The sequence below is a fragment of the Geotrypetes seraphini genome, chromosome 9 (assembly GCF_902459505.1).
Source record: "Geotrypetes seraphini chromosome 9, aGeoSer1.1, whole genome shotgun sequence".
NCBI lineage: Eukaryota > Metazoa > Chordata > Amphibia > Gymnophiona > Dermophiidae > Geotrypetes > Geotrypetes seraphini.
Window position 1 is genome coordinate 87,767,904 of NC_047092.1, and position 288,358 is coordinate 88,056,261.

The following is a 288,358-nucleotide window of genomic DNA, read 5'->3' on the forward strand; positions in this document are numbered from 1 at the left end:
TCTCCCTTAATTAAGCATGGCTGCCTCCGCCCTGCCTGCAGTCATGCACTGGCTTAAGTTAAAAAGGGAAACAGAAAACTTTCTTTATGAAACCAACTGGGACTCTCACACACTATACTCTCCCAGGTCCATATCTTCCCCACACATACTCTCCCCAGGGTCACTATACATTTCCCATTCACCCTCTTGGGAACCCTGGCTTTCCATTTCTATATCCATTCCCCGCTTTACATCCCATCCCCCTCCCTGCAGGTCTGCCAAATCTCCTGCAGCATTTCCATGGGGTAAACTTCCAGCCCTTCCTTCTGGGGTTTAATCTGCAGGTCACTGTACCTCTCGGGTGTTGTACTGCCTCTTCTTGGGGACTGGCTTCCTGCAAAACGCTCCTGCTGGGGCTTAGGCAAGGTGTGAAAGCTGGAATCTCTGTGAGTGGTTTGGCTTCCGTAATCAGAGCCAGCTGTGTCCTCCTCTTTCCACTCTAACTGACTTTACCTTTGAGGCTTCTGTGCTTGCAAACTCCGGGGTCTGACTCCACCCCTTTGCAAATTGGTGTCAGGTTTCTCTCTGACTTGGGGAAAGGAGTGATAGGGGAAATTAGTGGTTTTCAGAGCCCTCCCCATCTGGCTCTTGAGCTGTGCTGGGTCCTGCCTTTTCTTGCATTCTTTTGGCTGAGCCAGCTGTCCTGGCTCCATGCCAGGTTTTACAGGACCCTGTGCTGCATGTTGGGGAGTTTTAGCAGTAGTTTTCACTGTGACAGGAGCTTCCCTGTCACAATATATTAAATAGCAGTGGCCCGAGCACCGAGCCCTGCGGGACACCACTCGTGACCCTCCTCCAGTCTGAGTAGTGGCCCTTTACTCCTATGCTCTGTTTCCTGCCCGCCAACCAGTTTCTGATCCATCTATGTACGTCTCCTTCCACCCCATGGTTCTTCAGTTTCCGAAGTAGGCGTTCATGGGGTACCTTGTCAAAAGCTTTTTGGAAATCTAGATATATGATGTCTATGGGGTCTCCTCTGTCCATCCGTTTGTTAATTCCTTCGAAGAAGTGCAATAAGTTTGTTAGGCACGATCTCCCCTTGCAAAAACCATGTTGGCTGGTTATCAGAAGTTTGTTTCTTTCAAGATGTTCATCGATGTTTTCTTTTATCAGTGCTTTCGCCATTTTCCCTGGAACAGAGGTCAGACTCACCAATCTGTAGTTTCCCGGGTCACCTCTTGATCCCTTTTTAAAGATGGGCGTAACGTTGGCTATCTTCCACTCCTCTGGGATCACGCCTGTTTTCAGGGGTAGATTGTAAATTTGCTGCAGTAGTTCCACTATTTTCTCCTTTAGTTCCTTCAGAACCCTTGGATGGATTCCATCCGGACCCGGGAATTTGTCAGTTTTTAATTTTTCTATCTGCCTGCGTACGTCTTCAAAGCTCACTTCCATGGATGTTAATTTTTCTGCTTGATCTCCATTGAAGATTTGCTCAGGTTCCGGTATGTTGGTTGTGTCTTCATTTGTAAATACAGATGAAAAGAACATGTTAAGTCTTTCTGCCACTTCTTTCTCCTCCTTCACCACTCCCTTCCTGTCTCCGTCGTCCAGCGGTCCCACCCCCCTCCCTAGCCGACTGCTTCCCTTTAACATATCTAAAGAACGGTTTGAAATTTCGTGCTTCCCTGGCTAGCCTCTCTTCATACACTCTTTTGGCTTTTCGAACCACAAGGTGACATTCTTTTTGATACTTCCTGTGCTCTTTCCAGTTCCCCTCATTTTGTCCTTTTTCCATTTCCTGAATGAATTTTTCTTATTGCCTATCGCTTCTTTCACTATTTTAGTTATCCATGCCAGGTCTTTTGTTCGACTCTTTTTGCACCCCTTTCTGAATCTGGGGATATACAGATTTTGTGCCTCGCTCACCATGTCCCTGAAAAAAGACCAGGCATGTTCTACCATTTGCCATTTTCTGGAAGTGTTCCTAAGTTTCTTCCTTACCATTTTCCTCATTGCTTCGTAGTTTCCTTTCTTGAAGTTAAAAGTTGTTGCTATGGTTCTCTTTCCTTTCGGTATTCCAACCTCAGCCTTGAACTTGATCTTATTATGACGGCTATTTTCCAACAGTCCCACTACTTCCACTTCCTTTGCAGATCCTCTTAACCCATTTAGGATTAGATCCAGAGTAGCATTTCCTCTTGTTGGTTCTCTAACAAGCTGCTCCATGAAGCAATCTTGTGTAGTCTCCAGAAATTCTGTCTCCCTAGCGCATCTTGAGCTTCCAAGACTCCAGTCTATCCCGGGGTACTTGAAATCTCCCATAATAACCGTGTTACTGCTTTTGCATTCTCGCTTCATCTCGGCTTCCATTTCTTCATCAATATCTCCGGTTTGCCCGGGTGGACGATAGTATAGGCCCATCTTTATTTCAGGCCCTTTCCTTCCCGGTATTTTAACCCATAGCGATTCCAGCTTGTTGGTCGTCTCTACTGTGTCCATTCGTGTCGATTGTATGCTTTCTTTTATGTATAGGGCTATTCCACCTCCTTTCTGTCCTGACCTGTCCTGGCGATAGAGCTTGTACCCCGGCAGTGCTGTATCCCATTTGTTTTCCTCATTCCACCATGTTTCAGTGACTCCAATTATGTCTATGTCCTTTGCATTGGCCATGGCTTCTAATTCCCCCATTTTGTTTCTTAGGCTCCTTGCATTAGTATATACACAATTTAGATCCTGGTATTTTCTTATCTTCATTTCCTTTCCCTGTGCTTCGGTCCTTGGTTTCTTCTCTTTTGCTACAATCTTTCTAACCTCCTTTTCTGGGTTAGTCGACTCTTGTAATTTGTCCCTTGTTTCTTCCCAGCCTTTTTTCCCCTTAGTATTTTCACGGGATACCTTCTTCCGAATCGTCAACACTTGGTTGACTGTCAGCTTTCCCCTTCTTCTTAGTTTAAAGCCTGTTCTATTCCTCTCCTGACGTTGTTTGCTAGAAGTCTAGTTCCCACCGCGCTCAGGTGCAGCCCATCTCTCCTGTAGAGCTTGTTCTTGCCCCAGAACGTTGTCCAGTTCCTCACGAAGTGGAACACTTCTTCCTCACACCATTTCCTCATCCACACATTTATTGATTGTAGTTCCTCCTGGGTGGGATTTCTGTCCCCGTGCAACTCTCTAGTCTGCGCTGGGCCGGAGAGATCTTGGGGAGCCTCCGACAGTGGCTTTCTCCCCTCTCTGCAGCTCTCCTTTACTTCCCAGTGCAGCGATTCACGAAGGCAGCCTCGGGGCTTTTGCTGAGTCGCGGCTGCCTCTGATGATGTAACTTCCTCTTTCCTCAGAGGCGGTGCGACCCAACAAAGGACCTGAGGCTGCCTTCCTGAATCGCTGCGCTGGAAAGTAAGAAGAGCTGCTGGGAGGGGAGAAAGCCACTATCAGAAGCTGCAGGACAAGGGTAAAAAAGGGCTGCTACTGGAGAGGGAGAAGGAGAAGAAGAGATGCTTCTGGGAGGGGAGGAGGGAAAGGAATCTGGGAAGCTGCTGGGCAAGGAAAAAAAAAGGGACAGCTGCTACTGGAGAAGGAGAAGGAGAAGGAGAGATGCTTCTGGGAGGGGAGGAGGGAAAGGAATCTGGGAAGCTGCTGGGCAAGGAAAAAAAGGGACAGCTGCTACTGGAGAGGGAGAAGGAGAGATGCTGCTGGGAGGGGAGAAGGGAAAGAAATCTGGGAAGCTGCAGGGCAAGGAAAAAAAGGGACAGCTGCTACTGGAGAGGGAGAAGGAGAGATGCTGCTGGGAGGGGAGGAAGGGAAGAGAGTTACTGCTGGACAGGAGGAGGAGGGAAGGGAGAATGAAAAAAGGAAGGAAACAGCTGGCAGAGAGATTAGAGGAGGGGAAGGGGAGACACAGGCATGAGAAAGTAGAGAGATTGATGATAGGAAGGGGTCAGCAGAAAAATAAGCAGAGAGGGACAACGATGATAGATCTGGTGTAGGAGAGATAAAAATGAAGAGAGCAATGAAGCTGGAATGAATTATGTAAAAAGGAGAGAGGGGTACAAGCTGGATGGAAAGGGGAGAGGGGCATAGAAAGAAGACAGATACCATATGGAAGGGGGAGAGGACAGACAGTGGATGGAAGGGGCAGATGCTGGATTGAAGAAACAGAGAGGGCAGATGCTGGAAGGAAGAGAGTGAAAAGAAGATTGAAAGCAGAAACCAGAGACGACAAAAGGTAGAAAAAAATAATTTTATTTCTATTTTGTGATTAGAATATATCAATTTGAAATATATATCCTGCTAGAGCTGGTGTTAGACATAACTGGGGACTGCAAAACGCAGGAAGTGCTTCTTTAGCTTCCAGCTGGCTTAGGGCGCTCTCTGACCAGGGGGCAGTTGCCCTAGTTGCACTCCCCTAAAACTATTCCTGTCATGTGTGACTGCAGTATTCTGTTAGCATGATATTTCTGTGTAGCATTCTGTAATAATTTGGCTTGTTCAGTTTTCTTGATAGTAGAGGGAATATATGTGAAGGGGAGGGGAGACAGGGGTTTTGTTGATCCTTGCTCTGAATTATTTGTATTTATAAAATGACAATTGTATAGAATATTCTTTTTATACTTTAATAAAATACATTCAATATAAAATCATAACTGAGGCTTGTGTGGATGGGATCAGATGATTTGTGGGGACCGAGCTCGCGGAGATGGGGCGGAAACGGGGTTTTAAAATTTTAGTCCTAGTAGTTTGCCGGTCCACAAAATAATTCTTTTTTTTCTGCCGGTCCACAGGTGTAAAAAGGTTGAAGAACACTGGGCTACAACATAAAACTGATCAGATAGCTGGGATTTTAATGGAACACTTTCAAGATATGTATGGTAATAGAGACTCGGGCTTGGATCCGCTTATCCAAGACTACCTCACGGATTCCGGTCTGCCGACCCTGACGGATCGAGAGGTCGAGTCTCTAAATATGCCCATTACCCTTAGAGAATTACAAAAGGCTATTCAACACCAGCACAACTATTCTGCATATGGTGGAGGGGAGGGAGACATGCATCAATAAGAGAGAGAAATGTTGGACATAGGATGGAGGGCAGGGAGAGATGGTGCATGGGGAGAGAGAAAGGAATGTTGCACATGACAGTGGAGGGGAGAAATGCTGCATGGAGAATAGAGAGGTTTGACCCAGGGCATAAGGCAGGGAGACAGAAAGATGGTAGACCAGTGGGAAAGAAACAAATGTTGGATATGGCAGTGGAAGAGTGGGAACAGAGACTAAAGATGTATGATGAGTATGGGGAAAGAAGAAAATGTCAAATGGGCAGGAGACCCTGGTGAGCGAGTTAACAGAAGACAAACAGAAAGCAGAGCCTGGGACCAACATGATTTGAATAATAAGATGACCAGACAACAAAAGGTAGAAAAAATTTTATTTTCTATTTTGTGATTACAATATGGCAGATTTGAAATGTGTATCCTGAGCTGGTGTTAGCTAGGATCTAACAAACCTGCCCCCCCCCTTTACAAAGCCACTAGCATTTTTAGTGCCAGCTGCAGTGGTAACAGCTCTGACACTCATAGGAATTCTGTGAGCACTGAAGCTGCTACTGCAGCAGCCCATGCTAAAAACACTAATGCAGCTTTATAAATGGGGGCGGGGGAGAGGAAACTTTTTTATTTTGTTTAAAGAATGACACAGGGACTCAATTTCCCCGACCCATTCCTGTAAGCTCTGCCTTAACTACACAAGCCTGAATACTTATGATTTTAGTGTTTGAGGCTTGTGAAGATGACAGAGCTTGTAGAAATGAGACAGGGATATGAAAAGAACTTGCAGGGATGGGAAAAATTGGTCCTGTGTCATTCGCTAGTTTGCACCACTGCCGTAGGGTTGGAGAGGGCAAAGGGGAAAGAGGCTACAAAAATAAACCCGCCAGGCCGTTTAAACAAAAAACGGGGAAGGGGTAGAACGCGGACCTCACGGACCTAAAACCGCACATCCTTAAAAAGCTGAGGACCGTGCCCCTTTCTGGCTCTGACAGACCTCGATGGCAATTGAGCTCTGACGGATCCATCAGATCCACTAATGAGGCTCACGCGGAGGAGGATGCACGCAAATGCGAGGCACACGTGAGGCTCCCACCCCGACACAGCAACTTTCACCGCAGAACCCTTGCCGCGTCACCAGCGGGGGAGAATCCCAGCCGGGGGGGGGGAATCGACTGCCGCCGCTTAAGGTGGATTGGAAAAGTTTCTTCTGCCTCACCTTTCTAGGGCTCCCCCACCCCACCCCCCAGTCCATGAAATCTGCCCAAGCCGAAGGAACCGCTTCTGTTACTTGCTCTGAGCCACCCGATCTCTGCCCCGACTGGGGGCGCCGATGCGCGTACTTATTATCGTTACCCGCCACCCTTGATTCTCTTTCCCCCTGCCACCTGCAGCCCCTGCTCTCCCAGGTCCGCAGCCTCAGAAGGGCTCGCGCTGAATTCGATCTAAGGAGTGGAAAGAAATGGCGCAGCTAATGACCCGTCATGACAGCTAGCAGGATGTTAGCAAGCGAGAACCAGAGTGCGGGTACTCATTTGTTTAAGTCTGGGTATCTTTATGGAATTTAAATGCAAAAACAAAACAAAAGGGTAAAAACATACCCAATACAGAACATAAACAAGGACCCATGAAAACCCTAGGATAATGTGGATACATTACAGCCATGAGGAATATACGATGGGCATGTGAGACGGATCTGTCAGAGCTCAATTGTCATCGAGGTCTGTCAGAGCCAGAAAGGGGCACGGACCTCAGCTTTTTCAGGATGTGCGGTTTTAGATCCGCGAGGTCCGCGTTTTACCCCTTCCCCCAAAAACGCCCTATTAGGCAGGAAAATTGAATCAAATCGAAAACTTTTTTCCCCTGAATCAGGGAATACTACTAGCCACATTGTTGAATTGTATTTGCTATACACCGCCTTGGGTAAATCTCATCATATAGGCGATTAATAAATCTAAATAACTATTACTCCCTCTTTTAGAAAGCTGCGCTATTGGGTGAGGTTATAAATAAATATAAACAAGAGAGAAAGACAAGCCCTGCGCAGTGCGCACCAGAGACCACACTTGCATGAGCCCAACTATCGCTTGCTTTGTACCAACACTACGCATGGGCGACTTTAGTCGCGTGGAAATAAGAAGGTGCTTACGCCAATTTCTAAACAAAAACTTAAAAAAACAAGAACGAGGAAATTGCAAAGAGATCGGCTGCCTTGAATTCGTCTTATGAAAGTGCAAATGGGATCTTGAGAATCCGTTTTTTAAAAAACCTATTTCCGGTTGAAATTTGAGTAAAGATGGGCATGGGCATGTGCAAGAATGAAAATAGGAAGCGGAAGTTTGAGGTACTGAAGTATTGGGCGTTAAACGGATTTTCGCCTCTGGTAAGCGAGAGGGATAACGGTAGGTACGTCACTGTTTATCGTTGGTGGGGTTTTTTTTTTTTTTGTTTGCAGGTAGTGCAGAAACAATTAATTATTATTGTCTCTCGTTTTTGGCTGATCCTGCAGCTGTCATGGGTGATACTGAGCTGATGTGGGCCTTGAAAAACGGCGATTTGGATGTGGTGAAGGAGTTTTTTGTTGGGGTAAGAAGTGGTGCTTCCTTACTATTTTTTGTTTGTTTTGGTGAGGTATAGCATACCATACTGGAGTGAAACTGGTGCTTTTGAAAAACTTAAGGTGAAAAAAAGGTTGCCTTCAAATAAAGCTATAACCTTTTATTTAGTACGTAAAATATAACTTGTCTATAGTCTCTCTTTTTATCTCTGTGGAAGCTTTGCAAAATTGTTTTGTGTGTTAAGTTGGTGAATGTTAGAGCCTTTATTTGAAATTTGCTTTTTTTAGATTAGATGAGTCGTTCTTAAATTCAGGACCAGGCCTTTGTGGGTATTTTTCTGCCCAATCAGTAGGCCCATTTTAACTGTCATGGGATTCTGTATGCAGACTTGAGGATGAGCCTCTTGCTTGTTTCTGTGACTTCTTGATCTGCACACTATGAAGGCACAAGTCAGAAGTGGAGCCATGTTACATGTACAAAATTTGGGTGTAGCTTACACTTGTAGACCCAGAGGAGTTGCATTCCAGGCATAATTTGGGTCTGGGTAAAAACCAGAATTTGCAGGATTTCCAGGATCCTCATAGACTTGTATTGAGATCCTGGTAAAATTGCAGGATTTGCAGGATTTCACGGATTTTCCAGGATCCTGGTCCACCTTAACAGCAGACCTCCTCTTTTTTTGATTGCCACAGCTGCTGCTATGCATTTACTGGAGTCCCCTACAACGCCGTCTTCTCCTTCTCTGCCGGTCCCGCCCCTTATAACACGTTCTTCTCTTCCCGTGTGGGCGGACCGGCAGAGAAGAAGACGTCAAGGCGGGGACTCCCTTTAGTTTTTTAGAATGACAACCAGACGGGAATAAAAATAGGCTTACGGGTCCCGCCCCTTATGATATTTTCTTCTCTTCCTGTGTGGGCGGACCAGCAGAGAAGAAGACGTCAGCGCGGGAACTCCCTGCAGAATGACAGCCAGAGGGGCAGTAAAATAGGCTACCTGCAGAGTGACAACCAGAGGGGCAGTAAAAAATAGGCTATAACTTATCACACAGAGGAAAAAAAAAAAGAACAGCAATACTTTGGATTTAGAATTTCAGTAACCTGGTCAACCTTATTGAAACTAATTATTCAGATTTATTCAATTTTTTGTACTGTTCACCCAGGGGAGCTCTGAATGGTTTACATCAGGGGTGCCCAAATGGTTGATTGTAATCGACCAGTAGATTGCAAAGGCAACGCGAGTCGATTGCATTGCCTTTGCGATCTTTTTCTCCCTGCTGCTTCTCCAAGCCAGGCCTGGTGTGTAAGCGCCAGACTCACAAGACTTCACCTCTAACGTCAATTCTGACGTTGGAGAAGAAGTTCTGGGCCAGCCAATCGCTGCCTGGCTGGCCTAGAACATCCTCCCCAACGTTAGAATTGACATCAGAGGTGAAATCTTGTGGGCCCGGCGCTTGTACACGCCAGGCCTGGCTTTTGAGAAGCAGCAGGGAGAAAAAGATCGCAAAGGCAACGCCAGGCCTGGCTCGGGGAAGCAGCATGGAGAAATCGCGTTGGTGGTTTGGGGGTGGGGATAGGAAAAGAATCGGGGAAGTGGAAAAATTGGCACGATGGCAGGGGGACAGAGAAAGAAAGGCAGAAATAAAGAGAAGGGCAGGGGAAGAGAGAAAGAAAGGTATTCAGGCAGGGGGAGATAGAAATAAAGGCAGAAAGAAAGAAATATTGGCTTTACAGAAGATGGAAGTGCAACCAGAAATCACCAGACAAAAAAGATAGGAAAAATGATTTTATTTTCAATTTAGTGATCAAAATGTGTCCGTTTTGAGAATTTATATCTGCTGCCTATATTTTACACTGTGGCCCCTTTTTACTAAACCGTAATAGCAGTTTTTAGCGCAGGGAGCCTATGAGCATCGAGAGCAGCGTAAGGCATTCAGTGCAGCTCCCGGTGCTAAAAAACGCTATTGCGGTTTAGTAAAAGGGGAGGGGGTATATTTGTCTATTTTAGTATAGTTGTTACTGAGGTAACATTGCATATTTTAAAGTCATCTGCCTTGACCTCTGAAAAAAAATCCGAATTGAAATGATAATTAACATTTTCTCTGTGTACAGTGTGTTTTTAAAAAAATTTTATTGTTGGTAGATCATTTTGACTTGGTCATTTTAAAAATAGCTTACAAGCCAAAAAAGTGTGGGCACCCCTGGTTTACATGAATTTATTTAGGTACTCAAGCATTTTTTCCTGCATGTCCTGGTAGGGCTCACAATCAATCTAATTACCTGGGGCACAATCTATCCCAGGGTCACAAGGAGCAGCCTGGGTTTGTACTCACAACCTCAGCGTGCTGAGGCTGTAGATTTAACCACAGTGCCATACGCTCCCCTAGGCAAGTTAATGTTATCCCAGGACAAGCAGGCATGATATTCTCACATGTGGGTGACGTCATCTAAGGAGCCCCGATGCGGAAGCATTTTCAAGCAAACTTGATTGAAGATTTAAGTTTGCTCTGCTGCTCCACGCATGCGTGCCTTCCTGCTCCACTAGGGGGTGCATCCCCTCGTGGTCTCCAGTTCAAAATTTTCCGCGAGCCTAGAAGACGTGTTTTTCAGGCTCTGCCCCAACTGCCTTCTAGCACCGCGATTTTTTCTTGTTTTTTCACGATTAAGTCGCTGTGCGCGAATTCTTTACTTTTTTTATTTGATTCCTGCTTCGTTTTCGACGACCCGGAAGCTTCCGGGTCCCCGTAGCTGCGTGGCTAATCGAGCCGCGGCTACTTTCGATTTAATGTCCCGGCCTTTGACCGGCTTTAAAAAGTGCACCCGGTGCGAGCGGCTTCTTTCTCTCACAGATCCGCATCGCCGGTGCATTCTCTGTCTGGGGGCGGCTCATCCAACCGACTCCTGCCCCCAGTGCGCTAATTTCCAGAACCGGGCCCTCCGCCGAAGAAAAGCCCGCATGGCGGACCTCTTCAACCCGGACCAACCCTCCACCTCGGCCTCGAGGTCGGCCCCGGCCTCGGCCCCGGCCTTGACCTCGGCCCCGGATACCTCGGCATCGCCCAGAGACTCGACCCCGAAGTCCTCGGGACAACAGAAAGCCTCGGCCCCGGGTAAGTCCCCTCTTCCCTCTTCAGGTTCTGTAACAGCGAAGAAGCCAGCCTCGGGGACAACGTCGATGCATGGCGGAAGCCCCATGCTTACAGCCCCGTCTAAGCCCTCCAAGCCTTCGGGCCGTGCCTCCATCACACGGGAATACTCTAATACGAGGTCGCCCCCGGTGGAGTGCACCGAGGCAGTGGACATGCCTTCGATGCTGTCCGTGCCCGTCTTCCAGGACCTACTCCGAGCGATGATCACGTTGGAGCTGTCCGCTGCAATGGCCCAGTTTCAATCGGCCTCGACCTCGAATGTGCCAGACCAGCCTGAGCCTCACACCGAACAACCTCGAGGAAAGGTGCGCAATCCTCGCCGCATCCCATCCTCCTCGGACTCCTCGCCGAGGCGCCCGAGACGTTCCCCCTCCGCAGACCGCCGAGGGGCAAAACGTCGGGCTAAAACGACAGAAACCTCGAACCGCCGTACCTCCAAGAAGGCCCGAGGTTCACCAACCCTACGAGGCCGTTCTCCCACACCTCGTACGGGACCACTAAGGGTGGCTGAGTTATCACTCTCCAACCCGCGCATCCTCCGAACTCCCCCTCGGACGTATTCTCCGAGGGAGTCCGGATCGAGGTCACCAATCCGACATCGATCGGTACCCCTAACTCCGGCATCGTCTCCGAGGGGCTCCTCGAGACGCCGAAGATCGACAACCCCGGAACACTCTCACAGCGCTTCCCCAGTCTCGGAGCATGGATCAGAGCATGAACCTCGATACTCGAGGGAAGCCTCCCTATCCTTCTCCACCCGACGAAGGTCTCGTTCCCCGACCCCGCACGGGGCCCCGGGGACATCTCGCCCATCCTTCACTCGCTTTGTCCAAGACATGGGCCACGCATTGGACTTAGACCTCCAGTCCGACTCCAGATACTCTAAGGAGTACCTGGCGGAGCTAGATATGCCATCACTGCCCAGAGAGTCCCTCCGCTTACCACCTAACCCGGTACTCCAACAGGCCTTCTTCAGGAACCTGGAGACCCCCTACATGGTCACGGCCGTACCCTCCAAAATGGAGGCCAAGTACCGCACAGTACCTTATCCGGGATTCGAGCAACCACAGCTCTCCCACCAATCGCTGCTAGTAGAATCCTCCTTGAAAAAGGCTCACCCGTCCCGGGTCTCAGCAGCGGTCCCCCCAGGCCGAGAAGGCCGAACCCTGGACAAGTTCGGCAGGAGACTATACCAAAACGCAATGATGGCCTCTAGGGTGCAAAGCTACACTTTCACCTTCACATCCTACCTCAAACACCTCATTGGACTATTGAGAGCCTTTGAGACTGACCTACCGGCCTCCCGGCAAGGAACGTTCGGCCAGCTTTTAGAGTCCCTCTCCAACCTGCGCCTCCATCTATTCCACACGGCCTACGATGGCTTTGAACTCTCCTCCAGAGAAGCAGCCTTCGCTATCGCCATGCGCCGACTAGCTTGGCTGCGCTTGGTCGACATGGATCCCAACTTACAGGACCGTTTGGCTAACCTCCCCTGCGTGGGAAAGGAATTGTTCGATGACACTATCGAGGCGGCTACAAAACGCCTCTCCGAACATGAACGCTCGTTTGCCTCCCTTGTCCGGCAAAAGCCCAAACCGCCAGCGTCCAGGCCGTATAGGGCCCCTCCGCGCCGCTACCCACAAAAGTCCACCCCTGCCTTCTCGCGGCCCCCACCCAGGCGTCCGCAAGCCCACCACAGGGCCATGCCCAAGTCCCAACCACCTGCGACCACCAAACCATCCCCGTCCTTTTGACGGGACACGCGGAAGGGGCCGGGCCCCCTCCGCCATAGTCCCAGGCCTCCTTCCCATCGGGGGTCGACTCAAAGCCTTTTACCCTCGCTGGAAACAAGTCACGTCGGACGCATGGGTCCTTGGCGTGATCTCATCAGGGTACTCTCTCAACTTTCGGGCCATTCCCCCGGACAACCCCCCAAGGAATTGCCCCCCCAACCGGACTCAGCTATCCCTACTCCTCTCCGAAGCTCGAGACCTGCTTCGCCTGAGAGCAGTGGAGAAGGTCCCCCCCCCGACCAACGGGGGAAGGGCTTCTACTCCTGTTACTTCCTGGTACCGAAAAAAACCTACGCCCTATACTAGACTTGAGACGCCTCAACAAATTCCTGGTACGGGAAAAATTTCGGATGCTCTCACTACCGACACTTTACCCCCTGATCGACGAGGGCGACTGGCTCTGCTCCCTCGATCTCAAGGAGGCGTACACACATGTCCCAGTGCACCCCGCTCACCGCAAGTTCTTGTGTTTCCAGGTAGGGGACTGGCACCTACAATACCGAGTCCTCCCCTTCGGACTAGCATCATCACCTCGGGTCTTCACCAAGTGCCTCGTGGTGGTAGCAGCAACCTTACGTTCCCAGGGCCTCCAGGTATTCCCCTACCTGGACGACTGGCTAATCAAAGCCCCGTCCAGGGAAGGGGTTATCTCAGCGACCCAACAGACTATTACCTACCTACAAAGTCTGGGGTTCGAAATAAACTTCCCAAAATCTCAACTACGCCCCTCGCAGTCCCTACAGTTCATCGGGGCCACGCTGGACACGGTTCGCCTCCGTTCCTTCCTCCCCCCTCCACGCCTGGAGGCGTTAGTAAGTCTGAGCCGAAGGATCTCCCTGCTGACCTCGGTATCAGCTCGACAGATGATGACCCTCCTGGGCCACATGGCCTCCACCGTCCATGTCACACCCTTCGCCCGCCTCCATCTGAGAATCCCTCAATGGACCCTAGCGTCTCAATGGCGTCAAGACCGGGACCCGATCGAACGCCACGTGACAGTGACTCCTTCATTGCAACGATCGCTCCGCTGGTGGGCCGACTCTTCAAATCTTTCCAAAGGTTTACTCTTCCTCACCCCACCCCACAGCAAGGTACTCACCACGGACTCGTCGGAGTAAGCTTGGGGAGCCCATCTGGACGGCCTACGCACCCAAGGAATGTGGTCAGCACAAGACCGTCGCTGCCACATCAACGTGCTAGAACTTCGGGCCATCTATCTCGCAGCTGTAACCTTCCAACATCTGCTCCACGACCGAGTGGTTCTCATCCGAACCGACAACCAGGTAGCGATGTACTACGTAAACAAACAAGGGGGGACAGGGTCTTGGCCCCTTTGTCGGGAAGCCCTGCGCCTCTGGAAATGGGCAATCTCCAACAACACCTTCCTCCGAGCGGTGTACATACAAGGAGAACAAAACTGCATGGCGGACAGACTCAGCCGCCTCCTCCAGCCACGCGAGTGGTCACTACACTCTCAGACCCTACGAGGGGTGTTCGAACGGTGGGGGACACCTCAAATAGACCTGTTCGCGTCCCCTCACAACCACAAGCTGCCTCTCTTCTGCTCCCGGATATACTCTCCGGACCGGCTCGAGGCTGACGCCTTCCTCCTCGACTGGGAGGGAAGGTTCCTGTACGCGTTCCCGCCGTTTCCTCTGATACTGCGGACGCTTGTCCACCTGAAAACAGTACAAGCCACCCTGATCCTGATCGCCCCTCGCTGGCCTCGCCAGCCGTGGTTTTCCCTTCTACTTCAACTCAGTGTCAGAGATCCACTGCCTCTGCCTCTGTTTCCCTCTCTACTGTCACAGGGTCAGGGTTCACTGTTACATCCCAATCTTCAATCTCTTCATCTGAATGCTTGGTTTCTCTTCGCCCGATTGCTCTCCCCGTGTCTCAACCAGTCAAGGAGATATTGGAGGCCTCTAGAAAAACCTCGACGAGAACCTGCTACTCCCAAAAGTGGACCAGATTCTCAACCTGGTGCTCCTCCCACAGCCAGGACCCGGTGTCGGTCCCCGTCCCCCTGGTCCTTGACTATCTACTTCAACTATCTCATTCCGGCCTAAAGACCAACTCCATTCGAGTACACCTCAGTGCGATTGCGGCCTTTCATCAGCCCCTGGAAGGGAAAGCCCTCTCGCTCCATCCCTTAGTCACTCGCTTCATGAAGGGTCTGCTGAACGTCCACCCACCTCTCAAACCTCCCCCGGTGGTTTGGGACCTTAACGTGGTTCTGGCTCAACTAATGAAACCCCCATTTGAGCCACTAGACAAATGCCATCCAAAATTCCTCACTTGGAAGGTAATTTTCTTACTCGCGCTCACGTCCGCACGGCGGGTTAGTGAGCTACAAGCTCTGGTAGCGGACCCACCCTTCACAGTATTCCATCACGACAAGGTGGTACTCCGCACCCATCCAAAGTTCCTACCTAAAGTAGTGTCTGATTTCCATCTCAATCAGTCCATCGTCTTACCCGTGTTTTTTCCCAAGCCCCACTCTCACCCCGGAGAAGTGGCGCTCCACACTCTTGACTGCAAAAGAGCGTTGGCCTTTTACCTCCAACGCACTCAGCCACACCGGAAAGTCCCACAACTGTTTCTGTCCTTCGACCCAAACCGGTTAGGCCACCCAGTTTCCAAACGCACCTTGTCCAACTGGTTGGCCGACTGCATCTCCTTTTGCTACGCTCAGGCTGGTCTCGCGCTGCATAGTCGAGTAACGGGACACAAAGTCCGAGCGATGGCAGCCTCCGTAGCGTTCCTCAGGTCCACACCTATTGAGGAAATCTGCAAGGCTGCCACGTGGTCTTCGATTCATACCTTCACCTCCCACTACTGTCTGGACTAGAGAGTTGCGCGGGGACAGAAATCCCACCCGTCCCCACCCGTCCCCGCCAAAGTCCCACCCGTCCCCGTGAGGACTCCCACCCGTCCCCGCGAGGAATCCCTCCGTCCCCGCCTGTCCCCGCGAGGAATCCCCTACGTCCCCACCTGTCCCTATAAACTACAGAAATAGTTATTTCATTTAATTATGCTACTGAATTAAAGGCTCTGGTAGAAACCCATTTAAAAATAAGCAAAAAGACTTTATTAATTTGGAAATATTAATTGGGAAGAATACATACTTTGTAAACGGGTTTCTACCAGAGCCTCTAATGTTTATAAATTTTTATCAACACAACTAATATACTACTTTATCCTTAAGCAAAAAAAAAAAATAATAATTTTTTTCCTACCTTTATTGCCTGGTTTCTGCTTTCTTCATGTTCTCATTCAATTCCTTCCATCCACTGCCTCTCTTCTCTCTGTGTCTTCCATTTGCTCTGTTACTGTGCCTCTCCCTTTCTCCCCCCTCCCAAATTGGTCTGGCACCCATCTTTTTCCCTCCGCTCCCCCCATAGTCTGGCACCTCTGTCTTCTTCCCTGCCAGCGTCTTCTTCCCATTCCCTCTTCCCCATTTCCTTTCAGTGTCCTTCTCCCCCACCATCTTCCCCATGTCCTGTCAGGCAGCATCCTTCTCCCCTCTCTGCCTTCCCCATGTCCTTTCAGCGGCCTTCTCCCCCCTCTGTCTTCCCCATGTCCTTTCAGTGGCATTCTCCACCCCTTTGTCTTCCCCAATGCTTTCAGGGTCCTTCCCCCCCTCATCTCCCGTTTACCCCATGTCCTTTCAGCGTTCTTTTCCACCCCTTTGTCTTCCCCAGTGCTTTCAGCGGCCTTCTCCCCCCCTTAAGCGTCTTTTCTTCTCCACTCCACCTTTCCTCCCTCCCTGCCTCCACCTTTGTGGCGCTTTTGCACCCGACCGACAACAGAACAGGCCCGGTCGGACAAATCTCCCTGTCCTGTAGCCGCGAATCTAAATTACCTTCTTACAGCAGCTGGAGTAGTGAAGCTGCTGTAAGAGGTAATTTAGATTCGCGGCTACAGGGCAGGGCCTGTTGTCGGTCGATTGGGGGACCTGACCGGCTGTGCACATTCTTCGGGGCGGACCGCCCCCTCCCCCCTCTTTCGTTCGCCATTGCCTTCTCCCTACCTGCCCTGCCGCACACAGCCGACCGGAAGTCTTCCTGATGTCAGCGCTGACGTCGGAGGAAGGGAGGGCTTTGCTTAAGCCCTCCCTCCGACGTCAGCGCTGACATCGGGAAGATTTCCGTTCGGCTGTGTGCTGCGACAGGGCAGGTAAGGAGAAGGAGACTACCCTCGCGGCTCGACCAACCCCGCTGCGATCCAACCCCGCAGGAACCCCGCGACCCTCGGAGGCGTCCCCATGGGATCCCCGCGACCCTAGGGGGCGTCCCCACAGGATCCCCGTGACCCAAAGGGGGAACCCGCGGGATCCCCGCGGGTCCCGCGGGAATCCCGTCATCCCCGTTCCCGTGCAGCTCTCTAGTCTGGACTCCCTGTCCAGAAGCGATGGCCGGTTCGGCCAATCGGTATTGCGAAATCTATTTGCTTAAATTGCCAACTTCCCTCCATCCCTCTTCAGTAAGCTTGGAGGTCACCCACATGTGAGAATATCATGCCTGCTTGTCCTGGGATAAAGCACAGTTACTTACCGTAACAGGTGTTATCCAGGGACAGCAGGCATATATTCTCACAACCCGCCCACCTCCCCGAGGTTGGCTTCTTGGCTAGTTAAGTGAACTGGAGACCACGAGGGGATGCACCCCCCTAGTGGAGCAGGAAGGCATGCATGCGTGGAGCAGCAGAGCAAACTTAAATCTTCAATCAAGTTTGCTTGAAAATGCTTCCGCATCGGGGCTCCGTAGATGACGTCACCCACATGTGAGAATATATGCCTGCTGTCCCTGGATAACACCTGTTACGGTAAGTAACTGTGCTTTACTGTCTTTTAAACAGTGCAGCAGGATGTAGCTCCTCCTCCTTCCATTAATATTTCTAAACCTGCAGCAGGAGAAGATCAACACCTTTTCAATGGACTAAAGTGTGACACTGTTGAAAAGGTGGAATCTGTCTTCTACTAGAAAATGCTTGGGTTCAAAATTAACATGAATCCATGGTGCACTATAGATTATTGTCCTCTTCCCATGTTTCTCGGACATGAGTTTTTCAACTTTAACCCAGACTGTAAATAAACTTCAGACATCCTGTAAAAGAAGTGCAAAACGCTTCTGCCTGCAGTTACACCAGCTGCAACACGGTTTTGCTTTTTGTGTGGCTTTGAGGGATACCTGACTGTAGGGTTATGAGACATCCAGGTTTCCCCAGAAATGCCCTCCTTTTGAGGACGTCTGGAGATCAGGATGGCTTTTGAAAACCTGGCAAGCAGTGTGGGCAGGGTTAGGGTGGGATTGGCGGCGGGATTGGGATATGATGGGACAGGAATGGGTGGAACTGGGTGGGTCTAGGAGGTCCGGATTTCCAAATGGGTAATCTGGTAACCCTACCTGAGTACATCCCAGCCCTCACATTATCCCAGGACAAGCAGGCATGATATTCTCACATGTGGGTGACGTCATCTACGGAGCCCCAGCGCGGACAGCTTTTCAAGCAAACTTGCTAGAAGTTTCAAGTTTGCACACTGCACCACGCATGTGCCTGCTTCCTCGCCCACTAGAGGGCGCGTTCCACCTCGTGGTCCTCAGTTCATTTTTTTCCGCGGAGCCAGTAAGCCCTGTGGATTGTGAGCTCCAAAAACTTTTTTGTCACCTGCTTCCTGACACCGCGTCTGATTTCTTAGGCGCTGTGCTTTTCGATTTTCTGTGTCGTTTATTTATTCTTTTCTTTTCAAAAAAAAAAAAAAAAAAATATTTTTTTCTTCTCGTTGGGCTCCGGGGGCTCCCGGAAGCCGTGGCCGCGGGACGTCGATCGTTCCCGGCCAGTTTCGTCGTTGATGTCCCGTCCTGTGACGGGTTTCAAAAAGTGCAGCCGGTGCGAGAGGCTGCTCTCCATTACAGACCCCCACCGGTGGTGCATCATTTGTCTGGGCCCGGAACACCCTACCACCTCGTGCGATCGCTGTTCCACCTTTCAGCCCAGGGCTCTCCGTCGCAGGAGGGCCAGAATGGCAGAGTTATTTGTGGCGGACCCCGTGGTGAAGGCCTCGACGTCGGCCTCGGCTTCGGCCCCGGCCTCGACCTCGGCCTCGACGACCTCGGGGCCCTCGGCCTCTCCTTGCCCTTCGACTTCCAAGTCGACCTCGGGAACGAAGACTACCTCGGGTAAGTCCTCCTTTCCATCCCCTACAGGGTCTGCAAAGAAGCCGTCCTCTGCTTCGACCAAGGCGGGTGGGTCGTCCTCGGCCCCGCCTCGGGCTCCGCCCGCGCACGCCCCGAGGGAACACTCGAGACCGAGGTCGCCCTCCAGGGAGCATGCCCCGGATTCGGACCTCCCGACTTTCGTCGGGATCCCGGCTTTCCAGGACCTCCTCAGAGCGCTCATTTCATCGGAGCTGTCGGGGGCCCTGGAACAGCTGCAACGGGCTTCGACCCCGGCGGCTGTTGCCTCAGTGGCCTCGGCCTCGGCGACCTCGGCCTCGGGTGCCGGGGCTCCCTCGACCTCGGGGACCGGGGCTCCTCCGACCTCGGTCTCGGCTGTCGAGGCTCCGCCCGCCTCGGCCTCGGTCTTACCATCGACCTCGGGGGATCCGCCGGAGCGTAGCGTGCGGCCCCGGGACAGGATGCGTCGGGTACGCCGCATTTCCTCGTCGTCTTCCTCGAGGTCCTCCCGGGGGTCTTCGCCCTCGACTCGGACTCGGTCGAGGCGCCGGCCGAGGAAGCCGAAGCGCTCACGGGGTTCTCCTCGAGGGCGCGGTCGGTCTTCCCCGATCGGGGGCGAGGCGTTGCGGGTGTCGGAGTTGCGCATAGACAATCCGAAGCTTCTCCGCTCCCCGGCGCGAGGGGTGTCCCGTTCTTCCTCGCCGAGGAAACGGGAGGGGGCTCTCGTCCCCCAGACCCCGGGGTCCTCGCCCCGGGCCTCGTCGAGGCGGACACATTCTCCTACCCCCTCGAGGCCTGTGGAGAAGACATCGTGGGGCTCGGGGTCAGGGAGAGATCCCTTGTATTATTCGCACGAGGCCTCTCCTGTTTCCTCGGCGAAAAAGTCGAGATCTCCTTCCCCGCCTGCTAGACCGTCCTCATTTTCGGTTTTTGTGCAGGACATGGCCAAGGCTCTCGGGTTGGACCTCTCGGTGGGATCCCAATATTCCAAGGAGTTCCTTGAGGAGCAGGACCTTCCAACTCCGCCTAGGGAGGCTCCTCGGCTCCCATACAATAGGGTCCTCCTGCAGACTTGGTTAAAAAATTTGTCAAACCCTCTTACAGTCACGTCCGTCCCGTCCAAGATGGAAGGCAAATACAGGACGGTGCCGGCTAAGGGGTTCGACAAGGCGCAGCTCTCTCACCAGTCTTTGCTGGTGGAATCTGCCCTTAAGAAGTCACAACCTTCCCGGGTTTCTGCGGCGGTTCCACCTGGTAGGGAGGGCCGGACCCTGGACAAGTTTGGCCGTCGCCTTTATTCCAATTCCCTGATGGCCACCAGGGTGTTAAATTATGCCTTCACTTTTTCCTCCTATCTCCGGGGTATGGTGAAGGACCTCCCTCAGTTTCGTGACTCCCTACCGGACTCCCAGAAGGCAGGTTTTGATACATTCATGTCCAACCTGTCTCAACTGCGGTTGTACCTGTTTCACGCCTTGTACGACGCATTTGAGCTGGTTTCGAGGGTGTCGGCCTTCGCGGTGGCCATGCGCCGTCTGGCCTGGCTTCGCACCCTCGACATGGACCCAAACCTGCAGGACCGCCTTGCAGATTTGCCTTGTGTGGGGTCCGAATTGTTTGACGAGTCATTAGAGGCGGCGACCAAGAGGTTGTCTGAGCAGGAGCGCTCGTTGGCCTCCTTGGTCCGGCCCAAGCCTAGACCCCCGCCGCAGAAACCCTTCCGCCCTCCCCCGAGGCGGTACCCCCAAAAGTCTACTCCGGCTTTTTCCAGACCGCCACCTAGACGCCAGGCTCAGAGGGGCAGAGGGGGACAAACGCAAGCCCCGGCGCAGGGCCCTTCCAAGCCCGCGCCTTCTTTTTGACGGGCTGGGCGGATGGGGCAGGTCCCCCTCCGCGACCGCTCAGGAATCCCTGCCTATAGGGGGGCGTCTTCGGTCCTTTTACCCAGCCTGGACCGAAATAACATCAGACGCCTGGGTGCTCCGGACCGTCTCCGAGGGCTACTCTCTCAATTTGTTGTCTGTGCCACCGGATATGCCTCCGGGACCTTCCACTTGCAATCGGGGCCAGCTTCCCATCCTGCTGGCCGAGGCCCGGGCCCTGTTGAAGCTTCGGGCGGTCGAACCGGTTCCCGCAGATCAGCGGGGGACCGGGTTTTACTCCCGCTACTTTCTGGTCCCGAAAAAGACCGGGGACCTACGCCCTATACTGGACCTCAGGAAGCTCAACAAATTCCTGGTCCGGGAGAAGTTTCGAATGCTGTCTCTCCCGGTTCTATACCCTCTCTTGGAGGAAGGGGACTGGATGTGCTCCCTCGACCTGAAGGAGGCATATACTCATGTTCCGGTGCATCCTGCCTTCCGGAAGTTTTTGAGGTTCCAGGTGGGGGACTTGCACCTTCAGTACAGGGTCCTGCCTTTCGGCCTAGCCTCGTCCCCTCGAGTCTTCACGAAGTGCATGGTCGTGGTCGCGGCGGCCCTGAGAAATCGTGGGCTTCAAGTTTTCCCCTACCTGGACGATTGGCTAATCAAAAGCACGACCAGGGAGGGGGTTATCTCAGCGACCCGACAGTCTATCGCCTTCCTTCAACGACTGGGATTCGAGGTGAATTTCCCCAAGTCGCAGTTACAGCCGGCCCAGTCCCTTCAATTTATAGGCGCAGTGCTGGACACTGTGCGCCGGCGTGCGTACCTCCCGCAGCCTCGCTTGGCGGCCTTGGTTCGGCTGGGGCGGTGGGTCTCGCAGCTTCAGGTGGTATCGGCCCAGCGCATGATGATGCTTCTGGGCCACATGGCATCGACGGTCCACGTCACCCCGTTTGCCAGACTGCACCTGAGAATCTCTCAGTGGACCCTGGCCTCCCAGTGGCGTCAGGATTGCGATCCGGTGTCCCGTCTCATTACGGTCACTCCTTCTTTGAAACGATCGCTCCGTTGGTGGACCGACTGTTCCAATCTTTCCGGGGGGTTGCTGTTTCTGGCCCCTCCCTTTCGCAAGGTCCTGACCACGGACTCTTCGGAGTATGCGTGGGGGGCCCATCTAGACGGGCTACGGACCCAAGGTCTGTGGTCGTCGGAGGACCGTCGATGTCACATCAATGTGCTGGAACTTCGAGCCATTTACATGGCGGTTCGTGCGTTCGACCACCTCCTTCGCGATCAGGTAGTCCTAGTTCGCACGGACAACCAAGTAGCGATGTACTATGTCAACAAGCAAGGTGGGACGGACTCTTGGCCCCTCTGCAGGGAGGCACTTCGCCTTTGGGAGTGGGCAATCTCCCGAAACATCTTCCTACAGGCGGTCTATATCCAGGGAGACCAAAACTGCTTGGCAGACAAGCTCAGTCGGCTTCTTCAGCCGCACGAGTGGTCTCTCCACTCCAGAGTCCTGCGCGAGGTCTTCGACCGCTGGGGGACTCCGCAAGTGGACCTGTTTGCCTCCTCGGAGACTCGCAAACTACCCCTATATTGTTCACGGATGTACTCCCCGGACCGTCTGGAGGCGGATGCCTTCCTTCTGGACTGGGGGGGGAGGTTCCTGTATGCGTTTCCTCCTTTTCCCTTGATCATGAGAACGTTGGTGCGTCTCAAGTCATCCACGGCCACGATGATTCTCATTGCGCCTCGGTGGCCTCGTCAGCATTGGTTCTCCCTGCTTCTTCAACTCAGTGTCAGGGAACCTCTGCTTTTGCCTGTGTTTCCCTCTCTGCTATCTCAGAGTCGGGGTTCGCTGTTGCATCCCAATCTTCAGTCCTTGCACCTGACTGCTTGGTTCCTTTCCCCTTAACTTCGATCCAGGTTTCTCAGCCGGTGAGGGAAGTTTTGGAAGCCTCGCGCAAGGTTTCGACCAGGCTTTGTTATTCCCAGAAGTGGACCAGATTTTCATCTTGGTGTTCCTCGCGTCATCTGAATCCTGATTCGGTCCCGCTGTCTTCGGTTTTAGACTACTTGTTACATTTGTCTAATTCAGGCCTGAAGACGACATCTGTCCGGGTACATCTCAGTGCCATTTCAGCTTTTCACCGGCACTTGGATGGTCGTGCTCTTTCGCTTCACCCTATGGTGCAACGGTTCATGAAGGGGCTAATCAATGTTTGTCCCCCTCTGAAGCCTCCTCCTGTTGTTTGGGATTTGAATGTTGTCTTGGCTCAACTGATGAAACCTCCCTTTGAGCCTATGGACATGTCTCTTCTCAAATTCCTTACTTGGAAGGTGGTTTTTCTGATTGCTCTCACATCGGCTCGGAGAGTTAGTGAGTTGCAAGCTTTGGTTGCGGATCCACCTTTCACGGTCTTTCATCATGACAAGGTGGTTTTGCGCACGAATCCGAAATTTTTGCCAAAGATTGTATCGGATTTCCACTTGAACCAGTCCATTGTCCTTCCTGTGTTTTTTCCTAAGCCCCACTCCCATCCTGGCGAGACGGCGCTCCATTCTCTTGACTGTAAGAGGGCGTTGGCTTTTTATCTCCAACGTACCAAGTCTCATCGGAAGGTTCCTCAATTATTTTTGTCCTTTGATCCTAATCGTCTGGGACATCCGGTTTCCAAGCGCACCTTGTCCAACTGGGTGGCTGCTTGCATTTCTTTTTGCTACGCTCAGGCTGGTCTCCCGCTCTCGGGGCGTGTTACGGGGCATAGGGTCAGAGCGATGGCAGCTTCGGTTGCTTTCCTCCGATCTACTCCTATGGAGGACATTTGTAAAGCTGCCACTTGGTCTTCGGTTCATACGTTCACCTCCCACTATTGCCTGAACACTTTGTCCAGAAGCGATGGCCGGTTTGGCCAGTCGGTGTTACGTAATCTGTTTTCATAAATTGCCATTCTCCCACCTGCCCTTTTTTGGTTGGCTTGGAGGTCACCCACATGTGAGAATATCATGCCTGCTTGTCCTGGGATAAAGCACAGTTACTTACCGTAACAGGTGTTATCCAGGGACAGCAGGCATATATTCTCACAACCCACCCGCCTCCCCGGGGATGGCTTCTTTGCTAGTGATGGAACTGAGGACCACGAGGTGGAACGCGCCCTCTAGTGGGCGAGGAAGCAGGCACATGCGTGGTGCAGTGTGCAAACTTGAAACTTCTAGCAAGTTTGCTTGAAAAGCTGTCCGCGCTGGGGCTCCGTAGATGACATCACCCACATGTGAGAATATATGCCTGCTGTCCCTGGATAACACCTGTTACGGTAAGTAACTGTGCTTTCTGGCTCTAGCAGTGCCACCTGGCCTCCTTTAAATAGTATCAAAAATTGGTTGACAGAACACACTGGGAGTAAGAGCAGACTGCCCTCTTAAACATAGAGGGCTAGGGCAAGGTGCACAATATTCCGTATCAGGATATTGCAATTCTGACCCCAGGAAGGGCAGCATCTATCTGGTTTCAGAACCCTAAACCACCTATAAGGCAGAAAACATCCATTCCATGCACTTTTTCCCCATCAGAAGCACAGGATATGCCAGGATGTGTCAGGATGTACCAGGATCCTGCAATCCTGACCCCAGGAAGGGCTGCATCTATCTGATTTCAGCACCATCAACCACTTATAAGGCAGAAAACATCCATTCCATACACTCTCTCCCCATCAGAAGCACAGGATATGCCAGGATGTGTCAGGATGTACCAGGATCCTGCAATCCTGACCCCAGGAAGGGCTGCATCTATCTGATTTCAGCACCATCAACCACTTATAAGGCAGAAAACATCCATTCCATACACTCTCTCCCCATCAGAAGCACAGGATATGCCAGGATGTGTCTGGATGTACCAGGATCCGGCAATTCTGACCCCAGGAAGGGCTGAATCTATCTGATTTCAGCACCCTCAACTACCTATAAGGCAGAAAACATCCATTCCATGCACTCTTTCCCCATCAGAAGCATAGGATATGCCAGGATGTGTCAGGATATGCAGGATTTACAGGATATCCAGGATCTAGCAGGATCTGTCAGGATCCTACAATTCTGACCCCAAGATGGGCTGCATCTATCTGATTTCAGTATCCTCAACCACCTATAAGGCAAGATACATCCATTCCATGCACTCTTTCCCCATCAGAATCACAGGGTATGCCAGGATGTGCAGGATTGGCAGGATTTTCAGGATCTAGCAGGATCTGTCAGGATCCTGAAATTCTGACCCCAGGAAGGGCTGCATCTATCTGATTTCAGCACCCTCAACCACCTATAAGGCAGAAAACATCCATTCCATGCACTCTTTCCCCATCAGAAGCACAAGATATGCCAGGATGTGCAGGATTTGCAGGATATCCAGGATCTAGCAGGATCTGTCAAGATCCTGCAATTCTGACTCCAGGAAAGGCTGCATCTATCTGGATTCAGCACCCTTCACCACCTATAAGACAGGAAACATCCATTATCCCAGTCAAGCAGGCAGCATATTCTCACATGTTGGTGACGTAATCCTTGGAGCCCTGGTAACACAGTTTAAAAAGTATATTGCCACATTAAGATTTTAAAAAAGTTCACGACTGACCACACAACACTTGTGAGAGTGCCTTCCTGCCCGACCTAGGCTTGCGACTCCTCAGTTTTTAGTTTTCCACGGAGCTAAGTTGCATTATTTGAATGTCATTCAATTTTGCCTTGTTGCCCTCCTACTCTCGTGTATTTTCTTTTCTCCCTTTTTTCTTTCTTTAAAAAAAATAATAAAACGGGGTTTATTTTTTCCTCTTACAGGCAGAGAGCTAAAGGAGGTGAAAGTGGTATGGGTGAGGGTAGGAGAAGTGAGGGGGCACCTGCTGCTGTGACGTGGGTGAAGTTCAAGCAGGAAGAGACTGTATGATCGAATGAGAGGGAGAAAGTGTTGGATCTTTAGAGTGGAGAAGAGGATAAGTGGAAGGGAGAGGCAATGGGTTTAAAGAGTGAGTGATGAGGTGTTAAGGGATTCACTGACTTGGGGAGAGATTGGGGATCGTTAATACCAGTAGGAGGGGGAGTAAGGGAGTCATAACAGTGGAAGGAGGAAGAGGAACAAGGAAGAAACTGTGGGCTAATCTAGAGAGCAGAGTGTCACATGTCCATCTCAGTCATTGAGTTTGATTTGCCTGAGGTGCTCTTCCCATCGATGTCCCATCCATTGATGGGTTATAAGAAGTGTAGCAGGTGTCAATAGCCCATATCTCTCACCGACCCACATTGTTGGTGTCTGTAGTAGAGAATGACACAGGGAAAAAATCTGTCCCCATCACCGCCCCGTCCCTGGCTCACCGCCCTGTCACCGCCATCCCCTTCACCGTCCTGTCACCGCCATCCTATTCACCGCTCCGTCTCCGTCACCGTCCCCGCAGCATCCATATAAGCCTCAGTACTGCAAAACACCATGAAGATAGAAGAATCCTGCCACTACTACTACTGCACTGAGAATCTGTTTCAGTGCCTCTGCCCTGTAGTAAAAACAGAACATAAAATAAATCAATTGACTTGTCCTCTCTTGTAATGACGTGTCCTCCATGTTCACCTATAGCTCGAATCAGGTCAATTGTGCACACTAAAAATGCCCAACTAAGCACATAATCATGCAGATGCTGCAGTACAATGAGCAACAGGACGATCTGGAACGTGAGCGCAGGCAGGCAGTGATACAAAAACAGCAGACACCTGACCGATTGCAGCGTTCCGCCATCTCCCTCCCTCCACCTCACCTTTTTTTTCGCCCAGCCCTGCGCGGCTGCTCATTTGTTCAATATTCTCCTCTGACACAACCGGAAACAGGAAATTGCAGGAGAGAAGATTGATGAACTCGAGCAACCACGCGTGCGCGGCTTTTTGAACGCGTGCGGCTGGGCGAAAAAGAAAGCCATCATACTCTACATCAGTGTTTTTCAACCTTTTTACACCCATGGACTGGCAGAAATAAAAGAATTATTTTGTGGACCGGCAAACTACTAGGACTAAAATTTAAAAACCCCGTTTCCGCCCCATCTCCGCAAGCTCGGTCACCTCAGTAACTATAGAAAAATAGACAAATATAGTGCAAAATATAGACAGCAGACATAAATTCTCAAAACTGACACGTTTTGATCACTAAATTGAAAATAAAATCATTTTTCCTACCTTTGCTGTTTGGTGATTGATTTCATGAGTCTCTGGTTGCGTTTCCTTTCTTTCATTTCTTTCTTTCTGCACTCAGGCCCAAGAATTGTCCCTTTCTATTCCCTCCCTCTTTTCTTCCTATGTCCTTAGTGCCTCTGGTGCCTCCTTCCCATGTCTTTAGTGCCCCCAGTGCCTCCTTCCCATGTCTTTAGTGCCCCCAGTGCCTCCTTCCAATGTCCTTAGTGCCCCTTCCTGTCTTTAGTGCCCCCAGTGCCTCCTTCACATATCCTTAGTGCCCCTTCCTGTCTTTAGTGCCCCCAGTGCTTCCTTCCCATGTCTTTAGTGCCCCTAGTGCCTCCTTCCTATGTCCCTCTCACTGCCTTCCACACTTTGTACCACTCCCACCCCCAAAGTCTGCCTGCCTGTCTACCTCTCTCCCTAGCCATAGCCAGCCTGCTGCCTCCCTGCCGCTCAAAAAAAAAAAAAAAAAAGCCTCCCTCCTTCCTTTCCCCTGCTCTTACCGCCATGCTGCAGCTGCTAAAGCCAACAGGAAGTCTTTCTGGGCCAGCGATTGGCTGGCCCAGAACGTCCTCTCCGACGTCAGAAATTTCCTGCGGATCGGCGGTTGAAGAACAGTGCTCTACATCTAAGGTGAGGTGGAGGGAGGGAGATGGCGGAACGCTGCGATCGGGCGGGTGGGGACCGCGCGATCCTTGATTGCCTCACTGCGGAGACAAGTCCATTCACCGCTTCACGGGGTGGTGAATGGCCTTGTCCCCGTCCCCTCAGAGGCCACTATTTTTTCTTCCCCGTTTCAGCGGGTTACCCGCGGCTACTTGCGGCTAGCCGCGGGTAACAACCACTGTGTCATTCTCTAGTCTGTAGTGCCTGGGCCTGGAACATCATGTTGAGTCCTGTGCATGTTGTTCATTGCTTCAGAATCATACCATCAAAAGCCACAAATTAAAGCAGGAAAAGTTATTTGGCACCAGCATGAACGTCGATAAAACTTCCCAGCCATCAAAATCAACACTGGTGTCGGAGGACATCGCTCCCTCTGGTAAGCCTGTTAAGAAGCCACCAGCTTCCCGGTCCGTGTCGCAGGTCACTAAGGCTTCGAGTCTAATCATGCTGACCAAGTGATAACCTCTCTTAAGACTTGCTTCTTTTCCATCGTAGTTACCTTCTCCGAGGCGAGGTACCTGCAGAAAAGCTGACAGTACCGGTGCTGTCTTTTTGGGAAAAGCTGGATGCGTGTTTTCAACTTAGAATTTGGCGACATGTTTCACCTTATGACCTCTACACTGACTGCTCTGGTACTGGCTCAGCCTGAGCATGACTCTGTGAGGTCTGGCTCTTCGGTACCTCATCGAAGCACCTCTTAACACCGATCATCTCATCAATACTGCACAGCATCTTCTTGTCATTCAAGTTCATCAAGGCATCGTCGATCATTGCCTTCTCATTCCAGCAAATGTTCTTCCAAGAGGAAACACCATTCTCTTGCAGATGCTTCCCAATGTCACAGGTCTCTAACACTAATCCCATGTAAGAAACATCACTCTTCTCACCATGCTTCTAAACATACCAAGTCTTCCACACTGACTTCGTCCAAAAAGAAGCATCCTCCTGACCATGCTTCTAAACGTCCACAGTCCCCAACTTCAGCTTCGACTTCATCATCTGATGGGTATCGGTGCAAACAATTCATCTTCACAACCTTATGGAGAACTCCGCATCTTCAGTTTGATTCAGATGCTGACTTCTCCATTTCCTCTACTGATGTTTGTGACACGTCTGAGGAAAAATGTCCATGCCGGTCTCCTCCTAGAGTGAAATCTCCCACTGAGAGACTTTCTGCCATCAAATTTATTACACAATTGGGTAAATATCTCTCTGTCAAACTTGAGGCTGATTCTGCATATAGTGCTGAATTTTTAGAGATGCTATATTATGATCAGCCTCCTAAAGAGCTCTTAAAACTCCCATTGCATGGATTCCTTAAAGAGACTCTTCATAAGAACTGGGAGATCCTTCTCACTATACCTGTGGCTCCCAGAAAGTTGGACTCTCTTTACAAAATTGTCTGTATTCCAGGTTTTGACAATCAACATTAGTGGTGGAATCTACTTTAAAGAAGTCTAATCCATCCAGAGTTTAAACCAGAATTCCCTGTTGGCAAACATGGTCATTAATTACAATTTCTATTTTTCCTGTTACATGAAACATCTTCTAAAGAAATTTCCTTCTTTTAAGAAATATCTTCTTACTAAACATCTGAAGGAGTTTCAGTCCATTATTCACACTCTCACTCAGCTATTGAAGTATATGGTCCTATCCTATCTGCTTAAGATACTTTTGAATTTCCAGGGCCTCTGCCATGTCTGTAGCCATGAGATGCTTAGCCTGGTTTCAAGTGGCAGATATGGCTACTAATTAGAGAATGACATGATAGCAATTACCCGCGGCAACCCGCCGAAACGGTGTGTGTGTGGGGGGGGGGTAGTGCTCACTGTGGGCACGGGGACAAGGCCATCCACCGCCCCATGGAGCGGTGAATGGCCTTGCCCCGCAGTTAAGGGAGGGAAGGCATGCGGTCAACGAACGCATGCAACTTCCTACCTACCTATGGCCAAATCTATCTCCCTCCCCCCTCCCCCTTACCTTCACGGCGCTTTAGAAAAGAAACTTACTGAAGCCGGCAAAGCCTGCCTGTGCCTGCAGTCACGTGTGTGTGGGCGGAAGCTTCTCCTCTAATGCAACTTCCGGTGAAGGAGATGGCGGGGATGGGATGATAAAGGGGACGGTGGTCCAGTGACGGGGACAGATTTTTTCCTCGTGTCTTTCTCTAATACTAATCTCCAGGACAGATTGGCTAATATCCCATATTTAGGGGAAGAACATTTTAGGGACTTTATTGAAAATGCCACCTAAAATCTCACTGACCATGAGAAACATTGGAATGCTTTGGTCAAATCCAAAACAAGACCAGCTACTATAAAGTCTTTTAAACCTTCCTGTTCTTATCAGAGGCATGTTTCAACTAAACCTTCTGCTCCTGTTAGACTGCAGCAGAAGAAACAGCACAATGTACCCCATAATCTCAATCAGCAGCTCCTAAGAAGTTCACTTAGTCTTTTTGATGGGCTTCTAAAGAGCATAGCCACTGTTCCTTTGTTTCATTCCCTCCCACAGCCAATCAGAAGTCATTTTCAACTCTATTTTCAGCGATGGGAGTTGATGAAAAAGACTTCTGGGTTCTAAGGGTCATTCAGGAGAGGTACTCTCTTCATTTCCTCACTGTTCCTCCAGATGATCCTCCAAGAGAGTCTTTTTCAAACCCTTTCAGACATCTCTTCTTCTTCAGGAAATAGATTATTTTCTCCTCAATGCCATCGAGAATATACCCTCAGCACAGAAGAATCGAGGATTTTACTCCCGCTATTTTCTTGTCCCAAAGAAGACGGGAGGTCAATGACTGATCTTGGACCTCAGAGGCTTCAACAAATTTCTAATCAAGGAAAAGTTTCGGATGTCCCTAACGACTTTGTATCCTCTTTTGGATCGCAACAATTGGTTATCCCAGGACAAGCAGGCATGATATTCTCACATGTGGGGTGACGTCATCTACGGAGCCCCGATGCGGAAGCATTTTCAAGCAAACTTGATTGAAGATTTAAGTTTGCTCTGCTGCTCCACGCATGCGTGCCTTCCTGCTCCACTAGGGGGTGCATCCCCTCGTGGTCTCCAGTTCAAAATTTTCCGCGAGCCTAGAAGCCGTGTTTTTCAGGCTCTGCCCCAACTGCCTTCTAGCACCGCGATTTTTTCTTGTTTTTCACGATTAAGTCGCTGTGCGCGAATTCCTTACCTTTTTACTTGATTCCTGCTTCGTTTTCAACGACCCGGAGGCTTCCGGGTCCCCGTGGCCGCGTGGCTAATCGAGCCGCGGCTACTTTCGATTTAATGTCCCGGCCTTTGACCGGCTTTAAAAAGTGCACCCGGTGCGAGCGGCTCCTTTCTCTCACAGATCCGCATCGCCGGTGCATCCTCTGTCTGGGGGCGACTCATCCAACCGACTCCTGCCCCCAGTGCGCTATTTTCCAAAACCGGGCCCTCCGTCGAAGAAAAGCCCGCATGGCGGATCTCTTCACCCCGGACCAACCCTCCACCTCGGCCTCGAGGTCGGCCCCGGCCTCGGCCCCGGCCTTGACCTCGGCCCCGGATACCTCACGAGACTCGACCCCGAAGTCCTCGGGACAACAGAAAACCTCGGCTCCGGGTAAGTCCCCTCTTCAGGTTCTGTAACAGCGAAGAAGCCAGCCTTGGGGACAACGGCGACGCATGGCGGAAGCCCCATGCTTACAGCCCCGTCTAAGCCCTCCAAGCCTTCGGGCCGTGCCTCCACCACACGGGAATACTCTGATACGAGGTCGCCCCCGGTGGAGCGCACCGAGGCAGTGGACATGCCTTCGATGCTGTCCGTGCCCGTCTTCCAGGACCTACTCCGAGCGATGATCACGTCGGAGCTGTCCACCGCAATGGCCCAGTTTCAATCGGCCTCGACCTCGAATGTGCCAGACCAGCCTGGGCCTCACACCGAACAACCTCGAGGAAAGGTGCGCAATCCTCGCCGCATCCCATCCTCCTCGGACTCCTCGCCGAGACGCCCGATACGTTCCCCCTCCGCGGACCGCCGAGGGGCAAAACGTCGGGCTAGAACGACAGAAACCTCGAACCGCCGTACCTCCAAGAAGGCCCGAGGTTCACCAACCCTACGAGGCCGTTCCCCTACACCTCGTACAGGACCACTAAGGGTGGCTGAGTTATCACTCTCCAACCCGCGCATCCTCCGAACTCCCCCTCGGACGTATTCTCCGAGGGAGTCCGGATCGAGGTCACCAATCCGACATCGATCGGTACCCCTAACCCCGGCATCGTCTCCGAGGGGCTCCTCGAGACGCTGAAGATCGACAACCCCGGAACACTCTCACAGTGCTTCCCCAACCTCGGAGCATGGATCAGAGCATGAACCTCGATACTCGAGGGAAGCCTCCTTATCCTTCTCCACCCGACGAAGATACTCTAAGGAGTACCTGGCGGAGCTGGATATGCCATCACTGCCCAGAGAGTCCCTTCGCTTACCACCTAACCCGGTACTCCAACAGGCCTTCTTCAGGAACCTGGAGACCCCCTACATGGTCACGGCCGTACCCTCCAAAATGGAGGCCAAGTACCGCACAGTACCTTACCCGGGATTCGAGCAACCACAGCTCTCCCACCAATCGCTGCTAGTAGAATCCTCCTTGAAAAAGGCTCACCCGTCCCGGGTCTCAGCAGCGGTCCCCCCGGGCCGAGAAGGCCGAACCCTAGATAAGTTCGGCAGGAGACTATACCAAAACGCAATGATGGCCTCTAGGGTGCAAAGCTACACTTTCACCTTCACATCATACCTCAAACACCTCATTGGACTATTGAGAGCCTTTGAGACTGACCTACCGGCCTCCCGGCAAGGAATGTTCGGCCTGCTTTTAGAGTCCCTCTCCAACCTGCGCCTTCATCTATTCCACGCAGCCTACGATGGCTTCGAACTCTCCTCAAGAGAAGCAGCCTTCGCTATCGCCATGCGCCGACTAGCCTGGCTGCGCCTGGTCGACATGGACCCCAACTTACAGGACCGGTTGGCTAACCTCCCCTGCGTGGGAAAGGAATTGTTCGATGACACTATCGAGGCGGCGACAAAACGCCTCTCCGAACATGAACGCTCGTTTGCCTCCCTTGTCCGGCAAAAGCCCAAACCGCCAGCGCCCAGGCCATACAGGGCCCCTCCGCGCCGCTACCCACAAAAGTCCACCCCTGCCTTCTCGCGGCCCCCACCCAGACATCTGCAAGCCCACCACAGGGCCATGCCCAAGTCCCAACCGCCCGCGACCACCAAACCATCCCCGTCCTTTTGACGGGACACGCGGAAGGGGGCGGGCCCCCTCCGCCATAGTCCCAAGCCACCTTCCCATCGGGGGTCGACTCAAAGCTTTTTACCCTCGCTGGGAACAAATCACGTCGGACGCATGGGTCCTTGGCGTGATCTCATCAGGGTACTCTCTCAACTTTCGGGCCATTCCTCCGGACAACCCCCCAAGGAATTGCCCTCCCAACCGGACTCAGCTACCCCTACTCCTCTCCGAAGCTCGAGACCTGCTTCGCCTGAGAGCAGTGGAGAAGGTTCCCCCCGACCAACGGGGGAAGGGCTTCTACTCCCGCTACTTCCTGGTACCGAAAAAAACGGGAGACCTACGCCCAATACTAGACTTGAGACGCCTCAACAAATTCCTGGTACGGGAAAAGTTCCGGATGCTCTCACTACCAACACTTTACCCCCTGATCGACGAGGGCGACTGGCTCTGCTCCCTCGATCTCAAGGAGGCGTACACACATGTCCCAGTGCACCCCGCTCACCGCAAGTTCTTGCGCTTCCAAGTAGGGGACTGGCACCTACAATACCGAGTCCTCCCCTTCGGACTAGCATCATCACCTCGGGTCTTCACCAAGTGCCTCGTTGTGGTAGCAGCAACCTTACGTTCCCAGGGCCTCCAGGTATTCCCCTACCTGGACGACTGGCTAATCAAAGCCCCGTCCAGGGAAGGGGTTATCTCAGCGACCCAACAGACTATTACCTACCTACAAAGTCTGGGGTTCGAAATAAACTTCCCAAAATCTCAACTACGCCCCTCGCAGACCCTACAGTTCATCGGGGCCACGCTGGACACGGTTCGCCTCCATTCCTTCCTCCCCACTCCGCGCCTGGAGGCGTTAGTAAGTCTGAGCCGAGGGATCTCCCTGCTGACCTCAGTATCAGCTCGACAGATGATGACTCTTCTGGGCCACATGGCCTCCACCGTCCATGTCACACCCTTCGCCCGCCTCCATCTGAGAATCCCTCAATGGACCCTGGCGTCTCAATGGCGTCAAGACCGGGACCCGATCGACCACTCAGTGACAGTGACTCCTTCATTGCAACGATCGCTCCGCTGGTGGACCGACTCTTCAAATCTTTCCAAAGGTTTGCTCTTCCTCACCCCATCCCACAGCAAGGTACTCACCACGGACTCGTCGGAGTACGCTTGGGGAGCCCATCTGGACGGCCTACGCACCCAAGGAATGTGGTCAGCACAAGACTGTCGCTGCCACATCAACGTGCTAGAACTTCGGGCCATCTATCTCGCAGCTGTAGCCTTCCAACATCTGCTGCACGACCGAGTGGTTCTCATCCGAACCGACAACCAGGTAGCGATGTACTACGTAAACAAACAAGGGGGGACAGGGTCTTGGCCCCTTTGTCGGGAAGCCCTACGCCTCTGGAAATGGGCAATCTCCAACAACACCTTCCTTCGAGCGGTGTACATACAAGGAGAACAAAACTGCCTGGCGGACAGACTCAGCCGTCTCCTCCAGCCACACGAGTGGTCACTACACTCTCAGACCCTGCGAGGGGTGTTCGAACGGTGGGGGACGCCTCAAATAGACCTGTTCGCGTCCCCTCACAATCACAAGCTGCCTCTCTTCTGCTCCCGGATATACTCCCCGGACCGACACGAGGCCGACGCCTTCCTCCTCGACTGGGAGGGAAGGTTCCTATACGCGTTCCCGCCGTTTCCTCTGATACTGCGGACGCTTGTCCACCTGAAAACAGTACAAGCCACCCTGATCCTGATTGCCCCTCGCTGGCCACGCCAGCCGTGGTTTTCCCTCCTACTTCAACTCAGTGTCAGAGATCCACTGCCTCTGCCTCTGTTTCCCTCTCTACTGTCACAGGGTCAGGGTTCACTGTTACATCCCAATCTTCAATCTCTTCATCTGAATGCTTGGTTTCTCTCCCCCTGACTGCTCTCCTCGTGTCTCAATCAGTCAAGGAGATATTGGAGGCCTCTAGAAAAACCTCGACGAGAATCTGCTACTCCCAAAAGTGGACCAGATTCTCAACCTGGTGCTCCTCCCACAGCCAGGACCCGGTGTCGGTCCCCGTCCCCCTGGTCCTTGACTATCTACTTCAACTATCTCATTCCGGCCTAAAGACCAACTCCATTCGAGTACACCTCAGTGCGATTGCGGCCTTTCATCAGCCCCTGGAAGGGAAAGCCCTCTCGCTCCATCCCTTAGTCACTCGCTTCATGAAGGGTCTGCTGAACGTCCACCCCCCTCTCAAACCTCCCCCGGTGGTTTGGGACCTTAACGTGGTTCTGGCTCAATTAATGAAACCTCCATTCGAGCCACTAGACAAATGCCATCCAAAATTCCTCACTTGGAAGGTAATTTTCCTACTCGCGCTCACGTCCGCACGGCGGGTTAGTGAGCTACAAGCTCTGGTAGCGGACCCACCCTTCACGGTATTCCATCACGACAAGGTGGTACTCCGCACCCATCCAAAGTTCCTACCTAAAGTAGTGTCTGATTTCCATCTCAATCAGTCCATTGTCTTACCTGTGTTTTTTCCCAAGCCCCACTCTCACCCCGGAGAAGTGGCGCTCCACACTCTTGACTGCAAAAGAGCATTGGCCTTTTACCTCCAACGCACTCAGCCACACCGGAAAGTCCCACAACTGTTTTTGTCCTTCGACCCAAACCGGTTAGGTCACCCAGTTTCCAAACGCACCTTGTCCAACTGGTTGGCCGATTGCATCTCCTTTTGCTACGCTCAGGCTGGTCTCGCGCTGCATGGTCGAGTAACGGGACACAAAGTCCGAGCGATGGCAGCCTCCGTAGCCTTCCTCAGGTCCACACCTATTGAGGAAATCTGCAAGGCTGCCACGTGGTCTTCGGTTCATACCTTCACCTCCCACTACTGTCTGGACTCCCTGTCCAGAAGCGATGGCCGGTTCGGCCAATCGGTGTTGCGAAATCTATTTGCTTAAATTGCCAACTTCCCTCCATCCCTCTTCAGTAAGCTTGGAGGTCACCCACATGTGAGAATATCATGCCTGCTTGTCCTGGGATAAAGCACAGTTACTTACCGTAACAGGTGTTATCCAGGGACAGCAGGCATATATTCTCACAACCCACCCACCTCCCCGAGGTTGGCTTCTTGGCTAGTTAAGTGAACTGGAGACCACGAGGGGATGCACCCCCTAGTGGAGCAGGAAGGCACGCATGCGTGGAGCAGCAGAGCAAACTTAAATCTTCAATCAAGTTTGCTTGAAAATGCTTCCACATCGGGGCTCCGTAGATGACGTCACCCCACATGTGAGAATATATGCCTGCTGTCCCTGGATAACACCTGTTACGGTAAGTAACTGTGCTCTATGCTCTCTGGACCTCATAAAGACCTACACTCACATTCTATCTATCCAGCTTACAGGAAGTTTCTCAGGTTTCAGGTGGCAAACTATCATTATCAATATAAGGTTTTACCTTTTGACCTGGCATCCTCTCCCAGGGTGTTTACGAAGTGCCTGGTAGTAGTTGCAGCAGCCTTGTACTCTCAGGATCTTCAAGTTTTTCCCTATTTGGACGATTGATTCATCAAGGACATTTCTTCTCAGGGCATCCTTTTAGTGACCCATCAGACGATACTCGTCCATCAACATTTGGGCTTCGAGATCAATTTTCCCAAGTCACAACTTTGCCCTCTCAAACGCTCCAGTTCATAGGGGCACAATTGGACACTATTCATCTCAGGGCGTTTCTTCCCCAGCAGCAGCAAAATGTTTTGATTCAGCTCTGCCAGCAAATTTCTTAACTCCCGCCCATCTCAACCAGGCAAATAAGAACATAAGAAGTTGACTCCACTGGGTCAGACCAGAGGTCCATCGTGCCTAGCGGTCCGCTCCCGCGGCGGCCCATCAGGTCCATGACCTGTGAAGTGGTTTCTGTCTAATCCTATAACCTACCTCTACTTCTATCTGTACCCCTCAATCCCCTTTTCTTTTAGGAACCTATCTAGACCCTCCTTGAACCCCTGTAGCGTGCTCTGGCTTATCACAGCCTCCAGGAGCGCGTTCCATGTGTCTACCACCCTCTGAGTGAAAAAGAACCTCCTAGCATTTGTTCTAAACCTGTCCTTTTTCAATTTCTCCGAGTGCCCCCTTGTGCTTGTGGCTCCCCACAGCCTGAAGAATTTGTCCCTGTCTACCTTCTCTATGCCCTTCATGATTTTGAAGGTTTCTATCATGTCTCCCCTAAGTCTCCGCTTTTCCAGGGAGAATAGCCCCTGCATTTCCAATCTGTCAGCATATGAGAAGTTTTCCATACCCTTTATCAAATTTGTCGCTCTTCTCTGGACTCCCTCAAGTACCGCCATGTCCTTTTTGAGGTACGGCGACCAGTACTGGACACAGTACTCCAGATGTGGGCGCACCATCGCCCGATATAGCGGCAAAATGACTTCCTTCGTCCTGGTCGTGATACCCTTTTTGATGATACCCAACATTCTGTTCGCTTTCTTTGAGGCTGTTGCGCACTGTGCTGATGCTTTCAATGTTGTGTCCACCATCACCCCCAGGTCTCTTTCAAGTTTGCTCACCCCCAGCAACGATCCCCCCATTTTATAGTTGAACATCGGGTTCTTTTTCCCTACATGCATGACTTTGCATTTCTCAGTGTTAAAACTCATTTGCCATTTTCTTGCCCAGTCTTCCAATCTCGTTAAGTCCCTTTGCAGGTTTTCACAGTCTTCCTTGGTTCTAACCCTGCTGTAGAGTTTGGTGTCGTCCGCAAATTTAATGACCTCACAGTTCGTCCCTGTCTCCAAGTCGTTAATAAATATATTGAACAGGAGCGGTCCCAGCACCGACCCCTGTGGGACTCCACTCGTAACCCATTGCCATTCTGAGTAATGGCCCTTTACTCCAACCCTTTGTTTCCTGCCTGCCAGCCAGTGTTTGATCCATCGGTGGATATCCCCTTGCACCCCGTGGTTCCACAGCTTCTTAAGCAGCCGTTCGTGGGGTACCTTTTCGAAGGCTTTTTGGAAGTCAAAGGTCAATGGATTCCCCTTTATCCATCTGTCTGTTTATTCCCTCAAAGAAGTACAGCAAGTGCATGAGGCATGACCTTCCCTTGCAGAAGCCGTGCTGGCTTGCCTTCAGCTGCCCATTGTTTTCTATGTGGCCGCAGATGGTGTTCTTAATCAGTGCTTCCATCATCTTTCCCGGAACCGAGGTCAAACTCACCGGCATGTAGTTTCCCGGGTCACCCCTTGATCCTTTCTTGAAGATGGGTGTGACATTTGCTATTTTCCAGTCCTCTGGGATCCCCCAAGGAAAGGTTACATATTTTGCGAAAAGTTTCTGCTATTTTGTTTCTCAGCTCTTTTAGTACCCTTGGGTGGATGCCGTCCGGACCTGGTGATTTGTCGCTCTTTAGTCTTGTCTATCTGACGGAGGACTTCCTCCCGGCTTACTTCTAGTTTGACCAGTTTCCCATCCTGGTCTCCATGTAAGATCTCCTCGGGTTCTGGAATATTGGATGTGTCCTCTCTCGTGAAGACTGACGAGAAGAACTTGTTTAACCTTTTAGCTATCTCTGTTTCTTCCTTTACCACTCCCTTCCTGTCTCCATCATCCAATGGTCCCACTTCCTCCCTGGCCGGTTGTCTCCCCTTCACATACTTGAAGAATGGTTTGAAGTTTCCTGCTTTCTCTGCTAGTCTCTCCTCATATTCTCTTTTTGCTTTCCTTACCACTCGGTGACATTCCTTTTGGTGTCTTTTGTGTTCATCTTGTTTGTCTTTGGTTTGGTCCTTTTTCCATTTTCTGAACGATGCTTTCTTGTCACTTATCGCCTTTCTTACTGCATTTGTTATCCACACCGGGTTTTTTGTTTGATTCTTCTTACACTCTTTCCTAAACCTGGGGACGTACATGGTCATCCTGGGACACATGGCCTCCACAGTCTCTGTAACTCCATTTGCAAGGCTTCACCTCCGGACGCCTCAATGGTCTCTGGCATCTCTGTGGTCTCAAGCCCTCGATCCTCTTTTGCAGCACATTACAGTCACGTTGTCTCTTTGACGATCGCTACAGTGGTGGATGAGCTCTTCCAATCTTTCTAGAGGACTGCTATTCCACTCACCTCCACATCTGAAGGTTCTCACCATGAACTTATCCACTTATGCTTGGGGGGCTCATATGGAAGGGTTTCACATTTAAGGTCACTAGTCTTCCCAGGACCAGCACCATCATATCAATCTACTGGAACTCAGAGTGATTTTCAATGCTCTCAAGACTTTTCAGCATTTAGTCTCAGGTCATGTCCTTCTAGTCCGCATGAACAATCAAATGGCCATGTAATATTTAAACAGACAAGAAGGAACAGGCTCGCTTCTTCTTTGTCAGGAGGCCCAGAAGATTTGGTACTGGGCGATTGCTTGGAACATTTTTCTCAAAGCAATCTATATTCAAGGAAAGCAGAATTCATTAGCAGACAAACTCAGCAGAGTTCTTCAACCTCATGAATGGACAATCAACTCTCTTGTTCTTCATCAGATTTTTTCTTAATGGGAAATGCCTCACATCGACCTGTTTGCATCTCCCCAAAATCACAAGTTGCCCCACTTCTTCTCCAGACAGTATTCGACTCATCACCTGGACGTGGACACTTTCCTACTGGATTGGACACATCAGTTTTTCTATGCATTTCCTCCCATTCCTCTGGTCCTCAACAAACTTGTCAAACTCAAACAGGAATCGGCCACCATGATTCTTATAGCTCCTCGATGGCCCAGACAGCCTTGGTTCTCCTTTCTCCTTCAACTCAGTTCCATGGAGCCAATAACTCTTCCAATTTTTCCTTCTCTTCTAACATAGTGTCAAGGATCTCTTATGCATCACAATCTTCAGTCTTTACACCTGACAGCTTGGTACCTATCGGGCTGAGCTCAGCTGATCTCCATTTTTCTCAGCCTGTTCACCTCTTCTCGGAAGCTTCCAGAAAACTGTCAAGTTTTTCTTCTTGGTGTACCCTGCATCAGCAGAATCCGAAATCCATCTTTGTCTCCTCAATACTGGATTATCTGCTTCACTTCTCTGACTTTGACCTCAAATCTACTTCCATTCAAGTCCATCTCAGTGCTATCGATGCTTTTCATCAACCAGTGGATGGAAAATCTCTCTCTGCTCATCCATTAATTTCCAGATTTATAAAAGGTCTTTTCAATGTCAAACCACCTCTTAAGCCACCTTCAGTGGTTTGGGACCTTAATGTGGTTCTTGCTAAATTGATGAAGCCTCCTTTTGAACCAATGTCTATGCTTCATTTAAAATACCTTGTGTGGAAAGTAGTTTTTCCTCTTGTCCCTAACTTCTGCTCGAAGATTAAGTGAACTTCAATCGTTAGTAACGGATCCACCTTTCATAGTGTTCCATCATGATACGGTTGTGCTTCACACTCATCTGAAGTTCCTACCAAAGTTCATCACTGATTTCCATCTCAATCGATTGTTCTTCCAGTATTTTTTTCTTAACCCTCATTCTCATCCTGGTGAAATAGCTCTTCATTCTCTGGACTGCAAATAAGCACTGGCTTGCTATTTGCAAACTGCATAGATCTCCTTAACTACATGGGGTAGGGGAAGAGTTAAGAAAGATAGGAAATAAGCTGGATAGTGGAATTATAAACTAGTAAGAGGGAAAAACAGACATGCTGGACAATCGGGGGGGGGGGGGGCAAGAGGGAAAAAAGAGATGCTATGGATAATGGGGGGAAGGTAGAGCAGATATTTATGAGATCAAGAAGCAGGACAGGAAGAAAAGACACACTGATCTACAAGAAATCAAGAGAGAAAGATTCAGGAAACTGAGGTGGGGAATGAAGGAGAGCATAGTGAAGATCATGAAGGAGAGAGATGCTGAAACTGATTGGTAAGGAGAAGGAAGGAGAGAGAAGAAGGAGTTCAGAGGAGGAGAGTAAGAGAGGAATGCTAGGCATTATGAGAGGGATGAGGGAAGGATAGAAATGCTGGACATCACAGAGGAAGTTTGAGTGATAGGGAACAAGAGAGCAGAGGCATAGCTAGCCCTCAAATTTTGGATGGGGCACTGGGCAAACTTGGTGGGCACATTTAGTCTCCACATCCCCACCCCCCATGTCAACTGAAATAATTAAAAATACATGAGCTTGTGGGGAATCCCCAAGCCCCACTAGCTGTAACAATCCTCTGGTTGCAAGAAACAGAGAAACATGATGGCAGATAAAGACCAAGGCCCGGATTCTGTATAGGATGCCAGTCCTGGGCATCCTATACAGAATCGGGCCTACACCCGCCCAAAGTTAACCCGATTCTGTAACCGACGTCCATGTTGCAGATGCCGGAATCAGAATCGGGTTTAGTGGGAGGGGCCTTAGGTGCCTGGACCAATCAGGCCCTAGGATCCTGTGGGTTGGGCAGGGGAGGGGTGGGCCCGCCTCATTTGGACGGAGACGGGCCTGCTGGCCGGACGTGCAAGGAGCCTTTCGGTCCAACTTGCAGGTAAGCCCAAGGAGGGTTCCGGGGTGGGGGGGTTCATTGGGAGGGCTGGTAGGAGGGGTTCGGTACCCTCCTGCCGTGATCGTCGGGAGGGCCGTTGGGGGGTCCGGCAGGAGGGGTTGGATACCCTCCTGCCACTATCTTCAGGGGGGTCAGGTTCTGTCGGCAGAAGGGGTTGCGCACCCTCCTGCTGTGATCACTGGGGGGAGGGGAGACTTGCGGCCATAGCCGCGGCTGCTATACTAATCACGGCAGGGATTAGTATAGCAGCCGCGACTGGGGCTTCGTGCCTCGACGTCGACTGGGCTTCGTGCCTCGACGTCGACTGGGCTTCGTGCCTCGACGTCGACTGGGCTTCGTGCCTCGACGTCGACTGGGCTTCGTGCCTCGACGTCGACTGGGCTTCGTGCCTCGACGTCGACTGGGCTTCGTGCCTCGACGTTGACGGAGGCTTCGTGCCTCGACGTTGACGGAGGCTTCGTGCCTCGACGTTGACGGAGGCTTCGTGCCTCGACGTCGACGGAGGCTTCGTGTCTCGACGTCGACGGAGGCTTCGTGTCTCGACGTCGACGGAAGATTCGTGTCTCGACGTCGACGGAGGCTTCGTGTCTCGACGTCGACGGAAGCTTCGTGTCTCGACGTCGACGGAAGCTTCGTGTCTCGACGTCGACGGAGGCTTCGTGCCTCGACGTCGACGGAGGTTTCGTGCCTCGACGTCGTATGGGGCTTCGTGCCTCGACGTCGTATGGGGCTTCGTGCCTCGACGTCGACTGAGGCTTCGTGCCTCGACGTCGACTGGGGCTTCGTGCCTCGACGTCGACTGGGGCTTCGTGTCTCGACGTCGACGGAAGCTTCGTGTCTCGACGTCGACGGAAGCTTCGTGTCTCGACGTCGACGGAAGCTTCGTGTCTCGACGTCGACGGAGGCTTCGTGCCTCGACGTCGACGGAGGTTTCGTGCCTCGACGTCGTATGGGGCTTCGTGCCTCGACGTCGTGTGGGGCTTCGTGCCTCGACGTCGACTGTGGCTTGGTGCCTCGACGTCGACTGCGGCTTGGTGCCTCGACGTCGACTGCGGCTTGGTGCCTCGACGTCGACTGCGGCTTGGTACCTCGACGTCGACTGCGGCTTGGTGCCTCGACGTCGACTGCGGCCTGGTGCCTCGATGTAGAATGCGGCTGGGTGCCTCGACGTCGTCTAAGGATTTGTGCTTCGATTTTCTGCTTCAATGTCGACTGGGGCTTGGGGTCTCGATGTCGACTGAGGCTGGGTGTCTCGGCGGATGCTTTGTACCTTCGACGTCGGCTGCGGCCGTGTGCTCCGCGTCACTTGACGCTTGTGCTTCGACGTTGCCTGAGGCTTGTGCCTCGACGTCGACTGAGGCTGGGGGCCTCATCGTCGGCTGGAGCTCTGTGCCTCGTCGTTGCCGAGGCTTCGTGCCGTCGACGGGAGCTTTGTGACTTGATGTCGCTTGGGGCTTTGTGCCCTTTGGTTGGCTGTGGCCTTGTGTTTCGAAGTCGACTGTGGCTTGGTGCCGCAACGTCGCTGGGGGCTTTTTACCTCGGCAGCGGCTGAGGTTTTGGGCCTCGGTGTCGACTGCGGGTTTGCGCCTCGGCGTCTCCAGCTCCTGTTCGAGAGGGTTCCCCGCTTTCTCTTCGGTTCATTCTGGGCAGCCGTGACGGAATCTTGTAGTGCGGAGTTTGGTTTCCTGGAGGAGACTCTCTCCCTGCTCCGGCTCTATTGCTCCCGCCATGCGTCATCTCGCTTGGCGCAGAGTGTGGCTGAGGATCCGAACCTCCAGGATCGTCTCGCCGCTTTTACTTGCATGAGTTCTGCGCTTCTTGAGGCCTCTCTTGCGGTGGCCACTAACCGCCTCTCAGAACGCGACCGGTCCTTCGCCTATCGGGACGCCTTCAGCTAAATCCCGTCTGCCTTGGTGGTTTGGACTCCTTCTCCGGAGGGGCCCTCCGGATACCTTTCTTGTGTTATCTCGGCCTCCTTCGCAGCAGCCGCAATAGCTGCAGCAGCGCTGGGTTAGGGTTCAGCCGCCGGCTTCGGCGACTCCTGGCCGTCTTTTTGTCTATTCTCGCATAGCCTCCGGGCTGCTCTCCTTCTGGGGATTCCTCCCCTCCCTTCGGGAGGGGTGTCTCCGTGTCTACGCACCGGGAGTATAGCCTCACTTCTGTCGGTTGGGCATTCCCATCCTCCCATCTGCGTCTGGTCCTGGCCCTTCGTGACCTGCACTAGTTTCTAGTACGGGAGTGGGTCAGACTCTGCCCGCCCCAGTCTCGGGAGTCCGTCGGGGCAGACCTGGACCCAGTTTGTCTGCGCTCCTTCTTGTCTCGGCCTCAGGGGGAGGCCCTTGTTTGTTTATGCCGGAAGGTGGCCCCTCTGTCCTCGGTCCGCCTCCGGTCTTTTCTGCCTCTGCCTCGGCAGGCTGCCTGTCGGCGCTTGAGTCGGCTGGTGTCTCAGCGGTCTTCGGCCTCGGCCGAGCTGATGCTGATCCTTTTGGGATCAGGGGTCTCCACGGTGGATGTCCCGATGTTCGCCTGGTTTCATCTTCGTGTTCCCCGCTGGACCCGAGCATCTCAGTGATGGCAGGATCGGGATCCCGCTTCCCAGCACAGTGTGGTGCCTCCCTCCTTGACACGCTTGTTTCGTTGGTGGGCCACCTCTTCGTATCCCCGCATCAGAAGGTTCTGCCGATGGACTCCTCGGCATTGGCTTAGGGGTGCACGTCGACGGCCTTCGGACTCAGGGTCCTTGGTCGGGTGCGGACTGTCGCAGCCGCATCAATCTGCTGGAGCTCCGGGCCATTTACAATGCCGTGGTGGATTTTCGTTATTGGAGATTGCGGGGTCCTGGTGCATCCCGACATCTCGGTGGCGATGTATTCTGTGACCAAGCCAGGGTGTACAGGTTCCCTGTTACTTTGCAGGGAAGCCCTTCGTCATTGGCAGGGGGCGTTACACCACTGCTTCTTTCTTCGGGCGGTGTATTTCCGGGGCGTGCAGCATTGTCTGGTGGACACGTTGAGTCGCCCTTTTTCGGCCGCATGAATGGTTGCTCCATTCTCAGACTCTGCGGCATGTGGTTGTTCGGTGGGGAACCCAACAGGTAGTTCTGTTCGCTTCGCCCCTCACTCACTGGTTGCCTCGATATTGCTCGAGGATGTTCTCCCGGGTTCGCATCGAGGTGGATGCTTTCCTTCTCGATGGAATGGGCAGATTCCTCTATGCGTTCCCTCCATTTACTCTGATTCTCGGGTCTTTGATACACCTCCTGTCGGTCTGCGCCACCAGGATCTTGATGGCTCCTCTGTGGCCCTGGCGGCCATGGTTCTCCCTGCTCCTCCAGCGTGTCAGGGAGACTCAGCTTCTACCTATGTTCCCGTCTCTGCTGTCTCAGTGTTGCGGTTTCTGTTGCATTCCAATCTGCAGTCTCTACACTTATCAGCTTGGTTCCTCGCAACGTGCCTCCCTCCTTCTGTTTCTCTCAGTCGGTGGGGGTGTTCTCGAGGCCTCTCGAGAGATCTCCACTCGGCAATGCTTTTCCCAGATATGGTCCTGATTTGCTGCGTGGTGTGCTGAGCACCGCATGGATTCGCTCTCTGCCTCCTTGCCTTCAGTGCTGGATTATCTGTTGCACTTGTCTCGGTCTGGTCTCAAATCTACATCTATTCGAGTCCACCTCTGTGCATTTGCTGCCTTTCATCGGCCGCTGAATGGGACGCTGCTCTCCGTCCATCCGACGGTTTCCCGCTTTATGAGGGATCTCTTCATTGTACATCCTCCGCTCAAAGCCCCTCCTGTGGTTTGGGATCTTTGTGTGTTCCTGGCTCAATTGGTGATACCTCCATTTGATTCCATTGATGAAGCTCTTTTGAATTACTTCACCTGGCAGGTGGTATTTCTGGTTGCTCTCACGTCTGCTCGCAGAGTCAGTGAGCTGCAAGCTCTGGTTGCGGACCCGTCTTTTCCTGTATTTCATCATGACACGGTGGTCCTGCGTGCTCAACCCCAGTTCTTGTCCAGGGTGGTTTCGGACTTTCCTTTCGATCTTTCCATTGTTCTTCTGGTCTTTTTTCCGAAGCCCCACTCGCCTCCTGGCGGGGTGGCGCTTCACACACTTGACTGTAAGAGGGCGTTAGCTTTTTGTCTTCAACGCACTCAGTCTCCTTGGACGGTTCCTCAATTCTTTTTGTCCTTCGCCCTAATTGGTTGGGACGCCCAGTTTCCAAGCGCACCTTGTCCAACTGGTTGGCTGCTTGTATTTCCTTTTCCTACGCTCAGGCTGGTCTCGCGCTGCATGGTCGAGTCACGGGACATAAAGTCCGAGCGATGGCGGCTTCTGTAGCTTTCCTCAGGTCGACGCCTATCGAGGAGATTTGCAAGGCTGCCACTTGGTCTTCGGTTCATACTTTCACCTCCCACTACTGCCTGGATACTCTGTCCAGGAGCGACGGCCGGTTTGGCCAGTCGGTTTTGCGTAATCTGTTTTCTTGAATTGCCAACTTCCCTCCGTCCCTTTTTGGTTAGCTTGGAGGTCACCCACATGTGAGAATATGCTGCCTGCTTGTCCTGGGATAAAGCACAGTTACTTACCGTAACAGGTGTTATCCAGGGACAGCAGGCAGATATTCTCACAACCCGCCCGCCTCCCCGAGGTTGGCTTCTTGGCTAGCTATCTGAACTGAGGACCATGAGGAGGGTATGCACCCTCTAGTGGATCAGGAAGGCACACACATGCGTGGTGCAGCACTAGCAAACTTGATCACTAAATTGAAAATAAAATAATTTTTCCTACCTTTTTGTCTGGTGATTTCATGAGTCTCTGGTTGCACTTCCTTCTGTAAATCTAATATTTTTTTCTTTCTGCCTTTTTCTTTCTGCTCCCTCCCCTTTTCTTTATGTCTCTTTCTTTCTCTCTCTCCCCCTGCCCCCCTTTATTTCTGTCTTTCTTTCTCTCTCCCCTGCTCTACCACACCGATTTCTCCCTGCTTCCCTGAACCAGGCCTGGCACGTACAAGCGCCAGACCAACAAGCTTTCCCCCTCACCCCACCTCGACGTCAATTCTGATGTTGGAGAGGAAGTTCTAAGCCAGCCAGGCAGCGATTGGTTGGCCCAGAACTTCCTCTCTGATATCAGAAGACATCGGAGATGAAGGCTTGTGAGTCCGGCGCTTGTACGTGCCTGGCCTGGCTTAGGGAGGCAGGAAGAACAACGTTGCAAAGGCAATGCGATTGACTCGTGTTTCCTTTGCGATCTACTGGTCGATCGCGATCGACAATTTGGGCACCCCTGTTGTAAACCATTCAACTTCCCTACCCAAATGATCCACCACCCTCCCTCATTTTTCCATTCTTTATCAGTATGAGCCTTTAAGTTTCTAGCAAAAACAATCCCCACACCTGATTTCTTTCGTTCCTGCTTATTCGATGCCCAACACTTCACCCATTATTCATTGGCAGAGAAAAGTTTTTCTCTCCTGTTTTCAAGAAATGTGTTTCTTGCACCTTACCCACATCAACATGCAAAAGTTTAAATTCTTTTAACAACTGCTTCTTACACGGTGTACTGCCAGGCTTCTCTCTAACAAAGGGTATGTAAAAGTAATACACAAGGAAGGCAGTAGAGTAATATGATCCTTTATTGCATAAACATCAGATCGTCACCAAATAATGCAGATAGACATCAAATAATATGCAACACTGTTCTTCAACCGCCGGTCCGCAGGAAATTTCTGCCGGTCCGCGCAGTGCTGGCAAGATTGACTAACTTCAATTTCCTGCCAGTCTGCGCAGGGCTGGCAAGATCAACTTATTTTCAGCTGGTCTATGCTGGGCCGTAGAGATCATGGGGAGCCTCCGACAGTGGCTTTCTCCCCTCTCTGCAGCTCTCCTTTACTTACCAGCGCAGTGATTCACGAAGGCAACCTTGGGGCTTTTGCTGAGTCGCGGCTGCCTCTGATGATGCAACTTCCTCTTTCCTCAGTGGCGGCGCGACCTAACAAAGGACCCGAGGCTGCCTTCCTGAATCGCTGTGCTGGGAAGTAAGGAGAGCTTCTGGGAGGGGAGAAAGCCACTATTGGAGTCTGGGAAGCTGCTGGGCAAGGGAAAAAAAGGGACAGCTGCTACTGGAGAGGGAAAAGGAGAGATGCTGCTGGGAGGGGAGGAGGGAAAGGAGTCTGGGAAGCTGCTGGGCAAGGGAAAAAATGGGACAGCTGCTACTGGACCTGGAGGGAAGGAGAAGGAGAGATGCTGCTGGGAGGGGAGGAAGGGAAGAGTTACTGCTAGACAGGAAGAGGAGGGAAGGGAGAAGGAAAAAAGGAAGGAAACAGCTGGCAGGGAGATTAGAGGAGGGGAAGGGGAGAGACAGGCATGATAAAGTAGAGAGATTGATGGGAAGGGGTCAGCAGAAAAATAAGCAGAGAGGGACAACGATGGTAGATCTGGTGTAGGAGAGAGAAAAATGAAGAGAGCAGTGAAGCTGGAATGAATCATGTAAAAAGGAGAGAGGGGGGTGCAGGCTGGATGGAAAGGGGAGAGGGGCATAGAAAGAAGACAAATACCGTATGGAAGGGGGAGAGGACAGACAGTGGATGGAAGGGGCAGATGCTGGATTGAAGAGACAGAGAGGGCAGAGCTGGAAGGAAGAGAGTGAAAAGAAGATGAAAGCAGAAACCAGAGATGACAAAAGGTAGAAAAAATAATTTTATTTCTATTTTGTGATTAGAATATATCAGATTTGAAATATATATCCTGCTAGAGCTAGTGTTAGACATAACTGGGGACTGCAAAGCCCAGGCAGTGCTTCTTTAGCTTCCAGCTGGCTTAGGGCGCTCTCTGACCAGGGGGCATTTGCCCTAGTTGCACTCCCCTAAAATTATTCCTGTCATGTGTGACTGCAGTATTCTGTTAGCATGATATTTTGGTGTAGCATTCTGTAATAATTTGGCTTGTTCAGTTTTCTTGATAGTAGAGGGGATATATGTGAAGGGGAGGGGAGACAAGGGTTTATTGATCCTTGCTCTGTATTATTTGTATTTATAAAATGACAATTGTACAGAATATTGTTTCTTTTTACACTTTAATAAAATACATTCAATATAACATCATAACTGAGGCTTGTGTTGATGGGATCAGCTGATTTGCGGGGACCGAGCTCGCAGAGATGGGGCGGAAACGTGATTTTTAAATTTTAGTATTAGTAGTTTGCCGGTCCACAAAATAATTCATTTATTTTTGCCTGTCCATGGGTGTCTACACGGTATTCGCTATGCAGATAAACTGGGAAAATCCTTTTTCTTCAGAATCACAGGTCTTTGGAACGACCTTACTACCCCGCTGCTGAACCTGGGCTCCCTCCAATTATTCCGCAAGCAACTGAAAACCTGGCTTTTCACTAAAATGTAATTCTATCTCCCCTTACTCTTCTCTTCTATATATAAGTTCATGTAAACCTTTTTTTTTCCTTCTCTTCCTATATTTTAAGTTCTTGTAAACCGTGCCAAGCTCCACATCTGTGGAGATGATGCGGTATATAAACTTAAGGTTTAGTTTAGTTTAGTAAAAAGGTTGAAAAACACTGATATACAAGATAGGAGCAGAGAATATCTATATACACCAACTAGAAATCTTCACTATGTCTGCCATGGCCTTTCCTGATGCTGACCGGGGACTTGAGCAATCAATAGGTAGGTGCAGACATGGATCTCCCGAGGCTGCAGCAAGATCCAAAGTCCAGGCTGTGACTCTCAGTCTTATTTAGCATGAGAAATGCTGAATTCACTATTACAAATTGTTAGTTGCAAGTCTGTCTCACATGCAGGTAAGTGGTTTTCAGATTCCGTGTCCTTAGTTTCAACTATAGCAGGATATACTCCTGATAACAAGAGTTGAGACAAAGTTGAGCACAGACATGAAACGATACAGGATGCATCCACGTATGTTCTCAGTAACAGGGTTGAACCAAAGTTAAAATCAGAGTTAAGGCAGACATAAATATTCACATCCAGTAGCCAAAGTGGCCACACATGCCATGCCCTGACCAGCCATGGGCATAACACAAGGGATATTTAAACCATGAACATTGAAACTGCAAACCCATACTGTTACCAGCCCGACCTCCCCCCATGTCTTAGGCAATCCCCAAACACGCAGACATTCCCCCCAGCACTCCCCTTCCCTACCACGTCTATCTCCCGCCAAGACTTCAGAAAACGTTCTCCCCCCCCTTGTCACATCATACCCTACCCCAAACCCCCTTCCCTCACATACAATCTCAGCCATACCCACCAACTCCCCCCCACCCAATCAAGCACTCAGATACTCATATACCCTACTTATCCCAGGACAAGCAGGCAGCCTGTTCTCACATATGGGTGACATCATCCACAGAGCCCGGATGCGGACAGCCTCACAAGCAGACTTGCTTGTAGACACGTAGAAGTTTTGAGTTAGCTGTACCGCGCATGCTTGAGTGCCTTCCCGCCCAGCGCAGGGCAAGTCTCCTCACTTCTCAATTTTTCACGGAGCCGAGAAGTCCATCTTTGACACTCTGCGCTAAAGTTTCTTCTTCGTGCCTTCTCTCACCGCGGTTTGTGGTACTTTTCGTCATGAATCGCTGTGTTTTCTTTTCTTTCAGTTTAAAAAAAAAAAAAGACTTTATTTTTTCTTCGTTCGACTGGCAGGGCAGGCCACTTGGCCGCAGCCTGTGGGCTTCAACTTTGCTGCGGCCATTTTCCCTCCTATGTTCCGGCCAGCAACAGGCTTCAAGAAGTGTAGCCAGTGCCAGCATGCGACTTCACTCACGGACCCACACCGTTGGTGCCTCAAGTGCCTTGGGCCTGACCATGATCCTAAGTCGTGCGAGCGCTGTGCTACTCTTCAACCTCAAGCCCTCAAACGTCGTCGGATTTTAGTGGAGAAACTGTTCGGGATGGACTCTGCAGTCACACCTTCGACCTCGAGCGCTGCCTCAGTCCCATCTTCCACTGAGGGTCCTCCTGCTTCCACGACTCCGACCTCGAGCCTCATCAGCCTTCCTCGTTTGGGACATCTTTTTCCTCAAGTAAATCTGCTGTCTCGTCCCCTGAACTTCCCTCAGGTCAGATACCTAAGCAGAAGATTCCGGCAGTGGTCCTCAAGCTTTCCAAGACTTCTAAGTCGAAGCATATCTCCAATACCACCTTGGAGCCACTAGCCGCAGCAAGTGGTCCGGTTTCAGACATGGATCCATCTTTGCCGGCTTCTCTCCAGACCATGTTAGAGCAGCAGTTTGTTCAATTATTGACCAAATTTGGGCCGACGCTGTCTTCTCTAATCTAGCCTGGGCAATCGGCAGTCTCCTGCGAGGTCGAGTCTCTGCCTATGCCTCAAGCTGAACCTTTGCACTCTATGCAAGGAGCAGAGTCTTTGCGAGTGTCTGGTCTGGCATCTACGCACCCTATGCAAGGAGTAGATTCTTTGCGAGTACCTTGACAGGAATCCTCAAACTCCATGCAAGGAGCAGAGTCTTTGCGAGTGTCTGGTCTGGCATCTACTCACCCTATGCAAGGAGTAGATTCTTTGCGAGTGCCTCGACAGGAATCCTCATACTCCATAGAAGGAGCAGAGTCTTTGGGAGTGCTTCGAGATTCCTCCATTAAACCTCCTGAGTTTTGATCTACTGCTTCTAGCCCTATCCATTCACCGATATTATTGCCTACTTCCATCTCTAGGGCGAAGTCTCCTCGAGACCTGCTTCCACACACCACTCTTGTCATCGATTGAGGCCTTCACCGAGGCATCCATCCAGCCATAGGTCTCCTTCCAAAGAGCAACCTTCTTCGTCTAGACCTCATTTCAGACTTTCCAGCTCTTCCAGACCACCAACTCCTCGATCAAGGTCTCTGCTTCCAGACCTCGAGGACTCAGCTGCTTCCATTGCCTCGTCCAAGTCTCCATATTCTTTTGATGGTCATTTCTCTAGAGAGGCTTCACCTCCGACTCAGGCTGCCTCGAGGTCATCGAGTCCCTATTGGGGCAAGGCCTTGGCGGATCAGCTGTCTTTCTCTGCTTTTCTTTCGCAGATGGCTGATGACCTAGAACTTCAATCAGATGCTGGTCCTAAGTACTCTAAGGAGTATCTCAAGATCATGCATCTCCCTCAACCTCCTGCAGAGTCACTTAAGCTTCCTCTTCACAAGCTTTTGTCTCAGACTTTCACATGCTGCCTGGAGACCCCTTATACCAGTCCTGCTGTTCCAGGCAAATTTGACTCCAGGTATAGAACTCTGCATTGTAAAGGGTTTGAGAATTTGCAATTGTCTCGCTAATCCCTTCTTGCGGAGTCCTCCTTAAAGAGATCCCATCTTTCCAGAGTCTATGCTACTGTTCCTCCTGGAAGGGAGGAGAAAACTATGGACAAGTTTGGATGTCGTCTTTATCAAAATGCTATGATGTCCTTCAAAGTCCTTAATTATAATTTTATCTTTGTTACTTATCTCAAGTTCCTCATTGATCTTATTCCCAAATTTCTCAATTACCTCGATACATAGAAGCACTTTGAATTCCAAGAAGTTATTGCTACTGTCACAACTCAGATTGCATCTTCTTCAGTCCTCTTATGATGCCTTTGAATTGTCAGCCAGGGCAACTGCTTTCTCTGTAGCAATGCGCCACTTGGCCTGGCTTTGCACCATTGGACCCTAATCTTCAGGACCACTTGGCTAACATCCCTTGTGCGGACAGTGACCTCTTTGATGAATCCATAGAGGCAGCCACCAAGAAATTGTCTGAACACGAAAAATCTTTTGCTTCCATTGTCAGACCAAAGCCTAAGCCAGCTCCTGTGAAACCTTCATGCCCTCCTCCAATTTTCCAGAGGCGTTATACTCCGAGGGCGGCTCCTTACAATCGAGCGCCTCCCAAGAAACAACAGTAACAGAAGCAACAGAAACCTCAGCCTTCTGCTGCACCTAAGGCTGTGCAGCCTTTTTGACTATTTAAAACAGAGCATAACCTCCATCGTTCTGTCTCTGTCCTCTCTTTCCCCCCCCCCCCCATAGGAGGTCGTCTCCATCATTTTTATCACCGATGGGAGACCATAACATCCGACCTCTGGATGCTGCCAATCATCAGGGAAGGATACGCTCTTCATTTCACTCAGGTTCCACCAGAGCTTCCTCCAAGAGAGTATCCTTCCAGTTCATCCCAGACCGCCCTTCTTCAGGAAGCTCAAACTCTGCTTCGTCTCCGTGCCATCTGCTGTTCCAAAGGAACTGGTTCGAAAAAGATGGGCAATCTGCGACCCATTCTGGATCTCAGGGCTCAACAAATTTTTAGTCAAAAATTTTGCATGTTGTCCCTGGATGCCCTTTACCCCTATCAAAATGACTGGTTATACTCTCTGGATCTCAAGGAGGCTTATACTCGTACTCCCATTCATCCGGCCTCCCGTCAATATCTCGGATTTCGGGTGGGGAATCTGCATTACCAATACAGAGTGCTACCCTTTGGCCTGGCTTCATCTCCCAGAGAGTTCTCCAAGTGCCTGGTGGTGGTAGCAGCAGCTCTAAGGAACCATGGTCTTCAGGTGTTCCTCTACCTAGACGACTGGCTCAACAAGGATTCAACATCTCAGGGTGTTATTGTAGCGACCCAACGGACTACGTGGTTCTTACAAAGCTTGGGATTCAAAATCAACTTTCCCAGATCCCAACTTCAGCCCTCTCAGAATCTGCAGTTCATCGGAGCTGTTCTGGACACTATCCAACTAAGAGCATTCCTTCTGCAACAACGTCTGGAGGCTCTTCTTCAACTCTGTCATGCAGTGTCTTCCCATTGTTCAATCTCAGTGAGACACATGATGATACTCCTAGGTCACATGGCATTCACAGTACACGTGACTCCTTTTGCCAGACTTCACCTCAGAATTCCTCAGTGGATCCTGGCATCTCAGTGGACGCAAGCTTGCGACCCACTCTCTCGACACATTACAGTTACTCCCTCATTGAGACACTCTCTCTGCTGGTGGATGCTCTCTTCCAATCTTTCCAGAGGCTTGCTGTTTCAAATGCCCCCTCATCAAAAGGTCCTCACAACAGATTCCTTGACCTACGCTTGGTGGGCTCATCTCGATGGTCTCCGTACTCAAGGCCACTGGACCAGTACGGATTGTCAGTGTCACATCAATCTATTGGAACTCGGAGCGATCTTCAATGCTCTCAAAGCTTTTCAACATCTTCATGACCAGGTAGTCCTCATTCAGACGGACAACCAAGTAGCCATGTACTATGTCAACAAACGGGGGGATGGGATCTCCCTCCCTTTGTTAAGAAGCTCTGAAGGTTTGGGATTGGGCAATCCTCCAAAACACTATCTTCAAAGCTGTCTATATGCAAGGGGCGAAAAACTGTTTGGCGGACAAATTGTCATGTTCTGCAACCTCTCGAATGGACACTCAGTTCCTTGCGTCTTCATCACATTTTTTCGCAGTGGGGAACACCTCAGATAGATCTCTTTGCAGCTCCCCACAATCACAAACTGCCCCAGTTCTGCTCTAGTATATATTCTCCTCATTGCCTCGAGGCAGATGCTTTTCTACTGGAAAGGATGAATCTTTTTCTATATGCATTCCCTTTCATTCTCAAGACTCTTTTCAAGTTGAAGAATGATCATGCTACCATGATTCTGATAGCTCCTTTGTGGCCGAGACAACCTTGGTAATCCTTCTACTTCAACTCAGCAGCAGGAAGCCATACCTTCTACTAGTTTTTCCGTCTCTACTTACACAGAGTCAAGGATCTCTACTTCATCCCATCCTGCAGTCTCTACACCTGACAGCTTGGTACCTCTCAACATAATTCCTCTTCAGTTTTCTCAACCTGTAAGAGGCTTCTAGAAAGCCTGCCACTAGACAGTGCTACCACCAAATATGGACTAGATTTGCTACGGGGTGCATCTCTCATAATAAGGAGCCTCAAGATTCCTCCTTATCTTCTGTTCTAGATTCTCTTTTGCACTTATCCACCTCTGGCTTCAGTCTACATCGATCTGAGTCCATCTCAGTGCAATTGCTGCTTTCCATCAGCCTATTGAAGGGAAACCCCTCTCTGCTCATCAGGTGGTTTCCAGATTCATGAAAGGACTTTTCAATGTCAACTCTCCTCTCAAATTGCCTCCAGTGGTTTGGGATCTCAATGTTGTTCTTGCTCAATTGATGAAGCCTCCGTTTGAACCAATGTATACGGCTCATCTGAAGTATTTCACTTGGAAAGTGGTGTTTCTCAATGCCCTCACATCTGCTCGAAGAGTCAGTGAGCTGCAAGCATTAGTTGCTGATCCACCTTTCACAGTTTTCCATCATGACAAGGTGGTCCTCCGTACTCATCCTAAATTCTTACCTAAAGTGGTTTTAGAATTTCATCTCAATCAATCTTTTGTACTTCCAGTGTGTTTTTTTCCAAGGCCTCATTCTCATCATGGAGAATCAGCCCTTCATACTGTGGGCTGTAAGCATGCTTTGGCCTTCTACTTGGAACGTACCAAACCACATAGAACTGCTCCTCAACTTTTTGTCTCCTTTGATCCAAGCAAGTTGGGACATCCAGTCTCTAAGCGTACCATCTCCAACTGGATGGCTGCTTGTATCTCTTTCTGCTATGCCCAGGCTGGATTACAACTACAGAGTCGAGTCACAGCCCACAGTCAGAGCAAAGGCAGATTCAGTGGCCTTGCTCAGATCTACACCTATTGAGGAAATTTGCAAAGCTGCTACCTGGTCCTCAGTTCATACTTTCACTTCTCACTATTGTCTGGATGTTTTCTGCAGATGGGATAGCCATTTTGGTCAGAGTATTACAAAATTTATTCTCCTAAGTTGCTAACACTCCCACCATCCCATTCTGGTTAGCTTGGAGGTCACCTATATGTGAGAATAGGCTGCCTGCTTGTCCTGGTATAAAGCACAGTTACTAACCGTAACAGTTGTTATCTAGGCACAGCAGGCAGCTATTCTCACAATCCACCCACTTTCCCTGGTTGGCTTCTCTGCTAGCTATCTGAACTGAGACGACTCGCCCTGTGCTGGGCGGGAAGGCACTCGCTCTTGTGCGGTGCGGCTGACTCAAAACTTCTACGTTTCTACAAGCAAGTCTGCTTGCGAGGCTGTCCGCATCCGTGCTCTGATGGTGACGTCACCCATATGTGAGAATAGCTGCCTGCTGTCCTTGGATAACAACTTTTACAGTAAGTAACTGTGCTTTATGCCTCATCCATCCCATCCAAGCAGACTGTGACAGGGAAGCCCCTGTCCCAGCCAAAAGAACTACAAGACCCAGCATGCACCAAGTCCTGGTCCCGGGAAAACCTGGCACGGAGCTGGGACAGCCAGCACAGCCAGGAAGGGAAGAGAAAAGACAGGTGATAGCACAGCCCAAGAGTCAGAGGGGGAGGGCATTAGAACCTAATTATTCCCCCTATTACTCCTTTCCTTCGGCTGTGAAACCAAAGCCCAACCCAGGAGGGGGTGAAGCTAGCCCTAAGGGAGTGCAGGTCAAAAAGCCTCCAATACAGACTAGCAGGAAGCAACTAGGAGACACAGCTGTGGCTAATCCCAATCAGCCATCAGCCAGGAAAGATTGCAGCTACCACGGAGTACCTGTGCCTCAGCCTAGGACCCTATCCTGGAGACAGTCCAGCAGGAGGGGGATTGAGAGCCCTGGAAGGTATCTCGCTTGGACGGAGAAATCCTGGGTGGGTGATCCCAGAGATAGGCAAGAAGGAGACCCGGTTAGTAAAGAGCTAACCCACAGGCAAGGAGGTAGTTGGGATAGAGAACCTGAGGTTACCGGGTGGAGAAATAGTCTGGGCCAAGAGGCTAATGATTGGGAAATGAACAGTCTTGCTGAAGAGAGTGAACCTGGAGAGGCCATGGAGATAGGGGAGAGTAAGATATAGTGTTCATGCTAACTCCCCCAGAAATCCAGTCCAGGACTTGAAACCCTGAACACAAGCAGGGCAGAAGCAGTCCTCTCCAAGGGAGAGAAATCCTTATAAGAAACTTTAAGTTGCCTTTCCTTCAGAGGACCAGTAAAAGGAAGGTAATTAATTTGGGTTTTTTTTTTCTGGGAACGGTTTCCCAGGCCTGAAGCATTTGGCAGGGATCTTGGAAGCCAAATCTTTGTGTTTTTCCTTTTATCTTCAGTTTTGTGTGAACTGGCTCTGTGTATTGGACCTGGAAGCTCCAGGCAGAACATAAGGACTTGTGCCATATTTGGGCTTTTGAGAATGTGCAAAACTAATTACCTGTTCCCAGATATTTTTTCTTTTTGCAAACTTTAATAAACTTGAATCCAGTTCTTAGAAGATCCGTCTTCCGAGTTTTCATTTCACCAGCCATATAAAAGGCACTACAATAAATCTACCTGTGGCCCGGGCCCGGCTTCCCACCTACTCGGGGACTGGCCCGGCCACAAGACGTACACATTCAAACCATACCAGCAAGCAGGCAGAAACTGCCCCTCACCCCTAGACTCAACTCAAATTAAGGCCATGCCCCAAGGCAGTATCAGGATAAGTCTCTTCAAGTGTCATCCCATGAAACTCCAGGATCCCTGGCCAGTGTCAGAGCTAGAGACTAGTGCTGGAGCGGCAGAGCAGAAGCCAAGAGAGCGGGGACATAGGTTTCGGATGTGCGTTATGGAAAAGAAGTCTCCAAACATTGCTGGGTGCTGCCGGGGTTCAGTCTGAGGACTGTAGGCATGAGGCAGAGCCTCGGCTGCTTTCCTTCCTCTGAATTGCTCGATGTACCCCTCTGCTCTGCCTTTCTTGGAGAAGGGGTAAAACGCGGGCCTCAAGACCTTGATGAGATTTTAGCGCTGACGGATCCTAATACTTTTCCCTCCCTATGCTGAGACGGATCCGTCAGCGCTAAAATCTCATCGAGGTCTGACAGAGACAGAATCTACAAGTGGCATGGACATGGACCTCAGATTTTTAAGGCCGTGCGGGTTCAGATCCATGAGGTCTGTCAGGTCCATGAGGTCCGCATTTTACCCCTTCCCGAAGCAGAATGGTGAGCATGGGATGCCTCCTGCACAGAATCGGGTTCGAACTCTCTCCCATCTCTCTGTCCTCCATTTCTGAGACCGCTCCCATGCGGTGCAGCAGGCTTTTTCACAAATCGCCCTGCAGCGATTTAAAACCGGTGCTTTTCTTTTTGAGCAGCATATGTCCACGCAGCAAGTTCCCTACACGCAGGAGGTTGAAAGGCGTAGCTGGGGAGTCGAGAAAAGCTCAAAATTAGGGGGTTTTCAGCTTACAAAGGTTGGAGCTCGTGCTCTAATCAGCCATGTAGTTTGGTGACATCACCAGAAGTCCCAAATTTTGGAATTTTAAACCATTTTGTTTGTGTTGGGGTTTTTTTTTTTTTTTTTAAATCAGTCTAAGAAATAGCAACTTTTATATATTGCAAGTCAAAAAGCACATAATAAATGTATACAGATTTGCGTGATGACATACTGCATATTTAAAGAATCTGAAGGTATAGTAGAAGCAATTAAAAAAATATTTGGGCCTTGAAGGGCGACATCGAGCATCTTAGTAACTGGAATTTTTTTTAAAGAAAATAAGTAGATCAGAGAATCTTGAGCCTTTGTGATAGACCAGTAGTGAACAGCAATCTACCTTCCTTTAAATATTCACATGTTTTTGACCTCTGAAAGGTTCAGAATACGATGATTAAGACTAATTGTATAAATATAGAGGTGCAAGCGGTATTTTTTTTTTTTTTTTAATGGAATGCTGTAGTCTGCCCTTTAGGGTTAGAGGAAATTAAGAGCAGGCCATTGCTGGAGGCAAGGGGGGAGGGTAAATTTTCTTTTGAGGTCTTCCACCCTATCCTCAAGGAGCTCCTTAGAGTAAGAAGTTTCCAAAGGATCATATCAGTTTTATCACTATTTTTGGGATCTACTTCAGGAGAGCTGAGGTTTATGAATTCTTTTTTTTTTTTTTTTTTTTTTTTGGGGGGGGGGCTAATAATGTTTTGGCTTAAGAGATGCCATTGAGACCTCTGGATGGGAATAGTTGAGAAGTTTCAGGTTAGTTGTTTTGATGCTGCTAATATGAGGTTGACTAGAGAAGTGTATGAGTTTGATAGCTTTTATTTTTTTTTGGGGGGGTTGAGGGTTTGTTTTTTTATATGCAAAATGGCCTGTTTCAGTTTGTTAATCAGGGGAAGATTATCAAAATTTTAACATGGTCGCTAAACCGGTTCCAACTGGTTCCATGTAGTTGGGTGACATCACCAGAAGTCCCAAATTTTGGAATTTTAAACCATTTTGTTTGTGTTGGGGTTTTTGTTTTTTTTTTAAATCAGTCTAAGAAATAGCAACTTTTATATATTGCAAGTCAAAAAGCACATAATAAATGTATACAGATTTGTGTGATGACATACTGCATATTTAAAGAATCTGAAGGTATAGTAGAAGCAATTAAAAAAATATTTGGGCCTTGAAGGGCGACATCGAGCATCTTAGTAACTGGAATTTTTTTTTAAAGAAAATAAGTAGATCAGAGAATCTTGAGCCTTTGTGATAGACCAGTAGTGAACAGCAATCTACCTTCCTTTAAATATTCACATGTTTTTGACCTCTGAAAGGTTCAGAATACGATGATTAAGACTAATTGTATAAATATAGAGGTGCAAGCGGTATTTTTTTTTTTTTTTAATGGAATGCTGTAGTCTGCCCTTTAGGGTTAGAGGAAATTAAGAGCAGGCCATTGCTGGAGGCAAGGGGGGAGGGTAAATTTTCTTTTGAGGTCTTCCACCCTATCCTCAAGGAGCTCCTTAGAGTAAGAAGTTTCCAAAGGATCATATCAGTTTTATCACTATTTTTGGGATCTACTTCAGGAGAGCTGAGGTTTATGAATTCTTTTTTTTTTTTTTTTTTTTTTTTGGGGGGGGGCTAATAATGTTTTGGCTTAAGAGATGCCATTGAGACCTCTGGATGGGGATAGTTGAGAAGTTTCAGGTTAGTTGTTTTGATGCTGCTAATATGAGGTTGACTAGAGAAGTGTATGAGTTTGATAGCTTTTATTTTTTTTGGGGGGGGGTTGAGGGTTTGTTTTTTTATATGCAAAATGGCCTGTTTCAGTTTGTTAATCAGGGGAAGATTATCAAAATTTTAACATGGTCGCTAAACCGGTTCCAACTGGTTTTGCGTTCATGTATTTTAGCGGCAGATTATCAAAATGGCTTACCGTGATCTTTTCCAAGCTTCCTAGCAGTTTCCGACTCTGCCATGCAAATGTATTACGAGGTCATTAATATCAATGCCTGAGTGCTGATTGGCTCAGGCATTGACAGGAAAGTAAAGCTTGACAGCTCAGACCTTCTATGGGAGGGGCCTTAAGCAACCTGGGCCAGTCAGAGCCTTAGTCCCCTCCCTGGCACAACCCAGTTTGCTCCAGGAAAGGGGAGGCCTACCATTTTGAAGAGGTGGGTCTGCTGGGTCTCTATTTGTGTGTTTATTCTGCGCATGTGCCAATCACTATCACCAGTGATTATCACTTTCAAATTTAGTGACCCTCCACAAACCTCATTTGCATGTGTGGTTTTAAGAATGGCTCGCCTTTTTGAAATTAACGGTAGCAGCCTGTCAAATTTTACCATCAACATTTGAGAATCTTCCCTTCAGTCTGTACTAGAGATCATAACCTTTTAATTAGATGCAGTAAACTTCTTTGAACTCACCTTTAGGAGAAAGAGGAAGATTCTGAATAAAAATACAATGAAATATATTACAAATTCCTTGAAATTGCATGGGCTATGAGCTCTGCTTAGATAAAAGAAAATTGCCTTGATGCTTCAAGAGCATATTACCTTAATATAGAAATGGTTTGCTCATGAGTAAATTACGTAACTTGGATAATACACTGGTACTTTTATATCTTTTATTTGGAAGGGGACAGATGTAAACAAGACATTGGACAGCGGAAGAAAGCCTCTTCACTATGCTGCAGACTGTGGACAGGATGAGATCTTGGAATTCTTGTTGTCAAAAGGAGCCAATATCAATGTATGTAATAATAGAATATATATATATCTCTAAGCAAATTGTAGTTGGTTTCTTTAGTTTTAAGATAATAGCTTTGGATATTTAAGAGTCTGTTAGCTCAAAGATTACCTAAGATAATCTTTATTTGTAAACTGCTGAAAATTGCATTTTATAAGTAATACTAATATATTAAATTCAAGAAGCTGAGCAGGTATAAAATGTGAGAATCCAGGGGTATATGTACATTCTTTTACAATCCCACTTTATTCTGGGACTGGTGGGTATTGTCTATCCTGGCCTGCCAGGAGCTGTAGGAAACTTCAATTGATAGAAGTCTTGACTCCCGAGAGTCACGTGATGGCAGCGCTCTGACCAGATGTCCCCTGCTTGAGCTCTGCTCTCTTTCCTGCCTTAACCCCCTAAATCTGCACTTGTCAGGGCCAGTCACCTCCTAAATCCGGTATATAACTTACCCGGACTGCCTTGGCTATTGCTAGAGGGGTCCCTCACAGCTTGCGGCGGCAATTCTTGGCAGTTATGCCCATTAAGTCCACGTGGCCTAGAAAAGACAAGTCTGCAAAGCCTACCAGCATGGCGGCTCCCAGCCTGACACTGAGCACCACGCCCTCGCACGAGGAGAACATGCAGGTCTCCGTCCGCCATATCTCTCAGCTACTTGATGAGAAACTATCTAAACTCCACTCCATCCTCCAGGAAGTGAAGGACAGTATCGCTGGGCTTGCAGCATGCCTACAACATGCAGAGGAACGCATTTCAGCGCAGGAGGACAAAGCAGAGATGGCGGACTGCCGCATCACCTCTCTGGAGGCCCAGATGAAAGTGCTTGAAGAGCAGGCAGAAGACGCTGAGAATTGCGGCCACCAAAATTCTCCACCGTATAGGCTTGCCGGAGATGGTCCGGGATGCAGAGCTGGGCAACTGGTGGTAAACTAGCTGCCACAAACCTTGGGGCCAACTCCATCCATCAACAGCTCTGTCCTCCTGGATACCCCTGTGGACCTCTGAGCGTTTTTGGAGAAGTTACCTGCTCCGTGAGGGGGCTCTGGCTTTTTGCATACGGATGCTGATGTGCTCTCGGACCTTATAGGAGGCCTGGCTTCCATGGGGGCTGCAGGGTGGCAGGGAGCAAAGGCTTTGTTGATCTGACCTTTTCTTGCTTAGCAACTTGAGACCTTTGCTGGTGGGCATCTACTCTTGCAGTCCTTTCCCACGGCACTGATTGGAGCCTGTTGGAGTAGGGATGTAGATGGAGAACTCCCCCCCCGTGGGTGCCGTAACTGGGATGGTAACTGGCGTCCGCGCCTTTATCTTCGCATCGTGCCTGTGGCTTCCAGGGATGAAAACTTCTGGTGCTGACAAGACTTGACACCTTGCTCATTTTCTTGTTCTTTGTGGGGGGGGGAGGGCTCAGGGATCTTTTGTTACTATTTGGTTTCAGGGGAGGAGTTGGAGCTGAGTAGATGGGGGTTTTGGGGGTGTCGAGGTTGGGAGCGGGTGGGGGGGAGTGCGTGGCGGCTTGAGGGTATTAGGTTCTGATCTAAACACAGTAGTGGTCTGCCAGGAGCAACTGCCTGGCTGTCTTTTGGGAGTACAGAAACGCACATTTCCTTGTTCATCGGGAGGGAGGGGACCTGGCTGGGGGTTCCTTTTTTTCACTACATGTGGAGCTACGGTGTCCTTTACCCTACCTTGAGGGACCAGTAGAGTATGGTTAAATTGAACATCTCCACACTTAATGTGGACAGGATCCATTCCCTATTAAAAGAAAGAAGGTATTGATATGGTTTCGCAAAGAGCATGTTGATATTGCATTCCTACAGGAAACACACCTCACGACAGTAGAACATGAGAAATTGAGGCGGGGTTGTATTGGAGAAATCTTTTCTTCCTATAGCAACTGTCAACGAGGGGTGGTTCTTTTTGATCCACAAGCAACTTCCCTTTCACATACATAAAGTTATTCTGGACAAAGAGGGTAGATTTGTGATGGGCAGAGTACGATAATGGGGTTTAAGAAAAGATTGGATAATTACCTACTGGAAAAGGGGATAGAGGGGTATAGATAGAGGATTACTGCACAGGTCCTGGACCTGTTGGGCCGCCGCGAGAGCAGACTGCTGGGCACGATGGACCTCAGGTCTGACCCAGCAGAGGCATTGCTTATGTTCTTATGATGGTCCTCGGGGAGCTCTGGGGCCATAGACTGATGCTTTGTAATGTTTATGCCCCCAACATTTATAGTCATCGTTTCTTTTCAGGGTTGATGGCGAGACTGGCACAGCACCCGGGATATCAAATAGTCCTGGGTGGAGACCTCAATATTACAGTAGATCCTACCCTAGACTGTGCCCCTCCCCCCAAAAAAAAACGCTTCACACGGATCACAGTGGTAAAGGAGCTAATTTTCTGACACACCACCTGGGGCTTCTGGATATCTGAAGATTATTATACCTGACGGAATGTACTTATACCTTTTTCTCTAACCCACATAACCTCTATTCGCGCCTAGATTATTTCCTGCTGTCTCCCTCCTTATTGCCTGTGGTGGACGCTGTGGATATTTTGGAAGTTCTGCTGTCGGATTATTTTCCAGTGTTGCTATCTCTCCAGATAACAGCAGATCCTTCTGAATGGATCTGGCGTTTTCCTTGCTATTTGTACAAGGATCTGGATTTCCATTAGTATTTGCGAGATAAATGGCTGGATTATTATGACACTAACTTTGCACCTGACCTTGACCTCGGCCTCTTGGTAAGCCTCGAAAGCTTATATTGCGAGAAGGAAGAAGAAACAGGAGGCAGAGTTGCAGATGCTGTCTGGGGAGCTGCAACAATTACATAGATGTCACCAGGGTAGTTTGACGGCTGCAGATCGATCTCACTTGCGGGAGATTTGGTAACAGGTTGACGCGATTCTTACAGCCCGGACTGCACGGGACATTTATTTTCACCGCTATAGACTTCATAGATGGGGGGGGGGGAAGCGGGTAGCTTATTGGCTCGATTCGTCCGTCCATATCGTAAGCGCCAGGTGATTACATCCATCACTGATTTGCATGGTCATACCCATAAGACCGAAGCCCATATTCACCAGCAATTCGTGACTTATTATAAAGACTTGTAAGTCCATAAGCCCTATGAAGAGATGAATAGGGAAATGTTTTTCCAGGAAATCCTACTCCCTAGGCTTACGCAAGCCCAGATTCAGAGTTTGAATGCCCCCATTACTCGCTAGAAGGTGAAGACAGGTATTAAAGGGCTTAAGCTTACCAAATCCTCGGGACCCAATGGCTATGGGCCTGAATATTACAAGATTCTTTCAGACATCATCTCGCCTTCCCTGAGTTCAGCTTACAACACACTATACTCTGAGGGGCCTGGACAGCTACAATATAACCCATGTCGTGCTACTTCCTATACCGGGCAAGGATGCCTCGCAGGTGGGGTCCTACAGGCCCATATTGCTCCTTAATCAAGATGCGAAGCTATTGACGGCACTACTCGCAAAGCGCTTGAATGCCTTTCTGCACCTCCTTATCCATGAGGACCAGGTGTGCTTCGTCCCTGGCATATATGCCTCTATGAATCTCACTAAAGCTTTGATGGCTATATATTCGAGAGGGGGGGGGGGGGGTGTTGGTAAGGCAGTTATCGTGAGCCTGGACATGGAAAAGGCTTTTGATATCATATCATGGTCATACCTTTTCTGGGTCTTGGAGCAATACGGGCTGAAGGGTACTTCTTTGGAGTGGGTGCATAGTCACATAAGAATGGCCACTGCTGGGTTAGACCAGTGGTCCATCAAGCCCAGCAGTTCGCTCATGCGGCGGTCCCCAAGTCAAAGACCAATGCTCTAAATGAGTCCAGTGTCACTTGTGTACATTCCAGTTTAGCAGGAATGTACACAAGTTTAGTCCAACTCTCTTGAATCCCTGGAGGGTGTTTTCCACTATAAGAGCGTTCCAGTTTTCTACCACTCTCTGGGTGAAGAAGAACTTCCTTACGTTTGTACGGAATCTATCCCCTTTCAACTTTAGAGAATGTCCTCTCGTTCTCCCTACCTTGGAGAGAGTGAACAATCTGTCTTTATCTGCTAAGTCTATTCCCTTCAGTCTCTATTTTTCCCCCAGGCTAGGCTTCTTGTTAATGGTCACCTTACCTCTCCCTTCTCTCTGGAAAGGGGCACATGTCAGAGTTGCTCGTTATCATCGCTTCTCTTTCTCCTTGCTATCGAACCACTGGTGGTCAAGATAAGATTGGATCCAATTATTCTGGGCATCAAGATAGGCACTTGGGAGAGCCGCTTCAATCTATTCGCTGACGACATCCTCTTATATTATCCCAGGACAAGCAGGCAGGTATTCTCACATATGGGTGACGTCATCGACGGAGCCCGGAAGCGGACACCTCACAAGCTGACTTGCTTGAAGAAACTCGAAGTTTTGAGTTGCCCGCACCGCGCATGCGCGAGTGCCTTCCCGCCCAGCACAGGGCATGTCTTCTCAGTTTTCCGCGGAGCCGAGAAGTCCGTCTTTGACTCTCTGCATATAACTTTGTTCCTTTGTGCATTCTCTGAACCGCGGTTTGCATTTTTTTCTTCACGAATCGCTGTTCTTTTATTTTTTTTATTTTTAGTAAAAAAATAAATAAATAAATTTTCTTCTTCCGTTTGTTTTTCGGGACAGGCCGCTTGGCCGCAGCCTGAGGACTTCGATCTTGCGGCGGCTATTTTCCCTTCTATGTCCCGGCCTGCCACGGGCTTCAAGAGGTGTAGCAAGTGTCAGCGCGCGATCTCTCTTACGGACCCTCACGGACGCTGCCTCAAGTGCCTTGGGCTGAAACATCATCCAAGGTCGTGCCTGCCTTGCCAAACACTTCAGCCTTGTGCTTTCAAGCGTCGTCGTATTTTGGTGGACAAGCTCTTTGAGATGGAGTCTTCTATTGATCCCTCGACTTCGAAGGCATCTTTGGCCTCGACTCCTGCCGAGGCCCCTTCTGCGCCTACTGCTTCCACCTCGAGCCTCATCAGACCTTCGTCGCTTGCAGTGGCTCTTGCTTTGACGTCCTCTGCTGTATCTTCCCCTGTTTCCTCAGGTCAGATAGCTCAGCAGTCGGTTCCACCGGTAGTGATTAAAGTGTCTAAGACTCCCAGGTCAAAGCACACTCACACTACCTCGAAGGAACCTCCAGCCAAAGCAGGTGGTCCGGTTTCAGATGCGAATACATCCTTGCCGGCTTCTTTCCAGACCATGTTAGAGAAGCAGTTTATTCAGTTCCTTACTAACATGGGACCCAAACTGCATCCTCTTATCCAGCCTGGGCATTCAGCAGACTCCTGCGAGGTCAAGCCGTTTCCTTTGCCCCAGTCTGAACTTACACACTCTTTGCAGGGAGCAGTCTCTGCGAGTGTCTGGTCTGGCATCCAAGCACGTGAAGCAAGAAGCAGATTCTTTGCAAGTGCCTCGACGTGAATCCTCACACTCTATACAAGGAGCAGAGTCTTTGGGAGTGCATCGAGGTTCCTCCACCAAACCTCTGGAATTTTGATCTACAGCCTCTAGTCCTATTCATCCGATGGCATCGGCTGCTCTCGTCTCTGAGGCGAAGTCTCCTCGATCCTCGAGATCTGGTTCTAGACACAGCTCTCACCGACGTTCGAGGCCTTCCTCGAGGCATCCTTCCAGGCATAGTAATTCTTCTCAAGACAGACCATCTTCCTCTAAGCCTCGATCTACTCCAACCTCGACTAGACCACTGACTCCTCGTTCGAGGTCTCCGATGCCAGACCTCGAGGATATTCCAATTTCGATTGCCTCGTCCATGTCACCAGGTTCCTTTGATGCCGAAGCTTCATCTTCAACTCAGGCTGCCTCGATGTTCTCGAGTCCTTCTCGAGGCAAAGCATTGGCAGATCAGCTATCTTTCTCGTCTTTCCTTCGTTAGATGGCTGTGGACTTGGATCTTCAATTAGATACTGGCTCAAAATACTCTGGAGTATCTAGAAGTCATGCATCTTCCTCAACCTCCGGCAGAGTCTCTTCAGCTTCCACTTCATAAGCTTTTGAATCAGACTTTTGGTCGATGCATGGAAACATACCAGCTGTTCCAGGCAAATTGGACTCTAGGTATAAAACTGTGCATCACAAATGATTTGACAACTCACAGTTATCTCATCAATCCCTCCTTGTCGAGTCCTCCCTTAAAGAGGTCCCATCCTTCCAAGGTTTATGCCACCGTTCCTCCTGGAAGGGAAGGGAAAACTATGGACATATTCGGACGTTGCATCTATCAAAATGCTATGATGTCCTCTAAAGTCCTCAATTATAATGTCAATTCATCACTTATTTGGAATTTCTTATTTCTTTATTGCCGAAGTTCTTGCATTATCTGGATACTCAAATGCACTTTGAATTTCAAGAGGTTATTGCTTCTTTGTCTCAACTCCGGTTGCATCTCCTCCACTCATCTTATGATGCCTTCGAGTTGTCTGCTCGAGCAGCTGCTTGCTCTGTGGCTATGCTTCGTCTTGCCTGGCTTCGTACCATTGATATGGACCCTAACCTTCAAGACCGCTTAGCTAACATTCCTTGTGAGGGCAATGACATCTTTGATGAATCTATCGAGGCAGCCACCAAGAAATTGACCATGAAAAATATTTTGCTTCGATTGTGAGACCTAAGCCAAAGCCAGCTCTTGCCAAGCCTGCACGCCCTACTCTTATTTATCAACGGCGTTATGCTCCAAAGCCGGCTCCTTACACTCGCCCTCCTCTTAAGAAACAGCAACCTCAGAAGCAGCAAAACCCCAACCTTCTGCTGCACCTAAGGCTTCTCAGCTTTTTTCACTGTTTAAAACGGAGCATAACCTCCACCATTCTGACTCTGTCTCCATCATTTTTACGACCGATGGACGTCAGTCACCTCTGATCTCTGGGTGCTTACCGTCCTCAGAGAAGGATACTCTCTTCATTTCACTCAGGTTCCACCAGAGCTTCCTCCAAGAAAGTATCCTTCCAATCCATCCCAGACCGCCCTTCTTCTTCAGGAAGCTCAAGTTCTGCTTCATCTCCATGCCATCGAAGCAGTTCCCTTGGAGCAGCAAAACAGGGGGTTTTACTCCCGTTACTTCTTGTTCCGAAGAAGACGGACGATCTTCAACCCATTTTGGATCTCAGGGCTCTCAACAAATTTCTAGTCATAGAAAAGTTTTGAATGTTGTCCCTGGCATCACTTTATCCCCTTCTCGAGCAGAATGACTGGTTATGCTCTCTGGATCTCAAGGAGGCCTACACTCATATCCCCATTCACCTGGCTTCCCGTTAGTACCTCAGATTTCGGGGAATCTGCATTATCAATACAGAGTACTACCACTCAGCCTGGCCTCGTCTCCCAGAGTGTTCACCAAGTGCCTGGTAGTGGTAGCAGCAGCTCTAAGGAATCATGATCTTCAGTTGTTTCCCTACCTCGACAACTGGCTCCAGGATTCCACGTCTCAAGGGGTTATTGTAGCGACTACAAATGTCCAAGGTAGAAGACGGAGAGTGAGGAAGTTGGACAACTCCAAACAAAACAGAAGCCTTCACTCATAGGGTTCAATCTTCAGTCTGTATGATGCTGATCAGTTTGTCCAAAGAATAAGAAACAGACTGACATTGGTGTACTTTCATCACTTGTCCTTTATTATAATCAAAATTGCTTGCCCCAATGTTATTGTGCCCGACGGGACCCTTTTCGCCACACTAGGCTTTTTCAAGGGGTCCTTCAGGGAGCCGTAGAGCACAATAACATTGGGGCAACAATTTTGATTATAATAAAGGACAAGTGATGAAAGTACACCAATGTCAGTCTGTTTCTTATTCTTTGGACAAACTGATCAGCATCATACAGACTGAAGATTGAACCCTATGAGTGAAGGCTTCTGTTATTGTAGCGACCCAACAGACTACCTGGTTCCTACAAAGTTTGGGATTCGAGATCAATTTTCCCAAATCTCAGCTTCAACCCTCACAGACTCTACAATTCATTAAAGCTGTTCTGGACACTGTCCAACTCAGAGCATTCCTTCCACAGCAACGTCTGAAAGCTCTACTTCAACTTTGTCTTACAGTGTCTTCCTGATCTTCCATCTCAGCGAGACACATGATGGTACTCCTAGGTCACATGGCCTCCACAGTACATGTGACTCCTTTTGCCAGACTTCACCTCAGAATTCCTCAGTGGACCCTGGCATCCCAATGAACGCAGGTTTGCGATCCTCTTTCTCGACACATCGCAGTCAGTCCTTCTTTGAAGCAGTCTCTCCGTTGATGGATGCTCTCTTCCAATCATTCCAGAGGTTTGCTTTTTCAAACGCCCCATCATCAGAAGGTCCTCATGACAGACTCTTTGACCTACGCTTGGGGCACTCATCTCGATGGTCTCCCTACTCAAGGCCTATGGACCAGTATGGATATCAATGGACCGGTGTCATATCAATCAGTTGGAACTCGGAGTGATCCTCAAAGCTCTCCATGCTTTTCAACATCTACTTCACGACAAAGTAGTCCTAATTTGGCAAACAACCAAGTCGCCATGTATTATGTAAACAAACAGGGAGGGACAGGGTCTGCCTCCCTTTGTCAAGAAGCTCTGGAGGTTTGGTACTGGGCAATCCGCCACAACACCTTTCTCAAAGCTGTCTACATTCAAAGGGCAAAGAATTGCTTGGCGGACAACTTGAGTCGTCTACTGCAACCTCAAAAATGGACACTCCATTCTTTGCCTCTTCATCACATTTTTTCACAGTGGGGAACGCCTCAGATAGACCTCTTTGCGGCTCCCCACAACTACAAACTGCCTCAGTTCTGCTTCCGGATATACTCTCCTTATCGCCTCAAGGCAGATGCTTTTCTTCTGGAATGGATGAATCTATCTCTACGCATTCCCTCCATTCCCTTTCATTCTCAAGACTCTGGTCAAGTTGAAGAACGATCATGCCACCATGATTCTGATTGCTCCTCGGTGGCCGAGACAACATTCCTTCCTTCTACTTCAACTCAGCAGCAGGAACCATACCTTCTAACAGTTTTTCCTTCTCTGCTTACACAGAGTCAAGGATCTCTGCTTCATCCCAACCTGCAGTCTCTACACCTGACAGCTTGGTACCTCTCAACATAACTCCTCTTCGGTTTTCTCAATCTGTAAGAGACGTTTTACAGGCTTCTAGAAAGCTCACCACTAGACATTGCTATCACCAAAACTGGACTAGATTTTCTACATGGTGTTTTTCTCATCATAAGGAGCTTCAGCGTTCCTCCTTATCTTCTGTTTTGGACTATCTTTTGCACTTATCCAATTCTGGTCTCAAGTCTACATCTATACGAGTCCATCTCAGTGCAATTGCGGCTTTCCATCAGCCTATTGAAGGGAAACCCCTCTCTGCTCATCCGGTGGTTTCCAGATTCATGAAAGGACTTTTCAATGTCAAACCTCCTCTCAAACCGCCGCCTCCTGTGATTTGGGACCTCAGTGTTGTCCTTACTCAACTCATGAAGCCTTCATTTGAACCAATTGATAAGGCTCATCTGAAGTATCTCACTTGGAAAGTGGTGTTTCTCATTGCCCTCACTTCTGCTCGACGAGTCAGTGAGCTTCAAGCTTTAGTTGCTGACCCACCATTCACGGTGTTCATCATGACAAAGTGGTTCTTCGTACTCATCCTAAATTCCTACCTAAAGTGGTCTCGTAATTTCATCTCAACCAATCCATTGTACTTCCAGTGTTTTTTCCAAAGCCTCATTCTCACCTGGGAGAATCAGCTCTTCATACTCTTGGACTGTAAACGTGCTTTGGCCTTCTACTTGGAATGCACCAAACCACACAGAACTGCTCCTCAACTTTTTGTTTCCTTCGACCCAAATAAGTTGGGACATCCTATCTCTAAGTGTACCATCTCCCATTGGATGGCGGCTTGTATCTCTTTCTGCTATGCCCAGGCTGGATTACCCCTTCACAGTAAAGTCACAGCCCATAAAGTCAGAGCTATGGCAGCTTCAGTAGCTTTCCTCTGATCTACACCTATTGAGAAAATTTGCGAGGCTGCTACTTGGTCCTCGGTTCATACCTTCACTTCTCACTATTGTCTGGATACTTTCTCCAGACGGGATGGACAGTTTGGCCAAACAGTATTACAAAATTTATTCTCCTAAATTGCCAACACTCCCACCATCCCATTCTGGTTAGCTTGGAGGTCACCCATATGTGAGAATACCTGCCTGCTTGTCCTGGGATAAAGCACAGTTACTTACCGTAACAGGTGTTATCCAGGGACAGCAGGCAGCTATTCTCACAACCCACCCACCTCCCCTGGTTGGCTTCTCTGCTAGCTATCTGAACTGAGACGTGCCCTGTGCTGGGTGGGAAGGCACTCGCGCATGTGCGGTGCGGGCAACTCGAAACTTCAAGTATCTTCAAGCAAGTCTGCTTGTGAGGCGTCCGCATCCGGGCTCCATCGATGACGTCACCCATATGTAAGAATAGCTGCCAGCTGTCCCTGGATAACACCTGTTACGGTAAGTAACTGTACTTTTAGAACAAGCCCATTTACATCTACCACGGGCTCGATATTGTGAAGGCCTTTGGGATAATATCAGATAATTGGTAATTAACACCTTGTAATTGATGTAAATTGGAACTAATTAAAAGTTACATCAACGGCTCCGAAAGATCAGTTCTGCAAATGATATGCACCACTTGCACTGCGCAAATTTGAAAAGGGGGCATGGTCATAGCCATGGGCAGATCGGGCAGAGATACCCACACTCTCTCACTGCACAAATCTGTGCTGTGACCTGACCCGAGCCGACCCCCCTCTGCAGCAGGGAGATGCCATCTCTCTCCCGCTGGCAAGTAAACCACCCCACCCTCCCTTCCCCTCACCTCAAAATCCAAGAGCTGGAGGAACACAGATCCACACCTCCCAGCTACCTGTGTTGACTAAGGGAATTCCTAAGGGCGTTAACTGTTCCAAATCTGAACTGCTCCTTTTGGCTTCTGAGTGGCATGAGCGCTGGCATGATGACTTACCCATTCCCCCTGTGCGAAAACTGATGCGCTACCTGGGGGGGTCTATTTGAGCATTCAACCTAAATTTATGTATCAGTATAATGTCCTTCACCATATCAAGGCTATTCGGCATCTATGCGTCAAATGGAAGGACCTTCCACTTTCTCTCTGTGGCCGGGTGGCTTTGTTTAAGATGGTCATCTTGCCTAAACTTTTATACCCTCTGCAGACTATCCCCCTTTGGAATACCCTTAAAGATGAGCGGGCATTTAAATCTATTCTTCTTTCCTTTATATGGCGTAACAGAGCAGCCCGCATCAGTTATTCCACTTTACAGTTGGACCGGCGGATGGGTGTATTGAATCTCCCGGACATTCACTAGTACAATGTCGTTTTGCTGATGCAGTTTGTACATGAGGGGATTACAGATAGTTATAAATTTTCGCCCAGTGGGTGGATGCCGGTGGTGCGCTCTTTTTTAAAAAAATCATTATTGCATGTGCCACCGCAGGCTGTGTCCGGGGCCAGCCCTCAGTTCCAATTTTTGAAACCTTTCCGTCTAGCCTGGTGGTGGTGGTAGAAACGGCAACAGCATTCATCTCGGGCATCCCCTTTCCTCCCTTTGGTGAGGATTGTGGCCTTTCCTCCGGGGATGGATCTCTCGAGGTTCCAGTTGTGAGAGTCCTGGGGCTGTCTACGGCACCTTGCTGAGGGAGGCATGGAGGTTTTCCCCACTTTCTCTCAATTACAGGCCAGATGGGAGCTCCCTGCTATGAAATTCTGGGCATATTTACAATAAGACATTATTACCATATTTTTCACTCCATAAGATGCACCCACCTCCAGAGGAGGAAAAACCAAGGAAAAAAAAATTCTGAGCCACTAAATGTGCCCTGTACCCTGTCCCCCCTCTGTGGTCTAGTAGTAGGCTGGGAGAGGGTACAGGGCACATCTAATGGTGGGCACGTCTAGTGGCAGCCTGTCAGCTCCCAAACCACCAGCCAGTGCCAAGCCAACCAGCCAGCCCCCAGCCAACCCCAAGCCAGCCAGCCAGCTCAAAGGCAGCCAGCCAACCACTCCCAAGCCAGCCAGCCCAAAGGCAAGCAAGCAGGCAGGCACCCCCACCACTTTGTTTTGTCATCCCGGCGGTCCAGCACGCTTTCCACACTCCTGCTTGGGTTCCAGGCTCTCTTCCAGCAGCTACAGCAGTGCAGGAGGCAGGCGCATGCTTTTTGTGTGCCTGCTTGGTCCCTCCTGCACTCCGAATGGCTTCCTGTCAGTTCTCGCGGGATGAGAACTGACAGGCAGCCATTCAGAGTGCAGAGAGGGACCAAGCAGGCACGCAAAAAGCGCGCGCCTACCTCCTGCACTGCTGACACTGCTGGAAAAGAGCCCGGAACCCTAGCAGGAGCGCGGAAAACGCGCTGGACCGCCAGGATGACAAAAGGAGGTATGGGTTTTGTTTGCGGGTTTTTTACATTCGCTCCTTAAGACGCACCCTTATTTCCACCCCCTTGTTTGGGATGGAAAAAGTGCATCTTATGGAGCAAAAAATATGGTACTTATCCCTGGTACACCAGTGGGGGGCACAGTGGTCTCTTGGCAGCTTAGATGCACAATTGGTGTTAGTGCCCTCCCAGATGAACAAGTTGGCCATGTGGTACAGAATTCTTAAGCTTGCCCCCAAGGCCTTATATCTAGAACAAGGAGTTGGTCATTGGTCCCGGGACCTGGCAGTCGACTTCACCAGAGTTCAATTTCTGGAGCTCTTTGCTAATCTCTCTCTCTTAGTGGATTCCACAGACCTCAGAGAAATGCAATTTAAAATCCTGCACGTGCTTACATCTCCAAAGATCGGGGTAAGGCTATGAGTCTCTGAGATGATGTCACTTGCTCACATTGTCAGAAGGCTGAGGGTATCCTGGTCCACATGTTTTTGGAATGCCTTCATGTGGCTATTTGGCTTCGGGTCCTCCCCTTTCTAGATGACTTGGTTGGGAGACGAGTACTACGTGACTACAGCTTGTTGCTGTTGGGGGATTGGAGGGAATTGCTAACTTCGGGTTTACTCTCCTACTCAGGAAGTTTTTGTACAAGGCAGAAAAAGCTCTTGTTCAGGTATTGGGTGGAGCTGGTTGCATTTGATGACGGAGGTTGCCACTTTTGAAATACATACCTACCAGTCCACATTCTCTCTTTATGTTTCTTTGTGGAAGGCGTTCCAGAAGATGGCTGAAAGGGCTGTCCCCATGGACCGGCTGCGATCTTGATTGGCTGGATCTCGGGGGCATCAGACTGTATACCTACTCTCAAGCCGGTGTGTTTGGTGTGTGTATGGCTGGTGTCCGTGCAGGGATATGTGGGGATTCTATGGTGTGGCTAATATGGTACACCTGGCTGGTTGGCTGCTGCCTGTTGGAATGGATGTGAGTGTGTGTGTGTGGGGTGTTTACTTTCTGTGATAAAATTGTTATTGCAGCCTTGGTTAGTTCTCCAGGGGGGTATCTGCCCTATTGTTGGCTGTTCATAGAGTCTGCTAATAGATTTGCTATTCTACCCTTGCTTCAAGTGGGTATTCTGCTGACGGGCTTGGCCTTGCTGATTCATCCAGATTGTTTACTGTTACCGTTCCTGGACTGTTTACACTGTTTTTGTATAACCTTGTTTTCTGACTTGTTTCTTGCTGTGATTTTGGCTGCATTAACAATAAAAATAATGTAAAAAAGAACAAAAACCAAAGTCTTGTTAAAACAGCGGCATAATCCCTTCCCCAGGTTATTAAGGGAGCAGGGCCATGCCAGACAGGATTAGGAGACAGTTTATATTTAACCAGAGGTTGTGGTAATGGAACTGCTTTTTGATGTGCAGAATACTCTGAAAAATAGTTCAAATGGTTTATAGTGAAAACAATGGATAAATACATTTGAACCTGTCTCAGATTAGGAACGGCATATTTCACTGGTTTCTGTTTTAATAAATATGATTTTAATGTACGATTTGCATGTTCTACAATGGCTTGTCCTGTAGAATTATAAGGCAAACCGTGAATCAATTGGATATCCCATTGTAAGCAAAATTCAAGAAAAGTATTGGAAGAATATGCAGCACCATTATCTGTTTTTAAAGTTTTTGGCTTTCTCATAACAGCAATAAATTGTAACATATGATTAATTACTTGATTCACTGTTTTTCCAGTTACATTACATTACATTAGGGATTTCTATTCCGCCATTACCTTACAGTTCAAGGCGGATTTCAGAAGAATTATCTAGGATGTATTACAACAAGAGCTTACAAAAAAAAAAATAAATAAATAAATAAAGTTACCAAAATACTATTAATAAACAAATTTTTATTTGTGCCAAATCCATGAGTAGTCTATTAATTCTTGTAATAACATGATTCAGAAATAGCTTACCTTAATTGTAATTATCTTGGAAGGCATTCCATATCTGGGGACAGTTCATTCAGTGACATAGTAATCACTTACCCACTTTTAAATTGCAAATTCATTAATATCTAAAGGTGAAAGGTAAACTTTCCATTTACATGAATAAACTATCACTAGAAGGTTTCTATCCTAAAGAGCTTACCTGTCAAAAAAAAAGTTTTAACATGTTCTGTTGGCTTAACCCAAGTGAGCAAAAGCTATGGAAGGTTACATCCCTCTAATCTTGGACAAACCTAGATTACATTAAAGTTATCAGTATTTAAGAGTAGCAGAGGGGTCACGTGATGCCGCGTAACTGACTGGACGTGCCTCTGCACAGCTCCGGGTCATGCAGCCTTGAATTCACTTTATAAGCACTATTCATTTATCTACCGGAGATCTCCCGGGGTTGTTGGGTACGCGCGGAGTGTCTTTTCGGAAGATTTTTGTGCCCGGTATGACAGCGAGATCGCAGCGTGATACCCGAGGGAAGGTGAAGCCGACTGATCTCAAGATGGCGGAGAGCCACGAGGTACCAATGTTTACCATCCAAGAGGCGGCCATTCAAGAGCTCACCAAATCCCTCACCCAAGTCATGGAGGACAAATTAGCCAAGATACAAACCTTCATGGAAGACTTCCGGGAGACGCTGAAGACCCATGCGGGCAGACTGCAGAGGGTAGAGGATCGCACCGCTAACTTTGAGGAGCGCCTGAGGATCTTGGAGTCTGCTAAGACAGCCTGCTTAGACCGCCTGGATGACCATGAGAACAGGAACCGCCGGAATAATTTGCGGTTTATTGGGCTGCCCGGTTCTATCCGGGATGTTGATCTGCGGGCCTGCCTGGAGTTGTGGCTCCCGGGCATTCTGGAGCTCGGCGACTCGGGGGAGCGGGTGCTGATTGAGCGCACGCACTGCGTGGGAAGCAGAAGAGAGGGTGATCAGCGGCCCCGACCAGTCCTTGCCCGCTTTTTAAATTTTGCTGTGAAGGAGCGTGTCCTTGCTCGTTTTAGGCGGGGGTCTGGCTTAGACTATGAAGGGCACAAGATCTTAGTCTTCCAAGACTTTTCCCCCCAAGTGTCTTCCAGACACCGGGCAATGGCGCCCCACTGTAACACTCTTTACCGGAGAAACATCAGGGTGTCCTTGCTGTATCCTGCCAGAGCTCGTGTTTCATTTAATAACAAGATTCATTATTTTGAGACACCACGTGATCTGGAGCGCTTCATTCAGGATTTGCCGGTGCCCATGCGCGCGGAACCGGGGACTGCCTGACTGCCTGTCTCTTGATGCCTTAGGTACCCCTTGGACTCGGTGTGGGGTGCCCCCAGCGGTGCTTGAGTATGCGGGCCTGCGGGGACGGTGAAGTTGTTTCTTTGTGGACCTTGTCCTCCGCAGTTTATGATAGCTTCATGTGTCTCACCCTTGGGTGAGGGTCTTCACTGTTTCTGCTGCCTGCGGCTCGGTTGGAGCACAGCTGCCTGTGGGGGCATTTTGGCTTGCAGTTGCCTATTGACGTGGTGCTTGTGGTCTCGATGGGTTTCCCTTGGGGGTCCAAGCAGTGGCATGGCAGGGACTCGAAGGCCCCTTTCTCTCCTATTCCCAGGAGGGGCCGGGCATTGAGTCCTGTGGTGATGCTGGTTGCATTGCAGTGGGTGTCGGTGAATTGCACGCTATATGGATCTGTATGCTGTTGGGATGCCGGCAAAGCAAGTACCCTTGGCACTTTGTACCCTCTCGACCATCGTTCCTGCACGTTGGAGGTGGGGTGCTCTGTCATGCTGCTCGGACCGGTGAGATGCCGTCGGGGTGCTGCTTTCTTCTCTAAAGGCCCTGCACAACACCACAGTATGGGATTGTTCTTAGTGCACTTTCTACTGTTTTGTATTTACAGGGGTATGGCCCGGAGTTGTTCGTTTGTTCTTTACATATCTTTAGGGTTTAACATGGTTTTCTGTGCTGGGTTTAGGGATCGGGAGGGTGGGACAGGGGAGAGTGTCTAGGGGTATGCATGATGGTACATCTGCGGTTTGCGTGGGGTGTGTACATGTAGTGTGTGTGGATGTATGTATGGGTTTCCAAATGTTGGGTTCTCTTCTGTGTCAGGGTGCTGCACCACTGTATACTGTGAACTGGTGATGGCATACCACTCTTGATATGGTTTTCTTTACTGCTTTTTCTGTTTATAACTGTTTTGTTAAATGGTGCAACTGAATGTTAAATCCTTAAACGTGGATGGGATACACTCTCCCATCAAACGCACGAAAATCTTAGCATATCTTAAACGTGAACATACGGACATAGCATTCCTGCAGGAGACGCATTTGACTTCTTTAGAACATAGTAAGCTGCGCAGGGAGTGGGTGGGACAGGTGAGCTCTGCTTCGTTTACAGCTCGGAAATGCGGGGTGGCTATCCTTATTCACAAGAATATACTCTTTCACATTCACAGCCAAATTGCTGATCCCAATGGGAGGTATATTATCCTGGTGGGTTAACTTTGGAGTAAACCTTTAGTATTGTGTAATGTCTATGCACCCAACAATTATACCCATGCCATTTTTACGTCCTTGGTGGGTCACCTAGCGCCCCTACTGCCTCAACCGATTATATTGGGAGGTGATTTCAATTTTGTAGCTCACCCTCAGTGGGATCATAAGCCAGCCAAACTGGTACCAAAGAGCTACTTCAGCAAAGGGGTACACTTTCTTCTAAAAGAATTGGGTTTATTGGACTCATGGCGCACCATGCACCCTGATGATCTTGACTTTTCTTTCTATTCTCACCCTCACTCGACTTATTCCCGCATTGACTATCTTCTCATTTCTGCTTCTTTCTTCCCGTACCTGACGGACGCTCGCATTTCTGCACCTATAGTCTCTGACCATGCTCTTTTGGGCCTTGCCCTACAGTTCGGTTCCCAAGCAGCGGGTCGTGTATGGCGCATGTCACCTTACCTTTTCAAGGACGCGGCGTTTCGTGAGTTTTTCCAGAAACAATGGGATGAGTTTGCTCACACTAACTCTGTGGAGGACGTGGGCCCAGTTGTTTATTGGGAGGCTGCTAAAGCGGTCAAGCGGGGGCATATTCTGGCTTATTCAGCGTCCTTGAACAAGCGTCGGGACGGGGAACTCCTGGCTTTGTCGAGGGATCTTGCTGCTTATAGGTCCCTTCATATTTCTCGCCTAGATGCAGCTTCCAGGCAGGCCATGAGTACTATTAAAGCAAAAATTAATCTCCTTTTAGAACAACGAGCTAGGCGTAACATATACTGTTATAAATACAAACTCCATCGCTGGGGTGACAAAACGGGGAGGTTGCTGGCCAATTTGGTGCACCCTCACAAAGCACGGCACACTATTACATCCATTAAGGACAAACAGGGCGTAACGCATATCACCCATCAGGCTATTACGCAGCAATTCGAGCAATTCTACTCCGACCTTTATGCAGCTCAACCTTATGATGAGGACGCTAGTGACAAGTTTTTTCGGGGACTGTGTCTCCCTACCTTGAATGATGGTCAACGCATTGCTCTCAATGGCCCTATCAGAGGCGAGGAACTGCAGGTGGCCATCAAAAAACTTAAACTTGCTAAGACGCCGGGCCCTGATGGCCTCGGCCCCGAGTTTTACAAGCTACTGGATCCGTTGGCTTTACGTTCATTACAACACTACTTTATGGGACTCCGTAACTCTACTCCCCCAGGGGATTCCCATAACAGGGCACACGTCATCATTCTCCCCAAACCCGGGCGCCCGCTTGATGCTCTGCGGTCTTACAGGCCTATATCCCTTCTCAACCAAGATGTAAAAATTTTGGCTAGTATTCTAGAGGTGCGTCTTAACAAATTTCTACCATCTCTCATTCACGAAGATCAGGTGGGCTTTGTACCAGGCAGGCATGCGTCCATGAACCTTTTGAAGGTTCTAGCAGTGTTGCAGTCTCCCCATGCCATTCCCGACCGAGCGCTCATCACTAGTTTAGACGTCGAGAAGGCGTTTGATATGGTCTCCTGGCTCCACATATTTAGGACGCTTGATCACTTCGGTATCCATGGTGACTTCATTGCCTGGTTGCTTGCACTGTATCATCACCCTCGATCTCAGCTATTAGTGAATGGTGGAGTTTCGGACCTCTTCCCTCTGGGGCGGGGAACGCGACAGGGTTGCCCCCTTTCGCCCCTCCTCTTTCTTCTCTCTCTAGAACCTTTGGCTGTAAGAATCTGTCAGGACAAACAGTTGGAGGGCCTTCGGGTGGGCAGCAGCAAATTTTGCATAAGTATGTTCGCTGACGATATGCTTTTATATATTAATCATGCCGATCAGTCTATGCCCGTCTTGATGTCCATCATTCGAGCTTACGGTGTTTTCTCCGGTCTAAAAATTAATTTCGATAAGACGGAGGCTCTTTTGTTGGGGGGCTCGGCGGTGGAGCCCTGGTGTAAGGAATTGGGCGTGGGTGTCGCCCCTGAGAAGTTGAAATATTTAGGTATCATACTTTATAGAGATTCCCGTAAGTTGTATGACGCCAACATTACCGCTACCATTGGATGGATTAAAACCCTCTGTCTTAAATGGCACTCGCTTCCTCTCACTCCTGGGGTGAGTGGCCTTGGTAAAAATGGTGTTATTTCCGAAATTGCTCTATCCACTGCAAACCATACCTGTGTGGATCTCCCGATCGGATGAGCGCTCATACCAGTCTATCATTTGCTCCTTCATCTGGAGGGGGAAGAGGGCCCATAGCAATACGCTCAAACTGTCCCAGAGTCGTGATTGGGGGGACTTGGGTTTACCCGCTCTTCGGGTCTATAATTCATGAACAATTGGTATCCTCACGTCGTTATTCCCCTGCAGCATTGCTTGAGGACTACTGCACTCCTTGGTCTTTTTCTTCTTTTCTTCATGGGACGGGAGGAGGGGGTGAGGGGCTTTGTACTTCCATTCTACCATTCCTCCTTCATTTTCGCAGGGCTTGGCGTTGGTGGCGTGTGCAACAGGGCTGGTTGCTTAATGTCTCCCCTTTTCTTTCCCTCCTTCGTAACCCTGATTTTGCTTCTGGAGTGGGGGGCCTGGCGGGGTTAGGAGATCGTACCAAGCGTGACACGACCTTGGGTGATGTGTTGGCTTTGGGGGGAGGGGAGTTCCCTTCCTTCGCTCAGATGCGGACATCGTGACACCTGCCCCCCGCTCACATTTACACTTTCCTGCAAATTCATCACTACTATCACTCCTTGGTGCGCGCTCATGGGGACCGCTGGGGCTCTGGCCCTTTGGATCTGGTTTTCCTCTCCACGCCTACTACGTCCAATAAAATATCCACTTGGTACAGAGCGGGGAGGGATGTCTCGGGGAGGGATGCCTCCGCATTCTGGGGGGGTGAATGGTCTGCTGAGCTTGGGTTGACTGTTTCCATCCATGATCTCAGGCTTCTCTTCCAGACGCTATACCTCAATGTGAAAGCGGCGTCTCTGCAGGAGACACAATACAAAATTTTGCATCGTTCCTATCTCACCCGAGCCCAGGGCTTTGCTATGGGATTGTGGCCTGATGATACCTGTCTTAAATGTAAATCCCATAGGGGTAATTATATTAACTCCTTCTTTGATTGCACCAAACTGCATTTCTGGGACTCCGTGAGGACATGTTTGGCTGCCCTCTTGCAGTGTCCAGTACCTTGGAACGCCACTGCACTGTTATTGGGAGATGTCACTGACTTCAGCCAACAGGGCCTGGATTTTCCTTCTCAGAAGTTTATCCTCCATGCGATACTTGTGGGTAAACAGCTTATTCTGAAATATTGGACTGCTGAGGAGGTACCGTCTTATCACCTGTGGATATCCCTGATGCGACAGCACGCACGTTTTGAGTTGGACACTTACACTTCTCGACCACAGCCTCACTGGAAACTCTATTGTTCCTTCTGGCAACGGACTTTAGAACTGGTTGATTAATTGCTTAAGAAGGCATCTCTCCATTATTCCTCTCACTTCTCTTCACTTCTTACTGCGCCCCTTCTGCCCAGAGTTTGCGGGCCTGTACGCCTTAGAGTGTGTGTGTGTGATTGTATGTCTGAGTTGTGTGCAGTTTGGATGAGTTTCGTATGGTTTGACTGTGTTGCGAATGACTGTGGCTTGTCTTGAATCGTTTGGGGATTCTGGTTGTTTTCTCTAATAAAAATGTAGACGGGGATGCTGGGCTGCGTGCTACTCCCATCTATTGATAGATTTGCCCTTACCAGGGTGGTGAGATGTCATCACTATTATTGTGCACCTTACTGCTTACTGTGCTGATCTGGTATTGTATAATGTATGATGTTGCATGAAGCCTGGTATGTATACCTGTCTTGTTGTACTGTGGGCGGCTGTTGCTGTTGTCTCAATAAACATGATATTTCAAAAAAAGAGTAGCAAACAAAATACCCGAGCAGAAGCCTGTCGACAGACTTAGATAAGATGTGCTAAGGTCAGGTAGTTAGGGAAGAAAATGACCCCAGCTACAGCGTCAGAGTGAATCTAGAAATCTAACAGTGACTCCAATTTATGAGGGACAATTCACACCCCACATCTTAGTTACCAGTATTTCAACCAAGTTACAAAAATATAATTTATTGTTATTTGCTGAACCAAGCCTCAAAGTTATAAAGATAAGAGGTTAAAATCCTTATCCTCTCTCTAGATCTTTTGACCAACTCCTCCTTTGCTAAATTCTCTTCAGACCCATCTATCAGTCACACAAGAAAAACACACATTCATGCAGGCAGACAGTCCTATCTTTCTCACACACAGAAGCGGTCTCTAAATCAACTCTGTATTTTATTATTTCTCTGTTCTATTAAGCTAATTCCTGCACCTATAAACCTTAACCTCATCTCCTGCCTCCACATACATGTTTGTAGAATTAAGGAGCTGCATATGATTGTAGTAATTTTGCTTCTGAATCTTTTCAGGTGCAATGCGCAATCCGTAATGTTTAAAATGTGTGGTCAACTCAGAAATCCATTCTGTTTTTATTTTTGGTGCTGCTATTAATATGTCATCCATATAATGATATTAAGACTTCGGGAATATTTGCTCTGAAAATTTACAATGCTTGAGAAACATATATCTGACACAGAGTGGGACTGTTTAACATCCCTTGTGGCAATACTGGCAACTGATACTTCTGAGTTGGTTGACTATGATTAAGAACCGGCACAGTGAACGCAAATTTTTCTTTATCATCAGGATGTAGAGGAATGGTAAAAAAACAATCTTTAAGGTCTATTACCAAAACCTCCCAATTTATCGGGATTATTTTAGGATTTGGAGTTCCACACTGTAAAGGGCCCCATTGGTTGAATGCATTGATTTATTTTCCTAAAATCATGCAGTAATCGCCATTTACCTGATTTTTTTATTTATTTATTTTTTTCCTTTATTACAAACACCGGAGAATTTCAGGGGCCTGTCATAGGTTCTATATATTTAGCATTCAATTGTTCTTGAACTAATTGATGTAAAGCTTCTAACTTTGGCTGTGTTAATGGCCATTTCTCTATCCATTGTGGAGTTTCAGCAAGCCACTTTAAGGGCAAGGCTGTATGATTCATTATTGTATCTGCAATACAGTGTTGAATTGTGATAACAAATCCCTTCCCCAGAGATTTAGATGGACTGGTAAGATATATGGTCTGACAGTGGCTGTCTGCTTTGTTCCTTCTACCGTGACTGTCAGCCAATATTTACTTTGCTTCGCTTCCTGCTTTCCCCCAATTCCCCACACTTGCTTTACCTGATCAATGGGCCACTCTGAGGGCCACTGATTCAAAGCTATCACAATGACATCAGCTCCAGTATCTAATAACCCTTGAAACAAAATGTTACTGAGGTATACATTCACAGTGTTTTCCCCAGAAATTTTTTTCCAGCCGGGTGGCATGAAAAAGTAGCCGGGTGGGATGGGATGGGGAAATTTGGTGGTGGGGAAAATTAACCCCCTCTTTTACTAAGGCGCGCTAGCGTTTTAGAGCATGCAAACCCCAGCACTATGCGGGAAAACTAATGCCAGCTCAATGCTGGCATTAGCATCTAGCGCGCGTGCTAAGCGCACGCTAAATCCACTATCGCAACTTAGTAAAAGGAGCCCTAAATGTGTACTATTTTTATTAGTTTATTTTTATTATTATTTTCCAATGCTCAATATGACTTCCTTTTAAAATGACCAAGTCAAAATGATCTACCAACAATAAAATTTTTAAAAAATACAAAGCATACTGTACGCAGAGAAAATGTTAATTATTATTTATATTCTGCGGGTTTTCAAAGAGGTCAAGGCAGATGACTTTATGCAATGTCACCTCAGGAACAACTATACAAAAACAGACAAATATACCCCCTCCCTTTTTGCTAAATCGCAATAGCAGTTTTTAGCACAGGGAAATGCGTTGAATGCCCTGCGCTGCTCTCGATGCTCATAGGCTCCCTGCGCTAAAAACCGCTATTGTGGTTTAGTAAAAGGGGGTCATAGTGCAAAATATAGACAGCAGATATAAATTTTCAAAACGGACACATTTTGACCACTAAATTGAAAATAAAATCATTTTTCCTACCTTTTTGTCTGATTTTATGAGTCTCTGGTTGCATTTCCTTCTTCTGACTGTAAATCCAATATTTATTTCTTTCTGTCCCTCCCCTTTTCTTTCTGTCTCTCTTTCTTTCTCTCTCCCCCTGCCTGCCTGTCTTCCTCTCTCCCCCTGCCCCCCTCTTTATTTCTGCCTTTCTTTCTCTCTCTCTCCCCCTGCCTGTCTTTCTTTCTCTCTCCCCCTGCCCCCCAAACCATCGCACCAATTTCTCCACTTCCCCGATTTTTTCCCTACCCCCTAAGCCACCATGCCGATTTCTCTCTGCTGGCTCCCCGAGCCAGGCCAGACACATTCAAGTGCTGGACTCACAAGACTTCACCTCCGACGTCAATTTTAACGTCGGAGAGGAAGTTTCAGGCCAGCCAGGCAGTGATTGGCTGGCCCAGAACTTCCTCTCCGACATCAAAATTGACGTCGGAGGTGAAGTCTTGTGAGTCCGGTGCTTGTATGCGCCTGGCCTGGTCAGGGAGGCAGGAAGAAAAAGAATGGAAAGGCAACGCGATCGACTCACATTGCCTTTGCGATCTACTGGTCGATCACAATCGATCATTTAGGCACCCTTGCTGTTATGGTATCCTGTCCTGACCTGAGGAAAGGGGTTTAGTCCCTAAAAAACTGCCTTATTTCCATTTCCTATTTATAAACTTTAATCAATACAGTTACAATACTACTTGATTCTACGTAAAGCAACAAAACAATTTTTTTTCTACCTTTTGTCATTTCTGCTTTAATCATCTGCTCTTCACTCTCTTCTTTCTATTCAGCGTTTGTCCTCGCTCCCTTCCATGCAACATCTGTCCTCTCTTTGTCCCTTCCACCCAGCCTCTGCCCTCTCTCTCTCTCTATGCCCCTTCCATCTACTGTCCACCCTCTCTCTGCCCCTTGCATCCAATGTTCACCCTCTCTCTGTTCCATATGGCATCTTCCCTCTTTCTATGTCCCTTCAATAAACTGTATACCATATGCCCTTTCTCTCCTTTGTACATGATTCATTTCAGCTTCACCCCCTCCCCTATGCTCTGGCATCTCTCTCTTCTCCTTTCCTTCCTTTCTTCCCACTCCACCCCATGGTCTGGCATCTCTATCTCTTTCACTTCTCTCCCCCCATATGTGCTGACATCTCTCCCCCCACCATGGTCTGGTAGCTCCTTTCCCTCCATCCCTCCCATGGTCTTGGCATCTCATACATCTCCTCTCCCTTCCCTGGTCTTACTTCTCCCCTCTCTCTCCCCAATTGGGTGCTGCTGCTGCAGCACCACTTCTCTTCCTCTCCCCAATTGGGTGCAGCAGCAGCTTTTCTCTTCCCCCCTTCCCCTCCAAAAATTGGGTACAGCAGCAGCAACATTTCTCTTCCCTTTCCCCTCCCCCTAAAAAAATGGGTGCAGCAACAGAACATTTCTCTTCCCCCTCCCCTCCCCCATTCGGTGCAGCAGCAGCATTTCTCTTCCCATCCCTCCCAGCTCACACACCCGTCGGCAGAGTCACTAGGCAAGTTGTGAGCTTCCCTCCATCGCTGATCTATTTTCCATAGGTCAGTGACAGAGGGAAGCTTACAACTTGCTGCTTTTACCTGCTTCGGGCCTTCCTCATTGCCGGGTCCTGCCTACTTTCTGTTTCCGCGAAGGCAGGACCCAGCAGCGAGGAAGGCCCAAAGCAAGTAAAACAGTTAACCTCAGTTTGGTGGGATAAAACTTTAGAAACTTGGTAAGCCCTACAAGTGGTTTGCTGCTAGGCACGCTGGGACAAGGCAGGGAGGACGGGGGTTTTCGTTACAGAAGTTGCACAGGCTGACATGCGCAGACAGGCCACACAGGTAGCGGCTTCCCAGTATCTCGAACATGAGTCCCAGCAGGATGACCATGGCCATGCACGACACCATATCGGCGTGATTTTCAATCACGCACTCGTGGCTGAAGATTGGGAGGGCTCTTATTTTTCTTCCGCAGTACCATGCTGGCTGGCCAAGGGACTCACCGCAGCGCAACAACGAGCGCTAAGAGGAGCCAAGCACGCAGACGCTAACCACCCCCCCCTCTTTCCAGAGGCAAACTGAAAACCAACCGTCCTACCAGCCCACCCCGCCTCCTCCTCCCTCCTTAGGCACAACTCACCACGCACATAAGCTTGCTTCTCTCCCTCCCTTCCTTCAACTCGCTGCCCTATCTCCTGCCTTAGCCTGCAGCGAATTGAACCCCTGCTCCAGGGTTTTAAAAAATTTTGACAGCCAACAGGATGACCATGTCCACGCACAACACCATATCGGCATGATTTTGAATCATGAACATGTGGCTGAAGACCGGGAGGGCTCTTATTTTTCTTCCGCAGTACCATGCTAGCTGGCCAAGGGACTCACCGCCCGCTCTGTACCGCAGCGCAACAACGAGTGCTAAGAGGAGCCAAGCACGCAGACACTAACCCCTCCCCCCTCTTTCCAGAGGCAAACTGAAAACCAACCGTCCTACCAGCCCACCCCGCCTCCTCCTCCCTCATTAGGCACAACTCCCCATGCACATAAGCTTACTTCCTTCCCTCCCTCCCTTCAACTCGCTGCCCTATCTCCCACCTTAGCCTGCAGCGAATTGAACCCACGCTCCAGGGTTTAAAAAAATTTTGACAGCCGGGCGCTCACCTAAATTAGCTGGGCGGAGCGCCCGGTTATAACCCGCTAGGGAGAACACTGCATTCATCAAAGGACGACTATTACCTATTATCTGTGTAAGATAATATACCTGCTTTGTAGTAGAACCAAATCCTTGATTCCCATGAACTATCTCTTTTTCCTCCTGCAGGTGAGATGAATGGCAACAAGATTAATTGTGCAAATGATTCTCCTGAACACACAGTTTGGGGAATGTTAGTCCAAGTTTGTATCTTTATATTTCCTGTGTAATCAGCATCTGTCACTCCAGGAATTATAAATATACCCATTAGGGCAGCAGAAGATCTCGGTAATACCAATCCTACAGAGTTAGGAGGTAAAGGTCCTGAAAGCTGAGATTCCAATCGATATATTTCTCCTGCTATTTTCAATTCCTGTTCTGCTTGAATATATGTCTATGCCCGCACTTTGAGTTGTTTCAGATTTTGAATTTAACACAGTTGACTTTGTGCTTGAATTTTCAAGGGGCATGTTATTGTAGTCTCTGTTTGTTCCGGGGCCAGAGACCTGCCTGATGGGAAGTTTCCCGAAGGGTCGTGTCTCGCTGTTGCTGAGCGACGTTGGTTAGTCCCTCCTTACATTTTGGACAAATACTAGGGGGTTGCCCTCTGTTCAATATGGGCAGTTTATTAATATTTGCTTTGCAGTTTCATTTGAACTGTCCTGGTTTCCTACAACCATAACAATTGCCTTTTGGAGTGGAATTTTTTTGTACTGCGGCTGCTAGAAGGCCCATTTGATATGTTTGAGTGCCAATATCAGCACAGGCTGGCAGCATATCGGCTAAGGTAATATCTGCCCTGGTGCCTAAGCCTTATAATGCTTTACAACAATCTAAATTAGCATTGTCTTTGGCTAATTTCATCATTAAATCACTTTGAGCCTCAGTATTATCTACTTATCTTTGTATTGCTTCCTGTAACCTGTTTATGAAATCTACCGTATTTTCACGTAGATAACGCGCACCCGTGTAAAACGCGCACACGGGTATAGCGCGCGGAAAACACAAATCTATGTACAGAAATTTTTATATACCGTGCACACCCGTATACCGCGCATGCTGCCCGACTCTCCCATCGCCGCCTGACTCTCCTTTTGCCCGCCCCGACTCTCCTCTGGCCTCCCTGACTCTCCTTTCGCCCACCCCGACTCTCCTCTCCCCCTTGAAGTCCTATCCCCACCCTGAAAACCTGATCCCCCCCCACCGACGTCCGATTCACCCCAACGCAGGACCGCTCGCACCCCCACCCCGAAGGACCGCTCGCAAGCACTCCTGTCCTCTTGCCCCAGCCAACCGCGGCACCCCCGGCACGATCGGGGCAAGAGGGAGCTCAAGCCCTCTTGCCCCCCCCCGACACGATCGCGGCAAAAGGGAACCCAAGCCCTCTTGCCCCGCCGACTCCCCAACTCCCCGACAATATCGGGCCAGGAGGGAGCCCAAACCCTCCTGGCCACGGCGACCCCCTACCCCCACCCCGCACTACATTACGGGCAGGAGGGATCCCAGGCCCTCCTGCCCTCGACGCAAACCCCCCCTCCCCCCAACGCCCGCCCCCCCCAAGAACCTCCGACCGCCCCCCCCAACCGACCCGCGACCCCCCTGGCCGACCCCCAAGACACCCCCACCCGCCTTCTCCGTCCCAAAGCTCCGCCTACTGGTGGGGCCTAAGGCGCCTGGGACAATCAGAATAGGCCCGGGAGCCTTAGGTCCATCCTGGGGGCGGGGCCTGAGACACATGGGCCCAACCCGACCATGTGCCCCAGGCCCCGCCCCCAGGAGGGACCTAAGGCTCCCGGGCCTATTCTGATTGGCTCAGGTGCCTTAGGCCCCACCAGTAGGCGGAGCTTTGGGACGGATGGGCCAATCCAGCCTCATTCCGTTGTTGGCTGCCTGCCGGACAGGCGGGTTTGGCTCCCGTCTGTCCGGCCAACTACATAAAGGTACGGGGAAGGCGGGTGGGGGTGTCGTGGGGGTCGGCCAGGGGGGTCGAGGGTCGGCTGGGGGGGCGGTCGGAGGTTCTTGGGGGAGGGCGGGCGTTGGGGGGGAGGGGGGTATGCGTCGAAGCCAGGAGGGCCTGGGATCCCTCCTGCCCGTAATGTAGTGCGGGGTGGGGGTAGGGGGTCGCCGTGGCCAGAAGGGTTTGGGCTCCCTCCTGGCCCGATATTGTCGGGGAGTTGGGGAGTCGGCGGGGCAAGAGGGCTTGGGCTCCCTTTTGCCCCGATCGTGTCGGGGGAGGCAAGAGGGCTTGAGCTCCCTCTTGCCCCGATCGTGTCGGGGGTGCCGCGGTTGGCTGGGGCAAGAGGGCTTGAGCTCCCTCTTGCCCCGATCGTGTCAGGGGTGCCGCGGTTGGCTGGGGCAAGAGGACGGGAGTGCGTGCGAGCGGTCCTTCAGGGTGGGGGTGCGGGTGCGGGTGGGAGTGCATGCGAGCGGTCCTTCAGGGTGGGGATGCGGGTGCGGGTGGGAGCGCGTGCGAGCGGTCCTTCGGGGTGGGGGTGCGAGCGGTCCTGCGGGGGGGGGGGGGGTGAATCGGACGTCGGGGGGGGAACTATGTAAAAAAAATTTTGTTCAACGTGCTCACGTGTATACCGCGCAAGGTTATGCACGGTTTGTAAAAACACGTATAACGCACGTGTTATATGCGTGAAAATACGGTACCCACACAATTCTTGTAAGTTTTAACCCATAACAAAAGTTATTTTGTATGTATGTATTTTGTATGTATGTATTTTGTATGTTAAGTTTTAACCCATAACAAAAGTTATTTTGTATGTTAACACCAATATTTTATCTGTATATTTTATTATGTTGTACATCGCTTAGCAATTTAAATAGGCGATTCATTAAGAACAAATAAACTTGAAACTTGAAACTTGCTGTGCTCAGGCTGGTCTTCCTCTGCAAGGTCGAGTGACAGGCCACAAAGTTCACGCTATGGCGGCATCTGTAGCATTCCTCAGATCAACTCCTATTGAGGAAATCTGCAAGGCACCACTTGGTCCTCGGTTCATACGTTCACCTCTCATTACTGTCTGGTTACTTTGTCCAGGAGGGATGGCCATTTTGGCCAATCTGTTTTGCAAAATCTTTTTTCTTAATTGCCAACTCTCCCTCCATCCCTTTATACTTAGCTTGGAGGTCACCCATGTGTGAGAATTTGCTGCCTGCTTGTCCTGGGATAAAGCACAGTTACTTACCGTAACAGTTGTTATCCAGGGACAGCAGGCAGATATTCTCACAACCCTCCCACCTCCCCTGGTTGGCTTCTTGGTTTGGTATCTTAACTGAGGATCTTCAAAGGAGATGCGCCCCTTAGTTCGGGCGGGAAGGCACGCGCGCATGCGCAGTGCAGCACTCGAAAGCTCGAGATCTTCAAGCAAGTTTGCTTTCGAGGCTGTCCGCTGCGGGGCTCCGTCGGTGACGTCACCCATGTGTGAGAATATCTGCCTGCTGTCCCTGGATAACAACTGTTATGGTAAGTAACTGTGCTTTAACGCCTTTCCCTTTTTTTAACCTCTATACCATTTGAAAGAGGGCAAATACTTCTTAAATTTAGTAAAAATATTCTGGCACAAGTGGAAGAATATTGAGCATTGGAAAATAATAATAATTAACTAATAAAAATAGTACACATTTAGGGCTCCTTTTACTAAGTTACGATAGTGGTTTTAGCGTGCGCTTAGCGCGTGGAGGAATTGCCACGGCGCTAGATGCTAACGCCAGCATTGAGCTGGGGTTAGTTTTCCCACATAGCGCAGGGGTTTGCGCGCGCTAAAAATGCTAGCGCACCTTAGTAAAAAAGAGGGGGTTAATTTTCCCCACCACCAAATTTCCCCATCCCGGCTACTTTTTCATGCCACCTGGATGGAAAAAATTTCTGGGGAGAACTCTGGGTGTACAATATAAAAAGATTGTAAGGGACAATTAAAATAGGTAAATAAAAGCAATATTTTATCAAATATTAAAAATACTAGACTAATTCAGATTACTGTACATGAGATGGAAAGAAAGTATGTTTAAAATACATCGAAGTCAAATTAATAAAAAAGGACGGTAAATGGAGGGATGGTAAAACATTAGGAGGGGAGTCATTTCAAAAGAAGTATCAAATGTTTCAAAGCTTCACATGAATCAAGGAGTTAAGAGGCTGAATCTAGTACTAAAGAATAAAGGCATCTTTAAAGAGGAAAGTTTTAAGTTTGGTTTTAAATTTTTCCAGGGAGTTCTCTAATCGAACATCTAATGGGAGGGCATTCCACAAAGTGGGGGCAATAACTGAAAAGATGGATTTGCGAGTAGTATCGTAAAATAGTTCCCGTATTTATGGTATGGAGAGTAAATTTTGATTATTTGATCGGAGGGTACTGGATGATGAATAAGGGATCAAGAGTTTATCTATGAACGCCGGTTGGTTAGAGTTTTTTGTTTTAAAAGTGAGGAGGAGTATTTTATAGGAGAGACGATGAGTAATAGGTAGCCAATGTGCTTTGCGGAGGAGAGGAGTGACATGGTCAAAATTTTTTGCATGATAGATTAATTTAACAGCTGTGTTTTGCAATAGTTGTATACAATGGATTTCTTTCTGGGTTATACCTTGATAAAGGGCATTACAGTAATCTATATTTGAAATTACTAGGGAATGAATTAAGCAGCCGCGAGGAGAGGAGCAGAAGCAGCGGAGGCAGGGGAGAAACAGCCGGAGAGAGAAGCCGGAAGAGTTTTTTTTCTTTTCTTTTTGAAGGAGGCAGCAGAGAGGAGCGGGTAGCGGCGAGAGGAAGCTCCGCCCACCCCCTCCACGTCAGCAGCGTCATCGCCCCGACTCCCCCTTAACAGGAAGGGAGCCAGGGCGCGAAGACCACTTTAGCAGCCGCGAGGAGAGGAGCAGAAGCAGCGGAGGCAGGGGAGAAACAGCCGGAGAGAGAAGCCGGAAGAGTTTTTTTTTTTGTTTGTTTGTTTTTTTCTTTTCTTTTTGAAGGAGGCAGCAGAGAGGAGCGGGTAGCGGCGAGAGGAAGCTCCGCCCACCCCCTCCACGTCAGCAGCGTCATCGCCCCGACTCCCCCTCAACAGGAAGGGAGCCAACGGCGCGCGGCCGTTTGGCGCGCGGCGCGCTCGCCTTAGCGAGAGCGCCTTTGCGAAGGGCCTTGAGAAGGTTCGAGAAAAGACAGCCAAGAACTCCAGAACACCAGGTAAGGAAGAAGCGAGCACGCATGTAGGGAGAGCACACGCACAAGAAGAAAACACACAATAAGACACACACAAAACAGGAAAGGATAAAGAAGCAGCAGGCTTCGGGGGCAAGAAAGAGGCCCAAGGGAGACTAACAGACCCACCAATACAAAAAGCGGCAGAAGAAGTAGACAGGAAAAAGCCAAACACAGGAGAGTGCACAGAGCCCGCACACATAAGAACATAAGACAAGGGAGAGGACATCTAGTGGACTCCGAAGAAAGAGAAATGGAAGTAGCAGGAACCCGGAGGAGCTTCCCAGTGTACTGCACAGAGTGTCATATGTATGACTACCTTCCCTCGGGAAGGCAGGCATACATATGCAGTCGGTGTCAGGAACTGGAAAGCCTGAAGAAGGAAGTTGGTAGACTGCAGTGCAGGGTTCAAGAGCTGGAGGGACTCCACATCTCAGAAGCACCTTTCAAGACAACTGAGGACCCCGCAGGAGAAAGCCACATCGAGGAGCAAGTAAGGGAGCTCGAAAGATTCATCGAGGAAGCCTACAGGCAGGCAAAAGAGCAGGATCATCAGCAGCACTGGAGCGAGGAAGCTACAGCTACACAAGATGGAGGACATGGGCCAACAGATGGAAGACAGGGGCCAACAGACGCCGAAGGATGAAGGATCGCATGGAAGAGTCGTGCAAGCAGAGACGACGAAGACTGGCGGGTGCCCCGGAAGAGAAGGACTAAACCACACCGAGGATACAGACTTGAGACCTGTGAGGAAGCTGAAGAAGGGGAAATCTGCAGTCGTCGTGGGGGACTCAATCATGAGAGAAGTGGACAGTCACGTAGCAGGAGGGAGAGAGGATCGGCTAGTGACCTGTCTTCCAGGAGCAAGAACAAAGGACATCACCGACAGAATCGAGAGGATCCTGGACGGAGCAGAAACAGAAGAGACAGCAGTGATAATCCACGTGGGAACAAATGATGTCAACAGGAGAAATTACAGCAGGACTACACTAATTGAACAGTTCAAGACCCTGGGAAGGAAACTGAAGCTGAGGACACAGAAGATAGCATTCTCAGAGATTCTGCCAGTACCGAGGGCAGACGTGAAGAGGCAGACCGAGCTACAAGCAATAAACGCATGGTTGAGGAGATGGTGCGAAGAAGAAGGATTCCTTTTTGTAAGGAACTGGACAACTTTTTGGGGGAAGAACAAGCTCTTCAGGAGGGACGGACTACACCTGAGCAAGGCAGGAACGAGACTGCTAGCAAACAACGTCAAGAGAGAAATTGAGCAGGCTTTAAACTGAGAAGAAGGGGAAAGCCGATAGTTGACCCGACGTCGACGGTTCGGACAAGAGTATCCAAAGAAGATACTGAGAGGGAAAAATGCTGGGAACAGGCAAGAGACGAACAACAGAAGCTGTTGACCAACAAAAAGGACAAACAGATAAAATTAGAGGAACAGGAGAGATCAGGAAATCAGGATGCAGACGAAAAAGATACACCAAAAAATAAGGAACAAAGGAACAGAAAAGATACACCAAAAAATGAGGAAGAAGGGAACAGAAATGAGGGACCGGCAGCCCAAATAGGGGATGGTATGGGGAGCAAAACACATGTAAAACCAGCAGAGAAAAGAAAAGACCAGGACTTAAATTGCTTGTACGCTAATGCAAGGAGCCTAAAGTCCAAAATGGGAGAATTAGAAGCCATAGCCATAAAAGAAAACCTAGACATCATTGGAATCACGGAAACATGGTGGAACGAGGATAACCAATGGGACGTAGTGCTGCCAGGGTACAAACTCTATAGAAGAGACAGGACCAACAAGAAGGGTGGAGGAATAGCACTATACATAAAAGACACCATTCCCTCGTCCGGAGTGGATATAGAACCAAAGGCGGAAGGACTGGAGTCATTATGGGTCAAATTACCAGGAAAAGGTGGCCTTGACATAAGATTGGGTCTATACTATCGTCCACCTGGACAAACGGAAGCAAACGACAAACATCTGGCAGCAGAATTGAGGCGGGAAGGCAACAACAGGAATGTGACAGTAATGGGAGATTTCAACTACCCCGGGATAAACTGGAGTATTGGAAACTCAAACTGTGCGAGGGAAACAGAATTCTTAGAGGCTGTGAGGGACTGCTTTATGGATCAGCTTGTCATGGAACCAACAAGAGGAGATGCCACAACGGAATAGGGGGACCTGCAAAAGAAGTGGAAGTAGTAGGGCCACTAGGAAACAGTGATCACAACATGATCCAGTACAAATTAGGAGTAAGTACAACAAAAGGGAAAAGAACCACAGTGACAACGTTCAACTTCAAGAAAGGGAACTATGATGCTATGAGAGCAATGGTAAGAAAAAAACTTAGAAACAGCTCAAGGAAAACAGAAACTGTAGAGCAAGCCTGGTCTCTATTCAAGGGCACAGTGCAAGAAGCACAACATATGTACATCCCCATATTTAGAAAAGGGTGCAAAAAAAACCGAACAAAAGACCCCGCATGGATAAACTATGAGGTGAAGAAAGCGATAGGAGACAAAAAAAAATCATTCCGGAAATGGAAAAAGGACCAAACTGGGGAAAACTGGAATGAACACAGGAAATGCCAAAGAGAATGTCACCAAGTGGTTAGGAGAGCGAAAAGAGAATACGAAGTGAGATTGGCCAGGGAGGCAAAAAACTTCAAATCATTTTTTAGATATGTTAAGGGGAAGAAACCGGCGAGGGAGGAAGTAGGACCGTTGGATGACGGAGATAAAAAGGGAGTGATAAAGGAGCAAAAAGAGGTAGCTGACAGGTTAAACAAATTCTTCTCGTCAGTCTTCACAAGCGAGGACACATCCAATGTACCGGAACCCGACGTGATCTTCCATGGTGATCAAGAAGAAAAACTGTCGGCAATAGAGGTGAGCCATGAGGATGTCCTCCAACAGATAGATAGATTGAAAAGCGACAAATCACCAGGCCCAGACGGAATCCACCCTAGGGTACTAAAAGAACTAAGAAATGAGATAGCGGGAATACTCCAACGAGTTTGCAACCTATCCTTGAAAACTGGAGAGATTCCGGAGGACTGGAAGATAGCAAATGTTACACCTATCTTTAAAAAGGGGTCAAGAGGAGACCCGGGAAACTATAGGCCGGTAAGTTTGACATCGGTTCCAGGCAAGATGGTAGAAGCACTGATAAAGGACAGCATCTGTGAGCACATCGAAAAAAATGGGCTGATGAAAGCGAGCCAACATGGCTTCTGCAAGGGAAGATCGTGCCAAACAAACTTACTGCACTTCTTTGAGGGGGTAAACAGCCAGTTGGACAAAGGGGAACCTGTAGACATCATTTACCTTGACATCCAAAAGGCCTTTGACAAGGTACCCCATGAGCAGTTACTTAGGAAGCTGTGGAACCACGGGGTGGAAGGGGACGTACACAGATGGGTCAAACACTGGTTGGCAGGCAGGAGACAGAGGGTTGGAGTGAAGGGTCACTACTCGGGCTAGAGGAAAGTCACGAGCGGAGTTCCGCAGGGGTCTGTACTTGGACCGCTGCTGTTCAATGTATTTATTAATGACCTGGAAACGGGGACGAAATGTGGAGTTATAAAATTTGCGGATGACACTAAACTCTGTAGAAGAGTCAGAACTACGGAAGAGTGTGAGGACCTACAAAGGGACCTAAGCAAACTGGAGGAGTGGGCGAATAAATGGCAGATGAAATTCAATGTAGGGAAATGCAAGGTCATGATTATAGGGAGAAAGAACCCGATGTTCAGCTACCAAATGGGGGGATTAGTATTAGAGGGAAGTAACCTTGAAAGAGATTTGGGTGTACTGGTGGATACAACAATGAAGTCAACGGCGCAATGCGCAGCAGCCGCGAAGAAGGCAAACAGAATGTTGGGTATTATTAAAAATGGTATTACAACCAGAACAAAAGAAGTCATCCTGCCGTTGTATCGGGCAATGGTGCGCCCGCACCTGGAGTACTGTGTTCAGTATTGGTCACCGCACCTTAAGAAGGATATGGCAATACTTGAGAGGGTCCAGAGGAGAGCGACACGAATGATTAAGGGCATGGAAAACCTTTCATACACAGAAAGACTGGAGAAGCTGGAGCTCTTCTCCCTGGAAAAGCGGAGACTCAGAGGAGACATGATAGAGACCTACAAGATCATGAAGGGCATAGAGAGAGTGGAGAGAGACAGATTCTTCAAACTTTCAAAACATAAAAGAACAAGAGGGCATTCGGAAAAATTGGAAGGGGATAGATTCAAAACAAATGCTAGGAAGTTTTTCTTTACTCAGCGGGTGGTGGAGACTTGGAATGCGCTTCCAGAGGATGTAATAGGGCAGAGTACGGTACTGGGGTTTAAGAAAGGATTGGACAATTTCCTGTTGGAAAAGGGGATAGAGGGGTATAGATAGAGGATTATTATGCAGGTCCTGGACCTGTTGGGCCGCCGCGTGAGCGGACTGCTGGGCACGATGGACCTCAGGTCTGACCCGGCAGAGGCATTGCTTATGTAAGATATTAATTGAGGAGGGATCAAGAAAAGAAGAAATAGAACGGATGAGCCTAAACTTTCTGGGTTATACCTTGATAAAGGGCATTACAATAATCTATATTTGAAATTACTAGGGAATGAATTAGGATATTAATTGAGGAGGGATCAAGAAAAGAAGAAATAGAACGGATGAGCCTAAGCTTTTGAAAACATTTCTGTATAACTGCACTAACTTGTTGATGAAAGGTGAGGTCCTTGTCTAGAATGACTCCGAGAAGTTTAACTTTACTATCTGTTTGAATTGGAGATGAATCAGATGGATAGACATAGATGTTCATCTGGAGAAGGCAAAAAAAGGACACTAGTAGTTTTTAAAATGTTCAATGAAAATTTGTTATGCTGAAGTCAAAGGCTGATTTTATTGAGTTTTTGATTAATTTCAGTTATTTCATCAGGGGATGTAGGATTTAAGGGGTGAAGTAGTTGGATATCATAGGCATATGTAAATACGGTGAAACCTATAGATTGAGTCAGAGTGAGTAGTGGTGCCAGAAATATATTAAAAAGAAGAGGAGAAAGAATAGAGCCTTGAGGGACTCCGTAGTTTTGGTAAATAGTGGAGGAGATAGTCATTGAAACTGACTTTATAGTTTTGATCCTGAAACTAAGAAGAGAAACATTGCAAAACTGTATCAGAAATATTGATAGATTCTAGTCGTGTGCGAAGTAGGGAATGATCAATTGTGTCAAAAGCGGAAGTGAGATCTAAAGAAATTAGAACAGAGGATTTACGGTGATCTTTAAAATAATGAATTGATGCAGTTAGTCCGATGAGTGAGAGTTTAGTAGAGTAATTTTTCCAAAAGCCTGTTTGGTAGGGATGTAGAGCTTTAGTTTTTCAGCGAAGTTGGACAGTTGATTGAAGACCAGTTTTTCGATTATTTTTGCTAGGAAAGGTAAGCTAGCGATAGGACGATAGTTATTGATTTGGTTTTCGAATATGTTTGTTTGTTTAAGCTTTGGGAATACAAGAGCAGATTTCCAAGATGGTGGTATATAACCGGTAGAGAGGCTTTTGATGATCATGTCAAGTAGGAATGGACCGAAGATGCTAAAGTATCAAGATCCGGAGTTCTGTACTTTTGTGAGAGCGCGATGGGTGGACTACCACCTTACGAATGACACGCCTGATGTGGGTCCAGTCACCTTCTGGTATGCTTCTAAAGCAGTACTTTGCGGGCACATCATTGCTTATATTGTGTGTCAACAGAAGCAAAGAGAGGGGGAGCTTTTGCGGTTGTCTAGATGGCTTCACGACCTTCGGCAGTCCCACATTTCTACTCTGTCGGATGCAGCTCGTGCGGAGCTGTGGGAGGTTCGGGGTCAACTTTACTACCAGCGGTATCAGCTTTATCGCTGGGGGAGCAAAACGGGGAAGCTGCTGTCTAACTTGATTGGCAAGCAGAAAAAAACGACAGGTTATTACATTTATCAAGGACTCCAGGGGCGTCTGTCATGTGGGGGAACGTAACATAGCTTCCCAATTTGTCCATTTCTACTAGGCTCTGTATGGACACCGACCTCTGGATACTGGAGCCATGACCAGCTTCTTTGCTGATTTGAGGTTACTCCAGCTGACTGCGCCTCAAGCATCGGCTCTCAATGCACCCATAACAGCGGACGAGATATCCACCTCAATAGGCTCCCTTACTTTGGCCAGGGCTCCGGGACCGGACGGTTTGGGTCCAGAATTCTACCGGATATTGCGGGACTTAGTGTCTCACCCGCTTAGTCGGATGTGTAATGCGGTAGCGGGAGGCGATGGCCCCTTTCCCGATAATTTGGCCCATATTGTGCTGCTGCCCAAACTAGGGAAGGACCCTGATTTGGTGGGATTTTTCTGACCTATCTTGTCTCCTAGATCAGGATGTCAAGGTGTTGGCTATGACGCTGGCGCGGCGTCTTAATTGGTTTTTGCCTACCTTGATCCATCCGGATCAGGTGGGCTTTGTACTGGGTCACTACGCGTCCATGAACTTGTTGAAGGTGTTGGAGGCTATCCACGAGCATAGGGGCAGGGGGGGGACACTCGGCGGTGGCAGGATTAGACATGGAGAAAGCGTTTGATAGTGTTTCTTGGGAATACCTGTTTAAGGTTCTGGAGGGCTTTGGTTTTACGAGGGGGTTTTCTGGACTGGATCAGGGCCTTGTATCCCCAGGCTCGGCTGCTCATCAATGGGAGTTTGACGGATGTATTCGAGCTGCAACGGGGAACTCGGCAGGGTTGCCCGTTATCCCCCTTACTGTTTCTTTTGGCTATTGAGCCTCTGGCCCTTAAGATACTCTTTGCATGAGAGAAGAAGGCTCTTTGTATTAATTTGTTGAAATATCAACGTTATTTGCACAAATTTATGTGTTGAATCACTAACAGTGTTCTTAATAATGCTATTTACACAAGCTTTTCTCTAAAAAGCTATTTTTGCATAAGTTGTTTCTCTTTAAAAAACTAATGTCAGTTAAAAGATAATTTATTAAAAAATTTTAAAAAAATATAAACACAAGATAATCTATAATAAGTAACTTAAAAGAGACAGAGTGACTCAAAAAGGAGGAGGCATTGCCATATACAGTGGTGCCTCGCATAACGAACGCCTCACACAACGAACGCTGCACACAACGAACTTCATGTCTTGATTCACACAACGAACTTCACACAACGAACTTTGTTTCACACAATGAACTTTGTTTCACACAACGAACTTTGTTTCACACAACGAAGTCGCCCGAGCTGCCGATGTATTGCATCCTTCCGCGCAGGCACTGCAGGCAGTCGTTAGTCACTGCGCTTAACTGCCCTCTCTCACTGTATACAGTCATCCTTTTAAGATAAACTCAATATTTTTTATATATCATGGCTTCTAAAAAAAGCAGGAAGGTGATTTCTGTTGAAATGAAACGGGAATTATTATTAGAAGGAGTGAATGTGGGGTAAAACAGTGTGACCTCGTCAAAGAGTTTGGCCTCAGCAAGACCACCATTTTCACCATTTTGACAAATTTATCTTTTTTTATGTCATCTTAGCATATTTTATGCTGCAGAACGAATTATTTTTTTTAACATGTATTGTTATGGGAAAACGCGTTTCACATAACGAACTTTTCGCATAACAAACTTGCTCCTGGAACGAATTAAGTTCGTTGTGTGAGGCACCACTGTACATCAAAGAGGGAATCGAATCTAGAACATGCCACAACAGATGGATAAGTTAGTCTCTATGGGTCAAAATTCCAGGAACAAATGGACCGGAAACGAGGATTGGCATCTATTACCGACCCCCAGGGCAGTCCGAAGAAATTGATGGAGAAATGATGGATGAGATTAAATGCAACTGCAAGGGAGGCAACGCATTTATCATGGACTACTTCAAATATCCAGGAATAGACTGGAACCTAGGCATCTCCGGCTGCACTAAATAAGACCAAGTTCCTGGATGCTATAGGCGATTGCTTCCTGGGACAACTTGTCAAGGAAAACACGAGAGGAAATATAATTCTGGACTTAATTCTAACTAGACTATGAGGACTGGCACAAAGTGTAGAAGGGATGCTGGGAAACAGCGATCACAATATGATCCTCTTCGAGCTGGACGCAGGGGCGAAACATTGGTCCAGAACAACAGCCACGGCACTGAATTTCCGAAAAGGGATTTCTGAAGGGATGAGACACATGGTGGGGAAGAAAATTAAGAGGATGAACACTGTAAAAACACTAGAGCAAGCTTGGTCCCTTTTTAAGGATACGGTCACCGAGGTGCAAAATCTATATATACTGCGTATCAACAAGGGATCAAAGAGGAAAAAACAAAGAACCAGCGTGGCTCACTGTAGAGGTAAAGGAAGCGATAAGAGACAAAAAAGGTCAAAAACAGACGAAAACTGAAATAAGCACAAATAACATCAACGCAGGTGCCATAAGGCGGTAAAAGAGGCCAAAAGAGACTACGAGGAAAAAATAGCCAAGGAGGTGAAAAACTTCAAGCCGTTCTTTCAATATACAGTGGTACCTTGGATTACGAGCATAATCCGTTCCAGGAGCATGCTCGTAATCCAAAATGCTCGTTTATCAAAGTGAGTTTCCCCATAGAAAATAATGGAAACTCGCTTTGATACGTTCCCACCCCTCGAGGCCAGCGGTGCTGCTCTATTCCCCCCCCATGAGAACCAGCATTGCTCCCCCCGAAGGCCCCCCCCTGTGATCCGGCACCCTCCCCCGCAATCTGGCACCCTCCCCGCCGCTGCTTACTGTCATCTGGGCCCAGCACCGGCATGTCCTGTGCATTGGTGCCGGTGCCCGAAGATCGGCCTCCTCTTCTTGCTGGGCCTTGAGCATCTGTGCATGCTCAAGGCCTGCGAGTTCATGTTCTCTCCGTGAACTCGCAGGCCTTGAGCATGCACAGATGCTCAAGGCCCAGCAAGAAGAGGAGGCCGATCTTCGGGCACTGGCACCAACGCACAGGACATGCCGGTGCCCAGATGACAGTAAGCAGGGGGGGGGGGGTGGGAGGGTGCCGGATCACGGGGGGGAGAGTGCCAGATCGCGGGGTGGGGGGAGGGGGGTGCTCATAAATCGAGCCATGCTCAGTTTCCGAGGTGCCGATTTTGCGAATGTTTTGCTCATCTTGCAAAACACTCGCAAACCGGTGCACTCGTAAATCAAGGTACCACTGTATTAAGGGGAAACGACCCGCGAAGGAAGCGGTGGGACCGTTGGATGACCAAGGGATAAAGGGAGTGTTAAAGGAGGATAAAGCAATCGCCGACAGACTGAACACATTTTTTGTATCTGTATTTACCAAAAAGAATATACACAGCATACCGGAACCCATCAGGCTATATGCAGGAAGTGAAAACGGGAAACTGACAGGGTTGACGGTCAGTCTAGAAGAGGTATGCAGGCAGATTGATAGGCTTAAGAGCGATAAATCCCCGGGATCAGATGGTATCTATCTGAGGGTCATCAAGAAACTGAAAGGGACTATAGCTGAACTGCTTCAACTAATAGCCAATCTGTCGATTAAATTGGGAAAGATTCCGGAGGACTGGAAGATGGCGAATATTGCACCGATCTTCAAAAAGGTTTGAGGGGGGACCTGGGAAACTGCAGACTGGTGAGTCTGACCTCAATACCGGGAAAGATGGTAGAGGTGCTGATAAAGGACCGCATCGTTGATTACCTTGACAGACACGGTCTAATGAGGACCAGCCAGCACGGCTTCAGCAAAGGCAGATCTTGTTTGACAAACTTGCTGCACTTCTTCGAGGGAGTAAACAGGCAGATAGACAAGGGCGACCCGGTCAACATTGTATATATGGATTTTCAGAAGGCGTTTGACAAAGTTCCGCATGAACGACTACTTCAGAAAATTACGAGCCATGGAATCGAGGGTGAAATACTCACGTGGATTAAAAACTGGCTGGAACATAGGAAACAGGTAAATGGACAATACTCGGACTGGAAGAGCGTCACCAGTGGGGTGCCGCAGGGCTCGGTACTTGGATCTGTGCTCTTCACCATATTTATAAAAGATCTGGACATAGGTATGATGAGTGAGGTGATTAAATTTGCAGACGATACAAAGTTATTAAGAGTAGTGAAGACACGGGGATTTCGAAGATCTGCAACATAGCATAATCGGGTTCGAGGAATGGGCATCGACATGGCAGATGAGATTCAACGTGGATAAGTGTAAAGTGATGCATGTCGGTAACAAAAATCTCATGCACAAATACAAGATGTCTGGGGCGGTACTTGGAGAGACCTCTCAGGAAAGAGACCTGGGAGTTCTGATCGACAAGTTGATGAAACCGTCCACATAATGTGCAGCGGCGGTGAAAAGGGCGAACAGAATGCTTGGAATGATAAAGAAGGGGATCACAAACAGATCAGAGAATGTTATTATGCCGGTGTACCGGGCCATGGTGCGCCCTCACCTGGAGTACTGCGTCCAGCACTGGTCGCTGTAAATGAAGAAGGACACGGTACTACTCGAAAGGGTCCAGAGAAGAGCAACTAAGATGGTTAAGGGGCTGGAGGAGTTTCTGTACAGTGAAAGATTAGAGAAACTGAGCCTCTTCTTCCTCAAACAGAGGAGATTGAGAGGGGTCATGATCGAAACAGTCAAGGTACTGAAGGGAATAGACTTGGTAGATAAGGGCAGGTTGTTCACCCTCTTCAAGGTAGGGAGAACGAGAAGGCACACTCTAAAATTGAAAGGGGATAGATTCCGTACGAACATAAGGAAGTTCTTCTTCACCCAGAGAGTGGTAGAAAACTGGAACGCTCTTCCGGAGTCTGTCATAGGGGAAAAATCCCTCCAGGGATTCAAGACAAAGTTAGACAAGTTCCTGCTGAACCAGAACGTACGCAGGTAGGACTAGTCTAAGTTAGGGCGCTGATCAGAGGACCACCATGTGAGCGGATTGCTGGGCACTATGGACCACTGGTCTAACCCAGCAGTGCCAATTCTTATGTTCTTGTGTTTGCCTTGTCACCCTCGTCTTCTGACACAGGGGCCAATCGCTCTACACGATCTGGACTGCTTTGGTCTTACGACATGGCTCTTGAGCGTGCGGCCCTGACAGCCTGGGGCTATTTGACTGCAGTAATTGCCATGTCGCTACATAGCAAGCGGAAGTCCATGGTGGCGACCTATGCAAAAACTTGGAAGTGTTTCCAGGCTTGGTATTCCAGTCGTCAGGAGGATCCCTCTTCCTTTGGTTGCCCGGGTACTGGACTTTCTGCATGATGGCCTGAAAAGGGCCTTGCAATGGCTTCACTTGAGGTTCAGATCGCAGGTCTTTCCTGTTTGGGACCTGTTTCACTCAGAGGTTCCTTAGTGATTCATCCGGACGTTGTCTGTTCCCAGAGGGGAGCATTTCAGCTGAGGCCTCACTTGTCAGATGTGGAATCTGAATCTGGTTCTCTGCTCCTGGCTCGTCTGCCCTATGAACTCTGGAACAGGCTTCCTTGATCTTCCCATTAAGGTGGTATTCCTGGTAGTGGTCACATCTGCCTTAAGGTTCTCGGAGCTGCAAGATCTTTCTTGCTGGGATCCTTTCTTACGTATCATAGATTCTGTGGTTCTTCTGCAGACGGACCCTTCTTTTCTTCCAAAGATGTTTTCTGTCTTCCATGAAATCAGGAAGTTCGACTTCCGGCATTCGTTACTTCCGGTTCCAAGGCCCAGGACCAGGTTCTGCGGTCCCTGAATGTATGCCAGCTTTTGCTGTAGTATTTGGAGGTAACCACCGAGTTTTGTCTCTCGGACTATTTGTCCTTGTGGGTCCAGTCCGTAAAGGCAGGCCTGCCTCTAAGGCTACCATTTCTAAATGGATCTGTGCAGCCATCTCTGTGGCCTATGTTGCAGTATGGAAAAAGCCCCTTCTTGGGGTACGGGCTCATTCTACCAGAGGGGTGGCCTCTTCTTGTACAGAGTGTTCGATGGTTTCACCAGAGGAGATCTGCAGAGCTGCTACATGGTCTTCCTTGCGCACCTTTACCAAGTTTAATCAGATTATTGTGGCAGCCAAGCAAGATATGGCTTTTGGTGCATCGGTGTTGGCAGCAGGCTCATCAGTCCCACCCTGAATTTTAGGGACTGCTCTTACATCCTACCAGTCCTGGAATAAAGTGAGATTGTACAAGAACAAAAGATTAGGTTCTTTACCTCTGCTAATCTTCTTTCTTGTAAATCCTCACTTTATTCTGGGAACTAGCCCTTTGTCTGCCTGATTCGCTGATTGACTCCCTGACTACTGGTAAGTTGGATTTCAGTCTCGGACCAGCCTAGAAGTCGCAAGATTGTGGCGGTATAGAAAAAATAAAGTTGTTGTTGTTATTATTATTATAAGAGTAATAGCTGTGTTAATGTAGCATTGTATATAGGGGGGGTTCCTAGGTTAGCGCCTCCTTCTGACAGTGCAGGCAGTGTCTCCCTTTAGCACTGTTTTTGTCGTTTAAGTTCTAAATTTCCAAGTTTATTTACAATTTGATATACCGACCAAACAAATAACTGGACGGTTTACAATTCCTAATGTTTCTTAACTTGTTTTATAGTTTCATTGTGCTGTTTTGCATATGTTAATATGAGCAGAATTAATTGTTTGGCGGGGAGTTCCCCGTCTCCTCTCTCTCTCTTGTCACTTGTGTTTCTGTAGTTGTTCCTGGCTGCTTGAAGACTGAGGTCCAGGGAGTATACTCCAGGGTATGATGGCAGAGGGTGGAGTCAAGACTTCTATCAATTAAAGTTTCCTATAGCTCCTGGTGGGCCAGGATAGACAATACCCACCAGTCCGGGAATAAAGTGAAGATTTACAAGAAAGAAGATTAGCAGAGGTAAGAACCTAATCTTTTGGTGTGATTAGACATAGTAACAAAGTGACAAAGTGTGTGTGTGATGGTAGTGACCTGAGTGGATGCTCGAAACCTCTTTTCTCCGGATCGGCTAGCAAAACAGCTAATATACCTTATTTGGTGGCTCCTGGACCTTTGATCTGCATACACAACTTTGCGATCTCAGGCTGATGGGCGTGGAGGCATTTGGTGTTATGCCCGCCAAAACTCTGCAGCCTCCTAAGCCTCGTGGGTGTGCCACTCATTCCAGCATGGCAACTCCCCGAGATGTATCTGCAGCGGCAGTGCCGGTGTAAGTGCTTGTGATCCAGTTACAAGACATGGCTATCAGAGAGCTCATGCGCACTGTCGGATATTCTAGATCGGTGTTTTTCAACCTTTTGACAGCTATGGACCAGCAGAAATAAAATAATTATTTTGTGAACCGGCTCCAGACCGGCAGTTGAAGAACAATGGGCTAAGTTGTGGGCCAGATCTCGTCCATCTCCACCCAATCTCTGCCCCAGATCCCACCCCCATAATAGTACTAATTGTAACACCATTTTTTCCATTTATTTTTCATATATGCACACACACACAAAATAATCATATTAACACATAATTATTAACCACAAATTTAAACTACACAAAGCACACTGAATGCTTCTCAATATTCATTCCTACCAGAACACAGATAACCCCATGCAAATATGGGACAAAAACTAAAAGTACTAATATATAAAAACAAACCCTAAGATGGAAGATTCTACATGCAGTACAACCCCAGAGAATAAAAAACAAATGCATTTCTTCCTGAACAGACAGCAGATGTAAATCAATCACTTAATGCAAAAATAAAATCATTCCCCTTACCATTGTTGCCTTGTCCCTCCATGCTGGGCCTTGCCTTCTGGCCTGCTTCTGCCTAGCCATTTTATGCCATCCCCTGGTGTTATCTTCGGGCTGGCTCCCTCTTCCTCAGTGCTGCAGTGCACAAAGCTGTGGGCAGTGGCACCTCGCGCGTCCTGAGCCTCATCTGGAAGCCTTCCCTCTGATGTTACAACGTCAGAGAGAAGGCTTCCGGTTTAGGCGCAGGATGCGCGTTGGAGCCATGGCTTTGTGCACTGCAGCACTGAGGAAGAGGGAGCCGGCCCGAAGAGGGAGCCGGCCCAAAGACAACGCTGCATTGATCACACCGTGGACTGGCGGCTGAAGAGTACTGTCTGGGGCTCAATATACGTGCCGGCCTTGTGGACCGGCAGGAAATTTCTGTGGACTGGCACCGGACCAGTAGTTGAAGAACACTGTTCTACATAACAAGTTCTCTAAGGTTCATGCCGTGCTAGATTATCTGAAGGAAAGCCTAGCAGGGCACGTGGTCCACCTTCAGCAAGCCGAAGAGAGAGATGGGCACAGGGGAAATATTAGAAAGGGACGTATAGGAGACATAGAGAAGAACATGGGAAATAATACATATACAGAGATAAAAGATGGATGGTGAGCATGGAGAAAGGAGAAATGTCAAATGGTTAGGAGACCCTTGCAAGTAAGTTTAAGAGAAGACAAAAGAAAACAGACCAGCACCTGAGACTAACATGATTTGAAGAATAAAATGACGAGACAACAAAAGGTTAAAAAAAATATTATGACGCCATACTTCAAACAGCTACACTGGTTGCCGATGGAAGCTCATGTAAAGTTTAAGTTCGCCTGCCTCTGTTTTAAAGTTTTCTACGGTCTAACCCCTAAATACATCACTGACCTATTCTCCTTCTCAGCCAACAAACACAAGAGAAGTTCCCACTCGCACTTCGTTTCTCCCCCGGTTAGAGGATGCAAACTAAAAAAAACACCATGAGCATCTTCTCTCACATCAGGTTGCTCTATGGCAGTGTTTTTCAACCTTTTTTGGGCAAAGGCACACTTGTTTCATGAAAAAAATCACGAGGCACACCACCATAAGAAAATGTTAAAAAATTTAACTCTCTGCCTATATTGACTATATATAAAGTAATTCTCTTGAATAGGAATCAAATAAACACAAAGAAAGTATTTTATAATTACTTTATTATGAAATAAAAATTATAAAATTCTTTATTCAGTGCGAAACCTGGGCCTGTTTGGCTGAACACAAAGCTGATATTCTGGCTGGAATCGAAGAAAGACACACACGTAGCTCTTCGTCAACAGCTCTCAGTCTCTCTCTGTATTTGGTTTTTATAGCATACAAAAATAGACAAATATACCCTCCATCCTTTTTATTAAACCACAATAGCAGTTTTTAGCGCAGGGAGCTGCGCTGAATGTCCAGCGCTGCTCTTGACGCTCATAGGCTCCCTGCGCTAAAAACCACTATTGCGGTTTAGTAAAAGGTGACCATATTGTAAAATATAGACAGCAGATATAAATTCAGAACTGTGCATAGTAAGTGAAGGGAAGTTTTCATCTCTGGGAATTTACCCAGTTAACTATTAAGTTATTTGGGCAAATTCCTTTGAAAACTGTGGTAATACTGCCTCCACTTTGCTAAATTTAAAATAAAATCATTTTTCCTACCTTGTCTGGTGATTTCTGGTTGCACTTTCTTCTTCTGACTGTGCATCCAATCTTTCTTCCCTTCTATCAGCCTGTATGCTTTCTCTCCTCCACACCTCATTCCCTCCCCCAACTTTTTCTTCCTCTCTCCCTGACCTTTCTTTCTTTTTTTCTGTTTCTCTTCTTTCCTTCTGTTTCCCTGCCTGCCCCCTTTCTTTCTTTCTCCCTGCCGTTCCCCAAGCCACTGCCGCTGCCATCGGGGAACAGGACCCACCAATGGATAACAGGCCCCAAAGCCGATGCCGACGCATGCTCTCCCTGACGTCAATTCTACAATCGGAGAGGAAGTTCCGCCCAGCCAGGCAGCGATTGGCTGGCCCGAACCAGGCAGCGATTGGCTGGCCCGAACTTCCTCTCCGACTGTAGAATTGACGTCGGGGAGAAGAAGACTTATCGGCTCCATAGATTAGATCGCCAAGACAAAGTGAGTCCTGGGTGATCGACTCACTTTGCCTTGGCGAGCTACTGGCGCCCCTGCCTCGGGCCCCCTGTCAGCTCCGGGCCCGGCGGCCCTGCGGCACACCAGGCAACATCTCGCGGCACACTAGTGTGCCGCGGAACAGCGGTTGAAAAACACTGCTCTATGGAGTAAAGACCTAGAACAACTCCTATTGCCCACTACTTATGAGGTATTCAGGAAACGCCTCAAAACCCACCTATTCCTGAAATACCTAGACAGTTGACCCACTTCCCTCTTTCCCCTCCCTTGCCCTTTCTCCCCATTGTTCCCCACATCCCTTAAGTTAATTCAACTTGTACGTCAACTCAACTTGTACTCCACCTAATCTTTTGTAAACCACATAGAACTTAACAGTATTGCAGTATATAAACTGTTATTATTATTATTATTTTCTATTTTGATTGGAATATAGTGGATTTGAAATATGTATCCTGCTAAAGCTGATGTTAAGATATAACTGGGGACCGCAAAGCCAGACTGTACTATAGCTTCCAGCTGGCTTTGGGCTCTCTAACCAGGGGGCAGTTGCTGTAGTTGAACTCCCCAAACACTATTCCTGTCATGTGTGACTGCGGTATTATGTTAGTATGATTTTTCTGTGTAGCATTCTGTAGTAATATGGCTTATTGAGTTCTCACTGGAGGAGGAGATGTTGGGGAGGGGTAACGGGGGTATTGTTGATCCTTGCTTTGTATTTGCATTTATAAAATGACAGTTGTACAGAATACTGGGGGTTTTTTTTATACTTTAATAAAATAAGTTCAATATAAAATCATAACTTCGAGGGTTGTGCGAATGGGATCAGACAGGGGACGGGGAAGAGACGGGGACAAATTTCCCTGTGTCTTTTTCACTAATCCAATTGAAAAAAAATTCAAATATTGCCTTTTAGCCCCAAGAAGTTGGTCAATGAAAGCTACAGCATTAAAGTTTGGAGTTTCAGAATGTATGCTAAAGATGGCCTGAAAAATCAAGGAAGAGCAGGGTATTTATTCCTTGACTGATCCAAAACGTGGCAAGCAATAGCAAAAAGTAGTCATTGACAAGAGTGTGACAATTTTATGAAGATGACAACAAATTCAGCAGAATGTGTCCTGGCAAGAAATATTGTATTTCTGTTTGTTGATGGTGTCAAGATACAAAAACAAAAGCAGTTGCTGTTGAGGAATCTAGAAGAGATGTATGTGGCATATCATGAAAAATATGGAGATGAAATCAGATTCTCTATTGTATGAGCTTAGACTAAAGTGGTGTATAACTCTTGGTGCTTCAGGCATTCATTCTATCTGCTTTTGCAAAGTACATCAGAACATCAAGCTCATGTTGCAAGGTGCAAATTTCAAAGACAAATATAAAGTTCTTATGGAAAAAAACTGTTTGCAATTTGAACCCAAAGATTGCATGTTAAGATGATGCCAAAACTGTCCCAGCATGTAAGCACCAAAAGTTTTATTTGGAAGAAACATTCAAGGACTGGGATCAGGATGAATTGATTTGAATTCAAGCTAACATTGGATGATTTTATCGACAAACTTGCAAACAGAATTTGGAAGCTGACAAGTCACCACTTCATTTCAAAGCATCAAAGTGAATACTTGAAATTCTTGAAAGCCAGTTTAGAAGGAAGTGGATTGATATTCCTGATGGATTTTGCAGAAAATTTTTTTTCTTGTCTACAAGATGTGACACAGAGCTTTCATTGGGAAACTTCACAAGCTATGTTACATCACTTTGTTGCTTACTACATCAACAAAGCTCATACTATACAAGTTAAATGTTTTCATCATCCAGATCACATGCAACATGACTCAATATCTGTTTATAATAACATAGTAAATGACGGCAGATAAAGACCTGAATGGTCCTTTCAGTCTGCCCAAACATACACTCTCTATAATTTAATGCTTTAATTTAAACTGTTCTTTTTCTTAGCCAGAAACCCAGAGCTCTGCCCGGTATTGTACATCTACTAGAATCTCCATCAAAGCTCACTCCAGGTTATCTAAACCAGGGGTGTCAAAGTCCCTCCTCGAGGGCCACATTCCAGTTAGGTTTTCAGGATTTCCCCAATGAATATGCATGAGATCTATTTGCATGCACTGCTTTCATTGTATGCTAATAGATATCATGCATATTGTGACCAGGCAGATCAGGGCTCGGCCAAGGTCCCAGTCAAACCAAGCAAAAAAGTAAAAGTAAAATCCAGGAAAGCAAATTTCAGGATTTTCAAGGAGGTTAGTTTGAGAAATAATGCCACTGACCACCAGGAGGAGCCAGATATATCTGAAGAAGTAGATAGTGAGTTTTGTCCAAACCATCACCAGGGGAGCTCTAGAGGCCCCTGGAGATCTGCTGACACACCTAGAACAGGGCACGCCCCTAGACTAGATAAGCCAGCACTGGCATTCAGACCAGGAAGCCGGTTAGGGAGGAAGTTTAAGCCTTGCCTCCCTAGGGATCCTCCTGAGCCAAACAGGGACAACAGGCCACAACCCATGGAGCTGATCGAGGCTGAACAAGCTGAAGACTTGTCCCTCCTGAGGGATGAACCCATGGATTTTCAAGAAGCTTGTTCTGGCAGTGAATCTAATTACCCTGAGCTGATGCAGGTGGACTTGGCTACCAGCCACAAACAGTGAGTGTGTTTGCTTTTGGTCTGTTTGTGTGCTGTTTTTTTTTTTCTTTTCCTTTTATGGAAAGTGAACTTTGAGAAAGCTAGGAGTGTAAGGTGGGGAGAGGTTTTGCTTCCACCTTGGGAGGGAATATTTGAAAGCCTATTTTAGGGCCTTTATTTTTGCAAAACCTATTACACTCTCCTGTTCCTGGCAGACCTAGATTGTTGCCAGAGGCTTTCTTTTATTTTGTTTTGGATGGTGAATTGAGGAATTCTGAATGCTGATTTACTGAAATACCTGCTTTGGAGCAGGCAGAGCAAGCTCTGTATTGAACTATGGTCTAAAGGACAATTGGGAATTAATAGCAGAAGAAGAAAGTTTGATTTTTGTTTGTGAACTGTTTTGTTTTCATGCCTTCTTGTTTTTGGCAGTTTTTTTTTCTTTCTTCTTGAATGAGGTATGGAATCCTGACTACTGTGACAAAGATTGAGGAATTACTTAACTGCTTTATTGAATGAGTAAAATTGACTTATTTTTCCAATCTACTTCCTTGTGTGGAGACTTTATTTTTGTGTGAAAATAATTGTGAATGCTTTTGAAGGTTCAGTCCTGCAGGGTGACTCTCTGTCGGGTCACACGCTAGTGCATTGGTTGTGGCTACTTTCAGGATTGTTCCAGAGCCCTGATTTAGGCTATAATGGTGGCCACAATATTCATTGGGGAAATCTTGAAAACCCGACTGGATTGTGGCCGTTGAGGAGGGACTTTGACACCCCTGATCTAAACTATCCCAGCCCATCTTCAGTGAAATGGTCATATTCGGGACACAGATTGTGCAAGTCTGCCCAGTATTGGCCTTAGTTCTTCATTATATACCATAAGTTAACTATTTGTGATAGCTCAGCTGTATAATATAAGAACTACAAAAAAGTCAACCTGTGCAATTATGAAAACTATTTCAGTATTGAAGGACAATGGAGGTTTTTTGTTTTTTAGAACAATCACCTTGTGGTGTAATTGGTGGAACAATGAAAAGATTAGAAGCTAGAGCTAGCCTTCAAAGACCATCAAACGACCAAATATTGAGACCAAAAGACCTAGTCAATTTCTGTGACAATTAAATATGTATTTGTTCGCAATTAAGAAAATCGATGAAAACCAAGAAAACTTCAAGAAAAATGGCAAGAAAGCAGCACAATAGCTAGAACTAGAGAACATCAATTTGTACCACTCGACTCAAACACAGTTCATGTGAGCAAAGTATCAAATGATATTACATATTTCATGGGCAGAACTTCCAGAAATGACACTACAATACTGGACTTGAGAATATCACAGCTGTTTCCTGGTTATTATATTGCTTGCATTTACAATGATAAATGGTGGAGTGGCAACATCGTTGAAGTATCCACAGTTTCATTGAATAGATCATAAAAAGTTGTATAAAATCACCAAGTTTTTATTATGTTTATAAAGTCAAGGAAATATTTTGACTCAAGTTGTGAAAATTTTGCGGGGATACTATACATGGTCGTGGTATGGTATCAAACAAAGAACTTTATTTCCACTAATATTCCACTGGTGAATCTTAGATTTACCAGAGTTTGGTTGGGTCATGCAAGGTTCAGCACAAAAAGTTTCATCAAAATCCATGATGGTGAGGTTGGGAGCCCTAGACCACTTGATATGGAATGACCCATCTTAAAGCTTAATCAGTAAGCAAATTATTTGCTGATGTGGCATTCTTGAACTCTGCCAAATTTCCAAGACCTTGAACATAGCCAGAGGAGCTGCCTCTTTCAAAGCAGCCTTTTTGTCAGTGTGTAAGCTCATACGTTATCAATCGAAGAGCATCCCCATTGGTTGGAAGACCTGAACTGGACAGTTCATCAGTGCCTTCCCTAATAGCCATACTTCAGCACTGCTTCTAGTCTGACATTCTTTTTACTTAATCCTAGAATGTGACATCCACTCAGGTTTCAAATGCCTATTTATCACTAAACTAACTTTCTGCTTTGTAGCAGTACTAGTATTAAGTTGTTCAATTAACAATAAAATTGAGATCAAAAGAAGCTTGAAAGAATAGCTATTTAGTATCCAACCAATATTAAATAATTAACTGTTTATTGAGCAATCATCCACATTGTAGGACCATGAACGAACTCAAAATTTGTCCCCAACTTCAGATTTTAACTGTTATCTTATCTGAATGAGGTAGAACATATTCATTCTTATAGAGGCATGTTCTGATAAGGTTGAATTTTTACCATAGTCTTATTCTAGGCAGAAGGCATGGTTAATAAGCGATTGTGAAGGAGACCTCCTGGAGCTAAAAGAAAATCTTTCAGAAAGTGGAAGAAGAATCTGATTTAAAATAGGAAACAGCATACGTAATGGCAAGTAAAATACTAGACGCTGATGAGGAAGGCAAAGAGACCTTGAAAGATGACTTTATTGGAGACAAAACATATATAGTAAAATGACATTTCTAGGTATATTTAGAAGCAAGAAGCTGGGGGGGGGGGGAAATCACTTGGGCCGCTAATGACCAAAGGGTAAAAGGGGCATGCAGGAAAGCCAATGTTAGAGAGATTAGATTAATTCTTTTCAGTCTTCACCAAGAAAATGTGGGGGAAACACTGGTACCAGAAATGGTATTCGATGCAGATGAAACAGCCAATCGCCTGCACTGGATGGTATACATCCCAGAGTAGTGTTAGTATTGAAAAATAAACTTGCAGAGCTATTGTTAGTAATTTATCTTTAAAATCTAGCATAGTACCCCAAGAATGGAGGTGACCAATGTTAATGCCAATTTTTAAAAAGAGTTCCAGAGATGATCTGGAAAATTATAGACTTGAGTCTGACATCAGTGCAGGGTGAGAGATTATAATAATCTCCACCATTGACATCAGTGCAATGGTGGAGATTATTATAAATAACAAAATTACAGCGCATATACATAATCAAGGATTAATGAGAGAAAGCCAAAATGGATTTAGTCAAGAAAAATCTTGCCTCATCAGTCTATTGCATTTCGTTGGAGTGAATTAACATGTGGATAAAGGTGAGCCAGTTGATGTGCTATATCTGGATTTTCAAATGGCATTTGACATAGTACTTCGAACTTGTAATGTTCATGACCGCCAATTAGAAACCTTATTGTAAATGGCATTGAATCCTTGTAGAAAATTGGTATGGTATGGTACTAAGGAAGTTAGAAAGTCATGGGATAGGAGGTAATGTCCTATTGCAGATTAAGAGCTGGTTAAAAGACAGGCAGAAAACAGAGTAGGGTTAAATGGCCAATATTCTATGTGGAGAAGGGTAAATAGTAGAGTTAAGCCAATCAACACACTCACAGTCCAGCAGCTATTGCAATTTAAAAATATAAAGTCTTAAAGAGCTGTAACATAAACAGAAATACAGGTAGTGTAGTGTTTCAGGAGGAAAAGCCTCAGAACCCGGTAGGGCAGGGGTAGGCAATTCCGGTCCTCGTGAGCAGGAGCCAGCTCAGGTTTTCAGGATATCCACAATAAATATTCATGAGATAGATTTGCATCTCAAGGAGGCAGTGCATACAAATCCATCTCATACATATTCATTGTGGATATCCTGAAAACCTGACCTGGCTCTGGCTCTTGAGGACCGGAATTGCCTACCCCTGCTGTAGGGGATAACTTTCTTCAGATTAGTGAGGTAATAACCTCATTGGCTCAAAAACCTCCAATTGAAATAATTTGTCTTTGTTCTAAATGTGTTTTTAATGCACACAGTTTCAAAATACTTAACGTGCTGCAATTTAATCAATCTTGAAAAATACCCTCAAGTGTTCTGACCCATACTTAACGTGCTGCAATTTAATCAATCAACATATCTTAGTTATCTCAAGCTGAGCTTGCTGCTCCCACCGACGATGGCCAGCGTTTTGCCTCCTGGTTGCCTCTGAGAATGTGGACTACACCTGAAAAAGTAAGAGGGGACATTGGCCAAAGTTTTACCCCACACACACACCCCTCCATTCCACAACAAATTCACATCAAATGGCATTTGTTAGTACTGCTCAACAAAGATGGCTATATGCCTCAGACTTCTGTTTAAATAGCTATGAGATCACTTCCAATGTTAAGACTTCAGTAATCAAAGGGCTCACTTCAGAGACATTGGTATTTAAAAAGGTTTTAAAAAGAATGTCTCCAACCAGTTACCGGTATATTCAGAAAAAATCTCTCTATCCAGTCTTGCTAATTAGAAAAAGACACCATTCTATTTCTGTATTAAGGGGCTTTTCAGTGCCAGGGTGAAAGATCCATTCCTGTTCCCTACATAATACCTTTCTGTCCCCTCCCCCTTCTAAAGGTGGAATGTGATCAAATACTGTTTACAATATTATAGAAAGCAAACTGTAGATCAGAAAATTACATCGTCTAATTATTTAAATTGGTTTCTAGATTCACAACTCCTTCGGGTGGGTCTTTGTGCCCTTCAATTTCATGTGAGAGCTTTGCTGAAGCTTTTGTTTTAAAAGTTAAGACTATTACAGGTTCTTACAGATATTGCCCTACCTACTGAGTTATCAAGTTCATGTAAGCCAAAGGTCTCAAACACGCGGCCCATGGGCCGCATGCGGCTCTCCAGGTGCTATTTTGCGGCCCGCGGTCTGGACGCGATAAAAACAGCATTTCTCTTCCCCCTTCCCTTCCTTTTGGAGCAGCAGCATATCTGGCCGGCTCAGTCGATTGTTCCGTTCAAAGCCGCGGGTTGGCGGCTCCTCGCGCTATCCACTCCTGTATTAGAAGCCTCTCTGACGTCACAACATCAGAGAGGCTTCAGACGCAGGCACGGAACTTGCGAGGAGCCTCCACCCGCGGCTTTGAACGGAACAATCAACTGAGCCGGCCAGACACGCTGCTGCTCCACAAGGAAGAGAAGGGAAGGGGAAAGAGAAATGCTTTTGCTGCATAGGAAAGTGGGACCCTAGTGAAATGCTGCTGCTGCTGCTGCTGTACAGGGAAAGGGAGGGAAAGGGGAAGAGAAATGCTTCTGCTGCACAGGAAAGGGAGAAGGGAAATGCTGCTTCTGTTGCTGCAGCACCCAATTGGGGAAAGAGAGGGAAGGAAGACAAGGGAGAGGAGAGGAACAAGAGAAGCCAAGTTCATGGGAGGGAGGGAAGGAAAGGAGATATCAGACCATGGAGGGGGAGGGAGAGATGCCAGGGCATGGGGGAAGGGAAGGAGACAGATACCAGACCAGGGGAAAGGAAGGAAGGAGGGAGGGAGAGAAAGGAAGGAAAGAGATGCCAGACTATGGAAATAGGACGGAAGAAGAGAGATAGAAAGGGAAGATAAGACATGGAAACGTAGATTTTGAAAAGAAAGCAGAAAAATTGAACATTAAGTTAATGCCAAAGATGGATGCAAGGCAGAAAGTGAAGACAGAGACAAAAACAGTCAAAGGACAGGAAGGCCCTGGAACCATAGTTGAAAGCACAGAAAAATAAAGTCACCAGACAACAAAGGTAGGGAAAATGATTTTATTTTCAATATAGTGATTGAAATGTGTCAGTTTTGAGAAAGAAAAGATATTAAACTTTAAATATGAGGGCTGCAGAAAAAATAAGAGTGCTTAGAGGGCCGCAGAAAAAATAGTTAATGTCTTATTAAAGAAATGACAATTTTGCATAAGGTAAAACTCTTTATAGTTTATATATCTTTCCTTTTAACTGTTAAAGGAAAGTTTTATAAATTATTAAGAGTTTTATCTCATGCAAAATTGTCATTTCTTTAATAAGGCATTAAATATTTTTTCTGTGGCCCTCCAAGTACCTACAAATCCAAAATGTGGCCCCACAAAGGGTTTGAGTTTGAGACCACTGATGTAAGCCATGGAGAGATTTTACTTCATATCCAAGTAAATTGAAATGATTATAAATGGACTTAATTTGGTTTTATGTCCAATGGACCCTTGTTCTCCAGTTAGAAACATAGAAGTAGACGGCAGATAAGGGCCACGGCCCATCAAGTCTGCCCACTCTAATGACCCTCCCTATCTATCTTTGCGGATAGATCCCACATGTCTATCCCATCTGGCCTTAAAATCTGGCACGCTGCTGGCCTCAATAACCTGAAGTGGAAGACTATTCCAGCGATCAACCACCCTTTCAGTGAAGAAGAACTTCCTAGTGTCACCGTGCAGTTTCCCACCCCTGATTTTCCACGGATGCCCCCTTGTTGCCGCGGGACCATTGAAAAATAAGTATCTTCCTCCACCTCGATGCGGCCCGTGAGATACTTGAATGTCTCGATCATATCTCCCCTCTCTCTACGTTCCTCGAGTGAGTAGAGCTGCAACTTCCCTAACCGCTCCTCGTATGGGAGCTCCTTGAGTCCCGAGACCATCCTGGTGGCCATTCTCTGGACCGATTCCAGTCTCAGCACATTCTTGAGGTAATGCGGCCTCCAGAATTGCACACAGTACTCCAGGTGCGGTCTCACTATGGATCTATACAGTGGCATAATGACTTCAGGTTTACGGCTGACGAAACTCCTGCGTATGCAACCTATGATTTGCCTTGCTTTGGATGAAGCTTGCTCCACTTGGTTTGCAGACTTCATGTCTTCCCTGACAATCACCCCTAAGTCTCTTTCTGCTTCAGTTCTTGTCAGTATCTCGCCATTTAGGGTGTAAACCTTGCATGGATTTCGGCTTCCCAGGTGCATGACTTTACATTTTTTGGCATTGAAACTGAGTTGCCAGGACCTAGACCAGCGCTCCAGTAGAAGTAGGTCATGCATCATATCGTCTGCCATTGAATTTTTGTCTGTTGTGCTTTTGCTCACTACATTGCTTAGTTTGGCATCATCGGCGAATAATGTTATTCTACCTCGGAGCCCTTCTGTCAAGTCTCTTATATAGATGTTGAACAAGATCGGGCCCAGGATGGAGCCCTGTGGCACTCCACTTATCACCTCTGACATTTCGGAGGGGGTGCCATTCACCACTACCCTCTGAAGCCTACCTCCAAGCCAGTTCCCAACCCATTTGGTCAATGTGTCGCCCAAGCCTAAAGAACTCATCTTGCTCAGCAACCTGCGGTGTGGTACGCTATCAAATGCTTTGCTGAAATCCAGGTAGACTATGTCAAGGGACTCACCAGCATCCAGCTTCCTCGTCACCTAGTCAAAAAAGCTGATCAGGTTGGATTGGCAGGATCTCCCTTTAGTAAATCCATGTTGGCGGGGATCCTGTAGATTCTCCTCGTCCATGATCTTATCCAATTGGTGTTTGATTAGGGTTTCCATTAGTTTGCTCACTATTGATGTGAGACTCACTGGTCTGTAATTTGCCATCTCCATCCTGGAGCCTTTCTTGTGGAGTGGAATGACGTTAAGCCGTCTTCCAGTCCATCGGGACGTTGCCTGTACTAAGGGAGAGATTGAAGAGCGCGGATAGCGGTTCCGCCAAGACATCACCCAACTCTCTGAGCACCCTAGGGTGTAGGTTGTCAGGCCCCATTGCCTTGTTGACCTTGATTTTTAACAGCTTGAAGTAGACGCTGCTGGGTGTAAACTTGAAATTACTAAACGGGTCAACTGATTTAACCCTTGTCTGTGGTTGAGGGCTGATTCCCGATGCCTCGCGGGTGAAGACTGAGCAGAAGTATTTATTTAACAGTTGGGCTTTTTCCGAGTCCGTCTCCACATAGTCTCCGTCTGGTTTTCTGAGACGTACTATCCTGCCCGAGTTCTTATTTCTGTCACTGATATACCTGAAGAAAGATTTATCTCCTTTCTGGATGTTCTTTGCTAGAGACTCCTCCATGCAGAATTTGGCCTCCCTAACTGCTGCTTTGACGGATAGTTTGCTTCCATGTTTTGACTTTGTTGATTAATAAATATTTGTCAAAAGGCATTGTGCCTTTATAGTTTGAAGTGTGCAGCGGTTTGTCTGTATTTAAAAATAAAGTCTTAGGTTCTGAAGTTTTGGCAAATTATCCTCTCATTTCATCTTTGAAGTTTTTAGCAAAAATCAGTATTGCTGCAATTGCAAGATTTTTTGGATGAGCATAATGTCTTAAATGCTTTTCAATTTGTCTTTCAACTGAAACATTCCATAGAAACATTACTTATATTGGACCCTGTCAGCAGGTTTCGATAAGAGACAAATGTTGTTGTTTTAATATCAGATGCATTTGATATAGTAAGTCATGAAATTTTGTTGAGATGTTTGGACTCTATTGGTACCATGTTTCTTCGAAAATAAGACAGTGTCTTGTATTAATTTTGGGCCCAAAAAACACATTAGGTCTTATTTTTGGGGTAGGGCATATTTTTTTCATGTACATGATCATCTCTCCCTTCCTCTCCTTCACCCCAATTCTTCCTCTTTCCTTTCTCTCGCTTATATGTGCAGCATCTTTCCTCCCCTCTCACCCATCCCACCCAACCCCTTGTGCCTTCCCTCTGCAGTATCTTTCTATCCCTCCCTCCCATCCCCCTATGCAGCAGAACCTTTGCCCAGCTTTCATCCTTCCCTCCTCCCTCCCATCCCTCGTGCTGCAGAACTTCCCATTGATATAAATAACCTCTGTCTTAATGTCCTAAATTGTTTTTCATGCAAACAGTTTGATTGAAAATACTTAATATGAGCACGCCCGCTGACCCTCCATCCTTCCCTCCCATCCGAACCCTGCTGACCGCGATCCCTACATACCTCCCTCCAGAGCAGCATCAGGCCAGCAGCACTCTAAACAGGCTGCTTCGCTGCCTTCTCCCACCGGGGCCTTCCGTGTACCTCATCACTGATGATGTCATCAGTAACACAGAACATGGAAGGCCCCAGCGGGTGTAGGCTGCGAAGCAGCCTGTTTAAAGTGCTGCCGGCCCAACGCTGCTCTGGAGGGTTGTATGTAGGGCTCGCGGTCAGTGGGGTTCGGATGGGAAGGAAGGATGCAGGATCAGCGGGGGTTTGGCTGCGTGGCGGGGGGGGGGGGCAGCAGGAGGGGAAGCTCTGCCAGCAAATCCAGGGACTAGAGCTTATTTTTGTGGTAGGGCTTATATTAAGATCTACCCCAACAATCATGCTAGGGCTTATTTTTGGGGTAGATCTTATTTTTGGAGAAACACGGTATATGTGGGACCGTGCTGGAGTGGTTTGTAGTTTTTTGTTGGCTGGCTGTTATCCCAGGACAAGCAGGCAGGTATTCTCACTAATGGGTGACGTGATCCAACAGAGCCCCGATGCGGACGCCTCACAAGTAGTCTTGCTTGAAGAAACTTGAAGATTCGAGTAGCCCGTACCGCGCATGCGCGAAGCCTTCACGCCCAGCGCAGGGCGCGTCTCCTCAGTTCTTACTTTTCCGCGGAGCCGAGAAGTCTGTCTTCGACTTTCTGCATGAAGGTTTTTCACTTGTGCCTTCTAAAGTCCGCGGTTTGGGGTTATTTTTCACTTAATCGCTGATTTTCATCGTTCTTTATTGTTGTTTTTTTAAAAAAATTTCTTCCATCCGTTCAACCGGGCAGGCCATGTGGCCGCAGCCCTGCGGCGGAGCTTTTTCAGCCTATGTCCCGGCCTATTACCAGTTTTTAAAAGTGTCAACTGCCAGCGTGCGATTTCGCTGACGGACCCTCATCGACGCTGTCTTCGGTGTCTCGGGCCTCAACACCTTCCAAAATCATGCCGGCCTTGTTCAACACTTACAGCCCGTGCCTTCAAGCATCGTTGCTTCTTGTGGGAGCAGTTGTTCACTGTGGAGTCTTCAATGGAACTGTCGTCATCGAAGGGTGCTTCACCAGCTGCCTCACCTGAGGCTCCCCAGGCTTCCACGTCTTCGGCTCCGAGCCTCATCAAACCTGCTTCGTTTGTACCGGCTCCGTCTTTGACGCAGGTTGCGATGCCTTTCTCTGTCTCCTCAGGTCAGGTAGCGCAGTAGCCTATTCCTCCGGTGGTGCTTAAAGTGCCCAAGGCTTCTAAGCCTAAGCACTCTCACACTGCCTCAAGGAAGCACGAAGCCCATGCAGGTATTCCCATTGCTGATGCGGATCCCTCCTTGCCGGCTTCGTTCCAGACCTTACTTGAGAACCAATTCATCGAGCTCTTAACCATCATGGGGCCGAAGCTTCTCTCTCAAATCCAGCCTGGGCACGCCAAGGCCTCCCGTGAGGTCGAGCCGCCTCCAGTGCCTCAGTGATACACACACACTCTACAGGGAGCAGAGTCTCTGCGAGTGTCTGGTCTGGCATCAATGCATGCATCGCAAGGAGCAGAGTCTTTGCCCATGCCTCCACTGGAACCGATTCACTCGATGCAAGGAACAGAGTCTTTGCGAGTTCCGCCTTTGGAACCGATCCCATCGATGCAAGGACTCGAGTCTTTGCGGGCGCCTCGAGGTGCTTCCAGCCAGCCACCTCTGCTTCGATCCACCGCTTCCAGCCCCATCCACTCGCTGGGGGCTTTGGCGAAGACTCACTCGCTCGTGCATCGAGGCCTACTTCCAGACACAGCTCACATCATTGATCGAGACATTCTTTGAGGCACTAATCCAGGCATGCCTCACCTCATCGGAAGCAGCCTTTCCTCGAGTATTCACCACCGGCTACTTCGCCTCTTCCTCTGCTGGAGCTCGAGGACACGATGGGATCTTTTTGCCCATCTCGATCCCCGTCCCCATGGGATCCAGAGGCCTCGACGTCCTCGAGTCCTTCTCGAGGCCCTGCTCTGGCTGACCAGCTGTCTTTCTCCTCTTTTCTTCGGCAGATGGCAGCGGATTTGGACATTCAACTGGACACTGGGTCCAAATTTTCCAAAGAGTATCTGGAGACGATGCATCTCCTTCAACCACCTGCTGAGTCCCTCAAGCTTCCTCTTCATAAGCTGCTGGATCAGACCTTTGTTCGCTGTCTTGAGCCACCCTACTCCAGGGGTGCTCACACTTTTTTGACTTGCGAGCTACTTTTAAAATGACCAAGTCAAAATGATCTACCAACAATAAAATTTTAAAAAAAACACAACGCACACTGTACGCATATAATTGTTAATTATCATTCCTATTCCGGGGTTTTTTCAAAGAGGTCAAAGCAGATGACTCTATGCACTGTCACCTCAGTAACAACCATACAAAAATAGACAAATACCCACCCCCCTCCCTTTTTACTAAACCACAATAGCAGTGTTTAGCGCAGGGAGCTGCGCTGAATGCCCAGCGCTGCTCTTGACGCTCAATAGGCTCCCTGCGCTAAAAAACACTATTGCGGTTTAGTAAAAGGGGACCATATTGTAAAATATAGACAGCAGATATAAATTCAAACACATTTTGATCACTAAATTTAAAATAAAATCATTTTTCCTACCTTGTCTGGTGATTTCATTAATCTCTGGTTGCACTTTCTTCTGACTGTATGCTTCCTCTCCTCCACACCTCATTCCCTACCCCAACTTTTTCTTCCTCTCCCTGACCTTTCTTTCTTTCTCTCTTCATGCCCCCTTTCTTTTTTTCTGTTTCTCTTCTTTCCTTCTGTCTCCCTGCCTGCCCCCTTTCTTTCTCCCTGCCCTTCCCCAAGCCACTGCCACTGTCGCTGCCATCAGGGAACAGGACCCAAACCGCCACCAATGGATAACTGGCCCCAAAGTCAACGCTGCCCTATGCTCTCCCTGCTTCGGGCCGACCAGCATTCCTCTCTCCGACGTCAATTCTGCCGTTGGAGAGGAAGTTCCGCCCAGCCAGGCAGCGATTGGCTGGTTCGAACTTCCTCTCCGACAGCAGAATTGACGTCGGGGAGAGGAAGGCTGATCGGCCCAATAGATCGCTAAGGCAAAGTGAATCCTGGATGATCGACTCACTTTGCCTTGGCGAGCTACCGGTCGACCTATTGGGCACCCCTGCCCTACTCCATCCCTGCGGTGCCCTGTAAATTGAATGCCAGGTATCGCACGGTTCACCATAAGGGGTTTGATGGTGCCCAACTCTCCCATCAATCCCTCTTGGTGGAGTCCTCATTGAAGCAGTCTCACCCCTCCCAGGTCTATGCCACTGTTCCACCTGGCAGGGAGGGCAAGACAATGGATGGGTTTGGCAGGCGCATTTACCAGAACTTGATGATGACATCCAGAGTTCTTAATTATAACTTTCATTTCATAACATATTTTGAATTTTTCCTGTCTGTCCTTCACAAGTTCATGCCCTATTTGGATTCCCGAGCCCAGTTTGAGTATCAGGAGGTTCTGGCTTCGTTGTCCCAACTCAGGTTACAGATGATGCATTCCTCCTACGATGCCTTTGAATTATCTGCTCGGGCTACTGCTTGCTCGGTGGCCATGCGACGCCTGGCATGGCTCAGGACCATCGACATGGATCCCAATCTACAGGACAGGCTTGCCAATGTCCCATGTGCTGGTACCGACCTCTTCGACGAGTCCATTGAGGCGGCAACCAAGAAGCTCTCGGACCATGAGAAATCTTTTCAATCTATCCTTCGTCCAAAACCCAAGCCTACTCGTCCATCTCGCCCACCTTTGATATACCAGCGGCGTTTCCCACCCAAACAGGCTCCTGCCATCTGTCAGCCTGTTAAGAGGCAGCATTCGCAGAAGCAGCCCCAGAAGCCTCAGCCGTCTGCTGTCCCCAGGGCTCCTCAGCTTTTTGACTATCTCATGGAGAGTATAATGTCCGTCGTTCTGCCCTTTCCAGTTTTTCCCCAGATAGGAGGTCGTCTCCATCATTTTTACCATAGATGGACGACTATTACCACCGACCTCTGGGTCCTTTCCATCGTAAGGGAGGGATACTCTCTTCAGTTCCATCAAGTTCCTCTGGAACATCCTCCAAGAGAGTATCCTTCCAACTTGACCCAGACCGCCCTTCTTCTTCAGGAAGCTGAGGCTTTGTTGCAGCTCCGGGCTGTCGAGCCGGTTCCTTTGGCTCAACGGAACAAGGGGTTTTACTCCCGGTACTTTCTTGTTCCGAAGAAGACGGGCGATCTGCGCCCTATTTTGGATCTCAGGGTGCTCAACAAATATCTGGTCAAAGAAAAGTTTTGCATGTTGACCCTGGCATCTCTATATCCCCTCCTCGAGCAGAACGACTGGTTATGCTCTCTGGATCTCAAGGAGGCCTACACTCATATTCCCATCCATCCGGCCTCCCGTCAGTACCTCAGATTTCAGGTGGGACATCTTCATCTTCAATACCGAGTGCTCCCTTTCGTCCTGGCCTCGTCACCCAGAGTCTTCACCAAGTGTCTGGTTGTGGTGGCCGCAGCGCTCAGGAACCATGGTCTTCAGGTGTTTCCCTACCTGGACGACTGGCTCATCAAGGATTCCACGTCTCAGGGAGTTGTCCTGGTGACCCAAAGGACTATCTGGTTCCTGCAGAGTCTGAGGTTTAAGATCAACTTTCCAAAATCCCATTTGCAACCTTCCCAGACTATTCCCTTCATTGGAGCTGTTCTGGATACTATCCATCTCAGAGCGTTCCTCCCTCCTCAGCGCCTAGAAGCTCTTCTTCATCTTTGTCATTTAGTGTCCTCTCGCCCGTCCATCTCGGCGAGACTCGTGGTTTTTCTGGGCCACATGGCCTCTACAGTGCACGTGACTCCTTTTGCCAGACTTCACCTCAGGATTCCTCAGTGGACCCTGGCATCTCAATGGACGCAGGTATCCGACCCTCTGACTCGACACATCCAGGTCACTCCTGCTCTGACACAGTCTCTTCGCTGGTTGATGCTCTCTCCAAATCTCTCCAAGGTTTGCTGTTTCACATGCCCCCCCATCAGAAGGTTCTCACAATCGACTCTTTGACTTACGCTTGGGGGGCTCATCTGGATGGTCTCCGCACTCAGGGCTATTGGACCAGTACAGACCGCCAATGCCACATCAATCTCCTGAAACTCAGGGCGATTTTCAATGCTCTCAATGCTTTTCAACATCTGCTTCACGACCGTGTTGTCCTCATTCACACAGACAACCAAGTCGCCATGTATTATGTCAACAAACAGGGAGGCACGGGTTCGTCCTCCCTCTGTCAGGAAGCTCTGAAAGTTTGGGATTGGGCAATTTGCCACAACACCTTCCTCAAAGCTGTCTACATTCAGGGGAAGGACAATGCCTTAGCGGACAACTTGAGTCATCTTCTGCAGCCTCACGAGTGGACTCTCCATTCCACGCCCCTTCATCACATTTTCTCTCTGTGGGGAACGCCTCAGATAGACCTCTTTGCAGCCCCCCACAACTTCAAACTGCCTCAGTTCTGCTCCAGGATCTACACTCCTCATCGCCTCGAGGCAGATGCTTTTCTTCTGGACTGGATGAATCTCTTTCTATATGCGTTTCCTTCATTTCCTCTCATTCAAAAGACTCTAGTCAAGCTGAAGTCCGACCATGCCACCATGATTCTGATTGCTCTTTGGTGGCCATAAAACCTTGGTACTCCCTTATGCTTCAACTCAGCAGCAGGGAGCCCTTCCTTCTGCCACTGTTTCCCTCGCTGCTTACACAGCATCAGGGATCTCTGCTTCATCCCAACCTGCAGTCTCTCCACCTGACAGCCTGGTTCCTCTCAACATAACTCCTCTCCAGTTTTCGCAAGCTGTGAGGGATGTTTTGGAGGCTTCATGCAAGCCTGCTACTAGACAATGCTATCACCAAAAATGGACTAGATTTTCTGCTTGGTGTTTTTCTCATCATAAGGAGCCTCAACATTCCTCCTTGTCTTTTGTTTTGGACTATCTTCTGCACCTGTCTCATTCTGGCCTCAAGTCTAAATCGATACAGGTTCATCTTAGTGCAATTGCTGCTTTCCATCAGCCGCTTCAAGGGAAATCTCTCTCTGCTCATCCTGTGGTTTCCAGATTCATGAAAGGACTTTTCCATGTCAATTCTCCTCTCAAACCGTCTCCAGTGGTTTGGGACCTCAATATTGTTCTTTCTCAGCTTATGAAACTTCCATTTGAATCTATTGACAAGGTTCATCTGAAGTATCTCACTTGGAAAGTGGTGTTTCTCATTGGCCTCACTTCTGCTCGACGAGTCAGTGAGCTTCAGGCCCTGGTTGCGGATCTGCCTTTTACAGTGTTCCATCATGACAAGGTGGTTCTTTGCACTCATCCGAAATTCCTTCCTAAAATAGTTTTGGAGTTTCATCTCAACCAATCCATTGTACTCCCAGTTTTTTTCCCAAAGCCTCATTCTCATCCTGGAGAATTAGCCCTTCATACTCTTGACTGCAAACGTGTTTTGGCTTTCTATCTGGAACGCACCAAGCCACACAGAACTGCTCCTCAACTTTTTGTCTCCTTTGATCCAAACAAGTTGGGACGTCATATCTCTAAGCATACCATCTCCAACTGGATGGTGGCTTGTATCTCTTTCTGCTATGCCCAGGCTGGATTACCCCTTCACAGTAAAGTTACAGCCCAGAAGGTCAGAGCAATGGCAGCCTCTGTAGCTTTCCTCAGATCGACACCGATTGAGGAGATTTGTAAGGCTGCTACTTGGTCCTCGGTTCATACCTTCACTTCTCATTATTGTCTGGATACTTTCTCCAGACGGAATGGACAGTTTGGCCAAACAGTATTGCAAAATTTATTCTCCTAAGTTGCCAACTTTCCCTCCATCCCATTGTGGTTAGTTTGGAGGTAACCCATTAGTGAGAATACGTGCCTGCTTGTCCTGGGATAAAGCAATGTTACTTACCGTAACAGTTGTTATCCAGGGACAGCAGGCAGCTATTTTCACATCCCACCCTGGGTTGGCTTCTCTGCTAGGTATCTGAACTGAGGAGACGCACCCTGCGCTGGGTGGGAAGGCACTCGAGCATGCGCGGTGCGGGCGACTCGAAACTTCGAGTTTCTTCAAGCAAGACTGCTTGTGAGGCGTCCGCATCGGGTCTCCGTTGGATCACGTCACTCATTAGTGAGAATAACTGCCTGCTGTCCCTGGATAATAACTGTTACAGTAAGTAACATTGCTTTTTGTGCTCAGAGAAGAGTTGAAAAGTCTGACTGAAAACAGATCCTTGTGGGGGGTTCCACAAGGGACAGCTCTGTTAGCTGCTGTTTTTATTTATTTATTTTTTTAAAATTGTTTATTAATTTTATATAGCAAAATATAGCAGATACACAGTGTAAGAAAGTTTACATACATTAGCAATATGTTCAGAAAACATCATAAATAACTTAAGACCAACCCCCCAAAATAAGCCCGCCCTCCTCTCTGTCATGTGCTTGCCCAGCTTGGATGTTCATTTTCAGATATATGCAGACATCCAATTTTATTTTCCTGTTGTTGAATCTGTACAAGAACTTACTGATTTGTAACAGAGTAGACACCGAGGAGGGATTGGCAAACATGAAAAAGGATCTGCAAAAATTAGAAGAATGGTCTAATATCTGGCAACTAAAATTCAATGCAAAGAAGTGTAGAGTAATGCATTTGGGGATTAGAAAGCGGAAGGAGCCGTATGTCCTGGGAGATGAGTCTGATATGCACGGATGGGGAGAGGGACCTAGGGGTGATAGTGTCTGAAGATCTAAAGGTGAAGAAACAGTGTCACAAGGCGATGTCTGTTGCTAGAAGGCTGCTAGGCTGTATAGAGAGGTGTGACCAATAGAAATAAGGTGTTGATGCCCCTGTACAGGTTGATGGTGAGGCCCCAGTTGGCGTATTGTGTTCAGTTTTGGAGACCGTATCTGGCAAATGACACAGAAGTGGTCCAGAGGAAGGTGACGAAAACGGTAGGAAGTTTGCGCCAAAAGATGTATGAGGAGAGACTGGAAGCCTTGAATATGTATACCCTAGAGAAAATTAGGGACAGGGGAAATATGATTCAGATGTTAAAATACTTCAAAGGTATTAATGTAGAACAAAATCTATTCCAGAGAAAGGAAAATGGTAAAAACAGAGGGCATAATTTAAGGGTGAGGGGTGGTAGATTCAAGAGTAATGTTAGGAAATTCTTCTTTACGGAGAGGGTGGTTGATGTGTGGAATGCGCTCCCAAGGGAGGTGGTGGAGAAGGAAACGGTGACAGAGTTTAAACAAGTGTGGGATGAACACAGGGGATCTCTGATCAGAAAATAATAGGTATACATTGAAGGAACTAAGGCCAGTACTGGGCAGGCTTGCACGGCCTGTGTCCCATATATGAACATTCAGTTGGGGACAGCCTGGGTAGGGTTTGGATGGCTGGGATGGTTAAGATGAGCTGGAGTGAGCTTTGATGGAGACTCCAGTAGATGGAACCTAAGCACACTATAGGGCAGGGCTCTGGGTTTCTGGCCCAGAAATATCTAAGAAAAAGAACCATTTAAATTAATTTATGGAACATGTATGGTTGGACAGACTGGATGGACCACTCGGGTCTTTATCTGCTGTCATTTACTATGTTATGATTTTTCTGAAACTATCTCCCTCTTCTATACCGCGCTAGCTCACGCTGCTCCCAATGGTCATAGAGTTCTTATGAGCGTCGGGAGCAGCGCAGGTCATTCAGCGCTGGCAGCTCCTGTGCTAAAACCGCTAGCGCAGTTTAGTAGAAGAGGGAGTATGTCTTAAGGTAAATTAATAGTTGGATGCAGGTTAACCATTTCAGATTGAATACCATGAAGACGCAAGTATTAGGGTTAGTAGTCAGTAATGTCTAGATAAATTGGCCAACTGAATTTAGGTTTGGGAGTAAGTGTATTCCTATTTAGATAATGCAAGTATTTTAGTGTTATCTTAGATTCATTGTAATCTATGAAATTCCAAGTATAGAATGTAGTAAATAAAGCCTTTATTCAGCTAAGATTTTTGAGGGGTCTGAAAGATTTGTCATTTATAAACTTTAGTTCAGTGATTCGGGCAATGATATTCTAAATTTTGGACTAATGTAATTCTTTGTTGGGTCTTCCCAGGTACATGTTAACAGGCTCTGCAACTTGTGCAGAATGCAGCCAGTCAGACTGGTGACCAGTATCTCTAAAAGTGAGCATATTACACTGGTTTTGTAAATTTTGCACTCATTACCAGTCAACTCATGCATTGGCTTGAAGATTTTTGTTTAATTTTCAAACTTTTGAATAATGGTTGGTCCTGTGACTTTTGCAACTGCATTACATGTGCACACACCTTTTGCGATGTTTATGATTTTTGCAAAAAACAGTTAGATATTCTTCCTTTTAGGCAAGTTAGACTATTTATAGAGTCAGTCTTTCAGATTGAAGGAGCAAGGAGGTGGAATGACCTGCTTTTGGATTTACATGCTTCAGTAGGTCTGTTTACATTTTCATAAGAAACTTAAAACATTATTCACTTTTTTATTGCACTTAAGCATTAGATATATTTCTATAGTTTCATTATAATACTGTTTTTTGTGATTAATACTTAAATCATGCAGTCATTAGTTATTCAAAGCTGTATGCAATTTTTTGGATTGTTTAGTTTTTGTTTGCATGTCTTACCTTGTATATTGTTTTCTTGTGTATATATTAATTGTGTATGCTTAGAACTTTGGGATAAAGCGAGACATAAATATTTTAAACAAATGTAGGGAACAAGAATGGATCTTTCGCCTTGGCACCAAAGTGCCATTTAGTCTTAATACAAAATTCTTGTACAATCCCTCTGGAGGCTTAACTTAACTTGTATGTGTGGTAGCTTCTGCTGCAGAGCTATTAAAACCTGAACCCTCCCCTTTGGGCTTCTTGCCTGGGAGTTTCCTGTCATGCTCAGTTTTGTACCTGCAGCTTCTCTACATGGTTGAAATCAGTCTCTTCTGCTCTGATTTGTTTTCAATTCCTAGTCTTTTTTTAATTTTTTGCGGGTTTGCCCATGTGTTGCAGATCAACTCTGTGCGAGTGATCCTTCGGCGGGAGATCGCAGACATTTTAAATTTTGTCTGCTTCTGAAGGGTGCTTTGTAAGCTTAAACTGCAGTAAGCCCTCTGGACAGCCTGCAGATTGGATCGGGTCTCCGGGATTGGGAGCCATCTCTACCCTGATTTGTCCACAAAGGGGTAGAGCACAGGCTGCTGCGGTTCCGTGGAGGTACGCCAGGATTGGAACCACACCGCGTATCTTCCCTAATTTCCCTGAGGGATCCTGGTGGTCGTGATCTGAGGTGACAGGGAAGGTGAGGCGGTCAGAAGATCTGAAAAATCCAGTTTAATCAGCTCCTGAGGTACTGATCTTGCTTGTACTGTGTATTGCAGGCTGCCATAGACTTTCATTGCAGCACGTCTCTGTGTTGTCTGTGAATCACAGAGTTTGCTGATTTTGGGGGTGCTCAAATTGGGACTTTGGGTGATTTCCCTGCATGCCCTGGTCCCCCCACCTGTAAAATCTTAAAACTGCCGTTTTTCGCATTTACCTGCATTTGTAACAGGCGTTTTTCAGGCAAAATCGGCACCCACGGTCATCTTGGATTTTCTTTGAAGTTTTTAAAAACATATTTTTTTGGTCTTAGAAGCTTCGTTTTCACCTCAGGACAGAATGGCATGGATTCATGCCATAAATGTGGCGGATGGCTGATGGATTCGCAGCCATGTATCACGTGCATCGCTGCCTGCGAGGGGCGTGAACCGTGAATGAGCCCCACTGTCCTCCGGGGAGGCCCTGTTTTCCTCAGATTCTGCCAGAGATGCGATTCCGTCGTCCGGGATGCCAAATTTGGGCGCAGTTTTGGGGAAAAGTCATAAGTCTTCAAAACATTCCAAATCTGAGTCCCACAGATTGGCTCTGGCCGCCGGGGACTATTTTCTACTGGAATTAGTGGATATAATGTATCAAGCTTTCATGAAAAAGTGGGCTATGCCTGTGTCTCCCTCTCAGATTCCGGTGTGGCAGTCTGTGTAGCCTTTGGATTCCAGCATATCAATCTGCTCTCTTGCTGGTCCACCTGAAAGCCAGCGGCAACTTCCTGCTATTGCCTCGGTGCCTGCATCAATTTTTATACCATTGCTGTTACACGGCTCTTTGGCGGGCTCCACTGATGTGGCTAGCCTAGCGGATCTTGGGGATTCCCAGAACACTGATTTCCGCAATCTGGGAGAGGATCAGATGGTGCGCAGGCTCTTTAAGTCCCGTCGCCTTCCTGATCTTATCTCTGAATCCCTGCGGACATTGAAACTTGATTCAGACTCAGTGGTTCAGGCAGAGTGTTCTGTCATGAGTTCTAGCCCCTGCTTTCCACTGCATTTCCGAATCACGCGGATTGTGCGGAAATGCTCTTAGAGGTTTGGGAGGCCCCGGAGGGTCTCCTGAAGAGCACTAGGGCCATGGCTAAATTGTATCCTGTGGCTTCAGAATTTTTCAAGCGCCTAGTCCCGCCAAGGGTGGATTTGGCGGTGGCTCAGGTCACTAAACGTACCTCTTTGCCCTCGGATGGAGGGGTTGTCCTGAAGGATGTCCAGGACCGAAGACTAGATTTTGTCATGAAGCGTCTTTTTGATTCCGCTGCGATGGTAGTGCGAGCTGCAATGGCCACTTCCTTTATGAACCGGGCATGTCATACTAAACTTCATCAGAATCCTGAGGAGGTTGTCCTTAGGGATCTCGACTTCCTGGTTTCTGGTGTGAATTAGAAACATAGAAAAATGGTGGCAGAATAGGGCCATAGCCCATCGAGTCTGCCCATTCCAAGTACCCGCCCCCCTGAATTTACTCCCTTAAAGATCCCACGTGAGCATCCCATTTTCTCTTAAAATCCGTCACGTTGCTTGCCTCAATCACCTGCAGTGGGAGTCTGTTCCAATGATCTACCACTCTTTCGGTGAAGAAGTACTTTCTGGAGCCGCTATGAAACTTCCCTCCCCTGATTTTCAGCGGGTGCCATATGGTGGTCGAGGGTCCCACGAGACAGAAGATATTATCTTCCGACTCGATGCGACCCGTGATGTACTTGAACGTTTCAATCATGTCTCCCCTCTCTCTTCGTTCCTCAAGTGAGTACAGCCGCATTTCTTTTAGTCTTTCTTCGTATGTCAGATCCTTGAGTCCCAAGACCATCCTGGTGGCCATTTGCTGAACTGACTCGATCCTCAGCATATCCTTACGGTAGTGTGGTCTCCAGAATTGGACACAGTACTCCAAGTGAGGCCGCACCATGGATCTGTATAACGGCATGATAACTTCAGGTCTCCTGCTGACAAAACCTCTACGGATACAACCCATCATTTGTCTTGCCTTGGAGGAAGCCTTCTCCACCTGATTGGCAGCTTTCAAGTCGTCACTAATGATCACCCCTAGATCACGCTCTGCCGTGGTCGCAGCTAAGGTCTCACCATTTAGTGCATAAGTTCTGCACGGATTTCTCTTGCCCAGGTGCATTACCTTGCATTTTTTAGCATTGAAGCCCAGCTGCCAAGTCGTTGACCATCGTTCCAGCAGCAGTAGGTCCTGTGTCATATTATCAGGTAACAAGCTTTTGCCTACTATGTTGCAAATTTTGGCGTCGTCGGCGAACAGTGATACCTTTCCTCTAAGTCCATGCGTCATATCACTTATGAATGTTGAATAGAATCGGGCCTAAGACCAAGCCCTGCGGCACTCCACTGAGCATGTCCGACGCTTCTGATGGGGTACTGTTCACCACCACCCTCTGTAGTCTACCACTTAGCCAGTCTCCAACCCATGTAGTTAGAGTGTCCCCCAATCCTGTCGATTTCAGCTTGTTCAATAACCTTCGGTGTGGGACGCTATCAAATGCTTTGCTGAAGTCCAAATATACCACGTCCAGTGACTCTCCGGCATCCAGTTGTCTAGTAACCCAGTCAAAAAAGCTAATAAGATTGGACTGGCAGGATCTACCCTGGGTGAACCCGTGTTGGTGGGGATCATGTAGGTTTCCCTCATCCAGGATCATGTCAAGATTCTGTTTGATCAGAGTTTCCATGAGCTTACACACTATAGATGTGAGACTCACTGGCCTGTAGTTTGCTGTCTCTGTTTTGCAGCCTTTTTTGTGGAGTGTGATTACATTGGCGGTTTTCCAGTCCAAGGGGACTTTTCCTGTGCGTAAGGAAAGGTTGAAAAGTACAGATAATGGTTCCGCCAGGACTTCACTTAACTCCCTGAGCACCCTGGGGTGTAGGTTGTCCGGCCCCATGGCTTTGTTTACTTTGAGTCTCGCTAGTTCGTTGTAGACGCTACTGGGCGTGAATTCGAAGTCTTGAAACGGGTCTTTCTGGTTATCTCCCGTCTGAATCTGTGGACCATCTCCCGGTGCTTCACATGTGAAGACTGAGCAGAAGTAATCGTTTAGCAGTTCTGCCTTGGCAGAATCTGATTCTGCAAAGTTACCGTCAGATTGCTTCAGGCGTTCAATCCCATCTTTGGTTTTTTTCCTGTCACTAATATAGCTGAAAAAATATTTATCCCCTTTCTTAATGTTCCGTGCTAGCTCTTCCTCCATTCGGAGTTTGGCCTCTCTGACTACTTTTTTGACAGCTCTAGATCTCTTTAGATAGTCCTCTTTCGCCTCCTGGCTTCCTAAATGTTTGTAGGTGATAAATGCTTCTTTTTTCTTTTTAACTAGGTCTGAAATTTCCTTGGTGAACCATTGAGGTCTTTTGTTTCTCCTGCGTGTACTTATTGTTTTTATGTGGCGGGTTGTTGCTTCATGTAGGATGGACTTCAGAGTCGACCACATAGCCTCTACATTGTCAGTTTTTGCATGTTTATGTAGCTCTTGATGGACAAAAACTCCCATGCGGTTGAAGTCTGTGCCTCTAAAGTTGAGAACCCTTGTTGCCGTGCTTGACCTAGAGAAGCCTTTCCTGAGGTTTAGCCATACCATATTATGGTCGTTGGAGGCCAGTGTATCAGTGTATTTGCAGATACACTCTGATATTTTGAAAGTTTTTGCTAAGCTGGGAGCTTATTCAGTTCCTGCTAGGAGAATGTTATGGATTCTTCATCCAAGGCTACGCTAAGCAAATTACCCTTTAAAGCAGGGGTGTCCAACCTTTTGGCTTCCCTGGGCCACTTTGGCCAAAAAAAAATGTTTCTGGGGCCGCACAAATGTGTAAACACTGCAGCAAGACAGAGGAGGGAGCCGGCAAGACAGTAAACACCTGGGGGCAGCAGAGGAAAACACTGCATCGCCCTCGACCGGGGTCGCACAAAATACTTCACAGGGCCGCATGTGGCCCTCGGGCCGCAGGTTGGACACCCCTGCTTTACAGGTTTGCTCTTGTTTGGTCAGGGTTTGAATGACCTGATGGCAAGTGTGCAGGACCGTAAGCCTAAGGCGCTTCCTAGCTCTAGACTTCGTCCGACCAGCGGGATGAGATGGCTGAATTTTCATCCCTTCCGGAGAACCTTGCAATACACCGGACCCCCTGTGGTAGGATAGCGTTTCAGAGCGTCCTACAGACCTTGCTTTGGAGGTGCAGTGTGCCAACAGCCTTCCAACTCTTGACCTTCTGTCCCAAGAGAAAATTATGATACCAGGTCTGACGAGGCTCCCCTGAATTGGGGGGCGGCTTTCAGCCTTCCATCCAGAATGGCTAGATGACCTCGGACCAGTGGGTCCTAGAGGTACTAAGGGAAGGTCTTCGACTACAGTTCTTCCGGCCGCCGGTGGACTTCTTCCTGTCCTCTCCCAAGGGAAATCCGGACAGGGCCAGCAAGGTGCGCGCTACAGTGCACTGGTTACTGGATCTGGTGGCCATAGAGCCGGTTCCAAGGGACGACTTGGGCTCTGGGAGATACTCGATTTACTTCATCATGCCAAAGAAAGACTCCAACGATTGCAGACCAAGTCTGGACCTGAAAGCAGTAAACGCATTCTTGCGACTTTCACGTTTCCGGATGGAAACGATGCATTCTGTCATAGCAGTGGTGGTACCCAGGGAGTTTTTGGCTTGGATCTCACAAAAGCGTACCTCCACATCCTGATATTCCCAGGTCATCGGAGGTTCCTGAGGTTTCATGTTCTCGGGAGGCATTTCCAGTTCGCGGCACTCCCTGTCGGTTTGGCATCGGCGCCCAGATTTTTTACCAAGATTATGATGGTGGTGGCTGCCGATCTGCGATCTCTGGGTGTGCTCATGCACATGTACTTTGACTTGCTGATCAGAGCTCTCTCGTGGACGCAGGGCCGCTTGACAGTTTGCCAAGTGCTGTCTTTGCTGGAACGTGTCAGATGGCTGATCAATCTGAAGAAGAGTCGCCTCGAGCCGACCCAGGACTTGGAGTACCTGGGAATCTGGTTCCACACAGGTCTGAACCAGGTATTTCTTCCAGAATCCAGAAAACTCAAACTCAGGAGTGTGATTCGGGACATGTTAGCGGTCTCAGCACCAACGACCTGGCTGTACCTACAGGTGTTTGGTCTCATTGTGGCAACTATAGATGTGATTCCGTGGGCGAGAGCTCGCCTGTGTCCTCTTCAGTTTCCACTTCTGACCTGGTGAAATCCCCAGAGAGATGCGCTGGGGGGGGGGCGGGGTGAAGATGCCTTGGTTGGCAGCAGCGCGCAGCAGTATGTTGTGGTGGTTGAACCCGGTCACTCTGAACAAAGGGCTCCCTCTGCAGGTCTTGGACTGGGTCATCCTGACCACGGATGTGAATTTCTTCGACTGAGGTGCAGTTTGCATGTTGGTCCAGGGCCGCTGGACAGTGTGGGAAAGCAGATGGTCCATCAATCTGATGGAACTGCTCTACTGAGATTTCAAGGGTGTCACCGCCGGAAGGCTGTCCATGTGTTCTCGGACAATGCGACGGCTATTGCCTATGTCAGCCGTCAAGGGGGTACAAGGAGTCCCCTGCTGGGCTTGGAGGCTCTGTTACTCTTTGCTAGGGTGGAACGACATCTGTTGGCTCATGTAACAGGCGTAGACAACGTTCAGGCAGACTTTCTCAGTCGTCGAATTCTATACCAGTAAGAATGGTCCCTGCTGGGATGGCGTTCGAGACCATAGTGTACCGCTGGGGTCGTCCTTCCTTCGATCTGATGGTGTCTTCTCAGAACAGGAAGGCCAACAGATTTTTCAGCCGACGACGGAAGGTCGGCAGCGAAGGAGTAGACGCCCTGGTTCAATCTTGGCCCAAAAAGGAACTTCTGTACGTCTTTCCCCCGTGGCTTATGATAGGGCGAGTACTGGGCCGGGTGTCCTCTCACAGGGGTCCGGTGATCCTTGTAGCTCCAGACTGGCTGAGGAGACCTTGGTATGCAGACTTTATGAGGCTGTCCTCGGGGAGGGGTCTGCATCTTCCTTGCCATCAAAGGTTGCTCACGCAGGGCCCGATTGCTCTTCAAGCATTGGTCTTACGGGCTGGCGCTTGAGTAGGCAGCCTTGACGGCCAGGGGTTATTCCTCTGCGGTTATCACCATGCTCCTGCAAAGCAAGCGGAAATCGACTTGTCGGCCTACGCGAAAGCCTGTAGTGTTTTCAGGCTTGGTATGTGGGGGTTCAGGTGGACCCTTTGGTACCGTCGGTGGCTCATATTCTGGACTTCCTGCAGGCTGGCCTCAGGAAGGGTTTGGCGGTCTCTTCTCTACGTGTTCAGATTGCGGGATTCTCCTGTTTAGATTCCTCTTCGTTCAGGGGTTCTCTGGCTTCTCACCTGGTTCTTGAGGGGGCCGGAAGGCTGAGGCCTCCCTTGCAACTGCCTTGCCTGTCATGGAACCTGAATTTGGTCCTACGCTCCCTGACTTGTTACCCTATGAACCCCTGGATGGGATCTCTCTGAAAGATCTTACCATTAAGACCGTCTTCCTGGTGGCAGTCACATTGGCACGGCGAGTGTCAGAGCTTCAGGCTTTGTTGTGCGGAGATCCTTTTCTTCACATCACGGAGTCTGTGGTGATTTTGAGGACTGTGCTGCCTTCTCTTCCAAAAGTGGTTTCCACTTTCCATGTCAACCAGGAAGTTCGTTTGCCAGCCTTTGTTCCTACAGGTTCCAAGACTCATCTGTTTGTCCTGGCGGGTCCCGTGCGTCAGGGTCGGCCTGCATCCAAGGCTGCCATTTCACATTGGATACTTGCGGACATTTATTCGGCCTATGTGGCGGCTGGGAAGAAGCTTCCCCTTGGGGTGAAGGCTCACTCTTCCAGAGGAATGGCTTCCTCGTGGGCTGAATCATGCAGTCTCGTCTGAGGAGATTTGTCAGGTGGCCACATGGGCTTCCCTTCATACCTTTTCCAGGTTTTACTGGCTTGATGTGGCGGCTAAGGGTGATAGGGCCTTTGGTGCTTCTGTTCTCACGGCGGGCTCATTTGGGCCCCCTCCCCCTGAGATTTGGGACTGCTTTGATACGTCCCTCAAGTTCAGCCTACAGTGGGATTGTATAAGAATAAAAGATTAGGTTTCTTACCTCTGCTAATCTTCCTTCTTGCAAATCTCCTCTGGAGGCTGAACTCCCGCCCATCTGTTTTCTCCAATTACATGCGTATTCCCCTTTGTAAGGTTTAAGGCAGGGGTGTTCAACCTGCGGCCCCATGAAGTATTTTGTGCGGCCCCGGTCGAGGGTGATGCAGTGTTTTCCTCTTCTGCTCCCGGGTGTTTACCATCTTGCTGGCTCCCTCCTTTATCTTGCTGCAATATTGTGCAGCCCCAGAAAAATTTTTTGGGGCCAATACAGCCCAGGGAAGCCAAAAGATTGGACACCCCTGGTTTAAGGATTGGTGGGGTTCCCGGGGGGTGCCCCTTCTGATCTTCAGGCTGTGTCTACGTTCTATAACTTTCCTGTGTTTTGCAGTTTTATGTTTATATTATGTGTTTGATTACAGTTGGCCATTTTTGGCCGTAGTTAGTGTAATAATTTCTTGAGCAGAATTGACTGGTAGCTGGAGTTCCCGCACCCTCGCTTTCTTTTCTTCTGTTTCCGGTTGTCATAGATCTACCTGGCTTTCCTACTAATTGAGCATGACAGGAAACTCCTGGGCAGGTAGTCCAAAGGGGAGGGATCAAGTTTTAGTAGCCTTGCAGCAGAAGCTACCAGACATACACGAACCCTCGAGTTCAGCCTCCAGAGGAGATGTACAAGAAGGAAGATTAGCAGAGGTAAGAAACCTAATCTTTCAATAGAATGGTGTCCTTTTTTTTTTCTAATTAACATGACTGGTAGAAATATTTCTGACTATAATTGGTTGGAGATATGTTTTCTTAACACCAATTTTTCTAAAGTGAGTCCTCTGGTTATTGAGGTCTGAACATTGGAAGTGATCTCATAGCTATTGAAATGAAGTCTGGGGCATACAATCATCTTTCCTGAGTATGAGCACTAATGAGTGCTGTTTTGAAGTAAGTTTGTTGTGGAATGGAGATGTGTGTGTGGTAAAACATTTGCCAATGTCCCCTCTTTTACTTTTTTAGGTGTGGTCCACATTCTCTGAAGCACCCAGGATGTGAAATGCTGGTCATCGTTGGGGCCGGATCTAGCCTGGTCAGTTTGAGGTAACTAAGATAAGTGATTTTTCACGGGTCACAACACTGGAGGGGGGGGGGAGGTTTCATGATTGATTTGCAACATATTAAGTATTTTCAATCAAACTGTGTGCATGAAAAACAAATTTAGGACATTAAGACAGAGGTTATTTATATCACTGTTCTTCAACCGCCGGTCCGCAGAAAATTCCTGCCGGTCTGCGCAGGGCCGGCAAGATCAGATTGGGGCCATCGGCAGTGTCTGGGCTGCAACGGCTATGAGCGGCATCGGCGGCCCCCACCCTCCGCGACGCAGTTCAAGATGGTCAATGGGCCTCCCCCCTCCTGCGACAGCACTCAAGTTCGGCAATGGGCCTCCTTCTTCCCCCTGGCATCAACAGCACTTCAGATTGACAACGCGGTGCTCAGCCCAAAACTTTCCTCTGACTCGGCTTCCTATTGCTGATCTGAACTGCTGTTGATGCCGGGGGGGGAGAAGGAGGCCCGTTGCCTATCTTGAGTGTCATTGCGGGGGGGGGGGGAGGCGTTGCCGATCTTGTTGCCAAAATTGGAAATAAAGGTGAGAGGAAGGGAGAGAGATGGGCCTGTGGTGGATGGAGAGATTGAGAGAAGGGGCAATAATGGAAGTGGGAAAGAGAAGGGGCAGATGATGGAAGTGGGGAGAAGGGGAGAGAGAAGAGGGCAGATGATGGAAGTGGGGAGAAGGGACATGATGGAAGTGGGGGGAAAGAGAGAGAAGGGGTAGATGATGGAAGTGGGGAGAAGGGAGAGAAAGAAGAGGGCAGATGATGGAAGTGGGAGAAGGGAGAGAGAGAGGGCAGATGATGGAAGTGGGGAGAAGTGATGTAGGCCGCTGTCAGGCCTACTTTGGTAATGAGACCTCGAACGCTATATACTGGTTTCCATAAGTATATATTTATTTTATCAATCAGTAACAGCTTACAAGAATAGATCATATAGCATATAGCGTAACAGACGGTGATGATCTCTAGGCCTAGAGGTCCTCTGATGTCTGTTCTCCCCCTCTGCCTTCTAAAGGCCTGGTTTTTATACATTTCTTAGTGGCCAACACCACGTTGGTTTACATCACATGATACATCTTTATTGGCTACTTTCCTATTCATTACTGCTTAGTTACATTCTTTTATTGGCTGGTTGACCTGCGTCACGTTATATGTTTACTCTGTTTACCGTAAGACCTAACCTGTTCCCCGAAATGCCTGTTTCCCCACCATATTAGTACTTCCGAGCACAAGACCCCCTCCCAACTGTAAATATCTCTGACACTGTAGATGATATCTCTTGAGAATTCTATCTTTGGACCATGGTCTGTTTATCTCTTCATGGTATCTGGCTGGGTGGGCCTGATGCCAGACCGCAGCATCAGGACCTGTTATTTTCTCTCAAGTTTCGCTGACACAGTAGTTAACTTTGCTTAGAAACTGGGTATTTCTTTATTCGTGCATGTCTTCTGGTAAATTGTGTGAAATATCTTTTTACAGTTAATCTACTGTTTCCATCAGCTGCAGAGATAAGATACTAGTTGCAGGGGGAGAGAAAGGTTTTTGTAGAGAGAACAGTTTCTGTGAGCTTATGGTTTTTCCTTGTCCCACTTCACCTGGTTTAATAATGTCAGGACTTAAAGGGATTCTTCCAGAGGGATTCTTCCAGAGCTTCCATGCTTTACCTTCTTGCCATTTCCCTCCTTCTCTCATCCCCTCTTCAAAGCCCCGCCAGGTGGCTTTGACATCTGGTCATTTGGCGAAGGGTTAGATTGTGTCAGAGACTACACAGTATGGGCCCAGGGCTATGTGCTAGGAAGTACACACGGGAAAGGAAAGAGACAAGTGCCCACCCTTACTATGCTACCGAGGACAGAGTAGTATAACATGTCGCAGCAGTGCTCTTATCGCTTATAATACTAGGATATACAGTCAGTGATTCAGCTATTGTGCTAAGCAGAAAATGGGCCTATAAGATCTAAATAAATGACTTATACCTTTAGGGTTAGACTGCTGTGTTGGAAACATCAGCATGGATTATTGATGTAGTGGGGATAGGTGGTGACTCGTGGGAGGGGAAATCAGCTGCGGGTGTTTCATAGGGAGGTACATTAAAAATCAGCCAAGTCAAGATTATCAAAAATGTTGTGTATGGGTCTGTGTAGGGGTCTCTATTTCAACATTTGGGATAGTTCGGGCAACCAGGCATCTGCAGGGGTTCATAATTTAACCTAATACATTTTAATATATTCTCTCTTTATGGCTTCATCCTGTTATGAGCATACTACATCCAAAAGGGATGGCGGGATAAATTAACAAGTTAGATTATTTCCAAGCTCTTCCAAAACAGCTGGGATCAGTGCAGACTCGGCTGGGTCCAGACGCTAGGGGTGAAAGTCTAGGTAACCACATCAAATCTTACGTCATCATCCTTCAGCTGGGCTCATCACTTCTTCTTCACTGCAGTTCTCCTCAGCTTAGCAGCAAGAAAGGGAATGGAAAGAATCCAACTGGAGGGGAAAATAACTAGGGAGCTATTGTGGGAGTCAAAACAGGATGAAACGGCATAAAGTCACAATTAAGAAAAACACCTGAATCTTGCAATAGAGCTGTCAAAAACAATTATCAACACATGAAAATATATATATGCACTAATACTGCATGAGTCCATAAAAGAGTTAAAGTGCAAATTAATAAGTCCATAATTAACGCTGTAAAAGTTCAAGGTCATAAAGGTCATCCCGTCTTTGGTAGCAACAGTCAGGAAGTCTTCGCTGGTAAGTCTAGGCACTTATCCAGTTTCTTCTCCGGTAGCAAGATCCTTCCGTTGGGGCTCATCCGTCATCGGGGTTTCCTACGGCCGAACATCTTTCTTCCAGCGATGATATTTCAAATAGCATTAGTCCATAATTATGCAAATAAGTCCTTAATAGACATTAAAAGGATGTAAACACGGATTCTCATGTAGCATACAGCTGATATGGCAATTGTCTTTGTGAAGTGATCCATAATTAATAAGGCAAAAATATCTGTACTGTATATATCATTTAACTTGTTTCCAACAATACCTGAGCAATATTACTAATAGGATAGGTACGGCGTTAAAAGATGACATACAAAAGAAAACAAAAACTTATCTGCTTTAATTCAGATAGGCTAAGGTCTAATATATGTATTAGCTGAATTATATTTGTCAGCCTAAGGGAGTTATAGTTACAATGGCATATGATGTTCAAAGGACAGGAGTAATATGCTAAACATAAATATGAATTAGCAAAGAGTCAAACCCAAGCAAAAGGATGGCTAAGCTATAACCTTAAACATATTAACATAGGTTATATTGAAACATACTAAAATAAAGAGGATAAACCCTAAAGTTAAAATAAAATAGGATTTATGGGAGAAATGTCCTTCCCATGGGATTCTATCAAATCATGGGTTCAATGTTGTTTGACTCATAATATATTTTTTGCTAAGAAACCAAATAAAATCCTACAAACCTAGACAAATGTTTTTTCCCTAACACCGCCTACAATGGGTTAAAAGGAAAAAACAGCATAGTGTATGCAGAAGTTACTTTCGCTTCGGTGTGTTAGCACGACATTAATATTACCACTTGGGATAGAAGCGGATCATGAGAACCCTATGCAATATGTTCAAGTTATTGTAGTTATTGGGGGGGGGTCGGTGAATCTGTTTGCATGTTGTTGTAACTTTAAGGAGGTGCCCGGAGCAGCTGTTGATTGTTTCCCACCACAAACCAAGATAAGTTATTACAGTTATTTTTCTACACAGATTTGGTTTATTGTATGCTCTGTACTGGTTTTGGTGGGTGAGACTGTGAACATTATGATGGTCTCTCTGCACAGCTACTCCGTGATCTTTGTTCACTGGGATAAAGTTGTGGGTCTGAATGTTCACTTTGTATAAGTCATATTCATGAATTGAACTTACTTTGAGACTTATAAAATATTTTTAGGTGATCAATGATAATCCAGTTATTGTAGAGACATGAATAATAAAAAAACAAAAAGAAAATAGCTGCTGATAATTTCAAGTTAAAGAAATAGAACACTACATTTCCCAGTGTCCCTAACACAGACACATCAGCCAGGAAGTAACTCGGTAGGAAATCTTCTTTCATTATATTGGTAATTATAGTGAGCGCTCATAAATGGAAATCCACTCGTATTTCCATAAACAATGAAGTTGACACAGGGCACACTACTACAGATAATGACTCATAGTAACATAAAAGACTGTAACGCTGAAAAATAGACAGACATTAATTGCGAGCAAATATCAAGGTAGTGCCCCTCTTGTATAATTTTTTATTTCCTTTTTATTTTTCCCATTTAGAGTACTCGCATGAAGTGTTCTCTTCAAGTGCACCGTAGTTTTCCTAACTCTAGAAAACAAATGATCGTTAGTAATGGGAAAAAGTGAGGTGATGGGAAACGCCCATAATAAAAATTCCAGACCTAGAAAGACAAAGGGTGCGTTTATTTTTACATTGCCAGTTATACTTAATGCCTGTCAGTTATTTGGTTAGACATAATCACTGGTCACGAATCCTTCCTATCTACGTACCCTATCTTAATATATTCCCTTCATTGCCAATCTAACATAACACTTTCTATTGAAAAACAATAGTGATCCAAATCATTTCTGTAATTCCGTTCTTCTCATTTTCAAAAACAATCCTTTATAATCCAGCAAACTTATATGAAATAAATAATTGTTTAATGAAAGCTTATGGTAACATTGAAACGCAGTTAAAATATATACTTCCTCTTTCAGTCTCATTCACTCTCATCCCCCTCACCCCCCCAATTTTTTTTTTTTTTTTCGTTCGTGACCACAAAAGAACAGGAACCAAAAAACCCACGAGAGCAATGCTTTCGCTGTCTCACAAAGCGCCATATGTTACACAGGTCAGTACACAAGCGACAGCTAGCATAAATGGAAGAATAAAGGAAGCCTGTAGACAGCATGACGAGCTGAAAATATTACAGGAAAACACAGACTCAGAGCTATGCCAAGGCTAGAAGACCCCTCTTGTTAGTAGCAAAGAAATAAACCCATAAAAACAGAACTAATAGGCCAAAACCCATACAAAATAGTGGCCATACATGATAATACTACATCCTAAGGGGCTAGGTAACACAAAGCACAATGCAGAGAAGAGGTGTATACTTTCGGCTCAACAATGGTAGGAAATATGGGGGCAAAAGGAGGAACAGGATTGTCTAAGCAACAGCTTAACAGAAGATCAAGAGGGGAAGGTGGGGAATGGGGTACATTGCTGTTGAATAGTTTCACAGATATCATCTAATGCCTGAGAGATAATGGCCCACGGGACAGGGGAGTAACGACCAGTATGTTTTGTAAGAGTGCGACCTGCCTGCCATTGCACTTGGTGTGCAACGGAAGGTGGAAAGATAGGACTAGGGGTAAGAGTATTTGCTGGGGAGAGCAAAGGGGCAGTAAACAGTGGCAGAGAGTGATATAAATGGGAGGACTGAGACGCTAGCAGCAAAAGCGGAGAAGCAGGAGAAGAAGGGGGTGGGAGACTGCAGGAGCAGGCAACATGGGAGAAATAAACAATATATCCAACTACAAAGTGTACAAACTAATGAGTCTAAAAATAAAACTAATAAGAATACAGTGGTGCCTCGCATAACGGACGCCTCGCACAGCGAACGCTGCGCACAACGAACTTTATGTCTTGATCCGTACAACGAACTTCGTTTCACACAACGAAGTCGCCCGAGCTGCATCCTTCCGCGCAGGCACTGCGCTTAACTGCCCTCTCTCCGCCTGGTTCCCTCTTGCCCCCCCCGACTCCCCGACACGATCGGGGCAAGAGGGAGCTCAAGCCCTCTTGCCCCCCCCGACTCCCCGACACGATCGGGGCAAAAGGGAGCCCAAGCCCTCTTGCCCCGCCGATTCCCCGACACGATCGGGGCAAAAGGGAGCCCAAGCCCTCTTGCCCCGCCGATTCCCCGACACGATCGGGGCAAGAGGGAGCTCAAGCCCTCTTGCCCCCCCGACTCCCCGACACGATCGGGGCAAGAGGGAGCTCAAGCCCTCTTGCCCCCCCCGACTCCCCGACACGATCGGGGCAAAAGGGAGCCCAAGCCCTCTTGCCCCGCCGATTCCCCGACACGATCGGGGCAAAAGGGAGCCCAAGCCCTCTTGCCCCGCCGATTCCCCAACTCCCCGACAATATCGGGCCAGGAGGGAGCCCAAGTCCTCCTGGCCACAGCGACCCCCTAACCCCACCCTGCACTACGTTACGGGCAGGAGGGATCCCAGGCCCCCCTGCCCTCGACGCAAACCCCCCCTCCCCCCAACGACCGCCCCCCCCCCAAGAACCTCCGACCGCCCCCCCAGCCGACCCGCGACCCCCCTGGCCGACCCCCACGACACCCCCAACCCCCTTCCCCGTACCTTTCTGTAGTTGGCCGGACAGACGGGAGCCAAACCCGCCTGTCCGGCAGGCAGCCATCGACGGAATGAGGCCGGATTGGCCCATCCGTCCCAAAGCTCCGCCTACTGGTGGGGCCTAAGGCGCCTGGGCCAATCAGAATAGGCCCGGGAGCCTTAGGTCCCTCCTGGGGGCGGGGCCTGAGGCACATGGGCCCAACCCGACCATGTGCCTCAGGCCCTGCCCCCAGGAGGGACCTAAGGCTCCCGGGCCTATTCTGATTGGCCCAGGCGCCTTAGGCCCCACCAGTAGGCGGAGCTTTGGGACGGATGGGCCAATCCGGCCTCATTCCGTCGATGGCTGCCTGCTGGACAGGCGGGTTTGGCTCCCGTCTGTCCGGCCAACTACAGAAAGGTACGGGGAAGGGGGTTGGGGGTGTCGTGGGGGTCGGCCAGGGGGGTCGCGGGTCGGCTGGGGGGGCGGTCGGAGGTTCTTGGGGGGGGGCGGTCGGTGGGGGGAGGGGGGGTTTGCGTCGAGGGCAGGAGGGCCTGGGATCCCTCCTGCCCGTAATGTAGTGCAGGGTGGGGTTAGGGGGTCGCCGTGGCCAGGAGGACTTGGGCTCCCTCCTGGCCCGATATTGTCGGGGAGTTGGGGAATCGGCGGGGCAAGAGGGCTTGGGCTCCCTTTTGCCCCGATCGTGTGGGGGAGTCGGGGGGGGCAAGAGGGCTTGAGCTCCCTTTTGCCCCGATCGTGTCGGGGAGTCGGGGGGGCAAGAGGGCTTGAGCTCCCTCTTGCCCCGATCGTGTCGGGGAGTGGGGGGGGCAAGAGGGCTTGAGCTCCCTCTTGCCCCGATCGTGTCGGGGGTGCCAGGGACTACACGGAGTCACCCACCGTACCACCCGATTCGGGTAAGCGCAGGTATCGGTGGGTGGCTTATTTGCGGGGGGGTGCCTTATTTTACATTTTTTTCTAAAAAGGGGGGGCTGTCTTATTTGATGGCCCTGCCTTATCATCGGGGAAACACGGTAGAAAAAAAAAAAAAAATGAACAGTTAAGTCCCAGTTTTTGCCGCTGAGACTCTGCCCTCTCACTGTAAAATTAGACTCTACTTAGTCTGTCTTTAAATTTAAAAAATGTGTGTTGTTTTAAAAAACAATTATGTTTTTAGATGTATCTAAATAAAAATAATAACCAAAAATTTATCTTTTTTTATGTCATCTTAGCATATTTTATGCTACAGAACGAATTATTTTTTTTTACATGTATTGTTATGGGAAAACGCGTTTCACACAACGAACGTTTCACATAACAAACTTGCTCCTGGAACGGATTAAGTTCGTTGTGTGAGGCACCACTGTACTTACAAAATGATGCAATGTGATCACAGAAGAGCAGGTACCTTCGTAGCAATAACTTAGGTGTGGCCAGAGACCACAGAAACAGCATAACCACCAGTCAAAGCTGGTTCAACAGTCACACCATAACAGTGATAGTTTGATATAGCAGAGGAAATGTCAGGCGTGGCCCAAGACCACAAGAAATAAAGAAAAGAATTTAACCAGCAATCGAATCAGTGTCTGTACCCAAAAAATAAAAATTAAGGAGAGTAAAAAGAAGGCATATAACGGAAGTGTTAGTAGGTGTCAATATGGCTGCATTGAACTATACCCAAGCTTAACTTAACACATATATGCCGGCTGCCCTGCCACCAGGCTTCAAACAAATTAAATACATATGCTGGCTACACTCCCACCAGTCATTAAACAAATTAAATACATATGCTGGCTACATTCCCACCAGTCATTAAACAAAATAAATACATATGCTGGCTACACTCCCACCAGTCATCAAACAAATTAAATATATATGCTGGCTACACTCCCACCATTCATTAAACAAACTAAATACATATGCTGGCTACATTCCCACCAGTCATTAAACAAACTAAATACATATGCTGGCTACACTCCCACCAGTCATTAAACAAACTAAATACATATGCTGGCTACATTCCCACCAGTCATTAAACAAACTAAATACATATGCTGGCTACACTCCCACCAGTCATCAAACAAATTAAATACATATGCTGGCTACACTCCCACCAGTCATTAAACAAACTAAATACATATGCTGGCTACATTCCCACCAGTCATTAAACAAACTAAATACATATGCTGGCTACACTCCCACCAGTCATCAAACAAATTAAATACATATGCTGGCTACACTCCCACCAGTCATTAAACAAACTAAATACATATGCTGGCTACATTCCCACCAGTCATTAAACAAACTAAATACATATGCTGGCTACACTCCCACCAGTCATTAAACAAATTAATTACATATGCTGGCTGCACTCCCAACAGTCATTAAACAAATTAATTACATATGCTGGCTGCACTCCCACCAGTCATTAAACAAACTAAATACATATGCTGGCTACACTCCCACCAGTCATTAAACAAACTAAATACATATGCTGGCTACATTCCCACCAGTCATTAAACAAATTAATTACATATGCTGGCTGCACTCCCGCCAGTCATTAAACAAAGTAAATACATATGCTGGTTGCACTCCCGCCAGTCATTAAACAAAGTAAATACATATGCAGGCTACATTCCCGCCAGTCATTAAACAAACTAAATACATATGCTGGCTACATTCCCACCAGTCATTAAACAAACTAAATACATATGCTGGCTACATTCCCACCAGTCATTAAACAAATTAAATACATATGCTGGCTACACTCCCACCAGTCATTAAACAAACTAAATACATATGCTGGCTACACTCCCACCAGTCATTAAACAAACTAAATACATATGCTGGCTACACTCCCACCAGTCATTAAACAAACTAAATACATATGCTGGCTACACTCCCACCAGTCATTAAACAAACTAAATACATATGCTGGCTACATTCCCACCAGTCATTAAACAAACTAAATACATATGCTGGCTACACTCCCACCAGTCATCAAACAAATTAAATACATATGCTGGCTACACTCCCACCAGTCATTAAACAAACTAAATACATATGCTGGCTACATTCCCACCAGTCATTAAACAAACTAAATACATATGCTGGCTACACTCCCACCAGTCATTAAACAAATTAATTACATATGCTGGCTGCACTCCCAACAGTCATTAAACAAATTAATTACATATGCTGGCTGCACTCCCACCAGTCATTAAACAAACTAAATACATATGCTGGCTACACTCCCACCAGTCATTAAACAAACTAAATACATATGCTGGCTACATTCCCGCCAGTCATTAAACAAACTAAATACATATGCTGGCTACACTCCCGCCAGTCATTAAACAAATTAATTACATATGCTGGCTGCACTCCCGCCAGTCATTAAACAAAGTAAATACATATGCTGGTTGCACTCCCGCCAGTCATTAAACAAATTAATTACATATGCTGGCTGCACTCCCAACAGTCATTAAACAAATTAAATACATATGCTGGCTACATTCCCACCAGTCATTAAACAAACTAAATACATATGCTGGCTACACTCCCACCAGTCATTAAACAAATTAAATACATATGCTGGCTACATTCCCACCAGTCATTAAACAAACTAAATACATATGCTGGCTACACTCCCACCAGTCATTAAACAAACTAAATACATATGCTGGCTACATTCCCACCAGTCATTAAACAAACTAAATACATATGCTGGCTACATTCCCACCAGTCATTAAACAAACTAAATACATATGCTGGCTACACTCCCATCAGTCATTAAACAAACTAAATACATATGCTGGCTACATTCCCACCAGTCATTAAACAAACTAAATACATATGCTGGCTACATTCCCACCAGTCATTAAACAAACTAAATACATATGCTGGCTACACTCCCACCAGTCATTAAACAAACTAAATACATATGCTGGCTGCATTCCCACCAGTCATTAAACAAATTAAATACATATGCTGGCTGCACTCCCACCAGTCATTAAACAAATTAATTACATATGCTGGCTGCACTCCCACCAGTCATTAAACAAATTAATTACATATGCTGGCTGCACTCCCACCAGTCATTAAACAAATTAAATACATATGCTGGCTGCACTCCCACCAGTCATTAAACAAATTAAATACATATGCTGGCTGCACTCCCACCAGTCATTAAACAAATTAATTACATATGCTGGCTACACTCCCACCAGTCATTAAACAAATTAATTACATATGCTGGCTACACTCCCACCAGTCATTAAACAAATTAATTACATATGCTGGCTGCACTCCCACCAGTCATTAAACAAATTAATTACATATGCTGGCTACACTCCCACCAGTCATTAAACAAATTAATTACATATGCTGGCTACACTCCCACCAGTCATTAAACAAATTAATTACATATGCTGGCTACACTCCCACCAGTCATTAAACAAATTAAATACATATGCTGGCTGCACTCCCACCAGTCATTAAACAAATTAAATACATATGCTGGCTGCACTCCCACCAGTCATTAAACAAATTAAATACATATGCTGGCTACACTCCCACCAGTCATTAAACAAATTAATTACATATGCTGGCTACACTCCCACCAGTCATTAAACAAATTAAATACATATGCTGGCTACACTCCCACCAGTCATTAAACAAATTAAATACATATGCTGGCTACATTCCCACCAGTCATTAAACAAATTAAGTACATATGCTGTTACCTGAACCCTGCGAAGGCTAGTCCATATAGGACCAGTAGGATAGCTAAGGATGGGAGCCCGGTCCCGGGCGAATCAACATGGAATCCTGCTCCTGGGTCCGGGGTCGTCCAAAGCTGACACCACTGAGCCTGTGTAACAACAAACAAACAAGATTAGTAAGAAAAGAGAAAGCAGTGTTTAAGGCAGACCACATTCCATTGCTGGCTTCAAGCTAGAACAAGAAAGAAAAAGCCGCATAAAAGGGGAAGTAAAATAACACAGCAAATCTGCAAGGAAATAAGGAAGTTTAAGCAGAGACACTGCATAAGTACAAGTAGGCAACCCAGAAACACACTTTTGGCCAAAAGTAATGGAGAGGCAATCTGACAAGCAGAGTATAGGCCTGCAATCCAGTGAGGTCTCTAAAGGTGCATATTCCCTCTTTCAACGTCGGGGTTCACCACTGATGTAGGCCGCTGTCAGGCCTACTTTGGTAATGAGACCTCGAACGCTATATACTGGTTTCCATAAGTATATATTTATTTTATCAATCAGTAACAGCTTACAAGAATAGATCATATAGCATATAGCGTAACAGACGGTGATGATCTCTAGGCCTAGAGGTCCTCTGATGTCTGTTCTCCCCCTCTGCCTTCTAAAGGCCTGGTTTTTATACATTTCTTAGTGGCCAACACCACGTTGGTTTACATCACATGATACATCTTTATTGGCTACTTTCCTATGCATTACTGCTTAGTTACATTCTTTTATTGGCTGGTTGACCTGCGTCACGTTATATGTTTACTCTGTTTACCGTAAGACCTAACCTGTTCCCCGAAATGCCTGTTTCCCCACCATATTAGTACTTCCGAGCACAAGACCCCCTCCCAACCGTAAATATCTCTGACACTGTAGATGATATCTCTTGAGAATTCTATCTTCGGACCATGGTCTGTTTATCTCTTCATGGTATCTGGCTGGGTGGGCCTGATGCCAGACCGCAGCATCAGGACCTGTTATTTTCTCTCAAGTTTCACTGACACAGTAGTTAACTTTGCTTAGAAACTGGGTATTTCTTTATTCGTGCATGTCTTCTGGTAAATTGTGTGAAATATATTTTTACAGTTAATCTACTGTTTCCATCAGCTGCAGAGATAAGATACTAGTTGCAGGGGGAGAGAAAGGTTTTTGTAGAGAGAACAGTTTCTGTGAGCTTATGGTTTTTCCTTGTCCCACTTCACCTGGTTTAATAATGTCAGGACTTAAAGGGATTCTTCCAGAGGGATTCTTCCAGAGCTTCCATGCTTTACCTTCTTGCCATTTCCCTCCTTCTCTCAGAAGGGAGAGGGAAGATGATGGAAGTAGGGAGAAAGGGAGAGAGAAGAGGGCAGATGATGAAGTGGGAAGAAGGGGCAGATGATTGAAGTGGGGAGAAGGGGAAAGAGAAGAGGGCAGATGATGGAAGTGGAGAAAGAGAAGAGGGCAGATGATGGAAGTGGGGAGAAGGGAGAGCAAATGCTGAATGAAAGTGGAGAAAGAGCACATACTGGATGGAAGGAGGGATAAAGAAAAAGGATATATGCTGGATGGGGGAAGAAGATAGAGTTAGTGAGATAGTGGAGGGGTGAAGGAAAGGAGTGGCATGCTGTGGGTAGACACAGTGAAAAGAGGGAAATTGAGGACTGCATAGTAAGAAAAAATTTAATTTAGACGGAGGCAGAAAATAAAGAAGGAAGACCAGAGGAAGGAAAGGGAAGAGAGAGAGGAGAGAGAGATGCCAGAGAACGGGGAAGGAGAAAGATATCTGATCTGAGCGGAGGAAATGAGAACAGAGAAATGCTAAAAACCACAGGTGGGAAGGAACGAGAGATGAAAGGAGAAAGATGCCAGACCATTAGGGAACAGAGGGAAGATGATGGATGCCAGACCAAAGTAGGGGGGGTCTAGAGGAGAGATGGCAGGGGAGACAGACAGTTTCTGGAAGGGGCATACAGTGGATGGAATGGGCAGATGCTGGATTGAAGAGACAGGGCAGACACTGGAAGGAAAAGAGTGAAAAGAAGATAAAAGTAGAAACCAGAGACAACAAAAGGTAGAAAAAAAATCATTTTATTTCTATTTTGTCATTAGAATATATCAGATTTGAAATATATATCCTGCTAGAGACATAACTGGGCACTGCAAAGCCCAGGCAGTGCTTCTTTAGCTTCCAGCTGGCTTAGGGCTCTCTGTGACAGGGGGCACTCCCCTAACACTATTCCTGTCATGTGTGACTGCAGTATTCTGTTACCATGATATTTCTGTGTAGCATTCTGTAATAATTTGGCTTGTTCAGTTTTCTTGATAGTAGAGGGGATATATGTAAAGGGGAGGGGAGACAGGGGTTTTGTTGATCCTGTATATTTGTATTTATAAAATGACAATTATACAGAATATTGTTTCTTTTTATACTTTAATAAAATACGTTCAATATAAAATCATAACTGAGGCTTGTGCGGATGGGATTAGATAGTTTGCGGGACCGAGCTCATGGAGATGGGGCGGAAATGTGTTTTTTTAAATTTCAGTCTTAGTAGTTTGCCGGTCCACAAAATAATTCTTTTATTTCTGCCGGTCCACGGGTGTAAAAAGGTTGAAAACCACTGATTTATATCAATGGGAGGTTTTTGAGTTGATGAGGTTATTACTCTCTAGGCTAAGGAGATTTTTCTCCTTAGTAGGGTTCTGTGGCTTTTTTTCCTGAAGAACTACATTACCTGTATTTCTGTATATTACAGCTCTTTACAAACAGTGGGATTCCTCAGGGATCTGTGTTGGGACTGCTACTTTTTAACATATTTATCAATGATAGAGATGGGAATAACTATTGAGATAATTAAATTTGCTGATGACACAAAGTTGTTAAATTGCAAGAGATTTGTGAAAAATTAAGACCGGGCATCAAAATAGCAGATGACATTTAATGTAATCAAGTACAAAATGTTGCATGTGGGAATGAGGGACCCAAACTATAGCTACGTGATGCAGGGTTACATGTTAGGAGTTATCGTTGAAACCCTCAGCTCAGTGTGCAGCAATGGTTATGAATTATCAGGAAAGGAATGGAAAACCAAGCTGAAAATGTTATAATACCATTGCATTGCTCTATGGTACGGCTGTCCTCAAATATTTTGTGCAATTCTGGTTGCCACGTCTGCTGCCAATTCTGGTTGCCACGTCTGTCCCTGGAAAGATGGTTGAAGCACTGATTAAAGATAGCATAGTCCGGCACTTGGATACACACAACCTGATGAGAGCCAGTCAACATGGCTTCAGGAAAGGGAAATCATGTTACATACAAATTGATAGTGGAGAACCGGTGGACATAATATACTTGGACTTCCAGAAAGCGTTCGACAAGATTCCACATGAAAGACTTCTCAGGAAGCTACAAAGCCATGGAATAGAGGGAGATATACTAAGGTGGATAGGCAAATTGCTGGGGAATATAAGGCAGAGAGTGGGCAAAATGGGAAGTTCTCAGACTGGGAGAAAGTGACTAGCGGTGTGCCCCAGGGCTCGGTACTTGGGCCCATCTTATTTAATATTTTTATCAATGACCTAGAAGAAGGAACATCCAGTGAGATCATCAAGTTTGCAGACGATACAAAGCTATGCCGGGCAATCAGATCGCAGAAGGATAGCGAGGAACTCCAGAGTGACTTATGTCAGTTAGAAAAATGGGCGGAGAAATGGTAGATGAAGTTTAATATGGAAAAGTGCAAAGTAATGCATTTAGCCAGAAAGAACAAGGAACACAAGTATAGAATGTCAGGTGCAACTCTGGGTAAGAACGAACAAGAAAAGGACCTGGGTGTACTAATAGATAGGACCCTGAAACCGTCGGCACAATGTGCGGCAGCGGTAAAGAAAGCAAATAGAATGTTAGGCATGATAAAGAAAGGAATCACGAGTAGATCGGAGAAAGTTATAATGCCGATTATAGGGCAGTGGTCAGACCACACTTGGAATATTGTGTCCAACATTGGTCTCCCAACCTAAAGAAGGATATAAAACTGTTGGAGAGGGTGCAGAGACAAGCAACGAAGCTAATAAAAGGTATGGAGAACTTGGAATACGAGGAACGACTTAAGAGACTGGAATTGTTCTCCCTTGAGTAAAAGAGACTGCGAGGGGATATGATTGAGACTTTCAAAATACTGAAAGGAATCGACAAAATAGAGCAGGAAAAAAAATTATTTATAATGTCCAATGTGACACGGACAAAGAGGACATGGACTGAAGCTAAGGAGGGAGAAGTCCAGGACAAATATCAGGAAGTTCTGCTTCACGCAACGAGTGGTGGACACCTGGAATGCTCTCCCAGAGGAGGTTATTGCGGAATCCACCATTCTAGGATTTAAAAGCAAACTAGATGCACATCTCCTTACGAGAGGCATAGAGGGATATGAGTGATTAAAATTATGCCAGGTGTACACCTGGCTGGGCCTCCACGTGTGCGGATCGCCGGACTTGATGGACTGAAGGTCTGATCCGGAGATGGCAGTTCTTATGTTCATATATAAACATATATACACACCGTATTTTCGCACTATAAGAAGCACCTAGGTTTAGAGGAGGAAAACAAGAAAAGAAACCCCACACATTCTGAACCAAATTGTGTACTATTTAATAAAATATACCAGGCTCTGCACCCAGCCTCCTTCCCTCCCTGCCCTACCAGGCTATGCACCCTGTTCCCCCTCCCTGCCAGGCCCTATATCCTGTCTCCCCTTTGGTGGTCTAGTGGTAGGCTGGGACAGAGCACAGGGAAGGTCTAGTGGAGTGGTCTCAAACTCAAACCCTTCGCAGGACCACATTTTGGATTTGTAGGTACTTGGAGGGCCTCAGAAAAAAATAGTTAATGTCTTATTAAAAAAATGACAATTTTGCATGAGGTAAATCTCTTTATAGTTTACTAGCTTTATAGCCCATTACATTAACGGGTGCTAGAATGTATGTGTATGTCTGTCTTTATTTTTTTCTCTCTCTGTCTCCTTCTGTATTTCTGTCTTTCTTTGTTTTGGCTGTCCATCACCACCCCTTGCGTGCTCCCCCTGTCCATTCTCCCTTCATTTTACCTCCCCTTATCCAGCAGCAGCCCTTCTCCCTTGTTTACCTCCCCCCTGTCCATCAGCACCTCTTCCTGCTCCCCCTGTCCAGCAGTACGCCTCCCTTCCTTCCTCCCCCATCCATCAGCACCTCTTCCTGCTCCCCCCTGTCCAGCAATAGGCCTCCTTTTTCCCCCCCCCTATCCATCAGCACCTCTTCCTGCTCCCCCTACTCCCCCTGTCCAGCAGTAGGCCTCCCTTCCTATTTCCCCCCTGTCCATCAGCACCTCTTCCTGATCCCCCTGTCCAGCAGTAGGCCTCCCTTCCTTCCTTTCCCCCCACCCCCTGTCCATCAGCACCTCTTCCTGATCCCCCTGTCCTGCAGTAGGCTTTCCTTCCTTTTTCCCCCTTGTCCATTAGCACCTCTTATTGCTCCCCTTGTGCAGCAGTAGGCCTCCCTTCCTTTCCCCAACCCCCACTAAAGCAGAATCTCCCCTCTGTCTATCCTCCCCAACAGTCCAGCATCTCCCATCAATCCATCCTCACCTCTGTCTGCCATTCGCGGGGTCCAGCTCCGACGTGTCGCTCGCGCACAGCAGCGGGAGCAGCACCACCAGCAGCAGTGCCGCCATCAGGAGCCCTTCTCGAGGGAGCGGGACAGGCTGCTGAGGAGCTTCGGGGGCTGCTGAGACGGCAGAGACAGAGCAGCCGAGCTGAACTGGCGTCCCCAACCCCTCCCTGGTGCCAGCGACGCTCTCCCTATCAGCGAGCCGGGCTGTAAAAAAAGGAGACTTTGACGTATAAGCTCGCATGCGCACTCGTGCCGTCGCGACGGAACAGGGAACACGCGGCGCGAGTGCACATGCGCACTTAACATTTTATTATTATTGATAAATCTTTCCTTTTGGCTAAGTCTTAATAATAATATTGTAATTTATAGCTAGAGAGGCATATGATCAAGAAACTGTTTTATTTTACTTTTGTGATTATGATAAACATACTGAGGGCCTCAAAATAGTAACTGGCGGGCCGCAAGTTTGAGACCACTGGTCTAGTGGTAGGCAGGCAGCCCCCCTCCTGGTACCTTTTTTAATTCTGGTGGTCCAGCGCTGTATTGACAGGAGCTTTCCACGCTCCTACCCCTCCCTCGCTAGATGGCTACTGCCTCATCTCTTGCGGCCAGCAGCACACAAGGCACACCACTCCCTGAATAGCTGCCATCAGTTCTTGCAAGTCCGAACGAAAAATACAGTGGGTGTGTATATATCTATTGTGGAATTAGAAAAGGTACAGAGAAGGGTGACAAAATTGATAAAGAGGATGGGATGACTTCCCTATGAGGAAATGCTAAAGCTGTTAGGAATCTTCAGCTTGGAGAAGAGATGTCTCCAGAGAGATATGATAGAGATCTATAAAATACTGAGTGGAATGGAACAGGTAAGTGTGATTTATGTTTGTTCTGTCCAAAAATACTAGGATGAGGGGGTATTCACTGAAGCTACTTTGTAGTAGATTTAAAACAAACAGGAGAGAATAAGTGAAGAGATAAATGTGTAATTAAACTCTGGAATTCATTGCCAGAGAATGTGGTGAAAGTAGTTAGTTTAACAGGGTTTAAAGAAGATTTGGATAACTTCCTAAAAGAAGTCTATAAACCATTATTAACATGAACTTGGGGAATTCCTAGGATAAAGCAGCATAAAATCTGTTTTATTCTTTGGGATCTTACCAGGTACTTGTGACCTGGTTTGTCCACAGTATGCTATGCATCATGGACCTTTGGTCTGTCCCTGTATGGCAACTCTTAATATTTTTTTTCTGGAAAAGTTAAGAGAAGCTGGTACAGTGGTCAGGAAAGCAAAGATGAAATGGAATTAAAACTAGCAATATGGTAAAATGGGACAAATTTTTTTTAGATAGTGATAGGAGAATGTGCAAAATTGGCATTGAGAGACTCAGAAGAAGAACATGTAGAAGCTAATTACTGTATATTTTGCTCAATAAGATGTTCTTTTTTCCCAACCCAAAAGTGGGTGGAAATCTTGGTGCGTCTTATGTAGCAAAGGTACAAAATATTTAACACCCCCCCGTACAGTTTTAAAAACACCCCTCACCCCTAAAATTGCTATTTCTTGAGGGTTCTTGTTTTCCCTGGCTATTTTTAGTCAAAATTGGCACCTGTGGTGGCCATCGTGGATTTTTCCAGATTTTGAATTTAATGGGTTTTTTTGGGTTTTTTTCACTTGCCAGCTTCGTTTTTGAAAGAGAACCACATAGATTGCCTCCCCAGGGCAGGATGTGATAGATTCATGCCTCATTTGCAGAGGATGGGTGTCACAGGCACAGCCGTGTTCCACTTGTGCTGCGGCCTGCGAGGGGTTCAAGGCTTGCCTGGATTCAATGCCTTCAACCTCCAAGGAGGGTCTTCTAGCGCCTTCTGTCCTGACTCCCATGAAAATGGCATCAGGGGCCCTGGGGAGTGGCCAGGTGACGCTACATCAAAATGCAAGCACGTCTTGGGTGTTAAATCTCATAAATCTCCAAACAGTCCTAAACTAGTACGCAGGGGTTGGCTCCTGCCACACAGGATGGGTTTCTCCCGGATTTTGTTAATATGCTGTATCCGGGTATATTTGACTAAAAAGTCTCTGCCTGTCTCCCGCTGGCCTCCATGCCAGTCACAGGGATCCCTGCTCCCGTGGACCATGGTATTTTCTTTCTCCTCCCCTCGGGGGTACTGGCAGGTAAGCTGGTAGTGCCCTTGGTTGTGCCAGATAAACTTTCCATGCCTCTGCTTTCCCAATGGGGCACTGTGGCAACCGAAGATGTGACAGATCTGGCAGATCTCCAGGATCCGGGTCAGTGCGGAGCCCCTGGTTTGGGTGAGGATCCCACGGTGCACAGAGTTTTCAAGCATGCGCATCTGGTAGATTTGATCTCTGAATTTCTCCAAGAATTAAAACTGCAGTCTGAGCAGCCTGTCGCTTCAAAGTGTTCTCTCATGATTGACCAGAGGCCACAATTTGCCTCTCTTCCTCATCATTCTGATTCTTGCTGACATCTTGGAGACTCAAACTGTGCTCATGCCATGGCACAGCTTTTTCCCATGGGGATGCCTTTTAACAAACGCTTTGCTTCCCCAAAGGTGGATTTCCTGGTGGCGCAAGTCAGCAAACGCATGTCTCTCCCCATTGACAGCGGAGTGGTCCTGAAGGATATTCAGGATAGACATGTGGATTTTGTCCTTAAGCTGTCTGTTTGAATCGGCGGCCTCTGGTGCTAAGGTGGCGTCGGCCTCTTCTTTTGTGGGCCGGGCATGCCATTTCAAGCTGCACCATGATCCTGACACTGTTGTTGGATTTTATAATCTCAGGAGTGGATTATATGGCTGATGCCTTGTATGACATCTTGAAAGTCCTTGCTAAGATTTCTGCCTATTCAGTTTGGGATCGAAGGATGCTCTGGATTGGGCAGTAGTCTAGTGATTCATCTTCTAAAGAGACCTTGAGCTGGTTGCCCTTTAAGGGACAGCTACTGTTCAGTCAGGGTCTGTATGACCTTATGGACACTGTGCAGGATTGCAGGGCCAAGTCACTGCTTGTGAATAGATCCCGCCCTTCCAAGGATTCGGGTCATCCTAAGTTTTGTCCATTCAGGCATTTTTGTTAGTAATCAGGCATTTTCGCGGGCCAGCAGTCCTCTTCGTCTGCCAGACTGTACTTCGACAGTTCCCGACATCAGCCATCCACCGGGGGGGGGGACGGACACACACACCGATGGCCAGTGTGTCATCCCTCCCCCTTGCGCATCGGGGGGGGGGCAGTTATCCGGCTTTCCTGGCAGAGTGGCAGGCCATTACCTCCAACCATTGGGTCTTGGAGGTTCTCTGGGAAGGCTCTGATCCAAGTATTTTCTGAATTCCCCAGCGTGCCACTCTGAGAAGGCGGTTCAGTTGCAGGCCACAGTCTGCAGATTACTCAACATTGTGACCATAGAACTAGTTCCAGAGCAAGTCTCGGGCTTTGGGAGATACTCGATATACTTCATCATTCTAAAGAGAGGCTCCAACAATTGGAGATCGATTCTGGACCTCAAGGTGGACAATGAGGTGCTGAAAGTGTTTTGCTTCTGCATGGAGACAGTATGCTCAGTGATAGCATTGGTGGCGCCAGTGGCGTTTCTAGCCTCCCTGGATCTGACGGAGGCATTTCTCCACATTCCACTTTAATTGCTCATGATTAAGTTTCAGTGCATGCGTAATGACAGTTAATGCTTTACTGGGAAGTTTAATTCACAAAAATATTAACTTAGAATTAGAAAAATGAGAAAAAGAAATTAGAAAAAGGTTTGAAAAATGAATAAGAGATTTGAATTAGAAAAATGAATCCCAATCCATGAATCGTATTCAAACCTCTAGGTTTTAAAGTGCCAGTCTAAATATCCAACACGTCTCCCGTTGGAGAAGTCTTCTTTGCCTATCTCCACCATAGATATTCTGTGTCTTCTTGTCGATGCAAAAACATCTGAGATCCATGAAGTTATGCTGCATTTGTTTACAATGTTCTGCAAGAGGAGCATTCAATTTCTCACATTTCAAATTGGGTTTATGTTCTGTCATTCTTGTTTTAAATGGTCTAGTTCAGTGGTTCCCAACCCTGTCCTGGAGGACCACCAGGCCAATCGGGTTTTCAGGCTAGCCCTAATGAATATGCATGAGAGAGATTTGCATATAATGGAAGTGACAGGCATGCAAATCTGCTCCATGCATATTCATTAGGGCTAGCCTGAAAACCCGATTGGCCTGGTGGTCCTCCAGGACAGGGTTGGGAACCACTGGTCTAGTTGACATTCCCACATATAGCTTGTTACAAGGACAGGAAATGATGTATATAATATGGTCAAAGGAATAAGTCAAAAAATGTTTTATAGGACATGTCTTTCCATCTGTTGGATTGACAAATTATTTTTGGGATATAGTGATTGTACAGATATTATTACATTTACCGCATTTGAAAAATCCAACTGGTAACAGATTCTTATCGTTAGGATTATCCATATTGCATACTGTGGGAGATAAGATGTCTTTCAGGTTTCTCTTCCTTGAGAATGCGATCCGTAAATCCAACTTTTTAAAAATCGGATTAGTTTTTATGATTTTCCAATTTTCTTTTAGAATAGTTGCAATCTCATTATCTTGAGCTGAATATCTTAATACACAGGTCAGTGTGTCATCCACTTGGTTGTCTTTACTTTGAACTTTTTTCTGTAATAACCAATCCCTGTGATAGTATTTTGCTCTTTTAAAAGCTTTTTTCAAAATCTTCTTCGGATAACCTCAAATCATAAAAACTAATCTGGATGTGGCCAATTTTCTACAGGAAGCTATGCGACTTAGGCTTCCATTACGTCTTCCCATCTTACCTTGGAATCTTAACCTGGTTCTCCGTTCTCTGGCTCGTATGCCATATGATCCTCTGGAGATGTCCCTTATGGATCTCATGATCAAGTCGGTCTTCCTGGTGGCTATTACCTCAGACTGTAGTGTTTCAGAGCTTCAGGCTCTCTCCTGCTGGGATCCCTTTCTGCATATTATGGATTCCAGTTTGATGCTGCACACTCACTGTTGTTTATTTTCTTCCAAAAGTGGTTTCCACTTTCCATGTGAATCAGGAAGCCTGACTTCCTGCTTTTGCTGCTTCTGGTTCAAGGGAGCAGGACAGGGTGTTGCGGTCCTTGGACGTGCACAGGATTTTGTTGCAGTACCTGGAAGTCACTGAGTTTCACCTCCCTGACCCCCTGTTTGTTCTGGTGGATCCTACCCACAAGAATAGGCCGGCTTCTAAAACCACCATTTTCAGGTGGAGCCGTATGGCTGTTTTCACAGCTTACATGGCCTCATGGTTCAGGTTCATTCTACCAGAGGTGTTTCATCCTCTTGGGCAGAGTTATCGGCTGTTGCTGTGGATGATATTTGTAGAGCTGCTACCTGATCCTCTTTGCATATGTTCACCAAGTTTTACAGAATCGATGTGGTGGCCAAGCAGGATTTTGCTTTTGGTGCCTCTGTTTTGGCAGCAGGCTTATTGGTCTCACCCTGATTTTTGGAACTGCTCTGTCACACTGATCCCAGAATAAAGTGGGATTGTACAAGAACGAAAGATTAGAGGGGGGTCACGTGATGGTTGGATCTTGAGCGGACACCTGGTCACAGAGCTCTGCTCCAACTTTCCTAAAAACCCTCGGGTTTTTTCTGATCCCAACCTGTGCCTAACCTCCTAAATTGCTAGCAGAGCTTGCTCTAACCGCAGCGGTTTTATCTGGCTACTCCCCATTGTTTTCTCTGCTGGCAGCACAAAAGATGCCACCAAAAACTCCCAAGGTGTTCAAGAGTACTGTGGCTCACTCAAGCAAGATGGCTGGGACGCAGACGGAGGCAGCAATGGACTGCATCGCAGACAACATGCTGGAGGTTTCTTTGACAGTATAATCTATGAGCCCGTAACCTTTTATATATATGAATGTCCAGAATAATGTACGTTAGTATAAGTTTCCATGCACAAATACCGTGGTATGGGAATTGTGCTGCTATCTGGACTACACTTACTTTTTCCACTGTTCTTTAAAGGAAGCCTCAGCCCCACCACTCCAACGCAAAATTGTTATTTTGTTGCGAGAAGATTTGTGTGGCTCTTCATCATTGGCCGTCCTTGTTATATAGTATTCTAAGGTGTTTTGTTTATATTTCCCATTCACAAAAGTGTTTCAATAAATAATTCAATAAATAGTGCTAAATGTTTCTATTTTGTAATGGTACTTAGCTTGCGTTATCCAACTTGAACACAGCCAAAAGCTCAGGAGTCTGACCCGACATGTTTCGCATAAAAATGCTTTGTCAAGGGTCCCCCTGTAGTAAAACAAATATAAGGAAAAGAGCTGTGAAAACATCTTAACACATAGTTGCTATTCCTGCTTATTTCAAAGTTGTTAAAAGTTTTGTACTCACCGAGTGTGCTGCTGTCATCCGACTCCAAAAAAGTAAGAGAAAGATGGCGGCGGCACTGACCCCGGCTTCTTTTATACTCCTCCCATTCATTCAGTGATCATTCCCTTCCCCCTTTGTTCCCATTGGCTAACCTATCAATGTCATCTACTCGATTTCCCCATTCAATCCTCTAGGTATTATTGTATCCAAAAGGTAGATATATTTCTGTTCACTCCAATTAAGATTTTTTTTTATCTTTCCCTCCATCCCTTCCCGTAATCTTATTAATAACACGCCATCTAATATCATTCACAACATGCCCCTGTGTAATCCAGTGTTGTACTAGGGGTGCCTGCATAACCTGGTTTGTGATGCATGACTTATGCTCTGTGAGTCTGGTTTTTATTTTTCTATTGGTCCGTCCCACATATATAAGGTCGCACGGACAAATGATTATATAAACCACACTTTCAGAATTACAGTCAGTATCCACCTTAGCCCGTAAAGTAATGTTTTTACCCGGTGCTCTCCATTGTTCTCCTTGTATCGTAGAAGAGCACCATTGACACTTCCCACATTGGCGATGCCGCCCCCCTAGTTGTTTAGACCTAACTCCATATTTTTGAAAACTGTATTTCTGCCTAAGGGTTTGACCCCTGGAGTATGCTATGCTTGGGCAATCCTGGAGTGAATCATGCATTTGAATAATATGCCAATGCTGCCTCATAAGATTGACCATCTTCCTAGTTGCTTTCGAAAAGGGTAATACACAAGTCAGACCCTGAACTTCTTTATCATTTATTGTCCCTTGACCCTGTAAAAGAAGTTCCCTTTGAGCAAACCTAGCTCGTAAGTATCCCAGTCTGATTGATCTCTCCGGATAACCTCTATTTCTCAATCTTTCAGATAATAACTGGGCCTGATTCTTATACTCTTCCAAAGTGGAACATAATCTCCGGATCCGCAAGAATTGACTTATTGGTAAATTAAAACGCATTTTGTATGGATGAAAGCTATGATAATGGAGTATGGTATTTCGTGTTGTGGGTTTTCTATAGAGGGAGGTATGAATCTCTCCTTCTTGTATAGAAATGGCTACATCCAAAAAATCAATATGCATCTGATGGCATTGCATAGTAAACTTAATATTAGGGTCCACTGTATTCAGATACTGGAAAAATATTTCCAATTGTTCTCTCGTATCTTCCCAAATCAGAAAAATATCATCTAAAAATCTACTCCAAAATGCAATATGGGATTCCCACGGTGTCCCATATACCCATGTGTTTTCAAACTTGGCCATATATAGGGCTGCCACAGAAGGGGCCAGGGTAGCTCCCATGGCAACCCCCTGTATCTGTTGGAAAAATTTTTTTTGATATTGAAAGTAATTTTTCTGAATGACCCATCTTGCCAATTGCATTAAAAATTCTATAGGAATACGGTTAGGGAGCTCTACATGGTGGAGAGTTTCAAAGATGATCTGTAAAGCCTCAAGTTGGGGTATCTGGGTGTATAAAGAGGTGACGTCCAAGTTGGATAACGCAAGCTAAGTACCATTACAAAATAGAAACATTTAGCACTATTTATTGAATTATTTATTGAAACACTTTTGTGAATGGGAAATATAAACAAAACACCTTAGAATACTATATAACAAGGACGGCCAATGATGAAGAGCCACACAAATCTTCTCGCAACAAAATAACAATTTTGCGGTGGAGTGGTGGGGCTGAGGCTTCCTTTAAAGAACAGTGGAAAAAGTAAGTGTAGTCCAGATAGCAGCACAATTCCCATAGCACGGTATTTGTGCATGGAAACTTATACGGAGGTTTCTTTGAGGCACCTTTCACAGCTGCTTGACAACAAGTTAGCAAAGCTGCACACCTCGATGGAGGAATTGAAGGAAGTTTTAGTCAGGCATGCTACACAGATTCAACAAGTGGAGGAGCGTATCTCGGCCCAAGAAGACCGCACGGTGGCCTCAGACGTCCGACTTAATGGCCTGGAGTTCCGAATGTTGCAACTGATGGACCGGGTCGAAGATCAGGAAAATTGGGCCCGGCAGAAAAATCTTTGTATCATTGGGGTACCGGATGGAGTTACTAATTCTGACCTTCTTGCTTTGGTGGAACGTTGGCTGCTGAAAGAATTGTGGTTGTGGAATGCGTCCATCGAATTGGGCCACGGAAGGAAGGAATAGCAATGGCCGGCAGTGTTCAGGCAGGAGTCAAACACAGGTGGACCCATCTGTTCCATTGATTCCTTGTGTCCTGAAGTTTGTGCAGGATGGCCTGAAAGAAGGGCCTAGTGGTAGCTTTGCTCAGGGTGCAGATTACCGGTCTGTCATGTATGGGCCCTTCTCTAAGGGGCTCATTGGCAGCCCAGAAATGTTTTCCAGCCGGGTGGCATGAAAAAGTAGCCAGGTGGAGAAATTTGGTGGTGGGAAAAATTTAAATGTGTACTATTTTTATTAGTTGTTTATTATTATTTTCCAATGCTCAATATGACTTCCTTTAAGGTTTGACACTTGTGCCAGAATATTTTTACTAAATTTAAGAAGTATCCAATTCAAGAAGTGAATAATTAGATATTTGCCCTCTTTCAAATGGTATAGAGCTTTAAAAAAGGGAAATGCATTAATGAAGTCATTAGGTTCAATCTAGCCATTTATTTCTGCATTAATGAAGTCATTAGGTTCAATCTAGCCATTTATTTCTGCATGAATTTAAACAGCTGAAAAAAAAAAGATAAATATAGCTCATCCAGTCATACAAGAAACAGCTCTACAGCACCTCTAATAATGTTTTGATCACTAGGTTCCTTCCTGAGGTCTCACTGAAAATATGAAATAGACCTCTTTCACATAATTTATAGAGAGGTGTTTCTGAGCCTTGAAGGAGACCTGTGTGATTGCATTACAGCAAAATATAAAAGTAGCAGATAAAGATCAAAGTGAGAGCTAGGGCAAAACAGTTTAGGTAAAGATGCAGGTAATAATTAGCAATGTATTAAAAATATTTTATTTTTATTTGCATATAATGTCATTTGAAAGCTGTTTGATGTTAATACAACTTTAATTCTTTATAGTGTGTGTGGGGGGGGGACACAACACCTACGTCAACAGTAAAGTTAGAATAGGATCATAAAATCCAGTGGCGTACCTGGTATATATGACAGCCAGTGCTGATCATTTTTTAACAACCCCTCCTCTATATAAAAAAGTTATTTTTAGTAATAATCCATGAGTCACACAACAAAGGTTCACCTAGGAAAAGGCAGCATCTTAAACACTGCAGTGAGCACTAGAATACCAACACACACATTGTAAAACTAAACAAGCCAGATCCTGCACAGTCAATTGATCTGTACAGTCGATGCTAACAGAAAGCCATGTCCTTTTCATACACACAGAACACAGATACACCCTCGCCCAATATGGAATAATCACAAACTGAAAATAGAACTATGACAAAAGTAAACTGAACCAAGAAACCAGACTGCATACAATGCAACACCACAGAAACAGTGACACGTCCCCTAATACTGTGCAAAATATAAAGACAGTAGATGTAAATTTGAAAAACTGCTACATAACAATCACCACTTTACAAATTAAGAAATAGAAATAAAACAAATAATGAGAAATAAGAAAATACCATTTTATTGGACTATTCCATTTATTTAAATTAGCTTTCAGAGGCAAACCTTTCTTCAAGACAGTACAGTATACTGCTGTTATGATATCCTGTCCTGAGTAAAGGGGTTTAGTCCCCCCAAAATTGCCTTATTTCCATTTCCTATTTATAAACTTTAATCAATACAGTTACAATACTACTTGATTCTACGTAAAGCAACAACAAAAAATTTGTTTCTACCTTTTGTCGTTTCTGCTTTAATCATCTTCTTTTCGCTCTCTTCTTTCTGTTCAGCGTTTGTCCTCGCTCCCTTCCATGCAACATCTGTCCTCTCTCTTTGCCCCTTCCACCCAGCCTATGCCCTCTCTCTCTTTGTCTACCCCTTCCATCTACTGCCCACTCTCTCTCTCTCTGCCCCTTGCATCTACTGTCCACCCTATCTGCCCTTTCCATACAGTGTCTGCTCTTTCTCTCCTTTGTACATGATTCATTTCAGCTTCACTCCCTCTCCATTTTTTTGTCTCGACCCCCAACCCTATGCTCTGGCATCTCTCTCTTCTCCTTTCCTTCCTTCCTTCTCACTCCAACCTATGGCCTGGCATCTCTATCCCCCCCACCCATTCCATTATCTGGCATATCTTCTCCTTCCTTCCTTTCACCTGGTCTGGCATCTGTCTCCTCCCCCTCCCCCATATGCCCTTACATCTCTCTTCCCCCCCTCCATGGTCTGGTAGCTCCTTTCCTTTCCCTCCCTTCCATGGTCTTGGCATCTCTTTCTTCTCCTCTCCCTTCCCTGGTCTTCCTTCTCCCCTCCCCCTCCCCAATTGGGTGCAGCAGCACTTCTCTTGCCCCTACCCCTCCCCAATTGGGTGTAGCAGCACTTCTCTTGCTCCTCCCCCTCCCCAGTTGGGTACAGCAGCAGCAGCAGCACTTCTCTTGCCCTTCCCCCTCCTCAATTGGTGTGGGTTCAGCAGCAGCACTTCTCTTGCCCATTCCCCTCCCCAATTGGGTGCGGGTGCAGCAGCAGCACTTCTCTTGCCCATTCCCCTCCCCAATTGGGTGCGGGTGCAGCAGCAGCACTTCTCTTGCCCCTCCCCCTCCCCAATTGGGTGCAGCAGCAGCACTTCTCTTGCCCTTCCCTCTCCCCAATTGGGTGCAGCAGCAGCAGCACTTCTCTTGCCCCTCCTCCTCCCCATTTGGATGCAGCAGCAGCAATTCTCTTCCCCATCCCCCTCCCCAATAGGGTGCAGCAGCAGCACTTCTCTTCCCTGTCCCCCTCCCCAATAGGGTGCAGCAGCAGCATCTCTCTTCCCATCTCACACACCTGTCGGCAGTTTTCTACAGACTAAGGCAAGTTGTAAGCTTCCATCCATCACTGACCTATCTTCCCTAGGTCAACAACAGAGGAAGCTTACAACTTGCTGCTCTTGATTGCTTCGGGCTTTCCTCGTTGCCGGGTTCTGTCTTCGCGGAAACAGAAAGTAGGCAGGACCTGGCAACGAGGAAGGCCTGAAGCAAGCAAGAGCAGCAAGTTGTAAGCTTCCCTCTGTCGCTGACCTGTCTCCTGCTTTAGCCTGTAGCGAACTCGTGTTCTGGGGCTCTAACATGTGCGTGCCGGCTTCCTTTATTTTCGCTCCTCCCCGGGGACGTAACTTCCAGTTTCGGAGGGAAGAGAAGGGAACCGGCACGCACACATTAGAGCTCCAGAGCATGAGTTCAAGTCACTTGCTGGTGTTAAAAGTCACCCCGCCCTCCAGCCGACCTCAGCGTTTTGTTTCCGTCGGGGGATAGCTTCCTGAAGAAGGGCTCCTCCCCGAAACCAGCACGGTTGAACCTGCTCACCTGGCGAATTTTTCCTGTGTTGCAGTTTTGCGATTTCTCATTTTGCAGATAAGTATTTGATTTTTGTTTTGTATGGTGTATTTTGATTTTTTGGTTGTATTTTTCGGGGGGTTCGGCTGGCAGGGTTCGTTCAGGGGTCGCTCAGGTTACGTTGGTTTATTCACCTGTTGATTTATTGGTTTAATTGGTGGATATTTTCACTTTGATTTTCAGCACACTTAGGGTGCTCTATGATGGTGTGCGGGTGGGGGTTTATCACCTCTACCCAGAAGTGAAGTGTTGGAGCTGGACTCCTATTGCTGGTGGTTCACACTGAGAGTAGCCTTCATCTTGATATTATTCACACTAGATTGTACGTGGTTTGTGTGGTGTGCATAGCCTGTGTTCCTGAGCATCCCCTCAATGAACCTTGATGTGACTAGTTCTGCCTTCTTTTGTTATTGCTAGTTTGGGTGTTAAAAGTCAGGCAGGAGTCAAACACTTTCGACAGCGATTCAGGCCCGAGTCAGTCTGGGAAATCTCTAAGCCAGTGAGAGGGATTTTTAAAAAATGTTGAGCAGTGGCAGCAGCAGCAGGATTCGTGATCGAGATGACAGCCAGGCAGTCATCTAAATTAGCTGGGCGAGTGCCTGGCTAAAAGGCCCTAGGGAGAACACTGGCTAGCCAAGGCTGGTGTTGGCCCTTTTCCACAACTATGCAGTAAAGGCTCAGCTTCTTTACCTCTTCAAAAAATCTAGAACATTGGAATACAAAGGTTCGTAGCTTATGATCTTTCAGAATTTCTCAGCTAAGGTTACAGAGCAAAGCCGCACTTTCACCCCTTATTGCTCCCAGCTGGTAACCCGAGGTATCCGATTTGCCTTTTTATACAGGGCAAAGTGCACCTCACTTATGAGAATAAAACCCTTGCGAAGGTGGAGAACCTGAAGCAATTCATTGAGCGGCTGCCAGCCCCGTAGAGGAGTCAAGTAGCTTATGGTTGCGGAGCCCTATTTGGCTAGGATGCGGCTATTGTTTCGACTCTTGGTTTGGATTGCAGTTTTTGTTTATGGAGCGTTGGCCCGGGCTGTGGTTGGTGGCTCTCTACACCAGGATTCCCTATCCAGTGGGTAATAGGTGGGAGCCAGCTGGGGCTTTGTACTTGCAGGCCCTGCTTACACTGGCTACTTGCCCCACGCCCACGGGAGGAGAAGAGTGTTCTTCTGCGAGTGGAGTCTCTACTACTTTCTTTCTTACTCCTGGTGCGATGTACTGAATGAGAGTGCAGCCTTGGGTCCGGCCTGGAGAGGATTTTTTGCTGTCTCCTTAATGGGGTTTCCGGTTTCCCATGCCTTTGTTTTCCAGAAGGGGCTGAGGCTTGGCTGTCCTGTCTACAGGTTTTTTGTTGGGTGGCCCTATTGGCCTTGCGGTGGACAATACTGGTAATGTTGTTTTTGGGACTAGTGCACTTTGAATATGTGGGTGATGGTGCTTTTACATCTTCTCGCTTTGTGGGGTTTTTTTCCTTTGTTTTCTGGGACACAGGTTGTAGACTGGTTTATGGTATCGTTTTTACAGAGGGGTTTTGTGGAGAGAGGAGATAGTGGAGTGAGAGTGTCTGTGTTTTTTGTGGATGGAGGGTAGTTTAAGGTTCTTGGTGTATGGGTGTGTGTGGATTGGCTGGGGGTGGGGGGGGAAGAAGGGGGGAGGGTTGCGTCCTGGGACTCTGCAGGGTCTTGTTCCATGCTGTCAGTGGGTACTGTGTTGGCTCGGCTGGGAGTCCGGCGCAGCTGCCCCATTTAGGCTATTACTCTGAGTTCATATCTTTAGTCCGGTACCCTAATGGGTGATATTAAGTTTGCTAGCTTTAATGTAGACGGGTTGCACGCTCCAGTTAAGCGCAGCAAGATGCTCCAATATTGTATGAAATTGAAAATTGATGTCCTGCTCTTGCAGGGGAGACACCTAAGTGTATCTCAGCACACCAAATTGCGGAGGGATTGGGTGGGTGAGTTGGCTTTTGCCTCCTACAACAGTAGGCAAAGGGGTGTTGCTATTCTTTTTCATAAGACACATACATGCACGTTACACAAACTGGTTCAAGCTGCTGAGGGACGATATGTGATCTGGTCAGGGGAGTTTTTTTGGGGAAAATATGCCTTTTGTTTCATCTATACACCCCTAATGTGTACTCTTGTAGATTATTTTCTGTACTAGTGGCTGCTCTTACCCCTTTCTCAGAGTATCAGTTAGTGTTAGGTGGGGACTTTAACCTTATTGCTGACCCCCTAGTAGATTATAAACCCCCTAAGCCTAAGTTGAAAGGGGATGAGTATAAAGGGGTCAACTGTGTGGTGACCCAGCTAGGCCTTGTGGACCTGTGGCGCATGCTTCATCCTGCTGAATCTGATTTCAAGTATTATTCTCCAGTCCGTAAGGCACACGGCTGCTTGGATTATTTGCTAGTGGTCCCCCTCTCTTTTGTCTGGAGTAAAAAAAGGTGCTGATCAAGGATGGTGTGCTGTCCAACCACCACTTCGTCTGGGTGGAGTTGCTTCACCCCCAGGGGTCTGAGGGTGCAGGCTGGTTGGCGTATGAATCTCACACTATATGAAGATGAAGAGTTTTGTCTCTTTTTGGGTCCGCAATGGGACGATTATATTACGGACAATCCCTTTTCTGATGTTTCTAAGGTCACTTTCTGGGAGGACAGTAAAGCAGTTCTAAGGGGTAAAATTATGGAGTATACTGCTTGCAAGTGGAGAGCGCAGGATCAGGCGCTTTTTGGCTTGGCTCGCCGCTTGGGAGTTGTACGAGGGGACCTGCATAAAAATGGCTCTGCAGCTGTTAGGAGTCAATATCTAGCTCTGAGATTCCAAATTAACAATTTGCTGGCCGAGAGAGTGCTTAAGGACATTCAAATGTACAAATATCGCATGCACAGATGGGGAAATAAGGCGGGGAAGCTGCTCGCCTCCTTGATCAATCAGAGAACCTTATCTCCAAAATTCGGGCCCCTGATAGGACTGCACTGACGGGCTCCCCGAAATACAACAGAGTTTTGTAAATTTTTACCAGGCCTTAAATGATCGTGGTGCTTGTGACATAGAGCAGAGGGCCACCTTCTTTCGAGACTTGCACCTTCTATGCCTGGACCAGGGGGCAACAGGATGTGCTAAACGCTTCTGTTCAGGGGACGGAGATCCAGAGACATTCAGGCGTCAAAACTTGCTAAGGCACTTGGGCTCATGGGCTTGGCCCAGAATAATACAAGTTGCTGGGAGCTTGGGTGGTGGGTCCTTTTCAGGCTTTGTGTGGAGCATTGTGTGAGGGGGGTTGCCCCTGCATAGGCTCACTCATGCACATATTGTTTTTCCGAAGTCTGGCAGGGCAGAAGACCAGTTGGGTTCCTATCGGCCCATTTCCCTGCTAAATCGGGATGTCAAGTTGTTTGCGGCCATTATGGCTGCTCGCCTAGGTCTTCCCTGGTTCATTCGGACCAAGCTGGATTCGTGCCCGGACGATGCTCGTCAGCTAATGTCTTACGTGCACTCAGTGCTGCAGAACCCTGTGCTCTTGGGGGAGCATCCTGGCCAGGACAACTCCCTTATTGTTAGTCTGGATGCTGAGAAAGCATTCGATAAGGTTTTGTGGGACTATCTCTTTTGGATTCTACCCAGTTGGGCATTATAGGGAGTTTCCTGGCCGGGATCTGCTATTTATACGATCAACCCACTCCACAGATTTTGGTGAATGGTGAGCTTACCAGTTTGTTCACCCTTGCTCATGGCACGAGGCAGGGCTGTCCTCTATCCCCCATGTTATTTATTCTAGCCTTGGAACCACTGGCTGCCAAAATATGCCAGCAACAGTCCTTGCATGGTATTCGGCTGGGGTCTCAGGAGTTTAAAATTAACTTGTTTGCTTATCTTTTTGGGTGATGTGGCGCAGGGGTCCTTCAGTTGGTGGAGCTTTTTCATAGCTTTGGTGCCTTTTCTGGTCTGCGGATTAACTTCAATAAGTTGGAGGCGTTAGCAGTTACCCCAGCCTGTACACTAAGGAGCGATCCCACCTTTCCCCTGCAGTGGTCTCAGGGTCCATTCAAGTATTTGGGGGTCTACCTGCATGCTAACTCTAAGGTGGTTTACAGGAAGAATGTGTTAGATAAACTGACGCTATTAGAGCCTTGTGCTGGCAGTGGATGGACTTTCCTATCTCTTTTCTTGGCCGCATTGCCCTTAATAAATTGGTCTTCTTACCCAAGCTGCTCTACCCCTTCAGATGGTACCTCTGGGCAGGTGAGAATTGGTTATCATAAGTTGGTCAGAGACCGTACCCGGTGTGGCGCGAATCTTCCAGATTTATGGCTTTACAATGTGGCTGCTCTATTAAGGTGAGTCTATGAGGTATACTCTGGCGCATCTAAATTTGCCCTGGCAGGGTTTTGGCAGATCTTGGCTGCTCTGGTGTCCGTCTTCAATGTTTTGTGGAATGGCGCAAGGCTGTATGCCTCCCTGCTACGCCCCATGCAGGCAGTGTGGTGTTGGTGGCAGTCTACTTTGGGGAGCACAGTGGACCCATCACCTTTTTTGGAATTTGTGGATAATCCTGGATTTCCTGCTGGCTCTGCGGATGCCTTTTGCATGCGCGCACCCGGGTTGGGATGTCGATTCGTTGGGCATGTTGTTGAATTGGGTTTCGGACTGGTTCCTTCTTTCCAATCTTGTCGGGAGACTCGGGGCTGGTTTGAGAGGTCTGTGTTCGGTTATCTCCAGTTGAGAAGCTACTGTTCTTAGCTGCGCTTGTCCAGCCGCCAGTTGCCTACTTTCTCACCCTTAGATCAGGTCTTCCTTTCAGTCTCATCTAACTTCAACACGTTGTCGGGTTGGCACAAGATAGGGAAGTCATGGAAGCCTACGTAATTATTGGAACTGACTGGGGAGGTGAACTGGGGGACAGAGTTACTGCTGATGAGCTGGCCATGTGCTTTGTGAAGAATGCTGGAGCCTCACCTAGTGTAAGATTACATGAGGTGCATCTTAATATTTTACATAAGGCCTATGTCATGAGAAGTAGAGGACATGCGATGGGGTTGTGGTCCGATGCTTTCTGCCCTCGATGCCTGGCATTGCGGGGCACGATGCTACACCACTTTTTGGAGTGCTTTTATTTGGGGACCCTGTGGGTGTAGATGCTCCAGACGGTGGAGTTTATCTTGGGTCAATTGTTGGAGTGGGCCTACAAGACTTTGCTGCTGGGTGTCACGAGTCCCCTGATAGAGAGGCTAGTGTTGTAGAGCCCCGTCGGTGCTTTGTGTTGGTGACCCTGGGGCTTTTCTAGGCAGTTTATCCTGCAACATTGGGTGGGAGATGTGAGCCCTACAGTACAGCAGTGGAGGGCTAGCATGTCTCAGATAGCGGTCTGGGAGCGATTGCTTAGAAAGAGTGCAACCAGTTGGAAATCTGTAGTCTTTTTGGAATGTTGGAGCTCTTTTTAGGCTGGGTGGAGCCTTGGGATGCAACGGGGGAGGGGGGTTAGATGGGTAGGGGAGAATGGGAGGGGTTTTGAATCACTAAAAGTTGGAACTTGCTTGGGGGGTTCTCATCTCTGTTTGTTTCAGAATGATTACATTATTCATTGTGGTTTTGTTGTATTGCTTGTTCATCCTTTATGTAGGGCTTTTGTATAATACCTTTGAGCGATGTTCCTATAATAAACATACTTTTAAAAAAAAGAATGAAAGATTAGGTTCTTACCTTTGCTAATCTTCTTTCTTGTAAATCCACACTTTATTCCGGGAACTCGCCCTATACCTTGCTGATTCGCCGATTGTCTGCCTATACAAGTACTGGTAAGCTGGATTTCTGATTTTTGACCATCCTTTTTCAGAATGCCATCAAAATGGGTTTAGCACTGTTTGAGGGGAGTCTCTGGGTCAGGTGCCACCTTCTCACATTGCAGGCTGTGTCTCCCTATAGTACTGTTTTGTTGTTCAGGTTTCTATTTCCTGATCTATCGGAGTTTCCTCATTCCCCGCTCTATTCTGTACAGATGCTTACAGGGGCAGTGATGAGGTAAGAGGAAGAGGGGTTTAAGTCTCTGAAGTTTGAGGCTTCCTACAAAGTCCTGGCAGGTAGATGGAAATAACCCACTGGTCCCGGAATAAAGTGTGAATTTACAAGAAAGAAGATTAGCAAAGGTAAGAACCTAATCTTTTGATGGAGGTCTCTCTCCACAAAAGGTGGAAGTAAGGATGAGGGAGGAATTACAGGCCAGTAAGTCTGACTTCTGTGGTAAGTGAATTAATGGAAACACTTTTAAACATAGAAATATGATATTTCTGGAATGGATTACAGGACCTGAGGCAACATGGTTCCACTAAAGGCAGATCTTGTCAGTCAAATCTGATTAATTTCTTTGATTGGGTGACCAGAGAGTTGGATAAAGGAACAGTGCCAGATGTGGTGTATTTTGATTTTATCAATGCCTTTGATACTGTTCTACACAAACTGAGTTAAGAACTGGTTGAGTGGAAGGCAACAGAAATTAGTGGTAAATGGAGCTCGCTCGGAGGAAAGGGATGTTTATCTGTGATGTGCCACAAAGTTCGGTTCTTGGGCCTGTTAACATTTTTGTAAGCAATACTGTTAAACAGCTGTCTAGTAAGGTTTGCCTCTTAGCAGATGATACAAAAATATGCAATAGGATAGGCACCCCTGATAGTGTGGATAGCATGAGGAAAGACCTAGCAAAGCTTGAAGGATTGTCATTTGGGCTGCAAAAACCCAAGGAAACTATACAGTTTAGGGGTGAAGAACTTTAGTGCACAAAGGAGGAGTGTGACTTGATGTCTCAAGTACAACCCATTTCTAATAAGGTTCCTGACATTTGCTAATTCAGCTATAGTTAGCTCTCTACCTTATCCTACCAAATAAGGCCAAACTTGAAAATGTCCAAAAGAAAAGACCGAAATAGCATTGTCACACAAGAAAATCTATGTTGAAAACAAGTGAAGGAGAAAATAAAACTAATGTTCTAGCCTCAATATGGGTAAATAAGCAAGAAAAAATTGAGTCACATAAGTCATTAATATGCAATGCAAATATCAAAACATTTAAACATATTTTAGTAATTTGTGTTTGGTTTTTAAATGATTTCCTAAAAATTTCAGGTAGGTAAATAAAATATTACACAAAAACTAAATCTAGTTGTTAATTTTCCACTTGAAATTGTACCATTTTTTCATTAGTGCTTTTTAAAATTGACATTTCCAATACTGACACACCCTAATCTGGGTGTTATTGGTGAGGATATGCTGAATCCCTCAGTTCAGTGTATAGCAGCAGCGAAGAAAGCAAACAGAATATTAGGAATTTATCTGGAAAGGAATGGAAAAGCAAGATGAGAATGTTTTATAATGCCCTTGTATCACTCCATGGTGTGTGCATTTCTAGTCATTGCATCTCAAAAAAAATTATAGCAGAATTAGAATGGAAACAAAAATGATAGGGAAGTCATCTCATCCTTTTATGTGGAAAGACTAAAGTGGCTAGGATTCTTCAGCCTGGAGAAGAGACAGCTCGGGGGAAATATGATAGAGGTCTATAAAATACTGAGTGGATTGGAATGGGTAGATGTTACTTTGTTTACGCTTTCCAAAAATACTAGCACTAGGGAGCATGTGATGAAGCTACTAAGTAGCAGATTTCAAACGAACAGGATAAAATGTCTCTACTCAACATGTAATTAAACTCTGGGATTTGTTGCCAGAGAATGTGGTAAAAGTTTTTGGATAATTTCTTAAAACAAAAGTCCTTAAGCCATTAAGTTGGATTTAGGAACATCCACTGCTTATTCCTAGGATAAGCATCATAAAATCTGTGGGATCTTGCAGGTACGTATGACCTGGGTTGACCACTGTTGGAAACAGGATACTAGCTTGATGGCCCAGACAGACTTCAGGGACCAGACGGACTCCATCTGACCAGTAGGGGTAAGAACGGTTTCAGACACCGACTAGCCCGCCTGCTTCACAGGGCTTTAAACTAGGTACGTCGTGGGAGGGTACCCATTCACATATTAGTGCAGAAAGGAATTATCCTGATGAGGTGGGTCGAAACTCTGCTTCCATGTCCAAAGTAAGTACCCACATTGCAAACAGTTCTTTAGGAGTCACACCGACTCGGGTAGGATACGCCTCACAAGGACTTAGCAAACACAAGATATGGAGGGCCATGTATGTCAATGCACACAGTTTAGGTAACAAAATTCTAGAATTAGAGGCTGAAATAAGGAATGCCGACCTAGATGTGGTGGCAATATCTGAAACTTGGTTCATGGACTCACATGGGTGGGATATGGCTATACCGGGCTACAATCTACTTCGTCAGGACAGAGAGGGCAGGTTAGGAGGGGGGGGTAGCTCTATACATTAAAGAGGACATCAAAACCACCAGGATCACAGATGTCAAGTACACCGGGGAGTCCCTCTGGGTAAACCTGGCAAGAGGCAGAGAAAAATGCCTGTATATAGGTGTGGTATACAGACCCCCAAGACAACTGGAAGACATGGACGCAGAATTAATTGAAGACATAGAGAATATCACTCTACGAGGAGAAGCTGTACTGCTAGGGGACTTCAATATGCCTGATGCAGACTGGAACTCATTTTCAGCGACAACCAGCGGTAGCAGGAGGCTCTTAACCTCCATAAAGGGAGCACGTCTCAAACAAATGGTAACGAAGCCCACTAGTGCCCAGGCGATCCTCGACCTGGTACTCACCAACGGGAAAAGCGTCTCAGAGGTCTCAGTAGGAGATACACTAGCCTCCAGCGACCACAACATAGTATGGTTCAACCTTAGGAAAGGCTTCCCTAGATCAAACACGAAAACAAAGGTACTCAATTTCCGGGGCACAGACTTCACACGCATGGGAGATTTCGTCCATCGGACGCTGCAGGACCAAGCGGAGACCGATGATGTAGAAGCTAAGTGGTTAACACTGAAATCAACCATACATGAAGCAACTAGCCGCTTCATAAAATCAGTAAATAAACGACAAAGAAACAATAAACCCCAATGGTTCACCGCGGAGATCTCGCACCTCATTAAGGAAAAGAAAAAAGTGTTTCTCTCCTACAAGCGCACGGAGAAACGAGAGGCAAAGGTAGAATATAGGACCAGGTCTACAGCGGCCAAAATGGCAGTTAGGGAGGCAAAACTTCGAGTGGAAGAAATTCTGGCAAAAAACATTAAAAAGGGGGACAAATCCTTCTTCAGATATATTAGTGACAGAAAAAGGAACACAGGCGGGATAGTACGCCTTAGAAGACCAGACAGAAGTTACGTGGAAGCAGATTCCGATAAAGCCGAACTACTGAATGAATACTTCTGCTCAGTCTTCACCTGTGAGACACCGGGATACGGTTTGAGGCAACACAAAGCACAGAAGACCCGTTTCAGAATTTTGAGTTCACACCAGGTGAAGTTTACAGTGAACTGGCAAGACTCAAGGTGAACAAAGCCATGGGACCAGACAATTTACACCCAAGAGTGCTCAGAGAATTGAGCGATGTCCTGGCGAAACCGTTGGCTGAGCTATTCAATCTCTCCCTAAGTAAGGGGAAAGTTCCCATGGACTGGAAATTAGCTAATGTCGTTCCTCTGCATAAAAAGGGTTGCAGGGCAGAGGCTGCGTATTATAGACCGGTGAGTCTCACATCAATAGTGTGCAAACTCATGGAAACACTAATTAAAAGCAAATTGGACACGATCTTGAATGAAGGGAATCTTCGGGATCCCAGTCAGCATGGATTCACCAAGGGTAGGTCCTGCCAATCCAATCTCATCAGCATCTTTGACTGGGTAACAAGAAAGTTGGACTTGGGAGAGTCTTTGGACGTCATGTACCTGGACTTCAGTAAAGCTTTTGACAGTGTCCCACACCGCAGGCTGCTAAGCAAGATGAAATCGATGGGGTTAGGAGAGACACTAACTGCATGGGTCAATGATTGGCTGAGTGGCAGACTTCAGAGGGTGGTAGTTAATGGTACCCTCTCTAAAACATCTAAGGTGACCAGTGGAGTGCCGCAGGGCTCGATCCTGGGTCTACTCCTTTTCAACATATTCATAGGGGATCTGACTCAAGGGCTTCAAGGTAAAATAACACTATTCGCCGATGACGCCAAACTATGTAATATAGTAAGTGAATGCAGTTTACAGAATTATATGGTGCAGGACCTGCTTACATTGGAAAGTTGGTCCTCAACCTGGCAGCTAGGCTTCAATGCTAAGAAATGTAAGGTCATGCACCTCGGAAGCGAAAATCCATGCAGGACGTACTTCTTGAACGGAGAAACTTTAACTAGGACTTCAGCAGAACGAGATTTAGGAGTAATCATCAGTGCAGACATGAAAACTGCCAATCAAGTGGAGAAGGCTTCATCTAAGGCAAGGCAGATATTGGGTTGTATCAATAGAAGTTTTGTCAGCTGAAAGCCTGAAGTCATAATGCCGTTGTACAGGGCCATGGTGAGACCTCATCTGGAGTGCTGTGTGCAATTCTGGAGGCCACATTACAGTAAAAATGTGCGCAGAATTGAATCGGTTCAGCGGACGGCCACCAGGATGATCTCAGGGCTCAAGGGTCTCTCGTACGAAGAGAGACTGAACAAATTGCAGCTCTACACTCTCGAGGAATGTCGGGAGAGGGGAGACATGATCGAAACATTTAAGTACCTCACGGGACGTGTCGAAGTGGAAGATGATATTTTCTTTCTCAAGGGACCCTTGGCCACAACAGGGCACCCGCTCAAACTCAGGGGCGGAAAATTTCATGGCGACACCAGAAAGTATTTCTTCACAGAGAGAGTGGTTGATCATTGGAACAAGGTTCCAGTGCAGGTGATCGAGGCAGACAGCGTGCCAGACTTTAAGAATAAATGGGATACCCATGTGGGATCCCTACGAGGGTCAAGATAAGGAAATTGGGTCATTAGGGCATAGACAGGGGGTGGGTAAGCAGAGTGGGCAGACTTGATGGGCTGTAGCCCTTTTCTGCCGTCATCTTCTATGTTTCTATGACCTTCAGTTTGTCCCAGAATGGATGGCCAAACAGGTAAAAAGGGAATGATGAAAGCTAGAAGGATGCTTGGGTGAATAGGGAAAGCAGGTATTAATGCCCCCTTTAGAAGACTCAATTTGAATACTAATGTTTAATTCTGGAGACTACACATTCAAAAAGATATAAACAGAATGGAGTTACATCATGTAGGGACTCATTGGCAGAAGGGAAGGCCTGGGAGTAGGCTTCTGAAGATTTTTTCCAGGCAAAGTAAGTAAATTAGAACTATAGCCTTCTGCATGGAAACACAAGCATTCCATCTTAAAGCCCAAATGCAATCAATGGACTTAATTGCGCTTTAAACAGATTACTGGATGCCCCTCAATATAAAAAAGGTACATGTCACTTGACTGTACATCTGTGAGACCCAGAAAAAAAGGCTAATTATGTACAGTGAATGTACTGTGCAGCTTCTGCAGCTCTGTGGCAGTTGGACAGCAGAGGTTGCAGTGACTGAAACACACATTCACACTAGTATAGGGAGAGGAAGTGTGTCTAGAGCAGCTCCCGTGTGTGTAGCACGAAGACAACTTCAAGACTGCCTCCAACATTATTGAACCTGAAGAGTTAACAGCATTTCATAATGTCTGTTATCCTTTACGGCCCTTCCAGCTGCGCCTTTGCAGCCTGATCCCCCTTCCCTTCCAGTTTGGGCTGATAGACTTAAAACCTCTCTCACAGTGAGCTAATCCCCCACCAAATGGTGGAGGGTGTGGGCAAGGGATTTCACTCCCCTCCTTCTCCCTCTATGCCTAGTCCACAATGACTATCACTTAGGCTAGAAGGTGAGCTTTTGGAAGCCCCCCTTTCTCCAGATGGAGGGAGGAGGGAACACCGATTGCAGCAGTTTCCTTTTTTTCCTTCTCATCCAGTGCTCTGAGACTTTCAGAACAGGTATTGTAATTTTTTATGATTTAATATGTTAGGACAGGGTTTGTGTATACTAGCCAGTTGAGGAATTTTAAAATGTAATAGCTTGCAAGTAAATTAAGAGTGTGAGGGGTTATATTGTGAACGGAAGGCCCCAGAGAGGGAACAAGCACACTGAAGCCAGCGTGTTGAAAGATCGGAGTTTTGCATGTCTAAGAGAGACATGCTGTGTTAAGACAAGAGGTGAGCCATTTGCATCCTAAGGGCTCAGCATGAGCACTCATAGCCATGTGGGCTTAGATTTAATTCAGAAGCTTCATATGGAAAAAAAAGTTACGTAGTTTGAAATTGGAAAGGGTTGCCCAGATAGCTTTTTTTTTTTTTTCCAAAGAGAGGAATTTGCTAGTTAGCTCAGAACAAGCTTGGAAAACAGCAGAGAAAAGAAAGTTTTAAAAGATGTAGCTGGGGCTTTTTCTTTTTCTTTCCAGTGCTCCAGGGATCCCAGTTTTCTCTTCACATTAACATAAATATTTTACAATAGCACATGCAATAATATTGTAACTTTAAAATCCCCTCTATATACATATTTACAGACAACCATGGCTTTTCCTGTTCTGATGTATTTTACAGGTAGCAAATGATTTCATTAGTTAGTAAAATGTAGCATGCTTGTTTTAAAAGGTATACTTACAGTTGGCTGGCCGAGCTTTCTATAAAACATATTTTCACCGTATATCTTACGTCGTCTGAATGACAGACAAACACTTTTTGGTTCAACAGCCAAGTCTCTCTCCATGAGGTTCACATGAAAGATGGAAAACTGCCACATGCTGGCAGTTTCCCATCTGAGGTGCCAATTGAACTGAGTTTTATCCTAACTCTGCCCTTAGATGCACGGGAATAATGATAATTGTATAAATATTTCCAATCAAATATTGTTTATTAAACTAACGGAATAATCTTGTTTCAAAAGGCATTTGTACAATGGAGACACATTACAATCAGAAGTATAAATAAAAGTTGTCTAAAGGTCTCACAATGCTATTCTGCTGCGTTCACCTTATGTACTCTCGCAAGACCAATATTACTTCACTCCAATCTACCAATAGTCAGCCAGCAGAGGCTGTACTTAAATTCCTAAGCACCCCTGCTGACAATTTATTTGAATAAAAAAATTCCTTTTAACTCTTATAGATACCAGACTTAAAGAAAAAGTTTTACCAATTATATATTTGTTCACAGCATTTTCTGAATATGCATAAAACATTATAATATACCCAAAGTAAATTCCTCCTCCCAGTATTCTTTAAAAGTTTGAATCAAAACAGTTCTCTGACCAAATTGCTTGAAACACTGACAGCCAGCAAAAGTCACAGACACCAAAAGAAAACCCATACAACCCCCTTAATGAGAATTCCTATACCAGAGGTCAAAGTAGCTGACCTCTGTATATCCTGGGCCTCTCAAAGACTGGCATTTCTATGGTAACAGTATCCCTGGCTTTAACTTAACCATTCCCATATGTTGCCTCTGGAATTTCCAAAACCTAAAATTTTATAGTATTAGTCTTATAAGCCATTTCATATTTAAATACACACACAATTCACATCCATCCAATCACACTCTGGGATCCCACATTAATACACAAGCAACATGTCACATCTTATCTCATATACTATAATTATTATCAAAGTACATGTAAGAGATCTGGGCTTCCTTCTTTACCAAGTAATGGAATGTGAGATCAGATATTCTCTGAGCTAGCTAGCTCAGGAACATCTGTCATCAATTAAACCACAAGGATTTTAGGCGCAAACCTGAAATATTTTAGACAAAGAAAGAAAGGAAGGAGAGGAAGATTAATACCTCTACAAATGTGTTATATATACATATACCTAATTTCCCTTATGATCTTGCTTAATCCAGCAACTAATTTACATAAAGAGAATATTATACTTATTCTTATTATTAATCCTCAGTGTTTTTCTAGCCTTGGCTGCAATCCTTTTTCAATTTTTTATATCTTTGTACCTAACTTTTCATAGGCTCTTAATTGGGTATTGCCCTGTCTACCATAAATGCATTATTATCTAGATTTACTCAGAATCATATGAAAAGTAGGTGTCTTGCACAAATATTGCACACTATCCATGCCACATCCTAGCAACCCCTGTCCATTAGCGCCACTCCTCAGCAGACAGAACAGGGCACCAGCCATGGTAAATCTCCATGTAATGGGATTGGGGGAACAGCCAAGCCAGCTTACAACGCCCTCTCAATAACCAAATTTTGACGCCAAGGGATCTAATTGAATTCTGCAATAAATCTGTCTTGGTAATCAAATTTTGCTTCATTGCTAAGGAAGATATTGAAGCAATAAGACCTGCTCAGGATCCAAGTGGCTCGAACAAGAGGAAATAACCAGTTTAAGCCCATAGACACTGCTAGACTCTGCATTAGCAAAATTTCAAGTGACGTCAGCTCATTCATTGCCATTGTCTTAGAGTCTGATACTGATACATGTCCCTACCTTTCAAGCATCCAGCTTTCAACCTGGGCAATACTTAGCTTGCATATATGACAATTCTTGGTGGATTGGTCATGTATATGAAATTTCAATGGAAGAATGCGACATCCTGGTTCATTTTTTTTGCATCCACAAGGTCCTGCACAGTCATTTCACTGGCCTCCCCGCAGAGACATATGCTGGATCCCTGAACAGCATATTATTGCAGGCCTTAATGCACCTATGACCACTTCATCAGGCAGACAGCACACTTATCCAAGCTATTTTGCCAAACATTGACCAGACTTTCCAAAACCATGTACAAGAAACTGAATTAAAAGTTGAATTTATGTGATTTCCTGATCTTTGTCAGTATGCATGTGCACTTTAAATAAGTATGGTTTTTGTACTTTTCTTTTTTGTCTTTAATAAAGCTTAGAAATTTATATGGTATTATCTGACTATTAGGAATGTCTTTCAGACATTGGTCACTAACTAATAAATATGTGGTCTCAGTGTATAATACACTTGTCATGATCTTCATGGCCAGTGGCAGTGAGTATATGAAAATGCATGGATACAGGGAAGGGGATCATAAAACAGTAACAATCTGAACTTAACTGTGAAACTTCATGTACCTTGTTAATTTGCATACAACATGGTTTGTGTTAAGCATGCCTCTTTTAAATATTATCGGTAATACCGCACTATTCAAAAATATTTTTTCTTTGTAAGCATTCAATTCATTAATTTAAAGCCTCCAACCAACTTAATCCCCCTTTAGAGACAAGCCACCTGAATGCTAACTTTGATCTTCATATGCACCACTCCACGTTCAAACTATTTCGTTACGTTAAGCTGATGTGTAAAATCTTCCCTGGATCAATTCATAATCAATAATTTAATGTGTTTTAACTTTAACTTATTAAATAATTCTATCTTAATTTATTCTTAATCATAAAGACTTAGCTTTAGTTTTGTGGTCACTTTAGGAACTACTTGTGCCAACATGTTTCGCAACAAACGCTTTTTCAAGGCTGGGTCCCTATAAGGAAACACAGCTAGATTAACAGGGCACACATAATTAAATATAAAACACTCGTACATAAAACCACTTTAAATATCATATAGACATTCTATAGATATTTTCCTACCTAGTAGTGAAACGCCATCGATCTTGACCACAACTTTATACTAGTAAAGATGGCGGCAGTTTGGTAAATTCCCTTTTTAACACCCCATGTAAGGAAACAGCTGAGAGTGACATGTTGATGTCCTCTCTTTAATTTACATGCTGATCCATGGAGGAGAAAACTTTTTAAACTATCCCTGCCTCACCGGGAAGAAAAGATCCACTCTCAGTGTATGATCTCCCCTCTTTCATTATGAATTATTATTTATTTTAACTACCTACGGTTAAATTAGAGAGCCCCATTCTAACTCTTCATTTAATCCATAAGGAGCTACCGTATTCAGCTGGTAGATCCACCGCTGTTCTTTAAAATTCAATAGCTCCTCCGTATTTCCACCCTCCCTCCCCTGTATATTGTCAATTACTCTCCATCTGTTATTTTATGCTTTTTTAGCAGCCAATTCTGGACAATCGGTGCCTGCATGTTCTCTCAAATGTATCGGGTGCTTAGTCCGTCCAATATAAACTAACTTACAAGGGCAAACTAATATATATATTACTCCTGCAGTTTTACATGTGGTGTTATCATTCACTTTAATCCTGATTTTTGTTTGAAGATCTATCCATTCTTCTCCTTCTATTGTGGATTCACAGCATTAGCATATTCCACATTTTTTATGTGTGCCTGTCCCTTTCAATTCTATATATTGATTATGTTGAATCAATAGTTGTCCCAGGGATTTGCCCTTCGTGAAAGTAAATCTGCTTGGAGGAACCACTCCTGTCTCCAGAGATTTGTTGAACAAATAGGACCCGCCAGAACCTCTCTGAGCTCCCTCAGTACCCTGGGATGGATCCCATCTGGTCCCATCGCTTTGTCCACCTTCAGTTTTTCAAATTGCTCATAAACACTCTCCTCCATGAACGGTGCAGAATCTACTCCATTTTCTCGTGTAACTTTACCAGACAATCTCGGTCCTTCTCCAGAATTTTCTTCTGTGAACACAGAACAGAAGTATTTGTTTAGCACATTTGCTTTTTCCACATCACTCTCCACATATCGGTTCCCAGCATCTTTTAGTTTAGCAATTCCATTTTTCATCTTCCATCTTTCACTAATATATTTGAAAAAATTTTTGTCTCCCTTTTAGTCATTTGTTCTTCCGCCTGTGCTTTCGCCAGACATCTCTCTCTTGGCTTCTTTCAGTTTCACCCTGTAGTCCTTTCTGCACTCCTCTTGGGTTTTTTTATATTATACGAACGCCAACTCTTTCGCCTTTATTTTCTCCGCCACTGATTTTTTAGACAGTTTGCCATATCCTCACAATATTGTTGTGACAAGCCAAACGGTCATTTTCCCATCACATTGCCAAGACCTGCAGTGCTCCAGGCCAGATTTTCTAACAACCCTCTCTGTATTCATACACATATACACTTCTAGACACTCTTGAAGGTACCATGTTTCCCCAAAAATAAGACCTACCCTGAAAATAAGCCCTAGTCATCAGCAGCAGCGCACCTCCCCCTCCCCCACAGACCCATCTTTCCCTCCCATCCGAACCGTGAGACAAATAAATATCATATAACAAATCGGCAGCAATCTAGACAGGCTGCTTCGTGACCCTCTATCGCTCAGGGTTCCTCTTCCACGTTGCCGATTATGTCATCAGCAACATGGCAGAGGAACCATGGGTGATAGAAGGCCACGAACAGCCTGTCTAGATTGCTGCTGACGCTGGTGGTTTGTTATAAGGTATTTATTTTGGTCTCGCGTTTCGGATGGGAGAGAGAGTTGGGTCGGCATGGCCCGGGTGGGGGTAGAAAGATGCTACATGGGATTGGGAGGAAGGGAGGAATAGAAGTTGCAAGGGGAGGGAGGGAGGGTTAGAAGCTGCAAGGGTTCTGTTGCACGATGTATGGGAGGGATAGAAGCTGCAAGGGATGGGAGGGAGGGATAGAAAGATACTGCACAAGGGGATGGGTGAGGAAAGATGCACATGTGGGAAAGAGAAAGGAAATAGGAAGAATTGGGGTGAAGGAGAGGAAGGGAGAGATGATCATTGTACATGAAAAAAAAGACATCCCCAAAAATAAGACCTATGCTTTTTGGGTCCAAAATTAATATACTGTAAGACTGTCTTATTTTCATGGAAACACAGTATAATGAACAGGACTTGTCTTTTCCTTTACAAGCTCTATATTTTTAAATTCAGCCTCTTAGTCTAGTGTAACAGTTTGTTTTAAAGCCAATATCAATTCTCATTCAGTGCTATTTAATCAGTTAATCAGCTCTTAGCAATTTCAAAACCTGTGTGGCTTACTTCAGCCACACCAGACATTAGCTGTTCCTTTCACAGCAGTGTTAGGCTCTTCAGCAGACAGCCTCATCCAAATAAACATTGGCTTACCTTAGCCAGCACCTTTACTGTCCAAACTTCCAATATATTCAGCAGGCTTCTCATCCAACTACGTACAACACTCACCATATCAGCTCTCCCAAGCAATCCTTATCAGTCTTCTCAGCTTCCCCCGGGTTTTTCCTTAACCCTGGGCCTCTAAACCTTCTCTGCTCAGGGAAGTCTCTTTGTGGTCATCTCTGTGGACCGGCACTGGTCCATGGATCGGTGGTTGAAGAACACTGATGTAGAGCGTTTTCTGTGTGTATATGCATTACCGAAGGCCTTTCTTGGCATGCTCGTTGCACACAGCAGGTTAGTTCTACATTGTTCCTCAATGTTTTTCTGAATTGCCTTTGTACCTGTTTATCGCTTGTTAATATTTTGTAGGGCAAACCAATTCCAGAATTACTTAAGTTGCTGGGGATCCTCCCCCGTACCCCTATGTCATGGATTTGTTCAGGTATGTTGCTTGACGTTGGAACTTAACCGGATATGTTTGCTAGCTCTCAGGCTAAGGGGATAGAGCATGTGCTCAGAAAAGTTTTTGTGAATTCTGCATCTCCCACGTTGTGGGTTGGGATTGAACACCTAGCATATGGAATCCTACAGGAACTAACAAAAAGAAGATAATTATCGAAGGTATAAACCTAATCTTCCAGTAACTCTTATGACACAAAAATGTTCTTCCTGTCTTAATTGGCTTATTTAAAAGTATAACTTAAATGATTTCAGCCAAGGGGTTGAGTGGGTGGTGGTGATGTGGATATTTGGAAGCTGAATATAAACAAAGTTTTTTTTTTTTACATATTCTCTGCTTTTTTTTACATCTTTTCTGCTTTTTTAAATTAACATAGAATTTGTTATTTAAATTGATACTCTTCTTGCCCCCTAATTTTAAGACTTACTTTTCCAGTAGGTAAATACTCACAAGTTCAGATAGTGAAAGATCTTTCCATAGCACCCATACAGAATTAAAGGTATCAAAAAAGAAGTACATAAAGTTTTGGTGGTACTTAATATTTATTCTCCTGAACACTTCCATTCAGTGGCTACCTTTCATACTATGTCAGGCACCAAGAAACTACCTAAAGCATTTCATTTTCATATGGCTATGCAGGTGCTTGACTCATTGCAGTGGGGACCCCAACACTCATCTCAGTTTTACCCTTTTTCCTCAGGGGTTGGGAATCCTTATAGTTGCTTAAGATGGGCACTTTCGTCACTGCAGTGACCAAGAAAAACCCTTTCCTATTGGAGGGCAGAAATAGCACTCAAGGCATTCCTTTACCAGAGTACACATGCTCCTTGAGAGAATTTCTAACTACCTTTGAATATGGCTGTATCCAACTCATAATGATGAAAACAGTGAAAAGATCTTTTTGCTTTACTTTTTCTACTCATAGGCTCCAGATAAACATGGTATCACTCCCCTTCTGTCTGCTTGCTATGAGGGCCATGCACGCTGTGTGAAGTTGCTTTTGTCAAAGGTGAGCTATTACTTTTTTATTCTCAGCATTGCTTTGCTCTGCTCATGTTGATTAGAATAAAATTTGGAAACTGGAAACAGGACTTGATAGTAACGAATAAAATCTGTGTGGCTAGAGGTACAAAAAATAAAAGAAAGTTGTAAAGAAAAGATCTGACAGGTTTGTTGGAGAAAAAAGAAAAAAAAAATGACATGGCAGATCTTGGAAAGAGTTGAGGGACAAAACACAAGACCAATATAATTAGAAAAATAAAAATGATTGTGCATTCAATTTAGTGATGGGTCTATATCAGTTTTTTGGCATGTATATTTGTTCTCTTTATGTTTTGCATAATACAAGGAGATATGGTACCTCTTTCTAGTTTTAGCTTCTTGAGTTTAATTTGGTTTTATATACATCTTTTTATTTTTGTTGTACACAGAACCAGATAACTTTTTTTATTCTGAGTAAGACTGAGCTTGAAATTCTGTTAGCATGAAGTTTCTGTGCGACTTGTTTAGTTTTCCAAATAGGTATTTGAATGTTCTATGGCTTACTTGCAAAATGTTCAGTTCTGCCTTTCTCTAGGTAAGACCCTTGTATGAGTTCCGGATTTGAGTGTTATAGCAGACTTGCTTTATAGGGCCTCAGTGACTGACTTTTTTTTGTGTGTGCTATTTATTTCATATAAATAAGTCAACAGTCCCACAAAAACATGTAACTTCACATGCATATATTAATAAAAGAACAAGTACCGGTACATTGCAATTAAATGTCGTATAAACCAAAAGTAAAAGATATACAGTACTCCCCGGAAATTCACGGGGGTTCCGTTCTAGGAATACTTGCGAATTTTGAAAAACCAAAATACGTTTTTATCCCAGGACAAGCAGGCATGATATTCTCACATGTGGGTGACGTCATCTACGGAGCCCCGACGCGGACAGCTTTTCAAGCAAACTTGATTGAAGATTCAAGTTTGCTGTGCTGCACCACGCATGTGTGCCTCCTGCTCCACTAGAGGGCGCATCCCCTCCTCGTGGTCTCCAGTTCACATAACAAGCAAAGAAGCCAACCTCGGGGAGGAGGGCGGGTTGTGAGAATATATGCCTGCTGTCCCTGGATAACACCTGTTACGGTAAGTAACTGTGCTTTATCCCAGGACAAGCAGGCATGATATTCTCACATGTGGGTGACCTCCAAGCTAATGAAAGAGGGACGGAGGGACGTTGACAATTTAAGAAAACAGATTACGCAAATCCGATTGGCCAAAACGGCCATCGCTCCTGGACAGTGTATCCAGACAGTAGTGTGAGGTAAAAGTATGAACCGAAGACCACGTGGCAGCCTTGCAAATTTCCTCAATAGGCGTGGACCTGAGGAAAGCTACAGAAGCTGCCATCACTCGGACCCTATGTCCCGTTACTCGACCATGCAGCGCGAGACCAGCCTGAGCGTAGCAAAAAGAAATACAAGCAACCAACCAGTTAGACAAGGTGCGCTTGGAAACTGGGCGTCCCAACCGATTAGGGTCAAAGGACAAAAACAATTGAGGAACCGTCCGATGAGACCGAGTGCGTTGAAGATAAAAAGCCAACGCTCTCTTACAGTCAAGAGTGTGAAGCGCCACCTCCCCAGGATGAGAGTGGGGCTTGGGAAAAAACACAGGCAAAACAATGAACTGATTAAGATGAAAATCAGACACCACCTTAGGCAAAAACTTAGGATGAGTGCGGAGAACCACCTTGTCATGATGGAATACAGTGAAAGGCGGGTCCGCCACCAGCACCTGCAGCTCACTAACTCTCCGAGCAGAAGTGAGAGCAAGCAGGAAGATCACCTTCCAAATGAGAAACTTGAGATGACACCTATCCAGAGGCTCAAACGGAGGTATCATAAGTTGAGCCAGAACCACATTAAGATCCCAAACCACAGGAGGAGGTTTGAGAGGAGGATAAACATTCAAGAAACCCCTCATGAAACGTGAAACCAGGGGGGAAGTGAAAGGGACTTCCCCTCAAGGGGCTGATGGAATGCTGCAATCGCACTAAGATGTACTCGAATAGAAGTCGTCTTCAGACCGGACTGAGACAAATGAAGTAAATACTCCAGAACCTCAGACACAGGAACTGACTCTGGTTCCAGATGATGAGAGGAACACCAGGACGAGAATCGCGTCCACTTCTGAGTGTAGCAAAGGTGAGTCGAGATTTTACGAGAAGCCTCCAACACTTCCCGGACCGACTGAGACACAGGGAAAGGAGTCGGGGGGAAAGAAACCAAGCAGCCAGATGAAGAGACTGAAGATTGGGATGCAAAAGTGAACCTCGACTCTGAGATAGCAGAGAGGGAAACACCGGCAGAAGCAGCGGTTTTCTGACACTGAGTTGAAGAAGCAGGGAGAACCACGGCTGGCGAGGCCATCGAGGAGCAATCAGGATCAGAGTGGCCTGCACCGACTTGAGATGTACCAGCGTCCGCAAGATCAGAGGAAACGGCGGAAATGCGTAGAGGAACTTCCCCTCCCAATCGAGGAGGAAGGCGTCGGCCTCGAGACGGTCCGGGGAGTACATCCTGAAACAGAAGAGAGGCAGTTTGTGATTGACGGGGGAGGCGAACAGATCTATCTGAGGGGTCCCCCACCGGTTGAACACCTGTCGTAAGACCTGAGAATGCAGTGACCACTCGTGCGGCTGCAGAAGTCGGCTGAGCTTGTCCGCCAGGCAGTTCCGCTCCCCCTGAATATAAAACGCTCGAAGGAAGATGTTCTGGGAAATCGCCCACTCCCAGAGCCGAAGAGCTTCCTGACAGAGGGACCAGGACCCCGTTCCCTCTTGCTTGTTTACATAATACATTGCCACCTAATTGTCGGTACGAACCAGAACCACCTGGTCATGAAGCAGGTGCTGGAAGGCCACGGCCGCTAGATAAATGGCCCGAAGTTCCAAGACGTTGATGTGACAGCGTCGATCCTCTGCTGACCACACCCCCTGAGTGCGCAGGCCATCCAGATGAGCCCCCCAAGCATACTCCGAGGAGTCCGTGGTGAGGACCTTCTGATGCGAAGGGGCGAGAAATAGCAAACCCTTGGAAAGATTGGAAAAGTTGGTCCACCAACGGAGCGACTGTTTCAAAGAAGGAGTCACCGTCACGGGACGGGCGATCGAGTCCTGATCCTGACGCCACTGGGAGGCCAACGTCCATTGCGGAACCTGCAGATGTAGACGGGCAAACGGTGTGACATGGACGGTAGATGCCATATGGCCCAGCAGAGTCATCATTTGGCGCGCCGAGACTGAGGTGTGTAGCGAAATCTGGCGACTCAGATTTACCAACGCCGCCAGACGCAGAGGAGGAAGAAAGGACCGGAGGCAAACCGTGTCCATCACGGCCCCGATGAACTGCAAGGACTGAGAGGGGCACAGCTGGGATTTCGGAAAGTTTACCTCGAACCCCAGACTCTGAAGGAAGATAATAGTCTGTCTGGTCGCTGAGATAACCCCCTTCCTGGATGGAGCCTTGATCAACCAGTCGTCCAGGTAGGGAAACACCTGCAGACCCTGGGACCGTAAGGCCACCGCAACCACTACGAGGCACTTCGTGAAGACTCGAGGGGACGAGGCCAGACCAAAGGGGAGGACCCAATATTGCAGATGGAGGTCCCCCACCTGAAACCGCAGAAACCAGCGATAAGCCGGATGCACCTGAACATGGGTGTAGGCCTCCTTCAGATCGAGGGAACAGAGCCAATCGCCCTCGTTCAGCAGGGGATAAAGAATTGGAAGGGAAAGCATGCGGAACTTTTCCCGCAACAGAAATTTGTTGAGGCGTCTCAAGTCCAGGATCGGGCGCAGGTCCCCCGTCTTCTTCGGTACCAAGAAGTAACGGGAGTAAAACCCCCGTCCTTGTTGACTGAGGGGGACCACCTCCACCGCCCGCAGGCGAAGAAGGTCGCGAGCCTCCGAGAGAAGGAGGGGCAACTGCACCCGATTGGGAGGACACGCACTTGGAGGGCTGTCGGGAGGAATCTCCCGAAAGTTGAGAGAGTACCCGGATGAGATCACGCCAAGGACCTACGCGTCCGAAGTGATGGCCTCCCAACGAGGGTAAAAGGCTCTGAGACGGCCCCCGATGGGAAGAAGGCCTGGCGGAGGGGGCCAGCCCCCATCCGCGCAACCCGTCAAAAAGATGGGGACGGCTTGGCAGCTGTAGGTGGCTGGGACTTGGGCAAAGCCCTAGGATGAGCCTGCTGACGCCTGGGTGGAGGCCGCGAAAAGGCTGAAGTGGGTAGCGGCGCGGGAGAGCCCGGAAAGGCCTGGAAGTGGGCGGCTTAGGTTTAGGCCAAACAAGAGAAGCAAAGGACCTCTCATGCTCCGAGAGGTGCTTCGTAGCTGCTTCGATGGTATCATCAAATAACTCCTTGCCAACACAGGATAGGTTTGCCAACCTATCCTGTAAGTTAGGGTCCAACCAAGCCAGGCGCAACCAAGCCAGCCGACGCATGGCCACAGCAAAGGCTGCTACCCTGGAGGAAAGTTCGAAGCCATCATAGGCCGCATGGAACAGATGGAGGCGTAGATTGGAGAAATCTTCTAAGAGCAGGCCAAACGCCCCTCGACGGGAGGCTGGCAAATCCGCCGTAAAAGCCCCCAATAATCCAATCAGGTGTTTCAGATAGGACGTAAATGTAAAGGTGTAATTTTGCACCCTAGAGGCCATCATCGAGTTCTGGTATAGCCTCCTGCCGAACTTGTCTAGGGTCCTTCCCTCTCGACCCGGAGGGACCGCCGCAGAGACCCGGGAGGGGTGAGCCTTTTTCAAAGAGGATTCCACCAGCAGCGACTGGTGAGAAAGCTGCGGTTGCTCAAACCCCGGGCAAGGCATCGTACGGTACTTTGACTCCATCTTGGAGGGGACAGCCGTCACCATGTAGGGAGTCTCCAGGTTCCTGATAAAGGTCTGCCGGAGCACAGGGTTCAATGGCAGGCGAAGGGACTCCCTAGGCGGAGACGGCATATCCAGCTCCGCCAGATACTCTTTAGAATACCTCGAGTCGGACTGAAGGTCTAAGTCAAGTGTGCGACCCATATCCTGGACAAATCGAGTGAAAGAGGGGCGAGACGCTCCTGGAGCCCTGTGAGGGGACGGCGAACGTGACCTCCGCCTCATGGAAAAGGACGGGGAAGCCTCCCTCGAATAACGAGGCTCCCGCTCTGACCCGCGCTCCAAGACCGGGCAGACACTTGGGAAGCGTTCCGGGGTCGAGGACCTGCGTCGCCTCGAGGAGCCCCTCGGGGACGACGCCAGGGTACGGGGCACCGACCAACGTCGAGTCGGAGACCTGTCCCTGAACACCCTCGGCGAAAGCCTGGGGCCTCGGACCGGAGCCCCGGACCGAGGGGGAGTCAATAGAATCCGAGGGTTAGAGAGTGATAACTCAGCTACCCTCAGCGATCCCGTACGAAATGTCGGGGAGCAGCCCCGCATCGGAGGAGAACTCTGGGCCTTTTTGGAAGTTCTGCGGCTCGAGGACTCGACATGCTTAGACAGACGCGTCGCCCCGCGGAGCTCCGTGGGGGAAGAATGCCTCGAGCGCCTCGGCGAGGAATCCGAGGAGGACGAGAGGCGGCGAGACTGGCGCACCTTGCCCCGAGGGGCCTCGACACAGGGCTCAGGCTGGTCCGGCACACGCGAGGTCGGGGCCGGGTGAAGGTGGGCTAGCACAGTGGACAGCTCCGACGAGATCATCGCCCGGAGCATGTCCTGAAAAACCAGCACGGACAACATCGAGGGCATGTCCGATGCCGCAGTGCACTCCACCGAGAGCGACCTCGATTTAGAGTATTCCCGGGTGGTGGAGGCACGTCCCGAGGACTTAGAGGACTACGCCGGGACCGTAGGCAAGGAACTCCTACCATGTCCGGCCGGCGTCCCCGAGGCTGGCTTCTTCGTTGGTGCGGAACCTGAGGAAGGAAGAGGGGACTTACCCGGAGCCGAGGACTTCTGCGAACCCGAGGTCTTCGAGGTCGAGTCTCGAGGCGGGGCCGAGGTACCCAAGGCCGAGGTCAAGGCCGGGGCCGACCTCGAGGCCGAGGTCGAGGGCTGGTCGGCGGCAAACAGATCCGCCATGCGGGATTTTCTTCGTCAGAGGGCCCGGTGTTGAAAAGTAGCGCACCGGGGGCAGGACTCGGTTGGATGGTCGGCCCCCAGGCAGAGAATGCACCAATTATGCGGATCAGTGATGGACAAAAGACGATCACACCGGGTGCACTTTTTGAATCCGGTCAAAGGCCGGGACATAGAAAAATGAACAGGCCGTGGCCCACGAGGCCATGCGGCCGCGACAACCCAGGAGCCCCCAGGTTGACCAAATTGAAGCACGACTTCGCAACGAAGCAGGAAAGAGAAAAACAACACACGCACAGCGACTTCAAATAAGAAAAACAAGAAAATTGCAGTGCTAGAAGGCACTTGGGGCAGAGCCTAAAAATACACGACTTCTAGGCTCCACGGAAAAAAACGAACTGGAGACCACGAGGAGGGGATGCGCCCTCTAGTGGAGCAGGAGGCACACATGCGTGGTGCAGCACAGCAAACTTTTTTTTTTTTTTCAAATGAAAGCTTTTATTGAGATATACACAAAACATAAAATATACATATAATATGCAGCAAAAAACACAAAAAGCAACACACTGCAATCAAGAAAACCCCAAAAGTGCTGCCAACAAGAGAAAACATGTGCAATTCCCACATACTTACAATAACAAACTACAAAACCCACCAAAACTCAGGCAAATCCCCCCCCTCCCACCCCCCAGGGACGAAACACAGTACCCACAGCACCCGATAAGGTTAAGGATCTTCCAACCCAATACAAAGAGAGGAATATGAAGAGGATCCCCCCAGTCCGAATCCCCCCAGTTCAGCCTCAAACTCAATTCACAGCCCCCCTCCACCCCTACCATGAATCCCCACAGAAGCCCGAAAACGACGCCAGATATGAGCGTAGCCATGCCGTAAGGCCGTCAAGTGGTAAAGAAGTTGCCAAGTAAGCAAGCGCTGCTCCACCATGTTCCACGTGAGAGGGTGCGCTTGATTCCATAAGGAGGCTAAAGCCAACCTGGCAGCAGTGAAAGCCAACTTGCAAAACAAAGAATCTCCACAGGCTAGGTCCAATTGGTGCCAATATAATAGGGCATGCCGCCAATCAACCGGAATCTGGAAATCAAGGATCCGGGACACCCGAGAGAAAACCCCAGTCCAGAACTCACGCTCTCGCACACACTGCCACCACATATGAAGGTAGGTACCCACCTCCCCACAGCCCCTCCAGCAAAGAACACTCGCACCCCCCCCCCCCCAAAGAGCCACAGCCTGAGGAGTATAATACCAACGAAAAAGAACCTTATATCCGTTCTCAATCAACAAAGCTGCAATACCCGCCGAGGAAACTTCTTTCCAGATGTCCCCCAGGTGTCCAAAGAAATAGCAGATCCCCAATCACCCTCCCAAGCCAACATATAGGGAAGCGGAGCCCCCCGATAATTAAGGCACCTGTATATAGCAGACAGCGCTCCCTTCCTGAGTACAGGCCCCAACAACAGCTCAAAGGGAGTCTTGCCACCCCTCAAGTCCCCCAGGAGGCCCGAGGTCCGGATGTAATGAACAACTTGTATGTAAGGAAACAGATCCCGGACTCCAAAGCCAAACCGGCCCTGGAGCTCTGCAAAGGGTCGAATACGGCCCAAAACTGGATCCCACAATTGTCCCACACAAACCACACCAATTGACTCCCAATGAGCAAACGGTCCCTCACCCTGACCCGGTATAAAATCCGGATTATGTCGCAACGGCGTATACCAAGAATGGCGCCTGCCCAACAATAAGCCTCCTCGGGTCTGATTCCAAGCCCGTAAAGAAGTGCCAACCGAAGACAACTCTCCCGCAAACCGCACTCTGCCCGGTATCCAAGGCCGATGCAACAATGGCACCCCGTCAGAAAAACTTTGCTCTATCTCCACCCACGGTTTCGGGTCCTGCGTCTGCCATTCTAAAAAGGCGCGCAACTGAGCAGCCTGATAATATTTTACCACATTGGGAACCCCCAGCCCCCCTTCACTCCTCCCCAAATATAAGACTTTCCTGCTCACTCGAGGTCTCCGTCCAGCCCAAATAAAGTCAAAAACATGCCGTTGAACCCCCTCCAACGTACTCCTACTCACCCAGATCGGCAACACCTGAAATAAAAACAAGAGACAAGGTAATATCATCATCTTCACAATTTCCACCCTACCCAACCAAGAAAAATACTGATCTTTCCAACTAAGCAAGTCCTGGCGAATACGACGAAAGAGTGGAGGGAAATTAAGATCATAAAGATCCACTCCCGGCGGTCCGAAATAAACCCCAAGGTAACGCAAAGAATGCTGAACCCACCGAAACGAAAACCGGTTCCGTAGGTAAGTCACTCTGTCTGGGGTCAAATTAATATTAAGTAGTTCAGATTTCCCAACATTAACGCGAAACCCCGACACCTTACCGAAAGCATCCAACTCCCGCAATACAGCAGGCAAAGAATTCTCAGGATCCTCCACTGTAAACAAATGATCATCCGCAAACAGAGACAACTTATAGTCCCCTCCCGGCACAGTAACCCCCCTAATATCCCGATTCATCAGCACCCGCTGCGCCAGGGGTTCCACCGTCAGGGCAAAGAGGAGCGGGGAGAGAGGGCATCCCTGACGCGTTCCCCATGCAAGAGAGAAAGTCTCAGAATAACCCCCATTCACCTTAATACAACCTACCGAACAAGTATAAAGGACACGAATCCAGTCCCGCATGCGCGGACCCAAACCCACAGAATCCAATACCCGAAACAAAAAAGGCCAGGAGACCCTATCAAAGGCCTTCTCAGCGTTGATAGATAAAAACACAGTCTCCCGCACACCCCCCCCTGGCCCTTTCAAACAAGTTATAAACCCGACGAGTATTATCACCCACCTGCCTACCCACCACAAAGCCCGACTGATCCGAATGGATCAACCGGGGAATCCAGCTCATCAATCTGTCCGCCAAAATCCGCGTGAAGATCTTAGTATTAACCCCCAACAGAGAGATCGGTCTATAAGAAGCACACTGAAGGGGGTCCTTCCCCGCTTTGGCCAACACCGTAACGCCTGCCAATCGCATAAAAAATGGAAGGGCACTATTCTCTTGCAAAGAATTAAGAAAGCGCAACAGAGGAGGCAGCAGAAGATCCTGAAAACATTTGTAGTACCGAACAGTAAAGCCATCCAGCCCAGGCGACTTACCAGGTTTCATAGAATGCAGCGCTCCACGAGCCTCAACCAGCGTGAGAGGACGGTCCAACCTAGCAACATCATCCTGCGCAATCTTGGGCATCACCACCGAAGTTAAATAGGCATCTAGGTCCTGCAAGGACCCAGTCTCTTCCGGAGTATAGAGATGGGAGTAGAACTCCACAAAGCGTGCACGAATAGCATCATCTTTCCGCAACAACTCTCCAGAAGCCGCCCGAATCGAATCTGATTGCGCGTCTGCCGCACTGTCAAACGATGGGCAACCAATCGGCTAGCTTTATTAGAAAACTCAAAATATCTCTGTTGTAGGAGCTGCAAATTAAGTTGCAAACGCTCCAAGTCCAAAGCCTGGAGATCACGGCGAGCTTGAAGCAATCGCCCACGCAACTCTATATCCCAAGGTCTACGCTTATGTAAGCTCTCTAACCTGCCTATCAACAGTAGCAAAGCCGCTGCAGCTTCCCTACATTTACGCTGCCGGGCAGAAGCCAGAGCAATCAATCTGCCCCTAAGGGTAGCCTTAACCCCTCCCAAACAGCCTCCATCGATGCCCCACACTCCCCATTCACTTCCAAATACTCCTGCAGCCATCCCTCTATCTGAACCCCCACCTCCGGGTCATCCAACAGACTGTCATTGAAACGCCAGAATTTCTGTCCCGAACCACCCCCCTCCCCCAAGAACCGTGTCCAAACAGGAGCTTGGTCCGACCACGTAAGTGATTCAATCCCCTCTGACTCCACCCGACGAAGCAATCCCCGCTCCACAAATACATAATCAATTCTGGAGTAAGAGGAGTGCACCCCAGAAAAGTAAGTATAGTCTCTAACTGACGGATGCATCCACCGCCAGCAATCTACCACATTAAGGGCAGTCAGCGCCTCCCGTAACAGTTTACAATCCCTCCTCCCATAAAGATCTGCCCTCCCCGAATTATCCAAATGAGGGGTCACAGTAAGATTAAAATCCCCACCGAAAACCAGGGCACCCCCCTTAAACCGAAGAATTTTAGGCACCAACTCATGAAAGAAGGCCCCCTGACCCTCATTGGGGGCATAGATATTAACCAGGGAGTACAAGCACCCCTCAGTCAGAGCCTCCAGCATTATATACCTACCCTGAGGGTCCCGCACCACCCTATTCACTTCACAACGAATCCCCTTACGAATAATAATCCCCACCCCTCCCCGCTTAGAAGTGCCTACCCGGGAGGCCCAAAAGGCCTGGGGGAATCGAGAATCTATAACCAGTGATTCATGGGACTGAAGTAGATGAGTTTCCTGGACAAAACAGATATCTGCCCGCAGTCTAAGCAGTTCTCTATAAAAAGCCCGTCTCTTATTGGGGGAATTGAGACCCCGGATATTATAAGAGACCAACCTAAACCCCTCCATAATCCAAATAAATCAGAAAAAATGCAGACCCAACCCCACCATATTTGTCCCCATATCCCCCTCCCATCCCCACCAACCCACCCCTCCACCCCCCCTCCCCCAAAGTGAGAGCCCACAGAGCTCCCACCAACATATAAGGAAGTGAACTAGTGTGCCGCGAGATGTTGCCTGGTGTGCCGTACGGTCAGGGCCGCCATCAGGGCAGTACCACCAGTCTAGGGAGAGGGGCGGTCCGCCCCACGTGGACAGGAGAGAGCTGGACGGGGGACCCACGGAGTTCAATACATCTCGAGCCGCGAGGCTCGTCTTCTGTTCCTGCCTGCCCTGCAGCTAATATATAGCCGATCGCAAGCGTTCCCCGATGTCAGCGCTGACGTCGGAGGGAGGGCTTAAGCAAAGCCTGCCCTCCGACGTCAGCGCTGACGTCGGAGAATACTTCCGTTCGGCTATTTGTGTGCGGCAGGGCAGGCAGGAAGCAGAAGACAAGCCTCGCGGCTTCAGCTTCGTTTTGCTGAGAAAGTTGCAAAGATGGGCTGGGAGGCAAACACGGAACACAAAAGGGGGGAGGGAGTGCGTTTTGGACACAAGGCATGAACTTGGGAGAGAGGAAGGGAGGGAAAGAGATGCTGAGGTGGGGGAGGGAATGCGTTTTTGGACACAGAAGAAATGGACTTGGGAGAGAGGAAGGGAGGGAAAGAGATGCTGAGGTGGGGGAGGGAATGGGTTTTTGGACACAGAAGGCATGGACTTGGGAGAGAGGAAGGGAGGGAAAGAGATGCTGAGGTGGGGGAGGGAATGCGTTTTTGGACACAGAAGAAATGGACTTGGGAGAGAGGAAGGGAGGGAAAGAGATGCTGAGGTGGGGGAGGGAATGAGTGTTTGGACACAGAAGGCATGGACTTTGGAGAGAGGAAGGGAGGGAAAGAGATGGTTGTGTACACGGGGAATAGAAGAAAGGAGAGGGAGTGAGGTACAGATAGTGGCATACCAGGGTGGGGGGGGCGGTCTGCCCCCCCCCCCCCCCCCCGGGTTTACGTCCCAAGGGGGTGCTCAGCTGGCCACCCTCCAGTGTTGTCCCTAGGCCGGAAAACTGCGGCTCTTTAGCCACTTGAGTGCCACCGCCGCCATCGGGAACAGGCCGGCGCCAAGTTCTCCCTGCTTTTCCCTGTGGGGCCGGCCAACTCTCGCCACTCGCGTCAATTCTGACGTCGGAGAGGACGTTCTGGGCTAGCCAATCGCTGCCTGGCTGGCCTAGAACGTCCTCTCCGACGTTAGAATTGACGACGGGTGGCGAGAGTTGGTCGGCCCTGCGGGGAAGAGAAGCAGGGAGAACTCGGTGCCGGCCTGTTCCCGATGGCGGCAGTGGCAGCCTATTCCCCAGTGGCGGTGGCAGCATTATAAAATACTTTGTGTTTATTTGATTCCTATATATTTATATATAGTCAATATAGGCACAGTAAAATTTTTTAACTTTTTCTAATGGTGGTGTGCCTCGTGATTTTTTTCATGAAACAAGTGTGCCTTTGCCCAAAAAAGGTTGAAAAACACTGGGTTAGACCATGTCAATGAATGTATCACCAAGTTGGAACCAATTATAAGTACTTCTCATATCTAGAGAAACAGCATCTCAGAAGGTCTGCTTGTGCTGAACAACTTGAATGACATGGAAAAAAACTCTCATATTGTCTGCTGACAGTTTACCCTTAACTGTGCAGAATGTATCAAGCTTGGAATAATTTTTGAGAGCCTTTCTGCCAAGATTTTGACATTTTGGCAGTTGTAGTTTTGGAAAGAAATGCATCTATAGTTCTTTAATAGCAGAGGATCTCAGCCAGGCTTTTCCTTGGACTATAATAGTGACTTCAGTAAAAGCGTCTCTGCTTTGTTTTGCAGAAAGGATTTCTGAGTATAATTTAAGTAATTTATGAAAGAGATGGTGCAGTATCACTGTAGAAATCAGTGCTCAGGCAATAATTTCCAGGAGCTTTGTTTCTTTTCAGAGATTTGATGGCTGTATAAATCTCAGAACTTGATATGGGTAAATTAAGATATTTAGCCATATCAGTAGATAGTATCAATTTATTTAGTGAATAAAGAAAATTATCTGCTGTTGGATTGGCGATTTTTGTGAAGTATTAATTTCAGAGTAGAAGTCCAAGAAGAAAAATTGCATCTGCATTGCAAACGGCCAAAATGAGTAGACTTTTCTTGGCTCTTAAATAATTTGCCAATACTTTGCCAGTTTGAATTCTTCCATGTACAGCCCGTTTCAAATCACCCCACAGCATCTCAATGTTAAATTCAGGGGTTTGACTCAGCCGCTCCAGGACCAGTGTTCCCTCTAACGATTGATGAGGTGTGTGCAAAAAAAAATATGCATGAGCGACAAGTTACATACTCCACAAATTTATGAGCAGGTGCGGAGGACGCATTTTTAAACAAATGTAGTTTATCCTTGTACTCCTTATGTATTTTTAATCATCTATGGATATGTTTGTATGTTTATTGTTCAAATGGTTTTATTTATTTCCCCAAATTTATTTTTGTTATACACATTGAAAATATTTGATATTGCATTTAAATCAAAATCTCAATAAACTTGAAACAAGTGCCCGTGAGATTGTGTGAGGGTTAAATACTCAAAACTTAGAAGAATAGCAATTTACTTAAAGTTTTTTAATTATGTAATATCATCAGTTCTTCAATCTTCACAAATATTCTCTTCGATTCTTTTCAGTTTTCCAAACATTGTAGACCTTTTCAGCATTTACAGTTTGTCCAGAATTTAAAAAGAGCTTTATTCTCATTAAATTGTCCAGATGCTCAACATCTAGTCTATTTCTGTGTTTTGTCTTTATGTTGTTCATCAAACTGAATCCTCTTTCACAGTTAGCACTTGAAGCCTGGAATGTACCGCAGATATCCAGAAGCAAAAATAAGTCTTGAAGTTGATCCTGCTGTTTTGTGAATGCAACTAGATCTGCAAATGTCTTAACTGCTCCAGTTTGCAATTTCTCATTAACAATCAATTTAAATTCTGGAAACTGCTTACAAAGTTATTTCTGGAATGCTTCGTTGTCTTTTTCCAGAAGAACATGGTATCGGTTTCCAAGCCTCTTCATCTGCTCAAGACCAAATGTATAATCCTCTAAGTTCATAGCTGTTAAAAAACATTCTTTGTCAAATACTGTAATTCCTCATCTGGAAATCTATTATCCAAATGTTCACATGTCTGCTGAATTAACTTAATTATTGACTTTGTGTTCACTGGGTGCTGAAATGACGAAAACAAATGGCTGGCATTTTCTGTGTAGTGAGGTTTCTCTCCAAGATACTGTGATCTGAGTTTCTTTATTTTTGCCTTTGCAAACTGAAAGGCTTCCACAGTAGACAGCAAACTTCTTTGAAAAAGTTTACACAAGTCGCTTAATTCTGATAATACATAATTCAATATTGTAATTGCAACATGGTGTTCTGGATTCTGTAGTTTCTCTAGGCAGTATTTATGGACCGGGTCATTATTCTCATCAACCTGTTTTCTACAGTATTCCACTAAATATCATAGTTCAAAACCAAAGCATTGACAGCAAAATGCCTGGATAACCACCAAACTTTGTTGAGTGGTCTGAATGCAATCACTTCTGCTTCAGCAGCTTTGGCCAAGGCCTCAAATTTATCCTTCTTGACAGATGATCTGCAGAAAATTGTGTAAACAGTTCTCAGCAGAGTTTTTATTTCCTTCATCAATGGTATATCATTCCATGCATCATCTATTCCCAAATCCTCTCTGTGTGCCACACAGTGTTGTTCAGACAAATGTGAAATTAACTGGCGAAGAAATGCTGCTACCCCTCTCTTCTTGCCTAGCATAACTGAGGCTCCATCAGAGGTAAACATAACCATCTTGTTCAAATCTAATTTGTTGTCTGCATAAAATTTCTGAATGGCTCCAAGGATTGACAAGCTATCACAAGCTGTTAATTTAAAAATTCCAGCGAATACAGTTTTATGGACTGAATTATTGGCATTTCTAAATTTCATGTACAGAGCTAACATTTTGGAAACTGAAATATCAGTTGATTCGTCCACGATCAAGGTATGGTAAGCTGCATTTTTAATCTCCAATAATATTTCTGACCTAATGGTTGAATTTATACACTCAACAAATTCAAAATCATAGTTTTTGCTTCGCCAGGTTTTTGGTATCTTTACATATTTCGCAACATGGTCATGAATTGCCTGCACCGATAGCATTGAAGAATTTATATTAACAACAAGTAAAACGTTATCAATGAGTATCTTTACCTCATCAGGAGTCGCTTGTTGCCGATTAACCACTTCTTTTCTGTTTTCACGATCTTCTTTCGATTCTGTCAGCATGTTTTTCAACAGACTTCTGCTTTTGTTTTTCAGTTTCGTAACTGCTTCAATGTGCAATTTTTGGCTCAAATGCCGTTTTAAATGATCAATTTTCCAATCGGTCCACGTTTTTCCTGATGTCCAGTCGCTATTGTATTCCGCTTTCATGCAAATTTTGCACTTAACACCATCAGTTTCTGAGTAATAAAAAATTTCCCCAAGTAGCACATGCTGTGCGGTGCCATGCGGTAAATCCGTTTCAACATAGCATTCAGTCAACCACTCTGTTTTAAAACCCAAGCACTTCTTCTTGCCTGTGTTACATAAACTTTCCTCAGCTCGCCGCTTAGACATGGCCATGAATTCTTTAAAAATAGTGAATTATTTGATATTTAAAGTAACTTAATCCCTATGTTCCCTATAAGCTGAGCACATGAGCAAATGCTCATATATTCTAAGAGTGTCACTCACAGATTTTATATGTTAATAAAACAAGATGGCTCCATCACCACACACCCCACAAAAAAAAGATTCCTTACAGCACCTTGGGCTAATCAAAGAAAAATCAGGAAAAAATACAAACATGAGAAACCAGAAATTGTTCATACATATATCTGAAGTGATTACATAACCCTAAATTTCAGTCCAGTTCCAGGACAAAAGTTCCTTAGATGTAAACACCCTTTAATTCCATCTGGGCCTGGATATCACAAGATCTCTCCAGAAATATCTTCAGTTATTATAGGGACAAGTCCCTATAATGGCTTCCTATGGGGTCACAATCAACTACCTCTGGTTTCTAAAATCCACCAAGGGGTGGTGCCATGCTGAACAAACTCAGCAGCTCCAGAAGTTGTTGCAATGTCAAACATTTGATTTTCGACATCCTCTCCCAGGCCAACTTGGAAACAGGGCATTCCACACACTGATTCCCTGCTCAACGAGGCCACTACTTCTCCTGCCCAATCCTAAGAGAGAACATTGGGACTGGTGCTGTTCTTCGGTCTGCCCTGCTCCTTGCCTTAGTGTATTTTTAAGGTGAAAGACGTGGCCGCTGCATCTTTCAACTTAAAATACACTAAGGCGAGCAGGGCAGACCGCCGCTGCTTCCTCTCACCTCCGCCCGCTCGATTGAGCGACACGAGCAAAAGCATGAGCGATGCCACTGAAAGAGTGAGCGATCGCTCATGCACTCAGCTTAGAGGGAACATTGTCCAGGACTCTCCATTTCTTAGTTTTCAGCCAGTCCTTGGTGGATTTACTGACCTGTTTTGGGCCATTGTCATGTTGCAGGGTCCAATTCCGCTTCAGCTTTAATTTTCTTACAGATGTTCTTGCATGTTCCTCAAGCACCTTCTGATACACAGTAAAATTCATGGTGGATTCAAAGCATCCCCAAACATTACACTTCTATTTCCATGCTTCTCAATTGGTATGAGGTTCTTTTCCTGGAATGCTGTATTTTGTGTACGCCAAACATGTCCTCTTTTCTGGTGTCCAAATTCAATTTTAGACTCATCTGTCCCATAGACACTATTCCAGAAGTCCTGGTGTTTTGTCTGAGTTCTCTCTGGCAAACTTCAGTCTGGTCTGGATGTTTCTCTTAGCAAAGGTTTCCCCCTTGCACACCTCCCATACAAGTTAAATTTGTGCAGTCTCTTTCTGATTGGTATTGTTTAATATCCCCAACGTTTAAATTTGTTTTTATGTAATTTTTATATTGTACATCGCTTAGAAACCTGATTAAGCAGTTTAAATTTTTTATTTTTTTTTTATAAACTTGAAACTTGATTGTAGAGGCATGCACTTTCACATCAACAAGAGCCTGTGTAGGTCCTGTGATGACGTTTTAGGGTTTTTGGAGACTTCTTTTAGCATCTTGCGGTCTGCTCTGGGGGTCAACTTACTTGAACGGCCAGACCTGGGCATGTTGGCAGTTGTTTGGAAAGTCCTCCACTTGTACACCATTTTCTGGACTGTAGAATGGCTAATATAAAATAATCTTTATCTTTTTAAATCCCTTACCAGACTTATAAACTATTATATTCTTCTTTCTGAAGGCCTCAGACAGCTCTTTTGATCTCACCATGGTGTTCACTCTCAACACAGCAGTCAGGAGCCAACCAAACTGAGGTTTAACCAGGGCAAACCTCTTTCAAAAATACTGAATAACGATGTTCTAATCATGTGTACCTGATGTGATAACACCTATGTGTGATTTGAGCCATTTTAAGTAGGAGGATATGTGGGAGTGTCCTAATTTATTCCTCAGTTAGAATACACATTTTCGTGGATACCTTTTGCTTCATAAGTAAATCAAGGAAAAATTTTGTTATTTACCTGCAATTATATCACTTTCTTTGCCAGAGATAAATAAAGATTTGACATAGATATGTGAACATTCCAAGTTTCATGTTTATTATAGCTTGATATACCGCCTTAAATACCAAAACACAAGCAGACCTTGTACAAATTTTTTGGGATGGGGAATATATGTGTGTGTGTATATGTATGTATGTGTGTATATATATATATATACATATACACACACACACACACACACACACATATATATATTCCCCATCCCGCCCCACCCAGCTGCTTTTTCATGCCACCCAGCTGGAAAAAATTTCTGGGGAGAACACTGCATATATATGTGTGTGTGTGTGTGTGTAAAAAAAAAAAATATATATATAATGCTGGCATTAGCGTCTAGCACGCGGGGCAATTCTGCACATGCTAAGCGCACGCCAAAACCGCTATCGCAGCTTAGTAAAAGGAGCCCTAAATGTGTATTATTTTAATTAATTATTATTATTCTCCAATGCTCAATATGACTTCCTTTTTTAAGGTTTGACATTTATGCCAGAATATTTTTACTAAATTTAAGAAGTATCCAATTCTAGAAGGGAATAATTAGATATTTGCCCTCTTTCAAATGGTATAGAGGTTTAAAAAAGGGAAATGCGTTAATGAAGTCATTAGGTTACATAGTAACATAGTAGATGACGGCAGATAAAGACCCTAATGGTCCATCCAGTCTGCCCAACCTGATTCAATTAAAATTTTTTTATTTTATTTTATTTTTTTTTTATTTTTCTTCTTAGCTGTTTCAGGGCAAGAATCCAAAGCTTTACCCGGTACTGTGCTTGAGTTCCAACTGCCAAAATCTCTGTAAAGACTTACTCCAGCCCATCTACACCCTCCCAGCCATTGAAGCCCTCCCCAGCCCATCCTCCACCAAACGGCCATACACAGACACAGACCGTGCAAGTCTGCCCAGTACTGGCCTAGTTCAATATTTAATATTATTTTCTGATTCTAAATCTTCTGTGTTCATCCCACGCTTCTTTGAATTCATTCACTGTTTTACTCTCCACCACCTCTCTCGGGAGCGCATTCCAGGCATCCACTACCCTCTCCGTAAAGTAGAATTTCCTAAAATTGCCCCTGAATCTACCACCCCTCAACCTCAAATTATGTCCTCTGATTTTACCATTTTCCTTTCTCTGGAAAAGATTTTGTTCTACGTTAATACCCTTCAAGTATTTGAACGTCTGAATCATATCTCCCCTGTCTCTCCTTTCCTCTAGGGTATACATATTCAGGGCTTCCAGTCTCTCCTCATACGTCTTCTGGCGAAAGCCTCCTATCATTTTCGTCGCCCTCCTCTGGACCGCCTCAAGTCTTCTTACGTCTTTCGCCAGATACGGTCTCCAAAACTGAACACAATACTCCAAGTGGGGCCTCACCAATGACCTGTACAGGGGCATCAACACCTTCTTCCTTCTACTGACCATGCCTCTCTTTATACAGCCCAGCATCCTTCTGGCAACAGCCACTGCCTTGTCACACTGTTTTTTCGCCTTTAGATCTTCGGACACTATCACCCCAAGGTCCCTCTCCCTGTCCGTGCATATCAGCTTCTCTCCTCCCAGCATATACGGTTCCTTCCTATTATTAATCCCCAAATGCATTACTCTGCATTTCTTTGCATTGAATTTTAGTTGCCAGGCATTAGACCATTCCTCTAACTTTTGCAGATCCTTTTTCATATTTTCCACTCCCTCTTCGGTGTCTACTCTGTTACAAATCTTGGTATCATCTGCAAAGAGGCACACTTTTCCTTCTAACCCTTTAGCAATGTCACTCACATACATATTGAACAGGATTGGCCCCAGCACCGAACCCTGAGGGACTCCACTAGTCACCTTTCCTTCCTTCGAGCGACTTCCATTAACCACCACCCTCTGGAGTCTGTCCGACAGCCAGTTTCTGACCCAGTTCACCACTTTGGGTCCTAACTTCAGCCCTTCAAGTTTGTTCAACAGCCTCCTATGAGGAACTGTATCAAAGGCTTTGCTGAAATCCAAGTAAATTACATCTAGCATATGTCCTCGATCCAGCTCTCTGGTCACCCAATCTAGACATTTATTTCTGCATGAATTTAAACAACTAAAAAAAAAAAAAGATAAATATAGCTATTCCAGTCATACAAGAAATGGCTCTACAGCATCTCTAATAATGTTTTGATCACTAGGTTCCTTCCTGAGGTCTCACTGAGGATATGAAATAGATGCTATCCCCACTTCAGACCTCTTCCACATAATTTATGGAAAGGTGTTACTGAGCCTTGAAGGAGACCTGTGTGATTGATCTTTATCTGCTACTTTTTTATTTTGCAGTTTAGGTAAAGATGTAGGTAATAATTAGCAATGTATTAAAAATATTTTATTTTATTTTATTTTATTGCTAATAATGTAATTTGAAAACTGTTTGATGTTAATACAACTTTAATTTAATTCTTTATAGTGTGTGTTTGGGGGGGGGGAACAACACCTACATCAACAGTAAAGTTAGAATAGGGTTATTAAATCCAGTGGCGTACCTAGTATATATATGACAGCCAGTGTTGATCATTTTTTTAATAACCCCCTCCTCTTTATAAAAAAGATATTTTTAGTAATAATCCATGAGTCACACAACAAGGGTGCACCTAGGAAAAGGCAGCATCTTAAACACTGCAGTGAGAACTAGAACACCAACACACACAATGTAAAACTAAACAAGCCAGATCCTGCACAGTCAATTGATCCTGTACAGTCGATGCTAACAGAAAGCCATGTCCTTTTCATACACACAAGACAGATACACCCTCGCCCAATATGGAATAATCACAAACTAAAAATAGAACTATGTAGACAAAAGTTTAACTGAACCAAGAAACCAGACTCTGCATACAATGCAACACCATAGAAACAGTTGGTGGTCCTCTAATACTGTGCAAAATATAAAGACAGTAGATGTAAATTTGAAAAAAACTGCTATGTAACAATCACTACTTTACAAATTAATAAATAGAAATAAAACAAATAATGAGAAATAAGAAAATACCATTTTATTGGACTACTAGTCTTTAAGCCCGTTACATTAACGGGTGCTAGAATAGAGTGTCTGTCTGTCTGTCTGTGTTTCATTATCTCTCTCTCTCCTTGGCTGTTGTCTGTGTCCTTCTGTCTCCCCCCCCCCAAGCAAAGCTGTTTGCCCCAGCACACCCCTCCCACCCAAAGCAAGCCCCTTTCCCTCTCCCTATCTCTCCATGGCCCCTTATGTGTGTCCCCAGCTCACCCCTCCCCCAAATCAGCCCCCTTTCCCTCTCCCTGTCTCTCCATGGCCCCTTCTGTCTGCCCCCAGCACACCTCCCCCCCAAAGCAGCCCCTTTTCCCTCTCCCTATCTCTCCATGGCCCCTTCTGTCTCCCCCTAGCACATCCTTCCCCCAAAGCAGCCCCCTTTCCTTCTCCCTGTCTCTCCATGGCCCCTTCTGTCTTCCCCCCAGAGTAAAATGTCTGTTCCCAGAACACCTCCCCCCCAAAGCAGCCCCTTTTCCCTCTCCCTATCTCCCCCTAGCCCCCTGAATAAATCCCCCTGCTTACCTGGCCTGCTCATCTTCAAAGCAGGCCGCGATCGCAGACTGCACCAAAGAGGAGGATCAGCGGCAGTGGCAGCAACGGTGAGCGAGGGCGGGAGATATGGTCCAGCTTGGTGAGGTGAGGGCGGGAGGTCTGCTGAGCTTCCTTCGGGTTGGTGAGGGCGAGAGGAGGGGAGTGGCCAGAGTGATCATTGGCCGGGTTCTAAAATGGAACACGGCCACGGATCACACACCACGGCCGCAGTAATCACGCTTTTAAAGCGCATGCGCCACTAACCTTTTATATTGGACTATTCCATTTTCTCAATAAGCTTTCAGAGGCCAAATCTTTCTTCAAGACAGTACAGCAGGGGTGCCCACACTTTTTTGGCTTGCGAGCTACTTTTTAAAATGGCCAAGTCAAAATGATCTACCAACAATAAAATTTTAAAAAACACAAAGCACACTGTACGCAGAGAAAATGTTAATTATCATTTGTATTCGGGTTTTTTTTAAGAGGTCAAGGCTAAGGTGACCGTACGTCCCGTTTTCGGACTGACCATCCCGTTGTCCCAATCCATCGCTTCTGGACACCGAAATGTCCCGTTTTCAGGGACAGCGTCCCGAAGCAGTGCGTGGGGACACTGGGACGGGTGATCGCTTTCCCTGCCTGCTGCATCAATTCAAAGCCTGGTCCGCCGCTGATGCTTCTTGCCTTCTTCCAGACGCCAATTTTGACGTCTGAGAGGATGTTCCGGGCCAGCCAATCGCTGCATGGTTGGGCCAGAATGTCCTCTCCGACATCAAGATTGACATTGGTGAAGGGAGGAGGAGGAAGGCGGCTTTTGTTCCTGTCGCATCAGGGAAGCAGAGAAAAAGTAGATGACAATCGCGGCCCAAAACAGAGTGCCCGGGGCAGCTGCTCTCCTGCTCCCGCCTGTCTGCTAATACAGCCAAGAAGGGGAAAGCTGAAGAGTAGGGGGAGAGGAGGCCAGGCAAGAGATCGCTTCTCCCCCGCAGCCAAAAGTGGCCTTTTCAGAGGGTGCCCGACATGGCAGCTGCCCCGAAGTTTTCCCTCTGCCGCAACTTCCCATTTCCGACAGGACACATCGCGGCAGAGGGAAAGCTTCAGGGCAGCTGCCATACCAGGGCACTAATTTAGGAGTTTAGCAAAGAAGTTCGGACCCCCCCCCCCCCCCCCCCGGATCTGTTGCTGTTTGTTCCCCCCTAAAGCCGGCCCTAGGCACCTGCCTCCTTGGCCTACCCTTTAATTCGCTCTTATCCACAACCTCCGAGGACCAACTTCTGCCCAGAATTCCTTCCATATTCAGCTTCAACCTAAGTCTGAATTTTTTTTTTTTTTTGTGGGGGGGGGGAATCTTGGATCCATTGTTTGCTTGAATAAAATCTGTTTGTAGATGTGGAATGACTGAAGAAAGGAATTTTTTGTTTTCGTGGCAACAATAGGGGAGTCTACTAGATGACAAAGTAATTTTGAGGTGTCGGGGCAGGGGGATGCAGACTTGATGGCTTAAAAAAAAAAAGTCCCCCTTCTTGTCAATGCTGAGCCAATCATTCATGCATAAGGTGACCATACGTCCCGTTTTCAATGGGACAGTCCCATTTTTGGACCGACCGTCCCATTGTCCCGACCCACATAAGGACATAGGAAGGAGGCACTGGGGGCACAAGGACATAGGAAAGAGGCACTAGGGCAGGGGTAGGGAACTCCGGTCCTCGAGAGCCATATTCCAGTCGGGTTTTCAGGATTTCCCCAATGAATATGCATTGAAAGCAGTGCATGCAAATAGATCTGAAAACCCAACTGGAATATGGCTCTCGAGGACTGAAGTTCCCTACCCCTGCACTAGGGGCACTAAGGACATGGGAATGAGGCCATTATGAATTAATAAGATATTATGTGTACATGAAAAATGAATGGAAGAAATTGGGGGCGGGATTAGGGTGGGATTGGGGTGGGGGTAGGACTGGGTCTATGATTTTGGGAAAAAATCTTGCCCAGAGGCCGTTCTGGAGTCTGGTGCAAATGTCTAAGTTCCGAGTCTGGGGACTCTTTTGGTGTGGTACAGGTGCCTTAGCAGGGCCCTGTTAGATAGTCATTGTGAATCCAATCGTAAGTTAATCCATCTCAAAGCAGTTATAAATCCATTCCACATCAATAGTAAGAAATTTTTGTTGTGTAAGTATATACAGCAATTTATCTTATAATCCTGATAAGTTGTTGGTTGGTTGTTAGTTTGTTCCTCTTCAAAAGTTTTTTTAAACCTCTGAGGCTCCTAATGCCATGGCTGTAGCTAGGGTCCCACACCTCCAAAAACCCCTTCCCAAAATTTTTTTGACCCTTTCAGAGGTTTCTAGCTTTTATTCTGGCCAAAGCCAGATTATGGTTAAAACTCACCACTATCTTTCAATGTAAAAATACTTCAAAATGATTTTCCAGAAAAAAACACAAAAGAACAATAGTCAATAATCGCGGGCTCTCAGTAAAAGTCAGAATACTAGAAAGTTCCATTGCTGATTCCTGGACTTTAAGTTTAAATTATAGTCCTCTTCACCAAGACAGCCTTGTGTACAGGTCAATTAAGTAACTTTAAGTCCCACAGAAAAGGTTTCAAAAACGGAGTTCTTCCCACAAGCAGCATGAGTAATTATCGCAAACAGTTTTGCATTCAACATGCCTTGGATTCTCCCGCAGACCTCAGAGCAGGATTACTACTCCCAGAGCACTTAAGTAAGAACTATGCCGTTCCAAACAGGCAGCCTTCTTCAGCTGTTGCCAAGCCAACCACTTCTCAGCTGGTTCAGCTCAGAACGTAATGTAGTGCAATCACAGAAGAAATATACTTCAAGGTTTTTCTCTTATGCAGTTTAAGCAGCCTCCAAGTTTCATTACTGGTTTTAACTGAATCACACTCATAGCAGGCAATTTTCCACAGTAGCAGTTTTCAAACACAAAAATTCCAAACCCACATTAGCATAAACACTGGCAGCTTCAAAATCCTCACCACTCACTTTTACAGCAACTTATGCCCATGGCCTCAGCATAAGTTCCTGCCTCTGTTGCCCTGACTGGAGTATTCACAAACTCTGCTCCACTGGAAAGGAAGGGATTTCTTCCATCTCCCAGTCTCCATTGCTGCTGCTGCTGTCTGACTGGGTTAAGGGCTCAGGTTGCTGCTTGCACGGCTGTTGCCCTGCCTGCTTATCTTTCTGTTCTCTCTCTCTCTGCTCTTTACGGAGTTCATAGCCCCACCCCCTCAGCTTTGATTGGGGAATGGGACTGCTCTCTCTTCTCAGCTGTGTTGGTTTCTCAGGGACAGTGTTTCTCTGTCTCTGCCTTACAGAAGCAGAATGCACTCTGGGATTTAACCCTTAGCTGGAAGGGCAAAAGCTCTAGGCTGAACAAAGTCTTCCTGCACGTCATGTACTGACTCACTCGGGCTGCGATATCAGGTTCTAACTTGCTGATCTGGTCAGCTGTTCTGCATAAGTGCAAGATATTACTATCTTGGGACAAATCATTTATTAGCAGCTGATTTGTCAAAATATGTATACATTCATACATACATACATACATACAGTAAAATCTTGGTTTACGAGCATAATTTGTTCTGAAAACATGCTTGTAATCCAAAGCGAATTTCCCCATAAGAAATAATGGAAACTCAGTCAATTCATTCCACAATACAAAATACTAATGTACACTAGATGATGATCTATCAAATGGGAAAATGCTTGATTTTTCATGACTGCAACAAACATTTGGTATTGCAAGGTCTCAAAATTATAAATGGTTGCAGTTGAAGAAAGCCATTCAGAAGGGGTTCCCTGATTGGCAAAATTTTAAAAATTATTATAGCTTGCAGGTCCTATGCTTCCAGACAGATTCGGTAGGACATCAGGCTGCCCGGTAGTATAAATTAATATCTGATTTCTCGAATAAAAAACCAAAAAATGGTCTTAGACATTTGGAGCATTGAGATTAAGCAGTATTTTTCTGCATCTCAATGGCCACAAATTTGGACTTGGAGGATGAGATGTACGGTGTCAGCATCTATGAGACAAACATGTTTTTTTTTGTTACATAGATCGTTTTGGACCCCTGTTAGGTTACATAAGTTAGATTGTTCTAAATCTAATAGATGCTGGCACTGCCATCTAGACATAGGGACTTTGGATCATCTGTTGTTCTATTGGCCTTTGATACTTAACTTTTGGAGGTCAATATGGGGTAAGATTAACAACATATTGGAATCATCAATTCCACTGATGTATGAGGCGGTCATATGTGGAACGTTATTACATGTTAAACCCCCTATGGATCGATATAAATGTAGTATTTTTCTTATGACTTGGATAGCCATGCAGATGGTAACCTGAAACTGGAAAAGCTTTGACCACCTAAATTTCCCTTTCTGGTGGGCAAATTTATGCTCCAATTATAGATATGAAAAAATGAATGCTGATAGTCTGGGCCACAGTAATTTATTTAAATTGATTTGGGGCCCATTGACATCATATATTACTTCACTATAGTAGGTCTTTGAATATGAGTTAGTTTGTTATTTTTGTACGCAGCCATGGAAGGGGGGTATTTCTGTCCTAATTTTGACCTATGAATATTTACATTAGGGTGAGTGGGAGGGTGGGAGGGTATTATTAATTAGAATAGGGTAAGGCTATTGGAAAAATCTATGTTTATGTGTTGTATTGAATAATCATTGGGTGGGTGGGTAGAAGAAATGGTTTGGTTATGAATATTTGTAAGTTGAATGTGCTTTTGTTGACTAAATGTATGTAATTTTATATATTGCACTATTGTAGTTTGGAAAATCAATAAAGAATTTAAAAATACTAACGTACTTATATTGCAAGACCTTGCTCATTTAGAACAGTCACTACACTCCTGCAGCGTCAGAGAGAGAAGATCCATTGGTTCAGTTGTGATGTTGTATATTGTATGTACTTGTATTGCAAGACATTGCTTGTATATCAAGTTAAAATTTAATAAAATGTTTTGCTCGTCTAACAAAACATTTGCAAACCAAGTTACTTGCAATCCAAGGTTTTACCTTATGTGTGTGTGTGTGTGTGTGTATATATATGTATATGTATGTATATATAATACAGTGGAACCTTTGTTTACGAGCATAATTCGTTCCAGAAGCATGCTCGTAAACCAAATTACTCGTATATCAAAGCAAGTTTCCCCATAGAAGTAAGGGAAACTGCTTTGATTGGTTCCACCTCCCCCCCCCCCCCGAGGCTACCGGCGCTGCTCCATTCTCCCCCCCCCCCTTTGAGGAATCAGACGCTGTTCCAAACCCCTCCCTGTGATCCGGCTTCCCCTCCCCTGCAAACCGGCATCCTCCCCCCACTCGCATTGCCCCCCCCTCTACCGCGATCCTACTCCCTCCCCCCCCCCCCCCGAGCAGTCAATGACAATTCCTTTACCCGACTTGGCACCAGTGCCGGTGCCCGAAGATCCTCCCTCTTCTGGCGCGGCCTGGGCTGGACGGTGCATCGGAGATTCTCCTTCTTCTGGGCTGGGCTGGACTGGCTTTGAGCATTTGCGCATGCTCAAAGCCTTCTGGTCTCGCTCTCAATCTCGGAGAGAGCGAGACCAAAAGGCTTTGAGCATGCGCAAATGCTCAAAGCCAGTCCAGACCAGAAGAAGGAGGATCTCTGATGCACCGCCCAGCCCAGGCCGCGCCAGAAGAGGGAGGATCTTCGGGCACCGGCACTGGTGCCAAGTCGGGTAAAGGAAGTGTCATTGACTGCTCGAGGGGGGGAAAGTAGGATTGCGGTGTAGGGGGCAACGCGAGCGGGGGGATGCCGGATTGCTGGGGGGGATGCCGGATCGCAGGAGAGGGGCGCTCATACAGCGAGGCAAGCTCGGTTTACGAGGCACCAAGTTTGCGAATGTTTTGCTCGTCTTGCAAAACACTCGCAAACTGGTGCACTCGTAAACCGAGGTACCACTGTATATACATATTTACTTACACACACATACATACAGTAAAACCTTGGATTGCAAGTAACTTGGTTTGCAAATGTTTTGTGTGTATATATATATATATATATATATATGTGTGTGTATGTATGTATGCTTTTCGTGCACTAAAAGAATTGCACAGCAGTGTTTAATTTAATGAACTTTACTGATCAGTGTCATATGACTAGCTTATGTAAAAGCTCCTTTTCTAATAGACCTTTTTCATGGCATTTCTTCCAGGGGGCTTTGCTGTTAAATTGACCTTCTTAGTCATTACCTAATGTAGTTTTCTTCAATTGCTCCTTTTTTTTTTTTTATTCTTTCAGGGTGCTGATAAAAGTGTGAAAGGCCCAGATGGACTCATCGCCTTAGAAGCTACTGATAACCAGGCTATCAAGTTTCTCCTCAAGTGATGAAGAAATGGACTGATGTATTTTTTCTGTACTGTACACCACTCTTGTACTCTCATTCTGCTGTCTTTCTCGCTCTAATTTCAATTTTCTTCAGCTTAACACTAGGTGGAGGAATAGTGTTGAAATTAATCTAAGAAAACCCATTTTACTTTACAGTAAAGAGATTTTTTTAAACTGAGTAGATATCTTGTATTGCGTCTTAGCTGCTTACAGCAATTGTCTGGTCTAACAAATAAATTCAAAGGAAGGATTTATGACTAGTGTTAAGCAGGTATGTCTGGAAGTACAACTTGATAGCATCCTGTTTGTGCTGTTGAAGTGAATTCTTAATCCTTTTCCATTTGCTTTGATCATTGATGTACAGTGTATCTTAAATTTATCTGTGGCCAAAACCTTACCCTGGACTTAAACTATTCTATAAACAAGAATATAAACCAACCTGAATATAAACAGAGGTAACCATTTTCTCCCCCCCAAAAAGGGGGGAAAAAGGTTGACTCGAATATAAATTGAGGATAGACATTTGGGTCATCATGGTGAGCCACTATATAAAGACTAGAAGTCCTTGCTATATGTTTTAACACATTTATTACCTGCTGATCTTCCTTCCTGTCTCCCAGTAACTGACTTGATGCAGCTGCTGTTTTGGCCCCCAAAAAGATTAATTAAACAACTCAACATTATGAGAGTAAAACATGATATGTATCGATATGTGGAGAGTGATGAGGAAAAAGCAATCATGTTAAATACTTCTATTCTGTGTTCATGGAAGAAGATCCTGGAGAAGGACCGAAATTGTATGGGAAAGTTAGACATGAGAATGGAGTAGATACCGTGCCGTTTATGAACAACTTGAAAAAAATTGAAGGTGGACAAAGCGTTGGGACAGATGGGATCTATCCCAGGATATTGAAGGAGCTCAGAGAAGTTCTGGCGGGTCCTATTAAAGATTTGTTCAACAAATCTTTGGAGATGGGTGTGGTTCCTGGAGAACAGTGGATGTGGTCCCTATTCACAAAAGTGGTCGCAGAGATAAAATGGGAAACTACAGGCCAGTAAGCCTAACCGGTTATTTGAAAAATAATAGAAGCATTGCTGAAAGAAAGGAGAGTGAAATTCCTAGAATCAAATGGGTTACAGGATCCAAGGTAACATGGTTTTACTAAAGATAAATCGTGCCAGATGAATCTGATTGAATTTTTTGATTGGGTGACTAGAGAATTGGATCAAGGGCATATACTAGATGTAATTTACTTAGATTTCAGCAAAGCCTTTGACACGGTTCCTCATAGAAGGCTCTTGAACAAACTTGATGGGCTGAAGTTAGGACCCAAAGTGGTGAACTGGATTAGAAACTGGTTCACAGCAGACGCCAGAAGTTGGTGGTTAAAGTAATTCGCTCGGAGGAGGGAAAGGTGAGTAGTGAAGTCCCTCAGGGATCGATGCTGGGGCCAATCCTGTTCAATATATTTGTGAGCGACATTGCCAAAGGGTTAGAAGGAAATTTTGCCTTTTTGTGGATGATACCAAGATTTGTAACAGAGTAGACACCGAGGAGGGAGTGGAAACCATGAAAAAAGATCTACAAAAGTTAAAGAATTGTCTAATATCTGGTAACTAAAATTCAATGCAAGGAAGTGCAGAGTAATGCATTTGGGGATTAGAAATAGGAAGGAGCCGTATGTGCTTGGAGGAGAGAGGCTGATGTGCACGGATGGGGAGATGGACCTTGGGGTAATAGTGTCTGAAGATCTAAAGGCGAAGAAACAGTGTGACAAGGCGGTGGCTGTTGCCAGAAGGATACTAGGCTGTATTGAGGCATGACCAATAAAAGAAAGAAGGTGTTGATGCCCTTGTACAGGTCAGTGGTGAGGTAGAGAGCTGCACGGGAACGGGGATGACGGGAATCCCGTGGGTATCCCACGGGTTCCCCCTTCGGGTCGCGGGGATCCCATGGGGATGCCCCCTAAGGTCACGGGAATCCCGTGGGGACGCCTCCGAGGGTCGCGGGGTTCCTGCGGGGCTGGATGTACTCAGCCGCGAGGCTCGTCTTCCCCCTACCTGCCCTGCCGCAGCACACAGCCGAACGGAAGTCTTCCCGATGTCAGTACTGACGTCTGAGGGAGGGCTTAAGCAAAGCCCTCCCTCCCTCCGTCAGTGCTGACATCGGGAAGACTTCCGGTCGGCTGTGTGCTGCGCTGGGCAGGTAGGGAGAAGACGAGCCTCGCAATGATCCCTTCCACTGTCTCTTCAATAACAAAAGTTGGACTTTGCATCCCTTCTCATGGCTATGAAATCTCAAATGACGGGGAAATTTTTATGGACTTTTAATCAAAAAGAAGGTGCCCTTGTATTTCTTTGTTTATCTACAAAATGGCATGATTAAATATTAATACAAATTATAATCCACAATACAGACTCTTTTCAGCAAATTCCGTATATTCCATATACACCTTCATAGCATTACAATCATGACTTTGTAGCAAAAGCATTCTTTTCCTTCACTCTCTGTTTTTCATACCATATTTCATCCTGTCATCTCGTTTTCTTTTTTTTTTTTTTTTTACTGGAATTTTCAGCTGTAAATCCAAAAGACAGAATTGAGGATTGTGCAATACATCAGGATACTTCTTTTGCCTTTGAGTAACGCTGTTTATTTTTGTCTAATCCAAGTTTTCAAGCCAAAGCATTTAATATGCAATAGTGCATTAGCTACCAAGGAGACACAGATCTGGGAGCCGATCTCCCAATTCACAGCTTTGTTTTTGAACCATAAAGTTTATCGCACTGGGAGGTTTGTCGGACTGGGCCTGTTCTGTTGTCGGGTGGGCGGGGAAGCGCCACGTAGATAAGGGGGCAGGGAGAGAGAAAGGGAGGAAAGGTGGAGTGGGGAGGAAAAGACGCTTAAGGGAAATGGGGAAAACTGAGGGGGGAGAAGGACGCTGAAAGCACATGGGGAAGACAAAGGGGTGGAGAAGGATGCTGAAAGGACATGGGGAAGACGGGGGGGAGAAGGACACTGAAAGGACATGGGAAAGACGGGGGGAGAAGGACGCTGAAAGGACATATGAACGGCAGGGGGGAGAAGGACGCTGAAAGCACATGGGGAAGACAAAAGGGTGGAGAAGGATGCTGAAAGCACATGGGGAAGACAAAGGGGTGGAGAAGGATGCTGAAAGCACATGGGGAAGACGGGGAGAAGGACACTGAAAGCACATGTGAAAGACAGGGGGGGGAGAAGGACGCTGACAGGACATGGGAAAGATGGGGGAGAAGGACACTGAAAGGAAATGGGGAAGAGAGAGTGGGGAGAAGACGCTGGCAGGGAAGAAGACAGAGATGCCAGACTATGGGGGGAGCGGAGGGAAGAAGATGGGTGCCAGACCAATTTGGAAGGGGGGAGAAAGGGAGAGGCACAGTAACAGAGCAAATGGAAGACGCAGAGAGAAGAGAGACAGTGGATGGAAGGAATTGAATGAGAACATGAGGAAAGCAGAAACCAGGCAACAAAGGTTTCTTTTTTTTTGCTTCAGGATAAAGTAGTATATTAGTTGTGTTGATAAAAATTTATAAACAGAAGCTCTGGTAGAAACCCGTTTACAAAGTATGTATTCTTCCCAATCAAAACATTTCTATTCAAAAAGCACGTCCCTAACTAGTCTCCTCCCCTTTCTTGAATATCACATTAGTCAACTCCTAGAACCTTTCCTTCCAAAAATATTCAGATTCCTAAATAAGCATTTACCTCACTATCCAACAAACTTCTTACGTCATTGTTATGTAACTTCTCGTCTGTAACCCGTATATACTGATATTCTCCACTGTATCCTGTTATCACTTGATTCTCTGATATGTAATTCTTATAATTGAATCCTCTACCACACCATGTAAAGTACATGAATCACTGTTATGTAATTTCTCTAGATAATCTTTGTTACGCAATTCTCTCAATAATGTCCAGATCTCTTATAATTTGTAATCCGCCTAGAACCACAAGCCACAGGCGGAATAGAAATCACTAATGTAATGTAATGTAATGTAATATTTCCAAATTAATAGTTTTTTTGCTTATTTGTAAATGGGTTTCTACCAGAGCCTTTAATTCAGTAGCATAATTAAATGAAATAACTATTTCTGAAGTTTATAGGGACGGGCGGGAACAGAGGGGATTCTTCACGGGGACGGGTGGTGACGGAGGGGATTCCTCACAGGGACGAAGGGGATTCCTTGTGGGGATGGAGGGATTCCTCACGGGGACGGATTCCTCATGGGATTCCTCATGGGGATAGGTGGGACTTTGGCGGGGACGGGCGGGATTTCTGTCCCCGCCCAACTCTCTATGATGAGGCCCCACTTGGAGTACTGTGTTCAATTTTGGAGACTGTATCTGGTGAAGGACATAAAAAGACTTGAAGCGGTCCAGAGGAAGGTGATGAAAATGGTAGGAGGTTTGCGCTAGAAGACGTATGAGGAGAGACTGGAAGCCCTGAATATGTATACCTTAGAGCAGGGGTGTCAAAGTCCCTCCTCGAGGGCCGCAATCCAGTCAGGTTTTCAGGATTTCCTAAATGAATATTGTCATCAACCGTCTCAGGACAATGGGCCCTGAGCGGCTGGGACAAGAAAATTGTGCTCTTGTGAGCCGCGGTTAGCTGCACAAGGAAAAATACTGCCATACCAGGTAAGTATAGTTTCTTAAACAAAAACTCAGGATTTATTCTTTCACTTGCACTGAACATAAAGTTTTGTCAGGATGTTTCTGCGTTTAGCAAATAGTCCCAAATCAACAGTAAAAAGAAAAACAAAACAGCAAACTGTCTCAAAGTGGAAATGTCCCAAAGTTCAAGTCTTTCCAAAATTCAGGCTATTGGCTTCAGCCCATACTTATTTTTATGCAATAAAAAAATCTAAAACATTCCAAACACCAACAGTCTTTAAACTTGACTATTGCAGCACTAGTCAGAGTTATGACTGTGACTATCCCAGCAGCTTGAATACTTGGCAGGCAGTGCGCTTTACGTGGTGATAAACTGCCAAAAAGGCCCACAATCCCACCACTAAAATACGGGAGGCTAACCCCCACTACCTGGGCTGGATACAGTCCTTTTCTCATGAAAGAGAAACCAAAAACACCTTCACATAAATCTTTTAAATCTTCTGGAGTTCTGGGTTTATAAAGCTCCTACAGGGCATAACATAACCTTGGAAGTCCTTCATACAATAAGGTCACAGCTATTCACTTTTATTCCACGAGCGGCTTGCCTTCCATGAAGCAAACTTCCATTGGAAGAATCTCACTCACTGGAGCAGCAGATGGATCCAGGTCAATTTCCATGGCTTGGGGTTCTTCATTCTCCTTGAAAGAAGATTCTTCTCCGGCTTCTAAAAGCTCCATACATTCTAGTGGAGAACCGCTATCAGAATCTCCCAGCCCTGAGCTCTGCTGCCTGTCCTGTGCCTCTCCTCCTCTTAATTGACTCTTCAGGAGCATTCCTCTCTGAGCAACTAGTTTGGGAAGGATTTCCTATCAGCAACCCTGGAGGGGAGAGGGGGATGGGTGCTCTGCACTCGTGCTCTCTGCCTCCCTCTAGAGTCTAAGGAAGAAACAGCATCAGGAGTATCAATAAGAGATTTACTGGAATCAATGGGAGAAGGGTTTGCCTTTAAACTAGACTCAGTTCTAGGGACACACCTAGCAGGCATAGGCTGCATACCACAATATGCATGAGATTTATCAGCATACACTGAAAGCACTGCATGCAAATAGATATCATGCATATTCATTGGGGAAATCCTGACAACCCAACTGGATTTCAGCCCTCGAGGAGGGACTTTGACACCCCTGCCCTAGAGGAAAGGATGAACAGGGGAGATATGATTCAGACGTTCAAATACTTGAAAAGTATTAATGTAGAGAAAGGAAAATGGTAAAACCAGAGGGCATAATTTAAGGTTGAGGGGTGGTAGATTCAAGAGTAATGTTAGGAAATTCTTTATGGAGAGGGTGGTTGATGCGTGTAATGTGCTCCCAAGGGAGGTGGTGGAGAAGAAAACTGAGTTCAAACAAGCATGTGATGAACACAGAAGATCTCTAATCAGAAAATAATGGGTATACATTGAAGGAACATAGGCCAGTACTGGGCAGGCTTGCACAGCCTGTGTCCCATATGTGAACATTCAGTTGAGGACAGGCTGGGAAGAGTTTGGATGGTTAAGATGGGCTGGAGTGAGCTTTGACGGAGACTCCAGTAGATGGAACCTAAGCACACTACTGGGCAGGGCTCTGGGTTTCTGGCCCAGAAATATCTAAATAAAAGGACCTTTTAAACTAAATAGCACAGTTACTTACTGTAACAGGTGTTATCCAGGGACAGCAGGCAGCTATTCTCACATATGGGTGACGTCATCCACGGAGCCCAGATGCGGATGCCTCACAAGCAGACTTGCTTGAAGAAACTCGAAGTTTCGAGTCACCCACACCGCATATGCGCGAGTGCCTTCCCGCCCAGCACAGGGCGCGTCTCCTCAGTTCAGATAGCTAACAGAAAAGCCAACCCAGGGGAGGTGGGTGGGTTGTGAGAATAGCTGCCTGCTGTCCCTGGATAACACCTGTTACAGTAAGTAACTGTGCTTTATCCCAGGACAAGCAGGCAGGTATTCTCACATATGGGTGACCTCCAAGCTAACCAGAATGGGATGGTGGGAGTGTTGGCAATTTAGGAGAATAAATTTTGTAATATTGTTTGGCCAAACTGTCCATCCCGTCTGGAGAAAGTATCCAGACAATAGTAAGAAGTGAAGGTATGAACCGAGGACCAAGTAGCAGCCTTGCAAATTTCCTCAATAGGTGTAGATCTGAGGAAAGCTACTGAAGCTGCCATTGCTCTGACTTATGCAGATGACTTTACAATCATTATCCTTTTCAATACTTCTCCCTCTGAAATCACCCCCATGGCAACAGAAGCATTAAACCTGATGGAACAATGGACCACAGAATTCAGACTGAAGCTTAATTCAGATAAAACTAAATTCTTCACAGCCTCGCCACACCCACCTGTCACCACAACACCACTATGCATCAACAATCTCAGCTACCCTATTCAATCTACAATGAAGGTTCTGGGGGTAATACTGGACCAAGGTCTAACCATGAAAGACCATGTGGACTCCCTAGTCAGAAAGGGGTTTTTTACTCTCTGGAAACTTAGATCCATTAGAGCATACTTCGACGCTTCTTCATTCAGCATTCTGGTACAATCCCTAATGCTAAGCCATCTTGATTATTGTAATATTGCCCATCTGGCAATCTCCCAAAAGAAAATGCAGAGACTACAACTGATACAAAATGCGGCAGTCAGATTGATCTTTGGGTTGAAGAAGTCCGATCACTTAACCCCTTCCTACCGACTCCTGCACTGGCTGCCAATGGAACATAAGAACATAAGAAGTTGCCTCCACTGGGTCAGACCAGAGGTCCATCGCACCCAGCAGTCCGCTCCCACGGCGGCCCATCAGGTCCATGACCTGTGAAGTGGTTTCTGACTAATCCTATAACCTACCTCTACTTCTATCTGTACCCCTCAATCCCCTTTTCTTTTAGGAACCTATCTAGACCCTCCTTGAACCCCTGTAGCGTGCTCTGGCCTATCACAGCCTCCGGGAACGCGTTCCATGTGTCCACCACCCTCTGAGTGAAAAAGAACTTCCTAGCATTTGTTCTAAACCTGTCCTTTTTCAATTTCTCCGAGTGCCCCCTTGTACTTGTGGCTCCCCACAGCCTGAAGAATTTGTCCCTGTCTACCTTCTCTATGCCCTTCATGATTTTGAAGGTTTCTATCATGTCTCCTCTAAGTCTCCGCTTTTCCAGGGAGAATAGCCCCAGCATTTCCAATCTGTCAGCGTATGAGAAGTTTTCCATACCTTTTATCAGCTTTGTCACTCTTCTCTGGACTCCCTCAAGTACCGCCATGTCCTTTTTGAGGTACGGCGACCAGTACTGGACACAGTATTCCAGATGTGGGCGCACCATCGCCCGATACAGCGGCAAAATGACTTCCTTCATCCTGGTTGTGATACCCTTTTTGATGATACCCAACATTCTGTTCGCTTTCTTTGAGGCTGTCGCACACTGTGCTGATGTTTTCAATGTTGTGTCCACCATCACCCCCAGGTCTCTTTCAAGTTTGCTCACCCCCAGCAACGATCCTCCCATTTTATAGTTGAACATCGGGTTCTTTTTCCCTACATGCATGACCTTACATTTTTCAGTGTTAAAACTCATTTGCCATTTTCTTGCCCAGTCTTCCAATCTCATTAAGTCCCTTTGCAGGTCTCCACAGTCTTCCTTGGTTCTAACCCTGCTGTAGAGTTTGGTGTCGTCCGCAAATTTAATGACCTCACAGTTCGTCCCTGTCTCCAAGTCGTTAATAAATATATTGAACAGGAGCGGTCCCAGCACCGACCCCTATGGGACTCCACTCGTGACCCATTGCCATTCTGAGTAATGGCCCTTTACTCCAACCCTTTGTTTCCTGCCTGCCAGCCAGTGTTTGATCCATCGGTGGATATCCCCTTGCACCCCGTGGTTCCACAGCTTCTTAAGCAGCCGTTCGTGGGGTACCTTGTCGAAGGCTTTTTGGAAGTCAAGGTAAATGATGTCAATGGATTCCCCTTTATTCATCTGGCTGTTTATTCCCTCAAAGAAGTACAGCAAGTTCGTGAGGCATGACCTTCCCTTGCAGAAGCCGTGCTGGCTTGCCTTCAGCTGCCCATTGTTTTCTATTTGGCCGCAGATGGTGTCCTTAATCAGTGCTTCCATCATCTTTCCCGGAACCGAGGTCAAACTCACCGGCCTGTAGTTTACCGGGTCACCCCTTGATCCTTTCTTGAAGATGCGCGTGACATTTGCTATTTTCCAGTCCTCTGGGATCTCCCCTGTTTCTAAGGAACGGTTACATATTTGGCGAAAAGTTTCTGCTATTTCGTTTCTCAGCTCTTTTAGTACCCTTGGGTGGATGCCATCCAGACCTGGTGATTTGTCGCTCTTTAGTCTGTCTATCTGACGGAGGACTTCCTCCCGGCTTACCTCTAGTTTGACCAGTTTCCCATCCCGGTCTCCATGTAAGATCTCCTCGGGTTCTGGAATATTGGATGTGTCCTCTCTCGTGAAGACTGACGAGAAGAACTTGTTTAACCTTTCAGCTATCTCTGTTTCCTCCTTTACCACTCTCTTCCTGTCTCCATCATCCAAGGGTCCCACTTCCTCCCTGGCCGGTTGTCTCCCCTTCACATACTTGAAGAATGATTTGAAGTTTCCTGCTTTCTCTGCTAGTCTCTCCTCATATTCTCTTTTTGCTTTCCTTACCACTCGGTGACATTCCTTTTGGTGCCTTTTGTGTTCATCTTGTTTGTCCTTGGTTTGGTCCTTTTTCCATTTTCTGAACGATGCTTTCTTGTCACTTATCGCCTTTCTTACTACATTTGTTATCCACACCGGGTTTTTTGTTCGATTCTTCTTGCACCCTTTCCTAAACCTGGGGACGTACAGGTTCTGTGCTTCGTGTACCATGCCCTTGAGCAGGGACCAGGCTTTTTCTACGGTCTCCATCTTCCCTGAGCTATTGCTGAGTTTCTTTCCTACCAATTTCCTCATGGCCTCGTAGTTCCCTTTTCTGTAATTGAGTGCTGTCGTTGTGGTTTTCTTCACTTTTGGTGTTCCTATTTCTAGCTTGCAATGGATCTTGTTGTGATCGCTGTTTCCTAGTGGCGCTAGTACTACCACCTCCTTTACGGGTCCCCCAGCCCGTTAAGAATTAGGTCAAGAGTGGCTTCTCCTCTTGTTGGTTCCATGACCAGCTGTTCCATGAAGCAGTCCCTTATAGCTTCCAGGAATTTTGTTTCCCTTGTGGAGTTTGAGTGTCCAATACTTCAGTCTACGCCAGGGTAGTTGAAGTCCCCCATCACCACCACACTTCCGCTTTTGCATACCTGCCTTAATTCAGCCTCCAGGTCCTGGTCGTTTGCTTCCGGTTGTCCTGGTGGGCGATAGTACAGTCCCAATTTTATGTCTGCTCCATTTCCTCCTGGTAGCTTAACCCATAGTGATTCCAAGCTGTCCACCCCTATTGCTGTTTCCATCCTGGTTGAAGGAATGGAGTCCTTTATGTATAGCGCTATTCCTCCACCCTTCTTGTATGTTCTGTCTCTCCTGTAGAGTTTGTACCCTGGTATGACCACATCCCATTTGTTGTCCTCGGACCACCATGTTTCAGTGACTCCAATTATGTCTATGTCCTTCTTATTGGCTATGACTTCTAGCTCCTCCATTTTGGCTCTTAGGCTCCTAGCATTAGTGTATAGGCAATTTAAGTCCCGGTTGTTTACCTTCCTTGTTGGTTTTCCTCGTGGTTTGGTGTTCCTGCCCACCCCCTCATGGGCTGCCAGTCCCCGGGCCTCGCTTTGTTTATCCTCCTCCTGTGGTGTGTCTATTTCGTCCTCATCTCCCTCCTGTGGTGTGTCTATCTCGTCCTCAGCCTGCTTCCCCATTTTTGGATTTCCTTCCGACTGTTTCCTCCATTTCTTGCTCTTTGGTTTCATCAGTTCCCTGGGCCCCTGCTTGCGTCCTTGGATTTTTTTGTCAAAAAATGTTCACTCAGTCTCAATCCCTCTATCGCCTTTTCCTGGTCCAGTATCCTTGTTTGATACTCTAGTCCGGTATGTCGATGTCCGATCGACTATCGGCTTTCCCCTTTTCCTCAGTTTAAAGCCATGTCTATGTTGTTCTGGATGTTGTGTGCTAGCCTCCTCGTCCCATCGGTGCTCAGGTGCAGTCCGTCCCTCCTGTAGAGCTTGTTCTTTCCCAGGAAAGTTGTCCAGTTCCGTACAAAGTGAAAACCTTCCTCTTCGCACCACCTCCTCAGCCAACCGTTAATTGCTTGCAGCTCGGTCTGCCTCCTTGCATCCGCCCTCGGTACTGGCAGGATCTCTGAGAAGGCTATCTTCCTTGTCCTCAGCTTCAGCTAACTCCCCAGTATCTTGAACTGCTCGGTCAGTATTGTCCTGTTGTAGTTCCTTCTGCTGACGTCGTTGGTTCCAACTTGGATTATCACTGCTGTTTCCTCCGTCTCAGCTCCTTCCAGGATTCTCTCGATTCTGTCTGCGATGTCCTTAGTTCCCGCCCCTGGGAGACATGTCACTAGTCAGTCATCGCTGCCTCCTGCTATGTGACTGTCCACCTCTCTCAGGATTGAGTCTCCCACTACGATTGCGGATTTCCCCTTTCTCAGTTTCCTCTTGGGTCTCAGGTCTATATCAGTGACTCGATCTGCCATTCCTTCCTCCGGATTCTGATGGGACTCTGCCTCCTCTGTCTGCTCAGTTCCTCCGCAAGGTCCTGTTGAAATCCGTCCTTCCCTCCTGGAATCTGGTAGAATCTGTCCTTCCCTTCTGGAATCTGGTAGAATCTGTCCTCCATATATTGGTTCCTGTCCGGGGTCACGTGATGTCGAGCCGCTGAGCAGACGTCGGTGGGGTAAGCTCCCGATCCCGTCCCCACCATCGGCTATTATTGACCCCTGATCGCCGCGATTTTGTCGCTGAATTTTGGCGCTGGACTTGCTGTTGCTCTCCCACAGTGTTTTCCTGCAATCGGGGCTGTATGACAAGCAAGCTGCCTCGCCGGGAGAGGGATCGCGGTCGCGCGGGTGATTCCAAAATGGCCGACCGCGAGTCTCCCCCGCCGCTCCCGGCGCCGACCGCGTGGGTGTCCGAAATAGTGGCCGAAGTGAAGTTGCTGTTGGAGGGATCCCTGACCACGAAACTGCAACCCATCGTGGACAAATTGGATTCTGTGGACACTCGGCTAGAAACGCTGCAGGGAGAGTTTGCCTCTTACCAGCAACGTCTCACCACTTTGGAGGATAGAGTCCAGCAACGTGAAGGGGACCATCAACAATTGCGAGCCCAGCTTGTCGCTATGGAAGCAAAGGTTGAGGACCTTGAGAATCGGTCTCGCCGGGGGAATCTGCGACTGGTAGGCTTACCTGAATCAGTGAAGGATGGTGAGCTCCATTCCTTTCTGGAATCTTGGCTGCAGCGCTCTTTAACCTTATCTGAAGCGCATGGTCCCCTGAGAATTGAACGCGCTCATCGTTTGGGCCCGCTGGGAGAACCAGGCTCGAGAGCTCGAACTGTCATCCTTAAGTTATTGAACTCTGCCCATAAACAAGAGATTCTGCGAGCCATTCGTACTTCGGGCCCCCTGCTGTATGACAATTCCAGGGTGTTATGTTTCCAGGACTATTCCCCAGCTCTACAAGCCAAACGGAAGGAGTTTACTCCCATCTGCTCCCAGCTGTTTCGGATGAAAATTTCTTTTGCCTTGCTGTATCCTGCACGTCTGCGGATCCGACATGCTGGTCAGACTCACTTCTTTACGGTGGCGGCTGAAGCGCTTCGCTTTTTGCAATCCTTGCAGGCCCCAGACCCTGCTCCTTGATAGCCCATTGGTTCTTTTCAGCTGGAGTTCCACTGGTCTATATATACCTCCTCTATTTGATGTGTCCTGGAGGCCTTGATGCCAGACGGCCAGCTCCCGTGGTGGTCTGCACTGGGCAGTACTTATTTGAGGGCTTGCGGACCTTGATGTGGAGCAGACGCGATGGACCGATCTGGACTTCCTTAGGACAATATTCTTTTCTTATCCTTCCTGGACTGTATGGATGATTGGGGGGGGAGTGCATGTTTCTGTTGAGTAGGATGGAGTGTTTTGTATATAGGGAGCGATTCTCCCTTCCCGAGTGACTGTATGATTGAGGGATTGGCGTGGGTGGGTAAGACAGGGAGGAAGTATTTGATTGTTGGGTAGTGGGGGTTGATGGTACCTATGGGGGCTCCGTTGAGCACTTGCTTGTTGGTTTATATTGCGTTATTTCCTGATTGGTGGTTGCCCATATTTAATGCCTAGTCTGTTATTGGGCATCGGGCGAGGTGTGGTTGGGATTGTTTCTGTATTGTTTGGGGTGGTTTCTGGGGTGTATTACACTTTTTGTATGCCTATAGATGGGGTTGCTTTGACTTGGCGAGGGTTGTTTCTTGTACATTTGTCTGCTAGGGGGGGGGGGGTTGGGAGCTACTTCACAGGGCCCTTGGACCACTAGTGGGTCGCAAGAGGGATGGGGAGGGGATGGTGGGAGGAAGGGGCGGGTGGGTGGGTGGGTATGTGGGGTTTTCTTTTTGCTTTTTGTTTTTTGTTTTTTGTTTTTTTTTTCTCTCTTCCCCTTTTCTTTTATTTATTTTTTGTGTGTTCCTGGTGCCCTACATGTGGCCTTTTGTCTGGTGTGGAAGCTCGGGTCTGGATTGAGGTCCTGGGAGCTGGTCGCTGGCTGGGACGGCCTCGCTCTCGGTTCTCTTTTTGGATTTTTGCCTGTCCTTTGTCTTTCTACTTTCACTTATGAAGCCTCTTAGATGTATTTCCTGGAATATAAATGGGGTCACTTCACCTATTAAACGACAAAAAATTTTGAGAGTCTTGAACCGTCAGAGAGCTGATCTTGTCTTCTTGCAGGAGACGCATTTGTCAGCGGCAGAGCATGCTAAACTCCAGACTTGGTGGGTTGGTCAACATTTGGGAGCACCGGCGAACAACCGTAAGGCGGGAGTTCTGATTTTGATTCGGAAGGGGTTGCCCTTTGTCCTTCAACAGCAGTGGGTGGATCCTGGGGGACGGTATATCATTGCTAAGGCGCTCCTTCATCGTCAGCCTGTGATTCTTTGTAATGTTTACGCTCCTAACAGCTATGACTCTCGGTTTTTCTCCTCGCTTATTCGCCTTCTTGGTCAACATTCTGATATTCCTTTATTGGTGGGTGGGGACTTCAATTGTGTTCATGACCCTTTGTTGGATAAATCACTTCCTACTCCCCAGGATAGGGTGCATCCTACTAGGGGTATTTCTTTACTTTGCTCATCCTTGGATGTTCTTGATGTCTGGCGGACGCTTCATCCAGGTGAGCGTGATTATACTCACATTTCCAGGGCTCATGCCTCTTTATCCCGGATTGATTACTGGTTGACTTCTAGCTCTTTGTTTTCTCAGATTGAATCGGCCACGATTGGTTCCTTTGATGTCTCTGATCACACCATGATTTTGTTGACCTTGCATTTGGATGTCTCTTCCCCGGGCTCCTTCCGCTGGCGATTTCCGCTCCGTTTGTATAAGGATCCGAAGTTTCAGGAGTTTCTGCTTCGGAAATGGTCCGACTATCAACATCATAATATGGAACATCGGGCTGACTCTACTCTCTTCTGGGAGGCTGCGAAAGCGGTGCTGCGCGGTGAGATTATGTCATATTCCAGCCATCAAAGACGTGCTCGAGATAGGGAGATTTTACACTTGGAACGTAGGGTAGGTGACCTACGTCGGCTTTACGGTCAATCTCACACCTCCTCTTTGCGTTCTCAGCTCTTGGCCTCCCAGTGCAAGCTTCAGGAATTGTTGCATGCTAGAACGGTCAAGTCGCTTGCTTATTATAGGTATCAACTTTTTCGCCATGGGAACCAACGTGGGACGCTCTTGGCAAGGGTGGTCCGTCGGTCAGCGGGTCGTACTCCTGTCCTCCAACTTCGCTCAGATGGGGGGGCCATGGTCCGGACGGATGCCGAGATCAACGCGGTGTTCTTTGACTACTATAGGCAGCTTTATTCACAACAATCTGATTTAATGGATGGCACGGCCTATTTAGATGGCCTTTCCCTTCCGGGTCTGTCTGATCAGGCAGTGGTGAGCCTTAATGCCCCTATCACGGCTGAGGAGGTAGCAAGAGTAATACAGAATGGGTCGTTGCTGAAGGCCCCCGGGCCGGATGGTTTCCGGATGGAATTCTATAAACTCCTCCATCCCACAATAGCAGCTGTACTGGCTGAGACCTTCACGGCCGCTATTCAGCGGGGTACCCTTCCGGATTCTCTCTCCTCTGCTCAAATAGTCGTGCTGTTGAAGCCTAATAGGGATGCTGCCCTTTCTTCTTCTTACCGTCCTATCTCACTGTTGAATGTGGAGGCCAAGATGTTTGCCAAGGTTTTGGCTAATCGATTGGCTTGTGTTCTTCCTGATTTGATTGCTTCCCCTCAGGTGGGATTTGTGCAGGGGCGTACTAGTGTGAAAAACATTAGATCCATACTGGCTTCTTTGGAATTTGTGGAGAGGACCCGTCTTCCTTCCCTACTGGTCAGCTTTGATGCGGAAAAAGCCTTTGACCGTGTTTCTTGGAACTTTTTATTTGAGGTTTTAACTCGGTACGGCATAACAGGGTTTTTTCAGGATGCGGTTCGGGTGCTTTATCATTCACCTACAGCTTTCGTTTGGGTCAATGGACATAGTTCTCCTCTGTTCCCCATCCGTCGTGGTACGCGTCAGGGATGTCCCCTTTCTCCATTGCTCTTTGCTCTGTCGTTAGACCCTTTGATCCGTGATATTCAGCTTAATAGAGCTATTTCAGGTATTCGAATTGGTTCTTCCGAATTCAAGATCTCGGCTTTTGCGGATGATCTCTTGGTTCATATTTCAGATCCCATTGTATCTCTTTCCAATCTGATGGCCACTTTTCAGGAATATGGAGATTATTCTGGTTTTAAGCTTAATCTTGACAAATCTTTAGCGTTGGCTACGTCCTCGTCGTTACGGGACTCTTGGCCTGGGCCCTTCCCGCTTCAATGGGCTTCCTCTTCGTTTCGTTACTTAGGGATCTTGTTGACGCCTTGTACTTCGGCGTTATATCGCGTCAACATTGATTCTTTGTTCGGTTCCTCGACTGAGTATTTTGCTCGTTGGTCTCCTCTTCCACTGTCTTTATTAGGCAGGATCCATTTGTTTAACATGATCCTTTTTCCAAAATGGCTTTATACTTTGCAGTTACTTCCTTTGTGGCTTTTGAAACGGGATATTACTAAATTGCATTCTATGCTTTCTAGATTCTGCTGGGGGGGTCGACGACCACGTGGTGGCTCGTGGGGAGGCGGGGGGCTGGGGTTACCGCAGTTCCGGTTATACAATGCGGCTTGTTTGTTGCGTTACCTGGGGGAGTGGCTTTCGGATCGCCAGGATTTTACTCCGAAACCCTATGAGAAGGATTTTTTTGCCCCTTGGCATATTTTGTCCTTGGTGCAGTCGCCTCGTTCTGCCTTACCGGTGCCATTTAGGGGGAGTGTATTGTTACACTCTCTACGCGTCATCTGGTCTTATGTACTGAATTCTTGGAATGGTACTCCCTCGACTACTAGATACTTACCTATTCAGGGGAATCTGCAATTCAGCCCTGGTAGTGAGAATGCTTGTTTTCGTAAACTGGCATCTCGGGATTATACGCTGCTTGCTCATGTTCTCCAGGCTGATGGTTCTTTAATGTCCTGGGATGTTCTAGTCCGGTCTGGCATTTTTTCTGTGGGTGACTTTTTTGCGTTTCGGCAACTTCATCATTATATTCAATCTCTCCCCCGAGCCGCTTTGGCGTTTCCTATTGAGGACAGATTTGCGACACTCCTGGATCCCTATTTGGAGACTGGGTTTACGGTTTCAGGCCTTTATAAAGATCTCCAGCGTTGGTTAGGTCCGGCTGATCGTGCTGCACTCCAAGCTCGCTGGTGTCAAGATTTGGGGATGGCTCAGGACGCTTTGGATCTCCCTTCCTTAATTTCCAGAATTCCGGGAGTGTCTGTTAATGCAGATCTCCGGGAGTGTCAATTTAGGGTGATTCATCGCGGCTATTTTACGAAAAGTCAGTTATATTATTCAGGTTATACGGATTCTCCGTTGTGTCCCAAGTGTCTCCAGCAACCCCACTCGTTTATTCATGCCTTTTGGTCCTGTGTGAAAATTAAACTCTTCTGGAGACAGGTTTTATCTTATGTGGAGCGCATTCTTGGTAAGGCACTCCCCCTTTCTGCAGCTGGTCTCCTGCTGGATAAATATGAGGCCTTTTGTTTATCTGATTCGGGTCAGCGGCAGTTTATGAGACGGGTGGGTGTCTTGGGGAAGAAGGTGATTCTGGCTGTTTGGATTGGAGATACCTTGCCCTCCTTCTGGGCTTGGAGGAATCGTTTGCATGCTCTGCTGCTGTTGGAGCGGAAGGATGCGTCTTTTAGCCTGCGAAGAAAACGCCTATTTCTGCGGATCTGGGATTCTTATCTTTTTTCATTATCACCACGGGCTCGAAGTGACATCCTGAATTTATTGTAATTCTCTCTGGGCCCCGAGCTAGTTTCATTTTTGTGAGGCACCAGGTGCACCTTCTGTTATTCCCCCCCCCCCTTTTTTTTTTTTTTTTTCTCTTCTTTCTTTTCTTCTTTCTCTCTTCTCAGTGTTGGAGTTTAGCTTTTCTCTTTGGCAGTGGGTTATCAGAGTCCAAGCCTACTGCACTAGGGTTCTTCTACTTTTCAGATCAGGGAGTTTGGGGTGGGGGTGGGGTGGGTGGGGTGTTGAATCCGATTTCATGTATCTGATTATTTTCTTTGTCATTGTGATTCTTGTTTGTTGGTTTGTGTTTTTGTATTATTTGATAATAAAAATTGATTCAACATATTGGTTCCTGTCCCCTGGCATCTGGTGGATTCCGTCTTCCGACTGTTGATTCCCTTCCAACTTGTTGGTGATCCTGTACCTCCACCATCCTGCAAGCCTCCTCAATGAATCTCTCGAGCTCTCTAACCTGCTCATTGATGTGGCACTCTCTGGTGGTAGCCCAGCCTGGTTCCTCTACGGTGCGGAGTCCCTCCAGCTCCTGGATCTTCACCTGCAGGCTCCCGACCTCCTTCAGGCTATCCAGTTCCTGACATCGACCGCATATGTACGCCTGCCTCCCGGAGGGGAGGTAGTCATACATATGACACCCGGTGCAGTATACTGGAAAGCTTCACTGGGTTCCTGTAGCCTCCATTTCTCCTTTCTCGTACCTGAAGTCCCTTGGTGTGTAGGAGTGGTGCTCGGCGTGCAGCTAGCTGAAAGAATAGAGAGAGAAGAGAAGAATGAGAACAGATGAAAAGTACCCTTTTTTTTGAGTTACAAGTTAGAATTTGCTGCCTGGGCTCCTGGCTCCTTCCAAGGCTCCTTCGCAAAGGCGCTCTCGCTAAGGCGAGCGCCTTTGCCGCGCGCCGTTGGCTCCCTTCCTTTTAATGGGGAGCCCGGGCGCTGAGACGACCTCTGACGCGCTGGGGTTGGCGGAGCTTCCTCTCGCCGCTACCCCTCTGCCTGCCGGATTCTTTCCTCCCCTCTGTCTCCCGGCCCGCTCTCCAAGCTAAAAAAAGAACAAAAAAAAAGAACAAGGACGCCGCAGAGTTCTGCCTTGTGTCCCGGCTCCCTTCCTTTTAAAGGGGAGGCACGTGCGAAGTTCAAGCTGGGATGTCTCTGCTTGAAGGTACTATCTGGTCTAGCCCCTAAATATATAACTGACCTCTTCTCCTTCTCAACCAACAGACATAAGAGAAGAACAGACCTGAAGTTTGTTTCCCCATCAGCTAGAGGATGTAAATTTAAGAGACACCGTCAACTTCTATCGTATCAAGCAGCCACATGGGGCAAAGACCTGGAAAAACTAATTATACACGCAAATAACTATGGTGAATTTAGGAAACATCTAAAAACATACCTGTTCTTGAAGTACCTAGGTAACGAATCTGCACAATCGACCCCATCACAATCTCACCCCCCAAATCCGATCCCGTAAACTGTCAACCACTAATCTCTAGCTATGAATGTTCCATCCAATTTGTAGAATCTTCTAATTCATTGTAAACCGCATTGAATCTTTCTAATTCATTGTAATTCATTCTAATTCATAGAATCTTTCTAATTCATTCTAATTCATAGATTCTTTCTAATTCATTGTAAACCGCATAGAACTTCACAGTCCTGCGGTATATAAACTATTATTATTATTAATGAGCTGTGACTTTACTGTGAAGAGGTAATCCAGCCTGTGCATAGCAGAAAGAGATACAAGCCACCATCCTGTTGGAGATGGTACGCTTAGAAATAGGATGTCCCAACTTATTGGATCGAAGGAGACAAAAAGTTGAGGAGCAGTTCTGTGTGGTTTGGTGCGTTCCAAGTAGAAGGCCAAAGCACGTTTACAGTCCAGAGTGAAGAGCTGATTCTCCAGGGTGAGAATGAGGCTTTGGAAAAAAACAATGGAAGTACGATGGACTGGTTGAGATGAAATTCTGAGACCACTTAGGTAGGAATTTAGGATGAGTACGGAGAACTACTTTGTCATGATGGAAGACAGTGAATGGTGGGTCAGTAACCAAAGCTTGCAGCTCACTGACTCGTCGAGCAGAAGTTAGGGCAATGAGAAACACCACTTTCCAAGTGAGATACTTCAGATGAGCCTTATCAATTGGTTCAAATGGAGGCTTCATGAGTTGAGGCGAATTGAGAGGAGGTTTGACATTGAAAAGTCCTTTCATGAATCTGGAAACCATTGGATGAGCAGAGAGGGATTTCCCTTCAATAGGCTGATGAAAAGCCGCAATTGCACTGAGATGGACTCATATAGAAGTAGACTTGAGGCCAGAATTGGATAAGTGCAAAAGATAGTCCAAAACAGAAGATAAGGAGGAATGCTGAGGCTTCTTATGATGGAGAAAAACACCATGTAGAAAATCTAGTCAATTTTTGGTGATAGCATTGTCTAGTGGTAAGTTTTCTAGAAGTTTCTAAAACGTCTCTTACAGATTGAGAAAACTGAAGAGGGGTTATGTTGAGAGGTACCAGGCTGTCAGGTGTAGAGGTTGCAGGTTGGGATGAAGCAGAGATCCGTGACACTGTGAAAGCAGAGAAGGAAAAAACTGGTAGAACGTATGGCTCTATGGTGCTGAGTTGAAGTAGAAGGGAGTACCAGGGTTGTCTCGGCCACTGAGGAGCAATTAGAATCATGGTGGCATGATCGTTCTTCAACTTGACCAGTGTCTTGATAATGAGAGGGAATGGAGGAAATGCGTAGAGGAAAAGATTTGAGGCAGTGAGGAGCGTATATCCTGGAGCAGAACTGAGGCAGTTTGTAGTTGTGGGGAGCTGCAAAGAGGTCTATCTGTGGTGTTCCCCACTGTGAAAAAATGTGATGAAGAGGCGAGGAATGGAGAGTCCATTCGTGAGGTTGCAGGAGACAACTCAAGTTGTCCGCCAAGCAATTCTTTGCCCCTTGAATGTAGACAGCTTTGAGGAAGGTGTTGTGGCAGATTGCCCAGTCCCAAACCGCCAGAGCTTCTTGACAAAGGGAGGCAGACCCTGTCCCTCCCTGTTTGTTGATATAATACATGGCAACTTGGGTGTCCATGCAAACGAGGGCTACTGTGTCGTGAAGTAGGTATTGAAAAGCATGGAGAGCTCTTGAGGATCGCTCCGAGTTCCAACTGATTGATATGACACTGACGATCCGTACTGGTCCAGAGGCCTTGAGTACAGAGACCATCGAGATGAGCGCCCCAAGTGTAGGTCGAAGAGTCTGTCGTGAGGACCTTCTGATGAGGGGGCGTTTGAAAAAGCAAGCCTCTGGAAAGATTGGAAGAGAGCATTCACCAACGGAGAGACTGCTTCAAAGAAGGACTTACTGTGATGTGTCGAGAAAAAGGATCAGAAACCTGCGTCCATTGAGATGCCAGGGTCCATTGAGGAATTCTGAGGTGAAGTCTGGCAAAAGGAGTCACGTGTACTGTGGAGGCCATGTGACCCAGAAGAACCATCATGTGTCTGGCTGAGATGGAAGAACGGGAAGACACTGTGTGACAGAGTTGAAGAGCTTCCAGACGTTGTTGTGGAAAGAATGCTCTGAGTTGGACAGTGTCCATAACAGCTCCAATGAATTGTAGATTCTGTGAGGGCTGAAGCTGAGATTTGGGAAAGTTGATTTTGAATCCCAAACTTTGGAGGAACCAGGTAGTCCGTTGGGTCGCTACAATAACCCCTTGAGATGTGCAATCTTTGATGAGCCAGTCGTCGAGGTAAGGAAATACCTGAAGACCATGATTTCTTAGAGCTGTTGCTACCACTACCAGACACTTGGTGAATACTCTGGGAGACGAAGCCAGGCCAAAGGGTAGTACTCTGTATTGATAATGCAGATTCCCCACCCAAAATCTGAAGCATTGACGGGAGGCCGGATGAATGGGAAATGAGTGTAGGCCTTGAGATCCAGGGAGCATAACCAGTCGTTCTACTCGAGAAGGGGATAAAGGGATGCCAGGGACAACATGCAAAACTTTTCTTTGACTAGAAATTTGTTGAGAGCCCTGAGATCCAGAATGGGTCGTAGATCGCCCGTCTTCTTCGGAACAAGGAAGTAACGGGAGTAAAAAACCCTGTTCTGCTGTTCCAAGGGAACTGGTTCGATGGCATGGAGATGAAGCAGAACTTGAGCTTCCTGAAGAAGAAGGGCGGTCTAGGATGGATTGGAAGGATATTCTCTTGGCAGACGCTCTGGTGTAATCTGAGTGAAATGAAGAGAGTATCCTTCCCTGATGATGGTAAGCACCCAGAGGTCGGATGTAATTAATGTCCATCGGTTGTAAAAATGATGGAGACAACCTCCTATAGGGGGAAAAAGAAACAGAGACAGAACGGTGGAGGTTATGCTCTGTTGTAAACAGTCAAAAAGGCTGAGAAGCCTTAGGTGTAGCAGAAGGGTGAGTTTCTGTTGCTGCTGAGGTTGCTGTTTTTTCAGAGGAGGGCGAGTATAAAGAGCCGGCTTCGGAGCAAAACGCCTTTGATAGATAACAGCAGGGCGTGCAGGTTTGGCAGACGCTGGCTTCGGTTTAGGTCTGACTATTGAAGCAAATGATTTTTCATTGTCAGATAATTTTTTGGTAGTTGCCTCGATGGATTCATCAAAGAGGTCGTTGCCCTGACAAGGAATGTTAGCTAAGCGCTCTTGAAGGTTAGGGTCTATGTCAATGGTACAAAGCCAGGCAAGACGACGCATGGCCACAGAGCAAGCAGCTGCTCGGGCAGATGACTCGAAGGCATCATAAGATGATTGGAGGAGATGCAGATATAATTGAGAGAAAGAAGCAATGACTTCTTGAAACTCAAAATGCATTTGGTTATCCAAATAAGCCAAAACCTTTTGGTAGAAGAGAGAGAGAAGAAATTCAAAATAAGTGATGAAATAAAAATTATAATTGAGGACTTTAGAGGACATCATAGCATTCTGGTAGATGCGACGTCCAAACTTGTCCATAGTTTTTCCTTCCCGTCCAGGAGGAACTATGGCATAGACCTTGGAAGGATGGGATCTCTTCAAGGATGATTCAACCAGCAGGGATTGATGAGATAACTGTGAGTTGTCAAACCCTTTGCGATGCACAGTTTTATACCCCGAGTCCAGTTTCCTTGGAACTGCTGGTATGGAAAAAGGTGTCTCCATGCATCAAGCAAATGTCTGATACAAAAGCTTATGAAGTGGAAACTTAAGACACTCTGCCGGAGGGTGAGGAAGATGCATGACTTCTAGATACTCCTTAGAATATTTGGAGCCAGTGTCCAATTGAACATTCAAGTCTACAGCCATCTGTCGCAGGAAAGATGAGAAAGATAGCTGATCTGCCAATGCTTTGCCTTGAGAGGGACTCGAGGACATCGAGGCAGCCTGTGTCGAAGAAGAAGCTTTGGCATGGAAAAAAGCATCAAAGAAGCCTGGTGACTTGGACGAGGCAATCGAGACCGGAATATCCTCGAGGTCCGGCATCGGAGACATCGAAGGAGGAGTCGGTGGTCTGGTCTGAGGATGGAGTAGATCGAGGCTTCGAGGAAGATGGTCTGTCCTGAGAAGAAGAACGATGCCTGGAAGGATGCTTCGATGAAGGCCTCGAACGGTGATGAGAACTCGAGGATCGAGGAGATTTCGTCTCTGAGACACCAGCAGCCGATGCCCAAGTATGAATAGGGCTAGAGGCTGTAGAGCGAAGCTCCAGTGGCTTGGTGGCGGAACCTCGATGCACTGTCAAAGACTCTGCTCCTTGTTTAGAGGATGAGGATTCTCGTCGATGCACTCGCAAAGAATCTGCTCCTTGCTTTTCGTGCTTGGATGGCAGACCAGACACTCGCAGAGACTCTGCTCCCTGCAAAGAGTGTGGAAGTTCAGACTGGGGCATAGGAAGCGGCTCGACCTCGCAGGAATCTGCTGAATGCCCAGGCTGGATAAGAGGAAGCAGTTTTGGTCCCATGTTAATAAGGAACTGGATAAACTGTTTCTCTAACATGATCTGGAAAGAAGCCGGCAAGGATGGATCCGCGTCTGAAACCGGACCACCTGCTTTGGCTGGAGGTTCCTTCGAGGTAGTGTGAGTGTGTTTCAACTTAGAAGTCTTGGACACTTTAATCACTACTGGTGGAACCGACTGCTGAGCTATCTGACCTGAGGAAACGGGAAGATACAGCAGGTGACGTCGAAGGAAGAGCCGCTGCAAACAATGAAGGTCTGATGAGGCTCGAGGTGGAAGCAGTAGGCGCCGAAGGAGCTCGATGGAAGTCGGGAGCTAAAGACGCTTTCGAAGTCGAGGGATCAGTAGGAGACTTCATTTCAAAAAGCTTGTCCACTAAAATGCATGTGGGATCTATCCGCAAAGATAAATAGGTAGGGTCATTAGAGTGGGCAGACTTGATGGGCCTTGGCCCTTATCTGCCGTCTATTTCTATGTTTCTATGAGGCTGAACTGTTTGGCAAGGCAGGCACGACCTAGGATGATGTTTCGGTCCAAGGCACTTGAGGCAGCGTCTGTGAGGGTCAGTGAGAGAGATCGCGCGCTGACACTTGCTACACCTCTTAAAGTCTGTAGCAGGCCGGGACATAGGCAGAAAAATAGCTGCCGCAAAGTCAAAGACCTCAGTGCTGCGGCCAAGCGGCCTGTCCCAGAAAACAAATGGAAGAATGAAAAATTATTATTTTTTTAAATAAAATAAAAGAAAGAAACTAAAACAGCGATTCGTGAAGAAACCAACACAAACCGCGGTCGAGAGAAGGCGAAAAGTAAACGCAGAGAGTCAAAGACGGACTTCTCGGCTCTGCGGAAAACTGAGAACTTAGATGACGCGCCCTTTGCTGGGCGGGAAGGCACTCGCACATGCGCGGTGCAGGCGACTCGAAACTTCGAGTTTCTTCAAGCAAGTCTGCTGGTGAGGCGTCCGCATCCGGGCTCCGTGGATGACATCACCCATATGTGAGAATACCTGCCTGCTTGTCCTGGGATAAAATTAATTTATGTAGCATGTATGGTTGGGCAGACTGGATGGATCACTCGGGTCTTTATCTGCTGTCATTTACTATGTTATTTAAACTAAACTAAATGCCATTATCCATGTTCCATTCCATATCAGATTAAACTGTAAAACATACTTTAAAAAATGCTTCCTCCTTTATAGTAAACACTGCAGCACAGTTTGTAAACTAGAGCAGTAGGTAAAGTTCTTCTCTGTTCAATGCTGTAATGATTTTATAGTCCTGTGTTAGATCTGCCCAATGCAGCACATTCATCCAAGGAACTATAATCAAACCAAAGGAAAGCCTTGACTGGAATGTGAGCAGGCATCCATAATGAAACCATGAGATGGGGGTCTGCTTTAAATTGCATTTGATCCGCTGCTGTGTCTCTGCTACCTCTCCAAGACCATAAATCTGGTTTAAAAGCTATTAGATTGGCTCTTGTTTAGGACGCGTTGCTCTGCTAAATCTGAGACCACTTGAATTTTTTCTATTAGGCAAAACAAGAAAAGTCGTTTGATTTCATAAGAATAGCCTTACCGGGTCAGACCAAAGGTCTATCTAGCACAGTATACCGTCTTCATGGAGGCCAATCCAAGTCACAAGTACCTGGCAAAAACCCAAATAGTAGCAGCATTCCATTTCACCAATCCAGGACAAGCAGTGGCTTCCCCCATGTCTGTCTCAACAGCAGACTATGGACTTTTCTTCCAGGAAATTGTCCAAACCTTTTTTAAGACCCGCTACATTAATTGCTCTTACTACATCCTCTGGCTTAACTATTCTCTGAGTGAAAAAATATTTCCTCCTATTGATTTTAAAAGTATTACTCTAACTTTTGAGTGTCCCCTAGTCTTTGCAAATCTTGTAGTAAAAAAATTGTTCCAGGTGTACCCATTCTAAACCACTCAGGATTTTGTAGACTTCAATCATATCTCCCCTCAGCCATCTCTTTCCAAGCTGAGGAGCCCTTTAGTCTTTCTTCATACAAGATGAGTTCTATCCCCTTTATCATCTTGGACGATCTTCTTTGAGCCTTTTCTAGTATTGCTATATCTTTACGCCGATCTTCAAAAAAGGTTCGAGGGAAGATCCAGGAAACTACAGACTGCTGAGTCTGACCTCGGTACGGGGAGGGATGGTAGAGGCACTGATAAAGGACCACATCATTGATCACCTTGACGAACACGGTTTAATGAGGACCTGCTACACCTCTTTGAGGGAGTAAACAGGTGGATAGACAAGGGTGACCCGGTCGACATTGTATATCTGGATTTTCAGAAGGCATTCAACAAGGTTCCGCATGAATGACTCTTCAGAATATTGCGAGCCATGGAATTGGTGAAATACTCACATGGATTAAAAACTGGCTGGAGCATAGGAAACGGAGAGTGGGGGTAAATGGACAATACTCGGACTGGAAGAGTGTCAACAGCGGGGTGCCGCAGGGCTCGTTGCTTGGACTCGTGCTCTTAAACATCTTTATAAACGATCTGGACATTGGTTCGACAAGTGAGTTGATTAAGTTTGCAGACGATACAAAGTTATTCAGTGTAGTGAAGACAGAGGGATTGCGAAGATCTACAAAGTGACATAATTAAGCTCGAGAAATGGGCAGCGACATGGCAAATGAGGTTCAGTGTGGATAAGTGCAAAGTGATGCATGTCGGTAACAAAAATCTCATGCACGAATACAGGATGTCCAGGGCAGTACTTGGAGAGACCTCCCAGGAAAGAGACTTGGGAGTTCTGATCGACAAGTCAATGAAGCCGTTTGCACAATGTGCTGGGGCGGCAAAAAGGGCAAACAGAATGCTAGGAATGATAAAGGGGATCACGAATAGATCGGAGAAGGTTAACATGCCATTATACCGGGCCATGGTGCGTCTTCACCTGGAGTACTGCATCCAGCACTGGTCACCGTATATGAAGAAGAACATGGTATTACTCGAAAGGGTCCAGAGAAGAGCGACTAAAATGGTTAAGGGGCTGGAGGAGTTGCCGTACAGTGAGAGATTAGAGAAACTGGGCCTCTTCTCCCTTTAAAAGAGGAGACATGATCGAAACATTCAAAATACTGAAGGGAATAGACTTAGTAGATAAAGACAGACTGTTCACACTCTCCAAGGCAGGGAGAACGAGAGGGCACACTCTAAAGTTGAAAGGGGATAGATTCCGTACAAATGTAAGGAAGTTCTTCTTCACACAGGGAGTGGTGGAGAGCTGGAACGTGTCAGGTTCGTTAGTGGCCCCCACAATATATGGTTGGTGGGGGTCACTTGAGAGGCGCCCTGACAAACGCCAGTCCCAGGTTCAGTTCCCTCACTGAAGACTCACCAGGAAGTAGAATCAAAGAGGCACAGCCAGAGGTGATTGCATAAAGAATATATTATAGAAATAGTCTTACAGAAAAGCAATATTCTGAAGCATTACAATAATTAAGCATTACAATTAAGCAGAGAGCAAAGCAGTTTCCCTGCCTTACAGAGTTCAGAGGAAAAGAGAGACATAGAAGCTTGCAGTTCTAGGGAGAGCCAGAGAGAGAAAGAAAGAACAAGAGAGCAAGAGCCCAGAGATAGATAGATTGATAGAGCAGAGAGGAGACTTTTATACCTTGGAATCTTATTCTGAATATAGAAACTCCCAGTATATTTCTGTTTAGAATTTGTAAACTGTTTTAAACAATGGTTAATTTAATTGATAAAGGAGGGTGTGATACTTGCAGGCATGGAGATGGGATTAGTCTCTGGCTTCTTTGTCCCATTCAAGCAGCCTATCTTCTTGATCTGTGCACCTGGACCCATTGTCCTAAGCACCCTCTTAATCAGACATTAACACCTTTTAGCTAGTCATGATTCAATCAGGGCTACTTGAAACATATCAGGGATACTTAAAACAGTTTCCCTGCCCTCAGGGTCTATCTGCATTCACATGCCAGAGTCAGATTGATATAATTTCCCATAGGCCTTCGCTGACATAAGAAATGCCAACTAAGAATGCTGATTGCTAGCGATAGCTATGCTGACATCTCCCATATTTTTTTATTTTTATTCTTTGAAATGAGGGCAAGCTTGTGGTACCCTTCTTTAAACAGCCAGTCTGCAATTAGCAGATGCTTCTTTTACCTCCAACATTATAGCCGCACATCCCCTGTCCTGCAGAATCTCCAAGCTATGAAGATAAACAGTTCCCATTATGAGTTCAAACCTCTGTCTTAGGTTGTATAGGCCATGATCTGGGCGGGGGACCCCAGTATGCTTATATCTTACCCGTCGTTGAACGAATGAACGGTGCATAAGGGATGCAGGAAGCTTTTCCAGGAGGTTCAGGTATAAAGGTACCAAGATGTCATAAGAGAGTATGGCAGTATGGGATATGGGAAAATATGTCTGACCCTGGTAATGGTATTGCAATAGGCCATGCCCAATTAAAACCAAATTATAACCAAATTAGCAAGTGTCAGAGAAGATACTGGAAATACATGTATAACTGCCTTAAAAGTTAGAAGGAACTTTGTATGATATGCGTTGTAAAGAAATGTACATGTGTTTCACTTTACAGCAAAGGAAAATCATAATAATACATAGCAAAATTTGTACAATAATTAAGATAATGATAGGGTGAATTAAAACATTAAATACGTGGTTTGCAGTGGACGAATACGCAAAGAAAAGTTCCCAAACTGAGACATGAGCGTCTCGTAGCAAATTTTCTACAGTTTGTGCAATGTGTCCATTTTCAAAAGTGATAGTATGATTCACTTCTTTGGAGGTTTTCTTAAGTTGTTCAATGTAAGTATGGAGTTCAGTAAAGTTCAGCAGCTTTTGAAATGTCTCGTTGCCCATACCAAGAGGTAGTGGATGTACAGCATAAGTTTTAGTTTTATTCGGATTTTATATACCGCCTATCAAGGTTATCTAAGCGGTTTTTACAATCAGGTACTCAAGCATTTTCCCTATCTGTCCCAGTGGGCTCACAATCTATCTAACGTCTAAAGTCTGGACTAAAGACTAATAAAGTCTGGAATGTCCATAGAATAGGTTAAATAGGTGGAATTGTACAGCAAAGCGTTCTTAGGAAGGTGGCTATCTCCGATAAACAGCAAACATTGTGTGCAGCATGTGTGGAAAAGTCTTTGAAATCAGGGTGCAGGAAGATGAATTACAGTCTCTTTAAACTGGTGAGATGCACGCTTGGGATGAAACGATGTCTGCACAGGATCTGTCAGTCACTGGAAATTAGTGGTGTTCACCCTTGAGATGAAATGATGTCTGTGCATACAGGGAGGCATTTGAAAAGAGTCCCGATATCATTCAGCAGCTGTACTCCAGTGTGATCCAAATAAGAGATAGAAAATGAGAGAGAAACCATGTTGCCTGTACTGAATGTATAGAGAGAGAGAGAGAGAGACCAGGTTGCCTGTACTGAATGTGGCAACATGTAACAATATTAATGCATTTACTTGGTATAGTTATGGCAAAAGACAGACAATATTCAGGTACTTAAGGTTCTTAATCAGACATTCCAAAAAGATATGTTTTTGTGTGCTGTATATAACTATTATGGCACTTCAGAGAGATCATAATTCTGTACTGAATGTATATATAAAAAAATTATGTCAGAAATGTGTACTGAATCTAGTGAGGAGCATAGAATAAACACGGTATAAAGTGAAACCTTTACTTAAAAATATAACCCCTAACTAAGCTACAATTAGGATATGAAACAATAGGTAAAAAGAACATTGCGCAATTGGGCTAGTTAAAAAAAAATGGGGAAAAGAGCTCTAGAAATGGCCAATGTTATGTATCCTGGGGTACCCCCTAAACTAAAACAAATAGACAAAAGACAGACCACATGGCACAGACAACATAAAACACAAATTTTTAGGCGTCCATCTGTCAAGTGTTCAGGGCTGAATTTAACTCTGCAAATAAACACATTGTTATAGAAAAACACAGCAAAGATGAACACCTGAGTAGTACAAATAATGCATATCATAACCATCTCATATTCAGAAAAGGCATAAAGCTAATATCTTCTTTGGAACGTCTATCTCTGCAGTGATAAAGAGGAACCTTGGAAAACACTAGAAATATCTTTGTGCCAAAACTGGTCTGGGATGGCTATGTATATATCCGAACTACTGCTAAGAAAAAGAAAAAAAAAAACATTTCAAATTAGCAGCATCCTCAAGGTCACTTAGAGCAAACTTTGTCCATGTTCCATTCAAGCCGACCTGGACCACATGTCTGCCACCTGGGTCCCACTGCACTCGGAGGAGTGGGTACTGCGGTACAGGAGTCAGGTGCAGGCTAGATTTGTCTTCTTTTGTCTGCACTGTCGTGTCCTGGCATTCAGAGGCAAGGGGCAAATTCCGAAAATCATTAGTCATGTCTAGGACAGAGAAAAATGCACATTTAGGGTTAAATTTCACAGTAATGTCAGAGTAAGAGGCAGCCACTGGTACTACAGGCTTTGAAATCTTAGGGCTTGAGAGTGTATAGTGAATCTACTGAAGCTCCCTGATTTAGCATCTGACCAAGCTGGAGAGCCACATGCTAAGGAGATAGGTCCACTCAGACCCCTGTCCTCCATCTTAGGCACCAGTTCTGTTGCTGGAGGAAGTACTGGTTGCTGTGTTTGTGGTTGAGGATTTTCGGCCTCAAACAAAATTTCTGTGTACCTTTTCCCACAATCTTGTGCCCAAACTGAAACATCTGCAGCCTCTGAGTGAGTTACACTATGATCATGCTGCTGCACTAGCATGCTACATTGTGTGGCTAACTGCACAGGAATAACCTTATGAACCAAAGGTTTAGAAGCATTTGGAATTCCTGTACCTAATGCAAGACCAGCCACTTCAACTATTTCTTTGCCTGTATTCTCACTCGTGCTGGCATTAGTTTCTACAATGTCTTTCATTTGTTCCTTTTGTGGGATAGACACACACTTTGAAGCTTTGTCATTTAGACCCTGAATCTCACAAATTTCCACATTTTTCTGATCTCCAGTAGGAGGTGCTCTATCTGTAAAACTGATTCTGGCCCCTGTATCAATTAAAGTTAATTTATCCTTACCCTCTATGGTAGTATTAACATTGGGGCGGCCGCAAGTGTCCAAAATCAAAGGTGCCACATACCTCAAGCTGAATTCTGAGTCTGACTTCTTTCCCTTATCCTGCGTCTCCAAAAGTGAGTCCACAGGTAAGCGAAAGGAGTCTGGCTGGGCTGTGAAGGCCTGAGTCACCTTGGCATTCGGACATAGAGAGTCAGGACATCCCTATGGACTAGCACTGTTGTTTCTAGCTGTCAAATCACTTTTTACTCTGTCCAATTCTATCTGCATTGTGTGCCGATCCTGTTCCCATTTCCTTTTCTCTTTTTCTAATTTTTCCTTTTGGTCTCTGAGTTCGTGGAAGGGAATGTAAGTGGAGGAATTTCTGTAACTACCTCTGACATGCCCTCTATTTCCTGTGTGTGGTGTTTTCTTGTATTGGGGTGCTCCCTCAGCACACCACCTTCTAGCTTCTGAGACTGAAATAATTTGAGCTGGCTGGGTCTTCCACACAGACCCAATCCTGAGCAGTAAAGTGTCAAAAGGCGTAGTTTTAGGGTCCTCCGAGAACAACAGAAGGTGTTTAGTAATCTCGGGAGATAATAATTCTAATAAGAATTCTTTATGTTCTCTCTGACCATAATCTGAGGAAGTGGGCCAATGTTCATGTTCGTTAAGTACCGCGTTGATTACCCACACTCTATATGCAAACTGTTCTAGTGTATCACTTGGCAGGGGTGAAAGAGTTCTAAGTACTTGCAAAGAGGTGCAGCGAAATAGTTGTTCGATGCCCATCTTTACAAATTGGTATGGATGAACAAGAGATCCAAATTTATAATAATGTGGACCCTGGGCTAGGTGCATAAGCTTATCAAAATCTGCATTGTTCCTTTTGTATTTCCCTAGACCCCAGTGAATCAGTATGTCAGTAGCCCATGTGCACCATTCATTTATGTTAAAAGGCATAGGGCCCACTTTCTCCACTATTCTTTCAATGTCACTATCGTTCATATGTCCCTGCAGTACTACTGTTACTGGAGCTGTGTCACTTATAGGGGTACTTTTGGTATTGCTCTTGCCTGGTAATGAATTTTCCTCATCTTCATTTGTGGGTTCTTCCTGTTCTACATCTGTAGCTAGTTTACCTTTTCTCTGACCCGCTACAAAAACAGTATTCTTTTTCTCTATAAACTGACTACATGGATTATATGGTGATGGTGGAAATGGTGCAGACGGCAGAATCTGTGAGGAGACAGCATTAACCTGTCCCTGTGAGGCACATTTTGACTTTAAATACTTTAATTCTGCCTTGGCCTCTTCTAATTGTTCATTTACAGCTAAAAAGGAATTTGTAGCTTGAACAATTTGGGTTCTTAGCATGGATATATTAATTTGTGCCTCATTCAAGTCTTTGGACAGCTGATGGCACTGAGTGTTCAAGTCAGTATTTTCTTGTCTTAGGCTAATAACTCCTCTACATAGCCCCTGACTGAAAAGGCATTTTTGTTTATTTGTTTTCTTTCTAAACTCCTGAGAATGCGAAACCATTTGTTTCTGAATATCGTGCCATGTGTGTTCAGGAAAATTACCCTCATATGGACCCCCTTTCTTGTCAAAATATTTGTGTTCAATATCTGTGAGTTCTTGAAAATCAAAAGGGTTCATATTTGAGGCTGCAGAAGTCTGCCTTGGTTCGTGGACCTTGCTCATATATTTCTATGGCCTTCTAAATGTCCCTGTCTGTGTGTAGCCTTTGAGATTGAAATGCTCCCACTTATGAAGTAGGGAGACTTTAGTTAATAGGTAGAAAATCGAGGTAAAGCGTGTTAGGCAAGAGTCATTGGCATAAATAATACACTTATGCCCACACTTGCCCACACTGGTTACTACCTGAAATTTACAGGCAGAAGTTTAGCAGAAAAAAAATATAAGAAGTCTGTTAGAAGAGCAGAGGTGTCAGCTGCCAGTTCCAGTCCAGTGTGCACTGGGCCTTTCACCAGGGCAGAGACTGACAAGAAATAGAATTAAAAGCACAAGGTAAAAAAGTAAAAGTTATTAGTACAGATGTGGCGTGTCTTAATTGAGTGACTGGTTTCACTTTGAACCCTGCTTTTCTTCAGAGCAGCTCAAATATTCTTACATGCAACACCCTAGCAAGCATATAATAGCAAATCATACAATGCAAACTGGCACTACAAAGACTTTTGATAGTAAAATCTCACCAAATATAAAACCCAAAATATTACTGAAACTTTTCACAAGTGTGTCATCCAGTCTAAAACAATTTAAGGTTCCAGAAGGTCTTTTGATTTCAATCTTACTCTGTCTATCAATCAAAACTACAAAGTCTGTTGAGAAATAAAATCTCACCAAGTATAAAACCCCACAATATTACTGGAACTTTTCAACAGTGTGTCATCCAGTCTAACGTACAATCAATCTAAGGGTTTTCCAAGGTCTTTTGATTTCTATCTGACTCTGTCTATACATTTAAAAAAATTGAATTCTACTTACCCAAATCATCAGGAAGGACCGAGACAAGCCCCCAAAATGTCAGGTTCGTTAGTGGCCCCCACAATATATGGTTGGTGGGGGTCACTTGAGAGGCGCCCTGACAAATGCCGGTCCCAGGTTCAGTTCCCTCACTGAAGACTCACCAGGAAGTAGAATCAAAGAGGCACAGCCAGAGGTGATTGCATAAAGAATATATTATAGAAATAGTCTTACAGAAAAGCAATATTCTGAAGCATTACAATAATTAAGCATTACAATTAAGCAGAGAGCAAAGCAGTTTCCCTGCCTTACAGAGTTCAGAGGAAAAGAGAGACATAGAAGCTTGCAGTTCTAGGGAGAGCCAGAGAGAGAGAGAAAGAAAGAACAAGAGAGCTAAGAGCCCAGAGATAGATAGATTGATAGAGCAGAGAGGAGGCTGTTATACCTTGGAATCTTATTCTGAATATAGAAACTATTGTATGTTCCAGTATCTTTCTGTTTAGAATTTGTAAACTGTTTTAAACAATGGTTAATTTAATTGATAAAGGAGGGTGTGATACTTGCAGGCATGGAGATGGGATTAGTCTCTGGCTTCTTTGTCCCATTCAAGCAGCCTATCTTCTTGATCTGTGCACCTGGACTCATTGTCCTAAGCACCCTCTTAATCAGACATTAACACCTTATAGCTAGTTATGATTCAATCAGGGCTACTTGAAACATATCAGGGATTCTTAAAACAGTTTCCCTGCCCTCAGGGTCTATCTGCATTCACATGCCAGAGTCAGATTGATATAATTTCCCATAGGCCTTCGCTGACATAAGTAATGCCAACTAAGAATGCTGATTGCTAGCGATAGCTATGCTGACAGAACGCTCTTCTGGATTCTGTTGTAGGGGAAAACACCCTCCAGGGTTTCAAGACTAAGCTGGACAAGTTCCTGCTAAACTGGGATGTACAGAGGTGAGACTGGACTCATTTTAGAGCACTGGTCTTTGACCCGGGGGCTGCCACATGAGCAGACTGCTGGGCACGATGGACCACTGGTCTGACCCAGCAGCGGCAATTCTTATGAGATAAGGAGACCAGAATTAATGCAGTACTCAAGGTGAGGTCACACCATAGAGTGATACAGAGGCATTATAACTATATTAATCTTGTTTACCATCCCTTATGCTAATAATTCCTAGCATCTTGTTTGCTTTCTTGGCCGCTGCCGCACATTGGGCGGAAGGTTTCAGCATATTGTCTACAATGACACACAGATCTTTTTCTTGAGCGCTGACCCATTTATTATGTTTTAAGATGAAAGTGTTTTTCATCCAATTAATCTGGCCAGGTTTTTAATTGAAGTGGGTTAGGTTATGAATACACATACTGGTCTCTCAATCCTTCAATCCCTACCTCTGACATCAAACTTATGGTGCTGAAAAAGGTGCCAGCAATCCTCCATGTTGGGCTAATGCAGGATTTTGAGCTTCTGCACATGCTCAAGGCCTGCTGGCTCCCACCCTCTCCAAGAATCTCAGTGAGGGTGGGAGCTGGCAGGCCTTGAGCATGCGCAGATGCTCAAGGCCCCAACTGGCACAATATGGAGGATCACTAGCAGCTTTTTCAGCGTTAGTAACTGCAGTGCTGGTCAGGAGGAGGAAAGTGTAGGTGCCCATGTGCATGATAGCAACATCATCTTGGAGAGAGACGAAGGAGCAGGGTGTGAATAGCAGTCCCCAAATGGTCAGAGGGGAGGAGAGCAGTGTGCTTGGCAGAATCATGCAGGTCAACAGGGGCACTTGAATATAAACAGACCTCTCCATGGTTTTAGCCTCTTTTTTACCCCAAAATCTCGGTTTATATTTGAGTATATATGGTACATGGTCATCGATAAACCACTCCCTGATTAAACGTACTTTTATATTGATTTTCTAATGCAATAGGTGTGTTCTGGATGGATGGATATCATCCCCATGTCACAAGCCTTGCAGAAGGAATCTACTCCAGCTTTTCAATCCCACTTCCTGTACTAGAGGGCTCTGTTACCCCCTTTCAGTTTTTCCTTCTGCCCATGCCAGAAGGAATCTTTCTGATCTCTATTTTTATTTTTTTTTCCTTTGTTCTTTTTGAGAATTTTTGATGATTTTCGGTGCTGGAGGTTCAGCACTGCTTGTGTGGAGAAGAAGCAGACAGGTCTGCAGTTGACAGGCCAATCCCTCTGTGGTACAGGCCAATCCCTCTGTGGTACCTGTTGACCATCCTGCAGAAATCTGGAGCTTGAGGTCCATTCCCATTGTTGTATTGCTCACCTACTGCATTGCAGGGGCTTAAGCACAGGCTGTTGGACATCTGTCGGGGACTCAGCAGGGTTTCCAAAGGTGCCGAATGCATTTCGCCTTCCCTATCCCTTTCACATCCACGGTGGTTCAAGGCTCAGTCAGACACTAGTCCGGCTGGCAGCCCAAAGATTTGGCATTGGAGTAGCATTCCATTTGAGGTAGTGATTTCTTCTCCCATATCCAGCTATCTTTGGAGCTGAGGCAGGCTGTAGCACGTTTCCTGCACTGGACACTGAGTAAGGCTGTTACAGCCTGTGAGGAAAATCGGGAGGGGTCTTTCAAAACCTTTCTTTATTTTTTTTTAGGTTTTTTGCACTTCTCTCATGTTTCCCCACCTCTAAAATCAGTTTTTAAAATTTTAATTAAAGCTTTTTGGAGCCATTTTGGGTGATAGAAAGCTGCCATGGTGAACATCTTGGATTTCCCAAATTCTTTTTTTTTTTCTTTTTTCAGTTCTCCTGAACCTTCAAATCACCTTATTTTACCTCAGAGCTGATTGGGGTGGAGTCCTCTTGCTCATTTTTCTCAATTCAAATGAAGTTTGCACTGGATGGGCCCCCAAAGAGTAGTTTTGCACCACATGCTGTACAGCACGTGAAGGGGGATGGGAGCGGATGGCTTAGCCTCCCCTTTGTTCTCTAGGGCTGAAGAACGGTTGAAGGGGGGTGGTTCTATGTGTTGGGAAGTAAATCTCAGAGCCCTGGAATAGCAATCATTCTAAGCACAGGAGCGTGGAGGATGTGGAACCCAAGAGACACAAGCTGGAATCATCTATAAGAGACTCCATTCTGCCTAATATACCATTTTCTTCAGAATTTGTCAATCTAATGTGTAGACTTATCTGGCTGGACAAGATACCCAGGGGAAGTCTGGCAGCTCACCAAGAGGTGAGTGAGGGTTTGGGCTCTCAGGGCACATGTACCTCGATGTAGGCGGTCCAGAGGAGGGCGACGAAAATGATAGGAGGCTTGCGCCAGAAGACGTATGAGGAGAGACCGGAAGCCCTGAATATGTATACCCTAGAGGAAAGGAGAGACAGGGGAGATATGATTTAGATGTTCAAATACTTGAAGGGTATTAACATAGAACATAATCTTTTCCAGAGAAAGGAAAATGGTAAAACCAGAGGACATAATTTGAGGTTGAGGGGTGGTAGATTCAGGGGCAATGTTAGGAAATTCTACTTTACAGAGAGGGTAGTGGATGCCTGGAATGTGCTCCCAAGAGAGGTGGTGGAGAGTAAAACTGTGAGTTCAAAGAAGCGTGGGATGAACACAGAAGATTTAGAATCAGAAAATAATATTAAATATTGAACTAGGCCAGTACTGGGCAGACTTGCACGGTCTGTATCTGTGTATGGCCGTTTGGTGGAGGATGGGCTGGGGAGGGCTTCAATGGCTGGGAGGGTGTAGATGGGCTGGAGTAAGTCTTAACAGAGATTTTGGCAGTTGGAACCCAAGCACAGTACAGGGTAAAGCTTCGGATTCTTGGCCAGAAATAGCTAAGAAGAAAAAAAATTTAAAAAAAAAAAAATTTAAATTGAATCAGGTTGGGCAGACTGGATGGACCATTCGGGTCTTTATCTGCCGTCATCTACTATGTTACTATGACCAGAATCTGGTAGGCCTTTCTGAGAAGTCTTATGCCTTTACTCTGTCAGGAGATGCAATATTGGAGGCCAGTGTGAGTGCGCAAGATACAGTGGTGGCCCTCATCAGCTCTGGTTGAACTTATTGCTGATTGTAGGAGTTAAACTTGGACTCACAGCAGGTCCCTTCTGCTCTCTGCTCTATAATGAGCAGAGTGAGAGCCCAATCTTCCTTGTTTCCCTGGCATCCTGAAATCAAGGTATTAGTTTGAGAGCATAGGGATGCTCCTGAAGGTCCCTTAAAGTAGCAAGACAATGGCTCAGCTATATCCGATGGCACAGGAGTGTCGGCAGCTGTTCGCTAAGCCCAATTTAGATTCCTTGGTAGCACAGGTAACCAAATGCACATCCCTACCAAGTGAGGAAGCGTGATATTAAAGGATATGCGGGATCTGAGTGGATATGATTCTTAAGACAATTTGAAATGCTGGCCTTAGGAATCAAGGCAGCTGCAGCAGCTTTCTTTGTGATACACACCTGTTATACTAGGTTCCGGGGCCTCAAGCTGGCTGACGAGCCTTTACCCCAGCTCCTATTAGCAGGAATGGACTATGTAGCCTGCTCTGTCTATATCAAACTCATGCGCAAAGTTTTGGCTTATATGATCTCAACCCACAGAATGCTCTGGATCAAGCAGTGGGCTTGGAGATTCCTCCTCTGAGGCTACCCTCAGCAAACTTCCTTTCAATAGACAAATGTTCGGAAATGAACTGGACATTCTCGTGACCAGCGTGGCACATCATCAGCTGAAATCTGTACTTGACTGCAAACAGCAAGTCATATTGCTAGTCTCCTTTGGTTATTCAGTGGTAAAAGGTATCTTTCATCGATCAAAAACCTTCACATTTATGGGACTGTATAATTTAATCAGTCTTTTTATTACTTATACTATTCAATGGACTGTTTATTCTTTTTGTGAAAAATATTTTGATTTTTTTAAAATTTTTAGTTTTTAAATAACACCACTCTAAATAGTATGTGTCTCAACTAACATTTTTAAGTTATAGACGCAAAAAGCACAAAAGCTTCACTTATCTTATGCTTAATGTTTCTGTCTATTGCCAGAACTACATAAGCCATGTATTCAGAGCTGCCCAAAGTCTCTATTTATGGTAACGGTAACCTTCAGATGGGACCCGTTTCACCAAAATCTATTGGCTTTCTCAGGGTAATAGTCAGGCTGCACCTAAGCATAAACATAATTAAGATGAAAAACTTAAGTTCTTATCAGAAACTTAAGAGGAAAGAAATTTACTCACTTCCAGCATTCAGGCAACATTCATTGTAACCTAAAATGTTATTACCCTGAGTGGTCCAAATAGACACTATAACATAACATATAATATATACCACTCAATATAGGAGGTGCATCAGCAGTGTTCTATTCATTGTAACACATGAAGCGTTTAAAAAATTGGCGCTTTATACACAAGAACACTGACATGCGCACTAGTGTCTTCTGACATTTGAGTATTTGATTGGTGTGTTAAAAACTCACCGCCCCTTATGGATTTTGGTTCATGGTCAAATGGCAAAACTTCGCAGATCCTAAAAATTATGTTTAAAGTTCGTACAGTGTTCAGCGATCATTTCAGAACTGCGGTGACACTTAAGATTAGATTTGTGTTATTGCATTCTTGTTTTTAAATCTCTGGTTGTCATACCCACATAAATCATTTTGCAAGGACAAATTATGAGATAAAAAGTAGATTTACAGTTTGTAAAAAAATTCTTAAATCATCTCACCATCTTTTGGATTAGTGAAATCTTTGCATTGCAAGGTTATTTTGCAAATATTGCATGTCCCACACTTAGTGACTTCTGACTATACTGTTGTCATTGTGTGATCTCCTGGATTTAATCATCAATGGACATAATACCTCCTTTAGATTTTCATTTCAAGAAAAAGCTATTCTAAGGTTTTTGTTTTCAAAAACTGAATGTAAATTGATCAGTTCCCAATTCTTTAATATTTGTACAGCAAAATTACTTTTGGAACAATAACGCATTACAAAAATTTCAACTTCTTCCAAACTGTTATTTTTTGGTTGTAAAGCAAATGTTCTCTGTTTACAAATTTTGCCCATGTCCTATCTGTCACTTGTTTTGGATATCCTCTCAACAATAATCTAGATTGTAGATTTGAAGATTGTGACTTTAATTCTTCCACAGTTGAGCAATTCCGCCTTACTCTTAACATCTATCTATGAGACAGGTAAACTTGAATTTGTCCAGACCCTAACACACTGGTTTGTGAACTCCCTGGTGGAGTGACAAGAGAAAACAAGGTCACAGCCACAGTTCAGAGGCTGTTAGATAGGCCATAGAGTTTGTGCTGCCTGGCAATTTGGGCTCAGGCAGACACTCCATATACTTTATCATTGGAGACCCATTCTGGATCTTACACATGTCAATTCTTTTACTTAAATTTTTATTGTCTTTTTAATTAACATGCTGTATTCTCATTTTAATATTGTATTTCGCTGATTGTCCAGTTTTTCTCTCTTGTGTAAACCGCCTAGAATTCTTTTTATTATGGCAGTATACAAAAATTATGTTATATTGTGAAAGTGTAGCGTGGAGACAGTTTAATCAGTCATATCAGTGGTGACACCAGGAAAACTTTTCTGGCCTTGCTGAATTTAGTGGAAACCTTCTTGCACATTTACATTTTTCCAGAAAACAAAGTTCCTGAGATTTATGGCCTGGGAATCCATTACCAGCTCTTGGTTCTTGTGGGCTGATGAGCAGCTCCTCGCACCTTTACCAATGTGATGGTGGTGATAGCTGCCCATCTACACGAGTCATGTTTGCAGGTTCACCCAGTAGCCCATATGATTCAGGTCCTGCAGAGCCTGGACTGGATAGTAAATTTCAAAAAGAGCCAGCTGGTTTTGTCCTAATCCCTGGAATACCTAGGAGTCATCTTCAACATAGCAGAAGATTGTGTCTACCTTCCAGAGGCATGCAGACAGAAGCTTTGCACCCAAATAACAAGCTTGTTGGCCAAATTAGTTCTGTCCACATGGCAGTACCTCCAAGTGCTAGATTTCATGGCAGCCATGATGGATGTAGTTCCCTTGGCGAAGGCTTATGTGTGTCCTTTCCAGAATAAGTTACTGTCAAGGTGGTCTCAATTGGACTCCCTGCTTTCTCTGCTATGGACTCCAGGAGCTCAGACCAGTATGAGCTGTTGGCTCCTTCCACAGGCATGATCAAGGAGCATGCCCCTTCGCCTGAGGGACCACATCTCTAGTGACTGCCATGTAGCCTAGTACTTGGAGAAAGTGCTATGCAGATGGAGCTGACTTGGCCATCATGTCTGTTATCTGAGTGGAAAGCTTCTGTCTTCGTGCCTCTGGGAAATAGACTGGCCTTCTGCCATGTTGAATAATTCTAATCTAATCTTCCATTTGTGTGTCGCACAAACCTGTGCAGGCTCTAGGCAACTTACATAGAAAGGAGAGAGAGGGGAAAAGGCAGGTGAGGACTGAGGGAAAGGCATGAGAGAGGAGGGGAAGAAGGGGCATAAAGGTTCTAGGTATTCAGGAATTGGTCAGAAACTGTTGGCTCTTTAGAAAATTTACTATCCTAACCCAGCTTCTGCAAGACCTGGACCATATGAGCCACTGCTTGATCCCCTTCCAAGAATGACAGAACTCTGATCAGACAGTCATCCAGATATGGATGCATTTCCAATTTTACCCTGCTACCATCACCTTGGTGAACGTGCAGTGTACTGTTACCAATCCAAAGGAAGCTCTGAGAACTGATGTTTCTCCTGCACATGGAATCTCAGGAACCTCCTGTGTTCCAGAAATTTGGAATGTTCGGGTAGGCTTCCATCAAGCCTAGGTAGTATAAAGAAGAAAACAAAAACCAAAGGAAATAAGGTGATACCTAACTCCATTCAGGTTATGCTGAGCTTTCGAAGGTAGCCTTTCGTAAGCAGAAATAAGTAAACGACAAATATCAGTGTATATATAAGTAAATGATGAAAGCATTTCAGGCCTAGGAAGAGGGAGGGGGTGGGTAGGAGATAGAAAGATAGCAGAGCAGTTTTAAATGTCTTTTATACACTTCTCCCTCCATATTCACGATTTCCGTATCTTTGGATTCGCTTATTTGCAATTTTTCAGCTGCTGACTCCGCCCTCCAAAACTACATCATCACTAAAGTTCTTTTTCCTTTTACTATACCGATAAAAAAGTTTATCACTTACCATTCACTCTGAAAATCGCTTTTTCCATGCTTTCTCCCACAAATTCGCTGCTTCCATGCTTCCCAGTGTGCACTGAGAAAAACGCTAGTTCCCAGCATCCATAGTGAGAAAGGCTTCTTCCCAGCATGCTTGCCTAATCCAAGCCCAGAAATCGCTGCTTGCCTCTCCTTCAGGAACAGATCAGGTATCCCACCATGACTACAAAGCGCAAGAGTTCAAGGGATACCAATAGTGTTCCCAAAAGGGAAAAAAAAGTGAAAACCTTACATGAAAAGGTAGAATTATTGGATATGCTTCAGAGACTAAAGTCATCCTCTGCTGTTGCTCGACATGGCATAAATGAGTCAACCATTAGATACATAAAAAAGAATGAAAAATCTGTACAGCTGTTGCAGCAGTGGCACAAGCAGCTGCAAAGACATTACATGTGCGAGATGCCAGTCTCATACGGAAGCTGCAACATTTCTGTGGGTGCAGGATTGCTACAAAAAGAGAATTCCGCTAGGCTCTGTGATAAGAGCAAAGGCTAAGTCTATATGAAAACTTGAAGAACAGAGAAGGTGAAATGTCGCAGTCCACCAACTTTCTGGCCAGTAAAGGGTGGTTTGATAAATTCTGTCACAGGTATGGCCTGCGAAATGTAAGAATGACAGGAGAAGCAGCATCTGCCAACCAAGAGGCAGCTAGAGAGTTACCTTCTACCTTTAAGGCAATTATTGAAGAGAAGGGATATGAACCTGAGCAGGCATTCAATTCTGGTGAAATTGCTCTCTTTTGGAAGAAAATGCCACAGAGGAATTTCATTAGCAAAGAAGATAAGCGAGCACCAGGTTTCAAAGCTGCAAGGGATAGATTAACCATGATCCTTTGTGCAAATGCAGTAGACCATATTATAAAGCCAATCCTGATTTATAAAGCCGCAAACCCCTGAGCCTTGAAGGGAAAAGATAAGATCCAGCTGCCTGTTTACTGGATGAGCAACAAGAAGGCTTGGACAACCAGAGCTCTGTTCCTAGAGTGGTTTCATCATTGTTTTGTGCCAGAAGTAAGAAAATACCTGGCCAATAAAGGAATTTAATTTCAGGTTCTGTTGGTATTGGACAATGCCTCTGGCCACCCAGACACACATGAGTTCCACATTGAAGGTGTTGAGATCGTCTACTTGCCCCACAACACAACATCTTTCATCCAGCCTCTCGACCAGGGGGTAATAAGGACCTTCAAAGCACACTACACACGGTATTCATTAGAGAGGATTTTCCACCCTATGGATGAAGGCCCCAACGTCGATAACATCATTAAAAATTGGAAGGAATTCACTATTGCGGATGCCATAAATATTATTGAAAGAGCAGTGGAAGCTGTCAAGCCAGAAAGGTGAACTTGTGCTGGAAGAATCTTTGGCCTGAATGTGTAAAAAGGGATAACACTATCAATATCACAGAGCAAGGCTAAGAAATTATGGAAAACATCATTGACTTGGCAAAGCAGGTGGGTGGGGAAGGCTTTGAAGATATGGATATGGAGGATATTCAAGACTTAATAGACACCAGAACAAATGAACTAACGGAAGATGATCTCATTGACCTGACTGCTCCTGAAGGAGAGGCAATGCCAGATGAAGAGGAGGAAGGAGGATTAGAATAAGAAGTGCTAGAAGACAAGTTTACACTAGATAATATTGTAGAGGGTATACACGCAGGTTCAACAGTGCGATTGATTTTTTTTTTTTCTGACATCGACCCAATCATAGTACGTGCGTTAAAGGTGAGGGAGTTAGCAGAAGCAGCGATTTCTACAAACAAAAATATATACAAAGAGATGATGAAGCAGAAGACCCAGACAGAAATGACAATGAATTTCCCAAGGATACCTAGAGTCAATGCCTCTCCATCCACTGCCTTACAATCCACCTGTTCCACCCATGAGGAGGCATCCCCTTTCTCTCTTCGTGTTCCTCCTACTGAAGTCCCACTTCCACTGCATGAGGAGGCCCCTGGTGCTCACTTATCCTCTTCGTCTCCTCCTCCTGCAATAGTTGTACAGGACGATGAGGATGAAGACATTGCCTGAGTATTGTTTAGTACCATGCTGTATACAGTACAGTACAATACAGGTATTCCAGTATTGAACTTTCAATACTTTATTGAACTTTCAGTATTTAACTTTTTGTTTGCATTGAGAATATGACTGTACAGGTATTGTATAATAAAAATTTGAGAATATTAATAGTAATAGTGGCTTATTTCAAAAACCGCTAATAACAGTTGAAAAGTTATTCGCGGTTTCAATAATAAAAACGAAGGCTTTTAAAAAAAACCGCGAATAACATTTAAAAAGTTATTCACGGTTTTTCCATATTTGCGCCTATGGTCTACCCGCACCAACCGCAAATACAGAGGAAGAAGTGTAGTGGGAAAGAAAACAGAAATCTGGACTGTCATATCTGGTAGGTGTTAAAATACTTTATTTTAATTTCAAAGGTTTTACTTTCTTGGATTATTTTAAAGTTCCATTTTAGTGTTCTCACCATAACATCATTGGTGCAGTGGTCAGTTTTTCCAAAGTGTTGTCTGTCATAGGTGACATCTGGGTTGGTATTGCAGTTTTTAATATATCTATGTAGGTTGATTCTGGTCTTTAGCATTTGGCTTGTTTCAGCAATGTAACATGCTTCTTTGCACTGAATGATGTATACCTGAGCTGGCCTGCCGTCAGCCACCTAATTTGAATGATTTGCCATAAAAAGCTTACAAAATAATCATAAGAACATAAGCAGTGCCTCTGCTGGGTCAGACCAGAGGTCCATCACGCCCAGCAGTCCGCTCACATGGCGGCCCATCAGGTCCAGGACCTGTATATTTATTTATTTATATTTTTATCCCGTCCCAGTAGCTCAGAACGGTTTACAAGTAAACATTCATAATGGAGTGAATTGGACATACAAAATTATACAGTAGATTTAAATACTTGGACATACGAGACTGTGCAGCAGTGTAAATATAGGGACTATACAGCAAATTAAGAACAGTAGTTTAAATATAAGTAGTTTAGTTTAGATACAAGTTATTTGAGTATAGGCTGAGAGTGGACTATACAGAAATTTTTGGCAGAAGATTAGAATGGAGAAAGAAGGGTAGAGGTGGGGTTTAAGGGGTTGGGTGTAGACTGAGGGTGCCCTTTAGTTGAAGAGGAGGGTCTTTACCATTTTCCGGAATGTCATTAGTGAATTCTGTAGTCTGAGTTGAGAGGGGAGTTTGTTCCAGAGTTGGGGAATGAAGTGGCTGTAGGAGCGTTTGCGGGCGGTTTCTGAGAGGAGGGACCTTCCGTGGGGAATGCATAGGTGTATCTCTGTTTCTGAGCGGAGGGGATGTAGATGGTTAGCTTGGATTTTATGTAGGAGGGGTGGTGGCATAAATTATTTTGTGTGCTATTGCCAGGGCCTTGAATGCACAGCGTTGGCTAATTGGGAGCCAGTGTTCAGCGTGGAGTGCTGGGGAGATGGGATCACGGTAGTTGAGGCTGTGTAGGAGGCAGATAGCTGCATTTTGGACCCATTGGAGGCGCTTGATCTTTTTTTGTTAAATAGGGAATTGCAGTAATCCATTCTGGAGAGGACATATGCGTAGAGGAGTTAGGCTAGGTCAGGTGTGGAGATGTAGGGTTTGATTCTTCTCAGTTGACGGAGGTAGTAGAAGGAGGTAGAGACTACTTGGGATATGTGGGTGGATAGGAATAGGTGTCCGTCTAAGGTTACTCCTAGGCTGCGCACTTGATCTGTTGCCGTTAGTAGAGTGGAGTCCCATGATAGTGTTGGGCATGTGTATTTGGTGTTTTTGTTCCTGATCCATAAGAGTTCGGTCTTAGAGGCGTTCAGTTGTAGTTTGCTGTTTGTCATCCAGGTTTTCATGTCAGAGAGGCAGTATTGGAGGTTAGCAATTTGGGACGATCGGTTTTCGCCTAGTGGGAGGAGCAGCTGGATGTCATCGGCATAGGAGTGGATTTTATGGTTAAATCTGTTTATTAATTTTTAAGTGCAGAAAAAAAAGACATCAACCAAACACAGTCAGAAATCTCCAACAAACCCCCCCCCTCCACCCAACTCCCCCCCCATGGGAACAGTTACGCTATAGTCCAGCATACCAGTATGTCAGTTCAAAAGTCTGCTGCGCACCATTGGCGTTAAAGTAGAGCAAAAGGGTAACCAACATTTGAGATACAATGTGCCACGTCTGGAGTTCATGTCCGTGATGTCCAATCGTTCACACCCTGCAAGTTGGATCATCTGGGTCCGCCAGTGCAAAACAGTAGGTGTGTAAGGTGATAGCCAGCGCTGAAGGATAGTTTTGATACCCATCAAGATGGCCTTCCGAGCAAACTCAGCAGCACCAGGACGAATCGGTTGCAGAGACAACTTCAAAGTAAAGAGAAAAGTGTTCGTAGGTGTCCAAGTACAGTCCCAGAAAGCAGCAATAGATAGGCAAAGACGTTTCCAATAGGCCCGAATACCGGGACACAACCAAAACATATGACCTAAGGAAGCTCGAGGAGTCGCACACTTAGGGCAAACATCAGATGTACAAATGCGGGCATGAAAGGCTCTAACAGGAGCAAAATAAGCCTGAACTAAAAATTTATAATAACGTTCCCATTCAGTCACTGCAACCAAGGATTTTGTCCCTTGTAGAATGCTTCTCTTTACCATATCCGCAGGAATGGAAAACCGTAAGTCTGCGGACCACTTAGCGGCCAGGGTTGCATAATCCAACTCTCCAGCCATCTCCTGCAAAGAACGATGGTGAAAGCAAAGGGATGCGCACCTGAGCAGTAAGACTCAAGGTGTCAGACAACTTCTCCTGGACATCCTCTCGTAAAGCTAAACCAGGGAGTGAGTGAACATAGTGTTGCAATTGTCCATAAGAAAACCAATCCCCAGCTACCAAGGCAGAGGAATCACATAGCGTTTGGAAAGATTGAAGAGTACCATCAGATTGGAGGACATGAAACAAGTAGTGCATGCCCCTCCCCAGCCACCTGGGATGCGCGTCCAAGCCCATACCAGGGAGAAAATCTCCATTACCAGTAATTGGTAAGCAAGGTGTCACATCGAACCGAAGAGTCAATTGAGAGCAGAGCTGTTTCCAAATTTTTTGGAGAGGAAGGAGAAATAAATCCCCATATAATTGTTTCCGGGGGGCAGGCACTTCACATGGAGCAAGTAACTAAAATGATAAGGAGCAAAAGAGCCACATTCCACCCCTGTAGCAGAGAAATAGGATGTAGCACAGAACCAATCATTCAAGTGCCTAAGTTGACAAGCCACATTAAATCTACCTAGGTGTAACAGCCCAAGTCCCCCCTGAGTTGTAGGTAAAAATAAAAAATGTAAGGAAATACGAGACCTCTTGCCACCCCATAGAAAAGAACGGAGAGAGCAATGATGCTGTCGCAAATGACATCGCTGTAAAAGAATAGGTAAAGTTTGAAAAAGATAGAGCCACTGTGGGACCATCATCATGTTGTATAAGGCGATTTTCCCCAGAAGAGATAGCAGATAGGAATGCCAAGCTCGCAGTCGGCGTTCTGCGCCTGTCAACATAGGAAGGACATTGATAGAGTAAAGCGTAGTCAGGTCCCTAGGTATAAGAATACCTAAGTATCGAATCGAAGAATCAGCCCATACCAAAGGGAAGGGACCCATCCAAGTTTCGCGGACAGAGAGTTGTAAAGGAAGCACTAAAGACTTCTGCTTATTTAAAGTCAACCCAGAAAACAAATGAAATTCGTCGAAGAGATCCATAGCACGTGGCAGAGAACGGTGTGGATGAGCTAGGGTAAGCAATAAATCATCGGCAAAGGCCAGAACACGTAATTGAGAAGAGCCCTCACGTAAACCAACCAGTTCATCATCCCGTTGGATCGTACGCAGCAGGGGTTCTAGATAAAGAAGGAAAAGCAATGGGGAGAGAGGGCAACCCTGACGAGTTCCTCGGCCCACTGCAAAAGAATTGGTCAGAATCCCATTAACTAAGACTGAGGCTGATGGTGCTGAATAAAGTGCACGCAAAGCGGAACCGAACCAACCCCCCAAGCCTACATATTCTAAAACCTGGAAAAGATACGGCCAACGAACTTGGTCAAAAGCCTTGGCTGCATCCAGGCTCGCCAATAGACCAGACGTAGAAGTCGCCTGAGCTCTGGACACAGCCAATAGCACCCTGCGAACGTTGACCACAGAGTGTCGGCCCTGTACAAATCCCACCTGCGCCGGAGATATTACATGAGGCAGCAGAGGGGTCAGCCGATCCGCCATTAAACGAGCTAATATTTTCAAATCGACATTGATAAGTGAAATGGGACGATAAGAATCAAGTTCGTCTCGCGATTTGCCCGGTTTTGGCAATAGAGTGATGGTAGCAGAATTAGCATGTAAAGGAAATTCTCCCTTTTCCAGCGCCTTAGTAAAATAACCTAATAGAGGTCCACACACCTGCAAAGAGAGAATCTTATAAAATTCAGAAGAAAACCCGTCGGGGCCCGGAGCTGTACACGAGCGTAAATTTTTAATCGCTTTCTGAAGCTCCGTGCCCCGAAAGTGTCCACTCAAAACAGACCGTTGCAGTTCCGTGAACTTAGGCATACCGGCATCCTCTAGATAGTCAAGAATATCGGGACCACAATGAGGTCCTGGGCTGGCATAGAAGGTAGAGAAATGTTGGTAAAAGGTGTCCGCTATATCTGCTGTCTTGGTAGTATAAGCACCGTTTGGTAGCCGAATTTTGGAAATATAACGATCATCCTGCCAGTTCTTAGTCAAGGTAGCTAACATTTTTCCCGTTCGGTTGCCATACCAATAGAACCGATATTTCCTATAAAAAAGTGAACGTTTGGTACAGTCATGCAATAAAGCGTTAAGGGCTACCTGAGCCGCATGGAGTTCCTCCCGCAATATACGAGTAGGGTGGTGTAGGTATTGAGCTTTCAAGTGAGAGTATTGTTTTTCTAGTCGAAGGATGCCAGATGAGATACGTTTACGACGAGCGGTAACATACGAGATAATGTCCCCCCGGAGGACTACCTTGGCCGTCTCCCAAAAGAGGTCAGGAGTAGATTGATGTTGACCATTAGTAGTCAGAAAGTCGTCCCAACGAGTACTGAGATAAGTCAGAAAGTTAGGATCATCCTGTAGGTAAGAAGGAAAGCGCCACCGAAAAGATCCCAAGGGAGGAACACCCCAAGCCACATCAATCCACACAGGACAATGATCAGATACCTCTAGGGGCCCAATAGTAGCCTCAGAGACACAAGAGAAGAGATGTTCCGAGACCAAAAGATAATCTAAGCGAGAAAAGGACCCGTGCGCTCTGGACTGGTGAGTATAGTCCCTCTCAAAAGGATGGAGAAGACGCCAGGGATCAACCAAACCCAGAGACTTACATAGAAATGACACTCCCTTAGTAGAAGCAGTGGCCGGTGAGGGTGAAACAGTAGAACGATCCAGAGAAGGATCCAACACTTGATTAAGGTCCCCAGCTACAATAAGAGGAAAAGAAGAATCCAAGAGGCCCAGTGAGATTAGAGTAGCAAAATAGGAGGAAGAATAGAAGTTAGGCCCATAAGTAATCAGTAGTCGAAAGTCCATACCCTGTAAGGATACATGCAACAATAAGTTTCTACCCTGGGGGTCCTGATGACAGACTGTAACAGCACATTTCAGACACTTACGAATCAGCAAGCAAACCCCAGCCCTTTTACCTGAAGAGGACGCATAAAACACAGAGCCAACCCAGCCCCTCTGCAGTTCTTTATGTTCCTCAATAGTCAATTTAGTTTCCTGCAAGCACGCCAAGTCAGCGCGATGGTGTTTCAACTGCTTAAGCAGCTTAGAACGTTTCACCGGGGATGTAATCCCAGACACGTTCCAGGAAACAATACGGAGTGTGCTATCACCCAGGATCCATTAACCTAATCAATATACAGCAAGCAGTAATCAAAATGTGCACCCAGGTGCCCAGCCTCACCCAAGTGTTATCCATATAGTACCCCAGAGTACGCCCAGCTAGTGACAGAAGAACTAACAGTGGTAACATAAGACAAAAAACCAATAGTGTCAAGAAAATAACAGCAACCAGTAAAGCATTCCTGTAGACAGTTCCCATCCAAACAGCAACCCCTCCCCCCCATTCCCCAAATAACCCATACAGCATATTCCTAGGGATATGCTCGAGGACCGTGAAGACACCTCACGGTGTCCCGATCCACCCAAGCCCAATAAACAGTGAAGTGTAAGTTGAACCTCAACACAAAAAGAACAGTAGCAAGTAAGGGTCAGCAAGGATTACCCTGGCCCTAAATGGCCAAACAAATATATAAAAAGTCAAGGTGGGTCCGCAGGAGAGCCAAGATGTTGATTAATGTAGTCTGCAGCTTCTGTGGACACAGAGAAGGAGTGCCACGCTCCATCATGGTGGATCTTTAGTAGAGCAGGGTATACAAAAAGAAATCGTTGTTTTAGCTCCACCAACTTTGTACAGAGCGGATAGAAGGTCTTGCGCCGATCAGTAAGGGCCGACGAGTAGTCTTGACTGAGACGTATGACAGAGCCCCTTAGTTTAAGAGAGTCCTTCTGGGCCCGGGATTGCCTCAATATGTCCATCTTGTGTCGATAGTTAAGAAATTTTGCAATGACCACACGTGGTCTGGATTCACGAGTAGGCCGCACGCCCAAACGATGGGCCCGCTCCAGACAAAGAGATCCAGGCACCACGGCATCGGGGAACTCCATCTCGAGCCAACCCTCCAACTCAGCCAAGAGGCGCGCATCTGGGATTGTCTCGGGTACGCCCAGAAATCGTAAGTTATTTCGGCATGACCGGTTCTCCAGATCATCCAATTTGTCAGCCTGCGCGCGTACTGTTTCTTGTAAGGCCGCTAAGTCCAGCTCATGGGAGTTTATAGTGTCTTCTGCGGCTGACACCCTTTGTTCCAGCTCAGTAGTGCGCGCCGCAGTGTCCGTAAAGAGTTGCTCCAGGCGATTCATTTTATAGGTAATAATATCCAATTACGGCCCAAGCACCTGAGCTACAGCTTTTTTAATATCTTCAATAGCCGTGTCTGCTAGCACAGACACAGCCGCAATCGGGGCCGCCGCCATTTTGACCTCGCCGGATTTCGGGCGCGCCGGAGTTTTGCGGGCGGAGGGAGGGCGAGTCGCGTCTTGCGATCGGGTCAGGTACCTGTCCATATGGTCCCGATCGTGCGCGCTGCAGATTGGAGCGGCCAGGGTGCCGGAAAACTGTTGAAAACTGAGCTCTGTGGATCGGGGCCCCGGAGCTGCACGGGAACGCGTCCTCAGCAGCTCATAGCGTCACGTGACCTCATAGGAGTGGATTTTAATGTACTTTTGCGCTATATCAATGACAGGTCTGATGTAGAGGTTGAATAAGAGGGGGGATAGAAGGGCGCCTTAATCCTCTGTCTATACCCTTCTATCCCCTTTTCCTTCAGAAAATTATCTAATCCCTTGAACCTCAAAACCATACTCTGTCCTATCGCAGCCTCCGGAAGCGCATTTCAGGTGTCCACCACCCTTTGGGTGAAGAAGAACTTCCTAGCATTGGTTCTGAATCTGTTCCCTCTTAATTTTTCCGAATGCCCTCTCGATCTTGTAGTTTTTGAAAGTTTGAAGTATCTATCCCTCTCTGATTTCTCCATGCCCTTCATGATCTTGTAAGTCTCTAGCATGTCCCGTCTAATTCTCCACTTTTCCAGGGAAAAGAGCCCCAGTTTCTCTAATCTTTCAGCATATGAAAGGTTTTCCATACCTTTTATCAGTTGTGTCGCTCTTTTCTGAACCTTCTCGAGTATCGCCATATCCTTCTTAAGATACGGTGACCAATATTGGACGCAGTACTCCAGATCGGGCGCACCATCGCCCGATACAATGGCAGGATAACGTCTTTCGTTCTGGTTGTAATACCTTTCTTGATAGTACCCAGCATTCACATTCTATTTATGCTGCCAAAAATCCATAAACCAAGCAACCTTGACAGACCAGGTCTAAGTTCTGAAGTTGGTTCTGAATCCAGACTGTGTAGGGTGCAGCAAGTTGTGGTTTTCTAGGTAGTTGGTAAGGAGTTTAGCTACGAGGCCTTCCATTAGCTTGGCATATAGTGGAATTGAGGCTTTGGGTCTGTAGTTGGATGGTAGTATGTCAAGCTAATGGAAGGCCTCTAAGCTAAACTCCTCACCAACTACTTAGAGAACCACAACTTGCTCCACCCTACACAGTCTGGATTCAGAACCAACCAGCACTGAGACACTACCAGGCTCCCTTCTGGACACAGCTAGACAACACCTCAGCACAGGCAAAAAATGCTGATAATTTAATGTAATTAAACAACTCGATCTCACCGCAACATTTGACCTGGTAGACCATGACATCCTGCTACAAATACTAGATATAATAGGAAACACAGGCAACGTACACACATGGTTTCAAGGATTCCTACAATCCAGGACCTACAGAGTAAAGACAGACAAAAAAAAATCAGAACCATGGCTAACCCCTGTGGCGTATCCCAAGGATTACTGTATAACTGGATAAGACTTCTCAGTATGCAAATAAGCAAAATATATATCTGACTTATAAGAACATAAGAAATGCCTGCACCGGATCAGACCTTGGGTCCATCTAGTCCGGCGATCCGCACACGTGGAGGCCCAGCCAGGCCTACCCTGGCGAATACCTTAGTTACTCGTATCCCTCAATGTGTCTTTCAAGAAGATATGCATCCAACTTGCCCTTAAATCCTTGAATGGTGGCTTCCTCCACAACCTCTTCCGGGAGAGCGTTCCAGGCGTTCACTACACACTGTGTGAAGCAGAACTTTCTGACATTTGTCCTGGCCCTGTCCCCCCACAGCTTCAGTCCATGACCTCTTGTCCGAGTCACCTTTGACATTGTGAATAAAGTTGTTCCCTGTTCTATTTTGTCGAATCCTTTCAGTATTTTAAGTCTATCGGATCCCCTCGCAGTCTCCTCTTCTCGAGGGTGAATAATCCTAGTTTTCTGAGGCGATCCTTGTAGCTCAAGTTCTCCATACCTTTTACAAGCTTCATCGCTCACCTCTGCACCCCCTCCAGTAGTATTATATCCTTTAGGTAGGGAGACCAATGTTGGACACAGTATTCTACATGGCGTCCTTCCTCCCGTTATCCCACTCTTCTGGAATTCCTCAAACCCGCTCTCCCAAAAACTGAAACTATCTTTCCCATCTATAAAAGGTATATCCCGTGCTGGAAAACTTGGAACATCCCTCCCCTTTAGAACCACAGAACTCTGGAACAACCTCTCATCCCCGCTCAGAAATTCTAGCTCCTTCCAATCCTTCCGCAAACACTTGAAAACTTGGCTCTTCTCAAAAATCTAATCACCTCCCGTTCTCTAGTACTCTGTCCCTCTCTATCTTCTCAGTCCCTCTCCTATATCCCTTCTTTGTAGTTCCCTTTCCTCTCTACCTCTGTAAACCGTGCCGAGCTCTGCGCATGCGGAGATGGTGCGGTATACAAACCTAAAGTTTAGTTTAGTTTAGTATTCCAAGTGTGGTCTTACCATCGCTTTGTAAAGCGGCATTATGACATCCTCAGATCTACTCGTGATACCCTTCTTAATCATGCCCAACATCTTGTTTGCTTTTTTGCCGCTGCTGCGCATTGAGCAGATGGCTTCAGGGTCTTTTTCTTGTTCACTTTTGCCCAAAGTTGCATCAAACAAGGTATACTGGTGCTACTTATTTTTCCTGCCCAGGTGCATCACTTTGCATTTTTCTACATTAAACTTCATTTGCCACTTCTCTGCCCATTTCTCTAGTTGTCTCAAATCTCTCTGAAGTTCCTCGCTGTCCGTCTGTGACCTGATTGCCCGACACAGCTTTGTGTCATCAGCAAACTTGTTGATTTCACTGGTCGTTTCATCTTCCAGGTCATTTATGAAAATATTGAATAGGATGGGCCCAAGAACCGAACCTTGAGGCACTCCGCTAGTTACTTTCTCCCAGTCCGAGAACTTCCCATTTACGCTCACCCTCTGTCTTCTGTCTTCCAGCCATTTTCTTATCCATCTTAGTATGTCCCCTTCTATTTCATGACTTTGTAGTTTTCTGAGAAGTCTCTCATGTGGAACTTTTGTCGAATGCCTTCTGAAAGTCCAAGTATATTATATCCACTGGTTCGCCACTATCAACATGCTTGTTCACAGTCTCGAAAAACTGAAATAAATTTGTCAAACATGACTTCCCCTTCCTGAAGCCATGTTGACTAGCTCTCATTAGGTCATGGGTATCCAGATGTTGGACTATGCTATTCTTAATCAATGCTTCAACCATCTTCCCAGGGACCGATGTGAGACTCAGGTCTATAGTTTCCCGGTTCTCCTCTTGATCCTTTTTTGAAGATTGGGATGACCTTCGCTATCTTCCAGTCTCCTGGTATCTTTCCAGTTCTAATTGACCTGTTAGCGAGGGATTGCAGTAGTTCTCCGATTTCTACCTTTAGCTCCTTTAATACTCTCTGGTGAATTCCATCCGGGCCTGGGGATTTGTCGCTTTTTAGTTTGTTGATCTGATAGTAAATCTGGTCCAGATCTACATTTACTGTGTTGAGGTTCTCTATTACTCCCTTGAATACTTTCACTGTTTCGGGTACAGATGTGGTGTTCTCTTTGGTAAAGGCCGACGCAAAGAAGGAATTTAATCTATCTGCAATCTGCTTGTCTTCTTTGATGTATCCTTTCTTCCTTGATTGTCGAGAGGGCCCACTGCCTCCTTGGCAGGTTTCTTTCCTTTTACTTATCAAAAGAAAGGTTTAAAGTTTTTGGCCTCCTGCACTATCCCTTCCTCATATTTCCTTTTGGCGTCTCTCACTGCCTTGTGACACTTCTGGTCGTCCTTGTGGCTGTTCCAAGCCTCGATTGTTTTCTTGTGTTTTCATTTTTTAAATGAGTTCTTCTTTTTCCTTATTGCATCCTTCACCTCTTTGGTTAGCCAAACTGGTTCTCATTTACCTTTATTTTTCCTTCCCTTGGCTATCTGCGGAATATATAAATTCTGTGCTTCGGTGATAGTATTTTTTAGTAGGGACCATGCCTGCTCTACCGTTTTGATTTCAGCTGTCGTTTTCTTGAGCCGTTTTCTTACCATGGCTCTCATGTTGTCGTATCTTCCTTTTCTAAAGTTAAAGGATGTGGATTGTGTCTTGATTCACTTTCCTTTCCCAATGTCTAGTTTAAAGTTGATCATGCTGTGATCGCTCGTCCCCAGCGGGACCGTGACTACTACATCTTTTGTTTGTCCAGTTATGCCGTTCAGGACCAAGTCCAATGTGGCGTTCCCTCTTGTCGGTTCCTCTACCCTTTGCTCAAGGAAGCAGTCTCCTATCATATCCAGGAACTTTGTTTCTTTGCCGCAGCTTGTGGTTCCTAGGTTCCAGTCTATCCCCGGGAAGTTGAAGTCTCACATGATCGTTACATTGCCTGTTTTACATCCTTGCCTTATTTCTTGTCATTTCTGTGTCTATTTCCTCCGTCTGTCCTGGGGGTCTATAGTAGAGGCCAATTTTTGTGTCTGCTCCGTTCTGTCTGGGAATCCTTATCCAGAGCGACTCCAGTTTCTCTTTCCCCTCTTCGTTCCCTTCTCTGATCACTTCTACTCCCTCTTGGACGTACTTTCTGCCCAATTCTGTCCCTTCTGAATAGCTTGTATCCCTGCAGTACCGTGTCCCATTCATTATCCTCGTTCCACCATGTTTCTGTTATGCCAATAATATATATTTCTTCACGTCTTGCTAGTGCCTCTAACTCCCCCATTTTGTTTCCCAGGCTTCTGGCATTCGTATACATACATTTAAGCTCTCTTTGTGCTCCCTTGGGTTTTCTGGGCTTTACAGTCCTTATTGTGTCTTCTTCATTTGCTTCAAGCTCTTCCCCCTTATCTGGGCAGATGTCTGTAGTGCCCTCATTTGGACCTCCTGTAGCCCAGGCCATCGACTGGTTGTCGACTGTCGGCTCTCCCCTGATTTTTAGTTTAAAGCCTTCTCAATGGCCTTCATGTTTCCAGCCAGTATTCTCGCTCCTTCCTTGGTGAGGTGTAGTCCGTCCTTTCTGTAGTACCTGCTTCTTCCCCAGAAAGCTGTCCAGTTGCACACGAAGTTGAAGCCGCCTTCTTCGCACCATCGTCTCATCCAGGCGTTGATTGCTCATAGTTCATCTTGCCTTTTTGCATCTGCTCTTGGTACTGGTAGGATCTCAAAGAAGGCCACTTTCACCTCCCTGACCTTCAGTTTTCTTCCAAGTGAGCGGAGCTGGTTCTTCATTTCTTCCCTGTCATACTTCCTTCTGCTCACATCGGTTCCCACATGGATAATTACAGCAGTCTCCTCTCCTCCTGCGCTGTCTATGATCCTGGTGATCCTGCTGGCCACATCCTTTACTCTTGCTCCGGGCAGGCAGGTGACCAGTCTATCTTTTCCTCCTGTGGTATGGCTGTCCACATTGCGTATGATGAAAACTCCAACGATGATCCCAATCTTCTCTATTTGAGGGTTCCGTGGAGGTCGTAAGTCTACATCCATGGTGAAGGTTCCGTCTGCTTTCTTCTGTGTCTCAACCTCGTGCAGTCTCTCATTTCCGCTGGGTGAGTGGTCACCCTCAACCTCCATATCTGTCTCTTCATCCACTGTATTGATGCCTTCTCCCATCTCGCCTAGGCCTTCTTCCTGGGTTGTTCGGGTACAGTTCTCCAGCCCTGGGAACTCCACATGTTGCTGGTGGGCTTCCTCGATGAATCTCTCAAGCTCTTTGATCTCTTCGCTGGCACTGGATTCCACAAGCAACTTCTCCTGTTTGCTGGGTTCTTCCTTAAAGATGAGGAGTTCTTCTAGTTCTCTCATTGTTCCCTCCAACAGTCGGACTTTCTGCTTCAGGCTGTCCAGCTCCCTGCATCGACTGCAAATGTATGCCCTAGTCCCCGAGGGGAGGTAGTCATACATGTTGCATCCGGTGCAGAAGACTGGAAAGCCCATCTTCTGGCTTCCGTGGGCGATCATTTCCTGCTTCCCTTCTGAGTTGTCTGGGCTTTTGTGAGCCTTCTCTCTCTGTTGGCTGTATGTGGCCCAACTTCCTGTCTGCTGTCTCCCTGTTGCCAGTTTGCTGGTTTGTGATGAGTGCTTGTTCTAGGTGTGTGTTCTGGGTGTGTGTGTGCAAGAAGTGATCCCTGTAGTGTGTGGCTAGGTAAAAATAAGCCTTGTAACTTATGTTTTGGGTCTTTCTCTTGGCGACCTAGCTTCCTGGCTCCTTTAGGCTCCTTCGCAAAGGCGCACTCGCTAAGGCGAGTGCCTTCATTGCTATCCGAACGGCTGTGCGCCGTTGGCTCCCCCCCTTTTAAGGGGGGAGTCCGGGCTAGGCTGCTCTGATGTGGTGGGGGTGGACGGAGCTACCTCGCCGCTGCCCCTTACTTCCCGATCTCTTGCTGACTCTCCTCTGCTTCCCTTTCGCCTCCTCTCCGCTCGCAGCTCTCCTTGGCTCCTAAGCTACCTCTGCTCCACTCGGGACCACACGCCACCGGCTCACCTCCTTTTAAGAGGGGAGTCCGGGCTAGCGCGTAGTCCCGAGCGGAGCAGAGGCAGGAGAGGAGCCAAGGATCCAGGACCTACAGAGTAAGTTGTAACAATTTTTATTGACATGAAAGAAAAACACGCAAAAGTGAACACAGCAACAACAACTGTCAGCACAGAAAGAAGAAGCAGTGGCTGCATAAACAAAGACAACCATACACCAGCATGTCAAATATAACTGCCCAGAAAACACCCAACCACCTCAAAAAACCCCGCCTCCCCCAACCCACCCCCACCAGCACCCCCCCACCCCCCTAAGGAAGTGGAACGCCAGGCAGAAAAAAGAAAGGCACAAACCTAATTCCCCCCCCAGGGTCTGGACTCTGATGACCCTAGGACAGCAAACCAATCTAAGCATCCCCCTCCCCCTCAAAACAGAACCTCTCCAACCCCCCCCACCAGTCCCCCCCTAACCCAGACCGTAGAGCAGAGAGATGTCGAGATCTAGAACTAGCCAGGAGAAAGCCGCTTCAAATCAAGGTGTTCAGAAGAAGGCCACGTCCCCTAGGACAGTGATTCCCAACCCTGTCCTGGAGGAACACCAGGCCAATCGGGTTTTCAGGCTAGCCCTAATGAATATGCATGAGAGAGATTTGCATATGATGGAAGTGATAGGCATGCAAATTTGCTTCATGCATATTCATTAGGGCTAGCCTGAAAACCCAATTGGCCTGGTGTTCCTCCAGGACAGGGTTGGGAACCACTGCCCTAGGAGACAAAGAACTGAAATAAGGATCCCATATCAACAAGAAGCTCCGACGACGCTTAAAAGAACCCCCTACTTCCCGAGCCTCCTGAAGAACCAACTCATGAAGAAGAGCTCTCCAGTGCCAAAAAGACGGAGGAGTCGGGGAGGTCCACTGCTGCATAATACAACGCCGGGCCAGGAGACACACCTTACGACACAGCCAACGAGCTGCCGGAGTTAAAGATCGAAAAGCTCCCGGTAAATCCAGCACCAGCTGCTCAACTGTGCCCGCTACAGACGTCTCCAAAAGGGAGCTCAAATAGACTATCTCAGCCCAAAAAGCCTGAATACACCAACAAGTCCACAAAGCATGCGCAAACGTGTTCGGATCCCGACCACATTTGAGACACAGGGGAGAGTCAACACCACCAAATTTGAATAGTTGAGCTTGGGTAATATACCCTCTATACAAAATACGCGCATAACATTCCTGCAACACGGCTCCTCGGACTAAACGCGGCAAGCCCGCCAGACTCCGGGAGACCTCCCAAGAAGCTAGATCCAGATGAAGTTCCGAGGCCCAGCCATCCCGAACCCTCAGACAGTTTCTAGGGGCCTCAAACTGAAGCAAAGCCCGATATAAGGCGGACACCGAAGTCTGATAAGGCTCAACCTGGGCATACAGATCCCGAATACGAGCCCCCAACGGGTGCTGAAGGGCAAGCCGGGGAAGCGTGAGAATATAATGTTTAACTTGACAATAAGGGAAAGTGTCCCCCCAGCAGCGCCCCAACCGATCCCTCAGATCCTCTAAAGTACGCAGGTCCCCATCAACGGTTAGCAGATGTTCCACCAGAAAAAAGCCCAACATTTTCCAACGATGAAAACTCGAATTGTCCGAGCCAGGTACAAAATCCAAATTGCCCATCAAGGGCAACAAAGAAGACACTCGCGGGTCCCCCCCCCCAGGCGCCGAACAAGGCCCTCCCACACCCCATGCATAGAAGCCAAAAGTACTGTGCCCCGAACCTCCCGCGGCAAGGCCCCCCCAGGCATGTGGAGCAAAGCAAGAAGCGAATACGGGGCATACAGAACAGTCTCAAGCGAGGTGGGAGTATATTGAGAATCCCCAAGCAACCAATCTTTAAGGTGCCACAAAAGACAAGCTAAATTATACAAACCAAAATTCGGGATACCCAGACCACCCTGCTGCCACCCCCCCCACCAGCAGATCATAACGCAACCGAGGTTTCCTCCCACGCCAACAAAACCGATCCAAAACGCGTCGCAGGATCCTCAAGTCTTTCTTAAGAAGGCGCAACGGGAGGATCCGGAGCACATAAAGCCACTGGGGAAAAATGACCATGCGAATCACCGCCACGCGCCCCAACAAGGAAAAGGGGAGATCCCTCCAATGATCTAACTGCTGCGATGTGCGATCCAAAAGCGCCCCGATATTAAGAGAATAAAGGCGACCAAGAGATGCCGGGAGCCGAATCCCAAGATAACAAAAGGAATCCGTCGCCCAACGCAGCGGAAACGAAACCCCCCAGTTATTCCGCAAGGCCGGCGAAGTGGACAAAGCCTCAGACTTCCCCAAGTTCAGGCGAAGACCCGCAAAGTCCTCATACTCCTGAATCGTTTCTAATAACACTGGCAACGAGCTCTGCGGGTCAGTAAGATGAACAAATAAATCTTCTGCGAAAGCCGCCACCTTAAAACAAAGGGAACCAAAAGGGACCCCCTGCACCTCAGGAGTCAAATGGATCGCACGCAACAGGGGATCTAAAGTGAGAATAAACAAAAGCGGGGACAAAGGACACCCCTGTCTCGTTCCGCGGGAGATAGCAAACAACGAAGAGCTGCAACCGTTCACCATAAGGGCCACTGATGGAGAAGCATATAAGGCCCTCAACGCCGAAACAAAACGGCCCGCAAACCCATACTTGGCCAGGGTGGCAAATAAAAAGTCCCAACGCACCCGGTCAAAGGCTTTTTCTGCGTCAAAGCTGACCAGAAGCGAGGGCTGTTGGCGGCGTGCACAAAATTCCAAAGAGGCAAGAATGTGTCTCAAATTCTTCTCGACCGAACGGCCCCGCACAAACCCAACCTGAGCCTCATGCAGAAGCTCAGGAAGAACACCAGCCAATCGATTGGCCAGAACCTTAGCCAAGATCTTCACCTCACAATTGAACAGGGAAATAGGTCTATAAGATTCCACCCTGGCGGGGTCTCGCCCCGGCTTAGGCAGAACTATAATTTGAGCCAAGTTAAGGTAAGCCGGCATAGCCTCCGCATCCACCATGACATTGAACATAGCCGTAAGCGGCGCAACAATATCTACCCGCAGCAACTTATAAAATTCCGCCCGAAAGCCGTCAGGGCCCGGCGCCTTCAAAGTCGGGCATTGACGAATAACCGAATCCACCTCTGCTTCCGACAACGGGGCATTCAGTGTCTCCAAATGGGCCGGGTCCAAGCCAGGTAAATCCAAAGAGTCCAAATACAGCTCCCCCGGGAGACCCTGCGCAGAAGGCTCTGCATATAGCTCAGCATAATAGTCCCGAAAAGCCTGGCAAATATCCGCATCAGCCGTAAGAGGCCTGGAGTCCAAAGATGTAAGGGCTACTATTTTCTGTCTGCTCTCTCTGTGAGAAATCAACCGAGCTAAAAGACGACCGCATTTATTGCCATAAGCATAAAGACGATATTTGTAATAGGCCAGACTCTTAGAAGCCCGCTGATGAAGCCTCTCATTCATAGCGACATGCACTTCCAACAAAGCCTGCCGGTTGACATCCGTGGGCTGACGGCCATACGCACGACGAAGAGTCCCCAAATGCCGGGACAAACGAAAAATTTCCCGATCTCGATTCTTCTTGGCTTGCGCAACATAACTAATAATATGACCGCGAAGAACCGCCTTAGCGGTTTCCCAAAAAAGAACAGGGTCCTCCCGGTGCTGATCATTATGAAAGCAATAGTCATTACAACGCACCACCAACGAATCATAGAACTGGGGGGTCCTGGCCAAGCCAAAGAGGATACCTCCATTGACGGGACTACGAGGACTGCCCCGGGGGCTTCCACTCCAACCACACCCAAGCATGATCTGAAATCACGTAGGGACCGATCTCCGCTCGCTCCACCTGAGATAAAACAGCCCGCGAAAGAAGCAAGTAGTCAATACGGGACTGCGTGGAATGCGCCCGCGACATATGAGTAAAGTCTTTCTCAGTCGGGTGTAAAATCCTCCAAACATCCTCCAACTCCAAGAACTGACAGAAGGAAGGGAGCCCCCTACCATCCTGAGCCCGACGATTAGGGATCGCAGTAGATCTATCCAGAGAGGGGTCCCAAACCGAATTAAAATCCCCCCCCAACAACATCGGTAGACCCTGATGAGGTGAAAGAATCGCCTGTAAACGCATATAAAATCTCTGATTGTATGTGTTTGGAGCGTAAACACTACCCAAAAGAACCACCGACACCGCGATCTGGGCCTTACAAAAGATATATTGGCCCTCAGAATCAGCCACCACAGTATCCAAACGAGCAGCAATCCCCTTACGAACCAAAATAGCAACCCCACATTTCCGACTCGAACCCGCAGCCGCCATGCACACACCCACCCAACCCCGCTGGAGTTTAGCATGCTCCGCCGCAGTAAGGTGCGTCTCCTGTAGCAAGACAATATCTGCCTTGAGGCGCTGTAAAGCTTGAAGAATTTTAGTACGCTTCACCGGGGACGTGACCCCCCCCAACATTCCAAGTCACCACTCGAACCATGGAAAAACAGAAAACAAAAACACCCAACTAAGAGAAAAAAAATCCATGGGAACTCCAGAGCACAGTCCCAGCAAGCGGGCTCTGGAACACAGTGGTGTCCCACCAAACCAACCACCCCCAAGCCACTCCAGATCAGAAGAAAAACCGACATCCCTCCACTCTGAGCCAAAGCTAATCCATTCCAACCCCCAACCCCAGCCTCCCCCCCACCCTCACCCAAACCCCAACCCCCCAATAACTCCCCAAACCGACCCTCAAAAGAGGACCCATCACGTTAAGACGCCAACCCACCTGGACCACCCACACTAAAGCCCCCATGAAACTCCCAACCCCAGCAGCAAAGAACAAAACCCAACCATTCCCTCCAACAGCAACAACCCAAACCCCACACACCCCAGGGAGACCCCAGTCCCCCCCACACAAAGTCAGTGAGAGGCCACCACAGGACTTACCCACCCAAACCCCCCCCCACCCCAGGGACCAGTCCACCCCCCTGGATACACTCAGCACTCCAACTCACCAAGCACTCCCAACACTCCAAATCCCCTCAACCCCCACAACCAAAGCCCCTGAGCTCAGCCCCCTCCCCCGTCTCCCAATCGCCCCGAACAAAGTCCAATCAACAGTCCAGGAGAGACCCCAGCCAGGAACAAAGGCAAATAAAGGCATCCAGGGGAACAAGTCAAAAGCAGCAGCTGCTCCCAAAAGATCTCTCACCCCAGCTTGTCCACCAAGAGACCTCGGAGGAAGCAGGGCACTCCCAAAGCTCTGCATACTCCCCCCCCAAAGGCTCCAAGCGGGGGAGGCAAGGCGCCCCCCAGAGAAGTGAGGAAAAAGAAGAGGGGGAGCCAGTACCAGAAATGCCCCCCCAGGTTCAATTTTCACTACCAGCAAACGAGCAGCCCCAACAGCCAAATAGCAGGTCAAGGGGCAGTGGAAGATGGAAGGCCACCGCCGCCATCCAGCTGAGCGAGGAAATCCCGGGCGGCCGCTGGGGACTCAAAGAAACGAACCGAGCCACCATGGGAGACACGGAGTCGAGCAGGGTACTGTAAAGCAAACCTGATCAGACGAGTGAACAAGGCTGAACAAACGGAGCTGAAGCCCCGGCGTCACTGAGCCACAAGGGGGGAATAGTCCTGAAAGCACAAAACTTTACGGTTCTCATAGGTCAGCTGATGACCCCCCCTCAGCGCCTGCAGGATCGCGTTCTTATAAGCAAAGTTGAGCACTCTGATGATAACCACTCGGGGTCTGGCTTCAGTGTCCCGCCGAGCTCCAATCCTGTGGGCCCTCTCCACCCTGAAGCGGCCCAGTTCCGTCGAGAGCCCCAAAGACTCCGGGATCCAGCGCTCCATGAAAGACTGTAAGTCCGACTCCACCAAAGACTCAGGGAGCCCCACAAAACGAAGGTTGTTTCTTCTGGCCCGATTCTCCAGCTCATCCACCTTGATCTCCAGGGCCTCCAGGCGCTGCAACTGCTGGCGCTGAGCCTGCTCCACTCCACCCACGCGGTCCTCCACCTCGCCGACTCTGCTCTGAAACTGCTCCAGATCCCGACCAACTCCGTCCAGCTTCCCCTGCAGCCGCTTTAACTTATCATCCAGCGGCCGGAGCCTCTTTTCCAAAACGGCTTCCAAAGCCGCCGTGACCTCCATAGTGATCTCCGCCACCCACGATGGCGAAGCGGAGGGCCCCACAGGGCTGGTGGCTGCCGCCATCTTGTCTTCAGCGAGCCGGGCGCGATCTCTCTGCAGTCTTATCGATTTTGCCGCCATACAGCCTCGCTCGCACTCCCCAGCACCGGCGCAGCGACAGAGAAGCCCCAAGCAGGGAATCAGCGATCGATCAGGGGTAAAAAAAGCAGCCAATAGTGGGCGATTCCAGGCCGGCAGCAGGAGAGATGCGAATCACCGTCTTCTCCTGAGCATAGCGTCACATGATCTCCAGGACCTACAGAGTAAAGACAGACAAAGAAAAATCAGAACCATGGCCAACCCCTGTGGCGTACCCCAAGGATTACTGTATAACTGGATAAGACTTCTCAGTATGCAAATAAGCAAAATATATATCTGACTTATAAAATTAGTAAAGTGTTCACATACACTCAGAATTGTGAAATTTGACCAAGAGTATTAGCTCCTATAGCCAAACCCACTGCCCCATCACTGTGTATGACTTATTTTGAAAAAGAGCTTGAAAAAGACATACTGTTCAAGTGCTCAACTAATTTTCAATGACAAAAGAGAGAAAGAAGTTCCCACTTAGCTTTCAACTGTGTCAGCAGGTCTCGACATGGACCATGTTTTGAAATTCTTTCTCAAGGGACCCAGAGGGTGATGTAAACTGCTCAAAATGTCAAGGAATAAGAGTAGTGTGATACGGGCAAAACACCTTGTAATCTGTGAATTAAAATATAAAATGTCACTCATGTGATTGCACAATAACCATGATTAAAGATAAATTCTATAATACAACTCTTCAAAAAGCAACACAGGAAAAAGTTAGGGTACTTGCCATATACATAACATAACTTTGCTTCACTGCTTCATTCATATGACGGCTGTAGAGCCGCCGAGTGAACTGCTGACTTAAATACCAAAGGTGAATGTGCTGGCATAGTCCCAAGAAAGGAGGGGCTACGCACAGCTCAGCTGAGCCAGATCAAACTGTCAGACAGTGAATAGTAAAATCCGGAACTGGGCTTAACTGCCTGATCAAACTGTCAGAGAGTGAATATTAAAACCCGGAAACGGACTTAACTACAAAAGAACTACAAAAAAGCTTGCCATTCTATTTCACTATTCAAGCCTTCAGGATGTAAAGTGTGCAATTTAAGAATTAGGCATTGTTCCTTAAACCATAAGGTACGAGAAAGATCCCCTCGTAAGAGTTTGGGGGCTTCTACTACTGAAAAAAGGAAATCTGCAATGTTATGTTGCTTGTCCACCCAATGTTGCACTAAAGGTGCTTCCAATTTTTTGGTGGCTTCCAGTTCCTGCACCCGGGTCTCAGTCAGCCCGGCAGCGTCTTTCTGGGCTGAAACATGCTTCTCCAGGTGGGTGATTTGTGTGTTCAACACAATCCTTCATCTCGTCGACTGCAGCCTGAAACTGGGCAAATTTGTCATTAATCAGTGCAGAGAGATGCCGAGTCAGTTCTCTGATGGTCTCCTCCTGCAACATGACAATGGTCTTGGGAGAGGCGCCGGCTGCCGCCATTTTAGGAGAGAGTGTGGTTTGTCTCAGCTTAGGTGGCCGCAAAGACTTTGAGGGCATGGCCCAAGTCCTGACGACGCCTCGGGAACAGTAAAATAGCACCACCCTGTGCAACGATCACTAATCTTGCCGTGGAGCCAAGGATCAGAGCCAGAAAAGGGGTAAGCACTGGAAATAGTGCGATTAAACTGGTAGGGGACGGAGCTCAGGCTGGAAGCCGCCGCTCAGCTAGGCTTCATAACGTGACCCCCCCCAGATAAGTCACTCTTAATGTTACCTTTCTCCTCCACTGCCAATTCCAGACTTTGTTCCTTTCATTTAACTGCCCCCTATGCCTGGAATAAATTACCCGAGTTTGTCCATCAAGCCCCTTCCCTTGTTTAAAAGCAGACTGAAAGCCCACCTTTTTTATATAGCTTTCAATCCTTAACCCACTAGGTAACTTCATCCCTACCCACTAGGTATCTTGTTACTTTACCGCCCTCCTACCTCCTAGAATAAATCCTCAGAACTCATTCTTGAGACTATAACAAGAGCCTTCCTAAAATTCAAGAGACTACTGATCATTGGAGATATTAACCTCCACCTAGACAATAACACCAGCAAGAACACAACTGAATTCAAAGACTTCCTCACCTCCCTAGGCTTCACCGCTCCTTCACCCACCCCTACCCACGATAAAGGACATATACTAGACATCAGCTTCCTCGACCTGACTGAGCACAAAACTTCTGCCGAAGAGGCCCGTTGGGAACATGTCCCATGGTCTGACCACCTTCTAGGCTCTTTCTGCCTCCCCATTTTCATGTCTCATCTAGGCATTCCACCCCAGCCCACAAACTCTATCACCTACTGCAAAAAAATCACGAGTGAACAGTTCTGGACCCAATTTCTTAATCAACTTCCCCCTTTTCCTAAACATGCTGACCCAGAGTCCAACTGGCATAACTGGGTAACCCTTTCCGGGACTACCTACCGCGCTCTTGCCCCTTTATCTATAAAACCTATCTCCCATTCCCACAAGGCTCCCTGGTATCTTCCATACCACAGGGAATTAAAGCAGAAATGTCAAGCCCTGGAACGTAAATGGAAAAAATCGAAATCCCCCTCAGACAGACAATCCTGGAGAGACAACATCAAGTTCTATAACACAGTATTAAAAAAAGCAAGAAAGAATTTCTATGGAGATAAAATCACCAGATCAAAAAATCAAAATAGTACACTGTTCAACATCTGGCGAAACCTAACCTCAAAAAATGATTCCACCTTTCCCCCTTCCCCCATCCGCAAATGACTTAGCCAAATTTTTCAATGAAAAGATTTCCACCATAAGGAGTTCTTTCCCCCCAGTAGTCTCTTACAATTCTACCTCCCAACGACTCCAACCCTATCCCCGCTGATAGATCCTGGACTACCTTTGAACTCGTATCTGAACCCCAGATCTCTAAACTCTGTCTCAAACTGAAATCCTGCAAATGCATCTTAGATCCTTTCCCCTTTCACCTTTACGAAAACATTCCTGCGCAGGCCATCTCCTCCCTTACTAGACTTATTAATTCTGCTTTACTATCAGGCTTGTTCTCCACAGAAATGGGACACATTGCCTTGTCACCTATTCTGAAAAAAGCCGATCTCGACCCTTCCTTACCATCTAACTACCGCCCCATAGCAAATATCCCTCTACTTACTAAACTTCTAAAAGCCGTAGTCGCTACCCAGCTCTCTTCCTACCTCGAGAGATTCTCCATTCTCCATCCCTACCAATATGGCTTCAGACCCAGCTTCAGCACCGAATCCCTCCTAGTTTCCATAATTTCAAAGGTGCAACAACTACATTCACGTAACAAATTCGCTGTCCTATTACAATTTGATCTTTCTGCTGCTTTCGATGTCGTCCACCACGACATACTACTTTACCAACTTTCTGAGATAGGAATTGACTCCACTGTCCTAAAGTGGTTCTCAAACTTTTTACGCTCTTGCTCCTACACCGTCAACACAAATGGCACCATGTCCACTCCTTTGACACCATCTTGCGGTGTCCCTCAGGGATCACCCCTATACCCTATTCTCTTTAATATCTATATGTCCTTCCTGAAACTCCTTCAACTATCCCCCCTTGAAACAATCTACACATACGCGGATGATATCCTTGTCCTCCTCAAGACAGACCAGAACCTCACCAACCTCCATGAGAACATTACAGCTTGCATAATGAAACTCCACTCCCCTCTCGGTACAGATGAAACTAAATGAATCAAAAACAAAATTACTCTGGCTTGGCCCAAAATTAGAACACCTTCCCACCCTCTTCGCATTACCCTCAGGCGATGCACTGCAGCTTGAATTCTCATGCAAGATCCTTGGCATCATTATCAATTCTTCTCTCTCCCTCAATGACCACCCCAACTCCTTGGCAAAATCATGCTTTTTCATCCTCCACATGCTAAGAAAAGTAAGATCCTACTTCTGCCAACAACATTTTGCCATCCTTGTCCAATCCATCATCCTCTCCAAACTAGATTACTGCAATGCTATCTACTTAAGCCTATCAAAAAAAGTCTTCAAAGACTCCAGCTAATCCAGAATACTGCAGCCAAATTGATCTTTACAAAACGCAAATCTGACCATGTCTCCCCACTCCTTGCTAAACTTCATTGGCTCCCAATGATCTCCAGAATCCATTTCAAATGTTCCTGCCTGACTTTTAAGATCATTCACGGCATCCTTCCTCCCCTTATCCCACTATCTTACAACTCCTCAAGTCCCGACTCCTCCAGAACCGCCCAAAGGTATAAATTAGCCTTCCCCTCTCTACTCGGCATTCACTATGCAGGTAAACTGGGAAAATCCCTTCTCTTCAAAATCACAGGACTTTGGAACGACCTCACCATCCCACTGTGGAACCTGGGCTCCCTCCAATTATTCCGCAAACAACTGAAAACTTGGCTTTTCACCAAATTGCAATTCTATCCTCCCCCCTTTTTCTTCCCTTCTACATATAAATTCATGTAAACCTTTTCCTTCTCTACCTATATTTTAAGTTATCCGTGTCGAGCTTCATATTCGTGGAGATGATGTGGTATATAAACTTAAGGTTTAGATTAGATTAAATTAACCCTACTCCTCTGCCCTCCAACCCAGCCAGCTGATTAACTGTTCCCCTTAACTGTATCCATGACATCCTGTTTGTCTGTCTTGCCTGTTTAGATTGTAAGCTCTTTCGAGCAGGGACTGTTTTCTTACTCTTTGTGACTCTGTACAGCACTGTGTGCGCGTCTGGTAGCACTATATAAATAATAGTAGTAGTAGTATTTTGGATTATTCTCAGTCTTAAGATTTTCTTGTAAGATCTCAAATAGATTATGTTAATAATCCAGACTTGACAAAATCAGCGCCTTTACTATCTAAAAGATGTGGGGTCAAAGTATATTTTGATGGTCTGCAGTTTCCATAAAATGAAGAAGCACTTCTTGACTAATTAGTCTGTATGCTCAACCAGGGTTAAGTTACGATCTAATGTAACTCCCAGAATTTTGATGTAGATGATCAGGAGATTTATGAAATTAAATTGAAGGAATATATATGGATTTGTGATAAAGAAAAAACTAGATTTTTTTAAAACAAAAATTCAGATGTCTCGAAATTTTGCAAAAGAACTGTTTCATATTACATTACATTAGAGATTTCTATTCCGCTATTGCCTTGCGGAATAGAAATCTCAAGGCGGATTACAAAAGAATTACAAAAGCGAATTACATGAAGAGGATATCTGGCAATTTCTAGAGGAGATAAAGAGTTGATGAGGTTGTTTTGGGGAATCGGGAAGGTATTGGGAAATGGGAAGGAGCTAGCGTTATTAAGTCGTTTGCAGGAATTTCTTGAAAAGTAGAGTCTTTATTTCTTTTCTGAATGTTTTGTAGTCTGGGGTCATAATTAGTAGATTGGAGATTTGGTTATCGAGTTTTGCTGCTTGTGTGGCTAGGAGGCCTTCATATATTTTTTTCCGTTCGACTTATTTGATTGGTGGGTGCGTGAATGGAGTGTGGATTTTTCTATGTCTAGTTGATGTAGTTAGGCTGAGGTGGTTGTTCAGGTAGGTTGGGCTGTCGTCGTTTATGGTTTTAAATAGTAAACAGTAGAATTTGAATAGTATTCTTGCTGGAATTGGGAGCCAGTGTGAGTTGAGGTATGCCTCTGTGATGTGGTCGTGTTTCCTCAATGAATAGATAAGTCTCAGTCTGCATACATATCAGGATCCACACAATCACCATCTTCCTTCTCATAACCATCAACTAAATGAGAAGGAAGTTTAATTGCAAAAGTTGACAGTTTAGTGGGGTATACTGATATAGTATTAGATGGTTGGTTGATAGAGGTTTTGGATGAGGTAGGTGTTTGGTTGGGTTTTGAGGAAGTAGGAGCAGAAGAAATAAAATTGATGATGGGTGGACTGTCGCCCACAAGATTGGTATTTGATCCATGCTCATTAGTAATTGTGAAGTTGATTGCAGATGAGGCCAGTGATGTGCTAATTTAAATTGTGAATGCATCACTTCAATCGGGGGTAGTTCCAGAGAGTTTTAAAATTGTGACAGTAAAACCATTATTTAAAAAACAGGATTTATACAAGGAGAATTTAAATAATTGTAGTCCAATTTCTTTACTTCCTTTTTTTTTTTTTTTAATATTTTTTATTCTTTTTTTAAATTCTTACATCAAGTGAAATACATGTAATACATTCAATTATGAAAAAACACTTGAAATTATTATTAAATGTTCTTACAATGTGAATTAAATAAACCCTTTATCAGAATTTTATATCATATTAATATTACAATAGTTTTCCCTCCCTACCCCTTCTATATGTTCTATACATGTGTTTTTATATCTGATCAATAGAATAATTTGTCAATGGTCCCCATATTTTATTAAATTTTTTAATATAACCTTGTTGTAATGCCAATACTTTTTCCATTTTATATATATGACAAATTGAATTCCACCAAAAAGTGTAATTCAATTTAGTGTAATCCTTCCAGTTCTGAGTAATTTGCTGTATAGCGACCCCTGTTAAAATTAATAAAAGTTTATTATTGTTAGCTGAAATCGGACTTTGTGTTCTCATTGCTGTTCCAAATAATATTGTATCATATGATAGTCCAACATGATTTTCTAATAAATTATTAATTTGGGGCCAAATTAATTTCCAAAAGGAATTAATGCAGGGACAAAAGAATAGTAAATGGTCCAATGTCCCCACTTCTATCCTACAATGCCAGCATCTATTAGATCTACTACTATCTAATTTTTGTAATCTCGTAGGGGTCCATAAAACTCTATGTAATATAAACAACCATGTTTGACTCATAGATGCTGATCTTGTAGTATGTATTCTCCAGGACCAAAATTTTTGCCATTGAGATGGAGAAATTATCTGTCCTATCTCAATACTCCAAATATCCCTAAGTCCTGATCTCTTTTTTTTGTTTAAAAATTCGTTTATATTCTTATACCATTTTGCGGCTTGGTGTCCTTGAAAATCCGCCTGAAAACAAAGGATTGGTAAACTATATTGAGTGTTTAGATTCTTCCATTCAGGGAACCCTTCCTGAATGGCCTGCTTCAATTGCATCCATTTAAAATATTGTGTTTTATCTAATCCAAATTTTTGTTGCAATTGTGAAAAACTAAGCAGTGATCCATTTATTATTATATCTTTTAAAGTAAGTATACCTGCTTTTATCCATTGTTTCCATACTATTTTAAATCCACCAATTTTGATCCTGGAGTTTACCCAAATAGATTGATTTAAAGATTTAGTCAATGGATCTTTTGATAAATTGCTTATAAATCTTAATGTTTTCCATGTAGCTGTTAGAATTCTATGATCTTTATATGTAATGTAATGTAATTTATTTCTTATATACCGCTACATCCGTTAAGTTCTAAGCGGTTTACAGAAAATATACATTAAAATTATAAGAAAGAAAGGTACTTAGAAATTCCCTTACTGTCCCGAAGGCTCACAATCTAACTAAAGTACCTAGAGAGTAATAAAGAAGTGAAAAGTAGAGATAGAGGAAAAATAATTAAGTAAACATTCTAACAAGACTGTTTTGAACTAAGTATTTTGGAAGGTAGAAGAGAGGAGAGAAAGGAATAGATGCAGAAGGAGGAACCATTAGACAAAAGAATTCTGGTGAATTTTAAATGATAGAAATAGAACAAAACAAAAACAAGTGGCAAAACAATGAATAAGATTAAAAATAATTCATAATCTGGAAAAAAAATAAAACATTATTTTCAATCCACTGTTTCAGCTTATATCTCCTAGGTATTGTTATACTAATGAAATGTTCTGGATGTAAAGGGAACATGAGGCGCCATTCTAAATATAACCAGTCGGGTACATTTTCCATGAGATCTGGGAGGATCCAATACATTCTTTGTCTTAAAATATAGGCTTGATGGTACCTATAGGAATTTGGAAAATTTACCCCTCCTTCCTTAATTGTTTTTTGTAATGATGCTAAAGCGATTCTTGGTCTTTTCCCAAACCAAACAAATTTTGTTAGTATACTGTTTAACTTTTTATAAAATGACCCCTGAAAAAATATTGGAATCATACTCATTTGATAACAAACCACAGGTAAAATCATCATTTTAATTGTTTGGATTCTTCCCCACCAAGAAAGATGTAAAGGATTCCATTGCTCGCACATTTGTGTTATTTTCTTTAATAAAAGTTTTTCATTCTCTTTAACTGTTTCATCAATTGTATTTTTTATAAGAATACCTAAATATTTTAGTCCTTCCTCTTTCCATTTAAATGAATATGAATCAAATAATCCTTTGGTGTAATGGATATTAATTGGAAGAACTTCAGATTTTTCCCAATTGATTTTATATCCAGAAAATTTTCAAAATTTTTCTATTAAATTAAGTAGATGTGGAATGGTGTCTTCTGGTTCTCTTAAATATAATAATATATCATCTGCATATGCAGATAATTTAAATTCCCAATTAGAAAATGTGATTCCCTTTATTCCCTTAGTTTGATTTATTGCAATTAATAAGGGTTCTAGAACGATATCAAAAAGTAAGGGAGATAAAGGACAACCTTGTCTAACTCCCCTTAGCAAGTTAAATTTATCAGATAAGTTATTATTTATATTTAATCTTGCTCCAGGGGAGCTATATAATGTTTGAATCATTTTAATAAAACCAGGTCCTATACCAAACCATTCTAGAGCTTGATACATAAACTTCCATTCTACTCTATCAAATGCTTTTTCTGCATCTAATGATATTAGAAAAGCTGGATCATTCAAATTTTTTGCTAAATTTAGAGAATGAAATGCTAATCTAGTGTTATGTTAAGAGTGTCTTTTAGCAACAAATCCTGTTTGGTGTATATCAATAATAAAAGGAAGAGCTTTTGCTAATCTTATAGCTAGCACTTTAGCAATTAATTTAGCATCTACATTCATCAAAGATATAGGCCTATAATTTGTTATCAATGTCGGATCCCTGTTTGGTTTTGGTAAGACAATTATAACAGAATCAGCCATAGTTCCTGATATATTTTCATTGTTTATTTGATATTGATATAAATTTAATAGATAAGGTAATAAAATATTTTGAAATGTTTTATAATATTCAACAGTATATCCATCTCCACCTGGAGCGGATCCAACTCTAAGAGCTTTCAATGCTGAGGATGTAGCGGTATATAAGAAATAAATTACATTACATTACATTACATTCTATTTCTTTTAAAGATATATGTTCTTCTAAACTTCCTTTTATATGATCCGGAATATTTGGTCCAATAAATGCCTTTAAAAATTCTATACCATCTTGTTCTTTATTTTCATAAGTATCAGAAGTATATAAATCCTTATAAAAATCAAGAAACTGTTTTATAATATCTTCATTGCTAGTGTGTGTATTGCCCCGTTTATCCTTAATTGCAATAATCTTAGATTTTCTTTTTTTTGCTTTAATAAAATTTGCTAATCTTCCATTTTTATTTGAATTTCCATAATACTGTACCTGCCGACAGAACATATCTTTCCTTACAATTTGAGAAGAAATCTCATTATATTTAACTTTTGTTTTTAATAATTTCTGCAATGTATCATGTTCCCATTTAGTGATTAATTTTTGTTCTAATAATTTAATTTCTTGTTCCAATTGTATAAATTGTTTTTTAAGTTGTTTTTTCATATATGCAGAATATGATATGATATTTCCTCTCATTGTTGCTTTATAAGCGTCCCATAAAATTTCAATGTTTATGTTATCCGAATTATTGAATTGAAAGAATTCATGCATTTTTTCTTTAATATCTTCTATAAATTTTATGTCTGCAAGTAAAGCATTATCAAATCTCCATATTGGTTTAGAATAAACTGATATATCATTCTGCAGATCAATCCACACACCAGCATGATCTGATATAATAATAGGATCAATAATTGCTTTCATCACTTTTTGTGCTATGTTATTAGAAACAAATATATAATCAATTCTTGAAAAGGATTTATGGACCTGAGAACAAAAAGAATATTCTTGATCATTAAAATGAAGGATACGCCATATATCTACTAAATCACAAGTTTGTATCAAATTATCTAATCCTAATGATTTCATAATTTTACTTGGTTTTTTATCCAAAATAGGATCCATTACAGCATTGAAATCTCCAGCTACTATTAAATTATTAGCAGCTAGTGGTAGTAATATCTGCTGAATATTTTTGAAAAACTCCATTTGATTTGAATTAGGAGCATATAAATTAAATAAGTCCAGGGTTGTATTCCTCAGATCCATTTTAATATGTACCCATCTTCCTAATGGATCAAATTTTATTAACTTAAAATCTGCTATACATTTTTTATTTATGAGAATAGCTACTCCTGCTTTTTTTCCAACAGCCGGTGCAAAAAAACATTTGGACACCCAACCCTCTTTTAGTTTATTAGATTCAATACCTGACAAGTGTGTCTCTTGTATGAAATAAATATCAGCTTTTTGCTTATGAAGAAAATCTAGTATTTTCTTTGGTTTGATTGGATGGCTAAGACCATTGACATTAAGAGAATAAATTTTAAGAGCCATTTAATTTAATAAGTAATATTTGAAGTAAAAATCTATAAATATATTTTTGATCAGATATCCACACATGTTTAATATTTATTCTTTTATTTATTATTAAACCCTTACTTTTAAGATTTTCTTTAATTAATTTAATCTCCCTTTTCCTACCCCCCTCCCTTCCCTCCCCATTTAGCAAAAATAGTGTATACTTGGCAACACGCATATCAAGATCAGCCATAACACACTCCAAGAAGACCATTTAGCTTTCCAAATACAGTTTAAGTCATTAAATATTTAAATAATATTAAAATGTAAATAATTCATATATTATATATCTATGAATTCAGTCAGTTTCATATACATTTCTTAGGATATTTTAAAGTTCTATATTTAATACCATTAATTCATTAATAAATAAATAAATATAATATTTATCTTTTATTATATCCTAAAAAGCTTTTTCCTCTCATCTTATATTTTATTATAGTAATATCATTAATATGGGAGCATAATGATATAGGAACAATAGTTTCACAAGTAAAGAATCTCTCCCCCCATGAGAGATCACCGCTAAAATCACACATCAGGCACATACATCGTTTCTCCACTTATCTGATTCTCTCTTTCTCTCTTCTCATTTTTATTTTCTTCTTTTTCCTTGTCTTCTTTCTTCTTCTTTTCCTAAGGAGATTGTATTGAATAGTTCTTTACGTTCTTCCAAAGTTCTTGTAATCCATTTTCTGATTTCTTTTTCTTCTTTTTTCTTCTTATATTTTATATTATATGTTCATGTTGTGTTTCCGGTATGAAAAAAAATCCATTTCCTGTGTTCCTCACGCATAGACCTTCGGGATTGTAAGTTTTTAAATTTTTAAGTCATTTTGAAGAGAGAAGAGGGAACACAATTCAAACAAGCATATATATGTGTCCGGTGTGCGACCCCGCAGCAGTCTCACCACAGGAAAAGAAAAACCTCACCCGAAAAATCATCCCCTTCAATTTTTTTTTTTTTTAATCTCTGATATTCCCACCAATCTATTCTGTCTGTAATCAATTTCAAAGCAGGCTTTTAGTTATATTATCTTTTCTATATTACATTCATTTAAATTTATGTTAACTTTCTTTCTTTTCATATTGTATATTATAATTATTTCCTGTTAAACTTACAAACATATAATTGCATTAAGCATTTTAAAATTTTTATTTGCATTTTAGAATGTCTGTTACATTCTAATTCTATTGTAAGAGAGACGTTGAAAAGAATATATTTGAAGCTAATTAAAAACATTCTAAATCGTTGCATTTGAAATATAGTAAATTCTTTAAAGTTATTTTTCTCTATATAATTAATATATGATGATATATATAGTATAATATTTTTCCCAACATTTCTAATTAATAAATTAAAGACATATTATTCAAAATTAGGATGACATAGGTATTTCTTGAGTTTGAATAAATTTCTCTAGTTTCTCAGCATCATCAAATGTAAAAGTTTTATTTCCGATGGTAACCTTCATGTTTGCAGGATACATTAATCCAAACTTTGCACCTAATTCTCTTAGTTTTGGCCTCAATTCCAGCAACTTTTTCCTTTTTATCGCTGTGTTTTTAGCAAAATCAGGAACAAAGTGGATATAAGCATCTTGATATTTAAGACCTTTATTTTGCTTTGCTAGTTGAAGTATTTCTAAGACCTGTTGGTGGCGCAATAGTTTGAATATAAATGGTCTTGGTCCATGTTGATTTTCTCCTCTCTTCATAGGCACTCTATGTGCTCTTTCTACCTCTATGGGATATTTTGTTTTTATCGGAAGTAGTTTGGGTAACAGATTTTCAATAAAGACTACCGGATTTCCCTTTTCTGCTCCTTCTGGTAATCCAATCAAACGGACATTACTTCTTCTTTCTCGATTAGAATAATCTTCAATTTCTTTAGTAAGTATTTCTATTTTTTTTTCTATCTGTTCGACTGTAACTTGCTTCTTCTTCTACAAACATCATTCTTTCTTCTAGATTATTTGACTTTAATTCCAGGAGATCCATTTTTTTGTTTAGCGTTGAAACGTCCTCTGATATATTCGTAACTTTTTTTGTTAAAACTGATAGCATTTCCTTTAGTTCTTTTATTACTTCTATAGCTGTCATTTTTGAACCTGTCTCCTGTTCCGGTTTTG

General features: G+C 46.3%; 1 protein-coding gene across 4 annotated transcripts; it reads left to right on the top strand.

Moving 5' to 3' along the window:
* The first annotated feature begins 7,058 nt into the window (after window positions 1–7,058).
* MTPN (myotrophin) lies at window positions 7,059–212,900 on the top strand. 4 transcript variants are annotated; one of them, XM_033958118.1, is made up of 5 exons: window positions 7,112–7,418; window positions 7,526–7,602; window positions 60,145–60,258; window positions 185,246–185,329; window positions 212,633–212,900. In XM_033958118.1, the coding sequence occupies exons 1-5, from the start codon at window positions 7,313–7,315 to the stop codon at window positions 212,717–212,719; spliced, it is 468 nt and encodes a 155-aa protein (XP_033814009.1). In that variant the 5' UTR covers window positions 7,112–7,312; the 3' UTR covers window positions 212,720–212,900. The 4 variants fall into 4 exon arrangements, with proteins under 4 accessions (XP_033814010.1, XP_033814009.1, XP_033814011.1 ...); XM_033958120.1 differs by having other exon boundaries at window positions 7,274–7,422; XM_033958121.1 differs by having other exon boundaries at window positions 7,356–7,399.
* Window positions 212,901–288,358: the final 75,458 nt, after the last annotated feature.

What these genes read in the sequence shown, in the direction of transcription:
- MTPN (XM_033958118.1), top strand. Translation starts at nt 7,313, where the DNA reads ATGGGCATGGGCATGTGCAAGAATGAAAATAGGAAGCGGAAGTTTGAG. An exon ending in GGTAAGCGAGAGGGATAACG is followed by an intron (nt 7,419 to 7,525) that starts GTAGGTACGTCA and finishes CTGATCCTGCAG; the next exon opens with CTGTCATGGGTGATACTGAG. An exon ending in TGAAGGAGTTTTTTGTTGGG is followed by an intron (nt 7,603 to 60,144) that starts GTAAGAAGTGGT and finishes TTTATTTGGAAG; the next exon opens with GGGACAGATGTAAACAAGAC.